This window comes from Pipistrellus hanaki, assembly GCF_964339955.1.
Source record: "Pipistrellus hanaki genome assembly, chromosome: 9".
NCBI lineage: Eukaryota > Metazoa > Chordata > Mammalia > Chiroptera > Vespertilionidae > Pipistrellus > Pipistrellus hanaki.
This window is the reverse complement of record NC_140511.1, coordinates 68,055,101-68,319,368: the sequence shown is the minus strand read 5'-3', so window position 1 is coordinate 68,319,368 and position 264,268 is coordinate 68,055,101. Positions and strand designations below refer to the sequence as shown.

The 264,268-nt window shown below is 52.2% G+C and overlaps 2 protein-coding genes across 8 annotated transcripts; one reads left to right on the top strand and one right to left on the bottom strand.

Annotated features, from left to right (window-relative positions):
- Positions 1–64,183: 64,183 nt before the first annotated feature.
- Positions 64,184–203,519, top strand: TSPAN18 (tetraspanin 18). Of its 4 annotated transcripts, XM_084894497.1 has the most exons (12): positions 64,184–64,506; positions 93,839–93,918; positions 104,232–104,361; positions 159,390–159,522; positions 185,378–185,460; positions 186,595–186,665; positions 189,065–189,259; positions 195,836–195,910; positions 197,004–197,102; positions 197,618–197,800; positions 201,244–201,327; positions 201,499–203,519. In XM_084894497.1, exons 6-12 carry the CDS (start codon positions 186,603–186,605, stop codon positions 201,544–201,546), a joined length of 747 nt encoding a protein of 248 aa, XP_084750623.1. In that variant the 5' UTR covers positions 64,184–64,506; positions 93,839–93,918; positions 104,232–104,361; positions 159,390–159,522; positions 185,378–185,460; positions 186,595–186,602; the 3' UTR covers positions 201,547–203,519. The 4 variants fall into 4 exon arrangements, with proteins under 4 accessions (XP_084750623.1, XP_084750622.1, XP_084750625.1 ...); XM_084894496.1 differs by lacking the exon at positions 104,232–104,361; XM_084894499.1 differs by lacking the exons at positions 104,232–104,361; positions 159,390–159,522.
- An 817-nt stretch (positions 203,520–204,336) lies between these two features.
- TP53I11 (tumor protein p53 inducible protein 11) lies at positions 204,337–221,001 on the bottom strand. Of its 4 annotated transcripts, none has more exons than XM_084894502.1 (8): positions 220,788–221,001; positions 210,205–210,287; positions 209,650–209,809; positions 208,969–209,027; positions 208,708–208,756; positions 208,283–208,379; positions 207,347–207,448; positions 204,337–206,647 (listed from the first exon to the last, which is right to left on the bottom strand). In XM_084894502.1, the coding sequence occupies exons 3-8, from the start codon at positions 209,776–209,778 to the stop codon at positions 206,514–206,516; spliced, it is 570 nt and encodes a 189-aa protein (XP_084750628.1). In that variant the 5' UTR covers positions 209,779–209,809; positions 210,205–210,287; positions 220,788–221,001; the 3' UTR covers positions 204,337–206,513. The 4 variants fall into 4 exon arrangements, with proteins under 4 accessions (XP_084750628.1, XP_084750626.1, XP_084750627.1 ...); XM_084894500.1 differs by having other exon boundaries at positions 210,209–210,287; positions 220,788–220,997; XM_084894501.1 differs by lacking the exon at positions 220,788–221,001 and adding an exon at positions 210,581–210,737 and having other exon boundaries at positions 210,209–210,287.
- Between the last annotated feature and the right edge of the window lie 43,267 nt (positions 221,002–264,268).

The window sequence follows — 264,268 nt, the reverse complement described above, 5'->3', positions numbered from 1 at the left end:
TTGTGCCTCTGCCATGTATTAGGAGCCAGGGGACCTGGGTTGCAATCTAGCTCCACCTCCGCCTTCCTGTGCAGCCCTGGCCACATAGCATGGGGGTGGGCTCAAAACCTTGTTTGCAAAAGACGTCAGAGGGGACTGAGAAAAGGCAGCAGTTACTGAGGGGGCAGGCTCAGTCCCCCAGCTGCCTCCTCTGGCGGGTCCACCCCTGATGGCAAGGCCCAGGCCTCCCAGCCGGCAAGTGCCAGCGCCAGGACCGGAACCACAAGGCCCTGACTCACGGCACCCTCCGTCCTCCCACCACCCAGGTGTCCTCGGACAACCCCACGGTTGTGCTGTGTTGTCAGACCGACCGTGGCCCCGACTTTTGTGGAATCTGGTCACCAAACACAGAGCAGTGGGGCCCCTTCCTGCTTTCTCCTGGGGAGGACCCCGAGTCAGCCTGAAGTTCCACACGGAAGGGACAGTCCAGCTTCACTAATTCCTGGGGGGCCTTAGAGCCCTTCATCTGTCTGAAGACCACCTGGGGATTCCAGCTTCCCTCTGAGCTGCTGAGTGAGCTGAGCTGCTCTCAGGCCTTCTGTGGGGATGGAGGTCACTCCAAGGCTGCTCTCTCTCCCCGCAACATTCAGGCATATGAGCCCCACTGTGGCCTGGCTGCTGAACCAGTAGGCAAGGTACCCCTGGGCAGTGCCCACCCACAGCTCCCTGGGGCCAGGCAGGAAACAGGTGGGTGCCAGCTTGCTCTCTGGTCCTTAGGGGAGCCAGTGTCAGTGCCCTGGGAGTGTCTAGGAAGCTGGACTCAGGGGGGCGGTGCTGGACACTGACCAGTGGGAATGGAAGCCAGACTGGAGCTAGAATGGGGGCCTGCTCTGTGGACTGGTGGGAGGTGCGGGGCCGCCTAGGGGTTGGCCTGGGGGCACTGTCAGTCAATCAGTAAAGAAATACTACACTATTTTAGTAATTGGTGTGACTGTGTGGGCACCACTGAATGTTAGTACACACACACACACACACACACACACACAGCCTCTGAGCCCCTGAGAGCTCACTCCATTCCCAGGTGTGAGAGATTAAGCCGCGGTGGCCAGTGGTGGGTAAGAAAGGCAGAATGTCTGCCAGCCTAGAATGTTCCAGGCCTGCACTGGGAGAGCACCTGGCCACCCATCTCCATCCTGCCTGTGTCCTAGCAGAGCCTCCACCAGCTTCTGCTACGGGGTCTCCAGGTGAGCAGGGCCCCAGGCTGAGGAGCAGCAGGGTGAAGGGGACACTCATGACATGGGCATCTCTGGGGCCAGGATGACCAATGCCTCCTTCCCCTGAAGAGGGACAGAGACCTAAGTAGCCAAGCTGCCCCCTGGGGTCTTTGGAACCTGTGGGTTAAGGTTCACTCATTTATTCATTCATTCATCCTGTGAATACTTAATGGACACCTCCCAGTTGGTGGGAAGTACAGTTAACTTGGCTCAGGGACTCCTCCGCTTGCCAAGCCCTGAAGTAGGATGATGGAGGATGATCCACAGCCTCATCACCCAGATTTCAGATTCTGGCCCCAGGACGGGAGAGCATGTGCTCCTGTTCCTTTAAGCCAGTCTGTGTTATCAGAGCAGCAGCCTCAGATGATACTCACCCACCTGCCCCCCCTTTTGGGGCTTGGCCAGGTTCTGGGGATAACTGGGGCTCCCGGGGAGATCCATCCCTGTGTCTGTGCCTCAGTCCTTTCTGCCTCCCGCCCCCATACTTCCCGGGGCTCCCTGGCAGTGATCGTGCATTGGACACACCAGGGCAGGCTGCGCCCGTGTTATAGGTTTTGAGTACACGGTGGCGAAGACGCTGCGTGGCAGCTGTGCTCTGGTGAATGCGGGGAGTCTTGCACACTCCTCTGTACGTACCTGTACCACCGACACATGCACACACAGCACACGCATGCACACAGCTGCCAACTCCCGACAGCACGGGCCATGCTGAGTGTTGCTGGGGACCCCTGGGGCCCATCCCGGGCCTCTGGCATCCTGTGGAAGGAAGCTGAATAATGAACACCGAGTGGAACAAACAGGATAGAGGGTGGAAGAGCCCATCACTCAGCTCCCTGCCCCCCCCACCCCAGCCACACGGCACAATCAGCCATTCCCACGGTAAACCCCTTCCCAGCTGAAATGAAAGGAAATCAAAACAGCGGCTGGCAGAGTGGCATCGCCTGTCTAGTGTCATCACTGAGACGGGACTGTAGTTCCTACCTCCAGGGTTACTGTGGGGCCAGTGAGGGGATGTGCTTCCCTCGCTGCTTCCCAGTGAAGCCAGTCCCAGGACCGCTCCCCTGCTACACGGGATCCCCGCCTCAGTGCTGCCATCCCCTGGACAGGACCGGGCAGGCCAGGCAGGTGTGTCTGTGCCTCCAGGTCAGAAACTGCTGGTTGGTCCAGAGTCTGGCCAGGAAAGAATCAGCGCCCAGCCCCCTGCCTGGCCGGGTGAAGCCTCCTGGCTTCTGGGGAAGGTGCAGCCAGGTAGGATGGATCGCGAGAGGGCACCTGACCTGGGAAGCCCACTCTCGCCACCCCCTCCCCCCCACCACCACCGACCCCTCTGAAGTCATTTCCCTAGCATCTGCCCTCTGACCTGGAGCAATGCCAGGCCCAGAGCCAAGCCAGTCACCCCTCCCCCTAATGTTCCCTGAGATGCTTCCAGCAGCACCCTCTGCAGACAGAAATGGGCTTCCTGCAGGATGCGGGCGTGGGTGGGGGTGGCAGGAACAGCTGGACGTGCAGAGGGGCCAGTGGGGAGGGCAGGGGAGGATGGGAGGTGGGAACAGCCTTGGGATGCTGGGGGCGTGGGAAGGGGAAGCGGTGGCAGCTGACAGCGGTGCAGGGGTCCTGGCCTCTGCCCCTGCGTCACACACCTGGTGAGCCCAGCTTGCGGCGTCCAGGGTGACAGCAACCCTGGGATCCCAGCAGCCAAACCTCTTGGTTCTCTTGGACACACAGAATTGTGAGCTAAATCCACGGTGGTTGTTTAGGCCCCCACATTTGGGGGTAGCCATTACACGGCAGTAACTAACTGATGCAATGATGACCTCAGATAGGAATAATGATAGCATCACCTGCAGAGGGCCTACTATACACCAGGCCCAGGCCCTCATACAACACAGATGACCTCATTTCTTCCTCTCAGCAGCTCTGAGAATTGGTACTGAGACCCTCACTTTATAGATAAAACACACACACACACACACACACACACACGCACGCACACACAGGCTTGGAGGGACATGGGCCTCTTCTAAGGCTGCCTGACAGGAAGCGGCCGAGCCAAGGTTAGAACCCAAAGTCTGTCTTCTTGGACTCAGATCTGAATCTCCTTCCCAGACCAGCCTCAATGTCAGAGAGAGCTTGAGGGAGTGTAATATATTCTGCACGCAGGGGCTGACGTCATTGAGAATGTTCTCAGCCTTCTCTGCCCAAGAATTATGCCGTAGCTCACCCTGCCATTCTCTCACCCCAGCCAGTGCCTCTAAAGAGAGAAAGACGAAGGCAGCGATGTCGGGACCGTTCACTTCTTTTTTTTAATGCCGCCTCCTATCTAATCAGCCGATAGTATTGGGAGCCTGTGCCCAATTCCACAGCGGTCTTTCTTTGGTGACATTTCCTGGATTCCTTGCATGCCAGGCCATCACCCAGCGCACACTGAGGTGGTTAGGATCATCCTCTCTTTACAGATGGGGAAACTGAGGCCCCAGAGAGGGGGAACTGACCACCTGAAGCCACCTAACTAGTCAGTGTTGGAGATAGAATTCGTTCCAGGGTTGGCTGAGTTTAGGGAGGGCCTCGCCTTCCTCTATCACTGTAAATGATATTGGTGCTTTTATTATAAAAATAGCACATGATTACTGTCAAAAGCCACCATGGAGACAAATATAAAGCTGTAGAGCAGTGGTTCTCAACCTTTCTAACGCCGAGACCCTTTAATACAGTTCCTCATGTGGTCTTTGGCAAACGTGTCTCGACCCACAGGTTGAGAACCCACAGCTGTGGCTTTTCAAAAAGGGATTCTGAAACTTCCCCTGGGTCCTGTGTGTGAGGCATGTTGGGCCTGGGAGGCTGAGAGGAGAAAGAAAGGGGGATGAGGGTGCTGGAAGGGGTCCCCGACTCTAAGAGCTGGTTTGCTCTCTGCCTCAATGATGCCCAGGCCTCAGTGATGGCCAGGAGTTATGCCGTGAGTGGCAGCAGGAGGAGGAGGTGGCGTGTGCTGGAGGGGCAGAGAGGGGAGCACAGGCCCCATCCCGCTCCCCAGTGTCCATAGCTGACCAGCCACAGCCATCCTTCTCCCCACCCATCTCCCTGGCCCCCTGTTTAGCTGCTGGGCCACAGCCATCTTCCACCCCCAGGCACTGGGCACGGGAGCCCTCATCTCCCGGCTGCACTGTTTTCAGATGGGAATGCAGGGTCCGTCGGACCATCTCTTGCTCCCAGGGCGGTCACACCCCTGGGGTGGCAGGGTAGCCACAGACCTCCCAAAAGTTCCCAGAGCCCAGCCCAGGTGCCCTGGCCCATCAGAATCTAGCTGCCAGGAGCCTTTGTGCGGCCTGGGAGCCGGGCAGATGTTCTGTGAGAGCAGGAAGGCGCCCAGGTGAGAGGCTGGGGGAGGCCTCATTCCACACATGGCAGCCCTCTTCTGGGACAGCCTGCCCAAACGCCTGCACCAGAGCTGAGAACCTCAGTCACTCTCCATCTCTGGCCCTCTGTCTCCTCATCTTTTAGTCGGAGAGGATGTTCAGAGCCACGTACCAGCAGATAATGATAACTAGCGTTTCCTGTCAGCACTTTGCACACATTATCTTAATTATTCCCCCAAACAACACGGAGATCTAAGAATTCTTAGTGTCATCTTCATTCTAACTGCCCAGGGTCACACAGCTGGTGAGTGGGTGGCTACAGGGCATGTAAATCTAGCACGCACGCGCACACACACACACACACACACACACACACACACACCGCTCCCAACCCTGGGCTCAGACTCACTGCTGCAGGCCTCCTTGCAAATGCCTGGACCACACCTGCCAGACTCACTAGCTGCTGGTGAGGTGGGTCTCCCACACTTGTTTGCCTGGTGTCTTAGAGTAAGTAGCTGGTTCCAAACTCCCCTAGTGCTCTGACCTCTCAGAAAGGAGTCTTGCTCTTCTAGCCCCCCCCTCCCCCCCCAAAAAAAATTTATCCCTCTGTTCTCCTGCCTAACCTTGCTCCCCCTTGGATCAACCTTCAAGTGGCTTTCCCTGACCACGCCCCCAATGATATCAGGGTTTTGCTATGCCCACCCCCACATGGTTCTCTCCTCTAGCACTGCCTCCTGTCCGCACACACAGGCCATGGGTTCAAATCCAAGTTCTGCCCTCCTGAGCTATGTGACCATCAGCAAGTGAGTTAACCTTTTAGCTCCTCCTCACAAAAATGGGCATACTGCCGGTCCCACCCTCACGCTGACTAAATGAGTTGGCAGCTGGGCAGGCTTGGAACGTCTGCCTGAGGGAGCAAGCTCTCCTGCCTGGTTCCAGGAACTGTTCTCCCCACAGGGGGCTCTCCTGGCAGAAAATTGTAATTGCTGGTTAGGGTTTGGGTCTTCTGGGCTGAATTCTAAGTTCCTTGAGGGCAGGGAAGGCTTCTGGCTTGTTCCTTGCCCTGCCCTCAGCTTGGAACAATATGCCTGACACATTAAAGGCAATTAATACATATTTTTTGAATGGATGGATGGATGGATGGATGGATGGATGAGTGGATGGATGGATGGATGGATAGATGGATGAATATAAAGTATCCCTTTCTTGGTGCCAGAATAAAATAAGATGAAATAAGAAAAGAAGTTGAGCTACGTCCTGCTGGCAGTGCCCCATGCTTACTGTATGTAACAATCATTGGAGCCTCTTCTTAGAAATTTAGGTTCCTGGGCCCACTTGGAGGATCTGGTTCCTTGAGAATGAGGGGCTCTAGGAACCTGTGAAGAATCAACAGCATTCCTGCATGCAGTCAGGAGCCCTACAGGTGAAGAACAGGATGAGGGCTTAGGGGCGAGGAGCAAGGACACGTGCTGGGTGGAGGAAGGTCAAACCCCCCTCAGCTCCCTGCCTGCAGAGGAGAGCCAGGGCAGGGCACTAATTCTAAATCAAGTTCACAGTTGTGAGCGACTACCACCTGGGACCAGGGGCTTCTCGTGGTTACTCGGACTCGTGTTTGCAACTTAAAGTGACCTAAGCATTTTTGTCACCAAACAGAGATCAGAACACTGTGGGGCTGCCTAGTTCTCCCCTAGGCACGGGGAGGAGCTTCCTCCAGTGCAGTGGTTCTCAACCTTTCTAATGCCGCAACCCTTTAATACAGTTCCTCGTGTTGTGGTGACCCCCAACCATAAAATTATTTTCGTTGCTACTTCATAACTGCAATTTTGCTATTGTTATGAATCGTAATGTAAATATCTGTGTTTTCTGGGGGTCTTAGGCTCTACAGCAGCGGTTCTCAACCTGTGGATCGTGACCCCTTTGGGAGTTGAACGACCCTTTCACAGGGGTCGCCTAAGACATCCTGCATATCAGATATTTACATTACGATTCATTAACAGTAGCAAAATTACAGTTATAAAGTAGCAATGAAAATCATTTTATGGTTGGGGGTCACCACAACATGAGGAGCTGTATTAAAGGGTCGCAGCATTAGAAAGGTTGAGAACCACTGCTCCAGTGAATGCGTCAGAAACAGATGTCGGGAGACGAGAATCAAGTTGCTTTCTTCTCCCAGCCCATGAGGCCAGCTCATCCAAGGCACCAGTGCCAGTCAGTTACCACAGGTAGGAATCTAGTTCCTTGAAGGCAGGCCCTGCCCAACCCAGCTTTGTCCCTCTGGGCCCTGGCTCCTGGCCCCTGGCACCTGTAGATGTTCATTTCCTCCCTTGCTGCCTGCCACCTGACCCTGGTTGTTCAGAAGGGGCAGCATCAGGCACCTGTGAGAGGTTAGCGGAAGGTCTCACAGAAGAAGGCAGAGATCCCGGCCATCCCTGCTGGCATCTGCAAGTGTCAGTCACGTAAATGAGACAGGGCACCAAGCAGTGAAGAAATCAGGACGCCAGACAGTCAGGCATCGATCAAGGGACAGCTGGCCACTAGACTTGCTAGTTACACAGAGAGAGACAGACAGACCACTGACAATCATCCACATCCATTCGATATGGACACTGCTTTCTAGAGTCTCCTCCCAGGACTATGGAAGTGTCTCTCCTCTACTGAAGGCCCCTCCCCAGGAGGCCGGGTCCCGGGTGCTCCTGGCACAGTGCCAGCTCCTGATCACTGACTTGGCAGCCTCCTAGCTGTCGGCTCCAGCACTGCCCCTCCTTCTTCCTCTCTCCCTCCTAAGGTGGGAGCTTCAGGCTCTGCCAAAGCATTACTAAGAGTAGGGGTGACGTCACCTTCTCTGGTCCCACCCCTCCCCAGGCCCCCCACTTACCTTTCACCCTTGGCTGCCCCTGAGAATATGACACATCCTGGGTGGGGGAAGGGCCATCCCCGGGGACAGACACTGACGGTCCTTGGCCCCAGGCTAGAACACTCAGATCGCCCTGCCTCCCCCCAGCCACAGGCTGCTTTGCCTAGCTGAAGCAGCTCTGCTCCCAGAGACCACTCTGGACAGATCCAAATGCTCACACAGGCTCCTCCACTCATGAGCTGGGCAGGGGCCTGCACCTACCTGGGCCGCCTCTCTAAAATGAGGCTAATAATCAGACCTGCCTCATTTAAGCCACCAGTGTGAGGCCTAAATGAGGTCAGGCCCATCAGCACTCTGCCCCAGGGAGGGGAACTTGGGTCCATTTTGATTGCCTGTGAGATGTTCACTCCTGAGATACACCTACACACACCACTACCACCAAAACCAAAATAGAGTAGGGAGGGTGCATGGTCCACTAAATGTGAGGAATGATGCCAAAAACCTTCTCAACATACTCCCCATCTACCCAACCCCACCTCAGCCTTTCACAATGAACGCTCCAAGTTTTTATTATAAAAATAGCACATGATTATTGTCAAAAGCCACCATGGAGACAAATATAAAGCTGTAGAGGAAGCTCCTCAATTCACTTTAAAAATGTGAACAAGTAACAAGAGTCCAACAAACTAGATAGATTTGGAAATTGATCAAGCTTCTAGAAATGAAAAATACAACCCTTGAATTTGCAGAATTCAAAGCCAAAGAGGAGATTATACATATATATATATATTTTAAAATAAACTTTATTGATTTTTCACAGAGAGGAAGAGAGAGGGATAGAGAGTTAGAAACATCGATGAGCGAGAATCATCAATTAGCTGCCTCCTGCACACCCCCTACTGGGGATGTGCCTGCAACCAAGGTACATGCCCCTGTCCGGAATTGAACTCGGGACCTTTTAGTCCGCAGGCTGTCGCTCCACCCACTGAGCCAAACCGGTCCCGGCAAAGAGGAGATTATATAAAGCTGAAGACATAATTAGTAAAACATTAGTTAGAGCTACAGAAATTATTCTGAATGCAGCTCAAAGAGAAAAGAGTTGGAGAATGTAGAGGACAAGTGAAAAGAGGTATGATCATCTAACATGTTTCATTAGGATACTGGACAGAAAGGAGAGGAGTGTAGGGAAGAGGAAATATTTGAGAAGATCATAATAACATTTTCAAGAGTTGTGGAAAGACAGCAAAGCTTACATGCAGAAAACCCAATAATTCTTAAGTGCTAAAAGTTAAAAGAGCCACACCTATACACATTACAGTAAACCAGCAGAACTAAGTGTTGTGTGTGTGTGTGTGTGTGTGTGTGTGTATGTGTGAGAGAGAGAGAGAGAGAGAGAGAGAGAGAGAGAGAGAGAGAGAGAGAGAATGAAAGCAGTCAGAGAGACAAGTCACCTCTAATGGAACAGCATTGAAGCAGACGGCTGACTCCTCAAGAGCAATGATTCAATCCAGTAGACAGCAGAATGATTTTTTAGTATACTTAAAATTTATATAGCTGAAATAAAATAGTTGTTAACCTAGAATTCTCTAATGGATCTATTTTTCAAGAACAAAAATGTAATAACACTGATTGGATTTACCACCCACAGACCTCACTGAAGGACATTCCTCCTAAAGTCCAGAGCAAGACTCTCACCACTTCTGTTTAACATGGTGCCAGAGCAGTTAGGCAAGAAAAAAGAAATTATAGGCATGCAGTTTGGAAAGGAAGAAGTACAACTATATTTTCAGATGAGCAAGCTCTTGCTCACAGAAAATCCTAAGGAATCAACTAAGAAACTATTAGAACCAATAAGCAAATCCAGTAAGGTTGCAGTACAAGATCAATGTACAAAAAAATAATAATAGTATTTTTATATATTGACAATGAATAATAAAAAAAATGGACTTAAAAAAATTCCACTTACAAGAACATAAAAAATAAAATACTTAAAAATACCTTTAACAGGGTATTGTACTCTGAAAGTTACAAAATAAATAAAGGAAGACCTAAATAGGCAGATATCTCCTATTCATTAATTTGAAAACTTAATATTGTTATGATGGTAATGCATTCCAAATTGATTTACAAATTCAATGAAAACTCTATTAAAGCTCTCACTGGTTGTTTTACAGAAATAGCCCTGATCTTAAAATTGAATTGGTCCTAAAATTCATATGGAAATTTAAGGGACTAAGAATAGCTAAGACAAACTTGAAGAAGAACAAAATTGGAAGGCTCACACCTCCTCATTTTAAAACTTACTACAAACTTAACTAAAAGATGATATAGTACTGGCATAAGGATAGACATATAGATCAATGGAAAAGAATTGAGAAACCAGAAATAAACTGGAACATTAATGCAAAAGCGTGCCAAGACAATTCAATGGGGGAAATAGTCTTCAACAAATGGTGCTAGGACAACTCCATATTCACAAGCAGAATAAAGGAGTTGGAATCCCTTCCTTAAAGCACACATGAAAATTAATTCAAAATGCATCCTAAACCTAACGTAAGAGCTAAAACTATAAAAACCTTAGAAGAAAATATAGGTGTAAATCTTAGTGACCTTGAGTTAGGCAGAGCCATCTTAGATACACACCAAAAGCACTGCAGCCAAAGAAATAATTGCTAAGTTTGACTTCATCAACATTTAAAACTTGTGTGCTTCAAAGGACACCATCAAGATAGTGAACAAACAAATTCTGAATGGGAAAATATATTTTGAAATTATCTATCTGATAAGAGCTGGAATACATAAAGAACTATTACAATTCCATATTAAAAAGATAAATGGCCTAATTAAAAAATAGGCAAAGATTTACACATACATTTGTCTAAAGAACATATATAAATGGCCAATAAGTACAAGAACACATAAGTATATACCCTACATATTTAGCTGTCAAAGAAATAAAAATTAAAACTACAGTAAGAACCCACTTCACACCCACTATAATGGTTATAATAAAAAAAACTTTTTTTTAAAAAAAAAGAAAGGAAAGAATAAAGAAAGAAAATATCAAGTATTGACAAGGACATGGGGAAGTTGGAACCCTCAGACATTGCTGATAGGAATGTAGTTTGGAAAACAGTTTCACAGTTCCTCAAAATATTAAACATGGGGTTTCCATATGACCCAGCAATTTTGCTCCTAGGTATATACTCAAGAGAAATAAAAGCATCCATCCATATAAAAATTATATATAAATGTTCATAGCTGCATTATTCATTTAAAAAGTGAAAAAACACCAGATGTTCTTTGGCTGACGAATGGATAAATAAAATGTAGTATATTCATACAAGGAAACATTATTTGGCAATAAAAAGGAGTGAAATACGAATACATGTACAATTGTGAGGAACCTTGAAAGCATTATGCTAAGTGAAAGAAACCAATCACAAAAACAACTACATACTGCATGATTTAACTTAGGTGAAATGTCCAGAATAGCAAATCTAAAAAGACAGGAAAAAAAGTTAGTGGATGCCTAGGCCTGGGGAGTTTTGGGGGGAAATATGAAGCGACTACTAGTGATTACGAGATTTCTTATTGGGGCGATGAAAATGTTGGGAAGCCGATCATGGTGATGGCTGCATAGCTCGGTGCCTATACTAAAAACCATCGAATTGTACCATTAAAATGATGAATTATGTGGCAGACGAATTATAGCTCAATAAAGCTGCTTTAAAAAAAAAATGTACTCTAGGTAGAAGAAAAATACTTCCCAGTTGGAAGGCCTGAGATTCAAGGAAGAATGCTGAGCAAAGATGATGGTAAATGTGTGCTTAAATTCAAAACACAGTCACTGTAATGCATCGGTAATAATGTCTCATGTGGGGGAGTCCAATACAACAAAAGGGAACTTACTTAGCTTTGCTGTGCTAAGTAAGAATGTGAAAAAAAATTAAGGGTAACAACCAGAAGAATAAAGAAAGAAAATAAAACTGCTTAACTAGTAAAGGGGGAAATGAAACTCAATACACATAGAAATCTGAACCGCATCTTATTACTGTTCACATGAGCAGGTCCCAGAATGGAGTCCCACAGAGGAGGCAGCTCACCCCAAGCAGACAGCTCTTCCCTGAGCTCGATGTGGGGACACTGGTGGGTCACATTACTTATTGCTCCTATTGTTTGTTTTTCTTCTGTTAACATGTTTTTCTCAGTGAGGGTCAAAGTGAGGCATGAAGGAAAAGAAAGAGAAAAAGCTGTACAAATAGAAAACACAAAATAAGATGGTGGGAATAAACACAGGTATTACAATCAATGTAAATGGACTAACTGTTCTGGTGAGAAGACAGAATTTTCAGACTAAATTAAAAATTAAATTTCAGCTGTAAGCCAGTTGTTGTTATTATTATTATTATTATTATTATTATTATTATTATTTTCATCTTTGAGCCTACATTTGCTTGTCATTGGTTTGTTTGTTGCTGGGGATCTTTTCCCCCAGCCTTACAAAGGGTTCAGCATTCCGGAGAAAGGGCTGCACTTAGATGATTAAGAAGGAGTCCGTGGATGAAAGATATTTTTGAAAGGCATTGGGGGTCAGAGGAACTTCCAGCTGAAGGAGCTAGAAGACTCTCCTCCTTGACCAAAGACCTGTACTTTTATTAAACACAATTTGTCCCAAGGCAAGGTGGGAATATACACTCCAAAGGATATGGTATCAAAGGTTGACAGAGGTTGTCAGTTTCTGGAATAGCCTGCAGCTGTTCAGGTGTTTGGCCAACAAGAGGCAATAAAATGCCCTGAGCTGTCTGGCAGTTAACAATGATCCTATTCAGGTTTGGGGGAGATGCTTTGTAGCCATTTCCAACAGGTAAACTACATGTGACTCAACCCTGCTCAGCTCCCCAAGCTTCACCAACCTTTTGGTAAAACTCTTGTAATTATTATATTACATGCTGGAATTGGTTCTCGGCAGTTTGCTGCTCTTTTTAAATAACAGCTCAACTTAGATGTGATGCACATGTCACACAATCGACCAGTTTTAAGTGTACAGTTCCAGGTTTTTAGCATGTGCACCAAGTTATATAACTGTCAGCTTGAGGACAGTTTCACCACTCCAAGAAGATACTCCATAACCATTAGCTCTCCCCATTTCCCTCAGACTTCCTCTGTCCTAGGTTCCTCTGCTTTCTACTTTGTCTCTAGAGTTTTCCTTACTATGGACACATCATTGAATGGGATCACGCAAGACATGGTGCTCTGTGACTGGCTTCTTTCACTTTGCATACTCTTCCAGAGGCTGTAGCATGGCCCAATAATTCATTCTTTTTTATTGCCAAACGACAGTCCACTGTAAGGAATATTATCTATCCACTTTATTTGTCCATTCATCAGTGAAAGGACAGTTGGGCTATTTTTACCTTCTGAACTTTATGAATGATGTTGCTATGAATATTCATGCACAGTCATTAAGCGATTTTGTCGTTGTGCGAGCATCACAGAGCGCACTGCCACACACCTGGATGGTACAGCCTGGTGCACACCTGGGGTGTGGGCCAGCCTACTGCTCCTAGGCTACAGAGCAGACATGGGAGGAATGCATTGCCCTATGATGTTATGATGGACACATGAGGAATGCATTGCCCTATGATGTTATGATGGACACATGAGGAATGCATTGCCCTATGATGTTATGATGGACACATGAGGAATGCATTGCCCTATGATGTTATGATGGACACATGAGGAATGCATTGCCCTATGATGTTATGATGGACACATGAGGAATGCATTGCCCTATGATGTTATGATGGTCACGACATCCCAGCTCCATTATAATCTTGTGAGATCATTGTCATATGTGCGGTCCATCATTGACTAAAACGTTGTTAGGCAGCACATGACTGTACACGTTTTTGTGGGGGGGGGCGTTTTAGTCTTCATATGTTTTGTGTGAATGTTTGTTTTTTAGGACTGGGATTGCTGAGTTACACGGTAACTCTCTGTTTAACCTTTTGAAGAACCAACATTGTGGCTGTATCATTTTTTTTAAGTTCTCTTAGCCATAGGTGAGGGTTCTAATTTCTCCACCTATTCTCCAACACTTGTTATTATCTGACTTTTTTTTAGCCACTAAGTTGATAAGGCATCATGGCCAAGTAGTGTTTTATTACAGAACATAAGAGTGGCTTCATATTTTTAAAAAATCCATCACTATAATTCACATTTTAACAGACTAAAAAATAGAGGTAATTTGGTCACCTAAATGGAAGCAATAAAAGCATTTGTCAAATTCAACATCCATTCCTGATTTCAAAACAAAACAAAACAAAACAAAAAACTTCTCAGCAATAGAATAGAAGGAAACTTTCTCAATATGACAAACAGTAACTATAAAAAAAACTACAACTATCATCATCCTTAACGATGAAAGACTGAATGTTTTCCCTCTAAAATTGGGAGCAAGTCAAAGATGTCCACTGGCTTTCCTTCAATTCATGTTGGACTGGAGGTTTCTGGCCAGTGCATTTAGGCAAAAACAAAACAAACATCTTGATAAGAAAGAAAAAAGTAAAACTGTCTTTCTTTTGCAGATGATGTCATGATCTATGCAACAAATACTCTGGAATCTATAAAAATGTTGTTATAACTAATTAGTGAGTGAAGAAAGGTGACAAGATATAAGATCAATATGCAAAATTTGATACTACTCATAATAGGGAATTGAAACAAAAATTAGCATTTACAATCATATCAAATAATAATCAAAATGGCCCATTTTACAAAATTCTATAAAATGCAAACAAATATGCAGAGACATAAAGCAAATCAGTAGTTACCTGGAGGGATGGTGAAGGATGGGGCCTGAGGAAACTTTTGAAGGATAATAGATATATTCTGTTCTGAATGCAGTCATGGTCTCACAGTGTATACATATGTCAAAGTCATCAAAAGGTGTGCTTTGCATATGTAAAGTTAGTTTATGTCAATTATACAGCAATTAAGCTGCTAAAATAATCAGAATATAGTATGATCTTTCTCCAAATACATATTAAAAATTATGGGACACACCCTAGCTGGTTTGACTCAATGGATAAAGCATTGGCTTGAAGACTGAAGAGTCCCAGGTTTGATTCCAGTCAAGGGCAGATACCTGGGCTGTGGGCTCTATCCCCAATAGGGGGCTTACAAGAGGAAGCCAATCAATGATTCTCTCTCATCACTGATGTTTCTATCGCTCTCTCTCCCCACCCCCCTCTACTTCCTCTCTGAAATGTTTAAAAAAAAAATATGGAACATAAATAAATCATTAGAAAAATAAAACTTGAAAATGCCACCAGAAGAAATACCATGCAAAACAGTGTCCTCTATAGTTGTGTGTGTGGGGCCCAGAATAGTCCCACAAAAGACACTGACTCCAAAGTTTCAGACTTTTCAGAGTTGAAAACACCAGCCTCAGACACCTTTACAAACAAGTTCTACCAAACAGACAGGTTTCAGATCATTCCAGTCGTGCACAAAATACTCCAGAGATCAAAGCAGAGAAGATAGCCCCCAGCTCATTTTTATGAGGCGAGGAAAACCTTGATGGCCAAGCCAGACTCGGCAGGATGGAGAAGGAAGCTGCTTCACTCATGGACATAGAGACAAAACTCATGTTAGCAATCAGACTCTTCTAATGAATAAGGATGACCGCACACCATGACGTGTTCAGTTTGTCCTAGGAATGCAGTCAGTTTGACTTTGGAAAATGGATTGGAGTCCTTCACCACATCAGACAAGTCAAAGGACAGAACGTGTGCAATAATCTCAACTGATGCAGAAAAGAATGCAATACATTTCAACATCTACTCATGAAAAAAATCTTTGAAACCTGGGGAGAGAAGAAATGCTCTTAGTCTAATAAGTGGCACAGAAATGATTGAAAACTTTAACATCAGGCATAAGACAAACATGCCACATTCAGTCAGTATTGTATTGGGGTGCCAGCCAGCACAGTAAGACAGAAAATAAGATAAAATTTAAAAAAATTAAAGCTTGAAGGATATAAATATTGGAAAGAAAGAAGAAATAATAACTACTTGCACATGATGGTGGGCAAGCTAAAGGCACTCACTGATGTAGTATTAAGAACAACAAGAATTTACCAAAGTTGCTGGACAAAAAATCGACATAAAAAATCCATTATGTTTCTGTGACCCAGTACAAACAATTCAAAAATGAAAATAAGAAAAAGTATACAAACGATAGTGTTGACAATAGTTGCCTCATCTATAAAAGTGCACAGGGCAGGGACTTTCCGAATTTGTGAGGATGAATGAGGCAGGTAAGTCCTAATAAGGGCAGAGTTACTAACTTATTATAGATCAGTCCCTCTGGCTCCTCCCCGAGGAGAGTTAGGTATCCTCTGTGGACCACTGACAGCACTCAGCTCACATCTTGGCCTGAAGAGCTGCAAGAAGGCAGCCGTGACGCCACCCAAATATCTATCATATAAGGCAGGAAATGACCGGTGCCACAGAAGACCAGGTACCATGGGGCCAGAGGATGGAGAGAGAGGCTTTCCATGTGGAAACACTTCAGTAAGGGCCTTGGAAGAGAAGACACACTGTGGACAATGGCTAGAGGTAGGAACGTGGGGAGAGAGAGAGAGGCTGGTATTGGCTGCAGCAAACACCTGTGGTCCTCTCCTCCTCCCCATGCTCTTTCTCGTGCTTGCCTCTGAGCTCAGCAGGGTCCTCCATTCGATCCCCTGCTCCATTCAGCCCCGGTGGTTCCCCCAGAGCTGGTGGCCCTCTGGCCCCTGAGGTTTAGAGAGGAAATCTCTGTGTGGTGTTTACTACAGGGCCCCAGGGTGGCCAAGAGCCAGGCCTGAGCGGTGAGCAGGGCCTTTGGAAGGAAAAGGGAAGGGGGCCTGGATGTTTGAACAGCTGGGCTGGCTCAGCAGCTGCCAGCCCCACTCACCTCTCCCCTCCCCTGCTTCCGGGCTTAGCTCCATGCCCCTTCCTACCTGGGGGTCTGCATGGGGAACCCTCATTGCTGGACCTCTGTGGCTGGAGGGCGTTTTCTGCCCTCAGATGGTTGAGGGAAAGCCTTTTTGTGTGTTCCCCTGAGTGGGTCTGTGAGTAGAATGTGCAGGCACACGGGTAGACTTGTGCCATGTGGTTCCATGGAGGCCTCAACTGGAGACCCAGCCCTCACCAAATACAATGATACAGAGGAGTCATCAGACATTATAGGTAACTTGGATTTGCACAAAGCATGGCTTCTGAGCAGACACAGGTCATACCGTGTTTCCTTGAGTAGACAGGCCAGGGAGGGGGAGCTTGAGGCTGGAGCTTGTGGGGGAGCCCCCAACCCCAAATTCCAATCAGATCCCCCAGAAACGCCAGCCTCAATTCCTTACATAGCTGAACAGTCTTTGACCTGCAGCTTCTCCTGAATCCAGCCTCTGCATCCTGGCACATTTCTCCCAGCAATGCCAGCACCCTCTTGCTAGTCCTTCACAGAGTGTGTCCTGCCAGCAAGCACGCACCCCAAGTTCTCTGCCATGTGACAAGGCCCAGGAGGCACTGAGCACAGGACATGTTGTCCAGGTCATCAGCGTTGCCCACACAAAACCTCACTGGGAGGCTCTCCTGCAGGAACCAGCGTGGCTTTCAGTAACAGACTCCAAATGGTATGATGGGTGACTCTCCAGGAAATTTTGGAGATGGTCCAGCAGGGTCCCTTAAGGGGTTCGTGGCAGAGAGTAACTTACACCCTCTGGATGGGCAGCTTCTGAAGGAACACACGTTGAAGCTCGGATCCCAAGCACCTCACTCCCTAGCTGTGTACTGTTCTGACTGAGCCTCAGTTTCCCCATCTGTGAGAGGGAGGCAGTGCCTCCTGCCCACAGGGTTATAGTGAAGATCCACGAGACATAAAGGGCTGATCACATAAGAGGTTTGCTGAATGTAACTTCTCTTCTGTGCCCCCATCCCGGCCCCCAGCTCAGTGGTGGGTGAGGGGCAGTTTTGGAAATCCTCATGGTGGGCTCTGGCCTGAGGGCTAGGCTTCCCTGCCCTCCAGTGGATGGCATCCCTCACACTATTTCCCAGGGCTTTCCAGCCCCATAGCTGTGTGCAGCCCCTGGGATGTGTGTGTGTGTGGAGGGGGGGGGGGATGAAGGGGCTGCTTCAGGGCTGGGGGTGGGGGTGGGGGAGTGGGAGGATTCTGCTGACAGCACCTTTCTCCTCCCCTGGGCCAAAGAGGAAGGCGACCCATAGGAAGGAAGCCAGCCTCCTCTCCAGCCAGCCCTGCTTTCTCACTGTACCTGCCAGAGGCTGAAGATCCATGAGTTTGTGAAATAGGAGAAGAAGGATGGCATTTCCTGTTCAGGTCAAGTTCCTGGGTCCCCAGAAGAAAGGTAAAAGCCCTGGGTCTCTCCATCCTTCTCCTCCTCCCACCCTCACTCATGCAGACAGACCGAGGTGGCAATACTCCCCGGTGCCCACGCTGGGCAGATCCTGGGCACACGAAATTGGTTGAGCTGGGGGTTCCTGACTCCTCACTGCCCTCTCTGGAAGGAGGCCACCAAAGCCTGTGGCTCTCCTCAAGGGACTTGGAGCTAAAGCCTGGGAGACAATGCCTCCTGCTGGGCACCGGGTAGGAAGTGCCTTGCTGCTCCTTGCCTGGGGGCCTGTGAGGCGGGTAGCCGCTGTCCTCTCTCCTCTGGAGGCTCTCATTTCTCCTGCTTCCTTGGGGTTTCCTTGGAATGCCCTCCTGGCCAGTGCCCTGGTGCTCCGACCTCACCCTGTGACTGCCAACCTGTGCTTGTGTGGTGCTGGGCACAGCCCTTCACACATCAACACCAGACAGCGAGGCCACACCACCGGAGCTGGGTCTCAGTTTGACCACAGACCAGCTCTACAACTGGGGACAAGTTAGTTAGCTTCTCTGAACCTTAGTTGCCTCATCTGCCAAATAGCCATGGAAATCTTTTTTTTTTTTTTTTAATTTAGTATATTTTATTGATTTTTTTACAGAGAGGAAGAGAGAAGGATAGAGAGTTAGAAACATCAATGAGAATCACCGATCAGCTGCCGCTTGCACACCCCCTACTGGGGATGTGCCTGCAATCAATGTATGTGCCCTTGACTGGAATCGAATCCGGACCCTTCAGTCCGCAGGCTGACGCTCCATCCACTGAGCCAAACCTGTTTCTGCAGCCATGGAAATTTTCATCTTGTGAACTGAGAGCTAAGGTATGGAGTGAGCCTGACCCAGCAGAGCACGGAGGAAGCAGGCCCCATGTCCTTGTCCCAGCTCTCATCCTGGGTGTCTAGGGCCCTAAAGTGCCCGGGAAGTGATGCACTGCGATTGCCGAGGGCAAGTATCCTGAGCGGGCTGTGCTGTGGCCCAGGAGACACCAGGCAGACCTCTCTCACGTGGCCCATCTTCCAGCCAGTGAGGGATCTCTCACTTGGCCCAGGTACCTGCCCTGTTGGGCCAGCTGGGTGGAAGAGGAGATCTCAGAAGCCCACCTACTCTGCCACCCCCTCCATGCCCAGCCTGGTTGCCCAGGTGCAGTGCAGGGGAAACAGAGACGAGGGGACTGATGTTACTGCATGCCTTCTAAGGACCAGACAGGCACCTTACCACATGCCCTCCCATTAAGCCTGTGATGTAAATATTATCAGATATTTTACAGATAAGAACTGGGGCTTATGGAGTTAAGTGATGCCTCCTGGTCTCACAGACTGCCTTGCCATGTTGGTGCAAAGCTGGGCTCTCAGCAGAGCTGGCACAGAAGGCCCTGCAGGCACACAGGGGCCTCTTTTCCAAATGGCACATGCAGGTTCAGCTCCCACAAGTAGGAACAAGCTGGTGCATAAGCCTAGAGTCTCAGCTCCAACCTTTCTATTGTCCTAAATACACCCCCGCCATTGCCCATGTGCAGTTCCCTCTTGGCCCCTCCAAAGCCAGGGCAGGAGTGTGGGCTGTCTTGACAGCTCTGGGTCCTTGGAGTTCCACGGCTTGAATTCTAACCTTGGCCATATGCCTACTCTACTCACGGGGAAGTTTTAGGAAATTGTTTCATCTTCCTGAGCCTCATTTTTCTGCCTGAAAAATAGAGATAACAGTGGTACTCACCCCTGAGGGTGGCGTGGATTAAATGAAATGGTGCATGTCAATCTCAGCCCCGAGATTGTAGCAGGTGTAGCACTTGTTAGACATTTGCTCTTATTAATTAACTAGAGGCCTGGTGCACAGATTCATGTACTGGTGGGGCCCCTCAGCCTAGCCTGCAGGGATCAGGCCAAAACTGGCAGTCCAACATCCTCTGGGGGGGTCCCTGTTTGTGAGAGGGCACAGGCCAGGCCAGGGGATCCTACAGGTGCATAAATCCATGCACCAGGCCTCTAGTAGGCATATAAGATCTTTGGTTAATCTCTTCCTGCCCTCCCCTCTCCCTACTTCCCTCTGAGATTCATCAGTTTGTTTCATGTTTTCATGCCTGTGGTTTCTATTCCTGCACTGAGCATCTGCCTTCTAGTGGTCAGTGCACATCATAGCTACCAGCCAGTCAGTGAGTTGGTCCCTTAGGATTTTATATACATATATAGATTGATTCCCAGATTCTCCTCCTCCTTCCCAGACTCCTCTGTGGCCTGGATGGGGCTAGTCTAGAATAGGGAAGGCAAGGGAGGAGTTGTTGGGTATGATCTAATCAAACCTGGGCTCTCCAAGTTTACTTAGTACCTACTTCACCCCAACCTCCCCAGAGACTAGACACCTTTTAGCTTCTTTCCCATGTGGAGGGAGAGGGATCAGCAGGGGTTGGGCAAAAGGTTGAAGCTCTTTGAAAATTATAGAAATTATGCCTATTGGTCCTCAACTTTTCAATAGTAGGTGTCCATGCTCTGCTGCTTGACAAATATTTTTTATTTCACCTGGCTTATAAAGCTGGCTGAACTACATTTATTGCTTGCCCACTGTGCATGTGCTGGTGTAAGTTTGTGTGTGTGTGTGTGTGTGTGTGTGTGTGTGTGTGTGAGTGTGTTGTGGTGGGGGTTGGGGGGATGCGAGATGGTTCAAATAGCAGGTCCCTAACCTACTTAAGGAGCTCAGAGGGGGAAAGGCAGACACACAACTCTTTTACTCGGCATATCTTCAGACAAGGCAGAGAATGTGATGTATGTGAATGGGGTGTAAATATAGGTTTGTGGGGACATGGGAAATGATTAATTCTTGTGGAAGTTCGTAGAGGTTGGAAGACCTCACAAGGGAGGCATTTTGGAGATGAGTATTGGTGAGCGGATAAGATTTCTTCTGGAGGAGAAAGTTGGGGGATTCTGGGCTGGGGGCAGAAGTGGGAGCAGACAAATCAACCTTGAAGTGTGGCCTGAGTTTGGTGGCATATAGGCCTGCCTGGAGGAGGGATATACAGTGAAACCAGAAAAGGCACGTCACATTTGATCCTCAAAGTGGAGCTGATGGTAGGCTGAGGTGCACTCAGATTTCTCTCCTATGCCAAGGCCTCTGGGCCCAGTGCCTCAGTCATAAGATGGGGATAGATCCCATCTTACCAGAGGAAAGAAGAGAGAGGCTCCTGGCTCCCTGTCAGTGCTCATGAAAGTGGGGTCCTGCTAATGTTTCTTTTCTGTTCACCCACTTCCCACGTACAGACTCAGTTTCAACTGCAGACTCAGCAGAATTAGTTTGTTGGGGACTTAGCACTCACTGTACTGTAAGCTCCAGAACATGGGTACCATTAGGTCCAGTCAACAAACATTTATTGAGATATTACAGTGTGCAGCATACTGCCCCCTTGAGGAAACACACTGGTAGTGCCTGGTTTGTTGAGAGCTCTCAATAAGTGGATGGAGGGACAGAGAGATAAATGGAGGGAAGGAGGGATGGAGGGGTTTGGGGAGAGGTGGATAGGGAGATGTGTAGAGTAATGGTTGAGTAGATGAAGGGTGAAGGGGTGGAGGGATGGGAAAAGGGAGAAGGAAAGAATGGAGGAAGAGATAAAGAGATGGGCAAAGGAATGGAGAGATAAATGGATGGATGAAGTGGATGGAAAAATGAAAAGATTGAAGGAAGAATAGAGATGGATATGGATGGATGGATGAATAATGAGATGGATGAATGATGGGATGGAAGGACAGAGAAAAGGTGAGTGACTAGCTAGATGAAGGGTAAAGGAGTGTAAGATTGGGTTGAGGGAAGAAGGTAAGGATGGAGGAATAAAGAAATGGATGGATGAAAATATGGAAGGGTAGAGAGGGAATGGAGGAATGAGGAGATTGAGAGTGAGGGAGGGATAGAGAGGTAGAAAGATGAATGGAGGGAAGGGTAGAGGGAGGAAGGGAGAGGGAGAAATGGAAAGGTGGAGGTATAGATGAATAATGGGTGGAGACATGGATGAAAAGATGTAGGTCTGGTGATCCTCTGAGGAGCTCACCTTGACCTGTCTCTACAGATGCTGGCACAGCATATGAGTCTCATTTCAGGGTATGTATATTTGTTTAATTGAAACCAATGCATGTGGACATTCTTTGGAAAGTTTGAGGGCCTGCAAATGTTAAAACATCCCATTTTCATTTTTCCTTTGTCAGGAGTGGGAGGTCCTTTGAGGAAGACAAAGAGAAAAGAGGCAGGGGAATCTGCTGGGGGGAAGAGGAGGAGGAGGAGTGGCCAGTTCAGCTCTCCTCATCCTGGTGGCATATGGGAACATGTGGCCCCCTCCCTCCTGGCACCAGGGAATCCTAATGCCAGGAATGCTGGCAGCCATGGACACGGAGCGTTCCCAGAGGGAACTGCTGGTAATTGGGCAGGAGGCCTGGAGCCTGGCTCTGGGGCAGGCCCCCAGGACTGTGTACTGAGAGTAGGTGGGTGCTGTGCTCCCGTCCCCCCGGGCTCAAGGAAGAGTGGCTCCCCCAAGTCTCCAGCAGGAACCCAAGGGAGCAGGCCCCACCTGTCCAGGCCCTCAGAGCCCTTCTAGCTCTGAGAAATCAGCATTGTGGAAGGAGCCCTGGACTCAGAGATCATTCTGCCTCTTATTTACCAAGGGACCTCAAACACATGACTCCATTTTGGGCCTCAGTTTCCACATTGTTCCCAAAACCATCCTGCCCACTGGAGCTAGTTAGGTGAAGAGCTGTTATCAGCAAGTAAGGAAAATAAGCATTATCACCCCCTACCCTCCCACCCTGACACACACACACACCCGGTGCAGGTTGTTCCAGTCTTGAAACTTTCAAAAGAAACATCAGGGCCCCAGCTCCAGCCCCAGCCCCAGCCTCAGCAAGACCCACCAGCCAGCTCAGCAGTTCGTCCCGGCCCCATTCCCCAGCCCCGAGGTCTCTCCCTCCCAGCAGACAGACTGCAGGCGGCCTGGGAGACAGGGAGAACTGCAGACAGGCAGGGCCCTGCCGGGCTCTCTGGTTTCCTGGATCTGAGAGTTTGCACTCATTTATTATTTAGCAAATATGTCTTAATCACTGACTAAGGAATGTGTAAAGCACCCCAGAGGGTAGGGTGCGAGCATGTGTGTCTGTCTGTCTGTCTGTGTGGGTGGTGAATGAATCAAGTGGGGCCTCTGTGCTCCAAAGCCCTGGCTCCAGCAGGTGAGTCTGTGCGGGAGGCCGGTGCATTGACTTTGCAGGAGCGAACGTGGAGGCTGTTGGTAGGAGCTCCTGCTAAGCGTATGGCCGCCCTGGCCTTGCTTTTCTCCACTGCACTTGTCAGTATCTGCCGCTCTGTATATTTTTCTTATTTCCATGATCATCATCCATTAGATGCTCCAGGAGGACAGGGATTGCTCATTGTTTGGGTTCACTGCAAGTCCTCAGCACCCAGGATGGCGCCTGGCACAGGGGAGATGCTCCATGAAGACTTGTTGAATGAATGCATAAAGAATGAATGAAAGAGCCGAAACCGGTTTGGCTCAGTGGATAGAGCATTGGCCTGCGGACTGAAGGGTCCCGGGGTTCGATTCCGGTCAGGGGCATGTACCTTGGTTGCGGGCACATCCCTTGTAGGGGGTGTGCAGGAGGCAGCTGGTCGATGTCTCTCTCTCATTGATGTTTCTAGCTTTCTATCCCACTCCCTTCCTCTCTGTAAAAAATCAATAAAATATATATATTTTAAAAGAATGAATGAGCAAATAAATGAAAATTTTGACTTTGAACTTGACTACACCATAGAGTCTCTGTCAAGAGCTGAGTCCTGAATGAGGGGGTGAGTGGGAGGGATGGAAGCGAGCCTTGCCCTGGTAAAGTTCAGGGTATGTCTTGTCATGAGGAAGGCCTTCGGCTCCATCGAGGATGGCAGGGAACCCCCTGGGCAGAGAAGCTAGGGGAAGGGCTCCCAGACACTCAGGATGTGGCCGCCCTCCAGGCCACTGCCTAGGGGTGAGAATGCCCCAAAGTATCCCCTGCCCAGAACACTGGCTCCTAAAAAGTGGGACTACACGGGACAGTGTCTGGCCTGTGTCCCTGGGCCTCCTCAGGCGTCTATAGCTTCTGTGATCCTGGCTGCTCGGTGCTTGCCCCAACACATTACCACAGATGCCTCCCTATGGGTCTCCCCGTGTTTTGAGGGCAGGGACCGGGCTGATTGGTCTTCACTTGCCCAGCCCCTAGCATGCAGTCCTATCACAGGGACGCAGGCGGCGGTGGAGGTGTGAGTGAAGGAGACGCAGGATCCACACCAGCCTCCCGCGTCTTGGCTACTCACTCGATGGGCAGCCTCCAGGAAGCTCACAAAGACCCATCTGTGAGCACAGACCTGCATCTCCTCCCCTTCCCCTTTGCCTCCCGATCCCCAGAATAGCTTTCCACCTTTCTCCCTTTACCTCCCATTAAAATTAACATTCATTTACAGGGGTTTCCTCAGGTTGCCTCCTGCTCCCAGGGCAGCCTCAACCCTGGCTTCCTGCCTCTGGGTTTCCTCTTGATTGTCCTTTTCCTTTTCCTTACTGGGGGGTGGGAGAGAGGGGAGGGGAAATACCTCTGGGCTAGTCCAGCTGTTTCCCCAGCAGCCTGGAACTGCTGCAGAAAGGAGGTGACAGCCAGCTCCCCCCAGCTTCCCCTGCTCCCCACAGCTGGGTGAGGATTAAGTTAACAGGCTACCAAATGTGCCAGGGCAGCCACCCCCGGTCCCTGGGCCAGCTTGCTCCCTGCAGCCCATGGAGTGGGGAGGATGGGAGAACAGGGCAGTCTGCTCCTGTCAGCAAGGGGCTGACACACTGCAGAGCTGGGATCTTTGGGTTCCCCTCTCCTGTCCCCTCCCTCCGACCCCCACCCCACCCAGCCCTTGCTCTTGTTTCTGCTGCAGCTTCGGTCAGTCATCAGCACTGCTGTGCTGTGTGACCCGGGCAGACCTTCTAACCTCTCTGGTCTCCCATTTTACCTCCTGGAAGTGGTGGGAAATAGTGAGGCTGAGAGGTGTTGGACCTTCACTACTGGCAAAGTCCCTTTGGACTCTGGGCCCCATCCGTTAGTCCCTGCTTCCACATTGGCTCACTTGGCAGATGTTTCCTGGGCCACAGAATGTGCCAGGCCAGGTGTTGAGGACACAGCAGTGAGCAGAGCGAGCACAGGAAGGCACGCAGGAAGAGACAAAGAGAATTCAGTGTGATGGGGCTCCTGACAGAGGAGGCACAGCTCCTGGTGCCAGGCGGTCAGGGAAGACTGAAATTTGAAAGACAGCCTGCAGTAGCCAGTTGGAGGAAGTCCATATCAAAACCCAAAAATGCCCTATGCTGTGGGCTGAGGGGACTGGGCGCTGCCATCTTGTGGCTGTGGGCGCCACCATTTTGAGGGCAGGACAGTCAATTAGCATATTCCCTCTTTATTATAGGTAGATTATAGCATATTCCCTCTTTATTAGAGGTACATATACCTCTGTACACAGGTAGGTACAGATATATATAGAGTTCTGTGTGGATGCATGTATTTCTTAGTTCTGTCTGCTGAGAAGACCTGGAAACAGTGACACCCCAGGAATCACAAGCACACCCAGCACCCAGATTTTGATCTCTAATTTTATTCTCCAACAAAAAAGAAACAGGACTCCTTGGAGAAATGGCTGATTCAATAGCGAAAACAGAGAAAATGTGAGTTTGGAGCATCTTGTCCCAGAAAGTAAGTAAGAAAGTGCTGAAAAAAAAAAAAAAAAAAGATGTGGAAGGAAATAGAATATACAACATCGTAAGTCATCAGGGAACTGAAAATTAAAACAATGGGATATCACTACACACCTATTAAAATAGCTAAAATCTTAAGCATTTACAACACCAAACGGGGAGGAGGTAGAGCAGCAGGAACTCCTGACAGAGGAGGCACAGCTCCTGGTGCCAGGCGGTCAGGGAAGGTGGGAATTGCAGGTGGGAATGAGAGACATCATAACCATGTTGGAAGACTATTTGGCAGTTTCTTCCCATGTTAAACACAGTTTTACAAAAACCATCCAGCAGTTACTGGTATGCTCTTAGGCATTTACCCAATTTATCTGAGAACCACGTCCACACAAAAACCTGCACACAAGTGTTCAGAGCAGCTTTATTCATAACTGCCAAAATGTGGACACAACCAAGGTGTCCCAAAAGGTGAATAGATCAGTGAATGGATACACAAACAGTGGCACATCCTTGCAAAGGATTATTATTCAGCAATAAAAGGAAATGAACTATCAAGCCCGAAAGGGACATTCAGAAACTTTAAATGCACATTGCTTAGTCAAAGAAGCCGATTGGAAAAGGCTATACGTGCTATATGATCCCAATGATATGAACTCCTGGGAAAGGTAAACAATGTGGACAAAATGTCAGTGGTTGCCAGGAGGAGCAAGGGATGAATAGGCAGAACAAAGGGGGCTTTTAGGGCAGTGAAACTGTTCTGTATGAAACAGTATATGGACACATGTCATTATACATTTGTCAAAGCCCACAGACTATTCAACACAAAGAGCGAACCCTAATGTAAACCATTGTCTTTAGTTCATAATACTGTGTCAATATTGACTCATCAGTTGAGACAAATGTACCAGGCTAATGCAAGATATTAATAATAGAAGAAACTGTGTGAGGGGGTGGGAGGGGTGACAGAGTAGATGGAATCTTCTGTACTCAATTTTTTCTGTAAACCTGAGATTGCTTTAAAATGTGATATTTATTAAGTTAGAGAGAGAGAGAGAGAGAGAGAGAGAGAGAGAGAGAAACACCAGAGTAACCTGATAAAGCTGCTTCCAATGGCCCAGGCTAGAACAATTTGAGCAATAAAATAGATAATGATAGTTTTTATTCTAACCCAAAGAATAGAATAAGTATTCATTAGCCCATCCTGAAATAAACAAATAATTGACCAAACAAATAAATGCAGGAGGAGGGACAAATCTTCCTTCTAGAGAATTCCAAATAAGAAATGTATAAGGAATGAGGCCAATACCAAATCACCATGAGAACACAGAGTAATAATCGCTGCAGGCAAGATCCGATGATGAATGTCCCCAGAGTATCTCTCCTAAAATATTTATTAATTAATTACTGTGGTAGGTTTAATACATGTCCACACATTCTTTCCTACTCCTCCTTCTAAGGGGGGGGGTGTGCATTCTTCTCCCCCTGAGTAGGGGCAGGACTTAGGGACTTGGTTCTGTCAAATAGAGGATGGAAGGGGGAAATGGTTTCTTTTCACAGAGAAACCTGGCTGACCTCACATTCACCAAGTGATCAAGGTCAATATCTCCAGTAATAAGTCATGTTGCTATCTTATATGTCCTGATATATGAGAATGGTGGTTTTACTTGTTTTATATTATTTTTGTTTTAAATATATTTTATTGATTTTTGTACAGAGTGGAAGGGAGAGAGATAGAGAGTTCGAAACATCAATGAGAGAGAGTCATCGATCAGCTGCCTCTTGCACACCCCCTACTGGGGATATGCCCACAACCAAGGTACATGCCCTTGACCGGAATCGAACCCAGGGCCCTTCAGTCCCCAAACCGACGCTCTATCCATTGAGCCAAACCGGCCCTGGCTTGTTTTATATTCTTCTCTCAAATCTATATGTAGTCGCAGCTTAGTCATGAGCAAACATCAGACAAACGCAGACTGAGGGGTATTCTACCAAATGCCTGACCAGGACTCCTCGAAAGGGTCAAGGTCACAAAAAGATGAGGAAAGACTGAGAAACTGTCACACAGTAGGGTTGACTAAGGACACACGACAACGACATGCAATGTGCTGTCCAGGATCGTTCCTGGAACAGAAAGAGGAGTCTCGTGGGAAAATGTGAAACCCTAATCAAGTGGACAGTGTTGTACCAATGCTAGTGTCCTAGATAAATGCGGCGTGGTTATGTAAGATGTTGACCTTAAGAGACATTAGGGGAAGGGTATATGGGAAACATGTTGCAACTTTTTTTTTGTAAATCTAAAATTATGTCAACATAAAAAGCTTAAAAATAAACTGGTAAGTTGAAACAGAAGAAATCGCTACATTTTAGATGAAATGTTTTATTTTTACCACACACTTCTTGTCCCTTAAAGTTAAGAAACATAATTATGTAAAATATTAATTATAAGATTGGAATAGTTATTTTTAAAGAGACATTTTTTTTTCAAATGTACCCCAAATATCTATTAATATTTTCTGTGGAAAAAAAAATGAGAACATTAACACATTTGCATTTCTTGCCACCTTCTTGACTTCATCTCCCAATTCTTATGAGTCTTATTAATATCATTACCTATTGTTGATGCTTACAACATTTATGCTGTTTTCTATTCTTCAAATTTGCAGATGTCTAGAGAGGTGTCTGCTGCCAGCCTGGTTTCCCCATTCATGTGACTGGAGACTTTTGTCTGGATGCACATGTGATTCTGTCTTTAAAAAACAAAACCACACACTTAAATTCTTTATTATTCAAAGTATTACATATGTCTTCTTTTTCCCCCATTGACCTCTCCCCGACCACTCCCACCCCCCAGTACATGCCCTCAGCCCCCTAATGTCTGTGATTCTGCCTTTATCTTTAGTTTTATCACTTTATTAGAAGACCACACTTGATGCTGGTGGTCCTGAATCTATTTTGTATCTCCACATTCAAGTTTTTATTTTGGGAAAGCCTTTTCCTATCATGTCTAAATGCTTTTCATCATTGTCCCATTTGTTTTATTTATCTTTTCAGGAACACTAAATGTGAAGCTGTTGTATCTCTTTAGTCTGTCTGCCATGTCATTTAGTCTTCCCTGTAACTATTAGTTATGGGCTGAGTTGTGAGTCCCAGTAAAATATAGAATTCCATACCTTGGAATGTGACCTTTTTGGGAAATAGAGTTGTTGCAGATGCAATCAGTTAAGATGAGGTCATATGGGTTTGAACGGGCCCTTTATCCTTATAAGAAGAGGAGAGACAGAAACACAGAGAGAAGAATGGCAGGTGAGGATGAAGACAGAGATTAGAGTGGTACAGTGGCAGGCAAGAGCTGCCCATTGTCATCAGAAGCTAGGAGTGAGCCTGGGACAGATTCTCCCTCAGAGCCCTCAGAAGGGGCCTGTACTGCTAACACCTGGATTTCAGACTTCAGAACTGTAAGAAAATAAAATCCTGTTGTGTTAAACCACCCCATTCATGGTACTTCGTTACAGCAGTAACAAATATACCATTTTCATATGTTTGTTTTATGAACATAGGGAAAGATAAACTAAAATTGGCATTGGTAATGTCTGTAGAAGGTGCTCTCAATGCTCTACCATTGCATGTCAATTGCACTACACAGGAAGACATTCACACTGACCCCAAAAGGAAGAGATGTACATACCTTGTACTCCCCAACGGGAAGTGTGGCTATTTACTACTCTAGCCAGAAGGAGAAAGATTTTTCTCTTGCCCAGCAACAAGCCCATCCAATGGAAACTCGGCAGCTCAGCCAGTGAGAAGCAATGATCACCTGAACTCTTACTTTCCTCCAATGGACTCGTTTTTCTCTTGCTGGTTAATTCCTTGAACCACGTTCTTTCCATAAAAGCTTTCCATCTTGTCTAACTCCTGAAAAGCTCTCTGCTTGCAGGATGGGACGCTGCCCAATTTGTGAGTTGTCTAACAAAGACAATCAGATGTTCAAATTCACTCAGTTAAATTTTACTACGTTTATTTCTTTCCATTTATTTTGGTGTGCTTTTCTCCAGGTGTTTGCTATGTACCTTTTTCTTTTTTGAGTTTTTCTTCTTTTCGATTTGTCTTTTTAGTTTCTCAATGTAATTGTTGCTTTCATTTATTTCCTCAGTGCCGCCAATTCTCTTTCGGTCTGTCCCTTCACAATCTCTTTAAGGGGCCCTTGACATCTCTTAGCTCATTCGGAGAGGTCGGACTGCTGCAGTCTCTGAGTCCATGGAGAGCTATGTGCTTGAACTCTCCCTCCGTTTTTGTTTTTCAGTAATTCCTCTTGTGATGTAAGCTCTTTTGGCTTTTGCTTATGTTTCTTAGCTTCATTTCCTCTTTTTTTTCCTTCCAGTTCCATGATGTTCCTTTGTGATTTATTCATCTTGGAAAAGGCCAGCCATTTCTTGAAAGCTGATGTTGAAAGGAGCAGGTAATCGTGAGGGAGGGGTGATTAGGTTTGTGCTCACCAAAAGAATGTTACTAAATCCTTCATTTTCTTTCCCTGGAGCTCATTGCCCCTGACTCTTCCTCCCTCCCTCCACCCCCAAACCCTCACAGTTTCGGCCCTAAGGCTTTCGAAACCTTCAGCAAAGGAGACCTCTAGTCTGCCAGGCTCCAGAGTTGCATTTTGCAACTTCTTCATCTAGCAGTCTCCGGAGCTGGGAGGGGTTGGGTGCTGGGCAGGGAGACACAGAGAGTCAGCAAGCTCCCCCTTCCCCCACACCACCCTGTGACATGGAACTGGGTCTGGATGGGGAAGTGCCCGAGGCCTCCGTGGCCTAAACTCACCCCAGACTCTGTCATTCCCCAGTCAGGCCTCTCCACTGTGCATTCTCAGGGATACCCTCTTCCTCCTCAGGTCTCCTGTCTTATCTGAGATCTTATTTTATAGCACTTAGCAGGTGTACTTTCTAGTTTAATAAAAGATGGAGGTCTTGCTCTTTTTATTTCTCTTTTCCAAATTCATTGTTCTTTTTGGTGGGCGTGGGGTAAATAAGACTTTAATTTGCCATTTTAAACTCCTGCTCTCTTGGCCCCAGCCAGCTTGGCTCAGTGGATAGAGTGTCAGCCTGAGGACTAAAGAGTCCCGGATTTGATTCAGGTCACAGGCACATACATTGGTTGCAGAATTCTCCTGGTCAGGGCTCGTGCAGGAGGCAACCAATTGATGTGTTTCTCTTACATCGATGTTTCTCTCTCTCTTTCCCTCTCTCTTCTACTCTCCCTAAAAATCAATGGAAAAATATCCTGGGGTGAGGATTAACAAGAATAACAAATAATAAACAATAAATAAATAAATTCCTGCTTTCCTGGAAAACCTGAAATAATGCTTTATTTTCCTCCTTTCTTATAGGCGACCCTTTGCCATCCCTTGCTCTCTTTCTCTCTCTATCAGGCCATTCCGTGCAGACAGAATGGAGGTGATGCTGAAGGCCACATGGATAGTAAGGAGAGGAGCCAGGATCCCAACCCCAGGCACTGTGGCTCCACCCCTAAGAATGGAAGCTTTAGGGCACAAGTTAATTTCCCCTGGGCACTGCCTACCCCACAGCTCCCACTAGGCCATCCTTGCTCACGTCTCAGGTCAGAGTCCCCGGAATAATCTCCAAGGGCTGCATGCGGAGAGGGACTTGTCCCACTTCCTTCCAACAGCTTCAGGGCCTCTGGGAGAGGGGTCCGTCACTCCCAGGAATCCTGGATATTGACTCCCCTGGAGTATTACAGGATTTGCTGTGAAAGAAATACTGTTTCCCAATATAAATAAGCGCTTGGCAAACTGCCCCAGCCAGGACCCCACTTAGGGGCGCCAGGGAGTCCTGACCTTCCTACCTGGTGCCAGTACCCAGCCAAGGAATAGAAAACGGGCCTGCAGCAATGAGGGTGGGGACAAACCCCAGAGCCTCGGTCATTGAAGCCTGACTCTGCCAGTGATGGTCCGTGGGCACCTTGGGAACCACTGCCCGTTCTCACCTCTCTGCCTGCATGGGGTGGGCCTCCAGGGGGTGGGGTGGCCTGAAGGATTCCTAAGCCTGTGGGGTCATTAGAATGACATGGTATCAGAAGTAAATGCCCCAGGACTGCCTGGCTGGCATGCTATTTTTAGGTGGGGGAAATACCAGGTTGTGAAGGTTTACTCATTATTACCCTATTTTATGCTATTAAGTGCTTATATGTTTATAAAAAAAAAAATACTGGAGATATATTCTAGAATCTTAGCAATGGAGACTTCTGGGTGGTGGAATGTGGGATGGTTTTTACTTCCCTCTCTGTACTTCCTTTATAATGAGCATGGTGGGAGGAACCTGGGCTAGGAGTCAGAACACCTGGGTTCTGGTCTCCCTTTGGCCCGGACTTGCTGGGAGACCTTGGGCCAGTCCCCTCTGCCTGTGGCTCTCTGCTTCCTCATATGTAGAATGAGAATTGGCCCAGTGCTGTAGAGGGCCGCCTGAGGAGGCACATGGACATCCTTTAAATTGTCAGCTGAGCCCAAGGTGCTGGCAGAGTCGCGTCCACCCCCCCAAAAGAGGGCCGGTAGAGGGGGTGTTATTCAATTTCTGACGTACCTTTGTCCAGGTGTCAGAAGGGGCGGGTCTAGATATGTAAATCCAGTAAAGCTAGGGCCTAGTTAAGAATGCAAATAAACTCCTTTGACCCTATAAAATAAACCTGCTGCTTGGCTTGGCTGCTTGCTGCCTCTCCATCAGAGATGATGGCACCCACCTAGCACCCACCCAACTTGATGAATCTATTTCTGCCTCTTGTCTCTTATTTTCTTTTATTTCTTAATCCCCAGCTCCTCCACTCAGGAACCTGACTGTTTCCTTTTCCGTGATGGAGATGGACATGGAAAACAGAGAAACAGCCCCCTGCACAGTGCACTCCAAGATCCCAACTGGACTGGCTGCTATCAGACTGGGGGACTAGACGTGTGTTCTTGGGGATCTTTGCAGCCTGTGAAAATTTTCAAAATATATCTGCATGCTTTTATTTTGATGATAAGCTCTAAGAAATGAGCTTAAGCACATAAAATACTGAGAATTATGTTTGGTACATGGTAAACCCCTCCTTATAGTTGAGCTATTTTTATTAAGAAAAAAAATGCTGTTGCCATTTTTTCAAGACAATGCCTCTCTCGCTGGGATCATTTATAACGAAAAGACATTTCCCTAGACTAGCTCTTCGGTTCTTGGGCCGGTGTTTCTCAAACCAGGGGCTGGGTGAAGACCTCAGAGTTCCCCACGACATACTTTCTCTCATAAAAGGGGGTTCCATACTAATCGAGTTTGAATAAGAAACTTGGGTGTGGGGCCCCTGAAGAGCAGGAAACGTGGGCTCTGGATACCCCTCATCTCTGCGTTTACGGCTTCCCTTTGGCCAGGGTGACTTGCTTTTCCCCGCCCCGAGGTTGGCAGAACTCTTGGAAACACACGTACCTTTCCCAGGAAAATGAGTCCCCGGGGAGGCCGCCGGCCCCAGGCTCACTCCAGCACCTGTGTTCTGTAACGTCGCCCTAATTGAAATCACATTAACATTATGATTCCATTACGGGGAACAAGAGGCTGGCTGCAGGAACGCGCCCCGTGAGGCCTAATCAGCTGGACCGGATCATTTATAAAGGGCTGTGCATCTGCTTGGAGCTCAGTGTTAAGTAAGGCAGACAGGGGCCTATTCATTATTAACAAGGCTTTCTGCGTTCGGCCAGGCAGGAGCACAATGCTGGCCACAAGGGGAGTCTGACAGAGGAGAAGCATGAGGGCAAACCAGCAACCGCCCCCTCTCTCGATCCCCCCACTCCCGCCTTGCCCGCCTCACTCACTGGTGGACCTTGAGATTCCCTCACAAAGGTCTTGCCTGTGGCAGCCCCTCCTACTGATGGCAGAGGCTAAGTAACTTGCCTGAGGTCCCATAACTAATCTGTGGTAGAGGCAGAGTTTGAACCCAGGTAAGTTGGGTCCAGAGCCTCCACAGTTAGCCAAACTGCTATCCACAGTCCATCCCTTGGCACTTCCCATCTCTGCTGGGTTGTGCCCTTGGCCGCTCACAGTTCCAGCAACTTCAGATCCTTAAGGCTGTGATGTAAGGAAACGGCTCTGGAAATCAGAAAAAACAAGCAAACAGAAAATGTGGCCGGAGGGTCAGGTTTTTCCACTCATTTATTTTATTCACTGCTCTAAGCGCCAGTGTTGTGCCAGGCACTGTGCTAGGGGCCACATCCAAAAAGGTAAGAGACCCAGTGCTCCCTCCAGAGGAGCTCAGAAGTACTGGGGCATTTCCTGGTCTCTGCAGGGACTTGGTGCCCTCAACACGGTGCATACGTGATCTTATTGACTCCCCACCTACAACAAATGGGTCCTTAATTATCATGGAATGTGTAAGAACCATAAATGGGAGATTAATAAACTATAAGTATTCCACTATAAGGTATAAGTATAAAGACTAAGTACTAAATTAATAAAAGATGATCGGAGGCAATATTACATGCTACTTAAGAATGTAAGCTCTGGAATCTGACAAACCTCATTCTAATCCTGGATTTGCTGCTTAACAGTTATATTGAGCCCTAGCATGTAATTTCCTCTCTCTGCGTCCACCCCTGCCTATTTCTTCTGCTTTGTCCTGTCCTGGATATGGGGGGGAGAAGGGGAGTTGAGGTAAAAAAAAAAAAAGCAATATGGATATCTTGTATGAATGGGTGTTGGTGGAGTTGGCAAATATGGCTTGGAGTGGGAAAGAAAGTGCCGGTCAGTAGAGGGTAGTGGTTGAGAGTGAGAGCTCTGAAGATTTAGAAAGGTTCTGAAGAATAGCTCTGGTTCCAAGCCACAGTTCTGTTCCAATGACTCTGTAACCCTGGGCAAGTGACTCTATATTAGGACCCTCAGTTCCTGCACCTGTAAAATGGGGGCACTGGCAGCACTTTCCTTACAAAGCTATTACGAGGATTAAACGAGATGAGGGATATAAAGCACACAGCACGTGATCTGAGACACGATAAGGGCTAAAAGCGAATTAAAACACTTCAGCTGCCATTTTAGAGACTATCCAGGGGTGATGGGCGGGTACTTAGATCTCTAGCAGCTGTGTGACCTCAGCCAGGTCTTCCGGTCCATCCAAGCCGGGAAAATGGAGGCAGTAAAGCCAATCTTATGGAACTGAGAGGTATAGCACATGTGGCTATGCTTTGTAAATGGTGCCACCATACACAGCTGTGCAATTCTCCTTATTGAGCGCTGGTTGTATACCAGTCCAGAACTCAGATATGGGATAGGGGGAGGGAGACATGGTCCCTTTTTCCAGGGGTACCCAGGCAGCTGGGGGAGGCATTGCAGCGACTCAGACTGCCCCGCTTGTGTGTGGTATCAACTAGGAATGCAGGCCTTGGAAGGGGGATAGGGGGCTGATTCCTCCTGCCCTAAGCATTTTGGGGACAATTTATTCATTGGGCATGAGCACAACCTTGCATGTGTCTTTTTTTCATCCCACATTTTACCGTGTGTGTGTGTGTGTGTGTGTGTGTGTGTGAACATTTAAGTTCTACTCTCAGCAAATTTCAATTATACAATACAGTTTTGTCAATTATAGTCACCATGTTTTGCGTGAGATCCTCTGACCTTATTCATCTTATGATTGAACGTTAATACCCTTTTACCAATCTCTCTATCCTTCTCCCCAGCCCCTGGCAACCACCTTTCTACTCTATGAGTTTTCAATTCTCAATGTAAGTGACACCATGCAGCATTTATTTATTTTTGTCTGGCCCATTTCACTCAGCATGATACCCTCCAGATTTATCCATATTGTCACGAATGACAGGATTTCCTTCTCCTAAGGCAGAACAATATGCCATTGTGTATGTACCATTTTCTTGATCCATCCATCCATCAGTGGGCACTGGGATTGTTTCTGTATCTTGGCTGTTGTGAATAACGCTGCAGGGAGCACGAGAGTCAGGTAGCTCTTTGAGATAATGGTTTCATTTTCTTTGCTTGTTTACCCAGAAGGGGAATTGCCAGATCTATTCCTAATTGTCTGAGAGACCTCCATACTGCTTTCCATAGTGGCCGCACCAATGTACAGTCCCACCAACAGTGCACAAGTGTTCCCTCTTCTTCACATCCTCGCCAGTATCTGTGGTGTCTTATCTTTTGTATAAAGGGCACCCTAACAGCTGTGAGGTGATCTCTCTTATGGTTTTGACTTGCATTTCCAGGATGAACACATTTCTTCTCTCCATATGCAAGCAGGGCAATTTATTTCCTCTAACATACTGAGGACGCTGATCTTGTCCAAGGAATATTTTTCTAAATATTATGAGCCTTTTCTAATGTAAGGACCGAAATCCTCACATGCAACCACAACTGCTATGCTGGGAAGAACCTTAGAGGTGGAGGAACTGAGGCTCAGAGAGGTGGAAGGACTCTTTCCATGGTCTGTAGGTGGAGGCTTGGTCCATAGGTGGAGGCTGCCTGAGGTCGAGGCGCCAGCTCTCACTCACTAAGTTGAACTGACCAGCACCTGCTCCCTATCCCAAGGATACACCTCATGGCCATGAGAGGCACCTCCCCCTGGCATTTCTTACTCAAAAAATCAGAGATGAAGGGCTAGGATGGGTAGGGATACAGCCTACAACCTCCCTCCCTGGTTCAGACCTCAGCCTACAGTAGTGACTTTGGGTTATTCAATCTTTCTTTCCAATCTTTTCATGAAACAACAACACAGCTGCTCTCTCTCTAGTGCTTACTGTCGGTCTGACACCAGACGTGTGTCATCTCTCCTCATCTTCACGTTAACCCGCCTAGGAGGTAGACACAGTCAATACGCACATCTTACAGGTCAGGACACAAGCTGGGAGAGGCTGAGTAGAGCTAGGCTGTGAATCCAGGCAGCCTCCCCCTAGAACTGTGGTCGCCAAACTGTGGCTCGCGAGACACATGCAGCTCTTTGGCCCCATGAGTGTGGCTCTTCCACAAAATACCACGGCCTGGGCCAGTCTATGTTGAAGAAGTGGCATTAGAAGAAGTTTACGTTTAAAAAATATGTCTCTCAAAAGAAATTTCAATTGTCATACTGTAGATATTTGGCTCTGTTGACTAATAGAGTTGCCAACCACTGGTCTAGAATGTCAGCTCAGCTTCCCTGAACATTCACCGGGCACTTCCTCGGCAGGTGCTGTATGTGCTAAGCACTGCACATACATGGTCTCATTGAATCCTCCAAATGTCCCTGCAAGGTAGGGACTACCTGTGGTGGGTGCTTCTCCTTTTTCTGTGTTCCACACAGAAAGGGAGAAGGACAGGTTCCTGAGTGGAGGAGCTGGGGATTAAGAAATAAAAGAAAGAGGCAGATATAGATTCATCAAGGTGGGCGCCATCTCTCTGATGGAGAGGCAGCAAGCCATCTGAGCCATGCAGCAGGTTTATTTATAGGGTCAAAGGAGCTTATTTGCATTCTTAGCTAGACCCTAGCATTACTGGATTTACATATCTAGACCCGCCCCTGCTGACACTTGGACAAAGGTAAGTCAGAAACTGAATAACATTCCCCCGGCCCCACCATCTTGGGGGTGTAACCAGGACACGAACTCTGCCAGCACCTTGGGCTCAGCTGACAAGTTAAAGGATGTCCATGTGCCTTCTCAGGCGGCCCTCTACACTACCGAGGAGATTCTGCAAGAGTAAATGATCTGCCCAGGAATGCATCACTGAAGTGGCAGAGCCGGAGCTTGCACACATTCTTTCCAAGCCCTGCTGTCCACCTCTCTGCCTGCCTAGGCGGGGCTCCCAGCGACCTTTTTCATGCTGGGGCTGGGGAGGAAAGGCTCCTGATGACAGGGCAAAGGCCGCTCCGTGGGGAAGATGGAGGCAGAACCTCCTTTCAAAGCGACCCAAAAAGCCAGCGGTCCCCCACCGAACTGCCCCTGATGAAAAACAGAGCCGGTGAGCCTGCCTGGCTGCCCAGCAGCTGATCCGAGATCAGAAACCATTTCCAGCAAGCCTGGGTCTTTTAAGTTACTTATCCATCTGCATTTTTCATCATTTCCCATTGATTTGCAAAGGCCCTTCCGGAGAGCCCCTCAGGTGCCCGCCTGGCAGGGTAGCTGGCTCTCTGCCTCCCTCACCCCTGGGGGTCTCCCCTTTTCCTGTAAGGCAGCCCAGCAACAGCTGCCCGCTCAGCGGCTTCCCAGCCTGCAGCCTCCGTTACCAGAACTGCCTGGGCCCAGGGCCTCTGTCCCCTTCCTTTCTGATGCAGTGAATCAGGCCTGGGCTAGGGATCAGCATGTACCAGAGCCTCAGATGATTTGATGGACACTGAAGCTGGAGAGTCACGTAGCCCAGTGGTGGGCAAACTGCGACTCACGAGCCACATGCGGCTCACAAGCCGCTGTTTGCCGCTCTGTTGACTACTGAGTTTGCCAACCACTGACCTAGACTCTCAATTCCAATAATTACAGGCTGTTGTTGTTCCTTGTGATTAAGCCCCTATCCTAGTGGTCGGCAAACTGTGGCTCACGAGGCAAGATTTGCCGCTCTGTTGACTAAATGCGTTTGCCGACCACTGACGCAGCCATTGAGATTAAGGGGTGGGTTATGGATCCCTTCAGACCTGGGCTAGATGCAGTGTGACCTCGGGCAAATGGTTTGACCTCTCTGGTGCCATCTGAGACACAATGGGGACCACAGAGTGTCTCCCTCAGAGGGTCACTGTGAGAACAAGCAGGGGGAGTGGGTGGGCCTGGTGAGCTTGGGCAGATTTCCTTATTTTTTCTCTTTGTTCTTATCAGTAGCATCATAGCTAAGCCCCGCCTGCACTAGGACACTGGGTCGCTTAAGTGAGGGGGTCAGGGGTACCCAGGGCACCTGTACCAACTTCGAGTCCCACACTTTGTCCCCTCCCAGGGCCCCAGATGGGAACTCAGCCCTGTCAGCCCGAGGGCCTGTTAATGTCATTAGCTCTCCGGCCACAACCCCCTCCTGCCACATTCAACACCTCCCTCCCCAGAGCCCCATTAGGCAGCCTGTCTGCTTCTCCCATCAGTGCTGCCCCCTTTGGGGTGGAAGGGGTCAGGTCCACTTCAGGTGATGAGTGGAGAGCTGCCGCAGGCCCGCGCTCCAGCCTGGGGAGGGGACCCTGGGAGGGACAGGGAGTAGGTGAGTAAGTGGGGGCTCCTGCTTTTGGGGTTGGACTAGCCACTGAGTCCCAGACTCTCATGTGGGTTGTTTGGAGGTTTGGAGGTTGCCAGAGTGGAGAACAAGGTGGGGGGCTGTGACAAGTCCCCCTTAAGCTTCCTCCCTCCTTCCCTTGGCCTGAGGGTGTGGGGGCCCTAGATTAGCATCTTTAAGGACCATCACTTGTTAAACTTGATAATGTCTTAGGAGGCGAGCACCTTTATTATTCCCATTTTAAGATGAGAAAACGAGGGAGCAAAGGGATTAAAGAGATTGCCCAAGACTCCCGTGGTGGACAGTGTAGGCGGAACTCGAACCCAAAACCCGAGACTGGCTGAAGCCAAAGCCTGGCTCTCAGCGTCCCATTCTGCCTTCATCAGAGCAGGCGTGGCCCCCTCCCTCATCCCTCAAGGCTCCCTTAGAGCTTTAAAGAGCTCTAAGACTCAGATTCTTAAAAGCTACGTGAATGCCTTCCAGATGGTTTTGACCTCACTATGGCTCTGAGGTAGGTCGTAGCTGGTTGGTTTTTTTTTGTTTGTTTGTTTGTTGTTGTTTTTTTCTACTATTATGATTTTAATGATTCTGAACTGCTCTCCCCATGGTCTGGATCTCTTCCCTGTTTGGGGACAGGCCCCTGGGTTCAGAATTTCCACGGCCGGTGGAAGATCAGAGCGAGATGTTCTCTTTGCTCTCACCCTGCCCCAGTCCTATCCCACGAGACCTCTCCTGGGACAGCAGCGAGGAGGGGAGGCAGAACTCTCATGACTCCACGAGCCACTGTTCCTGCCATGTTGTCAGGAGGAAGACGAGACAGAGGGCAGGGGTGCTGCATGGCCCATCTGAGTCTCAGACTCCCAGCCTCCTACAGGGCAGGGGCAGCGACCTGGCTACGGTCTGCGTTCAAATCCCAGTGTGGCCACATGTGAGCTGTGTGGCCTTGGGCAAGTCATTGAGCCTTGCTGTGCTCAGTCTCCCCATCTGTAAAATGAAGGTGATAGTAGGACTTTCCTCATAAAATGATTTGTAAGGGTTGAGTTCATGGCCAGGAAGACTCGGTGCCGTGTAAGTGTTTGCCATGATTCATGGCCTGGTCCCGGGACACGGCCAGCTTCTCTCTTCCTCGGACAGAGGCTCTGTGTGTGTGTAACCAAGAAGAGCCAGAGCGTGTCCCTGTGCGTCGCCATCTGGAGGCCCCGAGCCGTCTGGAGGCTTCTGTGGCTTCAGTGACATCTCACCACCAACACACTTTCTGATGCTGCCTCAGACTTGACCAAAGCCCATGGAGTCCGGCCACCCACTCTCCCTCCTCAGGGCTCCGGTTTAGTTTCCTGTCGTCACCAGCTGATTTGGACTCAGGTTGTGGCCTCAGAGCAGCTTTCCTGTGGTTCCCTTCCCTCTCCACAGGCTGAGTCTATGCATCTATGACAGAAAGCTTCTCCCAGTTCTGACCCCGTGGGCCTCATTCTGACCCCCCTCACAGCCCTCCTCCCACTGCCCTCTCTAGAAAGACCAGACTTCCGCATCTCGCTGTTTCTTGCCTCCATACCTCTCCTCGTTCTTGACATTCCTTCCATTTTTGTGCATCTGAGCAGTGACTACCTCTCCTTCCAGACCTGCTTAGCTCAGGCATCACCTCTTTCTGCAAACCTTTCCTCAACCACACTGAAGAGAGATATGCTCAGGATTCTGTTGGTGGCCAGTGACAGAAAAACGCAAAACTGGATGAAGCAATAAGGAGACTCTTTGCTCATGAAAACGTCAGCGTGTAGGAAGTGTCAACATGTAGGGCTTCAGGCACGGTTGGATCCAAGGGGGTCATAATTATGTTCTTTGCACTCTCATCTGGCCATCTCTCAGTTCTGCTTTCCTCTAGGTTGGGAATTCTCACCCTGAAGCCAGAACACAAATCAGTGTAACTGGTTCAGAACACAGACCTGACATCATTGGGTTTCTAGTCCCCACTCTGCCATGCACTTGCTGTCATCCCGGGAAATCTCCTCAGCTTTCTCTGCCTCAGTTTCCTCACCTATAAAATGGGCGCAATGCCAGCTGCTACTTCCTAGGATGGTTGTGAGGATTAAACAAGTTAACTTGCCTGCGAAGTGCTTTTGAACAAACAATATCAGGATATGGTTAAGGGTTTCTTCAGTGTTAGCTGTGACCAAAACCCCTGGATATTAACTTTCGCTTTTTTACAATCAATCCTGGTACTCAAATAGAATGTCAGTGCCAATGAACCTTGCCAAGATAAAAGTGGAACCACCCAGTCTGCAAACCTTAGGGAAGGCTCACTCATTCCCTCGTTTCCATGGAGGGTCACAGGCAGATGCGGCCTAAAACAGACACATGAAGAAACTGGAGTGTATTTTTTTTTTCAAAAAAAAGTTTAGTCCAGAAAAACAAAGAGCAACCTTGGAAACTTTTGAGGAAACAGAGGATTATTTTTCTTTTAAAATCATTGTGAACCATATGATTTATTCCTTCCACGAGAGAAAAAAAGAAAAGTGTAACAACAAAACCTACGGCCAAATAAATAAACACAGCGCAACGAAATGAATCGCAGTTGCTCTGCAGGCACTGCCCTGGAGAAGGAGTCTCAACACAGGACTTAGTAGAAAACAAATGGCAGAATAATAGATCCAATATGACCCGGGTTTGTAAAGAACAAAGCGGGTGCTGGGTATTCAGATGTGGAGAAGGGCGCATGCTAAGCTATTCACGGAGCCAGCCCACCTCTGGTTACTGAGAAAGAATAGACAAAGCAGAGAACCCATACTCCTGTACCAGTTGGAGTTCTTTTTAACAGTGAGCATGTGTTTCCTGTAAAGAGAAAAATGTGTAAATAAAGGAACAAATTTGAGGCTAACGTGATGATATTTATTCCCAGCAGAAAGGAGCGTCGCACCCAGAACCACGGTCCCCTCCTTTTCCCTCCCTTCTGCCCAGGCCTGGGTGGGAATCTCCTCTCTCACCCTGGGGCTGGAGCAGAGGCCCCAGAGGGTGGGACAGCGGCCCCGATCCAACTCCAGCTGGGGCTTCTAATCCAGGTGGCCTCCGCCCAGGGGCTCCAAAGGCAAGGCTGAAGTTATCCCGAGCAATTTCCTGGAGCAGCAATGAGCTGGCTGCTGGGATCAAGGAAGCCTTGTGCTTAGTTGGCCCCACGGAAGGTTCTGGAACCGGAAGCAGACAGGGTCAGGCTGGCCCGAACAAGGGGTCTCCTGTGTGTGGTAGTAGGAAGGGCATAGGAAGGTGGTAGCAGGAGGGTAACCTGAGAGCCTCCTCCCCCAACAGGTCCCCAGCCAGTCATTCATTCACCCGCCAAATGTGTACTGTGCCCCTGACAATAATGCCCGAATTCTTACAACGCCGTCCTTTCTCCGCCCTCTCACACCTTTTATATTAAATACATGTAATACCCTCTTTAACGCTCTGGAAGGAACCCCATGAATGCTGTAACTTGCCCACACACGTAACTTTTAAAAAATATCCCTATAGAATGCCCCGACTGTAATATAAAGGAGGAATAAAAAGAGCCTCGTGTAAAATAAAAAGTCTGTTTGAACCTGTACTCAGTGCTCAGGCCCAGCTGCTCCCGAAGACACAGTGGAGCTGTTGGGAGCCGCCGTGAAGGTGACAGACACAGGTGTGCAGAGACGTGGAGTGCTGAGCGGACGCCAACAGTGTCACCGTCCCAAATTATGGCATGTTCTGGATGAACTCAGTATAGGCTTCTCTCGCTTTTGTCTTCAGCGCCACCCCTGGAAAATTCAGTGTATATTCAAACTGTGCAAACATGCTGTATGTTGCTGAAACCAGTTTGGCTCAGTGGACAGAGCGTCAGCCTGCGGACTGAAAGGTCCCGGGTTCGATTCAGGTCAAAGGCATGTACCTTGGTTGTGTGCACATCCCCAGGAGGGGGTGTGCAGGAGGTAGCTGATGGATGATACTCTCTCATCAATATTTCTAACTCTCTATCCCTCTCTCTTCCTCTCTGCAAAAAATCAATAAGATATATATTTTTTAAAATGCTTTATGTTTACGTGCAAAGCAGAATGAAGGTTTAGACGCCTGTAATGACAAACATCTCTTCTCCCCCGGGTGATGTCCAGCAGGACACAGGAGAGTCGCATGGCTCATGGGACAATTCTCACTGCTCAGGACCGTCCCACCTTCTGCTCATCATCTCCCTTCCCCATTCCACTGTCTCCTAGATATAGTGGCACGCCCCACCTGCCCTTCCCCCCCCCCCCGCTTTGTGACAATCCAAAATGCCCCCCATCCATTTCCAGGACATCCCTGGGGGCAGGGCCACCCTGTTAGATGCATCATGTAGTCATCCACAAGTTGATGGAACAGGTAGTAATATTATCCTCGTTTTACAGATGAGGAAACTGAAGCGCCCAGGTTGGAGCAGCTGAACCAGGACCCTCGCCTGAGGAGAAGTCCATCCAGTTTGCTGCACTGCCTTCCTCCTGCCCATCAGTCCCAGACTGGCATTGAGGACCCAGAAATGAAAAAAGCATCCCTCCTAGGGACAGCAGCACCTGGGCCCCTCCCTACCCAGCGTGGTGAGGAAGGAGATGGAGGAACGTGTGGAGTGCAGTGGACATGCAGCAGAGGACCGCCCACAGACAAAGAGCTCCACGGGTAAGGGAAGCAGAGGAACCATGAGGAACAGCATCCTGGGCCGGGGGGTGGGGGTAGGGGTGGAGGTCGGGGGAGTGGTGCATGACTAAAGGCACAGAGCACAGGGGAGCGTAAATGCTCCTTGCGAGGGGCTTACGGCCTGTGATGACTTTGGGAAGCATCCAGGAGGCCCAGGAAAATGGTGCTGTTGTTTTTTTGTTTGTTTTTTTAAAATATATTTTTATTGATTTTTTACAGAGAGGAAGAGAGAGGGATAGAGAGTTAGAAACATCGATGAGAGAGAAACATGGATCAGCTGCTTCTTGCACACCCCTCACTGGGGATGTACCCACAACCAAGGTACCTACCCTTAACTGGAATCAAACCCGGGACCTTTCAGTCCTCAGACCAACGCTCTATCCACTGAGCCAAACCGGTTTCAGCATGGTGTGGTTTTAATGGAGTAGGCAATGGAGAGCCATGGGAGGTCTTAGAGCAGGGCAGCTACAGGACAGTGTTGGTGTTAGAACAATCCCAGGGGGGCAGGGAAGAGGTTGAACTAGAAGGTGGGACCAGTGAGGAGGTGTCTCAACAGTCCAGGCCACAGTCAGAGGCGGGAACGTGATGACAGAACCATTTCAGAGGCATAATTCTCAGCTGCATGACCGATGGCCTGCAGGGCCCAGTGAGGAGGAGCCTCAAGGGCCCTGGGAGAACAGGTAATGAATGGCTAAAGGAGAAACAATTTCAGGCCCAACGCGGTCTGAATCAGGACACGATGATTTTGAACTCTTCCTCCCCATGTGCCTCGCCACCTGCTGCCCCCTCACCTGGAGCTGTCACCGTGGCCTCAGCTGCTAGATGTCTCCTCCTGAGAGAGGCTGGAGCAGCCTCCCTCTGCTTTCCTGTCCTCTCACTCTGCTGGTTCCCCTGTCACCCGCCTCCAGCTGGTAACTGGTACTGCTGTTGACCTGCTTGTCCTTTGTTCCCATAGAGAGCCAGGATCCTCCCCATTTGGGGTCACTTCTGTGTCTCCGGGGCCTAGCAATGTGCCTGGCACATAGCAGGGGCTTGAAAACGTTTGTGGGATGAATATAGGAGATACCAGAGGGCCATCATGGGAGAAATGCCCAGGAACATTCATATGCCCCCACTGCCTGCCTGCCGGAAAGCCACCATTTGGACTTTGTGCTTTGATGTCAGCCCTGCCCCCTCCTCACCTCAAGATCCTCTTTAAAGTCACAGAGGGAGAGGGGGGATATTAGCTCTTAGCTCTGAGCCAGCAGCTAGGAAGGGCTGTATCAGGCTCTTATGGAAGCCTGGGGTAGGGGTCTCTATGGACCTTTCCCCATTTGCAAGAGGACAGTGGTAGGAGCACTCTCCATCCCTGCTGTGGGGGGGTGTGTGTAGGGCAGGGGGAGCAGAAGAGAGGAGGCGGGAGCCTGGAGTCAGGAGCCAGGAGCCAGGGTCTTTCCTGGAAGCCAGAGGCAGGATGCCAGACTGCAGGCTTTGTTTCCCAAGCAATTCCCAGGCCCAGCGGAGGGAGCCTCAGACCTGAGCTCAGTAGGTCCAAGATGCACCCGCTGTCCAGCCCCTGTGCTGCTCAAGGTCCCACTGGCCCAGCCAGGATCCCCCTTTCCCTCCCCACAGAGCTTGTGAAGGGATTGTCTGCCTCAATAATAAAAGTCATGCTGTGACTTCCATCGTCCCCCTTAATTCTCACACATGGGGGGCTGTGACTCCCCCAAGAATGAGAGTAGGCAGAGGTATTATAACTCACATGCTCTTAGTCATGCAGCAGCGTGCCTTGTCATCACCATCCCAGACCCACGTTTGGGCACCCCATGCCTAGGCGGCCATCACTCTGCCAGAGGGAACTGGCCAGGTGGGGCCCTTTGTCCCTGAGCAGTGAGTGCACCCTATCCCGGAGCCTCTGAGAGCCTTTTGCTCCCACTATTACAAGCACTCACAGGAGGGTCTGCCTTTTCCTCCCTATCTCCTTGGGCAGGAAGCTCAGCCAGGAGAAAGATAAGGAGAAAAGAAAGGAGGGGGAGGTCTCTGTGGAGCCAGGGCTACTACCTCCCACACATAAGGCAGAAGAATAAAAGGAAATGGCCAGAGAGAGGCAAGGGTCTGTGTTGGTGGTGGAGGGGGGTGGGAGGTTATCGGCTATAAATAACCCTTCTCCAGGATCCCAGGAGAGGGACAGAAGGGCTTGAGGCCAGAGGTCTGGTCTCTGTGGCTGGGGGTGGGGGCAGTTGTCATTAGTGTTGGCCTGGGTTTCAGATCAAAGGGCCAACGGAGGATAATGGCTAACCCAGGACCCTCCCCCGGGCCTCCTGCTTGAGGTAGCTGCTCTGGCCTTAGAGTTGGCCAAGCAGGTTGTGCATTCTTGCATCTTCCATGCCTTCTTAAAGCCTTCCGTCTACCCACCCATTCAGTCAGTCATCCCTCCAACCATTCGTTCACTCCCTCCTATCTATCCATCTACCCAGCCTGCCTCCCCTGCCTCTGAGCCTTCCCGTTTGCTGTTCCTTGTCTCCACAATGCTCTTCCTTCCCACTTCTCCTTGCTAACTAGTCCTTTAAAACCTGTCTGATTCTCTGGATATTTTCCTTATGGAGTCATGATAGCTGTCACACTTCCAACCTTACATTGTTGAAGGCAGAAAAGAAGGTGGGGGTTGGACATGACTTGGGGAGCCAATAAGCAGTGTCTGCCATGAGAGATTAGAAAACTCTGGAATGTCTTCTATTTTTACCCCCCCCCCCTTTTTTTTTTTTTAAATCATCTACAAGCCACCATGTCCTGTTCAACTCCATAAAATCCTTTCAGTTGCTCCTTGCTTGTCATCCCTTTTGTGTGGCTTTTATCAGGACGAAGCCACGAAATAGCCTCCTAAATCAGGGGTCCTCAAACTTTTTAAAGTGGGGGCCAGATCACGGTCCCTCAGAGAGCTGGAGGGCCGGACTATATGAACTACTAATTCCTATTGTAACACCTCGGCTGCGCTCACTGCCCAAAAAACCTGGCGGGCCGGATCAGACTCCTCTGCGGGCCGCATGTGGCCCGTGGGCAGTAGTTTGAAGACCCCTGTCCTAAATGGTCTGTCAATCCCCTTTCATCCAGCAAAGTTCGCTGAATCCCTATACTGTGGCAGGCACTGGTCTAGACACTTGAGATATTTGATGAACAAAACAAGCCTTGCTCTCATGGAGCATATACACGGAATGGCCAGGTTATTATGATATCTGAACACATAATAATCTGGCCACTCAGTATATATATTTTAGAGGCCTAGTGCATGAATTTGTGCATGGGTGGGTCTGGCCAGCCTGGCCAGGGGGAGGGGACATGGGTAGTTGGCCTGCTGGTCGAACTCCTGGTTGAGGGGACAATTTGCATATTAGCCTTTTATTATATAGGATATACACTGAGTGGCCAGATTATTATGCGTTCAGAGATCATAATAATCTGGCCACTCAGTGTGCTGTCACAGGAGGAGAGCAACAGTAAACAATAACCATAACAAATAAGGATGTTTCTAGATGTGGGATGGTGATTATACTATAGATCAGGATCAGGGAGATTTAAATTTGTTGGCTGTTATGAGTTGAATGGTGTCACCCCAAATATTTCATTCATTGAAGTCAATATGTCTCCTCCCCTCTCATAGCTGAGGATGTGGCCTCATTGTAGTTTATTTAGTTAAAATAAGGTCATATGAGTTGGGTGGGCCCATTCTGGCTCATTATAAATAAAAGGAAAGTTTGGAAGTATGTAGAGGAAGAATGTCATGCGGAGAAGAAGGCAGGAATCTACAAGCCAAGGAATATCAAAGATGCCAGCAAAGCATCAGAAGCTAGAGGGGAGCATGGAGCAGACCTTCCTCCCACAGCCCTCAGAAGGCCCCAACGCTGGCCTCTGGCCTCTAGAACTGAGACCATCAGTTTTGTTGGTTAAGCCATCCAGTTTGCATCACCTTCTCATGGCAGCCTCGGAAACGGGGACAAGAATCAGGTAGACCTCATGGAGAAGATGGCTCTGAATGAAGATGTGAAGTGAGGGTATCTGAGGGAAGAGCACACCAGGCAGAGGGAAAGCCAGGGCAAAGGTCTGGAGGCAAGTCCTTGCCAGAGCAAGGAGGCCGGAGTGTAGTAAGTGTAGGGTGCAGAGTTGTAGGAGAGGGAATGAGAGAGGTGATTGGCTGAAGGGTAGATCAGGTAGGGACTCAGGCCATTCAAAATAGACTATGTGTTTTTGTTTTTTAAATCAGATATGTTCATTTACTTTTATTTTCAGAGAGAGAGAGAGAGAGAGAGAGAGAGAGAGAGAGAGAGAGAGAGAGAGAGAGAGATGAGAGAGAAACATCAATCGGTCGCCTCCCATATGTGTCTTGACCAGGGATCCAACCCAAAACCTAGGTATGTGCCCTAACCAGGAATTGAACCCACAATCTTTTGGTGCATGAGACTACCCTCCCACCAACTGAGCCACCTGGCCAAGACAAATAGAGTTGGGCTTTTACTCAGTATGAGGCAGAGCCATCACAGAGTTTTGAGCTGGAAAGTGGAATGATCTGACTTATGGTTGCTGCACAAGAGATTTGAAGTGGGGGAGGGAATAGGAGAGGACACAGAAAGTTAGGGACTATTATAATAGCCCAGGCAAAAGGTGACAATGTCTTGGATGAAGGTGGTGGTGATGGAGGTGGGGAGAAGCGGTTGTATTCCAGGCACATTTTTTTTTATTTTTATTAAGGGCACATTTTGAAAGTTCAGCTAACAGGATTTCCTGACAGATCAGAGTTAGGGGGTGAAAGAGATGAGTCAAGGATGATGTCAGGGTTTCTAGCCTGAGCAACTGGACAGATGGAGTTGCCATCAACTGGGGAGAGGAGGACATGGCTCTTCCTGCTTCTTGATGGTTTGGGGGAAGGTGGGGAAGATCAAGAGCTCAGTTCTGGACCTTTTAACTTTACAACAGGGGTGCAGAACATTAGGCTCCCGGGCCACGTAAGGCCCACAAAATCATTTGGTTTGGCCCTGCCAAGGCATTAGGGGTAACTTAATTAAATGTTGGTCCAAATATAGCAGGCTAATTTTTAAGCTGATAATTTTGTGTGGCTTGTAAAATTATAAAATTGAGAACAATGTTATAAATATCCAAATGGCCCTGGGCAGAGAAAAGGTTCCCCACCCCTGCTTTACAAGTTCCAACTCCTAGGTCATCTTCAAAACAGCGGCCAGAGAGATGATTCTTTAAAAAGCAAACCAACAAATGAATGAAAAAAATAAAACAAACAAAAACCCTAGTTGGCTAAGGCATGAAGTTCCAACTCTTCAGCAGAAGTGGAAGGGTCTTTAATAAAACCTGACCAAACATATCTCCCCAACACGTTCCCCTCAACCCCCTCCATTCTCTTTATGTCTCCAGCCTCCAGTGAGCCCCTTGCAATTCATTTGCTCACTCATTCATTCAATCATTCATTCAATCAATCAGTGTTTTTTTTAGCATTTACTCTGCCAAACACTGAGTTAGGCATCAAGACTACAGCTCCCATGGAGCTCACTGTTACCTTCTCTCTCACATTCTCCCATAGCCAGGACCTTTGCACAAACTGTCATTTGTCTCAAATTACAGTCACTCTCTTTCTCCTACCTCTCCTATTCACTTTCTAAGTCCCAGTCTTCTCCTCTGGGGCATCTTTTTTGATGCCCTACTCAGGAAAGTTTCAAGCTCCATTACAAATAGACTTTGGCTTTTACTCAGCATGAAATGGAGCCATCATCTGTGGGGGCTTCTCAAAGGCAGGGATCTGTCTTTATTCAGCCCTCTTTCTCCAAATGTTTGAATGAAAGAGTACTCGGATGATTGAATGGGTGTCTAAGGATGCAGCAGCTTTGGTCTAAGTCTGACTCATACTTGGCTAGTGGTGTCTTGGTCATGAACCCAGCTGAGATGAGCTGGCCAGGGTTTCACTGCTCTCTTCAAAGGAACCCAGCAATACCATTCTGTTAACTCTATGGCCTCGTGGAGAATAGTGGTGGGTTCTCCAGGCTGAAGGGCCCTGGAGAGGAGCAAAGAGGACTGTTGAGAAGGAGCACAGGAGCCAGAAAGGTATTTTGGTCCCAGTTAGTCCAAGCCACCAGTGCCAGCCATCCCCTGTGGCCTCTGAGGAGAGTGAGGAAACCATGGCAACCAGGCACTAGAGCCAGGAGTGGAATGGAGGCAGGCCCACTGAGAGGCCTGCAGGCCAGGCCAGGCTCCAGGGCCACTCTGAGTGCGTGTCAGGGTAGGGGCAAAGGGGGAGGTGAGCGGTAGCCCAGAGACCAGAGGGTGACCTGGCTGTGGGAAACGGGCATCTGTAAGGCATAGACAGATCCAAGGTCCTGAGCTGGGGAACTGTCTTTGTGCTTCATACAGCAGAGGATTCTCTGGGTGGAGGCCCCTTCTCTGAGAATCAGGAAAGAAATACAGAGTAAGAGTAAGGAGAAACACACTGGGAAAAGAGTGGAGGGCTGGGGGCTGGGGTGGGGGTGATTACTGACAGAAGACAGGAAGAAAAACAATGGTGGATGGAGAGGCAAAGGGAAGAATGAAAGAAAAAAGAGACAGTAAAAGAGATAGAGGGAGAAATAGATACAAGAAGTAGGGAGATGGAGTTATCCATTACAGGGACAGAGATCAGAATCAATGAGAGGGGAGGGAGCACAGAAAGAATATAGGTGAGAGATAAGGAGAGAAGGGGGGACAGAGAGAGAGAGAGAGAGAGAGAGAGAGAGAGAGAGAGAGAGAGAGAGAGAGAGAGAGAGAGAGACCAGAATGGGGGGGGGGAAAGATAAAGAAAAAGGAAAAAAAATGTCAGAAATAGAGATTGGCAGGAGAGCGGGAAAGAGGAAATGACCAGATTGGCAGAGAGGTGGGCTAAGACACAGTGGTGAGCCCCAGTCCTGCCTCACGGAGGACTTTAGACCCCTGCCATGTGATGGACCCAGAAACAGCCCTGGTCTGCTCCAGGAAAGGTCACCAGTATTGTCCCTTTCCTTCCCAGGAGAGTGGCCAGGCAGGGTGGCCCAGGCCCAGCTGTCTCAGCAGCTGCAGCAGCTGCAGTAGCAGCAGCAGGTTGGCTGCTGGGAGGTTTCCCGGTGGCGGCTGCACCCCCAGGGTGCTCCGTATGTCCTGTGCATATGTTAGCAACCTGCCTCCAAACGCCAGCTCTGTGTTCACACCCAGGGCGGATGGAATCTATTGTTGGGGGAAGGACACTGGCAATGTTTTACACTTCAAGGTGGTGTGGCCATATTTGCAGACTGAAATTCCCAGGCATCCTGCAGTTCCTGCTCAATGGAAAAATAAATGCTACTGTTTTGCCTCCCAGAGATAAATTCTTCACCGACAGTGGTGGGACTTAATGCACTTTATTTCTCCTGAAGACAAATGAGGACTGTAGAACCCAGTATTTCTTTTTTGCTTTGACTGCTGGGAAACTCAGAGCTGAATTGCAATGATTAATGCATTTTTAACCAGCTTCTACAAGGGGGTACTTAACGTGAAGTCCATGGATTCCATAGGCTTTCTAAAGCCCCTGAAATTATATGCAAAATTATTGTCTTAGTCCACTCTGGCTGCTATAACACAATACCATAAGCATTATTTCTGAGAGCTGGAAAGTCTAAGATCAAGGTGCCAGCAGATTCAGTGCCTGGTGAGGGTCTTCTTTGTGGTTTGTAAAAGGCTGCTTTCTTACTATAGCCTCACATGATGAAGAGAAGATCTGATGTCTGTTTCTCTTCTTATAAGGGCACTAATCCAATCATAGGAACTCCACCCTATGACAGCATCTAAACGTAATCACCTTCCATAGGCCCCCTCTCCTAATATGAATTTGGGGGGGGAACAAAAACATTCAATCCACAATAATTATGTGTATATTTTTCTGGGGAAGGGGGGTCTTCAGCTCCCTGAAGGTTCTCAAAGATAGATGTTTGTTACATTTATTTATTTATTTATTTATTTATTTATTTATTTATTTTAAATATATGTTTATTGATTTCAGAGAGAAAGGGAGAGGGAGAGAGAAATAGAAACATCAAAGATGAGAATCATTGATCAGCTGCCTCCTGCACATCCCATACTGGGGATCGAGCCCACAACCCATTGACCAGAATCCAACCTGGAACCCTTTGGTCCTCAGGCCGATGCTCTATCCACTAAGCAAAACTGGCTAGGGCAGTTACCTTTGAAAGGTTAAAAAAAAAAGGGGGGGCGGTCTGGACTAAGCTTACAATATTCTATCTGTTGGGTCAAGCCACCTTCAGTAACCCCCTTTTGCAGAGGCTGTTGGTAGTCCCTCTCCTCTTCCTCTATAGCAGTGGTAGGCAAACTCATTAGTCAACAGAGCCAAATATCAACAGTACAATGACTAAAATTTCTTTTGAGAGCTACAGTTTTTAAACTTAAACTATATAGGTAGATACATTGTTGTTAACTTAATTAAGGTACGTGGTATTTTGTGGAAGAGTCACACTCAAGGGGCCAAAGAGCCGCCTGTGGCTCACGAGCCGCAGTTTGCCGACCACTGCTCTGTAGTAACACAGCTGTAGGCTTGCACATGGCTGCACATGTATTTCCCATCCTTCTCTGCACCTGGACGTGGCCACTGAGCAGATGCTGACCAAGAGGCTATGAGTGCAAGGTATGCTGCCAACCTCAGGCCATGCCTTAAGACGCTGGGTGAACCTGCTTTACATTATCTTCCCCCTTTCCACTGGCTAGAACTCAGAAATGCCAGGAATCTATTTCCAAATGACTACAACTTCCGTGAAAAAAGCAACTAGAAGGGGCCTATCAATCTTGGAGCTATTACATAAAAGAGATAATTGCTATAGTATGTTACTGTATTAGGGGGTCTCTTTGTTACAGCAGAGCCTCATGTCATCAAATGGCTATCCTTAAGTTCCCACAGCAAAATCACACATGTTGAGCCTCAATAACCTAGTTCCTGGGGATACTTAGCATCATGTGAAGATGCCCCTGCCCCCATCATGACCACTCAGAGGGCCTCTGCCCATAGCTGGACTTGCAAGCCTTGTAGCCCCTTAGTTCTTCCAGATCTTTCTTTCCACAGCGATGGTCAGGCACAACCCACTGGGCCCTCACTCATGTTCCCACCCTGAGCTCTCTTCTGAGAACCTGGCTTTCTGGGATTCTGTCTGAAATGGCAGTGTGATGGTTGAGGGCACAGCTTTGGGCTCAATGTGCCTCTGGCCAAATACTGACTCTGTTCTGCATGGACTTTGTGACCCCAGGGAGCTCATTTGACCCCTCTGAGCCCCAGTCTCTTCACATTTCAAAGGAGGATGATAAATAATTCCCATTACACAGGACCCATGTGAAGCTGACATGAGCAAAGACACATGAAGCTCATGTGGCAAGTGATAGCACCAGTAGTCATTACCACTATGGTCATTTACTCGATGGATAATCCATCCACTCGATGGACAACTGTCCCCCATGGTACCTCCTCCTCTGACTTCCTGACCCTAAGTCCCCAGGAGTCTCTCCTCCTATGGCCAGTCCACACCATGAATTATCTAATACTGCAAAACAGGTCACTCCCACAGTTAGTGGCATAAAACAGCTCTGTGGGTCAGGAACTCATGATATTTGGCTAGGTTGTTTTGGTTTGGGGCATCTTCTGAAGTCATAGTCAAGATAGCAGCTAGGGTTACAGTCATCTGAAGGCTTGACCGAGGCCAGAGGATCTGTTCCCAAGATGATAAACCCACATGGCGTTGGCTGGAGGTCTTAGTTCCTCACCATGTGGACCTCTTATTGTGGCACCTGGTTTCCCCAGAGTGAGGAGAGAGAGAGAGAGAGAGAGAGAGAGAGAGAGAGAGTCTTTAGTGCCTTTCCTGATCTATTCCCAGAACTCACAAACCATCACTTCTGCCACAAGCAAGGTGGGAGATGGAAGGAGAGGATCTAATGCAGTGGGTGAGAGGAGAGATCAGGTTGGGCCTGGGAGATCACTGTTAGGTCTTCATCTTTTTCTTGAAGAAGCAGTAAGGACAAATGCAGGTCTTCCCTTTGATCACTATTCCATCTGGTTGGTTCTTATTGGACTCTGTCAGTTGGGGTTCGATGGGGATTGCCTAGTAGAAGTGAAGATCCATGTGGATAACAGTGAGGAAAGGCCTGGATCATGGTCTCTGGATGGCCACAGATGGCCACATGTGAAGAGGCAGGGGTCTACTGAGCCCTAAACCCAGGTGCTACCTGTGCCCCTGGACCCCCAGCACTGGCATCTTTATCCTTCAACTTCTGAGCTCAACAGGGAAAGTTCCCTCCCAGACCTGGAGTTGGCACCATCCGCTGTCCATGACCTGGCCAGTGGCTCCCTAAGAACCTACTTTTCTTTTCTTTTCTTTTCTTTTCTTTTCTTTTCTTTTCTTTTCTTTTCTTTTCTTTTCTTTTCTTTTCTTTTCTTTTTTCTTTCTTTTCTTTTTTCTTCTTTCCTTTCTTTCTTTCTTTCTTTCTTTCTTTCTTTCTTTCTTTCTTTCTTGTATATTTTTATTGATTTCAGAGATGAAGGGAGAGGGGAGAGAGAGAGAGAAGCATCAATGATGAGAGAGAATCATTGATCGGCTGCTTCCTGCACACCCCCTACTGGGGATCAAGCCCACAACCTGACATGTGCCCTTGACCCAGGACCCTTCAGTCTGCAGGCCGATGCTCTATCCACTGAGCTGAACCACCTAAGGCCCTAAGAACCTTTCTTTTAAGAGTGAGAGCACATTACTAAGAATTACACAGGACAATCCAGGCATAAGCAGGTTCCTAAGTGGGGGTGGGGGTGGATAACAGGCCGAGGGGCAGAGAAGAGAGAAGTATTTAAGATGATTTAAAAGGGCTGAGCTGGAGGGGACTCATGGCTCATCTCATTCAACCCAGAGCACTCAGAAAGGGCAGAGCCTTGTCCAGGCCATCAGCATGTCACCAGCAAAGTTGAAACACACATTTTGATCTACTGCTGTCCAGTGTCTCTGAGCCCCATGGAGTCCTCTTATGAATTCTTACTAGGTTTTTCTGGGGGGGGAGGGGGCGTTGGGGGAGGAGGAGGGCTGTGTTCCAGGGGCCAGGCTATAGAAAATAGGGTACAGATCGTTCAGTGGGTTTTTATCTCAATGAAGTGTTGTTGCTCTCCTTGGCTGGGCTCCTTAGGAGGGTGAGGCGATTCCTACTATGTCTGTAGGTGGGCCCTGAGGCTCTTTATCTATTTTGGAACGTGAGGAGGGACTGGGTCCCCTTTGCACCCACAGGGCTGCCTTCCCCGTGACCTGTAAGTGCTATGAAAGCAGGGGCCGCATCTGCTGGGGTCACCATTCTTCGCCCAGCACTCCCCCAGCAGAGCCGCTGGCTCACAGGCACTCCCCTGAAACACTGGCTGGATGAGCGGAAACTCTGCTTTGAGGGATTATGTCCCAGAATGCATCCTGTTTCTCTGATAACAGGTGTTCCGTGGTGCAGATAATCAGAATAAGATCTTTCTGGACAGAGAAGATATGCTGTTTGATATTTTTCCCTTTAGAGGATTTACTCTCCTAGGGTTTTTTTTTTTTTTTTTTTTTTTTTTGGTGTGTGTGTGTGTGTGTGTGTGTGTGTGTGTGTGTGTGTGTTTTGCTATAGGTAATTTTTATTGATCAATCAATTCATTTCTTCATTCACTAGATATTTATTGAGCTCCTACCAGTTGCTAGATGCTGTGAGCTCAACACCGGACAAAGCCATCCCGAAGTGCCTGGCTCATGTGCACTCAGTCATGGCTACGGTGACCTTTCATGTTACAATCCCCTGAGGAGACCCAAGGTCCTGTAGCAAAGGTCAGCTCCTTAAAAAACGGAGCCACAAAGCACACATTCCGGGGAGTTCTGTGGAGTTAAGCTGTTTATGCTGGGGAAGCATTTCTAAAAGCCGCACATGGGGCCTTCCGCCCACCTCAGATCGGCCTTGGCTGCTGTGTAACCGGGGAATAAATCAGGGATAAGCCTGCCTCTGGGTTTGTTGGAGGTTTTCATGTTTGGAATACAAAGGAACCAGGAATCAGGCAGGCAATGGTGGCGAAAGAAGGAAAGCCTGGGAGAAAGGATCACTGGAGGGAGAGAAGCAGACAGCCGGACTAATGGGCCTTGGCCCTGGCTCCGCTGCAGATCAGCGGGTGAACTTGGCCGCCCCTGCCCCGCTGTGATCTGTAGGCTCTGCATCTGAGAGGAACATCGGCTGGGGAAAGCGCTTTTGATAAGTGAACTGCTCCCCTCTCTCTCCCCCCTGGGAGGCCTTGTTCTCCGTCTTCCTTTGCACACCCTCTTCTGTCAGCGTGCTAGACCGAGGTCAGCAGGCGTCTCCATGAAAAACAAGGACAAGTCGCAGGAAAGCTGATCGCTGCCCAAGGCTTGTTAACGCAGGAACGAGACACAGTCCGTATTTTTTTGGCGGAAGGGTCTTGTGGGTCAGTTCACATATTGGCACGCAAACTGGCTGTTCCCATTAAATGAGTCAGTGGAAATGTGAACATTAATTTGATTAAGTGAATCAGCCTCACTCTGAAAAATAAAAAGATGCCATTAGTCAGTGTGGATGTGTACCCCCCATTCCCCCGAAACACACACACACACACACACACACACACACACACACACACAGAGGCATGTATACACTCAAATATAGACACACACATATATATACACTTAAGCACAAACATGCACACATACAAGCACTGACATGTACCCTTACACACACACACACACACAGGCATGTGTGCACACAAATATAGACACACATATATACACATAAGCACAAACACGCACACATACAAGCACTGACATGTACCCTTACACACACACACACACACACACACACACACACACACAAGCACAAACACATACACATTCAAGTAGCGGGCTAGCCAATCATCACAGTTCCTTCGGTCACCAAGGCCTTGTGAGCTCCATGATGGGAACTAGGATTTCAGTGCACATAACAGGGTGTGCGATTGTTAGTGGTTCCCATTTAACAGATGGGGAAGCAGATACAATGGGATAGCACTCTTAGAGGCAGCAAGATAATGTGGTTAAGAGCTCAGGTCTAGGAGTCTGTTGCACAAGTTTGAATCCCAGCTCTGTCACTGAGCTGTGTATTTGTCAAATACCTAGCCATTTTATGCCTCAGTTTTCCCATCTGTGAAATGGGGATAATGATAGTGGTAAATATTCAGAAAGTTCTTAGCAAAGCACCCAGGACATGTCAGTGCTCTGCAATATTAATGAAGCAGGAACCCCTTTTCTAAGTGTTTATTATTAACAGAGGAGCGGGAGAGCCTCTGGAGCCCACTGTCTTGTGCACCTGCTCCAGGGAGAGCAGGCACAGAGCACACTTGTTGGTGAGAACTCGAGGCAAGTCCTTTCTTTTGAGCCCGGTCACCTTGATGTGCATGTTTGGATGTGGCGGCTAAGTCGGGGAGCGAAGAGAGAGAGGGGGTCCTAGTGTCCTAACAGCTGCCAAAATAAAGAACCACAGACTAGATGGTTTAAAAGAACAGAATGTGCTGGTCTCACATTTCTGAAGCAGGCCGTCTGAAGGTAAGGTGATGGCGGGGCCACGCTGCTCTGGGATTCTGGATAGTGTTTCCCCTTATCTCCCCTTGCTTCTTGCTAGCTCCTGATGGTGGCCAGCAATCTTCGCTAGCTCCTGATGGTGGCCTTGCAGCAGCACGAGTCCAACCTCTGCCTCCATCATCACATGACTTTCTCTTTGTGTGTCTCCACACTGCCTTCCTTCTGGTCTGTGTACAGGCTTCCTTTTTTTTTTTTTTTTTTTTTTTTTTTTTTTTTTTTAATAAGCACACCAGTCATATTGGATTAGAGCCCATCCTAATGATCTCATCTTAACTATATCATCTACAGAGACACTATTTCCAAATAAGGTCCCACTCACATTTTACTGGGGGTTTAGGACTTCAACAGCCTTTGGGGGAACACAATTCAATCCACAGCAGAGGGAGAGGGAAGGATGGTGGCGGGAGAGAGGAAGAAGAGGTTGAAGAGAGCCAGGGAGTAGACGCCAGCCTGTGCCGCCTGGGTGACAGGAGCAGGGCCTGTGGACTCACAGCCCTGTCACGTCACAACAGGTGCAGGTCTGCCCTGGAGCCCCAAGATGGCCCCGTGTGGATCCAGGTTCCTTAGTCCCACTCTGCAGCTGACTGGCACCATAAGACAGACATCAAATGGAAGATCAGGAGGAGACTAGTCTTCTTGTAACCATGCCTCAAGCACCTCAGTGGCCTGAGGGCCCTGCTTGACTCCTTGAGGGGCACTTAGTGGGCAGCCCTCCCTGGCTGGAGGGACCCCCAAAGACCGGTCACCTTTCCTTAGACTCAAATATCATGGCACGGCAGTCAAAACATCTGGAGTTCTTTCTTGCTCTAACCCTGAGTCACTCCACCTCTCTGAACCTCACTTTACTCATCTGTAAAATGAGAACAATGCTAAAAACCACGGGGCTATTGGGAAGAATTCACCTAGCAGTGTGAGTCAATGTAGAGAACCTGGCCTAGAACACAACTGCCTAGGTTTCAATTTCAGCTCTGCCACTCACCAGCCAGATGATCAAGGACAGGTAACAGTCTGAGCCTCGGTTTTCCCCTCTATAAAACGGGTACAACAACAGAACCTCCCTAATAGCATTCTTGGGAGGAATAAACAGAGGTACAGTGTTTAGTGAAATGCTGGAACTTAGTAAGAGCTCAATAAAGTTCTTGGCTATGGCCTTTGTGACTTCACCTCCCTCTGAGCGCATAGTAGGCTGTCAATGTTTTGTCTACCAACGAGACTTGGTCTACAAGGGAAGTAGATATCAGTATCTTAAATGTTTACTAGGTGCTTTCTGTAGACGTTTGCATGTGTTGTTTCAATTACCACCCCAAACTGGAAGAGGCAGTTACTACCTACACTTTGCAGAGGAGGAAACTGAGCTCCAGGGAGGTCAAGTGACTTGCTCAGGGTCCCAATGGCCTAAGGTTTCAGCCCACACCTAATCTGCCCCAGACAAAATCAACATCCTGCTGTTGCTTGGAAATGGACCTTCATCAACGTTACTCCCATAACAACTCAGCTGAGAGGTGTCCTCTGCTCCTGGGCTGACCCCACCCCTGGGGCTTTCTGGAGCAACTTCTGGATGTTGCCCGAGGCCCCTGCTTGACCAGTAATGTGTATTTGCCTTCCCATTTCTTTCTCTTTGGGAGGTGTTTGCAGCAGAGCGCAGAGAACAGAGAACATAAGAGGCTCTGGGGTTGAGAGCAGAGGTGTGAGGACTAATAGCAGAGGAGAGGCATTATCCAGGAGCAACTGGAGATCACAGAGCAGAAAAGAAGGCAGAAGGATTGATCCAAAGAACACCGATGTGGGATGCAGGACCCAATCTCCCCTAAACTCTGAAGTCAACTTGCTGGCGGATCTTCAGTAAGTTACCCCTGCCCACTCCCAGCTTAACCTCACTGTTTTCATCTGTAAAATGGGAGAGCTGTTGTACAAGATGAGTCTTACACTTAAAATCAACGGATGATGTTGATGGTTCCCCATCAGTCACTCAAACGAAGGCCGGGACCATGCACATTTTGTGTCCTGACTCAGGGGTGGGTGTCCAGGTTAGAAGCCGGTTCCTGGCCCACAATGGTGGCTTCATAAATACTTGTTGCATGACTGAGTTGTATAGGAACCCCTGGGTTCCAAACTTGTAGCTCTCCATGGGTGATCAAGGCTATGTAAACAAAGACATATTTATTACACCCTTTCTGGTTTCCAAAACCCCTTTGCAGACTTCATCTCTCTCACAGTTTACAAAGGCCCCCTGGGGTAGCTGCTAGCATCTCCTTTTACAAAAGAGGAGGGAGGCTCAGAGAAGTTAGGCCACTCCGCCAAGGCCACACAGCCAGAATGCTCCATGGCCCCAGGACTCCTGACCTCTTCCCTGCTCACCCTTCTCGCCCTTTCTCAGGAACATAATTTCCTGATAGAAGTGAAAATAGAAATGTTTGCATCTTAGTTCTTTATTGGCTGGGTGATGTTAGGTGGGTCTCTCTGAGTCTCTCTCTCTCTGTGAGTAATAGAGCTGTTTGGAGGTTTAAGTGAGCTATTGCTCTAAAGACCTCATGACAGTGCCTGACAAACATCTCATAAGATTAGGAGTCAAAAGCCCAGAGAGGCAAAGTAACTTGCCCAAAGCCACACAGCTGGTGAACAAAGAAGCTAGGCATCTCCTCCCTGGGTTCTGCTTTCTGGAAAGTTAGGCTACAAGTGCCAGCAGGAGCTGGACCCTGGGCCCCTCCCAGCACAGCCACCCAGAACCTACCTGTGGTCCTGCAGTGGACTGGGAAGAAGCAAGCACCATCTCTTTCTTCCCGCAGCCAGCCAGCCAGCCAGTAGCATTCCTGGGGGTGGAGGAGGACCTTGGCAGGCTGGCCCTTCGGCCTTGTACTGAAAACACACAGAGAGGCTGGCCATGGCCTGTGGGTATCTTGTTGGAGGGAGAAAAAGAGAGAAAGAGAGGGGGAGGGGATGCCTGAAACTAGTCCAGGCCTTGAAGGGTCAAGACCGCATGCTTCACCCCCCCCTTCTCCCCCTCTTCCCCCCCCAGGATGGTCTTAGGACTTGCAAATTTATTTCTATGACAATCACTGCAAAAATAAATAAATTCAATCATTCTCAGTTGTACTTTTAATGAACTGTCAAGTGGGGGAAGTGATTGCAAATTGCATATAAAAAGAGATTATTCAGGGGGAAAAAATAAGGGAGGCTATGATTAAATATTGAAAATGCAGACTGCTCTGGAAAAGCTGGGTTGTAAGGTCAAGATGCCTCGTGGGAGAAAGGTGGGGCCCATTTAGGACCATCCAGCCATCCATTCGAGCGTCAGGTTCCCTTCATTGAGCATCTGTTATGTGCCAGGACTGTGCTCAGCGCGCTCTGTGAGACTCTCACAGCCGCCCAGTGCCAGAGGTGTGGTTATGATTCCCACTTTAGAAATGCATCAGCTGAGGCTAGAGTGTTTAAGTGGCTGGATCGAGGCAGCACGTTTAAGAAGTGGCCTCCAACTTCCCCTGAAACCCTGATTTTATGCCACGCTCTGGAGACTCAGAGATGAACAAGGAAGCTCCCCCTCCTCCGACACACACACACACACACACACACTGCCCTTGAGAAGCTCACAGTCTAATCTGCCATCCATAATAATAAAAGGGTAATATGCAAATTAGACCAGATGTCCTTCTGGACGTCATTCCGGACATCCTTCCTGAGGAAACCTGGGCCAGAAGGAAGCCAGCCCCGCTCCTGGGTGCCTGCCCACAGCCAGAGGAAGGAAGCCTGGGTTTCGGGTGCTGGAGGGAAGCGGATGCCAGCAGCTGGGGGAAGGAAGACAAATTTTCATGCATCAGGCCTCTAATAAATTTAGGAGCAAGAGGTCATTCCTTCTAGTGGTTTTACATTCTTTTTTAAGCGAAGGACACTTTCTCCTTAAAATCCCAAGTGAGACACAGTCCTACAAACTAGATAAAAAGGTAACCTGCTCTGGCTAACGCTGGAAGAGGGATTTCCCTCCTCTCCTGTGGCTGCCAGCAGGTACCTCAGAGCAGGAACTGCCATCCCAGCTTGAAACTAAGTATCTCACTTACAGATGGGACCACGGAGGTCCAGAGAGGAAAGGGCCTTGTCAGGTCACAGGACTGGGATTTTGGCCTGTGGACTCCTGGTTCGGGCTCTTTGCTCTGCATTAGTGCCCCCAGGATGCCAGGGTGCTGATGCTCGACCCAGTGACTGGCATACAATATCTCAGCATTGGCCACGCCCTGGCGAATTTGGGGCTTTCAGGCCAGTTCTTCCAGGTGCCAGAGAAAACAGAGTCTAAGAGCCCCTTGAGGAAAGGGGAGAATTTCTACTAGCCCCCCACACAGCCGGGGAGCGAGCAGAATAGGCCATGGCCCAGGAGTCCCAGGACCTCAGTCGGATGCCCAGCTCTCTGACCATGACTAAGATCTAGTCTGTGTTGCTCCCTCAGTTTCCCCATCTGTAAAATGAGGTGGTTGGATTACAATAAATTGTCCAGAATGGACAAATGGGGAGTCTAGAACATTCTGGGCCACGCCACTTCTGGGTTGGTGCCAACCTAGGCTCCAATCAGTCCACAGCAGCTATAACACCACCCCTGTCCCTCCTGAGGCTTGCTGACCCTCTTCGTGCCCCCCTTCCCTTCCCAAGTCCCTCTCCTCCTCATCCTCCCTTCTCTCTTGTTTCCTGTCTTGCTTTATGAATGAGTAGCAAAAGGGATCACACAGGCCATTTGTCCAAGCTCCTCACTGTACAGGTGGAGACACAGGCCAGAGAAGGAAGTGACTTCCCCAAGGTCACCTGTGAGAGGGAGGCCTGCTCTCTGCAGCAGAAGTTACTTCTCCTGCCCAGGACTAAACTCTTGTGGCTGGTAACTTTTGCCTAATATACTTGGAATCATGTTTCCCCATTGGGGGATCTCAGAGTTCTTCAAGGAGACTTAAGGCCATGCATCCAAAGGTCTTCAGAACCCCACTGACCTCCCAGGAGTTGGAGGTGGGCAGCCCCATGCTAGCTCTCTTTCCTTCCTTTTGGTCACAATGTGGGAGTCTCGGTTTGTTGCTAATACATCTCTAACATCCTCACTAATCTCCCTTTTCAGTAGAGAGTGGGCCCCAGCTCAGCACCTTCCTTAGGCAGTATCATCTTGCTGGAATTTTTTTTTTTAAATTGTGGTTTAATATACATTGTTAGAATTTAATAAGACTTTTATTTTCATTGTATTTATTTTATGGCTGCCTTCTATTTATAGTAATGCGAGTCTGGTTTCCCATTTATGGTAACGATATAGCGTTTCTCTGTAAAAACAAGCACATGGAAGTAAAACAATAACAAGGCAAGAGGTGATTTAAAGAAAGCTATTAAGCAAGCAGTTCTAGCTGGTGTGCAGATATGGCCAGAATCTCCATGGTGGCAGGGGGAATGGCTGAGGTCTGGGGGACTTGGACTTGGAACTTGAGCTATCTTCCCAGCTGGATGTCCGAGTTGTCCAGTTGGCCTGCTGGGTCCTCATCTCCTGCATCCCCTCCCCCCTCCATTTCCTCCTGCCTGCTTTGACCAACCCTCCAGACTCTCAGAAACTCCCTCTCTCTCACCCTCCCTCCCTCCCTCCAGCTTTATCTGGGCTCCACCTCCCAGCACCCTCACTGCAGGCTAAAGCTTTTTTCCTCTTTAAATTTATGTGCGCCTTGCATCCAGAGAGGCCCACACAGATAGCCCCTTCCAACAGCATTCCATAAATGCGGGGCCTGTGGGGTTTCTCAGCTCAGAGGGTCAGCCTCTCTCCCAACCCTGTTCTGGCAGCTGAGAGCATGAGTGTGGAGCCTGAGGCCCTTTAGTGTTTTCCCGGTCTTTGTGTTACAGATCTTGAACTAGTAGAGACCACCCCACCCCCCACCCCCACCCCGAAGTGTAGCTCACTCTGGGTCCCTTTAAACATTGCGGATACCATGTGTTCCCCCCCCCCTGCCCCCCAGCCACATCTCTACTCTATGAGCCCCTCCTCAGTTTATCTAGCCACTCAGGGAAATTGCTGGAAGGACCAGACATCCTCGAAGTCCTTAGAGGGATGTATCCTTTTCCTGGAATGTGGGCAAGCAAAGGCAGCAACTTCCTGCCCCCTTGCAACTCTGTCCTGTGGCCTGATATCACCCACATTCACATCCAAGACTGGAGTAGGTTCAGCTCCTATCAGTCACTCACTCCTTAGTGCGAATCAGTTGAGTGCTTGCATGTGCAGGGCCAGCAAACATAGGTATGTGTGCTTCAGCGAGGGGATTGAAGAAGAAGAAGAAGAAGAAGAAGAAGAAGAAGAAGAAGAAGAAGAAGAAGAAGAAGAAGAAGAAGCTGCCCAGGGAAGAGGAGTAGACAACCTGAGCCCTTCTCATCTGGGGTTTAGCAAACACTTTCACTTGAGCTGTCAGCTTTGATCTACTTGCTTACCCGTTTGGTCTGGGGCAAGTGGGGTGGAGAGCTGCTTTACAGAGGAGGGCCCGAGGTTAAACGTCTCAGTGAAGTCATGTGTCAGGGGCGTGAGGCTGTGGCAGCAGTACAGAGATGCAAAGATAAGTCCCGAGATCTGGCCTCTTGCAATCAAGTCTTTGCATCTGGTTCAGGGTCAGCCCCTCCCTGCTGCACCCCCTTCAGGGGTCTCTATTCTCCGCCACAATCTAATAGCAGCCCGGGAGGGGAACCCCTGGCTTTCAGCAGGTACCCCCAGGACATCAGGAGCAGGCCCGGATGGAGAGGGTCACTGCCCCCAACCCTGCAGTTGGATCTCGGTGGGGCAACGTCAAGTTCCCTGGAATAAATACCCCAGGTCTAGCGTGCCACTCTGCCCACTTCCACAGCGGACGTGGGTCCATCCGCAGAGAGGGGAGGAGCGCAGGGGGCGAAGGAAGAGGAGAAGGGCCGAAGTTGGCCCCAGTGCCCCCCAGAGCAAGGCCTGGCTGCTGGCCTGAAGGCGGAGACCGCGGGCGGGAGGCGGGAGGAGACAAGTGTTCTCGCGGCCGCAGAGGCAGTAGTGGCGGCGGCGGCGGCGACTGGAGCCTGAGAGGGAGGAGGTTCGGGAGGGAGCGCGGGAGAGGGAGGAGGGAGGGACGGAGCGGTGGTTGGGAGGTGGGGCCGGCGGACGGGCGGGCGGGCGCGCGAGTGCCTGCAGCTGCCGCCGGCATCTCGGGGGCTCCAGGCTGCGGGGCGGACGCAGCGCGGGGCGATCCACAGCGGAGCCGCGCGAGGCCGCCCGAGCCCCGAGCCCCGAGCCCGAGCCCCGAGCCCCGAGCGAGCGCAGCCGCCGTCGCCTGCAGCCAGCGGGTCCCGGGACCGGCCGCCGCCGGGAAGGCAGCCCGAGCCGGCAAGTTGAAAGCGCGCTGATCCGCCCGGGAAAGTTTCCCCGCGGCCGCCGGCGGGATCGGCGCGGGTCCGGCCGCTGCAGCGGAAAGGTAGGGGGCTCCACACCTCCTTTGGCTCCGTGCGCCCCGCCGCTGCGCCCCAGGACTTGGAGACGCCACGCGCGCTCCCCCCGGGGACACTGTTGGGCATGGTGGGTGGGGTAGGGGTGCCATCCGGGGTACCCCAGGACGGCCCGGGGAAGCTCTGGAGCCAAGTTTTACTTAAACCAGAACGGGGAGGAGGAAGGGGATACGTGTTCGTGTTCTAATTCCTGCTCCAAATCCGCTGAGGGCCGGGGCGTCCCCGCGGACAGGTGCAGCGCCAGTCGGCTCTGGGAGCTCTGGGTGGGTGCGTGGGGGTTGGCGGAGGGTGGCAGGTGTGGTTACAAGGTTGGGGTCTCAGCGAGGGCTGCACCCCGAGGGAGGGTGCGCGCGCCACCCGACCCAATAGGACGGCAGGGTGAGGACTGGGGATGAGAAGCGGAGATCCGGGCTAGGAAGATCACTGGGCCTTAGGGGTCCTCCTAGCCCGGATCTCCGCTTCTCATCCCCAGACCTCACCCTGTGAGGCTGGGGTGCCACCCTTTCCTTCGGGGGTCCCTGGATCCCCTACACGGTGTGTGCGGTGTGTTGAAGCAGAGATTCTGTGTGGTTCTCGGTGGATCCGAAGCCCGGGTGTGTGCACATGGGGGAGGGGGGGGGTGTAGCGGGCGTCCGCTTAGAGCGGGCTGGCGGGCTCCAGTGGGTTCACGCCGGCTTTGGGACCCGGCTGGAGGGCGGTGAGTTAGCTGCCGCCAGGGGGCGCACTTCCCCGGCCGTTTCACCCATAGGAAGAAGGCCAGGGCTGGTTCCTTCCAGTCAATGCACTGAAATCCAGGACAGACAAACACAGACCCTCCAACACAAGAGGGGCCCCGCCCGGAGGACACCCCTCCGCACAGCCGGCCTGGGGGAGAGGGGAGTATGGGGCTGGGGTGCTTCCTGTGGAGCTGCACCGTGTGCTGGAAAGCCCTGCTGCTAGGGTGTCTTGGTGAATTAAAAAAGTCACCGCCAGAGAAACAAAAACTAGAGGAACTGTACATTAACAGCGAATTCGTGTGGAGAAAATGACTGGGGGGGGGGAGGATTAACTTTTTGAGGCTACTTTGGAGTCTGACCCCCCCCCGCCCCCCCCCCCCCCCCCCCCCCCCCCGCTCCCCGCCAAAAAAAAAAATCGCTGAATGCACCATCACCCTTTCTGTGAAAGTTGCATCTTTGTTCCCTGAATCTGGCCAGGTCCCTGCCTGCTGTGCCTACCTGGGTGAGGCCTCCTGGCATATCACATCTCCTCCTAGGCACACTCTCTCTGGGCACAAATAAGCTGGGAGGCAAAGGTGGGGGTGTTGGGAGACCCTGTAGTTTTCTTGGCAGTCAACAAGAGCCCCTCCCCCTCCCATCTGTGGTCCATGGGCCACAGTCACCTGGTCATTGCACACTTATTGGTGGGCACCTGCTGTGTGTGCCCTGTCTAACCTCAGGGACCCTGTGCATTGAGTGCCCGTGTCCTTGCTGGCGCTGTGGCATCGGAGAAGAGTGTGTGTGCTCCATCGTGTGTAGGGCTGTTCGACATTGAAGGGACACGGAAGGGACACTGTTGCATCGTCGTTCTCTCTAACTCCCTCCCTCCTCCCTGTACCCCAAGTGAGTACAAATGAGCAAATCAAAGCCCGTGCAGTGGCCTCGCTGTGGTCAGCGGAAGTTTTCATCTTCCTCTTGGCTGGAAACTGCGAGCATCGGGCGGCCCCCCTCCCGTGCGTCCCCTGAGTCTCCTGCAGAGACGATGGAAGCGGGGAGGGTCCAGAAAGAGATCTGAGGTTCTTGCTGGCCGAGCAGCCCACCCATTGTTTTTGCTGGATGCTACCAACCTGCTCTGGGACAGAGCGGCCACAAGGAAGGATCAGCGTGATTTTTGTTTTGAGCAGAAGAGCAGGAGCAGAGACAGAGGAAAGGGCGGAGGAGCCGCTGTCGCTGAGGCTGGAGACAGTCTATGGGGCCAGAAAACAAAAGGGTTGTTTTGTTTTTTAGTGACTTGTTTTTCTGAGGAGGGAAGCCTGCTCAATTCAGCCAGCCCTGTCCTGTTCCACCCATTCTCTCTGCACTGCAACCCCCCCCTCCCCCCCCAAACTCCCATGTGCCCGAAGAGAAGAGGGAACTGAGACCCCCGGCTGCTGACTCGGAGATCTCTGATTCTGCAATTCTTCATGTTTTGGTCAGCTTGTGTCTTGGTCACCCCATCCCCAAAATACATTCACATGCCTGAGCCTTGGCGCTATCTTCATGCAACCCGTGGCTGAAATGGCAGTGCATCAGTGAAAGTTCCAGGGCACCTTCTAGAAGCAAAGTCCATCTGGAGTTGGAGTTAGGGCATCTTGGATTGGTCCAAAAAGTACCCCCCTGCCCCAATAAAAAAATTCTACATGACCTCTGAATGAGGTTTTGATGGTGTGAGGGATGGGCTGGAGGACAGGGTGCTGGGCAGGGACAGGTGTGCCAGGCGGTACCAAAGCAAGAGCTTGTGGCAGGGGTTTGTAGGAGGGTGTCAGGAAGGGAGCTGATTCTTCTGGGTCATCAGCGTGGCTTTGGGTGAGTCACTTCCCCTCTTGGACATGCTTTCTCAGCCTGTGACACGAGGGTGCTGGCCTAGGCCAGTCGTCGGCAACCTTATGAGCCAACAGAGCCGAATATCAACAGCACAACGATTGAAATTTCTTCTGAGAGACAGATTTTTTTAAACCTAAACTTCTTCTAACACCACTTCTTCAAAATAGACTCGCCCAGTCCATGGTAGTTAGGCCCCAGACTCAAGGGGCCAAAGAGCCACATGTGGCTTGAGAGCCGCAGTTTGCCGACCACGGGCCTAGGAGATCTGAGAGGCTTTGCAACTTGAGCTCAGAAGAGTCTAACCTCTCCGGGTGCTAGGCAGCCCTGCTCTGCCTTTGGTCCGGTGGAGGACACCTCTCCAGGCTGTCTTATCCCACCGTGCCCCTCCTCCCCAACACACACACACACACACACACACACACGCACGCACGCACGCACGCACACACACAGCACAGTGAGCCAGGCTCCTGGCCTCCATCAGTTTTCGGCAGGGGGGAATGTCAATGCCTGCTGGGAACCTGTATCTACCCTGCTTTTCTCCTGACGCCTGCCCAGGGTTCACTCTCTCCCCTTCCCTGGGAGGAGCAAATGGTGGTGGCTGGGCCGCCCCTTGTAGGGACCCCTCTCTTTCCAGAGAGCTGCTCGCTGCTGGCCTATTTCATCAGCCATTGAAAAGAAAATCAGGAACATTTGTTCAGACTCAGCTGGGACACTGCAAAGGGAGGGGCCTTGGAAACCAGCACTTTGCCCCCCCCCCCTCCCCCCTTCCCCGCTGTCCGGGAGCAGATGATGGGTTGAGCGGGTATTTCTGCAACCTGATGCCATTGAGCAAACCTGCCAGCTTGGGCTCCTCCTGCCACACAGGCTGGCACCTTGGACCCGCATCAGCGCTCCGATCGAAGGGGGGGGGGGGGGTAGCAGATAATGAAACACTTATTAAAATAAGAGAGTGGGATGAGGAGTCCCGGTGTTGGCAACGGGCAAAGCAGGCCTTTCATCTGGGCACCGCTCGTAAGATGCAACCCTCAGCCTTGACTGCTGCTGTAATTAGTGATTTAAACAACCAGGAGATGAGCAGAAACATGCTCACTGTGTGTGCCTGTGTGTACTAGTCAGTACTAAGAGGCAACAGGAGGGAGTGGGATGGTCCCTGAACCAGGAGCCAAGGAGATCTGTGTCCTAACCCTGGTTTTGTTACACATGGAGCTGTGTGGCCTGGAGTGAGTCGCCGCCCCTCTCTGTGCTTGTTTCTCTGTTTCTTTACAGGTAGGATTGTGTGGTGGTTAGGCTGCCCGAGTTGTTTGAATGCTGGCTTTCTCCTAGTTATTAGCTCTGCAGCCCTAGGCTGTTCAATCTCTGATGCCTTAGCTTTTTTATATGTAAAATGGGACTAATAACACCTTGGCAGATTGTTGCGAATAGCCAATGAGATGAAACATAAAAAAGCACTTAGCACAGTGACCGGAAGTGGCAAACGCTCAGCAGTCTCATTTTGTCATTATTATCATTATACAGTTACTGTGAAGTAGGAAGATCAACTTTGGTCCTTTCCAGCTCTGATCTTCTGGGGCACAGTGTGTGTGTGTGTGTGTGTGTGTGTGTGTGTGTGAGAGAGAGAGAGAGAGAGAGAGCGTGAGCGAGTGTGTTTTGGGGATAGAAGACATGGGCACATAAACTGCTTTTTGTTTTGTTCCCTCCCACCCTCCCTCTCTCCCTCTTTCTTTTTTCTTTCTTTCTTTCTTCCTTCCTTCCTTCCTTCCTTCCTTCCTTCCTTCCTTCCTTCCTTCCTTCCTTCCTTCCTTCCTTCCTTCCTTCCTTCCTTCTTCCCCTGCTTCATTGAGGACTCCTAAGTTACAGTGTTGTGAGTATTCTCACGATAGCCCTATCCCCATGGCAGGAAGCCCACTTCGACGTCACTGAAAATATCCCGGTTTCTGGCACTTGAGGGATGATATTTCATCAGCTCCTCTTTGCCCATCCTTTCTTTTCCACCCTTTGTTTCCCACCCTGAACCAGAGTACGAAGACCATGTGTGCAGATAATGAGTTTAAGCTGATAACAATCCCCCCACCCCCTTCACTCAAATAAAAGGCCGTCCTCTGGAAGACACTTTGCACTTTCAAGTAAATAATCTGGCTCCTCTGCTGGGTTGTGTTCTGTCTGGCTGGCCCTGCTTCTCTCCGTGTCCTGCCCCTGGGTCTGTTGCAGGGATGTGGGCCGGGCCAGGTTTCCAGGCTGAGATTCTGGGCTCTCTCAGCCCTGCTGGCTGGGGCGGTCTCCCCGGGGCTATCCCTCTGCTTGGTCCCCTCCGGCAGGGCTGGTGCTCTGAGCCTACCAGGGATGATCTTCATGGTGGCCGACACTTTGAGAGGCTCACCGGCAGCCAGGAGCTGGATAATGCTTTCTCTCACCTCAAGGTTGGCTCAGATATTGTTCCTGTTTTACAGAATAGAAAGTAAGGCTCAGAAAAATCAAGAGAGTAAGTAGTGGGACTGGGATGTGCTCCTAGGTTGGTTGGACTCCCCATTCTGTGCTCTAAGTCACTATGTGATCTTTCCTCTTATATTAAAACCTCCTGTGAGCCCCTAAACCCCAGGAAAGATATCAACCAGGCCCCCTCTCCCTGCTTTTGATCATCTTCCGGGCTCACAATGCCTTCCAAAAGTCCCTCTTTTCATCCTGCATCGATTGCTCAGTCATCCTGGGGACAGTGAGGGGTCGGAGTTTTTATTTTTTATTTTTTATTGTTGTTTTTTTTTCCCAAGTTTATTTCAGAGGAGAATGATCTTATTAAGCAACAAAAGGTTGTAATTTAAAGAGAATGTGTGCTGGAGTCACAAATCTGCATTTGAATCTGGTTTCTGCCACTCAGTGGCTATATGGCTCTGGTTTCCTTATCTGTGAAAATCAGAATAATAGCAACAATGATACTGTTAAGCCAAGTAACACTAGCTGCTGCAGCACATGACCCAAAACTATTCGTGGCTTACCCTGCAGGTTTGATTCTCGCTCCCTTTATTTGTCTAACATGGATCCTGGCTCCACGTGGTTACTCAGGGATCCAGGCTGATAGCCATCTTTGTAATTGCCCCTTCTAGATTCTGTGGCACCCGCAGGTATTGTGGAAGGGAAGAAGAGACATGGAAAAGCATACTTAATACTCAACTGCTTAGCCAGGAGGTGACACACATCACTTCAGCTCCAGTACCTTTGTTAGAATTGCCACCTGGCCCCCAACCAGCTGCAAGGGAGGCTGGGAATGGAAGAATAGTGGCTATTTGCTGAGCACAAACTCCCTGCATTTACATTTCCTGAATAGAGGATTAATTGAGATGATGTGATGCGCTGAAAGCTTCTTGCATACACAGTCCTTAAAACATGAAAGCTTTGCCTGGGGCTAATGTGGCTCAGTGGTTGAATACCAACCTATGAACCAGGAGATCATGGTTTGATTCCTGGTCAGGACACATGCCTGGGTTGTGAGCTCAGTCCCCAGTGGGGGGTATGCAGGGTATAGGATTGATGATTCTCTCTCATCATTGATGTTTCTATCTCTCTCTCTCCCTTCCTCCCTCTGAAATCAATAAAAAATACATAAGTATTTTTTAAAAAGAAAACATGGCAGCTTCCTTTCCCTAATAATCTCTGATGTATGTTGTTCTTTATAGATTGCAGACTGCTACATGGAAATGATCTTTATGTAAATGAGCAGATTATGATACACCGGAGGGAGAGGCTGCTCAGAGAGGCCAAGAAATGGCAAGTGAATGAATACACAGCAAGGGCCCTTGACCTTCAGCCCATTGTTACCACGGCCTTCTTTGGCTTCCTGAAATTTTCTGCTCAGAGGACTTCTTCCAGAAACCTCCAGAACCTCCTCCTCCTCCTCCTCCTCCTCCTCCTCCTTCTTCTTCTTCTTCTTCTTCTTCTTAATGTATTTTATTGCTTTTTTACAGAGAGGAAGGGAGAGGGATGGAAAGCCAGAAACATCGATCAGCTGCCTCCTGCACACCTCCTACTTGGGATGTGCCTGCAACCAAGGTACATGTCCTTGACCGGAATGAACCTGGAACCTTTCAGTCTGCAAGCCGACGCTCTATCCACTGAGCCAAACCAGTTAGGGCCCCAAACCTTCTTTTGCTCCCATTTTCATCGCCCCTACCCTAATGGTGTGGAGAAAGGGCTGGGGAGGGAAGGCTGCAGGAACTATCTAGAAGATGGGATAGAAGTGTATGTCATGAGGTGAGAGAAATCATAGGTTGAATATGCATAGGGAAAGACAGGAATTCAGACCTCACAAATACTGCTTTGGGAACTGTTGTGCTTTCAAGCTTTGGGGGTCCCCTCAAATGCCACACAAGGTTCCCTGTCAACCCATGCAGCCCCATGGGACTGGGCAGGGAAGAGAGGGGTCCCTATAAGGCTCTCCAGCCCTGTTTTCCTGTGGACAGTAAGATGGCCAGACCTAGGTTTGAATCCTGATTCTCCTACTTGCTCATCCCTCTGAGCCTCAGTGTTCTCCTCTGCCAAATGGGAAGAATATGGGAAAGCTGTAAAGCAAATCAAGTGCCTGGCACGTGGTAGTGTCAACATGCTTGTTTGTTTCTCCTCTCCCTCTCGAGTAAGAAGGAAGACACACCGTGGCCAGGGACCAGTGCTGAGGGGAGGCTGGAAGCGGCCCAGCACACCCACCCGTGCCGTTGAAGAGGCTCAGGGCTCCCATCCCCCATGGCCTCGGGCTGAGCTCTCACGTTGAACTAATAAGGCTTCTATTTGAAATGGGAGAAGAATTTGGAGCGCTGGCCCTTGGATTGAGGCCTGACTTTTCATGTCTAATTACCACTGCGGGCTCTGGGCCTTGGGGGCGGGGGGCTGCTGGGAGGCCCTCTCCCTAACGGCAGCTTCTCTGGCTGGGACAGATTGCAGTGCGCTTGCTTGCTGGCCAAGGGCGCCTCCGCCTCCTGGGGGTGTAGCCCCCTGCCACCTGGTGCCTGGCATGCAAGGGTCCCTCTAGCAGGGTAGGCAGGCCCAGGGCGCTCACCTGCTGCGGGGTCTTAGCCCCCATGAGCATGAAAAGCATGGAGAGGTTTTTGGGAGACGATGGTTCGAAGGTGGCCCATTGCCCCCTGGGTATGGTGGACAATTGTTCCAGGAGGCACTGCAGGGGGTGACCTTCCACTGACACTACCAAGATGCTGGAGAGGCACTGCTGACCCTGGCTTCTCTGAGGATCATGGGCAGGCACACAGGCCAGCCGGGCCTGTGAGTCCGCCACCACGGGGTCCCTGAAACACTCCTGCCCCAGACCTCAGCGCCTGCAGTCCTCAACCCTGAAACACCCGGGGCAGAGCTCCGGACCAGCCAGGAACCCTTTGGACAAGGCGGTGTATCGGTCTCGTAGCGCTGCTGTAACAAAGCTACACACTGGGGGTTCCGCACAGCAGACGTTCATTCCCTCACAGTCTGGAGGCCAGAAGTCCAAAACGAGGTGTTGGCAGGACTCGAGGGGAGGGTCTGTCCTGCTCCTTCCCAGCTCCGGTTGCTGTTTGCAGTCCTCGGCGTTCCTCAGCTTGTGGGCACACCAGTCTCTTCCTCTGGCATCACGTGGTGTTCCCCATGTCTGTCTCTCTGTCCTCTCACGAGGACATCAGTCCTATTGGATTAGGGCCTAATGATCTCATCTTAACTTGAGTCCATCTGCAAAGACCCTATTTCAAATAAGGTCCCATTCACGGGAACCGGGGGTCAGAACTTTCAACATGTCTTTTGGGGGCTCACAATCCAACTGATAACAGGTGGTACTGTTGTTGCCCGATCTTACAACCAAGAAAACCACCTCAAAGAGGTTAAATGATTTGCCCAAGTTCAACTGGTGATTGGTATAGTAATCTCTGTTCACTTCAGGGTTCTTAGCCATAACGTAGGGGTTTATACCCACCTTGTGGCTTAGTTATCGGCAACAAAGGAGGTGTTTGCATCCACCTGCCCTGCCCTCAGCTGAGCGTTTGTCAGATGCTGCTGTCTGCTGCCTTCCCTGCCTCCCGGCCTGGAAAGGTGCTAGATGTTCAATCTGGGCTCAGGAAACAGCAACGGATATGAATTGGAACCAGTTGCAGGTAGAACGTTTTCTAAGAAATAAGGATTTGTAATGACTTTATGACAGGCACCATTTACATTCTTCCCGCGTGTCTTTCTGGAGCCGCCTGCCATCTCCACCGCCTCTCAAGTTGAGAATTTCTGATTGAGACAAATCACTCTAGCTTGCTATTTGTCCTGGTTCACCTTTAGCACTGGAAATCACCGACACTTTGCAAGTTGGGCTTCTCTCTGCAGGGGCGGCATTTGGGCATCTCTGCCTAAGGGGGGGGCTGAGGAAGGAAACAGACAGCTCCCAGCTCCATCCCCAGGGGGCCCAGGAGGGGTTGGGGGCTCGGAGGTGAGGCTGAGAATTTAGACATGCAGCCTCGTCAGGCAGAGCAGGAGGAGGAGTGCGACTTCTTTTTTAAAAAATATTTTATTGATTTTTTTACAGAGAGGAAGGGAGAGAGATAGAGAGCTAGAAACATCAATGAGAGAGAAACATTGATCAGCTGCCTCTTGCACACCCCCTGCTGGGGATGTGCCCACAACCAATGTACATGCCCTTGGCCGGAATCGAACCTGGGACCTTTCAGTCCGCAGACCGACACTCTACCACTGAGCCAAACCAGTTTCGGCTGGAGTGCGACTTCTGAACATAACAGCCTGGGTTCACATCTCGTGTCAGCCCTGTATCTTGAACTCTGACAGGGTGCTTCTCTGTGCCACCATTTTACCTCATGGGGTTTTAGGAAGATAGAATAAGCGTAAAAGACACTTCAAAACTATTCAATGAATGTTAGAATCATTCTAATTGTTTTATTTATTCTCTGTTTCCTTCAATGGAATGAGGCAGAGGCCTGCCTGTATTGTGTCCATGGAACCTACAGGATGTAGCTCAGGGCTGGGGAACAGAGGCTCAGTTCATACATGCTGCGTGAACTAGTGAATGAATGATTCCATTCTTCAGAATAGCTTCTTTGGGATTTCATCCTTCCTGGCTGTGCATCGTTTCTTCCTCTTGTCTGGCGATACCACCGGAACCAACCCAGTGGGGAGTCCCAGGGCAAAGGGAAATCTTTGGGGCTGGGAGTGGGGGCAGCGCAGGCCTCCACATGGAGGAAGTACCAGCTGAAGCTGAGAGGATGAGGAGAAGCTGGGGAAGGGGAGCCTGGAAGGCTGTCACCCCAGGAAGCAGGCTATGTGGAGGCCCAGTGGGAAGAGCCACATTCACAGCGCGGGGCTTTCCTATGACTTCTGGGGGAACAGAAAAACGCGGCCAGCAGAAACAGTGCCCCCCACGCTGGCACCTGGGAGGGAGGTCGGTCCTTCTTCAGGTTACTACCTAACAGGTGGGCCTCGCTTGAGGCAGCCAGAGCTATAAAATGCCAGCTGGATCAGAGGGTCCTCGTTCAATTTGCAGATGGGTGAACTCTCAGATTCCCATTGACCCCCACTGCCTGAAAAATAAAATTCGATTTACAGAGGTTCGCCTCGCACACTGTGTCAGGGAAAACATCTGCTGTGTAATGTGAGCATGTTAGCCGCCTGGCTGGAAACCCTTCCGTGCATTCTCACTGGTGTTCAAAAGGCTTTCCCGAGGCCTCTGCCCTCCTTACCCCCATCCAAGCCTGCCTCCCTCGACTCAGGCCCACTTTGCTTCCTTCTCTTGCCCCCACCTTCCCAGGGCCACTCTATGTGCTCTCCCCAACATTTCCTGCAGTGCTTTTCCCTCCCTCTTAAGCTGACTGACTCCTCCTCCTCCTCCTCCTTTTGATCCCAGCCCTTGTATCACCTCCTCTGGGAAGTCGTCCTTGACTCCTGAGTGGGCCTGCAAATCCCCTGTTGACTGGGCTTGCTCCATACTCCCCTCCTTAATGAGCGGTCATTGACATGTGTGTGTGTGTGTGTGTGTGTGTGTGTGTGTGTGATTATTTCATGTCCGTCTCCCCCACTCTAGTGGAAGTCCCAGAGCCAGGGACCCTGTCTGTCCTCTCTCATCCAGGGGCCCCAGGAACCTGGCAGGGGCTCAGGAGCTGCCTCCTCTGCAGCCCAGTCATGGGCATGGCTAACATGTATTGGTCACTTGCAGTGTGTCAGGCGTGTACAAGTCTGATCTTAACCAGTAGGATGGCTCACAGCCCCAGCTCTACCACTCATCAGCTCCAAGGCCTTGGACAAGGCACACAGCCTCTCTGCGCCTCATGTTCTCATCCATAAAGTGGGACTAAAAATAATACGTAATATATTGAGCTGTGAGGATTAAATATTGTAACTTAACTCGTGTCAAATTTATTTTCTCACAGTGTTGGAGGCTAGAAGTTCATGATCAAGGTGCTAGCAAGTTTGGTTGCTTCTGAGGTCTCTCTCCTTGGCTTGCAGAGGACCGCCTTCCTGTTTTGTCTTCACGTGGTCTTTGTTCTGTTCATATTCATCCCTGATGCCTCCTGGCTGTCTAGGTCATCTCTTCTTATAAGGATGCTGGTCAGATTCGATTAGGGCCCTTCCTAAAGCCTTGTTTTAACTGAATCACCTCTTTAAAGACCCTCCCTCTAAATAATTCTATTTCGGAGGTGCTGGGATGAGGGCTTTAATGCATGAAATTTGGGGAAAACACAAATCAGCCTGTCAAGCCCTTTAACTTGGTACAATGACTATCCCCGTGTTATGGTTGAGGAAACTGGGGCACAGAGAGATTAAGTCACTTGCCTAAGGCCACACAACTGGTTACCAGAGTTGTAGCAATTCAAACCCAGGTGGTCTGAACCTCAGAGCCCAGTGCCAAGCCCAGTTTGTTCCTTGGCTTGTGCCAGTGGGACCCCAGGGCCTTCCCTGTGGGAGCCAGGTTGTGTCTTCACAGCGTTAGTGGCAAGGAAATCAGGATGCGGAGGGCTCAGAGGCCTCTCACTGGGCTCTTGTTTCCCTTCCAGCCCTGAACTCCTTGGTTAACAACTACCAAGCCTTTGAGGGCATGGGGACCTGCCTTCCTGCACTGGGGCTGAGAGGGAGGCCAGGATGGGGAGAGAGGAAGTGAGAGGGTACCAGGGGGGAGGGAGATGACCAGCTCCAGGATTTTCTCCCTCTGCCGTGGCCATTTACTTCATTCCCCAGGTCTCAGAAGCTCTTGGGAAAGAATTGTGCTTTAGTGGTCAAAGGCTTAGGAAGAAAATAATCAGGAAACATGGAAATAGAACAAGAGCCTATACAACGGAAACGAACTCTCCGTCTTCACGCGGTCTCCTCGCGCAGAGATAGCCAGCTCCCTGTCTCTCGGATTGTCCTCTGGGTAAACGGACGCGTGCGTGTGTGTGTGTGTGTGTGTGTGTGTGTGTGTGTGTGTGTGTGTGCAGCACCTTCATCTGACAGCTGGTGATGTTCTGCCCTCTGCTCCACCTCCTGCCTCTGGGTAAACGGACGCGTGCGTGTGTGTGTGTGTGTGTGTGTGTGCAGCACCTTCATCTGACAGCTGGTGATGTTCCGCCCTCTGCTCCACCTCCTGCACGTTTTCCCTGGTCTGGCATTAGCAATTCCACACCAGCCTTGTTTTGGTTGGTTATCTCCAAGAGCAGACCATGAGCAAGGATTTGGGTGCAAAGAGTCTAGATAGGAGGTTGGTCCCGGGGAGGTGAGTGGGGAGGTTGGTCCCTAAAGGAGGAAAGCCAATTGGCGGCACACTAATGAGCTGCCTACCTCTGTGGGCCACTGGGGTTCCTTCCCTCCCCCTGGGGACCCTCCCAGTGCTGGTGTGGAGCTCATGGGAGAGCCCTCCCAGTGAGTGGTCACCAACTTCCATCTCCCATGAGCCGAGGGCTGCTCCGGCACCCACCTGGATACTTCCAGTATGACTTCAGGCCAGTAGATGGAAGGGGGCTTGAATGCAGCTCCCATGTTTCCTGAGGCTGTGGGGGGCCCCCGGGGTGGACCGTGGGGCATGGGAGAGGCCCAGCTCAAGCATCTTGAACGCAGCACATCCTCCTGTGAGGGATGCCCAGTGTTCCTGAGTGGAGAACTGGGATGCTTTGCCGGGTTCCCCAGCGATGGACTGGAATGCCTTTCTCGCACACGCCTCTTTCCTGATGCTCCTCCATCTGGGGAGTCCACTGCCTGGGCCAATGTCCATCTCCTCTCTCCCAGTTGCTTGGCCCTGTCCAGCCTCTTTCTGCTCTTGTTCATCCCTACGTGATGTTCACAGATGTCACTTTGGCCCTCTCATCTCATGGGATCCAGGTGCTGGGCCAGGTGGGGTGGGCGAAAGAACCCTGGGACCCTTCACAGCAGAGAACTTGGGAGCGGAAGGCCAGAGGTCACAGCAGAGGGTGATTCCCACCTTCCTCCCGGCCCTCTGTCAGTAGATCAAAGGGCTTTCTGTTGTTGTTTTATTTTCCTTTGCAGTGGCTTCTTGCTGAGGAAGCAGGCTGCAGAGCCAAGGCAAACAGAGGCCTCTGAGGCTGCTGCCTGCTTGTTGTGCTAGACTGAGCGAGCTGGAGGACCAGGCTGTGGTGCTGGAGGGGCGAGAGCTGGGGCCACAGGTGGGAGCTTCCCTCTTCTGAGTCCAGAGACCAGATGGAGGGCACTGGGTGCCAACCTCTGAGCCTGATGGATGCCATGAGGCCTGGGGATGTGGTAAAACCATGACATTGGGAGACTGGGGCTGGGGGTGCCAAGGCAGTTAGATCACAGCCTTAGATCCATCCCATGAATTGCTGTCCCCATTGTTCCCTAACTGGAGAGATTGGGAGAGCACTGGACTGGGAGTCCAGAAAGTCAGAGGTTAGAGCCTAGTTCTTCTTCGGCTCCAACTAGCTCCTGTTTCTGCTGTGGACTTTTATTATTATTGAATCCAGAGAAGAAGAAAGAAGGAGAGATAGAAACATCAATGATGAGAGAGAATCATTGATTGGCTGCCTCCTGCATGCCCCACAACCCTGGGCATGTGCCCTTGACCGCAATCGAACCTGGGACCCTTCAGTCTGCAGACTGACGCTCTATCTATCTAGCCTAGGGGTGTCGAACTCAATCAGAGAAGGGGCCAAAATCTAAAATCCAGCCTAAATCGCGGGCCGAATGGTTTACTGAACAGTCATAAACTGACAATGTCATAAACTGACAGCGGAGTGCAGTGATGACAGCGCGGTGCGGGCCACATTGCAAGGCCTGGCGGGCTGGATTTGGCCCGCGGGCCTTGTGTTTGACACATGTGATCTAGCCAAATTGGCTAGGGCTGCTGTGGACTTTTGACATCTTGTCTACACACTGGGAACGGAGGCTGCTTGCTCTCTGGGTCTCCTTCTGCCTCTAGAGTTGCCCCTAGGAATCCTGACCAGGGACTAGGACCACAAAGCTTTGAATTCCCCAGAGAAGAGCGCTTAGGATGCTTAGGAAGCCCAGGCGTGGCTGTTGATGGAAGTGGGGGTGTTGTTTAAATAAATTAAGAGCAAAGGAGGAAAATCCATCAGCATTATTTTTAATAGCTGGGATGATATGCATAACATTTCCTCCCTTTCATTTGATAATGTTTTTCCTTCTCCAAGGAGCTGGAAGAAAGCAAGTGTCTGAGGATTTGCTACACAATGAGCTCAAATAAAAATATGCTCTTCAAAAAGTGGTTGCTATGTAATTGAATTTAAATAATGGGCAATTTTTGTTTCTAAGTAGCCCATCCAGTATTCAAGCAAGATTCCAACTAGTTGAGAGGTTCGTGTTTGTTGTGTGTGAGAGTATAAAGAAAAAGAAAAAAGAAAAAAAACGGTCTCCCTGATAGTCTTTTTTGCAAAACAATGATGATAGTGTATTAGGTGAAGTTCACGTGTGTCTGCTGGTGAGAAAGGTATGGGATTAAGATGAAATGCTCTTCTAGAAGAAAGCCATTGAAAGGCATTTGTGGAGTCTAATGGCATTTGAACTTAATGTGAGAATTCTGGTTTCTGAGTCCCACAGGTCTTGAGTTCAGATTCCGATTCTGCCCCTTACCAGCTGTGTGACATTGGGCAGTTTTAAAATTCCTAACTGAGCCTCAGCTTCCCCATCTGGAAAAAAAGGGACAGCAAAGGCTGGAGCAACTATTTAACCTGGTGCTGGGTGTGGAGGGACCTACCTTTTTGGCTCTCCTCCCTTCCCTTTCTCTCCAGAAGCACAGAAAGTGCTAGACCCACAGACACTACCTCGTTTGATGCCCAACAATCCAATTGGGGTGAGATTTTTTAAAAACAAATTTATATTATTGTTATTTTTATTGATATTAGGGGGAGGAAGAGGAGGGAGGAAGGGTGGGAGAAAGAGAGAGAGAGAGAGAGAGAGAGAGAGAGAGAGAGAGAGAGAGAGGAGAGAGAGATATCAATTGGTTGCCTCCCACACATGCTCCAAACAAGGATTGAACCCGGGTATGTGCCTTGACCAGGAATCAAGCCTACTACCTTCTGGTGTATGGGATGATACTCCAACAAACTGAGCCACCCAGCCAGGGCTGGGGTGAGATTTTTAATCCCATTCTGTGGAGGGGAATCCCACAACAAAATGCTGCCCTCTGGGGCTCCCAACCTGCGCCGGAGGCAAGGGCTTTGCAGCTGAGTGATGGGTGAGTTAGAGGGAGCAAAGGCCTCCTGGTCATGCAGGGGCTCAATCCTGACTCTACCTAGACTTACTAACTTGGTCACTTTGGATGAGGCATTCAGTCTGTCTGAGCCTCAGTTTACCCATTTATAAGATGAAAATAGTAACACCCACCTCAGAGTTTAGTTTTGGGGTTAGGACAGGACTATGAGAGAGTGCACAGCATGCCTGCTGGCTGTGGATGCTTGGCAGAGCACAGCGGGCCTAGCGCTGCCCCTCATGCCCAGCAGGAGGGGAGACTCAGTGGTTACTGCATTGTGGCTCCCTTTGCTGATGTTGGGGTGAGAGATGGGAGTTCTTGGGGACCTCACGTTCCTCTGGCCAGGGGAGGCCAGGTGCCAGGTGGGGTGGTGACTGCTGGTCATGGCACCAGGCACTCCAGCACTGTTGGCATCTGCCTTGCCTTGTGGGAACTGGCAGGGAACATGCTGTTTTCACTCCCCACTCCTGGGTCCCTTCCTTCTCCATTCCGCTCACAGTCAGGAGCAGCCCTGTCCCAGGGCTGGTTCTCAGGCACATGGTGCTTCCAGGGAAGCTTGCTGGCTGGATCTTTGCTGCCTACCAGGCTTCCTTATCCAAGGAACCATGTGGATGTGGGGACCAAGCAACTCTCCCTCCTCAGCCTCAGTCGCTTCTCTGGAGAGTGGGCATTAATCACACCTGGCCCATCACTGCTGCTCAAGAATCCTAACTATGACTGTGATATTCCTGTTGCTATTGTTATCGGTTATGAGAAAGCATCTAGGGGGCCGTTTGGGGTTGACTTTGGTGTCAAGGATGTGGTTTGAAATGGCCTCTTTGTCTTAGAACAAGCTGTTTTGATTTATTCAACTGTGGGAATTTGAAAATGGCCCAAATGTTTCTTCCTCCTCTTGGTTTTCTCTCTCTTTAGCCTTTGGATTCTCTCTCACCCACTCCCACTCAAATCCCTCTTGCTCACTCGTCCATCCTCACACTGTTCACACATATTTTCTTAGATAAGTGCAGGTGGAACGTCAAATGACTCAAATGCTTCTCTTTAACCCCAGAGGTTCATAATCTCATTAGTACACACTCTCAAAATGTGCTTGCAAACTCAAACTCTCCTCCCTTTTTCCATCTCCCCCTCCCCAGCAGAGCCTGAGGTCAGGAGACCTTGTTCTAACTCTGTCTCTTTCACCAACCATGGCTGTGTGACATGGGCCAAATCACTCAACCTCTCTGGACCTCAGTTTCCTCTCTCCCGACAGAGGCATAACTATCAGTTTACATTTAGAGAGATGGTGAGGATCTCAGATGCTCAAGCTCAGGTCCTTTCTGCATCTTAAATGCCCTGACTCTGCAATGAGTGGGTTCAATCTTATTAGGCAGACGGTGTGCTGACCTGGAATTAACTTTCTAGCCTTTTCCTGGTATGAAGAGACATCATTTTATTTTGTGCCAGAAATTAACATGAGGTCAGGAGAACACAGAAAGTTCAAGAAGATGATTTGCTCTTGACTTTCGACAGGACATTGGTCTCGGTTTGCCGGAAACTTATCATTGTCTCTAATAGAGAAATGTGAAAAGGGAATCCGCCGATATTCCAGCAGAGGTGGCTAGAGCTGTGATCAGCAAACTGCGGCTCTTGAGCCACATACGGGTCTTTGGCCCCTTGAGTGTGGCTCTTCCACAAACTACCATGGCCTGGGCTAGTCTATGTTGAAGAAGTGGCATTAGAAGAAATTTTAAGTTTAAAAAATTTGGCTCTCTAAAGAAATTTCAGTCATTGTACTATTGATTTTTGGCTCTGTTGACTAATGAGTTTGCCGACCCCTGGCTAGGGAAACGGGGGCAGTGAGTGGTCCATTTGCATGGCCAGGTAGGGGAGAGGGATGGTTCTACCAGAAGGATCCGGTTCATTTTGTGTCCCTCTCACGCTGCCCAGTACAGAGAGGGTAGACTTTATGAGAACACCTGGGAATACTTCAGGTAAGCGCAGCCACCTTTCCCATTTTAGGGCCGGCGAACTGGGACACAATGGGGCCGAGTGTGTCACCCAGCATCTCAGGGGCAGAGCTGGGTGGCAGCCTGCACGTGAACTCAGCTTCTGACCACCAACTCACGCTGCCCGTCCTGAGGGGCATGTCCTGAGTGGGAAGAAACAAATTTCAAGATGGGATCTGAGTTTTAACCCCGCTCTGCACCAAGCTCATGATGAACCTTGGACGCACCTATTACCCTCTCTGGGCCTCAGTCTCTCACTGTAAAATGGAGGAGAGGGGCCAGCGGTCCCCAAGTCCCCTTCCAGCATGGCATTCTGGGGTTTGCTGGGGTGTTTGATTTCAGGCAGTGCTTAAGAACAAGGCTGCTGGGATTCAGTCCTGGCTTAGGAGCCAAGGGGCCTTGGGCAGGTTAACCCAGTTGTGTGGTGCTGAGGTTCTCCATCTGCACAGTGGAGAGAAGATTGATGCCTATTGTTTTGAGGGCTGAGAGGTAAAAAGCCTGGGACAATGTACGTGCACCCAGCCTTGCCAGCTCTTATTGTAGCTTTATGATCTGTCCGGGAAGACCCTTTCACTACCTGGCATGGAACGCCCTGCCCCAGAGTTAGTGACCTTGGCCATGAGTCACCACCATGATGCCTTTGGATAAAAACCATTCGGCAACCAGAATGCTTTGGGTTTCTTAACCAAGGTACCATCTTGGGCATTCCAAAAACTAAAGGGAAAACGACCTGGGATGACTTAGTTCAGTGGCATTCACCTTACTTGCAGCCATACAAGTAAAAGAAAGTTCATCCTGGAGCAGCCAATAGGAAGTACAGTGGAGCTGCCCTGTTGAAACAGGATGGGGGCTGGGCCTCCCACCTCCCCTTCACTTTGGTATCTCTCAGGGAACCCATAGGGAACCCATTTTGAGCATCCCACAATGATCAAACCGAGATTCCTAAAGGGACAGTAACTTACTCAGGAATCAGAAACAGGCCCAATTGCTAGACTCATTGGCATTAACAGTATCATTTTCCACTTTTTTAATAAGAGGGCCCTCCTGTGTTTCTTTCGGCCACTGGTCTTAATCACCCAGAGATGCGGCTCTCCGTATTGATACGTAGCGGCTGACATTTCTGAATTTCCTCTCCTGCCTCCTCACAGCCAACCACAAAGGCTGGGAGGTATTTATTGTTCAATCAAGGGACATGGGGCTTTTTATTTGGAAGCTTTGGAAACACAATATTTACCCAAGTAATCCTACCTGAGTCTGCAGGTGTTCGGAGACCTAGGAAAATGTATTTGACCAAAACCAATCCATCAATTTGTGCTGGGGATGAACCCCCCGATGGGGTGGTTGATAGGGGCTCTCAAGAGCCTGATGTAAATGAAGCATCTCTCCCCCCCCCCCCATACTCCCCCTCTTGCAGCAATCTCTCTCCCCCCACCCCCAATTTGGTTTTCTAAATCACATGGTATTCCTCCCTCCAAACCTAATTTCTGCGCGGATTTGGCCCGCAGTGACCTGCCACAGGAAGAGCTTTAGTGAGAATCGATAGGCGTGTGTCCCCGGTGAGGGCTCCACGCCGGCTGCATGTAAAGTATGCTAACGGCAAAAGTGAGAGTGATACTGGCAGAACGTCTGGGGCATCATCGCACCGTGGGTCCTCCTGCCCACTTTAAAGGCATGGTGCCCCATCCCAGGGAGACGTGCTGACTTGCCCAAGGTCGCACAGTGATTCCGAGGCAGGGCCCTTGGCCTTTAGGGTTCCTCGGCTGGGGCCCTTTCCAACATACAGAACCCGTCTTGACTGAAGCCAGCCTGCACTTTGCTTTCTGATAAAGATGTGAACCAGCTCCGCAGTGGCAGTGCCCGTGTAGGCAGAGAGAGAGAGACGGAGGGAATTCTGGGTCGAAGCTGGCTTCCAGAGTGCATGAAAGGCTTAGCTGCCAGAGCAGGTGGGGAGTGTCCTGAAACATTCGATCGGTGTCTATGGTGCCTCCATCCCAATGTGATGGGAGGTTTAAGAATGAAGAAGACCCGGCCGCTGCCTCCAAGTGTGGGAGAGACACATGCAAATTCAATTCAGCGCTGGCGAGGCCTGTGCTTGGCCTCACTGCACGCCGTGGGCTCTGGGAGTGAGTGGGAACACAGCCTTCTCCAAGCCGGACTCTGGCAGCCCCGCAGACGTGTTTATTTCTTCCTTTTCCACGTGGGAGGCCGGTGTCTGGCCGCATGGTTAAGCCGGCAGCCTCTGGGCAGTGCTGCCTGGGATTCAGATCCCCTTGTGACCTCTCAGCCCTAAATTCTTAGGGTAATTCTTTGTGCTTCCATTTCTGCATCTGTAGAATGGGGAGAGTAATTGAGCCTCTCACATGGGGTGGAGGGGAGACTTTAAATGGGATAATGCGAAGAACGGGCTTAGCTCCCCATCCACAGATAGGATTAGCAAGCAGCTTGCATTAGCTATTTATTTTAGATGGGGGTGTTTCTCTACTTAAAAAATAATATTTATCCCTTTCTTTCCCCCTGATTATAAAAGTCACATGTGTATATATGCCAGCTACCTAAAGAGACCCACTGGTAACATTTTGCTGTTATTCCCCCCCCCCCCCCCGCCTCCGTGCATTGTGTGTGTGTGTGTGTGTGTGTGTGTGTGTGTGTGTGTTGATTGGGCATGTTTTGCCAAATAATAATTTTCAAAAAATTTTAAATTCTATAAAATCTCATGTAAATGTAAAATGAACATGGGCAGGAGATTGATTGAGCCCATTCAAGTGGGAGCCAGCAGGATGGTAAAGCTGGTTCTCCGGAGTATTAGAGACCCTGGTTATATAGGCACTGGAAAAAGAATGCTGGAATAGGTGGCTGGTTGGGATACAAAACTGGTTATGCCCTATAGGGCAGTAAAATCTTAACCTTTGGGGTTATCTTTTCTACAAGATGTACAAACTCGCATGTGACTTCACCAGTGTTAAAGTTTACACACCTCTGAAATCCCCTGGATAATTCAGTAGTAGTAGGGGGCCTGCTGCACAGTGGTCGAACATGATGTGGAAAGACCGTCCCCTCCTTGGATCATTTTCCTCCACCCCATCTACGTACTCACTCTGAGCATACGCTGCAAAGCATTGTACGCCTCTCCTTTGACGCTTAATATTGCATCACGTGCATTTTTCCAAAGAAAGTTTTGAAGCAGAACAAGAATTCCCCAAAGGGTGTAAACCCAGCTTGATTGAGGCCCCGCTCCTCCCTGAGGGTCCCTGGGCAGCCACACTTGCTTCTCTCACCACTATGTTGTTTTTTTAACCATCAGTTTCTCTCTCTCTCTCTCTCTCTCTCTCTCTCTCTCTCTCTCTCTCTCTCTCTCTCTGTGTGTGTGTGTGTGTGTGTGTGTGTCTTTGTCTCTCTCTGTCTAGACTGAGTTTCTTGAAATCAGGGATTTGTTGAGCTGAACTGTCCTCAGATCCTTCTCTCCCAAGGACCTAATACCCAGCCAGGAGCAATTCATTTTGGAGATGCTCGCTGACCATGGGTGCTAAGAAGAATGGCCTTTGTCAGTTACCGTAGGTGAACCTTGTAGTTAGGAGCCAGCAGGCTCCTCTCTGAACTCAGCAGAAGGCTGTGTCCTTCTGTTGAGTCAAAGACACTCCCAACCCCCACACAGTGGCACAACCTTTTCATGCCCCTGTCTCCGGTTCTGCCTTTTGATTGTGTTTGGAGGGCTCTACATGTACGCTCAACCTAGGAAACCCATCTGTCCCTTCTCTGTGCACTCTGAAGAGTGAGCTCTCAGAGTTCCTGACTTTCTTTTCTTTTAATCAAGGTCTTAAAGGGGTAACAACTTCTTGGCCTTCAAGCTGGGAAGGGAGAAGTGGAGCTGGAAGGATTAATTTCTTCACTATGAATTTTAAAGCTCTCTTGTTCCACGTGTTGGGAAAACCCATCAAAATGCTAATGCAGCTGCGGTCCAACCTCTCTCAGACACCTCTCTGCACTAGAATACATTTAAGGGAGCTGGGAGGAATTACTAAGAATTGGGGTGTAGTTTTCCCAGCCCCACCACCACCCTGTGGGTTGTAAAGCCTGAGTTAATAGCCCCAGGTTGAGGAGCAGGAAAGCTGCGGTAGGCCTTGGGGTTGGCCGCTTCCCTCAGCTCAGGTTATGAGTTCTCAGCTTTCAGCTTCCTTGTGAGCTGCAGGGTGGCCAGTTTGGAAACATCTCTATTACTGTCATGTGGCTTTTTCATACGGTCATGGGTCACTTAACGACAGGGATGTGTTCTGAGAAACGCGTTGGTAGGCGATTTTGTCATTGTGTGAACATCATAAAGTGCACTTACACACACCTCGATGGTCTAGCCTGCTTCACACCCAGGCTACCCACCTATTCAGCATGGACCTGCATTGAATATTGTAGCCACTTATAACACAGCGAGTGGCCCGGTGCATGAAAATTCATGCACTGGAAGTGGGGCAGGGGGAAGGGGGTTGTCTCCCAGCCCGGCCTGCCTCCTCTCACAGTCCGGGAGCCCTCAGGGGCAGAAGGCAACCCGGTGATCAGGGGAAGGAGATGCCCCATCACACCTCTGCTGCTGCCACTACCAGCAGCGCAAGCCTTGGCCAGCCCTGGTTACCTGAGCCTCAGGTGGCCCTGGGTGTCTGGGCAGCTGCTATCTGAGGCTTGCCTGCACCTTGGGCTGGTCCTAGGCAGCTGGGGGGCTGAGGGGACTGGAGGACTCTAGAGGCAGGTGGGCTTGGCCTTGCCACACGCCTGCCATCCTATGGGGCTGAGGAGACTGGGTGCTGCCATCTTGTGGCTGTTGGTGCCGCCATCTTTGAGAGTGGGGCAATCAATTAGCATGTTCCCTCCTTATTGGCTGTGGGCACACCATCTTTGTGACAGCGTGAGGGTCAATTAGCATATTCCCTCTTTATTAGATAGGATGGTAAATATTTGTGTATCTAAACATAGATGAGGGACAGTCAAAATACAATATAAAAGATAGGTGCTACACTTGTATAGGACACTTTGAATGAAGCTTGCAGGACTGAATTGCTCTGGGTGAGTGGATGTGAAGGCCAGGACAGTCCAGTGCACAGCTGTAGACATTACCAGCACAGTACCCAGAAGCAACAGTGCATTTATAAAATGGCACGAGACTAAATCAAGCACAAGAGAAAACAATGCAACCAAGAGACGTGGTAAATAAACATGGGAAGAATGAGGCTGTTGCCAGCAGGACAAGGCATCTTGTTTTAAGCAAACTGTTTTCAATAAGCAGGAAGAGGACACTCTACAAAGACAATACAAAGCATAGTGAACATGTAAACCAGTAACATAGTCGGCCATTACCAGGATCAAGTATTGTGTCCTGTACATAATACACAATGCGATGCGTTCATAGGACTGGCAGCGCAGTAGGTTAGTCACAGCAGCAGCACCATGAGCATGTGAGGAATGAGTTACTCTGCGACTTCACTACAACGTCCTTTACGTCAACATATGGCACCTAGGACGCGACTAGTGGACCCAATGATGGCTGCTAAGACCTCTCTGGGCGATAGGAGTTTTTCAGCTTCGTGATAATCTCATGGGACGAACACTATATATGTAAGGCCCGTTGTTGACCCATATCGTTAGGTGGCGTATAACCATACTGCTGCTCTCAGCGGTAGAGGGTCCTGGGGGGACGCGTCCCTGTACATGTAAGACTGCACTGGGGATCCACGTTGAGTTCCTGAGCTGGAATGTGCGGAGGCTGAGTTAGGACCAAAGCCAACTTCAGCACTAAGACCGTCTCTGCCTTTCCTGCTCCATGCACCGGAAGCACCGGTTATTCTCGTGCTTTCGAACCCCCGGGTATCTTTGTGCAAACAGCCCAGTGGCCTGAGAACCTCTCAGATACGTCCTTGGGAGGATGGACTGTGGGTTGGTCTAGTGAAGGCTGGACACAGGTGAGATGGCTCTGGGGACTTGGGCTGAAAACAACGTTGTGGGTTCTGGTCCTCAGCCTGACTCAGTTCTGTGAGGGCAGACATGCTGCTGGCCTCTCTGAGCCTCAGGTACTTCGCTGGAGAGGAGGACACAGGCCGCGCGTAGAAGAGTATGTCTTTGTGTTTTTCATGTGTTTTCTCATTCAGAGGACACGGTGGAATAAGGGTGGACAGGACAGATTCCACCTTCAGGGACAGGTTTCTTAGCATCAGGCTTCTAAATCTGCTGGGCACCCCCTCTTGGCGAGAGTGAGGGAGCCTTACTTAGCAGACATTGTGGATGGAATTATTTGTGTTTTCTGTCTTCCTCTTCCCACCAACAGTGCACCCATGTTTAGTTACATAAAAGTGCCGCTGCTCACTTTCCTCATCTGCAGAAGGAAGGGGAAGAGCGATGATAACCCCCCCCCCCGCCCCAGCAGATGAGTATTATCTACAAGTGTGGGAGGAAGAAGAGTGACGATCAAGTGTAAGATGAACTCCAGCAGAGGGGTAGCCCTTGTTCTCACCTCCTTCTGCTAACAGGAAAGCACTTCCAGGCAGAACAGGACAAGAGCAAATGCAGGGCAGTGCCCTCTGGGGACAGGGGTGTCCCAGGCTCCCAGAGGCTACCCAGGCCCTTCCTGCTCAGCTGAGCATCCCGGTGTTGTCTGCTCACACGGGCATGATTGGGGAGAGCAGGAGAGACGCTGGCTGGCCTGTGCTGCCTGCAGCAGAGCCCAGAGCTGATGGGAGGCTGGGTGGAGGGGAGGTGGTTATTAATGACAGTTGCATTAAGAAGAAACAGCTTCACTTGTTAACTCACGTTGCTACTTCCACCCTCCCCAGGCCAAGAGCTAATGGACTCAGGTTGGGAGTTTCTTGCCCACTGGGACCCTGGCTAGCCATGCCAACGCCCACTGTGCGCTGCCCAATTAAATGTGAAGGAGCGGTTCTCCCTTTATGGAGCAAAAATAAATTTCAATCTTTCTGAGAATGGCATGGCTCCCCACCCCCCCCAGCCCCACAGTGACCCAGGAACACAATTAGCAGGCCGATTCAGGGACTCATTATGGGAACAGGGTGAGGGGGGCTGAGTGAGTGGGCGGGGAAGACACTCTCCCAGAGAGACAAGGGCAGGTCGAGAGAAGAGGCAGAGGCAGATTGCGGCTTCCTTAGGGGCTGCCCAGGGAATAGCTGAGATGCAGGACACAGCAGGAAGTCCTCCTGAACTGGCCTTGGCTCCTCTCCCTCTCCCCCAGTCCCACACTGTGCTGCTAATTTAAAACAAAGCAATACAGAGCCCCGGCTGGCTTCGGCTTCGTTTTGGAACCTTACACTGCAGAGCTTTTATCTGTCAGTAAGCCCTGCATCAGCTGGCAGTGGCTCAGCCTGGATCCTGGGGCTTGGCATTGGTGTGGGGACAAAGGGCCCAGAGCTGAGCCACCTCCAGGGTCTCTTTGGGGACACTACCCCTTGTTGGAACTCAGGAACAAGAGTCCTGTGGTCACAGGGCTCAGAAGGATGGCAGTTCCACCTAGGAGCCAGGAAAAGATATAGTGGCCGAAGGAGAGAGGGAAGGGAAGAAGGGAGGAACATAGGGAAGGAGGGAGGGAGGGAGAGAGAGAAGGAGGGAGGGAGGGAGGGAGGGAGAGAGAGAGGGATCTGGGAAAAGCCTCATCACTGGACTCATCAACTCCCTTCATCCTTTCCTTGCTGCCTCTTCCAGGAAGCCTTCCCAGCTCTCTAAAATTCTACTGGCTTGGAATCTAGGAGATTGAAAGATTATAAAATAGTGGTTTTCAGTGCTATCTGGGAACTCAATATATAAAATATGAGAAAGCCCAGTTGCTGTGAATTAAGTGTTAGCATATGTCTGGGTTGTAGACCCCTGAGGGAGGAAGGGGGAGGGAAGGAACCACTGGTCATGGCTACTATCATTTCTGCAGTAAGTAGCAAGCAAATTCTATTTTACACAATTCCTGCTTCCTCTCTTTATTGACTGCTTATGTTGTGCCAGGCACCTAGGGAACCACTTACAATCTGTTAGCTCATCTCATCCCCAGCTCAGGCCCGCCAGGTAGAACTATGGTTGTCCGCATTTTGCAGATGAGTTCGGTGTGGCTGTGGGTCTGTGTGTATTGTGAGGACCTGAAGCTGGGAAACCAGGGATAAGATTATAAAAATCTCCGTGTGTAGGCAAAAGGAGACCAGGGGACCCACTGGAGCAGGAGGAAGATGTGTTGTGCCACATTCATGGGCTCAGTCCTATAACCAAAGGGAAGGGAGCCTGTTTGCAGCAGGCACGCAGACAGGCAATGGTGAGGCCGATCCAGGCAGAATGGGCAGGGGTGGTGGGGATGGAGAGTCAGGGATGATTTGAGAGACACGGATGGAAGAGGAACAAATATTGGGGAAAATTGAGAAGAGTCTTTGAGGTGGGTGTCAGGTATGCCGGGGCCTCTGTTTTTGAAAATTCGGTAGGCTGTACACACATAGTGTGTGCACTGCCATGTATAAGTCCTATTTTAATTTAAAAACAGAGTGGGAGCCATTGGGGTAAAAGTAGAGTAGGACACATCATTACAGTCTCTCACCTGGGTGTCACCCAAGACACCAAAGTGGCGCTCAGAATTTCCCTTATGACCCGAGAGCTGGTTTTCCTCACACAGTGCACGTTTGCTTTGTTTGGAGGAAGAGGAGGAAAAGGATCTGAGTTCTGAGTTGAACTTTGCGACATGGGAGGAGTTGGCCAAGAGTCATCACATTTACTGCCGTTGATGAAGTTCTTTCAATATTTCATGGAGTCTGAGGCGCGCTTTATTTTTTAATGTTTTAATGTCTCTGAAACCAGGACACATCGATATAAAAAGGGACATGTCATAATTAATTAACTGACCGTGTGTTCTTTCTTAGAAACCCATAAAATACAACCCAGAGTCTTATATTCAAAAAATAGGATAGTGTATGGCAGGCTCTCTGCTAAGTCTTGTGTATGCATTCCTCATGCAATAACTGATAATATGAGTTATCAGATGTTGTGAGCCCTTGTTCCCAGATAAGAAGTTGAGGTGTGGAGTAAGAAAGTCCTTGCTCGGGGTCACCGAACTAGTTAGGGCTGGACTGGGGACGTGAGCCTGTGCCACCTCAAATCTGTGGGATCTTAAGTACAAAGCAAGACCACGTCTGTGACCTGGAGGGTGGTGCCCCTTCCTTCCCACAGCCTGGGATCACCAGGCCTACAGCGAACGCCAGCCCCCGGCTCACCGTCCTGCAATGCTGCCTCCTGTCACCCAGCGCCAGTCTCCCCTCTTGGCCTTAAACCCTGGGATTCTTTTCTCCCTCCCAGGAGGGCTCGGGGTCCAACATCTGCAGTGACCTCCCTCCTCCACAGAGAGGAGGGGGCTGAAATGAGATCTCAGGGAAGAGGGGGGAGACATTCCGAGCCCAGCTGGTTTCTCTCACACAATAAAGATTTGCTTAAATGGGAATTAGGATTAGTGCTGGATTTTGCCTCTCCTGGCAGAATGGTAATAAACTAATCTCCTCTCGGGCTGCAAGAAAGCAGGATTCCTGTGAAGACAGGAGACAGCTTCGGGCTCGGGAGTGCAAAAGCTGGAAAGTAATGTGGTTATTGACAGGCCTACTCTCGCCGCCGACGCGCAGCCCCCAGCGCCTTCCCCGAGCGACTGCGGCCTTTAATTTCGTTAATGTGCGACATTCACCCGGGCTGCGTGGCTGACAGGCATGCTTGACATTAATACGTGTTCCTCCCGGTCCCCAGAGCTCATAAAAGCTCATTATCAGTTCTGAGCCAGTAAATGTAGTTCCCGGCTCAGGTGGGCCCGAGTCTTCAGAAATGCCCCCTGGGCAGCGAAGCAGCAGCCATCTGCGTGAGCCAAGAAATCTACTCCCCTCTTTGTCCAGGGGACTCATAGTCCCAGGCCACTGGGCGGTGACGGGCACAGCCCTTCTGCCAAGAGAACCCTGGCTTCCAATTTGCATCCAAGAGAAAGGGCTCCTTCTGCCCTGCGATGGGAGGGGAATCCACCCAGCATTTTGGGAAGGCGGTTTGTCTGCACCCAGTCAGAAGTGGACTGTGCAGAGCCTCTGCCCAGCCAACCCACGTCTAGGCTTTGGAACTGCATGGACGTTTCCACACAGAGATGGGGCGGGGCGGGGTGTCACTGCAAGGTTGCAATGGCCAGAAACATCAACACCCCACATATCCACTGGTGTTTCTCAGAGAGTGGGTGCACTCAGAGAGGAGGAAACTATATTGTGGTCCACATGCACTATGGGGCACTGTGCAACTGTGAAAACAGCTCCGAAGGTCTGTATCGTGTCACAGTCATGGGTAGACATGATATCCCTGATAAGTGGCCTTGTATGTAGAACATCTGTGGCAAGATCCCCTTTGTATAAAGTCACACTGTCTGCACGAGGGCTCACATAGAATGAGACTTAGAAGGGCACACAGTATAAGGTCTTTGCAGAGATTCTATCTGTTAATTAGGATGCATGGGTAAGGAAGAACTTTCAGTGTGTAGTTAGAAAATTGTAATATGCATGTTATATACGCTGAGTGGCCAGATTATTATGATCTCTGAACGCATAATAATCAGGCCATTCAGTGTATATCCTATATAACAAAAGGCTAATATGCAAATTGTCCCCTCAATCTGGAGTTCAACCAGCAGGCAAGCCGGCCAACGGCCCATGTCCCCTCCCCCTGGCCAGCTTGGCCAGACCTCACCCATGCATCAATTCATGCACCGGGCCTCTAATACACACACACACACACTGAGTGGCCAGATTATTATGCGTTCAGAGATTATAACAATCTGGCCACTCAGTATATATCATGAATTCCTCTGATTGCAGCCTTAGTCTGGCCCCCAATGCATGAGGTCCCCAGGCTGACAATGTTTGGATGAATGAGGTAGAGGTAGAGGTAGAGGTAGAGGTAGAGGTAGAGGTAATATCCTCCAGCCAAGCCCTGTTCCCCATCAGTTAGCAGGGAGTCCTGAGAATGCCCTCTGTGAGGACGATGGACTGCAGAGCAGACCTTTCCCTCAGGGCTCTCCTGCTTGCACCTCTCTCACTGTGGAGATGACACTTGCACCAGGCTTGACTTCCTAGGGACCCGAGTTCTAGTCCTCATTCTGCCCCAGTTCAGAGCTAGGACTCTGGGCAAGTTAGTTAATGTCTCTGAATTCCTGGTCCTCATCCCTGAAGTGATAATACTTTCCCATGGACTTGGAGAGGGTGTCAGGATGCTTGTCATAATTGTTTGAGGTAGCCTGAAACTCGATCAGGGCTTCCACTGTGCAGCCTGTCCATTGAGGGCAGTGGAGCGGGGAGGGGGAGGTTGGGGAACTTGGCTCTGCCCTGTCTGCTGTAAGTGTTGCTTTTGTTCCTCAGCTGTGCACATGAATGACCTGGTCCCCTGGGAGTGGCCTCAGCCCTGGCAGGCAGGTGTGTGGCTTGGGCACAGTGAATTTGACCCTTCTCCTATGACCTGGGACTCAGTCATACTGACAGAGGACGTGGGAGGGCTGGGACCTTGGCCCCTGCACTCTGGGGCTGAGCTGTTTTTTCACCACCAACAGCCCCTCCTCTTATGACTTATCTCTTCATGGATTCCAGATCTTGAAAGTTTTGTTCTGCCCCAAAACCCTGCTTTCATTAGGCAATGATTAATCCCCTTTCACATTTCAAAATTACTCAGAGCGCCGTTTTTTCCGCCCAAGGAAAATGGAGTTCCCACACCAAGTTGATAATATTCTAGCCAGAAGCAAAGACACGTGATGCGATATTGTAATTAGCATGCTCTCAAAGTCATCGCATGGACGTTGCACAGGCTCTGGGGCTGATGGTAGCAGACGGAAAATATGCCTTAATCCCATAGGCACTGGGGATGCCATCCTGGGAACCTGTGTGGGTCTGGGTGCTTAGTTCTGTCTTTCTGGCCACGGGGACCCTGTCTGGCTGCTGCGCCTGCAGAGGTGCAAGGAGGGAGCGTGCACTCAGAGAGTGAGTGCATATCTGGACTGAGCTGGCCCCCAGAATCCCCATGCCCTGCTAACCCATGCCTTCGTAAAGCTTATTTCTCTCTCTTCTCCCTCCAGAGTGTCTCCTGAAGCCATCATCAGAAAGAGACTTCAGGAGAATCCTGACACCCCTGAAAGGAAAAGATCGGTTGGAAGAGGTATGATTTTGGTATCATGGTGGAGTAGCATCTCAACGCATTCACATAATAGGGTCTGATCTCCTCTCCTCTCTTGCTGCCCTCCAAGCCCGCCCTCCCTGCATGAGAGAGCTCTCAACTCGTGCTGGGGAATGCAGGGCAGGTGAAGGGTCGCTTTACTCCTGTTGCCACCCCAAATGTATGTTCAGGAATGGGGAGCAAATGTGATGTGTGAGGAGAGAGCTGGTGCTCAAGTGGGGTCTCATGAGGCTGGTTGCTCTGTTGGGGGGGCTGCAGGTCAGGGTTGCTCCTGAGTCCACCCGGGAAGCGAGGGCCGAGGGATGGGAGGGAGGGAGCCCCTGGAGGGAGCTGCACCAGCCGCCTGATGGCATTTGAAGTTTTGGTTGCTTCTGCTGCCCGTAGTGGGGAAGCACTGAGTTACTATCCTCATCACAGAACCGAGAGTCCTCTGCTCTCCCAGTTCATCCTCTCGCTTTCCGACTGTGCTGGCTGGCCAGCATTTTCCCAGCTGACATCCAAGGCAGGTTGGCAGCTCCCTCGGGTAGGTAAAGCAGGGCCAGGCAGAGGCCCGAGTGGACAGCCTCATTGGAGTGGCTTGGCCTGGCACTGGTGTGGGCTCTCTCTCACCCCCTCGATAGCGCCTGTGCCCTGCAGCACCCCAGCCTGGCCAGCTCTCAGGCCACAGTGTTAATTGTAAGCCTCCTGGCAGCAGATGCCCTATCCTCACAGGAAGCTATTGCCTTATCACAGCGTCTGGATCTTGCATGGCTTTCTTACTCAGGGGAAGGCTCTGAAGTGAGTCGGAGAAGGCGTAACTTTCCCGGGACCTTTCTGCTACGGATGTTTCTCTAATCAGAGGAAGTCGGGGGCCTGGGTGAACAAAGGGAAAGAATATCTTTCTTTTAAGTGTATTTTTATTGATTTCAGAAAGGAAGGGAGAGCGAGAAAGAGATAGAATCACCAACAATGCCCCACACTGAGGATGGAGCCCGAAACCCAGTCATGTGCCCTGGCAGGAAATCGAACCATGACCTCCTGGTTCATAGGTCGATGCTCAATCACGGAGCCACGCCAGCCAAGAATTTCTTTAAGTGCATTAAAAAGAAGCAAGTGTGCTCTTGTTTCTGAGCTACCTTCGGGGGGTGGTGCAGTCAGCAGAGTGATTTAGCTTCCCCCTGTTGTGAGCCAGGAAACAGATCATTGGTAGAGTCACAGGAAAAAAATCAAAGGTGATCAGATGGCCACAGGCAGACAGGCATGTGCTGTTGTGGGAGTGTGTCCTGGGGTTTGGGAGTCAGACGGGTGGAAGCCGAGCCCCAGCTCCGCCTTCTCAGTAGCTGTTTGACTTCGGGCGAGTGATTTGATCTCCCAGAACCTCAGTTCTTGGCAAACCACTGGGTGGTTGTGAGGGCGAGGAAACTGCCAGCAAGGCCTACCTGTTTGCTTTGAGCGATGGCAGTCCCCTGGACTAATGTGGCTTCCCAAGGTGACCTCTTTGAACAGGCTCAGGCTCTTGAGATGTGAGAGCTGGGTGTTATGGCCAAATAGTGGGGTTACCCTGGAGACACATACCTCTTTCCGTGCCTGGTCTAAAAAAAGGTCTGAGTATGGGTCCTGGGTTATGTCAGCTCTCGGTTCTGAGAGCTGGGGGCCATCTCAGGTATGAACTGAGCCTTTATCCCGGGGTTTACACTTGGCCCTGATGATCTTCCCTGGACCCTTTCTGTAGGTAATAGCTGATCCTCCTCACAACCTAAGAAGCAGGTATTAATACAATTTTTATAGGTGAGGACAACTAGGGTTCATAGAAGTAAATTACTCCAGGTTTCACCTCTAAAAAGCAGCAGGTTCATTAGGACCCAAACACAGGGCTCTGGCCCCAATGGTAGTGTGCTTGCTCTATCACCCCACAGCACCCACAATGGCCACGTGGCACCCTGCACACCTACAGAGCACACACCAGTGTGTGCCCGTAGCTGCACCCACAGCACCGCAGTGGCTTCCCGTGGTGCCAATGACAGCATCCCCCACCCCCCAGTTTTCTCTAATTCTGACTGGTAGGGCACAAGCCCTGGGTTTAAGCACAGGAAGGGGCCGCAGCCCCCAGACCTCCTCTGCCTTCCCAGCTCCCCCCTCTCTGTCTGGGACACGTATGCGAGGGGTCAGGAGGACAGGTTCTCACCACCCATTTCCTACTCACTCAGTGCAACACCTGCCAGAGTGCCTGGCCTCAGGCCAGCCTCACGTCCACATGTGACACAGGGCAGCTCCCTGGTCCTCTTCTCCCTTCTTGGCCATTTTTCATCCCAATCCTTTTCCTTCTTTTCTTTTTCAAGTTGCTTTACATTTACCCAGGAAGGTGCATCCCAGGGCCACATATCTGTTGGTCCTTAGAGGAGGCCAGGTCGCTGGAGTGTCCCCTCGGGGATGCCCCGTCTCCCCGGCATGCTTGGCTGTGAGAAGGCCAGGTAGACCCATTGCCATGTGGGGTGACCTCCTTGACATCATGAGAGAGAATAAGAAGTCTTCCTTTCCCCCCTCTAAAGAATGAGTAAATGATTGCTTTTCTGTGTAGGCAGCAACACTTAGCAGAAAGCCCCCTTAAGAGGCGTTTCTTTGTTGTTTTAAAATAATGACATATGTCCACATTGTGAATCACCTCTGAATTTTGAAACACCCACCCGGTAGGGCAAAGAGGGAGGGAAGGAGACCCCAGTTGCAGATGCCATGACAGCATTGGAGGGGCCACACAGCTGTGCAATGGCAGAGATGGGCCTCGTCTGCCAGTCTTCCCAACTGGTGGTCACTTGGCGCCTCCCAGCTGCTTCTCTTTTAGTTAAAAGTATAAACTAGTAGACTTTGATGAATAGTCCTGGAATTCAGGAGCGTGTCCGGATCTGCTGGCAGTGTTGTTAGCTGTGGTAGTTTGTTACCTGCCCAGAGCTGCTGATAGGAGAAGAATGACCCATGCCATTTTTGGGGCTTCGGGACTTGTAGAGGTGTCTTCCTTTCTGGGGTGTGGGCAGGGTCGTGTTAGAAAAGGAAGGTACTGTGGGATCAAGGAAGGACATTGGGCTCTGGACACGGGCCTTTTTTAAAAAAATCAACTTATTTTCAGAGCAGTTTTAGGTTCACAGCAACACTGAGGGGAAAGTGCAGAGTCATCAACATCTCCCCACCAACACACACCTAGGGCCTCCCCACTACTGGCATTGCAACCACAGTGGGACGTACAGTGTATTGCCATCGGCGAACCTACGTTGACACATCATTATCACCTGAAGCCCATCCCAGGTTCACTGGTGGTGGTGTACCTTCCATGGGTTTTGACAAATGTATGATGACATGTGCCCACGAATAGAGTACCACACAGAATAGTTTCACTGCCCTAAAAATCCTCTGTGCTCCGCCAATTCATTCTTCCCTCCCTCCTAAGCCCTGGCCATCACTGATCTTTTTACTGTCTTCATCATTTTGCCTTTTTCAGAATGTCGTAGAGTTAGAGTGATATAAGATGCTGGCTTTTCAGATAGGCTTCTTTCACTTAGTAATATACACTTGTTTCCTCCACATCTTTTCATGACTTGATAGCGCTTTTCTTTTTCCATTTTTCTTTATTGTGGTGAAATATATATAACCTAAAATGCACTATTTTAGCCACTTTTAAGAGTACAGTTCAATAGTACTAAGTACATTCGCACTGTGGTACAACTGTCACCTCTGTTCATCTCTAGAACTCTTTTGATCTTGCAAAAATAATCCTACACCCATTAAATAGTAACTCCCTGTCCCCTTCTTTTCCCAGCTTCTGGTAACCACCTGTATACTTTCTGTGTCTATGATTTTTGTTACTCTGAGTACCTGATATAGGTGTAATCCTATAGTATGTGTTTTGTGTATGTGGTTTATTTCACTTAGCATAATATCCTCAAGTTTCATTCATGTTGTAGCCTATGTCAGAATTTCCTCCTTTTTTTGTATGTGCTTAATTAAAGTTTGCTTATCCATTCATTATCGATGGATACTTGCTTCACAGTTTAGCTATTGTGTGAATAATGCTAAGTTTATTTCTTTTTAAAGCTGAATAATATTCTATTGTCTGGGTGTGCTATGGTTTATTTATCAATTCATCTCTTGAAGGACACCTGGGCTGCTTCCAAGTTTTGGCAATTATGAATAAAGCTGCTATAAATATCTGTGCACAGGTTTTTTGGTAGACATACGTTTTCAACTCATTTGGGTAAATACCAAGAAGCGCGATTGCTGGGTCATACGGTAAAGTGTGTTTAAATTTGAGGGAAACTGCCAATCTACCTTCCCAAGTGGTTGTACCATTTGCATTCCCACCAGCAGTGTATGAGGGTTCCCGCTGCTCCACATCCTCCCAGCATTTTGTGTTGTCAATGTTTTGGATTTTGGCCATCCTAATCACTGTGTGGTGGTATCGCATTATTGTTTTAATTTGCAGTTTCCTAATGACATATGATGTTGAGCATTTTCTTTCTTACATGCTTGTTTTCCATCTGTTTATCTTTGGTGACTTGTCTGCTCAGGCCTTTTGTCATTTTTTAATCTGTTGTTCATTTACTTATTGTTCAGTTTTAAGAGTTCGTTGCTATTTTGGATAACGGTCCTTTACCTATCTATCTTTTGCAAATATTTTCTCCTAGTCTTTGTCTCCTCTTAATAGTGTCTTTCATGCTGAAACCAGTTTGGCTCAGTGGATAGAGCGTCGGCCTGCAGACAGAAGGGTCCTGAATTCGATTCCGGTCAAGGGCATGTACCTTCGTTGTGGGCACATCCCCAGTGGGGGGTGTGCAGGAGGCAGTTGATTGATGTTTCTAACTCTTTATCCCTCTCCATTCTTCTCTGTATAAAATCAATAAAATATATTTTTTTAAAATAGTGTATTTCAAAGAGCATCCTTTAAAAAATTTTAATAAAGTTCAGCTTATCTTTTTTTTTTTTTAATGGATAATATCTTTGGTATTGTATCGAAAAAGTTATTACCCCAAACAAAATGTCATCTAGATTTTTCTTCTGTGTTGACTTTTAGGAATTTTAGAGTTTTGCATTTTACATTTAGGTTTGTGATCCATTTTGAGTGCATTTTTACAAGGATTATAAGATCTGTGTCGAAATTCACTCTTTTGCATATGGAAGTCTAGTTGTTCCAGCACCATTTGTTGAAAAGACTACCTCTTTTCCTTTGTATTACCTTTGTTACTTTGTCAAAGATCAGGTGACTATATTTATGTGGGTCTATTTCTGGGATCTCTGTTCTGGTTCACTGATTTATTTATTATTTCACTACTACCAGGCTGTCTTGATTAATGTAGCTTTATAGCAAGTCTTGAAGTCAGGTATTATCAATTCTCCAACTTTGTTCTTCAATATTGTGTTGACTAGTCTGGGTCTTTTGCCTCTCCACATAAATTTTAGAATCAGTTTGTCAATATTTACAAAACAACTTGCTGAGATTTTGACTGAGCATGCATTGAATCTGTAGATCACATTGGAAGGAACTACCATGTTGACAATATTTAGTTTTCCTATCCATGAATATGGAATGTCTATCCAATTATTTATTTCTTCAATGTATTTCATCATAGTTTTGTAGCTTTTCTCATATAGATCTCTTGCGAATATTTTCTCACATTTATTCCTAAATATGCTATTTCTTTTGGTGCTAATGGAAATGGTATTGTGTCTTAAATTCAGACTGTACTTGCTCATTGCTGGTATATAGGAAGCAATTTATTTTTGTATATTAACCTTGTATTCTGCAACCTTGCTTTGCTATAAATGCTTATTAGTTCCATGAGTCTATTGTCAAATTTTTAAAAAGATTTTCTACACAATCAGGGCATCTGAGAACAAAGACAGTTTATTTCTTCCTTCCCAATTTGTAAAACAAAACAAAGCACAAACCTGTTAAAAAAAAAAAAAAAAAAAAAAAAAAAAAAAAAAAAAAGCTTCCTCCTCAATAATAAAAGAAAAATGTGTCTTATTATATTAGCCAGGGCTCCCAGTACAATGTTGAAAAACAGTGGTGAGAGGGGCCGTCCTTGCCTTGATCCTGAACTGAGTGTGAGAGCTCCTGCTTTCTCACCGCAAGTATGATGTTATCTGTAAGTTCTTTGCAGATGTTCTTTATCAAGTGGAGGAAATCCACCTCTATTCTTAGATTGCCAAGTTTTTAAAAAACCATGAATGGATGTTGGATTTTGTCAGTTGCTTTTTCTGCACCTCCTAATATAATCATGTGGTTTTTCTTCTTCAGCCTCTTGATGTGATGGGTTACTTTAGTTGACTTTTGAATGCTAAACCAGCCTTGGATACCTGGAATAAATTCCCTGGCTCTGGTCTATAATTCTCTTTACATATTGCTGGATTTGATTGGCTATTACTTTCTTGAGGATTTTTATATCCATGTTAATGAGAGATATTGGCCTATGGTTTTCTTTGCCTGGTTTTGGTATTAGGGTAATGCTGACTTCCTAGAATGAGTTATTAAATACTCTTTCTGTTCATATCTTCTAGAAGAGATTGTGGTGAATTAGTATAATTTCTTACTTAGGTGTTTGGTAGAATTCACCAATGAACCTATATGGTCCTGATGCTTTCTCTTTTAAATTAATCATTGATTCAATTTATTTAATAGACACAGGCCTATTCAGATTGCCTATTTCATCTTGTTTGAGTTTTGGCAGATTGTGTCTCTCAAGGAATTAATCTATTTTATCTACGTTAGTAATTTATGGGCATAGAATTAGTCATAGTATTCTTTTGTTATCTCTTTTTGATCATTTAAATTCTTTATTGTTTAAAATATTACATAAGTCTCCTTTTTCCCCCAGTGACCTCTTCCAGGCCACTCCCACCCCCCAGCACATGCCCTCACCCCCCTACTGTCTGTGTATATTGGTTCTGCTCATATGTATGCATGCAAGTCCTTTGGTTGATCTCTTATCCCCTCACCCCCGCCTTCCCTCATAGGTTGGACAGTCTGTTTGATGCTTCTGTGTCTCTGGTTTTATTTTTGTTCATCAGTGTATGTTGTTCATTTTTATTCCACAAATGAGTGAGATCTTGAGATATTTATCTTTCTCTGACTGGCTTATTTTGCTTAGCATAATGCTCTCCAATTCCATCCATGCTGTTGCAAATGATAAGAATTCCTTCTGTTTTACAGCAACATAGTATTCCATTGTGTAGATGTAATTGTGTTTTCTAATCCACTCTTCTGCTGATGGGCACTTAATCTGTTTCCACTGTGTATCATGGCTTAGTGCAGATGTATATGTGTACGTGGGGGAATATCGAGTGGCATCGGGGCTGGAGATTGGAACCGGGTACAGAGACTCCAAGGACCCTGAATCCTTATTCTCCGCACGGAGGTGAACGTGTGTGGCAGAATCCCCTTGCATTGGGTCTGGCTGGCTAAGTGGATGTCCTCTGAACTAACTGTCTTGTAAGCCTGATGTTTATTAAAGATTAACTATAACAGTGCATTCATTGGAAGCTTACATACATATTAAAATTCATCAGCGACTATAGCGATTGTTAAGAACTTAGGGCAACAAAAATATTTTTTTAAGGCAGAGTGTTCTATCACTGACATTGTTTAGAATTGTCAGCTTTTTGTGTTGCTTTTGTTTGTTTGCTTTTTAATTATCTACAGACAATTCCTCCCCTATGGCCTACAGATTGCTCCCACTACCCCACCCTTGGCACGCCAATATGGAGGTGTTTCCAAGTGGGTTGTTGCTGGGGCTGGGGGAGGGGCGGAAGGTACATAGGAGATCCTGAAGAAGAGGAAGTCCTATGGCTGGTCCAGCACTATGACCAGGTAGCTTCCAGTTGGGAGAGGTGTAGGAGGGCTTTCCAGGGGTTTTGTATAGGCTGAGGGGGGTGCGGGGTGGGGTAGCTTGGAGCCAGGTGTACAGGAGACCCTCAGTCGGTAGGTATTTGGCTCCAGTTCCTGACGGCTCCAGTTATGAGTGCCATTTGGGTACAGAGTCTAGTGTTACAGAGAGTCAGGCACTGAAAGCTTCATCCTCAGGGTGACAGTGTGCCCGATTGGATCTGATGCTGTGGTCCTCTTGGGGTCATTCCAGCCTTGTGCAGAGGGATGCCTGCCTCACCTTCCCTCTCCTTCTCTTTCCCTTTCAGCCATGCAGTCCTTGGAGGTGGCCAGTCTATAAAAAAATCTCATAAATACCAGGAGATAAGGATCCAGGGCTTTTGGTTTTTATTTCTGCCCAGACTCCCTACAGAGCCTTTTTGGTGGGAAATGTCCCTTTGGAGCTGAGATTTGCCTCCAGACTTCAAAGACAGGGCTTCTTAGGAACACAGGGCATCTGTTTAGACTGAACTTGCACCAAGAGGCAAGCATGTCCACAGGAGAAGGCTGGGCAGAGCAGGAGGGCGCAGGGTTTGCTTTCTGTCTTGGGGAGCTCCCAGGCCTGTCCCCGCATCCTGCAGTGCGTCCTCTTGGCTGGGTGGTGGCTCTCAGTAGGTGCGGAGGACTGGGGAGCAGGGGACCTCAGGACCAACGGAGGCCGGGCTTTGTGTTGCCTGCTGTTCACATGCCACCCAGGCCTATGACCACAGGGGCCTCCCCAGCCAGGAGTAGCCAGGAGACTCAGGGTGACAGGAGTTCCTCCAGCCAGGAGGGCCTGTGACCCTCAGAAGTCACTTTCCAGCTGGGATTTCCCAACCCTTGGCATTGGTACCAACTGGTCCTTCTTTACTCTCTTTCTCCACCCCTTCTTTCCCTCTCTCTCCTTTCCTCCTCCCTCCCTCCTTCCCTGAGCATCTCTTGGGATACCAAGATGAAAAATCCCCAGTCCCTGGCTTCAGCATCTGATAGAAAAGTCTGATAGAAAACCTGATTTGCTCAAAAGGTAAGACAAGTTGACGGTTCTGTGTGCGTGTGTACGCTGTGGCTATGAAGACAATCAAACAGCGTCACAGAGAGCCTGGAAACAGAGGAAGGAGAGGTCATTCAGCCCCCCATCTCCGGACGAGAGGCCCCCTCGTTTCCTGCCTTTGTTCCCGCTCCGGCGCACGTTAGGCAGCGGTGCCTCCAGAAGGTCCGTGCTGTCCGGCTTCCTGCTTTTCTCTGCTCCCCGTCCTGCCGCTTCGCAGCTGCGCCGGCCTTCCTGGGCCACACTGGCCCGGGACGTGCAGCTTGTCTCTGCCGCTCAGGGCCTCTGCCTCTGGGAGGAGCAGCCAGGCCTGGTCAGTTCAACCACAGGACACCCCGTGACACTTGAACTTGGTGTAGATGCTGAGTAATTGTTTGGTGGAAGTCCCATGCAACGTTGAGTCCCCACCCTCGGCACGCCAATACAAATCAAAAATGATTTGTTGTTTGTCTGAACCTTAAACGTAATGGAGTATCCTGTATTTCACCCAACAGTTCTATGTCCGGAGCGGCTCTTTGCATGTGTTTGTCGATGCTGTTTTGTTGGAGGACTGAGAACACGATCTGGTGGATGGGTCTTCTTTCTCATTTTGGGGGAACACCCTCCCTCACTTGAATCTCTCCCTTCTCTTGATCGTGCCTCTCTGACCACCCCCATCGGCACTGCTCTGTGGCTTTGCACACTTGGAGGTCATGGGGTCTGGCCCCGATGGCCCCCCTAAGCACATCCCTCCCCCAGCCTCTTTCTGGGAGCACCCAATGATTACAGATGTGGGGCTTGCTCCCTGTGGGGCGGAGGGGGAGGTGTGAAGGAGCACTCCCTCTTGGGCCCCTCACACTGCTTTCTCCAAAGCTCATCTGCATCGTTGGCAGTGATGGCTCTAAGCCATGTGTCCCTGGAGCAGAGGGAGCAGAGGTTCGAGGGTCCAGAGGTTGCAAGCTCAGAGGCTTCCCTCGCACCCCCCTCCCCCACCCCACATCTTTATCTCCATCAATGAACTTACTTTTCATTCTAAGGCAGCCTCGGGGTGATAAAAACATACATCTAACTGGAAGACAGTAGAAAACAAGTGATTGACTGGAGACAGGGAAAGGCAGTGTTGCCTTGTGGTTAAATGGATTTTCTGCTTAACTGAGGGTTAAGTCGCAGACTCGTTGTGATCCAACCTCTGTTGCTGCAAATCTTTCTAAAATGTATTAGCCTGCTCCCTGGTTTTCCTGAGTGCACCATAATGACCATAATTGAATCTCTCTGCTGGTGGGGCATCCTGTGGGGCGTCGGGTGCACTGCTGGAAATGTCAATCCTCTGGGCGCAGCCGGTTCTCACACCTTGGGACTGTGTGCTTCGCCCATGGTTACTGCTACCTCCTATCTTTCCAGTTGCCCTGGGCTGGGGCTGAAGAAGGGACCATTTTACAGATGTGGACACTGAGGTCCAGCTAGTGTCGGACTTGCCCCGAGTCGCTCTCTGGTGGAGGAGCTCGACCCGAAGCCAGCCGAGGCTGCGGTGGCGAGTTGGCCCAGACTCCAATCCTGGCCTGGCGCTCCCTTGCTCGCGGGAAGACCTTGAAGCTGTGTGAGCCTCACTTTCTTCCCCCGTGAATTGGGCGTAATAACCTTTCCTTGAAATGCTCTGCTGAGATTAAGTGAGGTAATGATATGAGTGGGCCTTCCTATATTGAAAAGGAAAATGGCACACACATACTCTCTCCCCTGACAAAGTCAAACGTGCACTGGTTTGGGTCCCTGCATCCATCTTCTTTCCACGTTCCTGCCTCCTCTCCTCCATATGCTAGTGATTTTGCATACAGACCCAGAGCCGGAATGTCTGGGTTTAATCCAGATTCTGTTTCGGACTCCCTGTGCAACTACATTTCTGGATCTCAGTTTTCCCGTCTGTATGATGGGGATAAGAATAGCAACACGCCTCTTGGGGACGCCGTGGTGATTCAGAGCAAGAGAGCTTGCCTTGGGGCAAGTGTTTTGCCCTTTGACACTTTTATTTGCTCTTGTCCTCCTAGGACTTGATTGAGTCCAGGTTGAAAAGCTTTCCTGGATGTGGTTCTTAGGATTGGGCTCAGAGCCTGAGTTCCCTGTTGGTGCCCCCAGAGTTTGCACGGTCCATCTGGAGAGAGAGATAGAGATCCCCCTCTCTTTTTTTTAAAAAAAAATATATTTTATTGATTTTTTATAGAGAGGAAGATAGAGGGACAGAGAGTTAGAAACATCGATGAGAGAGAATCATCCTCCAGAGAATCATCCTACTGGGGATGTGCCCACAACCAAACTACATGCCCTTGATGGGAATCGAACCCGGGACCTTTCAGTCTGCAGGCTGGCGCTCTATCCACTGAGCCAAACCAGTTTCCACAAGATCTCCCTCTCTTGAGTCTGCTTCCTGTCCCTGACTGGCTGAGGATTACCCTTCCTGAGGTGCTCAGGGTAAGGACACCAAGAGAACCTTGGGTAACTGCTGAGGGGCGCTGGTGACTGAATAGAAGACTTCTGCTCTGACAGAGACCCTGCCAGGGGATGCTGGCTTCCAATAGCCCCCCTGTATGCCATGCATTTCTAGCATTTGAGAAGGCATTTGTTTTTCTCCTTACCAAGGGCTCCACTTGAAGCACAGAGGCCTATCTGTGTGTGACCTCTGGACCTTCCAACCGGAAGTCATGCTGGGGGAGGCAGGGGGACAGTCTGCCAAGCCAAATCCTGGCCAGCGAGGCCACCTGTTCTGGCCTCTGGGATGCTGGGTCCGCTACTCCCAGGGCCTTGCAGGCAAAGCTACGTCAGCTCCTGGGTGATCGGCACTGACTTCTGCCAAGCCACCCCCTGGCTCTGTAGGTGACCCACTTCTGGACTCCCTCTGGGACTCTTTGGGGGTAGCAGGGTGGTTACAGCTAAATTAATACAGTCACCCTCGTATTTTAGGGCAGAAACAGCAGTCTGTGTGCAAAGCCCCTGGGTCGGCTGGTTTATTTATGCGTTTCTTTTTAATGGGAAGGCTGAGAAGAATTACGTGGTTTTGTGAATATTTACAGGCAAATTACTTCAGGGAGGAAATGAATTCATTCTCCCTCCTCTCCCACTGTTAACAGATCGCCCTGTGGTTCCTGCCGCCTGCCTCCCACATCCCTCTTTTTCTTTCTTGCAACTCCTTCAAGTCTACGCCTGCTCCCTAGGGAACGGCTGGGTAGAGGCGTCCGTGTAAGGCTCCATGCATTTATCGAGCACCTGTGGTATCCGAGGCCTGGTTCAGGTGCTGGGGATACCAAAGAGAACAGCACATCTGCTCTCACAGGGGTCCCGTTGAGGAGGGTGTGGACGAAGAAGAGCATTGCTCTGTTGGAGAAGCCAGTTGCACTGTCTGAGGTCGCAAGTCCTGCTAAATAAATAGAGTCACCCTGGTATTTTAGGACAGAAACAGCCAAGGGAGGAACTGTCCGGCCGTCATGGGTCTGGTGAAGGCCGCAGGCAGGGGGGGTCTGTCCTGGGAAACTGCCCCAGCATTGACCCTGAGCCCTTCTCAGGGGGAGAAGCTTTCATTGTGCTCTCTTTCCTTCCAGCTTTGCGTGTTCCTCCTCTGTTCTCTCCCCTCCCCCAGGGCCCCTGTGGGCTCTGTCCTCAGTTTAAACCCAGGTCATGTGAAGGGAGACCAGCCCTCTACCCTCAGGATTCTGAAATGGGGCCAGGGAGAGGGTAGACATTCAAACTCTCTAGAGCCGTGGTCGGCAAACTGCGGCTCATGAGCCACATGCGGCTCTTTGGCCCCTTGAGTGTGGCTCTTCCACAAAATACCACGGCCTGGGCAAGTCTATTTTGAAGAAGTGGCATTAGAAGAAGTTTAAGTTTAAAAAATGTGGCTCTCAAAAGCAATTTCAATCATTGTCCTGTTGCTATTTGGCTCTGTTGACTAATGAGTTTGCCGACCACTGGTCTAGAGCCTCCTCAGGCCAGACTGCCCTCAGATGCTAATACAATGCGCTGGGCCCTTTCTGTATTCGGTGAGGCCTCCTCTTTGACTTGCTACAGGAAGGAAGGAGCTGGGCAGGCCAGCTGGGCAGATCCTGCAGAGGTGTAAGGGCGGGGAGGAACCTTCCTAGGCTGGGAACCTTCGGGGTCAGGACTGTGACTGACATTTGTCCCCCTGGGAGCAAATGGAGCACCCCATCCTGGTCTCTTTTAGATAGATACTGCCTTTGATTGCTCCTGATGGGCATACACACACTGGTTGTACCCCAAGCCTTCACATTCTCCCTGCACACGCCTATCCACATGCCTAAGCATACCTGAGCACATGCCTGCACACACCTACTCACACTCCTGCACACTCAACCTGCACCCACTCACCACCCATACATCATTCCTTTTGCAGATTTCCTTTCTCCAACTCACATCCTACCAACTCCTCTCCACCCTTCGTGTGCCCTCTCTCTCTTTGACTCTCTCTCATACTGCAACCCAACTTTTGGGTGGTCTTGCTTGTTCTTCTGCTCATGGTCTACAGAACTCTGGATTACCTAGGATGCTTGACCCAGATGCTGAATCCATCAGGGCCTCTGGGGGTAATGGGGAAATTGAGTCAGGGAGGAACCATGGACCCACTGCAGATACCGTCTGAGGCTGATGCATTTTCTGACCCCTTTTATTTCATTTGTTCACTCATTCCTTCCAGCTTATATCAATAGCAATGACCCAGGCAAAAGTATGGCCTGTGCCCTTATGGGGCTTACCTTCTTGCTACAATCCACCTAATTAATCTTCTTCATGGATTGTAGTTTGTTAAGAAGAAAATGACATTGGACCTTATACTTGTTTTTGGAATCAGAAGCTCTGGAATCCAGGAAGGAAGGAGTGCTACTTGCTAGCTATGTGACCTTGCGCATGTCATATCATTCCATGAGCCTCAGTTTCCTCATCTGTAAAATGGGGATCAGGACGAGCTCTGGGCCCTGTGGAGAGCAGCTATGAGCGCCAGTTTGGGGACTTCGGTCTATCAACCAAACCCTTCTTAAAGGGGGTATGGGGTGCAATGAACTGCCTGCGACTGCCAGCTTTCTGGGGCTGGAGTGAGAGATGGGGACATGTGTGTTTCTAAGTACTGCTGGGTCTCTGAGCCTGTCTGTGGAGTAACGACTTTTCAGCTGTGGTTTCTTTTTTCCTGTCCCTTTAAGAGAAAGCAATTGAGAACGGACTAGCTTATCACACACATTAAGGAAATATGATGCTCTAGAGGTTTCTGCAAAGGGCAAGAGGAGTAGCCAGAGACGGTGGCTTAGTCATCAAGTGGCTGCACTGGAGGGCACCCCGCCAGCCCTGTCGTCTGCAGCGGAGAGATAGGGAAGCCTGTTGAAGGCTTGGAAAACCTCCCTGGCGTCTGCGTGCTGGGCCCTGCTGGAGGGCGTCCCACAGTCTCCACATTCCACAGAGGGGCCCTCTGAGTCTTACCTGGTCCCCAACCCCTGGGGGGAGGGGGTGCTGCTTGGGACAGGTCCAGATGTTGGGCTGCCAAGGGCCTGGGGGACCAAGAGGTGACTGAGTGGCTGTTGTTTTTGTTTTGTTTTTTTAATATTATAACAACTTTAATTGGTCATTGGAAAATGATAGCTAACTTCTAGAGACGTGACACCTAAACACACACACACACACACACACACACACACCTTCCCCACCCCCCACCCCCACATGCATGAATGCATGCACACACACACATGACGAGATGACTGTTAGCTCCTTGATGGATGGGACACTATCTTATTCGTTGCTCTAGAGTCTAGAGGCTGTAATAGCACACAGTAGGGTCAACAGATATTTGGTGGATAGTGAATGAATGGAACCTTCCAAAAGTATGTTCGTGCTTCTGTCTGTTCTGCCATGACTCTTGGGCATGTTTAGTACATAGGACTGTAGTGCCTTTAAAATCATCGAGGTACAATTTACATAGAGCTCAAACACCTTTCGACTTGTATACACCCATGCAATCCATACTTTCAGCAAGACAGAGAGCTTTCCCTGTCCAGCTCAGAAAGTTCCCCTGCACCCCTCTCAGTCAGTCCTCCCTCACTCCCCAGGGGCAGCCCTGATCTGCTTTCTGTCCCTATGGGTTAGCTCTGCTGCCTCTAGACCCTCCTGGGGATGGAACCACACAGTTGGACTCTTGTATCTGATGTCCTTTATTCATGTCCTTTTGTTTAATGTTTTATGAGATCCAACCACGTTATTGCCTGTATGGATAGCTCATTCTTTTTCTTCTTCTTCTTTTCTTTTTTTTTTTTTTTAATATATTTTATTGATTTTTTACAGAGAGTAAAGAAGAGGGATAGAGAGTTAGAAACATCAATGAGGGAGAAACATTGACCAGCTGCCTCCTGCACACCTCCTACTGGGGATGTGCCCACAACCAATGTACACGCCCTTGACCAGAATCGAACCTGGGACCTTTCAGTCCACAGACTGACGCTCTACCCACTGAGCCAAACTGGTTTTTGGCAAGCTTATTCATTTTCCTTGCTGTATTGTATTCCATTGTGTTCATAAAAAATAATCTGACCACCCATTCACCCGTTGATGGACATTTGGTTGTTTCTAATTTGGGGCTACCGTGTAGCCAGGCTACTGTGAACATCTGAGTAGAGGTCTTTGGGTGGACACACACCATCTATTCTCTTGGGGAAATATCTAGGGGTAGGATGGATATGTCAGAGACTAGGTGTATGTTTACTTTATAAGGAACTGCCAAGCTGTTTTCTAAGATGGCTGTACCATTTCCTACCTCCATCCACTGTGCAGGAGGGTTCCAGTTCTTCCACAACCTGCTTACCATGTGGTGTGGTCAGCTTTTCAATGGTACCCATTAGCTCACTGTGCAGCGATAACTTGCTGTGGTTTTAATTTGCCCTTTCCTAGTTGGCCAGTGAAAGGGAGCATGTTTTCTTAAGCTTGTTATCATTTTGAATATATTCACTTGTGAAATAGCCACTCAAGTCTTTTGCTTCCCCCCTCCCACCCCGCTTTTTTTTTTCAATTGGATTATTGTTGAGTTAAAGGAATTTTTAATTTCTGGAAGAAAACTTAGGAGACTATCGTCACAACCATGTGGTAGGCAAATAGTCTTACTGGGGCATTAAAAATAGTAACCATAAAAGGAAAATGTGGAGAATTGGACTTCATCAAAATGTAAAACTTCTGCTCATCAAAGACGCGATTACGAAAATGCGTAGGAAGCCACAGACTGGAATGAGACAATCACAACACATGAATCCAGACTATTCCACAACTATTCCTGAAGCCTTGCCCACGCCAGGCACTTGCCTGACTCTGTGAGGCCCTGCAGCCAGCCGGCTCTTCATGCAGCCCCATCGGATCACGCTGGCCCTGCTCAGCCTCAGCATTCCGGGCTGAATCCCCCTCCCACGTGGCTCGGCCCGACCCTTTGCTGTCTGCCAGCGTGTGGAGCTGCCTTCACCATCCCTCAAGGCTCCGACCTTTTCTCCCCTGGAGCTTCCTTCACACAGGCTGGGCCTTTAGAACTTCTTTCTTGGCTGTCACTCACGATCTCTCCTGGCCCTTCCGTGTGCCCCAGATGGCCCATGCACGAGGGAAACTTCCTTGGATCCCAGAGGCTCTATGGTGGGAGGAAGAGGCCAGGGCACCACCTGCACTGTTGGCTAGGACAGTGGTCTGCAAACTCATTAGTCAACACAGCCAAATATCAACAGTACAATGACTGAAATTTCTTTTGAGAGCAGATTTTTTAAACTTAAACTTCTAACACCACTTCTTTAAAATAGACTCGCCCAGGGTATGGTATTTTGTGGAAGAGCCACACTCAAGGGGCCAAAGAGCCCCATGTGGCTCATGAGCCACAGTTTGCTGACCACGGGCTGAGGAGGAGAGATTGAAGTGCCATTTAGAACCCCACTTTGCTCAGGGGCAAAGTGCCAACTATTGAAGAGCACATCGGTGCCGGTGCTGACCAGCCGGAGTGGACAGAAGTCCGAGTGCTGGATCCTGGAGGCCTCTCCTGGGCTAGATGTCCCCTCTTTAGCTTCTGGGTGTGAGGAGGGGCTGGGAGGGGTTGGAAAGACTCTGGAGCCCAGAACAACAGCTCATTACCAACCAGTGCCAACCAGCATCGGGCAGGATCTGTTCTGGGGTGTGTGGCGGGCTCTTGGCCCTGAGTGAGCCTTCTGCTCCTGGCTCGTGGTCTTGCTTTGACCCCATTTTCTCTAAAGCCTCTTTATTCTTGTCTTTATGACAGTCATGTTGGCCCATTACCTTCTCAACGAGACCACAAATGATGAGAATGAATCCAGGCATTAATGGCCCAGCTCTGCCCTCAGACCTGTTGAACCCTTGCCGTGAGCTCTCTGGGGACCCTGTGCCATCACTTCTCATATGTATCTTTGTGTAATGAGGGACTGTTCTATTCTCTGTCCCTGGTCAGCAGACTCTTCTGCCGTGTCTACTGTCCTGTCCCTGACACCACCCAGGGCTGTGCCTGGCCCCCAGGAATTGCTCAACGAAGACTTGACCAATTAGTGAGGGTTAATGAACAACCACCCGGCAAGACAGACAGACAGCCAAAGCACATGCTCCCATGTTTCCAACTGGGAGACCGAGGCCTCCTGAACATCAGATCCTTTGTTTAGGATCTCACGGCTGTTAAGGGGCAGAGTCGGGAAGGAACAGCAGATCTTCTGGTTTCTAGCATGTTCTGCTCTGGGATGGCTGCCCTCCTTTACTCCTCAGTTTAAACCCAGTGATGTGAGTGGTGAACGCTATAAAAATGTGGAGTGCTATATAAATAAACGGCACCATTAAAAATATCTAGGGGGATTTTAATCACCCCTAACCATGGTAATAAGACAAAGCATTATTCTTAATCTGGGCAACGCTAGTGCTAAAATCCAGATGTTTCCTAAGGGCTTGATGAATTTCACGTGTGAATACTTCTGTTATACATAGAGATGCAAAATGTATTTATAAAATGAATGGAGGGAGTGAATTATAACAATACATTGAGCACATGAGTACCCACCACCTAAATACCAAAAATCCCGTGTGCCCTGCCTTAGCCTGTCTCTTCCCACCCTAGGTTTTCCATTTATCCTCCTCCTGCTTTTTTTCTTTTTTTTTTTTTAATGGTTTTTCCACATCCGTTACTTTAATATTTCCTCCTCGCATAGATTCATTCAGCAAATGCTTATAGAGCTTTACTGCCACGGGTAGCGTTACAGAGCTCCTGTGCCCGTCCCTTGTTACCAGGGAAGGAAGATGGGTGATTCTGTTGTCTGCCAAAAAATGTTCTCCTGGTGGTATATGCACCCCCCACCCCCACCCCACCGGCCCCTGAAGCCAATTTCCCTCCTCAATTGCCTCATTTGCGTCTTGGCCCCCACTGCAGCCCACTGCGAGTTTTCTCCACAAAATACTTGTGGCTTTGGCAGGCTGGCCGCTGCCATTAATAGCGTTCCCTTTGTGTAAAGGTTTCCTCCCCTCTGTGCTTCGCTCCGTGTGCGTCGTGGCGTTGAGACCTGGCCAAGCAGAACGCCGCTCCAGGGGCCTCGTGCTCCTGCCGCCTGCCGAACAGTGGTGCCCGGACAGCCACGGCACTTGGATGGCTGCGGTCACAGGGCACGTGAAGAAAAGGGTGAGAAGCCAGTGTGTAAACAGGAGCTAGCTGGGTATACCTTTTCACACCTCTTCTCTTTTGTACACAGCCGGCAGGTATACACACTCAGAGAGCTGGGAGTCAGGGAGCAGCCGCATCCCAGGACCCCTGCTCCCCAGACAGCTGTGGTTGTCAGCATGTCTGCACAAGCTCAGCAGCTCCTGTACCTGTGCTGACCCGTGGAACTTTCTGTGAGGGCCCAGATGTATGCACTGTCTGATAGGTGAACTATATGCCACATGGAAGACCTGGAGCATAACTAGTGCGACCGAGGGACTGCCATTGCAGTTTTATTTACTTTTCATTGATTTCAGTGGCCATATGTGAATAGTGGCTGCCCTACTAGAAAGCGTAGGTTGAAGGAGGGATTTCCTGCAGAGGGATGTGTTTTACAAGAGCTGATGGGTTGCTCTCTTGTATCAGAGAAGCTGGCCAGGATTCGGAAGGTCACGTGTCTGAGTTGACTGGACACTGATTCCCTGCCCATCGCTCCAAGGAGAGGAGAGAGAGCGAGTGAAAGGAGAAATCCACGCATCCGGCTACCATTGCCTTTCCGCGAACAAGGCTGTGAGGGTGCCAGGGCACGAGTGTGGAGCAAACCACAAGGAGCTCCGCAGTCATGCCTGGGGGAGGGGGAAGAAAGCAAAAGCAAAGGAAGAAAGATTTGCGGATTTTCCCCATGCAACACCCTTGCAAACCACCCTCACATCCGTCACTGGGTTTCATTCACCCGGGGAGGAGGGTGTTGCATGACTTCATTGATGAAGGCTTTTCACAGTTTATGAATGTTTACACAAGTCAGAGCTGGGATCATCAGAGACGCTGAGGTTCTCACTTCTCCGCAGAAATGAGTCACGGGGGGGACTTAAACAGCCAACCAGTGCCAAGTCCCGTAGGGCTCTTCCCACCTTTAGCCAAGAGCGGGAGTCAATTGCCCAATTTGGAGCCGTTGGGAGGAAAGTTGCTCTGTTGGCTTCTATTGCTGCTAAGAAAAAAAGCTTTCCAGGATTTGTCTGTTCCTTTGGGAACTTGCTATGTGGCCCAAGACAAGTTACTTAGCCTCTCTGAGCCTCAGCCTCCTCACCTGACAACGGTGGCCAAGGATATCTTGTGGGGGGCTTGTAGGAATTTGGTGAGACAAAATGTGGGCGTGGCCTTGGCAAACAGCGAAGTTCCCCTGGCCCTTGGGGGTTGCTGTGATATGGCTCAGGGAGGAGTCTCCCCAGGAGGCTTCAAGTTCATGATGCTGATCCAGGAGCAAGCCAGGAGTGGACCGAGAGCCAGAAACCCAGAATAATAGTATTTGTGGGACGGAAAGGAAAGAGTACCCCAGACCAGTAGGAAATGAGTCTTTATTTTCATAGTCTGTGAGAAAGACACTACAAGCACTGGAAAAGGGAAAATAATAACAGCTCACGTTCAAAAATGTAGTCCCGCCCACCTTCTCTCAACCCTTGTCTGTATGGGACTGTGCAGGGTGCATGGAGCTGAAAGACCCTTCCAGAACCCTTGGCCCACCCCAGCCTCTATACGAGTGCTTTGGAGACCTGGGGGGAGGGGTGCTGAAGAGCAGCATCTCTTGGTGTTTGCTGGGTGTCCATCATGTGGGTGTCCTCATTCTGTCACTACAGACATCATGACTCATTTGTATCCCTTGGTTGGTGAGGCAGGCAGCATCTTTACTACTGGGCTCTCCAGGCCGGAAGGAGTCTGGCTGCTGCGTGTGCATATGTTCATGTGCACATTTGCTCTGAGCTGTAGAACGAACGAAAAGGGTGATGGGGTGGCAGGTGTCTGAGGAAACCTAGAACCTGGTCAAGCAGAGCTCGATACCCCAGGAGGGGACATGGTGAGGTTTAGAATCCTGTACCCCCCTCTGGGCCTCTACTTCCTCATCTGTACAATGGAACTGCTGACAGCTGGCTCACAGGGTAGAGAACAGGCTAGTGATAGACCCAGGTGCACAGTGGTCACCAAGGAAACAGCAGTCAGGACAGGATGACCCCATGATGGTCCCGAAGCCAGCTTCCGATTGTAGCCCCTTCAGGAAATGGCATTTTGGTGTCTGAGGCAGGGGTGTTTATTCTGTCTGGGTCTCCGCATTGTTGGGGGGCATCGAGTGCAAGGCCTGTCTCTCCTGAGGCCCTGCTGCAGGCCCTCAGAAAGCAAGGCTGCCCCGGTCTCCATCGGGAGTCACCCAGCTTTCTGAGGTCCCAAGCCTGGTGGGAGCGGGCGACTCCATTCTCTGTGCACTTTCGGAAAGTGGGCCTGAGGTAGCTTCCTCCTTTCCCTGTCTCCCCACTCACCGCTGAACCCTTCAGAAAGGATGGCAGCCAGTGCCAGCGGAGAAGGACCCCTGGGCTTGGCGCTCCGCCATGGGTCTGAGGCGTGAGCAGTGGGACTAGTCTCATTTGGCCCCTGCTCCTCCCACCTAAGTGGGGGGTGGGGGGAGGGGAGGAAGTCTGCCTGAAATCCATCTGTCATCATTTCTATTCAAACTTTTGAGCTAATTGGCTTCTATGTTTAATTAATAGTGGACACGTTGGGTCCCCTGAAGAGGTTGGAGTGCTTCCATCTGAACCCCCGGTGTGGGGAGGCTGAAAGCCTCGGCAGTAATTAAGGAGCTGGTGGGGGCATCTTTCTGGTCTGAAAAATTACTGCCCTTGCTGCCGCCAGCCCCTCCTCCTCATGGGCGCTGAGAGGTGCTCAGAGGCAGCCCTGTCCCCTCTTCTGTGGGCCATCCCCTCCTCCTGGCTCCTACTGCAACCCCAGGCACAGGAGAGGGACTGGCTCTGGGAGCGGTGTGCAGGGCATGGTGCTGCTGGATGGGTTCATTGTCATGGCCATCCATCGGTCCCTATGGCACCGGGCATCCCTGGTTCTCAGCTGTACCGCCTTAGGCAAGCCATCTAACCCAATGAGCTTCATTCAGTCTGTACCAGCACCTATATCAATAGACTGTTTCTCAGCTGTCAATGAGGGGCAGGCATTTTATTCATTCATTCAAAAATATTGATTGAGCACCTATCCTGGGTTCTGGGGTTATAGTAGGAGACAAAAGATTTCCCCCTGTGGACCTTCCACTGGGGGACCACTGGTTTTTCTTGGGGTGTGGGACTTTGAGAACTAAACCCAGGGTGATGGGTCACCTGGAGAACCCCCAGTGTTCACCACAGGGCCCTTCCCTCCTTGGGCCTTCGTTTCCTCTTCTGTAAAATGGGGATAGAAATAGGGCTTGACTCTGTGGGGACATAGGTGGGTTCATCTCAGATAACCCAAGCAGAGCCATGGCCCGGCCTTGAAGCCACGTGAAGGATGTTTGTTCTCTAAGCTTCCCCATCACCTGGGCACAAAAGATGAGAGCTGACATTTCTCAAACCAGGGCTTTTCCCAACTCTTCGTCTCCCTCCACACTCCCCTCCCCTTCCCCAACCATTTGACAACTGCCCGTGGACCGAAGCCCCGGAGAGGAGGAAGCTGTGTCTTTAAGTGTTCCGAACAGCACTGAAATGTTATGACAGTGCATCTCACAAGGGATGCAGTTTCCACGGCAACCCCACACTAAGATAAGCAAGCCGCCTGCATTTTTTTTTTTTTTTTCTGAAAGGTTCAGGAAGAGGGGTGGGAATTAGGCGATCTGTCAGCGGGTGGGACTTGAAAGCAAGAGCCACGTCCATTAATCCTGGAGCTCTGATTCTATTATCCGGGGATGAACGCGCACCATTAGAGGAGGGAGAAGCGGGGCCTCTTCCCCCTGCACCCCATCTTCTGGACTCAGGGCAAAAGGAAGAAAGGGAAAGAGCCATGGTCAAGTTTTGTGTGAGACATTACAGCCCTCTGGACTCTGCCAGTTACACCTGCATCGAGTGTTTCCTGATACCTGGGGAGTTAACGCCGTGTGTGTGTGTATGTGTGTGTGTGTGTGTGTGTGTGTGTGTGTGTGTGTGTGTGGTGTAGAGCTCAGGACTTGTATTATATTATGGACTCAGGCTTTGTGGTCAGACAGACCCAGGTTCAAATCTGGCTTTTCAAATGGCGGGGATATTGGGCAAGCTGTTAACTTGTTGGAGCCCCAGTTTCTTCATCTGTAAAATGGGCATAATGGTAGTTCTGTCTTTACACACTCATTAAAAAATGCCAAGCAGTAAGATAGTGGCACAGCAGGGGACTGGGTAGAGGCAACGGTGGTGGGCTCCGGTGGCACCCAGGGGTGGAGATCAGATGTGTACTGAACTCCCAGTAGGTTTACTCCGAGTAACTGCCACCCCTTACTCGGCCACTTTGGGTTGACGAGGTCCCTGCAGCCTGAGAGCCCATTTTCTGCTATAGGAGCAGGGAGAGTGTAGAATTTCTCTCACCGGACCTCCCAGGGGAATCAATCTTTACCTCTTGGGATCTGATTAGTTCCCCGGTGGTGCGGGGCCTTAGGATGCGTAACTGTGGGATGCACACATGTTTTTAGTGGAGACACATGGGGCCATCTCCATGCCCTGAGCCCGCTGCAGACTGGCTCCCAGGGCCGGCCTTCTGTGAGTCTGGTGTGACTTGGCGCCTGCCAGAGGCCCTGCTCTCAGGCCTGCTGAGTGTAGAGTCCTAGTCCGCAGACACGGCCTGTCCCCTGCACTGCCCACCCCAGACCACAGGCTGTGCCATGGCTGCATATGCACCAGAAGGCCTTTGTGTGCCCCCTCACCCCCTCAGGCACCCCTCTTGCCCTTCCCACATCACATCTGCATCTCATCCCTTTGTCCAGAAGCCCCTTTGCCCACGATCATCAGCTTTTACAGAACAGCAGCTAGGAACTCTCAGGATGTCAAGGAGGAGCAGAAAATGGGGGCTCCTGGTTCTTTGCTAATTTATTTTGACAACTGTAATATCATTTTAATTACTTACACTCATAATTCAGAGGTCAATGGCAAATGACCCGAGGTGTGTTTTTGTGCTGGGGAGGAGGCATGGAGGAAGAGAGTTGTTTTCAGCTTCTATGACTGTTTTGCTGATTGGTGGGAAATGGGTGTCAGGGTCCTCTGCCCCCACCCCCAACTGTGGGTTCCTCTGCCGTCACCGCAGAAATGTTCTATTTTCACATCGCTGCCCTAGAAAGCAAAAACTCAGCTCAGGGTCATGTCTCAGGCTGGGCCTGTCCTCTCTGAATTTTATTGCCAGCCCCCCGGTGTGTGTTCTGCTTACAGTGCCCACAGTGGAATCCGGAATGCCAGGGAAGGCAGAATGTACACTCACCCCCTCCCTGCCAATGAGCACAAGGGAAATCATGACCAGAGGACAGGAATAGCCTGTCACACAGCAACAAGCAAATGCCAGGCCTGCTGACCCAGGCCCCTGTGCGCCCGCTCACCCACCTCTGTCTGCCCCCTGCGCTCTTGCCGTGGCTGGCAGAGCAAAGCAATAAATAACTGGGCATTTGTTCACATGTATATTTCTGGGTCTGTAAGGGCTTTCTCAAGCCAGCAGACACTCTTGAGACACTGGCTTGGAGGGTGAGGTCAGGACTAAGCAGTGCTATGGCTGGTGGGCTTCTTATGTTATTGGCTTTGAGCGTATCAAGAATGCTCCCCTGCCCCCAAGTAGCATCGTCATCTCATTGCAGGGTCCCTGCACCTGACATTCCACCTCTGCAGCGTTCTTTCTTTAGGAATGAGCATTGCCCTCAGCAGTCTTTGCCAGCGGGTATTCCCGGGAGGAGCTGCTCATTAAGGCCACAAGGAAGGGCCCAATAGTGACTCCTCATGTCTGTTGAGCCCGCTGTGCTGTCCACTCATCTGATTTCTCACAACCACCCAGGAAAGCAGACGGAGCAAGGCTCACTCTGCCCATTTCACAGGTAAGAGCTAGAGGCTCCAAGAAGTTGACTCTTCCGAAGGCACAGGGCCAGTAAGTTCATAAACCAGACTCAGTGCAGTACCCTGAGGAGGGAGGAGGGTTAGGAATAGGAGAGGGAGGCATCAGGGCTCAGGAGGAGATGAAAAGTGTGAATGAATGGAAGGAGGAATTAACAGCACTCCCATGCTTAAGGGGGAATGGCATCCAGCCGTTCCCTAAGCGGGTGACACACACCAGCCTGTGGCTCTAAATGACAGTATAGCAGAGCTTGGGAACCCAGGTGTATTCTGGCCTCCCTTTCTGGAGACTCAAGATGCACCCTGCGTCCCAAAAAGGCTCTCACAAAAGCTCCTGTTTAGCCCTGGCCGGTGTCGCTCAGTTGGTTGGAGCGACGGCCAATTGGTCAAAGGGTTGTGGGTTCAGTTCTCAGTCAGGGCACATACATAGGTTGAAGGTTTGATCCCCGGGTGGGGTGTATACAGAGGCAACCGATCTCTCTCTCTCTCTCTCTCTCTCTCTCTCTCTCTCTCATCAGTAAAAACATATCCTTGGGTAAGGTTTTGTTTTTTTTTAAAAAAAAGATTCTATTTAATGGGTTAAGCCAGTATTTCTCAGACTTCACTGATCACAGAGCCTATTTTTATTTTTATTTTTTCTAGTGCTCTTATTAACATCTGAGCACACTTCAAGGAAAGGCTCTTCAGGCCAGCCCCACTCATCTCTGCTCAGTTGCTGGCTGCCTCTGCAGAGGGTCAGGGGGTCAGAGTGCCCTCCCTTGCTAGCTCTTGGGAAATCGCCCTTTGTGGCCGAGGATTATTCTGAAGACAGTGCCATAATTAGCATCATAATAACGGCATCTCTTACTGAGCCCTCACCCTGGGCCAGGCTCTGCTGTGAGTAGTTTCCATGCCGCGTTCATTTACAGCTCATCACTGCCCTGTGACAGGGGCGCTGTCTTCGCCATCCTCATTCCACAGATAAGGGGAGCGAGACCTTGAAGGATTAGATGGCTTGCCAGCTGGGCAGTAGCAGAACCAGGATGTAGTCCCATAAAGATTATAGAGAACCCCCCTCTCCACCAGCCTAACCACTACCCTATCCTGCTAGGGGCTGAGGACCCTCCCCCATCTACCCGGGACCCTGGTCCAGCCCCACTGAGGCCCCCAGTTTGGTATCTGCATCGCTAGCTTGAGAGTGCACTCCCCTGGGCATCCCCTCCTCCTGCCCCCAGCCTTTCTGGAGCCAGTGCTGAGCATCTCAAAAGCCCATGGAGCTGGAGAGTTTTAAACAGGAAACGGGTATAATTTTGGTCAGAAGCTCAGGCAAGAGGGGAAAGCTCTGCCAGGCACAGCCACATCCAAAAGAAACAGAGAGGGAGGGTTTAGGGTTTCACGTTTGTGCATTTAAGGGGTATTAAGGCAAATAAAGGACTTTTATTCGGCCCTGTCCAGGCCCGGCCATGTCCTGCTTTTCTAGTCTACCATGACCATCCCCCCGCAACCCCCACTTTTTTAATTGAATGGAACCGGGGTCAACCAGGGGAACCCAGCACAGGGCAGCCCCCCCTCCCACCCTCGCCTTTCTGACTTGGCGTACAATCCCCCTCCGCCCCTCTCCCAGGCTCTGTCCCAGCCAGAGTGTCCCCCTCCTCAGCCTCCCCCTCCCTCGTTTTTTGTTCTCGTGGGAGCTCCCCAGAGACTGGGCCACTGTCGGGGCAGCCGGTGCAGAGAAGACACAATGGAACCCTTGTGAGGCTGTAGGCCCCCCCCTGCCCCCTCCCCAGGGGCCCCGTGGAACATTCCTCATCGTTGCCCAAGACCTCCCTGAACCTTGTCCCCTGGAAAACCGGACTAAACCGGTCTAGTAGGGAGAGGGATTTTCTGGATCCCAGGAGCCTGTCCCCACCCCCACCCTATTGCTCCTGCACCCCAACACCCGTGGTCCCTCCAAGCCACACAGTGCCAAGCCCCAGACTTAGCGGTTTTGTTAGATGCCGTTTCTTTCTTCCCTCAGGTTTCCCCAACCCGTATTCAATTGCATTTTAATTCCACAAACATCTATTAGCCTTCAGGGGTGAGGGGATGAATAAGCAGTGGCTTCTGGGTGGGGAGGGGCACTGTGGTGGGGGAAGCAGAGAGCGACTATTGAGTAACATCTAATGAGTGTTTCCTATGTGCTGGCTACGATCTATGTGGTCACAACAACCCCATGAGGTAGCTGCTGCTATTCTTGCAGGAGAGGAAACTGAGGGAAGAGGAGTGACACTCCTTGTCGATGGTTAGAGTCTGCAAGTGGCAGAGTCGGGATTCGACCACAGGCAGGCTGCGTTCAGGTTTGCTTTCAGCCATTGATCAGAATGTTTCATCACCAAGTGTCCGTGAGTCAGGCCCTGTCTTCACCACGGCGGCCTCTCCCCAGGACACGTGCTTTAAGATGCGTGATGCATGTTTCCATCCTGGACTTCAGGATGACCATGCAGGCTCTGGAAAAACGGAAAGTAGCTGCAGGAGGCCCAGAGCTCCTGGGTCCTGCAGAGCGGAGATTGGACCCCTTGGACTTCATGTAAGCTCACAGCTCAGCATCGACAAAGTGATGCTGTGAATGAAGGCCAGCTATTGCAGGAGACCAGGGCCCCGGGCCAGTCAAGCCGCTCTGTCTCTGAGAGCTGGCCATGTGGCCTAGGGATTTTCCTGACCGGCCAGTGGGTTTGTGTCTGTGCAACGTGGAGAAGCTTTGCTGGGAGTGCACTTGGGACTGATCTGCTGGGGATGCCTCTGCCTGGGCTGTCCCCCAGGATGCTGGCTGACACCTGTCTGCAGAAGTTTCTGGTCTTCCCATCTGGGCCAGATAGAACCAGGCCCCTGGGGACCCCCTCTGGGAGAGGGGGGCTGCCCAGGATTGGGTGGAGGCAGGCAGGGACTTCTCAGGCCGTTTGTCAGATCATAAATCAGGGCTAATTGCAAAGCTTCCCCCCACAGATGCACGGTGTCTGCCCGGAAGGCTGTCTCCTGGGAGGGGAGACTCCGGGAAGGCCACAGTGGCTGTCTGCCATGCGGGGACCCCTCCCTGACTGCGGGCTGCAGGGGCCTGACCTCCAGGCCCGGGCCACACAGCCAGTCTAGGGTGGCGCCAGGACCAAACCTCAGATCTCCTCACCCCCCCAGTCTGCTGCTTTTTTAAACTCCATGTGCTTATTTACTAGCATGTATTTTTAAACAGCATCAGAATAAGAATGGGCAGGGCTGCCGAGGCTCAGGGAGGGGTGCGGGAGGCTTCATGGTGGTGCCCTTGCTGTTTGTGCGCATGTTTGAAAATTTTTGAAATCCGCAGTGAAAGCCATACACGCAATGTTACCTCCTCTGAAAGAAAAGATTGCATTCATTCTTCCCTGCAGCCCCTTTTGCTTCCTCCACAGGACTGAGGCTAACTCGCAATTCTTTTATGATTCTTCTGTCTCTGTCTGTCTCTGTGGAGTGAGCTCTTGTGTTGGTGCTGTTGGCCTAGCTTTGCTGCCTGGCGTATCCGTGTCTGCCAGCACAGAGCCCAGCATATGTAAGTACCTTCGGAATCACATAGCGCGCCTATGGCATCTGGAGAAACCTCATCAGCTTTGTGGAGTGGTGGGGCATAGTGGGAGAAAGTGAAATATCTACAGGAGTCAGGACACCTCAGGCTGGTGTGGAAGACAGTGTGAAGTCCACCTCCCTGCTTGCCCCCATTGCTTCACCGGTGGAATGGTGACCACGATGGTTCTGGTGTCAGAGCCCACGTCGCTCACGCAGATGCGCCTGGCACATGCCAAGTGCTGCTTCCATGCAGGTGGGTGGTCTTGTTGCTTCATCCAGGTCCCTCAGCTACCCAGCCAGTGCATGGAGCATCCGTGAACCCCCCTGGACCTTCCCTGCTGCCTCCATGAAGCAGGGCTGCTGGTGCCATGTTTGAGGAGTTGGCTACCTTCTTGGGTCCTGGGCTTTGGAAAAGCACTGCTTACGTCCACACAGAAGGCATTTTTTAAAAAAAATACATTTTTATTGATTTTAAAGAGAGGAAGGAAGAGGGAGAGAGAAACATTGATGTGAAAGAGAAACATCAACTGGCTGCCTCCTAGCATACCCCATCCTGGGGATTGAGCCTGCAACCCAGGCATGTGCCCTGACTGGGAATCGAACTGGCGACCTTCTGGTGCAATGGAACAAAACTCATCCAACTGAGCCACACCGGCCAGGGCCAAACAGGAGGTTTTTATTTCTGGCTGAAAAGGGCTCCACCCTGTTTCCTAAAGCCCTGGGTTCCTACCCCTACCCCCCTCTATTCCCATCTCCACGAAGAAAGGAGACAGATGCTCAGCTAAAGTCGTCCCTGGCCAGGGCAGGAAAGAGGTCTGCAGGGTGCTGAGTGAGCCTGGGTTTTGAGCAGGGAATGCCTCTCAAAGATGCACTCCAGGGGCTACACCAGTGCCTGGGGACATCTGGTCCACCACCCCAGGCACTGGAGTCCAGACTGGGGGCTGAGCCAAAACCGGTTTGGCTTAGTGGATAGAGCGTCGGCCTGTGGACTAAAAGGTCCCGGGTTCGATTCCGGTCAAGGGCACGTACCTTGGTTGTGGGCACATCCCCAGTAGGGGGTGTGCAAGAGGCAGCTGATTGATGATTCTCTCTCATCGATGTTTCTCTCTCTCTCTCTTCCTCTCTGTAAAAAGTCAATAAAAAATATATATAAAAAAACAAAAACAGACTCGGGGCTGGGAAGGTGTCCTACTGCCACGTGACCTGGGGCCACCCCTCTACACCAGGGACCTGCTTGTCCCTCTACAGACTTGATGCAATGTTTCGTGGGTGGGAGAAGAGGTCTGGGTGCCTTTAGACCCGTGCTCTTTCTAAGCCAGAGGGCATGGCCCCTGCAGGCCTGCTCTGGGGGACCTTCTCCAGCCGCAGTGGCTGGTGGGTAGGGAGAGCCCCCCCGGGGGGGGGGCAGTGAGAGGGGCGGGTGAGGGCTGCAGGCCTTTGAAGAGTTTGGATTTTGTTCTGAGAGCAATGAGGAGCCTTCCAAGGGTTTCAAGCAGAGGCGCTCTGGGTTCTAATTTGCATTTTAAGTAAACCCCCAGCTGCTGCATGGAGAATGGATTACAGGAGCCAAAGTAAGAGCCGAGAGAGGCCAGAGGGTAGAGAAGGGAGTTAGGACTGTTCCCCAGGAAGGGCCTGTGGGGTTTGAGCATCACACACACACACACACACACACACACACACACACACCTGTCAGAGCTCAAGAACCCAGGGGAGAGAGGTAGAGAAGTAGCTGGTGTCTGCAGGTGGGGGCTACAGGTGATGGGCAACCAGTTTCTTAGCTGAGAGGTAGGGAATTTCAGTTCATCCAGACTAGTCCCCAAAACAGTGGGAGAGAAGAGGAAAAATGGTGAAAGAAAATGATACTGAGGGCTTCCCTAGAGAAGCCCTCTGAGTCTGCTCAAACTCAGTGGTTTTATGATTGTTCCTATTATTTTAATGTTACCATTTAGACATTAATCAGGAATAAAGAAACATGAATGTAAATGTTATTACTTTCACATGGAGCTGCGATGGTAAACTGTACACCTGCCCCTTGATGGAAGGGGACCGGGGTGGAGACAGGGTATGGGGAGAGGGATGGGGAGCTAATTCTATTGACCTCCTGTCAATGGAATACTTGATGTCTTCCAGGCCCCACCAGGCCTGAGGAAATAAAGGGCGTGAACACAGGCTGTAACACAGAGCAGGGTACAAATGGTGCCAGAAGCAGAATCCACAAGGCCAGGGAAGGCTGTTTAGAGGACAGAAGTGAGAGGCGGGCGGAGAAAGCCTTTACTGAGGTGGCCTTAGAGGACAGGGGTGAGGAGGAAGGCAGCCCACGTGGTGGGGCAGCCTGAACCAGTGCTTGACTTGGGAAAGCGTGGGGTATATGTTTTCATCAAAGAAAGAATGATACCCCTTTGGTGGTCATTCTGGGAACATGGAGAGGGGTAGTGAAATGTTAAATTTGAAGGTAGGTTGAAGCTAGATCCTAGAAGTCCTTAAATGCTGAATTTGAACTTAATTCTTCAGCTTTGGAGAGACTTTTAAGGATTTGGATCAGGCCGATGGTCTAGGGCCGTGGTCGGCAAACCACGGCTCACAAGCCACATGTGCTCTCCCACAAAATATCACAGCCTGGGAAGTCTATTTTGAAGAAGTGGCATTAGAAGAAGTTTAAGTTTAAAAAATTTGGCTGTCAAAAGAAATTCAATTGTTATCCTGTTAATACTTGGCTCTGTTGACTAATGAGTTTGCCGACCACTGGTCTAGGGTCTTGCTCTGATACAGGTGTAGAGGATGGACTGATGCAACGAGAGACTGGAACAGGTTGTCTACTGCAGAGGACCGAGCAATAGAAGATACAGGCCTGATGTGAGCAGGGACATGGGTGGAGATGGGAGCGGGGGGCAGATGCAAGAGGCAATGGGAAGACTCTATAGGATTTGGGACGAATGGATGAGGCAAGAACAGAAATGACAATGTCTGAGTTTTTGAGCTAAGGTGCCTAAGAGAATATTGGGGCTGCTAAGAAAAAGGGTGGGAACGCAGAGGATTTGGAAAGAGCCAGTGGAGGGGCCAGGATGATGAACTCAACTTTGGGCAAAGAGGTTACGATTCTTTCTCCCTCACCCCTTTGTACATCAGAGCCCTGTTCCAGCAGTGTTGCCTCGGCGCTCAGAGGGAGGTCTGACTAGCGTTTATTAAATCTTGAAAATAAGAATCGAATGCCAGCCCAGAGCCTGTCCGCCTGCTCTTTATCAGATTACATTGGTATTCATCTTTACTCTGCTTCCCTGACCCTTTCTGCTTTTAGTTGAATTCACTTAGGGCCACAGGCAGGGGCCATATCAGTTCTTTTCTTACTTCTGTGGACCCCAAGTATATTGCAGTGCCTGGCAATAGAGGAGTTCAGTCAGTTTTGTGTACAGAAGGGAGGAAGGGAGGAAGTGTGGGAGGGAGCGGAGGCCTTATCCGTCTCTGTTCAGTACTGAGCCTAGCCCACGGAAGTCCCTTGACTAATATTTGTGGACCCGTGTGCGGTGGATGAGTGATTCTTTGCAGGCTGAGGTTTCAAAGCTTCCCTCTGGTAACTCTCATGCCTGCAGTGGTATGTTTATCTTGAAGGTTTGGATCTGAATTTTTCTTTCAAGTCCAAAGGCATGTACTAACCCCAGCCTAAAATAACAAGTAGATTGCGTTTCCAAGGAGGCCTGGCAGGCCAGGGAGAAGATAAAGGAGAAAGCAAGGGAACCTTTCCACTCTCCACCCGCCCCCATGATCTCTGGGATGGAGGTGAGAGCTACTAACACAGTGAGGGGTGTGTACGTGGGGTGAGCCACGAGCCCAGACTCAGGGGGAGAAATCAATTTATGGAGAAAGAATAGACCTTCTTCTGGTCAGCTGGGATTAGCAGTGAAACCGAGGCCATCCTGAGGGGTGTGGGGAGTACTTGTCTGATGTCTTGGAAGTGGGAGCGGGTCCTGCTGATGGCAGACCGAAGCAGCCCGGAGATGCCCACCCGGCAGAAACCATGCTGGTCACCACCTGTCATAAAGGTTGGTCTTACCGACGCCCGGCTGCCCAGAAAGCCAATGAGAACACAGAGACCTCGCCAATAACAGGTGGCATTTCTGGCCACTTTCACAGCTCTCTGTGAGCAAAAGTGGGGGGTAGGGGGGTGGGGGGATGGAGGAAAGCTGCTTCCAGAGGCAAACATCACCTCAGGGGTGTTCCTCAATGTTCAGGTGAAATTAGAGAAGGATTGGGGTAGGGTCCAGCTGCCCACCTTGCGTTCTGGCTGCTGGTTTCTAGCAAGTGACTGTGTCTCAGGGTGAGATCAAAACCCAGGCTGGGAGGCCCGAGGTCTAGTCCTGGTTCTGAGAGTCATTGGTGGCAGGAGCTCACCTTAGCTGCCAGGTCTCTCTGAGCCTCTGGTCTTTGTCTTCTGTATTAGATTCCAAGAGCTACTGTGACAAATGGCCACACGCCGAGGTCCTCAAATCACAAGAGATGTGATCGCTCACATTCCTGGAAGCTGGAGGTACAGCAAGGGCAGTGCTCACTCTAAGTTCCCAGGGGAGCATCCTACCTGCCTCCTCCGGCTTCCCAGGGTGCTGGCAGGCCTGGCGTCCCCGGTTTCACAGCGGTGTCATGGCGGTCTCCGCCTCCCTTCGTCCTCACACAGCTGGCTTTCTTCTGTGTGTCTGTCTTTTCATGTATTCCTTCCTTCCATGTGTATTTCTTGTTTTTTTTGTTTTATTTTGTTACTGAGGATATTTTTTTCCATTGCTTTTCAGAGAGAGTGGAAGGGAGTGGGGAGGGGGAAAGAGTGAGACACATCAATGTGAGAGAGACACATGGACTGGCGACCTCCTTCACGTACCCGATTGGGGTGGGGAGCGAACCTACAACCCAGATCTGTGCCCTGGACTGGGAATCAAACCCGCGATCCTTCGGTCAACAGGCTGATGCTCTAACCACTGAGCAAAGCCATCTAGGGCATGTGGGTCTAGCTTTCTGTGTGTCCTCTCCTCTTATAAAGAAACAATCATTACATTGAGTGCCTCCTCTAAACCAGTATGACCTCATCCTAACTATATCTGCAAATACCCTTTTCCCAAATAAGGCCACATTCTGGAGTTCCGATGAGCATGAACTTGGGGGTGGAGGGGCACTATGCAATCCATTGTACCTTTCTCCTTTAAAGTAAGGTTATACTTTATGAAGTTCACCACATGTGGTTCCTAAACAATGATTACGTGCCTGCAGGGTGCAGCATGTTGAGGAAGGGGGTCCCAGAGGTCAGGAAGACGCAGGATTGGATTTTCCAGCCTCACTCATCACAAGCCCCCGTCAACTGCAGTTGGGCTAGGCCTGTTCCAGGCGGGGGTCCCAGAAGCCAGGGTTTCCCCCAAGAAACGGAGCTGCCTGACCACGACTCCTGCAGTGTCTGCACTGACTGCGTGGACATCTGAAGGACATTGTCAGAGGTATCCCTTTTATGTCACTGGCTCCACTATAGAAGTCTGTCTGACTCACTCTGGGGCTGGAAGTGCACTTTCTGATTCCACAAACGCTTGGCCCAACAATTTTTGGAACGCTGGCTGAATAATCAAAGGAGCCTTTGGCAGATCTAAATCAGACGTGACTTTGGGAGGTCGGTTCCTCGGACAGTTCCAGAGCAGGGAGGAAGCCCACCCGAGGTCAGTGGCCAGCCGTCAGCGGCATGTGCCTGTCAGATGACTTTTGGTGGAACTCACGGAACCAGGACACTTCTCATTTTAATGGTTATCTAGTTATCTGAATGACTATTTAATAAAATGCACTTAACAAACACATGGCTTCCTAGATAGTATAACGTAATTCCAGATTAAATTTAAAAGTTGAGTAGGTTGGAAGCCATTGGAAAGAACAAGATTCATTGAAGACTAGTTCAGGAAGCTATGGGTCAGGTAATGAGTGAGGGAGCATGCAGTGGTGGTGGGTGTTGCAAATAAGGGGAGGGAGTTATGGTGTGGGGACACCGGTGGAGACAGTTTGGCATTGATATCTGGGTTGGAACCTCAGCTGCATTGCCTACTGGCCTGGGAACCTCAGTCAAGTCAGCCAGTGCCTTGGAGCATCCATTTCCCCATCCGGAAATTGGGGGGAGGGGGGGGGCACCTGAGGCACAGAGCGGATCATTCCTGTGGCATTGGAGCACTAGGCATGGAGGAGAGTCACTATGGGCGGAATATGGCTGTCAGATTAGAGGTGCCTCTCATGGGATCTGGAAGACAGACCCAGACTCCAGTTGCCCAGAGAGGAGGCCATGGGGGCTGGCTGGGTTTCAGGCTCTGAGCTGGGGAGTCTCCTAGAACATTTGATCTTGGCGAGTGTCCTGGGAAGCAGCCTTCTGCAAATCTGAGGCTGGAGTGGGGCTAGGAGGAGACACTATTTTAGTAATTCAGGAGGCCTTGGTGTTTTTGTTTTTGTTTTTAGTTCTTACAATATGCCAGGTGCTTCACTTGAATTTCTCTTGCGCCTGCGGCAACCCCATGAGAAAAGTGATATTATTCCCATTTTACAGATGAGTGCACTAAGGCTCAGAGGAGAAAAGTAACCTGACCGAGGTCTTAGAGCTACAAGAAGCAGGTGGAGGACTGGAAACCTCCACTGTCTTGCTCCATACAGCACCTTGCCGCTACTGCCCTAGGCACTGGTGTCTCTGAACCAGGATCCAGAGAACAGCGGTAACAATAGACAGACCTGACGCAGGAGAGGAACAGGAAATTGACCAGAAAATCCCACATCTCTTTATACACAAGGAAGGATCCCCTCAGTAAAGGCATCCCACAGGCTTTCGCTCTTCATTTCACCGGTCTTCTTCTAGAAAGGAGTCACGGGGTTTATCTCCTGATCTTTGACTTTTACATTTTCTCTGCAGCATAGGAGCCAGTGATATTGTCCAAAGGCATCCTTTAAAGACCACAGGGGTGGGGGTGGAATGGGGGATGCAATCTCATGGGATTAAAAAGCAATTTGAACATGAAATCACTCCCTGGGGCCTGGCAGCTACACGGGGAGAAGGATATGATTTGACATTTCTTGGAAATTGGTGTTCGCATTTCCCGGTGGACCTGGGTGTGTGGACAGACTGCTGGTTGTGTTTTCCTCACCCTGGTCGTGCAGACTGCTGATTGCCCTTATTCATACAGGGCTGGCATTTCCATTTCCACACGGACTCGCACTGGACAACAGGCCTGAGTTAGTTTAGCATTTGAATCTATTGTCGTTCACTGCATGTCTTTTTTGGATGCACACTACACAGACAGAGACCATGCTAGTTAGAAGAGCTAGTGCTAATCTTGTAGTGATGACCATGTGTCAGGCCGTGTTCTTGGCCCTTCACGTGTCCTTAGGTATTTAATCCTCAGCACAGCCCTTTGAGGCAGGTATAGTTAACCTCGTTTTACAAAGGAGGAACAGAGAGGTTAGGTGACTTGCCTAAGGTCACACAGCTCAGCTAGGACAGAACAGGATTAGAACCAGAGCCTGCCTTCTTAACTAGCACTGTGCCACACTGGCTTGCCTGGGAGTTCCTTTGACACATAATCCAGCATACCCTGAACAGACATCTATCACTGAGTGTATAATAGTTGAGAGTACTCATTTATTTTCCTATTTATCTCCACTGTGAGTTCTTTGAATCTGGGGTGTGGGCTTACTCGTTCTGCTTCCCCAGGACCCAGCATGGCACTTGGCACCTGGAGAGTGTTTGATAATGTTGTTTTTGTAACAAAATGGTTTGAAGTTCACTTTCAGGGGAATTTACACCAGTGGGTGCCAAGAAATCAGAAAGAAGCCATTGGAGAAGCAAAGAACAGCTGGTTGGTGAGCTGTGGGGCAGAATGACCAGCTCCTTGCTCGATGCTGAACTAATGCAGAGGTGGGTTCGTGAATCCGGGTGGGGTTGGTGCTTGGTGTTGATCTAGAGATGTTGCTGAGCACAGCTGAGCGAGCTCTCCCAGACCATGGTAACCAGTGTGGCAGGGTGGCCCTCCAGTCAGAGCAGCCTGGGCTTGAAGCCTGACTCTACCTCTGATTTTCTTTAAACCACAGCTTCCTCTTCTATCAATAATATAAAATGGGTTCATTTTGAGGATTAACCGAGATAGACAGTGAAACGAGCTCAGTGCAGAAACTAGACTTATAAGCCCTCCATAAATGTTAGCTTAATTCAGCTCACATTTTCAAAATCACTTTCCCAAATAGCAGCTGCTGGACCCCCACCCCGCTTGGCGAGACCCCATTCTATAGAGGAGAAACCCGAAGCAGGGAGAGCTCAAAAGTGATTGTGCATGTCCTAGAGTTAGAGAGCGAGAGTGAGAGTGTAGGACCAGGACAACTCGGACAACTCCGTGCCATTGGGAAAGCTGGGCTCTTATGAGTGGTGCCGGTATGAGCATGAGGGCACATTTACTAGTTAGAGCACCTATTTTCTAATTTTGGGGATATACACCACTTTTCTTATTTAAAAAAATATATTTTTATTGAGAGAGAGGAAGGGAGAGGGATAGGAAAGATAGAGACATTAGAGGAACGTCATCAATTGACTGCCTCCTGCATGCCCCCTCCTGGGGATCGAGCCTGCAACCTCTTGGTTCCTGGTTCAGTGCTCAGCCTCTGAGCCACACCGGCCAGGCACTTTTCTTAAAACTTAAAGAGATAGGCAGATGCACCATTTCTTAATATTACTACACCAGCAGGTATTTATAATTTAAAAATTTGGTTAATATCTGTCTCATACCCCAAAATAACAGACTTCTGACTCTACAAATGTAGTTTACATATCTCCATTTCCCTGGTCAATAATTGGAGATTTAAATGCACGCATACCCACCCACACACTCATTCACATGCTCTCCAGTTTGCACACATCTGTGCCTTCTCACACTGTAGTCACCGCTTTCCCATTGGTTGCTGTCCAAGTAGGAGGTTGTGTCTCTGTTTATGTTTATTGGCATAATCCGATGTTCCGGCTTTAGAACTGCCTCCATTAGGCACTCATCACCATTCGAGGGATGTGAGAAAAGAGAGAGAGAGAGAGAGAGAGAGAAAGGCACACTCTACAATTAGCCTTGGGAATAGAATCAGAAATACAAGCACAATTAGTCTTCTAGTGATAAACTCCTAGATGACATGGGCAATGTTTTATGCCTTTTATTAAACATTTTCTTTAGCTCCACCTGTAAAATCTGGGGCTCTGCAAGTATTTGTTCACAGAGTTCATCACAGCACTTTTTTAATATGCTGACAAGCCCTTGGTGAAATCGGCTGCTGGGGATGCAATAAGGAACCCCCAGAATAAGAATGGCAGGGTTAACTCACTTCCCAGCATCACAACGGTCACAGTTAACCCCATGACTGAGCAGAGCTAGCAACCCCATGTATGGCCATTGGCCTGTTACTTCGTGTGGCACCTGGGGGGAATCCACTCTCAGCGATTAACCAAAACAAGCTTCCCGATCTTTACCAGGTGGGCCTTCAGGCTGCGGCATCTTCTGTCCTTCATGGCGGGCCAGGGCAAAGAGCATATACTTTGTAGATCCACAGGCCTAGGTTCAAATTCCAACCTGGCCACTTCCTGGCTGTGTGACCTTGGACAAATGACGTAACCTCCCTGGGCCTCGCTTCCTTCTTGAGATTTCGGTAATCATGAAATGAGTTTGAGCTTGTAAAGAGTTTAGGAAGGTGCCTGGCATGCATTAGAGGCTCAGTTCTGTGTTGTTGTTACTGTGTCCTTCCTTCCTTCCTTCCTTCCTTCCTTCCTTCCTTCCTTCCTTCCTTCCTTCCTTCCTTCCTTTCTTCCTCCCTTTCTTCCATCCATCCGCCAGGAGACAGACATTTTCTGTTGCTGATGTAGGATAGAAGTGGTGTCTAAGCTAAAGGGCTTTCATGGAGGGCAGTCCAAGGGGGAGATGATAAACATGCAAATAATCAGAGTGGGTACAGACCACGTGCTGCTGGAACAGAGACTGGGAGCTCCTAGTCTGTTGTGGGGCATAGACCCATCTGCACAGAGTGACTTCCTAATCTGGTTCCTAAAGGATGAAGAGCCATTTGCCTGGTGGAGAAGGTGGGGCTATCATTCCCAGGGAGGGTCCAGCGTGGGCAAAGACAGGGAGGAGGCATTTCAGACGAAGCGAGCAGTGTAGCCTGAGGTTAGGCCACTCGAGGTCTCCAGGGATGTGTGTGCACGGTTAAGGTGAAATCTGATAATGCCTTATTACATACTAGACATCTGGTGCACAAAATTCGTGCATGGGGTGGGGGAGAGGAAGGGGAGAATCCCCTCAGCCCAACCTGCACCCTCTCTAATCCAGGATCCCTCAGGGGATGTCTGACTGCTGGTTTAGGCCCAATCCAGCTCATCCCAGCCTCACTGCACAGGGGGGAGTGTCCACTGGAGAGACTCACAAGAGACTCATGCCACTGCTGCAGTGCTGTTCCAGCTGTGGGAGCACACTGACCACCAGGGGGCAGCCTCTGTGTTGAGTGTCTGCCCCCTGGTGGTTAGTGCGCGTCATGGCTACTGTCCAGTTGTTCCAGTCCTCTGGTCACTTGGGCTTTTATATATATGGAAAGCCTAAGGTGAGTTATAGGTTAGGGGAGTAACAGTTACTTTGACTCTTGTCCCTGTAGAACCAGCCAATTTCAGCTCAAAGAGGGAACTCAAAGAAGGAAGCCCACAGGAAATGGGCAGCTGAGTGGATGATAGGATGGCTTCTCTAGCTGCCTGGCCATCAACCGCACACCCAAAGGAAGTTGGGCATTGTTATCAAGACACATGACAGGTTCATGAAATAGCTTCATTGGCTAGAAGAGGGGCTGATGGGTTCTCAGCCAGAGGGGGCATCTGAGGGAGGAGGAGAGGATGCCAAGGGCAGCCCCCAGCCCAGGGCTGCTGATGCTATTGGCACCAGAGGGCCCCTCAGGTTCCTGGGAATGCCAGGACCTGGCAGTGCTTTCTTGTGCCTGGTGCTTCCTTCTTCTGCAAGACAGGAGCTCAGCTGAGCTGATTTTAAAGAGTTGACCCCAAGCAGAGAAAGGCTAGCTGAACACCTATGAGCAGGGATTCGGGGCCATGACTTGGGGACTGACACAAAGGAAGAAGGTGCACTTAGAGCAGATATAGTCCTGATCTCAGTTTGGCCACTTATGACTCCTGTGGGATCCTGGGCAACTCACAGAACGTCCCTGAGCCTCAGTTTCCACAGCGGGGAAGAGGGGATCATAGCACAAGCTTGCTTTTGTGGGTTGAGATAATGGACTAAAGTGCCTGGCACCGCCCCAGCGCTCAACACCCACATTAGTGAGTAAGTTGGAGACAGGCTGAGTTCCTCAGGTTCAGGACAGGTTGCCAAAAGGCTCTTGAAATTTCCACTTAGCTGCTGGGAGAAAGGCCTCTAAGAACTGGCTTTGCACCTTTCTTTTCGCAAAGACAAGACACCGAATAATACACTGGGTCTCTCTGAATGAGGCTAAAATGGGGGTGATACAACCGCTCCCACCTGCAGGGTCTCAGATGCATGCGTGGCAAATACACCTCAAGGGCTATTTTGCTATTTGTATGTGTGCACAGAGGCCTGGGAAGGAGTGTGTTTGGTCAGAGGACAGTGGTTGCTGGCAGACCATCATGCAGGGTTGGACTGAGCTGGGAGAGTCCTTTTGGGTCCTCTAGAATTCACATGTGTCAAACACAAGGCCCGCGGGCCAAATCCAGCCCGCCAGGCCTTGCAATGTGGCCCGCACCGCGCTGTCATCACTGCACTCTGCTGTCAGTTTATGACATTGTCAGTTTATGACTGTTCAGTAAACCATTCGGCCCGCGATTTAGGCTGGATTTTAGATTTTGGCCCCTTCTCTGATTGAGTTCGACACCCCTACTAGATCCATCAGCCCAGCTCTGAACTCCCGGGAGGAAGGCACACCTGGGCCTGGAGGGAAAGTCTGAGCAACTTGCTGGAAATGGGAAAGAGACCGTGGGAACGGGCCCTTGGAGACTGTGTCTTCAGAGATCTAGAGTCTTCAGAGATCTCAAACTTTATAAAGCTACAAAACCACAGTTTCAAAGGATGCCCAAAATAGGAAACAGACAAAAGCAAAAAAGGAGTCCTCGGGGCAGTTTAATTCTTCATTGTGTGGTGGAAAATGCCTCATTGTTTGTGGCATGTCAGCCAGCTCCCGGGTGGAGGGTCCCAGACTTCATTTCCTTTTCCAATAAAATTAAAAAAAAAAAAAAAAGAAGTTAGGACTGACATCTGCTTCTGGTTGTCAGCCTCTTCCTGTTGCAGAATAAGGATGTTAAGAAAATACAGCTACCATCTCCCGGCACCATTATTGCAGCGAGGAAAGATTTGTCCCCACCTCACCCGAAATACAGAGCTTTACCAGGAGGCTGCTTGGCTTCATGAAAATCTTGGCCTTGTCTTGTGTTTGCTCATTTGCTTATTGGAAACCTGCAGCAGCAAAGCAGCGGGTGGGAACCCTCTCCAGGGGGCTTCCGGGCATAGCTTGAAGAGTGTTGACCTACCCCAGTGCCTCATTTTACAGATGTGGAAACTGAGGCCCTGAAAAGCAGAAGCACCTTCATTGAATGACACTTCATAAGTGTCGGTTCCAGGGCCACGCACCATGCCCCTGTTAGTCCTGGGGCTTCAGAGAGAAATGCCATTCAGGGGGACTGGATCCCACAGGGAGTCAGCAGTAGAGTCATTCATTCATTCATTCATTCATTCATAGCTTGGGCCACTGTAGTAGACCAGCTAGATAGAAACACAAACAATGAACAGGCCTACAGGATCCATAAGCTGATGGGATTTAAATTCTGGTGTGGCAGACAAATAAAAAAAACCTGAAGAAAGCAAATAGGTAAAATGATTTAGGGAGTGGATGTGATACAAAGAGATGAGGCAGGAGGATAACATGAGGGACTGATGACGATGTCTCTCTGATGAAGTGATACTTGTGTGAAGACCTGAACCCTCAGAAGAATCTGCCATGCAAGAACTGGCAGAAAAACATTCCAGCCAGAGGAAATGGCCAGAGCCAAGGTCTTGAGGTGGAAATGGGTGATGTGGGGGAGCTGCAGCAGGAAGGTTCCGGAGTGATGGAGCTGAGGGGTGAGCCACTTCAGATTGGGTGATCAGGGAAGACTTCCTTTGAAGAGGGGCGGTTGAGAGTTGAGCTTGAGAGCCCACCAGCCTGGGGACAGTAGGAGGCCGAGGGGCTAGCAAAGGCAGCAAGGTGGGGGCAAGACTGCATGTTCCAGGGACATAAAGAAGGCTAGGTGGCTGGAGCAGAGAAGGCGGGGGAGAGGGAAGCACAGCAGAAGACGGAGGGTCTTACTGAACTGCACGAGTCGGGGTCTAAGGAGACAGGGGAAGACCAATCTCTTCCTCTCCCCAGGTATGTCCAGAAAACAAAATCCACGTCAGTGTGAGGAAAGCTGGTGAGGTACAGAAAGCACCAGAATCTAGGGACCTGAGTGACTGTGGGGCCTTCCTGTGTGCAAGTCTGCTGCCCGCTCTGGGCCTCTCTGTACAACAAGACTGTTAGTCTAGACAGGGAGATAAATGGGTTTTCCCGTTAGTGCTGCTTCCGACCCATGATAGCGGCTGCCAGTGCACTGAGCTGGAAGGGTGCCAAGGCCCCCTCTGGGTGGATCAGCAAAGAGTGCTGGAACCGATTAGTGATGTCTGCCACAGTTGCACATATACCACCCATTTGCCACTTTTGGATCACTTAGGACTAAAATTGGTAGACTACATTGGACACGTGTGTGCTTTACCTAACTTCCGCATCTGTGTGTTCTCATCAGAAGTGAGTGCTGTGTGTGCCTCAGGCACTAACCAACGTAACAGTAGTTAACACGTCACACTGCCGTAGTTTCTACCAGGCCTTGGCGCTCATAGCCCATGAAGTCCTCATCACAACCGCGGGTCTTTAAGTCTCTTCTCTGTACACCAGGTATTGAGGCCCAAAGATCTTCTTTCTGGCCATGCAGCCAGCGAGAGGCAGAGCCAGAATTGGAACCCATCTCTGTGAACACCGCACTCTCTGCTCTAACAGCCGCCTCCTCAGAGGAGGCGAGGACACGGTGCTCGACAGAGACTCACTTGGGAATGAGTCAGTGAGAATCAATGCTCACTGCCTCCTTCTCCTGTCCCTTCCTGCTCCCAGGAGCCTGCCGTCTCCAGGGAATTCTGCCTGCTAATCCAAGTGCATGTAGATTTACTGGAAGCATCTGGACCCCAACCTGCCCGCTGTCTGGTGCAGGAGGCAGGCTGGCCCAGCAGGAGCCTGGCAGCCCTCCCTTCCAACTGCTATTTGCTTATCCTCTTCCTGCGTTTCGCCTCCGTCTGTCCCTGCAAGGAAGCATGAAGCGATAAAGCAGGGTGCCCAGGCCCAGGAGAGGGAGATCATTAGGGCAGGGGATCCTGGGGCCAGCTGGGCTCTGCTGCCCATGGCATGGTTGGTGGCCTGAGCAGTCTGATGGGGCTACCCTAGTGAAGACCCCATCTCGGGGACGTGTGGACCTGAGGCAGGTGTTGGACTTTTTAGCTCCTGGTGAGCATTGCCCACATCGCCATGCTGGAGAGGGAGCTGAGGGCATGCTCAAGGGGGCTGTCTTGGGTTTCAGCCCTGACTTTGCTACCTGCCAGCATCATGAGCTTGAGCAGGTCATTTAGCCTCCCTTTCTCATGGTAAAATGACATTATCACCAAAATAATGCCACATAACAAAAGACCCCAAACCTCTGTGGCTTAAAGCAATATTTATCTTCATGTTCAAGGGGGTGGCTGGTCTGCCCTGGACTCCATGCAGTGGGCTCCAGGCTCCAGCTGCAGGTCGGGGTTGAGTCTGTTGTCTGGGTCTCTCCTTCTTGAATCAGCAGCTAGCTGCTGGGGCCTGTGGTCAGCTCTATGCATTTATTCTGGAACAGTGGCTATTCTGATTTTCTCTTAGCACTTGACCAGAGCACACGAGGGCCCTCATAAGGACATGTAGGAACACCCATGCCTCTGCTCTGATGTCCCATTGGTTAAAGCCAGCTTCATGGTCAGGCCCAAGGTCAAGGGGTGGGCAGTCACTGCCCACATGAGGTTGTGGCAAGGGTATGGATGAGCAATTCTGTTACGGGAAGGGATGACTTGGGATCTAACTCAAGTTACCACTGAGATGCAGAAGGACTCATAGACCAACCACTGCTCATACTCACGGAGCAATTACATGTGACAGGTGCAATGCAAATTGCCTCAGGTGTAACATCTGTGAGGTGGCCATTCCCCGCCCCATCTCCTTCTCCAGTGGGCAAGTGAGGTCCCGGAAGCTGAAGTCTTACCAGGCCGGCTTGGGTGTGAACCCTTAGCCACTGTGGTCCTGGCACTTCCCCCAGTGTTTAGCTTACATACAGCCTGAGTATTCCCCAGAGGTGCCCGCACTTATTCCTGCTTTGTAGAAGGGATGTTTGAGGCCAGATAGCTGAGCTCACCATTCAGGAAGCTGGCAGGTCTGTCCACAGACCTCTGATCCCTTCCATGCTGAGTACTAGGATCTGTTCCTTTGGCCTCAGACATTTATTAGGCTAGGAAGGCAGGGGGCATCAGCCTGGAAGTCAGGATGTCCACATTTTGCCTCTGTTAAGTGTGTGGTGTGGGCAAGTCTTCGTTGTTTAACTTGGCCCCTGCAGAACTGACGGTGAATGGCAGGAAGGCCCATTTCCTCCGTGAGCCCTGCCAGTGCGGCCCTGCCCTTGCAGGGGATGCTATTTCTATACATCCTCCCTCCTGGGCCCTGACCCTGACCTTCCCCTGCCCTCAGTTCTGAGGCTAGGGAGAGCCTGGGGCTCTGAGGCCAGAGGATTTCCTGGCTCAGCCAACACACGCCGGCCAGAGAGCATGCCTCAGGGCCCGCCCTCCATTCCTGGCCTGAATTCTGTTCCCAGTGGGTCAGGGCGGGCAGGGAGGGTGGCACAGGCTCTGTTGAGGAGTGGCTGGCCCAATGTCTTGTGTTTGTCTCCCTGCTTCTCTCCCGAAAAACAGGAGTAGAGGCCAGGGCCCGCCTCACTCCTGGCCCAGCTGGAACACCTGCACCCCTTTTGCCCTCCCCACTGCCTCGTCCCCGCCTCCCATCAGTCCCCCAGGGCTCCAAACATAGCAACCCATGCCAGCCTTTTATCCTGGCAGGGGAGGGGAGAAGGAAGTAAATTGGTATTTATTGACCTTCTTTCATGTGTCAGACACTATTTGGCAATAATTAATATACTGTTATTATATGTATGCAAAATCAAATATATGTAAGTAAAATCATATATACATATGTAATATAATATCATATATGTTTTATAATGTGTCCAAGAATGGCTTATCATATCAATTTCTAGCTCCCTGGCTGGGGCTCAGTGGCCTCAGCCTGGGTCTTGGCCCTGTAACTAAAAGCACATGGCCTGGCTTCCCTGAGCCTCAGTTTCCCCATTTGCTAAGTGATCTCTCACACCACTCCCAAGCCCGATATTCCAGAGTCAGGCCTCAGAGACCTCTCCTGAGCAAACACTGTGGGCCTTTGTCTTCTGAACAGCGTAAATCATCATAGAGGTTGTATGGATTGTTTAGAATATCCACTGGTATCTAAGCCATTGATGTTTCTGGTTTCTAGATGTGAATCTGGTAGTGAGGACTGGGTCAACTTATTCTGAACCTTCTTCCTGCCACATCCCCCACAGACAGGCTCTGGAGTGGTTTGGGCTGGTCTTGCCAGTGGCAGGGTCTCCACAAGATAACCCTCTGCTTCCTTCAGGCTCCTGTTTTGTGCTTTTGTGCAGGAATTTGCACCCAGCAAGCTTCTCAGTTCTAATTAGAGACCTGAGAAGAGCAGGTAATTATAAGGATGAGGTTGGGGTATCTTGACTTCTGTGGGAAGGGGGTGGGGACTGCAGAAACATGCATTTCATGCCGATCACAGGGACCCCAGGGAACCTGATCTTGTGTGTGTGGATGTCTTTAAAATTGCTAATTGTCAGGGTGAAAATATTTTCACACACTCACTCTCCAGGAGAGCTTTATTACTGAGCCCACTGGCAGCCTCCTTGAAGTCAACTGGCCACAGTCAACATGGAAATCCTAATTAATAGACGTTCATGCTGCTCTTGGGCACAACAGCGGAAGTAATTATCATGATTTAATTGACTTTTCTCCCCTCTGTTATGCACTCTGCTTTTTCCATTTTCTTGATCTGGGAAGTGTTTTTTTGTGTGTGTGTGTGTGGGTTGTTTTTTTTTTTAATTTTTTATTAGCTTCTTTTCTGTCCTTTTTCCCTGTTTTTACAAACTGTCTCTCACACCAATGCTCTACTTATCAAATCCTATTATGATAAATATTGTGACAGCACAAAGCTCTATATTACAGAAACATCCAGAGCCTGAGCCAATGGCTTACTTATTGGGAGCATATTGGTTTGTGAAGGTGCAGTCAGACCCAGTGAAGTGTCTGGCAAGGAAGCAGGGAATCGATTTGAGGTTCTGGTTTCGGCAAGCTCCTTGGGGTTACAGGGGACAGAGAGCCACCTGCCCTAGTGCCACCGAAGGGCTGTCGCTGTCAAGATACATTTGGGGCCGAAACCGGTTTGGCTCAGTGGTAGAGCGTCGGTCTGCGGACTGAAAGGTCCCAGGTTTGATTCTGGTCAAGGGCATGTACATTGGTTGCGGCACATCCCCGGTAGGGGGTGTGCAAGAGGCAGCTGGTCGATGTTTCTCTCTCATCGACGTTTCTAGCTCTCTATCCCTCTCTCCTCCTCTCTGTAAAAAAAATCAATAAAATATATTATAAAAAAAAAAAAAGATACATTTGGGGCTCAAGGAAATCCAAGGGACAAAAATGGAGGAATCTCTGAGCTGCTGGCGCCAGAATGCCACGGGAAGAAATCTCTCTCTTTCTTTGGTCAGGCTCTCTCCAATGGCTTATTGCTCTCTGTGTGTTAACCAGCATGGTCTGCTCATTTATCTTGACCTTGACCATCTGGTAAGTGGACACTGAGCCCTCATGGTTTCAGTTCAATTCTCCACAGCCAGCTGGCCATGCCCTCTGAGCCATCCTGTGCAAACCTGAATGCCTTTTACACTCTAAAGGTCAAGGGATTGGCTACCCTGGACCTAGATCAGCAGTGGCAAGAAGGTGGGGTCATATGGCCCACTGCCCACTCCTCAGGAGCTATGGGCAAAGCCTTTTGCAAAATAGATGAGACTGAGGGAGGCACCAACAGAGGCACCAACTTGGGTTCAAATCCTGGTTCTACCTACTTGGTGTGCATCCTTGGTCAAATTAGTGAAACTTCTGCCTCTTGGTATTCTTATCTATAAAATGATAGCACCTACTTCATAGGGCTGTTATGAAAGATACATGACTTCAATCTTGTGACATACCAGATAAGCACTCAATAAAATGTTAACTTACTATTATAGTAGGGTCAGGTGGACATGCAAGGCCATCTCTGATGTCTGATTAGCAAGTGAGACTATCCTACAGTTACAAATGTTGAGGACTGCAAGGAGCCCGCGTAAGCATCTAGTTTAACCCTCTCATTGTACACAGGGCAAAGTGAATCACCGAGAGGGGATGTAACCTTTTTTAAGCTCAAATAGTTTTGACTAAAATGATATTGGACTACTGGGCATGTAGCTAAAGTTAAGACCAAGGCATTCCTTAGTCTCCTTGGGGATTATTAAGAGCTATTGGCTTTGAATTAGAGCATCACAGATAATAAAGCAAGGTGGAACTAAGTCTGAGGACTTGCTCTGTCACCCACTAGCTGTATGTCATTGGCAGCATTGTGTCTTTGTAAAAACCCTCCCCGAGTTGCTATGAGGATTAGCAAGACACGCTGGGCATATAGTCGTCACTGAGTAAACACAAGCTTTTGCTATTGGTATCCAGGCCGCCTCTCCCTTCATGACGTCATCAGAAATGGAAAGGTCTTGACTTAGGTTTCAGACCCAAATCCATAGAATTGATACTGCTGGGAGATATTTTTGTCTTCCGCATTTTACATCACTCTCTGAGACAATTAGACACGCTCATTTGAGTCCAGTAGCTGGTGGAGGGAGAGGAAGAAAAGGGAGAGAGAGACGTTGTCCACTCGGAATTGGGTTTCTGTGACCGTCAATCACTTACAACACATGGCTTGGTATTGGTCACCCACCCTTGACCTCCTGTTTTCTAGGGTCTTCCCTCATTGTTAAGACCTGCCTCACATCACAATTGGGGGTTTGGAGTTAAGGCCTTTGCGTTTGAGTTCATCTGAGTTCTAAGAAATGGATTTTGCAGCCTCTCCTTGGTTTTTGCTCTCCCGGAGGGCGGGGTGGGTCAGCGCCTCTCATTCCAGGCCCCTCCTAACTGTCATTGTTTGGCTTCTAAGTTCCTGGTGCTGGTTACTTATTCAGTGTGTGATTTGTTGCCTTCCCCCCCACCTTAGCTAATCTGTTGGCCTTTTGGGGGTCCTGTGATCACTAGTCAGCTGCGTTGGGGGCAGGGACAGGGGATGTGGTGGCCTCAGAGTCTCTAAGGAAACCACGCGGTGAGGGGGAGGGTACCTGGGAAAGATCGAAAAGAAGGTTTCCCCAGGAGGGGCTGCCCATTCTGCCCTACTTCTTCATCTCGGGGGCAGGCAGGGTTACTCTGTGACCTGCAAACAAAGCTGGACCCTTGGCCTGCGGCTGTGGGAAGCCAGGCAGGACAATGAGAGGAAGGAGAAAGCCTGGAGATAAAACCCAGGGCCCCAGCGTCTGGGGGGGAGAGTGGGGTAGGATTCCTGAGGCCGGCTCCTCGAACCCCAGCGAGAGGAGGCTTCGTGTAAACATGGGCTGGGTTTCCTGCGCTCACAGGGCCGTGCCGGGGTTTTTATCGTGCTGTTATTGTTGAGATAATTATTCCATTTCAGGAGAAGCCAGAGCCAAGGACAGGCAGGCCTGATGCTTCCACAGGGACACTGCTATCACTCACTCATTCACGCCTCAGACATTTATTGGCTTTGCTTTGCTTGGTGCTGGGAATATAAAAAAAATCTGCCTGCCCCTCTCCTCAATAAGCCCTTCTCTGGACCTGGGCGCAGACACCAAGCAGAGTCTCAGATCCAGGGTGGCCAGAAAAACAGCAGCAGGCATGTTTCCAAGGTTTAGAAGTGGAGAAGTGGACTGACTACCTTTTGGCGGATGGACATCTGTCAGGGCCCAGGTCTAGGAGACCAGGTGTGTTCTAGATGCCCCTGAATCTCAAAAGCAGGCAGAGTTCCCTGTGTTTTTGTTTTGTTTTTTAAAATCTCTACTCACTCTAAAGCAAAGGACTCTTAGAAGCCATCAGGTAGAGGGGCTGACATGTATCCAGCACCTTCATGTGCTAGAAGCTGTTGTAGGAGCTTTCACAAATCACCCAGTGATCCTTCAATCCTCAGGACACCCTGTGAGGTAGAGCTGACTTTTGTCCCCATTTTACAGAGGAGGGGCGTGAGGCCATCCTGGTTAAGTAACTGGTCCAGTTCGCATCCCTAGGAAGAGGGCAGCTGGGAGGGAGCCCACAGGGGGCAGATTCCTGCATTTCTAGAAAACTCCAGGCCCACATACGTCCCCAGGGTCTGGATTTCCCACAGGCTCCTTACTGACTTCACAGCTTCCCTCCTCCCTCCCCCCAGTTCCCCCATCTGCAGTCTGACCAGTGAAGGGAGCCTCAGTTCACTCACCATTCAATGCCATTACCAGGGAGTCCTCCTTTACTCTCTCCTTCTACCCCCAATAGGCAGCCCCTCTCCAGGCCCTGTTCATTCTGCCTCCTAAGTAACTCTTGAATCCCCCTCCTCCTCTCCATCACTGCCTTCATAGACGCCACCCTGATCTCCCACCTGGACAGTTGGTCTCCCCATCTCTCAGGCCTCTCCCCTAATCCAGTCTCTCTCTGACAGCCCTGTCATTTTTTAAAGGTATGCTTATGTTTTAATTTATAAACTTTGCTTTTTTTGGAGCAGTTTTATGTTTACAATAAATTTGATCGGAAAGCACAAAGTTCCCAAATACGCTCTGCTGCCCCGCATCCCCCCCAAAAAAACACAAAAAACAAAAACAGACAGTGTCCACTATTACTTACGTCTTGTATTATTTGGGTATTTGTTATAATTGATGAGCCAATATTGATACATTATTGCTAATTAAAGCCCATAGCTTACTTTAGGGTTCACTCTTTGTGCTGTACATTCTGTAAGTTCTGACAAAGGCATACTATGCCCATTAATGCTATTTCATACAGAAGAGTTCCTGAAATCCCCTGTGCTCTGCTTATTCGTGCTTCCCTCACCCTTGAACCCCTGCTCACCAGTGCTCTTTTTACATCTCCGTCATTTTGGCTTTTCCAGAATCTTGTATAGTTGGAGTCATATAGCAGGTGGCCTTTTCTGACTGGCTTCTTTGACAAGCGATATGCACTTAGCTTGAGAAGTCATTTCATTTTATTGCTGACTGATGTTCCATTACATGAATGGAATATTCAATTGTTTATTCTGTTTGTCCTGCTGAAGGGCATCTTGGCTGATTCCAGTGTTGGGTACTAGTGACCATGCATACACCGCTGCAAACATCCATGTGCCGTTTTTTGTGAAAACACACGTTTCTGACTCCTCTAGGCTAACACCAAGGAGCATGACTGCTGGGTCCTACAGTCAGAGTGTGTTTAGCTTTGTGAGAACTGACAAACCACTTTCCAAAGTGATTGTACCAGCTTGCACTTCTGCCGGCAATGAATGCGAGCCCCCATTACTCCACGTTCTTGCCAGCATTTGATGTTACCAGTTTTGTGGATTTTGATATGTTTGGATTTTAATAGGTTTGCCGCGGTATCTTGTTGTTTTACAGCAATTTTGAAAAAGGCAGTTTGGATCAACCATACCTATCCCACTGCTCTTAGAAAAAACATGCCCCCTCCTCTGATGGTGTGCCTCTGTCCCCCTCACCAGGTCACATCACCCCCTTCCCCTCGCCCACCCACGCCATCCACACCAGCCGCATTCAGTTCCTGGAACAGTGTGAGCCCTCTCTTGCCTTGGAGCCACGCATAGGCTGTTCCCTCTGGTTAGATCGCTTGTCCAGCCCTCTCTGCACCTGGCAGGTCCCTCTCATTCCTCCACGTTCAGCTCAGATACATCTCCTGGGGGAGCCCTTGCTCTACTCTCTCACTGGACTCTATTGCTTTCATGGCACATATTTCAAACTGGGTTTATAGATCTATTTGCTGGATTATTTATTGAATAACGGGGCAGGGACCCTGGGGTTTGCTCACCATCGCATCCCAGTGTATTGCACTGCCCTTGGCATTGAGGTGTTCCTCGATATTGATTTGCCAATTGGAGAATGAATTGTCGGGCCAGTGTAGCCGGACAGGAAAAGGAAGGGGGAATATTTACTGACCATCACTTGGGTACCAGCCATGGTCTGGCCACATTCATGTTCATTATCTTCTTCAGTGTTAGGAGGGCAGATCGTCTGTACAGGTGAGAAAATCGAGGCCTAGGGAGGGGCTTAGGCCAAAGATCCCTGGCCCTGCAGCGTCTGCAGCCTGTCTCCTTATTCAGCTTACCGGTCCCACCGGCTGCAGAGACACACTGACAGGAGACCTCCATGGCTTCACTGTCAGTCTCCGCTGCCATTTCTCTGCCTTCTACAGAAATGGGCGTGACTACCTAAACATGCTTGGGCTTTAGTTTCTGACGGTGCCTCTTTGATATCTACCAAATTGAGGCCGACCCCCGACACCACTTTGTACCCCCATTCTGTGCCTTTGCCCACACAGTCACCTCCGCCACATTTGGAAGACACCTCCTCCAGGAGGCCTGTCTTCACTGCTCCTTACTATTCACTTGTGCCTGACTGTCCATGACTCGGGGGCAGGGCAGGGTCCTGGCTGAACAGGTGGACCTGGGTTCAAATCCCAGCTTTCTTTCATATTGGCTCAGTGAACTTGGGCAAGTAGCTTAAGGTCTCTCTGAGCCTCCTTCTTTCATCTGTAATGTAGAATAACATGAAGATTTGTTTGATGTTTAGAGACGAACTACAGCCTCCAGCTCCATGCTGGCCTATGGCAAATGGGGACTGTTAGATAATTACTCTCATTTGACAGTAGATGTGTCAGTGTCAAGGGTGTTACCTTCTACCTCCTCCAGGAAGCCCTCCTTGACCTTTAGCCTTAGCCCTTCCTCCCTGTGATCACCCACAGCACTTCATTGGCAATCACTTTCCATGCCTTCCAACAGTTATTTGATTGATTTTTCTTCTGTGCTGGACTAGGCTGAGCTCTTTGCAGTGGTTAAATTCACTGCAGATTATTGTAAACCCAGAAGGGTGGCCAGCCGGGAAGCAGAATCAGGGGCAGGTAGGCCAACCTGTGGAGCTGAGAAGGTATTGGCCACTTCCGGCCTAAGTGCAGACACTGGGTTAAATAATACACACCTCACCTGGGCCTTGGCTTTTTCCTTTTTAAGTTACCGTCAGGGTCTCAGGGACCTGGGGACTGGCAGGGGAGTACCACCCCCCATTCCTGATCATCCTCAAGTGCTCACACCCATCTAGCAGAGGAGGCCGCTTTGCCCATAACCACCCAGAGAGAGCCTCCTGGGCAGGTAAATAACAGGCGGGTGGGCGTGGCTTCCCTTTAATTTAGGGTGGCAGCCAGATCATTCATCACTGCTGCCCACCTCTGTCTGCCCAGCCACGCGTGAACCAGGGACCGGCTCTGTCCCCAAGGCTTACACCCAGGCAGTACCTCTGAGATTGCCAGGAGCGAAGAGGGGACTTCTTACCATTCCTCTTCTCTCTTTCCTAAGGACACATGGGGAGATGGGGTAATTGGGACACCGTCATTAGATCTTCTCCAGCTCATACCTCGGGCTCCGCTCCTTGGGGTTCTTCTCCAGGGAAGGAAGCAGCAGCCCCAGGGAGACGCCCAGCAGCTGGGTTTGTTTCGGATCACACTGTCTGTCTGAATTGGCAAATGATGGGTCTGTGTTTTGTGTTTTGTTTTGCGTTTTGTTTTGCTTTGATGAAGCCCAAGGCCCCACAAGGAGTTTTCACCCACCGTCCTTTGCTAAATGCATCTCCCCAGCATGCCTCCCTCCGTTTTCTCACGCCTCCAAAGCGTGGGGGAGCCACACAGAGAGGGGTCAGGCTTGCAGGCTTGGTGTCAGGCTGATGAGGGTTCAAATCACACTCAGTTGCTTACTAGTCCTATAACTCGGGCATATCGCTGAACTTCTGTCCTCAGTTTCCTCACCTGGAAAATGGGAGTCACCACAGCACTCACCTCCATCTCTTTCCCTCTCCTGTGGGGCCTTGGGTCTCTCTCTCCGTGCACATCCTCTCTCCACTCCAAACCTCTCTGTTCTTCCCCTTTCATCTAGCCTGCTTCCCTTTCTCCATCCCTTTCTCAGTCTCAACGGTCTCTCTTTTTCAGGTGTGAAACCTTCATCGCTGCCACCACCCACCTTCTCTCTGTCCCCTTCATCTTGATTAATTGCTTTCTGGAGCAAGACTGGCACCACCAGAACGAAGCATGAGGAGTTGGGGGAGGGGGGGTGACAGAGTGATGGGAGGGGGCAGATGCTCAGGGCCATTTAGGGTTCGGAAGCACTTTGGCCAGCGGGGAGCAGCCGGAGGGCAGAGTGAGCCAGTGGCTGTCTCTCTGGCCTAGATGAGCTACTTTGTTGATTTGGGGGGATCTGTAGGCAGCAGGGGTCCCCTGAGACCTAGAGCTGGGGCCTGCACTTCCAAGGACACTCCCTGTTCCGTGTGCACACTCCCAGATGCCACCTCAGGGTGGGTGGCCCTCCTCAGGGCCTGCAGAGCAGTGACTGGAGCCCACAGCCAGGACTTGTCCAGAATGCACAGCTGCCTCAGGTCCACACGGGCTTTGCTCTACAGGAGACAAAGGCGCTGCCTTGTCCAAGACCCCCACAGGGAGCATGCTTCACCCCCATAGCCAGGGAGCCTGGAGCAAGGTCACTTGAGGCTCAGTTTGCCCATCTATGAAATGGGGCTGATAACAATGCGGAAGTCACTGCTGAGAGCTTGAGGAGACTGCGTGGAGAGGGCATTCCCCATGCCCGGCCCACACGAGGGCTCCGTACAGGCTCCAGCGTGTTGTCACCTGGAAGTGAGGGTGGGCAGGCAGACTTGAGTGTCCTTGCCGGGTTGGTTCATGAGGAGGTGCCTCCCGCTTTAGGGAAAGTTGGTATTGTAATAGCTGGGTGTCATAAGACATTAAAAGATGAAGCAACATTTGCCTAGTGCTTGGAGGGAATTAATTCCTTTTTGTAGGTGATCTCGGCTCAAAGCTCCTATCAGCCCAGGGGGGTGAGGGAATTGTTCTTCTCATTCTGCAGAGAAAAAAAACCCTGAAGTTCAAAGGAGTGAAACAACTTATGCACCTGAGGGCACCCAGCTCTGAGCTGGGATGGAGCAGGATTCAACCAGGGCAGGCTGGCTCCAGATGGCGCCCTTTCCACTCCTTGGCCGCTTCCCAGAGGGGCGGGCACTGGCCCCACTGGGCAGAGCAACCTCAGGCTCTGTTTCCATTTCAACACCGTGATGGTGTGCAGAGGTTCCACGTTAATTATCCCGCTGGATCATGACACAGCTTGCAGTTCGGGCAGGGACCTCGGCCCCACTTCACACATGAGAGCAGCAGAGCCAGAGAGGGAGCCTCTTTTCACAGATGGGGTGATGAGGCCAGGAGTGACTCATAGATTGACCCCAAATCAGAGAGAGAGAGAGGAAGCAGGGCAGGGGCCTTTCTAGACAAGCCAGGTGACGTGAGAGTGAAGAAAGAGCACCACTCAACTGAGCCGAGTCCCTGAATGCCAGCGTTAAAGCCTGAGACTCACTCTCCAGGCTCCAAGGACCATAAAATGGCCCGGCTGGGAGACCTCAGAGATTGTCTGATGGAATCCATGCTCTACTCTAGTAATTCTTTACAAATCCTATTTAAGAATAACACACACACACACAAACACACACACACACACACACACACTAGAAGCCTGGTGCATGAAAATTCATGCACTGAAGGGAGGGTCCCTCAGCTTGACCTGCCCTTCTCACAGTTTGGGAGCCCTCAGGGGCGGGAGGTGACCTGGAGATCAGGGGAAGGCAATGCCCCCATCACACTTCTGCTGTTGCCATTGCCAGTAGCGCAAGCCTCAGCCAGCTTTGGTTACCTGAGCCTCAGGCAGCCTTGGATGGGTGGGCAGCCGCCATCTGAGGGTTGCCTGTGCCTTGGGCTGGCCTTGGCACTATAGGGCTGAGAGGCCTGAAGGACTCTGAAGGCAGGCGTGGAGTGGCTGGATCTGCCTGAGGGTGGGCCTGGCCATGCCACACTTACCTGCTGCCCCGGAAGGGCTGAGGGGACTGAGTGTCGCCATCTTGTGGCTGTGGGCACCGCCATCTTTGACGGTATAACAGAAGTGGGGCCGAGGTCCCTCCTTATTGGCTATAGGCACCGCCATCTTTGTGAGGGTGTGATGGTCAATTAGCATATTCCCTCTTTATTAGATAGGATGTGAATTTATCCACTCTTCCCTGGCTGGGCATTGAGTTGTTTTCACTGTGGGGTGCTTGTGAGTAAGGCTGCAGCATACATTCTGGTCCACACCTTTCTGGAGGCATGTGCAGGCATTTCTCTTGGGAATGTAACCGAGTGGAAATGCCGAATTGTCATAGGGTAGGCAAAGGGTTAGCTTTAACACACACTGCCCCATAGAACGGTGTGCCATTAGTCAATCCTGACAGTGTGTATGAAAGTTCTAGTTACTCCCAGTCTATAGTTTACTCTTTCCGTCTTAATTGTGTCCAAGGATCGTTTGTGAGGAAAGAGAATGAATGTTTATTGAGAGCCTCCCCGTGCCAGGCCTGGTGCTTCTCACATCTGACTACCTCATTGCTCACCACCACTCAGTGAAGGGGGGGTACCATCCCCTCCACCTCCCCACACCCCCTTACCACCTGACAAGAGACTCTCCCAAATTCTCAAAGTTGGCAAGTGTCTGGACTGCATTTCTCTGGCCCCAAAGCTCCCTCTTCCTGCTTTGGGTGTTGGTGGGAGAGAAGGTTCCCAGGCCCCTGCCCCCTGACCCCTCAGCATGTCTCCCCTTCAGTAGCCAAACAGAGAGGCCGATCAGAGAAGGCCCTGTTTCTCCGCCTTCCCTGGAGGGGCGGCTTCCTAATTACCCACCTTGTTTTGTTTGAAGTGGGTTCCTTGGCATCGTCAACTACATTCCACTGCAGATGCAAAAGCTCTTCCAAAAGTCTATTGAAAAGGTTGGCAGTATCTGGTGTTTGGAATTCTTCTTAATGCCAATACCTTACATGTATACCATTTCTTTGATTTATAAAGTGCTTCCCTGATGGTTATCTTATTGCATATTCATTAGCTTAAGGCAGTGAAGTAAGTAAGCAGGACAACAGTCATTAGAGAGATCACGTCCTGTCGATTTCTACCGAGGACCGATCCGGTCCCGGGCAGAGGGCTGCTGTTGAATGGGTCCTGAGCTTGGGCATTCCAAGTCCAGTGAGTAAGATGTATGCCTCTGGGTGGTGTCCAATGCAAGAGTGCGGCAATAGAGACATTCATCATTCAGCGAGTTCTTACTGCATGGCAGGCATCCTGCTCAGTGGACACTGCAAAGAACAAAGCAGGAAACCAGGCACAGTCCTTGTGGAACTGGCAGAGGTGAAGCAATTGCAATGGGAGCATGGCAGAACAGTGGCCACCTTTCCCTGGGAGAGAGGGGAAGACTCACAAAGGAGGCGGCAGCATGTGAACAGGGTCTTGAAGGGTGAATAAGAGTTCGTTCAAGGGGGAGAGAAAGGTATGGCATTCCAAACCGAGAGGGCTGCACGGACAGCAGCCGGTATCTGGGACTTACCCAAGGCCACCTGGCCACGAAACGGGGGAGTCTGCTGCTTCTCAGCCCCCTCTGTCCTCCCGCCCTCCATGCTGTCTCTTTGACGCTCCCCAGAGCACACAGTCCGCACAGAAATGAGTAAGTGCAGCCTGTGGCATTTCCAAACCCAGTGGCTCAGATGCCAGGCCCAGAGGTAGTTTGCCAAGGCAGCACTGGCTGTGCTTGTCTAAAATCTGGGCTTGCTGAGAGGAGTACAAGATCAGCTCAGGGGTCCTGGGTCTCTCCTAGTGGCCTTCCTGGGCCTCAGCTATTGCATCTGCGAAATAAGAATAATAACAACAACAACCATAGCTGCATTGGTGGAACCTTTACGTTATGCCAGGCACTGTGCTGAGTGCTTTCCACACACTATCTCCTTCAATCTCCACGATGGCCCTGTGATGTGGTGGGTCCTCTTATTATCCCACTTTTCAGATGAAGAAACTGAGGCTCAGAGGCGTTGCATGACGTGCCCAGTATTTCACAGAGCCAGAAAGCGGCAGAATCCAGGTCACTCCCAGCTCTGAGTGGCTCCAGCTTGAAGCAAATAGGCCTTTCAGTTCACACCTCTGCCCCCAACCCCAACGCACACCTCAGGTGTTGAATGGGTTTGTTTCCTGAATGGCAGCTGGGATCTGGGGGATGTGGTTTGATGGGGGAAAGCATTTGGCAGGGGCCCATCTCCTAAGAGGCCAGAACTCCTGATTTTTCCTGAGCTGGGCAATCTGGCGGTGGAGGTACCTCAGACAGTACAAACACCAAGACTCAGGCGGGGCTTGGCTGGTCCACAGAGCCCCAGACACTTCACAGAAACGGCCGACTCTGGGGGTGTTGCATTTATTATAAACTGTGAACCAAGACAGGCTTCCCGCCCCCCAGAAAAGCAGGTCGGGAAGTGCCCTTCGTCGGGGGAGGTGGTCTGCCTTCCATTGCACAAGCATGAGGAGTTCTGCTGAGCTCAGGGCCTGTGCAGGCAGCTGTCTCGTCCCTGCCTCCAGCTCTTCGGGGTATATACTAGGAGTGGAATCGCAGGCTCATGTGGTGAAACTATGTAGAACTTGCTGAGGACACATTACTTCTTTGAACCTCAGTTTCTATGTCTGTAGAATGGAAGAGAGGAAGATGGAGGCGGGTGAGAGGAGGGACAACCATAGCTACCTTGTGTGGGTGGATGGGAAAAGATTTGAAGATTAAGTGAAGTGCAATGCCCAGGGTAGCCAGGGCTTAAGTTGCTTCAGGGAGAGGCCAGGTTAAAGAAGCTGATGGCTGTGGGAAGGAAGGATGAGGGGACAGGGGTCCCCTGTACCTGGCTGGCTGGGCCCTGCACCCTTGCAGAGGGGTTTTTCTGTGAGAGACGGGGCAGAGGGAGCCGGTGGCTGGTGCCCTGAGAACCAGGCCCCCTTCCTGCTTTTGGACCCGGGGAGACTGACTCCCCAGCCCCACGGGGCTGCCCTCGCCCTCGGGGAAGCCAGCAGCGGCTGCTGATGTAGTTGTCCCCAGTTGCCACTTGCCCCTTTCTCTCCCCTCCCTTTGGAGCCTGCCGGGGAACTGTTCAGGCTTGGCAAGCAGCAGGGGTGCAGAAATCAAATTAATAGATAAAAATTCCCATCCTCTGCCTGTTACTCACCTGGCTGAGCTGCGAAGTCTGTGACATAACAGGGATTGGGAGTGGGGGAGGGTTTCGTTTGAGAGGGAGCGAGTCACGGGCTTTTGATGTGGGAAGAGGCCAGATGGCACCAGGAGAGAAGGTGTTAGCAGCCAGCTGCTGAGGTTGAGAGAGGGGGTGCAGTGTCCGGGAAAGTGGTCAGCGAGCAGCACCAGAGTGCCCCCTAACCCCTTCCTTCAAAATCGGGAAGAAAACACCGGCTGTGGTACCTCTGTGCCACTGACTGGAACCATTGCCCTCCCAGGGTCCCTGTTTAGCCATCCCTCCCGAGTAGAGTCCATGCGAAGATGCATCAGGTGCCACGTGGACAGCAGCTCTGTGGGACCTGGCACACAGTAGGCCCTCAGCACCTGTTGGGCAGGTGGAATCAGACTTCCTGCTCTCACCGCCTGCATCTGCATGGAGACATCTCACGATGAGGTCTCTCCGGCCTGGCTGGCCCGAGTGAGCTCCTTCCCTCCCACAGGCGGGAGATGGACCCCGTGATCCCTAGTAGTCCCTGTCCCAGGGCTGGGAGAGAGGAGGAGGCCGTTGTTCCCGGGTTCCCTTCTTCCAGGAATGAGAAGCACAGCCGGAGCCTTTAGCATTGGGGTCGGCCAAGGCCTGGGATTTCCCACAGTGTTTGTCCCAAGTGATTGGCTCATTCTGTTGTTAATTAGTAAGGATACATGGATACACTCTGCTTGTAAAAAATGACACATTTCCGGTGAGATTAGAACCCCTGATGCCAGGCTCCTTTCCCTACTGTTTATCCAGAGGACTGGTGTTGTTTGCCCTGGCTGGTATTGCTCAGCGGTTAGAATGTGGGCCCAGCGCACTCAAGGGCCTTTGGTCAGATTCCTGGTCAGGACATGTACCTGGGTTGCAGGTTTGATCCCTGGCCCTGGGGCACATGCTGGAAGCAGCTGGTCCATGTGTCTCTCACATCCATTTCTCTCTCTCTTTCTCCCTCCCTCTCTCTCTCTCCTCCTCCCTCCTTTTCCACTATCTCTGGAAAGCAATGGAAAAAAATACCACAGGTGATTAACAACCACCACCAAAAAAAAAAAAAAAAAAAAAAAAAAATCAACTGAGTTAATTTAAAGATCTTATTTGTGAATTTGGGCTGCATCCATCTAGCAGTTAGAAAGGAGCTCCTGGGAGTTACACAAAATGGAAGGCTTTTACGGGCAGAAGAGGAAATTTCTAGCAAAGCGTGGCTAGCTGCAGGCTTAGGTCACCCTCCTCTGTGGGATAGAAGGGGTCTTTGGGGATTATCTCGCTAGTGCTGACCAGGAAATTCCAGGCTGACCAGTTAGGATTGCATTCCTGAGGGAGGCTGAGACTGTAATTAGGTTGGGTATTAAGTCTGGTTTGCTGATGTGGCTGAGCACCACTGACTCCATTTTGGGCCCGTCGTCATCTCTTTTTTTAACAAGGTCAACACTCGAGAGCAGTGTCTGAGTGTGGCCCGGTCCAGGCTGGGGCTGCCAAGAATAGGGTGAGGACCAGGATGAAGGTAAACCACTCCCCAGGGTCCCTGCCCCCTGAGTTTAGCACTGAGGGGTGAGTGAGCTGCCTGGCTGGGGTTTCCTCAGGACATAAATGGAGCTATAATTGTAATGCTAATAACAGCTTCCATTTACTGAGGCTGACTGGGGCAGATGCCCTACTGGGCGAGCTCCCCTGGCTTCTCATTTAACTCTGGGAATGAGAAGTGGCATTGTCCTCATTCTGAGGAAACTGAGGCCCAGAGAGGTTTGCAGAAGCTCGCCCAAGATCACACAGTGGTGGGCATTTAAATTCAGCCTCACCCGCCGATCCGGTCAGGGGCAGCTGACCCTGATTCTGGCCCAGCCAGCATCTAGCTGGTGTTCTCCAGGCAGGGCCTCCTTCTCACCGTACTATGCCCATCTGTGGGGACTGAGCCCCTCCTTTCCCTCGAGGGTTGAGGATTGTTAAATGCCTGTCTCATTTTAAAGAGGAGAAGGCAGAAGTCCCAAGAGGGCACATGGGCTGCCCAGGGCACACAGCGAGTATGAACAAAGGTGCCCTGCCTCTGGGTCAGCATTCCTCACTGATGGACCTTATTACTTTAACCCAGCACCAGGCTTTGCCCTATGTGTGTGCACACATGCATGTGTGTTAAGCGGGGAGGGAGTGTGTGCATGTGTGTGAGGGGGTCAGGGTTAGGTGCAGGTGGGGCCTTTAGCAGCCAGCTCTGCTGAGGTTGAGGGAGGAGGGGATGCACGGCCCAGGAAAGGGGTCAGAATGCAGCTCCAGCGGACCCCCTAATCCCTTACTTTAGGATCAGGAAGAAAGCACCCCAGTGGCACCTTATAGACCTAGGTGTGAAGCCCCTGGTACCACTTAGTGGAACCACTGACCTCGCAGGGCCTCCATTTAGTGACCCTTGCTCTGTGATGCCTCTCTGTGACAGGCCCGTGAAAGGCGGGCTTTGTTTTTTGGAAGGACATGCTTTTCCATGCTGGAGAGCTGAGAAGAGAGGGCAGGATGAGTTAGGGTTCACATTAAAACCGACGCGAGCCGAAACCGGTTTGGCTCAGTGGATAGAGCGTCGGACTGCGGACTGAAAGGTCCTGGGTTCGATTCCGGTCAAGGGCATGTACCTTGGTTGCAGTCATATCCCCAGTAGGGGATGTGCAGGAGGCAGATGATCAATATTTCTCTCTCATCGATGTTTCTAACTCTCTATCCCTCTCCCTTTCTCTCTGTAAAAAATCAATAAAATATATTAAAACAAAACAAACAAACAAACAAAAACCGATGCTAGTACAGAAGCCGCGCCTTGAGGGGAGGCGGCAGGCTGCCTGGGCTCCCCGTTCTGAGTGGTGGGGATACCAGCCCCGAAGATTAATGAGAGGGCAGGGGAGCACAAAAAGGAAGGAAGAAAAATTGCTGCCCATTATACCTGTCCTTTGGCAAGGCCGGGTAATTAGCAAACCCTCAGCAGTAAAATATTTCGTTTTGGTGTAATTGCAAAGTAATTATGTGGTATGGGTTGTGTATCAATCGTGTTGATTAATAACACTCAGGTAGTAATTAAACATCTGCTTCATAATCGTGTGCAGGCTGAAGCTCAACATACATGCACTCATGCATGCATGCAAAGCTCCTTGGTCGCAGTGGTGCTCGTGTGTGTGTGTGTGTGTGTGTGTGTGTGTGTGTGTATGAGAGAGAGAGAGAGAGAGAGAGAGAGAGAGAGAGAGAGAGAGAGAGTTAAGACACCCTCCCGTCCCTATCATACCTTGAGGTCTTTCTGTCCCCATCCTCCCCTGGGACACAGGGAGGCACTGAGCTGGCCCTGGGGCTGTGCTACCCTGAAGTCCCTCTCAGACCAGTTCCTCCCCTTCCTCCCGTGTGTATCTCCTTCCCGCTCAGCTGCCTGGCCCAATGGGTTGGCATAGGGGTTCAAGGGCACCATACATGACCATGTGCTGGAGCGTTTTAGAGCCCCCCATGTCATAGTCCATGTTAGACGGAGTGCTTCTAGGCTCCTTTCTTGGGCAGGCTGCTTTTCCCAGCAGCCAGATGCCCTGTGGCTCATCCAATGCCCCCACACACCCTTTAGGCCTGGATCGAAGGATCTGCTTCCAGAGGCTGTGGGGACCAGCGCAGGACACGAGGAGGGAGCCAGGAGCCTTGCTCTGGCGTGGATCCCACCCCACTGGCTCAGGTTGGGTCAAGGTGCTCTCCTCCTTCCCTCAGATTCCAGCTCCATCAAACAAAGAAAACTGAGCTTAGTGGCCTCCAAGGGCCTTTCCAGATCTGCTACACTCAGACCCCACTTTGGTTTGTACTAATTAGGGATCGGAGACGATTTAAATTCAATACATCCGATCCTTAGTGAGTAAACAATCAGAAATAATTCCTTCCTTTATGACTTCTCAAAGACTCACTCATGAGCAATGAGAACCCAAGCTAAAATCAATAGCTTTTATTTCTCAGACAGAGGAACTGCAGAATCCCCGAGCTGCTGGGCACTGCAATTCATTCTTGTATTTTAAATTTTTATGTTTATGTTTATGGACTGCCATTAGGTAATACAGATCTATCCCGAAGGTTGACTTTTTTCATTAACTTAACTCATTTCAGTTATTAGTTCACGTTTATAGCTTGGGTTTAATAAGCGCATCGTGCAAAAGTCATAAAACAGCCCCTTTTTTAAAAGCAATATTTTAAAATTGAGACTCTTCTCTGAGTCATCCCCGTTTTATTTGCTCATAACTTGCTTCTCCTGTGATGTGAGGCCCAGTGGTGCCAATCCCAGCCAGGCATTTGCCTGGAGCTTCAGCACCTCATTTGCAACAGGGAAGGGCACCGCTGATTAATAAAAAGCAATAAATGCTTACATTTTAGAAAGCAAGCACCCAACAATCACTCACTCACTGTGTTTTGAGTGCTTCTCATATATTATACTAGAGGCCTGGTACACGAAACTTGTGCATGGGGCGGGGGTGAGAGGGTCCCCTCAGCCCAGGCTGCACCCTCTCGAAATCCAGGACCGCTGGTTCTTAACTGCTCACCTGTCTGCCTGATTCCCTTAACTGCTTGCCTGCCTGCCTGATTGCCCCAACCACCTCTGCCTCAGCTCCCACACCTGGGACCCAGGCTTTCCTCCTCTGGCCAGCTGCAGGCACCTGAGACCCAGACTTCCCTCCCTCTGGCCAGCTGCAGGCACCTGGGACCCTGGGCAGCTTTGCCCAGGCCCTGGCTTTGTCAGGAAGGATGTCCAGTCTAATTAGCATATTACCCTTTTATTAGTATAGATTGTCTGGCTGCATCCTCATCCCTATGAAGTGGCTTTATTATTTTTTTTTTTCACTTTACAGAGAAGGGCACTGAGGCCCAGAGAGGTTAAATGAGCTGCCTGAGGCCACACAGTTGATGACAGCGGTAGAGCTGGGATGCAAACCCAACATGTCTAAGTCCAGTCACCATCTTTCCCCCGATATCTGTCTTCCTCTCCCACCCACCCTTTCATCATCTCTTTACTCTCCACCTCTACCACCAGGCCCTTCCCATCCTCCTTTCAGTCTCTCATCTGTTTCCACTTGCCGGGGCTCCCTCCTGCTTCTTATCTACCTGGAGTATACCTCTGCTCTATGACCTTCCGTGGCTCCCCATTGCCTATGGGTGAAGTTTCTCACCCTTAGACCAGCATCATTTGAGGACCTTGACCATTCCTCCCTGTCTCATTTCCTAGGCAGTCTTGGCTCGTGGTCCTGAACACCCACCCACACCTGGGTACCTCCATGCTTTTGCTCACCCTGGTCTCTTTGCCTGTGGTGTCTTCCTCTCCCCTCCACACATCCAAATCTGCCCCCTCTGTCAGAAAGCCTTCCTGAGGCTCAAAAAAGAAGGGCCCCTCCCTTCTCTGAACTCGGAACCAAGGGATGCGCCCTCCTTCGCCTCCTTGAACTATGAAAACCAGGTCCCTTAACAGTGAGCTGCTTTCGAGGTGAAATGTGTGCCTCACTCATCCCTGGCACCTTCTGAGTACTGGCTATACAGCAGGCGTTTAATGAATGCTCACTAACATGAGTGAATGCTCCTGTGGCTTGTGACCTACAGGGAAATGCCCGTGTCCTCTCTGTGGCACTCAGGGCCAGCCCCGTGCCAAGTTAGGGAGACACTGTCCATGTTTTACCAGCTCTCAGTGAAAGGCGCTGATCACAGGCCTTTTCCATCTCATTTCCTGCTCTTCCCGAGGCCCCAATCTGGGTATCTCTGTGCCTTTGCTCACCCTGGCCCCCATGCCCACAGCGCCCTCTCTCCTCTCCAGATACACACGTCTGCCCTCTACTCCAGGAAGCCCTAATGTGCCTGCTGGCGTCATCAGGACACTGGAGGAGGTGGGGGGATGGGCGGGGAACTTACTTTGGTATCTGCCTGTAAGTTATTAGAGCCCTGGTTTTAGATCTGGCCCCGAGAGACTGCAGGGACCATTGGCGGGTCCAACACCCCCTCTCACCGGGAGAAGCCAGGGCCCCCCGGAGGAGAAGGTGTGCCTGAGTGCTCACATCCTGGGACGGGAACCCAGGACTGTGCCTGCAGGTCCACAGAGCCTTCTGCTGTCCCCTCCTGGGGATGAAGGAAAGCCCCCACCCCCAGCCATGGGTCTGTTAATGGGATAGGCGGTCTGCTTCTCTTAATAGGTGTGAGGGAGCATGGACTGGGGTGAAAATGAAAGATGGAGGCTGGGGGTCACCCCCGATGAGCCACTTCATCAAGTGAATTGGGAGGAGGCCCCGAGGGGCTGACACACACATGCGGTCCTAATGGGGCAGAAGATGGGGCCCCGGGCAGCCGCAGCGAGCCCGTGAGAGAGGCACAGCTGCATAGCATGCTGCTAAAACAGCCTCCGTTGTCACCTCCTTCCTGCAGCCATTTGTTTACTTCCTCATCCTACCCTCCTGGAGAAAGTGGAGAATGCCACCTCTCCTGGGGATCTGTCCCACCCCACCCGCCTCTCTCCACTTCTCACACACTGGCTGCCGTCTGGTGTGACATTAGCGTGACATTAGCGTTCCCCAGCTTGTGGAGCGCTAATGACATTTGCATCTCGCTGGCTGGTGAAACGTGGGCTGGGGTTCGGGGTCCCGTGGGCAGGTGGGGCGTGTGCAGCCCAGAGGGAGAAGCAGATACGCTGGGTGTGGGCCACGCGGGTCACGGAGAGGCAGAGAAGAGGGGTAAAGGTGGGTCGGAAGGAACAGTAATGGGTGGCACTGAGAGATGTTTGTCTAAAGAGGTGCTAAGGACAAAGAGCAGTTCCTGGTCTGGTGCTCCATCTCCCGGGCAGCACTCCCAGCATTCTCTTGCTGTGTTGCCTCCCTAACATCTATTGAGCGCTTGCTCTATGCCAAATGCTCTATTGAGGGCTTTACAGACTCAGGGAAGGCATCTTTACTCCCTGCAGTTCTTGAAGACAATGCTGTCCTTATCCCTGTTTTACAGATCTGGAGATCAGGTGCCCTGGGTGCTGGAGTTGCTCCGGGCCCCACTTCTGGAGAGAGGTTGCCCCAGCATGGGGTGAGATCCACCCACTTCTAAAGCTGATGCTACTGTGGGCACTGCCTCCCACACCTTGTCCCGGCTTAAGCACAGCCAGGAGACCATTCTCGGCCCCGGCCTTTCCCAGCATGCACCTGACAGGCAGGCAGCAGACCCTGGCTGTGCCCCCTTGGCTGCTCCAGGGGCTGCAAGGCTGACAGCTACAAAGGAGGGAACATCCCTAGAGAGAGCACCCAGCAGGAGAGACCCCAGGTTCAGGCCTCCCTCTGCTGCCAACTTGCTGTGTGACTTTGGACAAGTCACTGCCCCTCTCTGGGTGTCTGTTCTCCTTGCTGGTAAAATGATGCCGTGGGTCTGGCTCCATGGTGCATTCCTAGAATGCATTTGCATATGCACAAGGATCTTTCCTCCTATGTACTTGAACTCTCCCGCCGGTTCCACCCCCTCGCTTGGAGGTATAAAATGATGTTTTATGTTCAAGCAAGCCATGAACATTTGCTGAGCATCCCCACTCTGCAAAGTGCACCGTGCTAGACGCAGCGAGATGCTTACGTATTTTTTTTTTCCGGGCATACACACACAGCCATATGCATATCTTTGCGTCTCAGAATTGTCTTGCTTCCCAGTCCTGATGAGTAACCTCAGACTCCTGCAGTCTTTGCCTCATCACACTGCCTCCTCGGGGCCCAGAGAGCATTTCAAACAAAAACAAGAGACCTCAGGCAGCATGAGCAAGTAAGATCTCCCCCAACGAGGCAGGCAGTCACGGCGGGCTCTGTCTCTGACAGGTGGGCATCTCCTGGACAGCACGAAGCTTGCAGTGGCAAGAGCTTCTGGCACTGTCGTCAAAGCAACGTGAATCCTTTGAATTTGGCTTCTAAAAACGTGGACAGGATCCTTTTCCAGACGCCAGCTGCTGAGGTAAGGGAGTTCAGGCTTGTTCAGCACGGGGTGTTAGGCTGCTTTGTTGTTGTTGCTAGTAGTAACCGTCAGCAGGGCACCCTGTCATTCTTTATCAGCGGGCCGTGATTTAGTCCCTTCTTTAGCAGGAGTGGCTAAGGCTCTAAAGTCCAGCAGACCAGGGATCAAATCCTGGAATCACCAGTTTTTAGCTGTGTGGCCTTGAGACCTTTCTGTGTCTCAACTTCCTCATCAGTCAACCAGGGAAGCAATAACACCCACTTTCTGGGTTTGTGGTGAAGATAAAATAAGGTAACACGTGAAAAGGACTTAGAACAGGATGGGCACCCAGGTAAGCTCAGAACCCAATAAGTGTCAGCTGTTACTGTAGGGTGCCTACCCTGTCAGCTTGAAACTAGTTGAGTCTCACATGGATGGGGTGGAGTCCACATTTGCACTGGAATGTAGACTCTGTGAGGGCCAGGGGTTGATCTGTCTTAGGTGAATCCTCTGGTCCCAGCAGAGCAAATAGGCCATATTTGTTGACTGCCTGGATGTGTGAAGATGCTTTGTCTATAGTATGCATGCGTTAGTTAGGATATGGGTTTGGTTGTGTGTAACAAAATCCCAAAGCCACGGTTCCTTAAAGGAGAGAGGATGCTTTTTCCTCAGTAACACTGAGCTAAGGAGTTTCTTCTACAAAAAAAATATTAGAGGCCAAGTTTCCTTCTGTCCTTGGCTCCTCCATCCACTTGTCTACGTGATCCTCGGTGGCCCACGGTGGTGTCTCCATTCTGCTCAGCAAGAGGGGAAATCAGGAAAGGAGAGGGTGCCCCATCCTTTAGAGGGTGCACAGGTCACTTCCATTCGTGTCCCATTGGCCAGAACGTAGCTCTATGACACACCTGGCCACCAAGGAGACTGGAAGTTCAAGTCTTTATTTGGCTCCAGTACAATCTTCAGAAAAAGGAGAAGGAATGCGGGCAGACAGAACAGCAGATGCACCCTAGTGGGCAGGGGGTGGGGATAGGGAGCAGGCGGGAGGGCTGATTTATCCCAAACAGGTCCTTCCTGTGGCCTCTGACCAGTAGACCTCGGTTTCGTGGATCGGGTTTTTGGAAGCCACACACACACACACACACACACACACACTCACATACACAGAGTCACACACATTCACATACACACAAGCACACACATTTATGTACACACATACACAAAAACACATGCCCACACTTACACACATACATGCACCGCACCATCTCAGCCACCCTGTATCAGCTTGCCTTGAGGTCCCCTCCACTTGCTCGAAGGGCCTTTACCTTCTTCCCTTCACCCCATTCCCACTCCCACCCCCATGCCCTGGCTGGTTAAAGTTTCTTCAGCTACTTTAGCATTTATTTGCTCTCAGAGGCCCCCAAAAATTGGACCTATGACAGCTTCCTTTTCAGAGGAGCAGCTATAGCTGCCGTCCCACCCCCCCTCAGCCACCACTTCCTGGGGCCTCTGAGAGGGAGGGGAAGGAGGGGGCACTGACTGAGTGGGAGCCCATCTTCCAGGGCCCCAGGGGCCTGTGTGGGGTTCCAGGGCAGAGGCGAGCGGGCCAGCCTCTCGGCCCCAGCTGACGTCCACCGTGGCAGCCCTGTGATGCATTTAGGGTGCGGTGTATGATTTCATTTGAAAAAAAAAAGATTGCTCTGCAGAAAAAAATAGATGGGAAACCGCAGCATATGCTTCTGCCTCCCAGGCAATTGGCCGAGTGATTTTTAAGATCTGTCCTTTGCTTGATTTAGGTCAACCACAAACCTTCTTGGCCTTCACATCGCCCTCTCTCTCTCTCTCTCTCTCTCTCTCTCTCTCTCTCTCTCTCTCTCTCTCTCTCTATCTCCCTTCTCTCCCCCCTGTGGATTCTGCAGCTCTGACTCACTAGGCAGACAGCTCAGTGTTCAGCATCACCCTGCCTTATATGGTGTGCTCAGTGCTCCCGGGGCAATGAGTATTCATTCATTCCTTTCTTCAGCCAGTGACTGTGGAGTTCTTATTGTGTGCCAGGCACTGTTTCATTTGCTGTAGATTGAAGGGAAACATGGCTGAAAGGGCCCCACTCTCAGGGAGATCTGCTGAGGGCAGGACCCCTCCTCTGCGTGTCTTGCCCCCAGGCCCTTGTCCAGTGTCTCAACCAATGCTTAATTACAGTCGGACTTGGTGGATGTTTGTCACTTACTTTTCACACTGTTATAATCCTCACCCAAGGCTATATTTTTCCATTGAATTTTTTAGAGAGAGTGGAAGGGAGGGAAGGAAGGAGGAGGGAGGGAGAAAGAGAGGGAGGAAGGGAGAGAAGGAGGGAGGGAGGGAAGGAGGGAGGGAGGGGAGAAAGAGAGAAAGAGAGAGAGAGAGAGAGAGAGAGAGAGAGAGAGAGAGAGAGAGAGATCCATGTGAGAGAGACACATCACTTGATTGCCTGTTGCAAGCGCACAACCAGGACCAGGTATCAAATCTGCAACCCAGGTACATGCCCTGGACCAGGAATCGAATCCATGACCCTTTAGTACACGGGCTCCTGGAGCTTTGCATACGCCCGCCCTTTCCGTGCTGGGGCTGAGGTTCCAGGGAAATGCTGGAGAATCCGCCCCAGCGAATTGGCCTGGCCTTGTACCCAGGTGGTTTGAAGGGATGGGTTGAATTTCCTGGCTCAGCATTAAACAAACTAAGTATTTTGGAGAAGATTGGCTCGCCGCTGGGCATGGATGATAGGGCTATGCTTCCTTTTTACCTCCTTTAATGCCTCCGGATCCCGAATGGCAAGGAGTTTTGGATATTTTTGAAGGATGCAAACCCTGCAAATTGGAAGGTGTTGTGGGGGGGAGCAGTCTGCTTGGTGCTCCCCTGGTCCTTTGCTGGGGGCTGTGAGCCCCTCACCCTCTGCAGTTGCCCTCGCAGAGCTGGGCACGCCGGGGGCTTCCATTCATGGCCGGTGGACGGGTAGACAGATGGCCGGATTACAGTGGCTTCACCATGCTACATGCTTCCCTTGCCTCAGTCCAAGTGTCCAAGGGGGTTGGAGGCACTAGTCACAGTTTGATTTTGGCTCCTGGGCAACAGGAGTGGTTTTCAAGTCACGGAGGGGACACAAAACAAATGGCTCTCGAGCTTGTCACTTCCTCATCTCGGCTGCGGGAGGCGGCGTGGCGTGTGCCCTGATCTGAGGCTGAGAGCTTGCTCAGACCCCAGCTCCGAGGCTGGGTGGCCTCGGGCGTGTTATTCAGTCTCTTAGATTCTATTTTTCTCATCTAGAAAATGATAGCACTAATAGCAGCCGGCTCCCGGGGCTCTGATGAGCATTAGATTAAATAATGGGTGTTAAGACGAGGAGCAGAGCTCTGCGTGCGTGGTGAACGCTCCGGAGAGGATGCTGACGGCCTGCGTAATGACGCCCGGAAGCTATGCGTTGCAGATACGTCTTTCTTCCAGACATGTTTTTGCAGACGGCTTTGCACATTTAAGGCAAAAATTATTTTTAAAGTTGTTATTTCAGAAGTACAACATGCTCCTTAAACATTCAAATGATCCAGAGAGACTTAAATTAAAAAGCAAATGCAGCCTCCCCCCTCCCCCCCACACCCACCCCCTGCCCTCACGGCCAGCTCTCTCATTCCCTTTCCCAGCAATGTTCCAAGTCAGAGCTTTTTCCTCTTTTTTTTTTTTTTTTTTTTTTTCTTCCTAAGGGAAGGGGACAGGTATGTAGTTAGGAGGGGACCGTGGCCAGTCCAGGCTAGTTCTAAGGCCGGTGCCTCGGTGGTTCGGTTGGACCCAGGCACAGCCTGACTCCCGCTTGCTCTGACCTGAAGGGTCCCCAGTGTCCTGAGTCCAGGGGAGGGGTGTGAGGCATGCCACACAAGGGCCAGGCCTGGAGGGACAGGTGCACCGACACTGTGTCTGGCCGCATGCCCGGAGCCCCTGCTTCTGCCAGAGCCCCAGGGCTCAGTCCAATTTCAGAGGCCTTGTTCCTGGCAAGGTGATCACTCACCTCCGATCTGTGCCTTCTGCTCCCACTCTCCTTCCCTCATCAGAAAGGGGCCAGGGCCTCCCCAGCACACGACCCAAAGCATTGTTGGTGCTCCTGGAATGGGCAGGCTTGAGTTTTACCAACACTAGGGTGCAAACTGCCATTTGCCTTCATTTCTCCAGATATGACTGCTGCTGACCCCCCTTTTGCCCATTTGAAGGACATTCGATCCCAGTCCCATTGGGACGGGAAGAGACTGGCCCCCTAGGATTGTGTAGGAGACTTGGGGGCCTTTGTGTGACCCAGAATGTGGTGGGGAGGCTGCTTGGCTTCAGAGCACTTAGGACCCCACAGAAAGACTCATTTGCCAAGCCTCAGGGTCCAGGGAGGGCAAGTGGGCAGCAGCCATTTTCATGCCAACCTCGGCATGGGGTCTTTGGTCACACCTGCGGGCGGGAGTTTGGGTGTTGAGAATCCCAGCCCTCTCTCAGGCACCTCAGGGTCCTGTCACCTCTTGGGAAGGCTGTTCAGGGATCAGGGCACATGAGCCTGTCGCTGTTGGATCCCACAAAATCCACTTCTCCTTGTTGTCTCCAGCAATGTCCCTCCAACCATTTCCCCAGCCTCTTCCTCTGCCACTCCGGCACAGGCTCCAACCTGTGTTCTGCCTCCTGGGGCTCCAGCCTGTCTTCCTCGGCCCAGCGCAGGACCCAGTGACTAACCACCATCTTGGAAAGGGAGAGAGAGAACGCCAACAGCAGAGAGAACCAATCAGAAAGGTTGTCTCCGCATATATTTCTGCCTCTATATTGGCTACCACAGATGAAGCAGTACCTCCACTCCTTTGTTGATTGAGCACCAACTATAAACCAGATTCTTCCAGAGACCGGAGGTGAAATGTCATACAAGGTGGACCTCAAAGGGGTTAGGGTTTCACTAGCGGTTCTCAGGTGTGGTCCTCACACCAGCAGCCCAAAACCTGTTAGAAATGCAGATTTTTCAGACTCCCCCTTCCCCACCCTCTAGTGAATCAGAGGCTAGGGGTTGAGGTCCAGCAGCCTGGGCTCTGCCAAGCTGTCCAGGGGATTGGGATGCAAGCTCAAGTCAGAATCACTGAGGGTAACAGGCAGGTAGCAAGAGGTTAATGCGAGGAGGTGGCATAAAGAAGGGGTGCTGGGGCCCATGCTGGGGAGGGGAGGAGGAGGTCCTGGGGAAGGCACTTGGATTATGAAGGACTGAGAGGTGACAAAGAAATCTGTGTGTGACTTAGGAGAAGGGAGGGAATGCCTAGCAGTGGGTTCAGCATATGCCAAGACCTTGGGGCATGACGGAGCTGCAAGCAGCATTACAGGAGCTACCCAGGTGCTGCTGGGGTGGAGTGATAAGAGGGCAGGGGGGGCGGAGGGGTAGTCAATAGGCCTCTTGTGCTCTGAGTTTGGTGGGTCCCCAGAAGTTCTGGGGAGCCCTGGAAGGATTTATGCAGAGGAGGGGGGAAGATCTGAGCCCTGGGAGGATGGTGGGGAGGGCAGAGGCTGAGGCCCCTGGATCCCAGCAGGTAGCAGGCTGCCTCTGGAGGGCAGAGTTGAGCCTGCTGTGGATGGGAGGAGACAGGGTGGGGCTGGAAACCCTGAGACCTGGAGAAGCCCTGCCCTGTTGCTAGAACATTTCCTCTGGGGAGCTGAGCCAGTTGAGTGCTGGAGTGCAGGGAGCCATGTCTGTCCCCCTGTCTCTGTACCTGGGAAGTATCTGGGCCGTCCTGCTCTGTAATTAGTGTCTGCATACCCCTCCCATCTCAAGTCTCCATGTGTTCTCTCGCGGCGGGGGGGGGGGGGGGGGGGGGGGGGGGCGGCGGACCTGGGTGCCATCTGCAGGTCCGGGTTCTTGACCTGGAGCGGAGGCACAAGCACTACAAGAGCAAATCCCGACCCCTGTGAGGATGGAGCTAGGTGGGAGAGAGCCGGGGGACCCAGGCGGATGACTGGAGGTGTGGCTCAGGAAGGCCCTGCCATTCACCTGGGTCCCTCCTCAATGCTGGCTTGGGAGCCCCATGAGAAGGAGGTGACTGGGGAGCCCCTAGCCTGACCAGTCCACCCCCTTTCTCAGAGGCCCCAGCCTCCTCACTGCCAAGCAGGCACATGTAAGACAGCGGGGCCCCTCCCAGGCCTGGGGCTCTCATTTGGGAAGGGGCTCCTATGAGCTCATCCTGTGGTGAGTCCAGGGCCGAGAGGAGGGAGCTTGCAAACCGCAGCCAGGATGCTGAGACCTTGGGAAGCCCAGCGCCGAGGGGAGGGAGGGTGGGGCAGGTATGGAACCGGTGGTGCTGCAGGGCCAGCGGGGGCCCACCAGGACAGGCTGGGCAGCTGCTTTGGGTTGGCAGCTCCTGCTTCCCCACCACCCACTCCTGGGCTGTGTTTAGCCTAATGTGGAGCTGCTTGGAGCCCTGTGATGCCGCCCTGGCCGGGCCTGTTTGTGTTCAGGTATCACTTTAGCCCCAAGCAGCAATCAGTGCTGATTTGTGGTGAGCGTTCAGAGCAGCTGTGGTTCCAGCTGAGGAGGTGCCAGCTGGGCTCTGCCCACGATCCCCTCCCTCAGGAGGGCTCAGGCCTTGCTGCTTTACTCAGAGGATAGACTTAACTCTCAAGGGAAACAGTCAGCAAGGACTTGTGGCCTCACAGGCTAACTGGACTGAGAAGGGTTTCAAAGTCATCTGTTTTCACTCCTTGAGAGGTCATCATGGAGCTTCTGCTTGCATACCTCTAGTGACGGGGCTTTCACTACCAACTAAGAGCAAGGTTCAGGTTGCTTTGAAAATTCTTCTCCTGCTCTGCACAGGTCCCAGGTTCAAATCCTACCCCTGCCACCTCTTATGCAGCCTCAGGCAAGTGACTGACCTTCCAGAGCTCCGGTTTCCTTTTGTCTAAAATGGGTTTGATGGATACCCGCCTTTCACTGGTGGGGAGGTTTAAACCAGACATCTTTATAACCCTGAGCAGTTTACATCTCTCCCCCGGTCTTCTATGCTGACCTCTAGGCCCCACAGCCAGTCACATCGCCAAGGTAAATGTCCCTCCTTGGCAAAGAGTAGCTACTCAGTCCCAGGTTGGTTTCATTGCTTTACCTCTCAAGCAGACCCACCACTGCCTTCGAGATAAGGCTAGACCAGTGGTCGGCAAACTCATTAGTCAACAGAGCCAAATAGCAACAGTACAATGATTGAAATTTCTTTTGAGAGCCACATTTTTTAACTCAAACTTCTTCTAACGCCACTTCTTCAACATAGACTCGCCCAGGCCGTGGTATTTTGTGGAAGAGCCACACTCAAGTGGCCAAAGGGCCACATGTGGCTCACGAGCCGCAGTTTGCCAACCACGGGGCTAGACCACGTCCTTGGTTTTTGCTCTCGCTCAGGAACCCAAGACCATTGGTGCCCTGAGCCCCCACCCAGCCCTGCTCCCCAAGGGCTTCTGGGAGACCAGTTTCCTGCAAGCTCCTCCCTCATGCTGCACCATCGCTGGCCCCTAACCCTCTGCAGAACCCCACCTCCTCACACCGTCTGGGTCTGCTGGTGGGTCTGTTCCCTTTCCTCGCATTTTAAATAACAAGCAAGTGCCCATGTGAAACCCCAGAGAAGAAGTCCTGGAGACTGGCGGAGACCTCAGGTCAGCTTGCCACTGCCACCACAGAGTCCAGTCGTCACCCTCAACTGGCCTGGTGATGGTGTTTCGGTGTTGTTGTTTTTAACCGCTTTATGGAGGTAGAATTTACACACCATAGAATTTGCTCATTGGCAGGGAATGTTTCAGGGATTCATAGTAAATTTATGGTTGTGCAACCATCACTACGATCGAATTTTAGAATATCACCCCATAAGAAATCTGCTGTGCATTGGTCATCGGTCCCTGTCCCAACCCCCAGCCCCAGGCAACCACCAATTCACTCTCTGTATAGATTTTGCCTTTTCTGGACATTTCATATGGATGGATCAGACACCATGTGTGGAAGGGGGGTGGGGGGACTGTGTGTACTCAGTGATATACCCATCTTCCCACAGCCAGCCTAGGCCAACTCATGTGTTTTATTGGAGTTGGCAAAACTCAGACACTGAATGCAATCTCTACTTCGGTGCAAGAAGGGATGTGTGAGGTTGTACCCAGTCCCACACGAGAACCCGCCGACATCTGCTTTAATACATCCAGGGTCAGGCAGCTCAGTGCCCTCAGAGACTGGAGGACATTCGCATGTCCTGACCACAGCTAAGTGCCAGGATTGCTGAGGTCATTGACCTCTGGTCCCATTCTCCGGGATGGCAGCATTTCACAGCTGAGGAAACTCCAGCTCCGAGAGATTGAGGCACTCGGCCTAAATCACACGGGTGTGGGGTGGGGGAAGCCGGGATTTCTCCCAGGGTCTCTCTGAGTTACATGCAGCTTTTCACACCTGAGCCACATTTCCAGTCCTCCCACAGGTGGGGGTACTCATCTTTGTATAGAGGTGAACTCTGTCTTCCTGTACTTTCCACCCATTGTGTCTCATTTGGTTGACAAGACTCACACAGACATCCAACCGGGACAAAGGAGGTAGGGAGCGATCGGAGAAAAGGAAACAGCATCGGAGAAAATGGAAAGAGCACTGGACCCGGAGGTGCCATTTGCAAGGCTGACGTAGCGGGAAAGTTGAGGGAAATGTGGCTGGAAGCCCCCTCCCTCCAAGGTCTGGGGAGCCAAGGAGTCTGGACTCCTTAAGATTTATTTCCTTCTGGAAAGCAGAAAATTAGCCACTTGAGGGAGGTCTGCGGGAGCGCTGTCCTGACTTGAAGGCCTGTGTGTCTTGAAGAGGACTGAGGCTGCGCCTGTTGCCTAGATACGAAGCACCATGCCTGAGCCTTCTGAGCAGGTGCATCCCGCAGGGCTGGGGGATGCTGCTGTCTATGAGGGGGCTGACAGGCCTCACTCACAGACCGCAGCATCAGCCCCTCCAGCGGCTCGCGTGAGCTGGGCCTTCCCCGTGGCAGAGCTGGTTCGTGCCAGCCCCACTGCTCCAGGCCAACAGGTGACTTGTCTGAACCTCGAATCATACACCTGCAGGATGGGGATGGCACTCCCGTCTGTTTCACAGGGGGCTCATTGGGGTGGGGGAGAGCCATGTATGAAAGCATGAGAACATGTTTTCACTCTGCACAGGAGCTGCGCATTCCTGGGCAAACTCTGTCCAACGGAGCCTCTGTCTCGTCATCTGTATAAAGGGATGGGCCTAACACAGTGGAGGACATACAGTGGAGTTCCACCAACTCCCATACCCTTAACCCCATGGTCAGCAAACTGTGGCTATCATCCACATGCGACTCTTTGGCACCTTGAGTGTGGCTCTTCCACAAAATACCATGGCCTGGGCGAGTCTATTTTGAAGAAGTGGAATTAGAAGAAGTTTACATTTAAAAAATGTGGCTCTCAAAAGAAATTTCAGCCATTGTACTGTTGATATTTGGCTCTGTTGACTAATGAGTTTGCCCACCACTGCCTTATCCAAAGATAGCAGCCTGGTACCGTGAGCATGGTCCTTAAGAGAAGGGGCCCATCTAGCCCCCCTAATGGTAAGGTGACCAGACGTCCCACTTTTGGCGGGACAGTCCCGATTTTTAACAATTTGTCCCGCGTCCCGGGGCGTTTTAAAAAAAGAATCTTTCCAAAAATCGGGACTTTTTTAATACGCTGCGGGATGCAGGACAAATTGTTAAAAATCGGGACTGTCCCACCAAAAGCGGGATGTCTGGTCACCTTATCTAAGGATCATTTGGCCTGAGCTATGAGCTCATCCGATCTGTATCACTGTCTTGGGAGACAGGCTTATGATCCCAAATGGATTCACACTCAAATCCCAGCTCAGAAGCTTCTGGCTCTGGAAATGGTTTCGTGTCCTGTGAGCCTCGATTTTTCCACCTGTGAAATGTGAGTGAGGATAGCTGCCTCAGGTATGTCATGAAGATGAGCCGTGCGTGCCTACAACACCCAACCGGCGCCCTGGCTGCTAGCAGTGCCTCGTAACGGTAGCTTCTTTTATGGAAGATGTGGCTCAGATATATGAAACAACAGCTGTTCAGTAGCACAGTTGGGATTCAGCCCCAGGCCAGTGTGGCCCTGCGTGAGCCAGGCCTCCTGCTGACCAGCCAGGGAGGGGCCCGGGGCATGACCTGGGTGTGCAGGGAGGCCCTGCCTGGCCCTCATGGAACTGGCCACTCAGACACAGCCTTGAGCTCCAGGGAGGGAGGAAAGGCCCCTGTGCTGAGCTCTGTCCCCACTCCCCTTTGTGGAAAAACAATAAGGCCATTCTCTGCTGCTTCACTCACAGCCATGATGTGTGCCCCTGGAGGCTGGGAGAAGAGCACCCTGGGCTCATGTCTGGGGAAAACAAAGACGGAGGTCAAAGCTTCCCCAACAGGGCAGGCTCTGGCTCTGGGGAAGGAAGGGGGAGCTGAGAGTCAAGTAGAGTATGTACCACATCTCCACTCCGTGCTGTAAAGGAGCCCTTCTGGGTTGTAGAGCAGACTTCATCACTCATGACCGCGCTGTGAGGCCTGGGGAGGCCCTGCCCCTCTCTAGGCCTTGTCTTCTCATCTCCAATGGAAGGGCATCGGAACGAATGAGAAGGGATCGCTCGCCAGGCTGGAGAAATCAGGGAAGGCTTCACGGCGGAGGAGACGCCAGGCTGGGCTGGGAAGGGTGAGAAGGAGTTCTCCAGGCAGACAGAGGGAGAAGAGGTAGTGCAGGCCCAGGTTGTAGCCTCTAAGAAGGCCTGGCAGCTTCAGAGTGTGGGGCTTCCATGGATCTTCCACTGTTTGTTTTAATCACATTCGTGATACACATTCTTTGTAAGAACAAAGGAAATCATAAAGAAAAAAAGAATAAAAGAAAATCACCTGCAGTCGGATAGTTAGCATTTGGTACCATATTAGTCCCTTTTTAATCTGATTAAGGAGGTGCCCTTTAAGCTCCTTCGTAGACGGAGAATCTCAGCTTCTGGGCAGACAGGCAAGAACAAAGGACTGTCTTCTGGAAGCGGAGCCAGGCCCCACACCCTCAGACGGACATCCTTTCCTGGGGGTGGGGGCAGATGCACCGCAGACACTGGGGGAAGGGGACTCGTTGGCATGTTGGGGCTGCAGGGCTGAGGAGGGAAGGCTGAAGGGAGGGTCTGTGTGCTCGAAGGAGCTACTGGGAAGCTCTGAGCTTCTGTCATCTGGCAGAAGTGGCCGTCCTGCCTGCACGCCGCCGCTGAGGGGCTCCTGTAATGGCTTCGCTGTGGTTTCCGAAGACGTCTGGCTGCAGGGCACGGCAGGCTGGGGAGGGGGCCTAATGGCTGTGAAGTCACCGCTGTGATCTTGGCAGCTCTCTGGCGCCGCCTTTAAAATATGGCTCATCTTAATGGACAGGGCCTCCGAGGGAGGGCAGGCAAGGACAGGGTGGGTAGCCAAGATCACGTAGCTTGAGCTGGCTGCAGTGGGTCAACATCAATACAGGGGACTGTCCACTCCTCCAAGGCCCACTTGGGTAAGGTGACCAGACGTCCCGCTTTTTAAAAAAAATCGGGACTGTCCCGCCAAAAGCGGGACGTCTGGTCACCTTACACTTGGGGGTCTTTTTCTGAGGTAGGTCCGAATCCTCCTTTGGCTCCTGCCTTCCTTCTCCCAGCCCCTAACACCAGCAGGGTTTTCCCCAGAGGCCCTGCCCCAGCCTCCTCGCCTTAAGGAGACAGTGAAAGCAGCCCAGACTGTGAGGGAGAGCCTCAGTTCCTCCCTCTGCCCACCTCATTAGACTGCCATCCTGGTCACCCAAGATCCCTGAGGGACATGCCAGTGCTTTGGCGTGTTTGGAGCTGTGGGAAGGTCACAGTGACCACCTGAACCGCCCTCACCGTGGCCATGAACACAGGACGGGGGTGTTCCATTTCCTTCCCGGCCCCTGCCAAGTCTGTTAGCGGTAATTGCGAAGTTATGGGGAATTCCCAGTCTTCCTAATTAGTGTTAATAGGGGTTGGGTGAGTTAGTCAGGGGGAAAATAGATGCCTTTGTTTGCTCTCTCTCCGAATTAGACCGCTGTGTTCTGCCTTTAGATGTGATCAAGCAGTGTTCTCATCTCGCCCGCCCCCGCGGGCCCATAGCCCTGCACTGTGCACATGCCCACTGACCCTGCACACACACACACACACACACACACACACACACACACGCACGCACTCACAGCACAACAGATTTCAAGGCCTTGCAAAGCAAACACCAAAACCAGACAGCATTTCAGCCACACCCCCAGTTCCCTTTGGCAATATTATTGGAGGCCCTTCTCCCCCCACACGCCACACCCCACCCCGGAGGCCCCGTGCACCCGCCTTCCCAAATCAGTTTGTATTAACAACCATTACGTGTTCCTGTTAGCGTGGTGAATGGACCTGGCTGGGCGAGTGGGGGCAGTCACGCCCTCCTCTTCCCGCTCACAGGCTGAGGAGTTCCCCCAGGAGGGAGGGAGCCAAACCCGCTCCCCTCTCTTTCTCTCTGGCGGAATAATGAGATCTGGCGTGGCCACCACGCCTGTGGAGGCTCCCTGCCATCTGGGTCCGGGGCCATCCTGGAGGAGGTTTCCTTCGAAGCCAGCAGGAGGGAGGGAGGGAGACACATTGATGGTGCAGTATTGGCTCTTGGGCCTGTGCTTGGATCTTTTGCCTAGGATGGTGCTTTTTCAACTGAATCCTGGGTACCCTCAGTGTCTGGGGGCTCCTCCCTGAGCCACGGGATACAGGATATGTTCTAATAGATCACATATGTCAAACACAAGGCCCGCGGGCCAAATCCAGCCCGCCAGGCCTTGCAATGTGGCCCGCACCGCGCTGTCATCACTGCACTCCGCTGTCAGTTTATGACATTGTCAGTTTATGACTGTTCAGTAAACCATTCGGCCCTCGATTTAGGCTGGATTTTAGATTTTGGCCCCTTCTCTGATTGAGTTCGACACCCCTATAATAGATCATCAGCCCTTAAGGATTTGGAAGGCAATATCTTGTTTTTTTATATTTAAAATGGCAGGCAGACTGTTTTGAAGAAGAAAAGATGCACGTACATACAAGAGATTCACAGGCAGGTTTGCTCTCCCGCTTCCTTCTCTGGGCTGGGTCCCCAGATGTGAAGGGGGTAATAGGATTCCTTCCGTAGCCACTGCAGGAACTGAGGAGGGAGAGTTTGTGAGGTTCTAAGTCCTAGCATAATGCTGTGTGATGTTGGACAAGCCGCTGTACCTCTCTGATTCTCTGATCTCTGGATGACACAACGGCAGTGGTGATAACACCTCCCCAGGGCCAGCTTCACAGGATGCAACGGGGCTGTCACACAGGGCCCTGCGCTTAGAAGGCCCCTCCCCCACTTGGTATAATTCACTGCTGTTGCTGGCTCGGAATTCTTAATAACTTTGGAGTAAGAGCTTGCCTTGTTTTCACTGGGTCCTACAAATTAAAGAGGTGGTCCTTATCTCCCAGTGAAGTTTTGGTAAGTTTTAAACCAAATATGTGTGAGAGAGGCCCACACAGATACTCAGTCCTGAGACCCCCAACTCCTCACTGGAAATGGGGATGTTATTAGTGATGCTCTGAGGATTCAATGAGAGCCCAGAAGCTCGTAGAACATCTCCCAAATATTCATTTCCTGAAGCCTCTTGGGTGCAGCCAGTCTGGTGTCACCCCTGAGCCACAGGACTGGCCACAGAGCACCTGAGAAGGGAACTGCAGAGAGAGGGAAATAGAATCTTAGGATATTCCCAGCCCGTGGTGCTGACGACCTCAACACCTGCAGGGTGACGGAGGGGCGGGTCCTGGGACCCATCATCTATGTAATGAAGGAGACAGGCTCAAGGACCTCAAGCCTTGACATTCTCTAAGACGGAAAAGCAATGGATTCCTCCATGAGAGCCCACCCACCAGGACAACACCTTCCACTCTGGGTGGGGCAGCATACTGCGGGCCCCATCTTCACCTTGGGGCTCTAGAGGGCTGCCCAGAAAGGGGGACTAGCTTGCAGGCCTGGGGCTCCTGCTGTCACCGATGGGTGAGGAGCAGAGCTGGACAATTGTGAGGAGCCCGGACTGCCTGGGTTCAAATCCTGCCACTGTCTAGCTGAGTGACCTTGGGCAAGTGACTTAACTTCTCTGAGCTTCAGTTTTCACAGTTAAAAACGAGGTAATTATAGTGACCAGCACACAGAGTTGTGAGCGCCAGTGAGGGCTGAGTCTGGCACACGCAGCTCTGAAGGGCGCCACGTTCTTGTTATTCATTCTCTCCTGGTGAGCTGCCTCCCCAGCTCCCTCCCAGGCCCTGGCTCCCCCATACCCTCAGCCACCCTCTGAACCTCTGCCCCCAAGGCCACGCTGCCCAGTGCTCTCTGGGGGCAGCTGGGCAGCTGTAACCTGATGATAACAACACAGCATTCTGGGAAGAAAGGATTTCTTAGAGCATCAATGATGAAGCTGAGCAAAGGATCCTCACATCCCTATTTCAGAGGGAAACATGATCTTCAACTTGGGGGGAGGTAACTAGAAGCAGCAGAGAGCCAGGTGAAAGCTGGGGCTTCAGAATTCCCACAGGTTGCTGCTTCCAAGTCCTTTAGGGCCTTACTGCTAGTCTCCTCGTCTGTGAACCAAGGATGTTAGTACCTCCCGAGGCTGCAGGAAAGCTGCAGTGAGATATATGCGAAAACATGTGTCCCAACACCAGAGTCAGGCAATGCATACAGATGTTCACTGAGCCTGTGCTATTCTAGGCCACCATTTTCCATTCAGCCCTACTGAGCAGGGAGCATTGCCTGCCCCAGAGCACACCGCCAGGAGGGCTGACCCTGCCCCTGATTCCTCCGGCCACTTAGGGAGTGGATCCAGGTTCTCTCTCATCTGCATCTCTTACTGGAAAGTCCAACTTGATGCCACTCTAGCTGCCTCGTATCCCATGGGAGTTTCTTCTCCAACAGTATTTGCTGTTCAGAATCACACCCTGGGAGAGGCCGTCAATGGGATAATGGTCTCAGGCAAAACCCAGAATCATCTTCCCAGCATTCACTTAGCCCTGTGGCTCAGGTGTGCCTGGACATGGCACAGATCTGCCCACGTGGTCAGGGCCCTGGTGGCTCCGAATTCATCTTACAGGTGCTCAGCGGTGTTTGCTCCAGGTCACACAGTACTCAGGGATGGGGTCTGACCGGAGCCAGGACCGCCATGGTCTATAGCCTTCTCCATACACCCCCTCCCCCCATGTTCCTGGAAATCCCAGCCTCACCCCAGGAGCTTGCTGAGTCTTTCTCTTGCTTAATTAATGACGGGGCAGCCGGAGGGAAATGAAACACCTGCCAGGCTCTTCCTTTTCCCAGCAAGGAGGCGCTCCAGGCCCCTGTTCTCAGCAGGGCCCCGGCAGTCCTGAAGTTGCTCTGGGGCAGCCGGCTTTGTACAATGGCTCATACATGCAGAGCCTCTAAATTAAATGTGGCCACCGCCTGCTGGGGGTCACCGTCCCAGGGCGGGGGTTTATGTCTGGGCCTCTGAATGAGGTGTGCTTGAAGAGAGGTGTTCTAGCTGATGTAAGCAGGTAGCCTTCCACCTTTCCAGGAAGAGAGAGAGAGAGAGAGAGAGAGAGAGAGAGAGAGAGAGAGAGAGAGAGAGAGAAACAGGCACATGTGGGCATTCAGAGAGGGGGAGAGAGCAGACAGAGGCAGAGAGATGAGATTTTGAAATGGAGAGGCAGAGGGACAATCTGGCGCACACAATTGGTTAGTAGCAGAGCAAGGACTAGACCTCGAGCCCCCCAGTTCCCATTGAGAGATGGGAACCTGGCTCACCCCCAGAGCTAGCTGGCTGGCCGTGTAACCTAAATTTGAACCCAGACCCCCAGACCCAGGGGCAGTGTCTTCTATCTTTACATCCTCTGGAAATGAGGAAAGGCACCAGTTTGCCTGACCAGAGCCTGGCCTGAAACCCCTTTTCACAGCCCTCTTCTCAACGCCCCAACTGGCCAAATGGGACACACACGTGACTGCGCTCAGCAGGGCAGCATGGGTGTTTGGGAGTGGGTGCGTGGACTCCGCTCCTGAGCTCAGACACAGCCCACACACCCCGAGATCCTGTGTGCAGAGGGGCCACCTGCCCTCCACTCCCAGAGTTTCCAGTTTCAGCAGGGCCTCCTTACCCTGACCCCTTTATTTCACTGGCATTTCTTAGCTTTGGCTACAGACTGGGCTGTATTTACATGTTTAAATGGTGAGGTCTGCCTATCAAATATTCAGACCACCATGTCCATGTCTAAAAGGACAATGCCTGAATTCTTTCCACCCATGCATGGAGCCAGTGACACACACATGTTTGCTCAGCTCTGGCCTTGGGAGCCACGGAGCTATGGACTTGCCTTGCATTACATGGCTGGTTAGTGGCAGAGCAAGGACTAGACCCTGAGCCTCCCAGTTCCCACTGCAACACTTTTCTAGTGGTTTTCCCAATTCTGGAGAGATCTGTGGTTTGACCTACCAGCTCTGGGACATCTTCAAAGCCCTCTGAGTCCAGATGCTGGAACTAACTTACTCAGTTCATACGCAGCCTCAGAGCTGTGTGACTGGGCAAGTTATTTCACTTCTCTGTGCCTGGTTTTCCTTGTCTGTAAAATAGGCATAATGATTGTGGCCATAGATTGTGGTGGAAATGAAGTGGATGAATAGTCTCACAGTGTTTAGAACTGTGCGTGGCGCGTAGTAAGCATCCTGTTAACTCTCATCATTGCCACCTCACCATTCTCCTCCCCTCCCAGAACCTGCCACAGGGTCCACAGTAATTGCTACTGGACCTCAGCAGAACAGAGGAGATGCCTTCCCGTGCACGCGGGCTAATCAAAGGGCACATCCTTGGCTTGTTATTTGCTCTGCATCAGTCATCTGTCATCTGTGAGAACCTCAGAGAGGGGACCAAAGCCTGCAGAGCCTCAGAGAGGGGACCAAAACTTCTTGCAGGCCAGAAAGTGCTGCCCAGACACGTTGCCATATGCCAGACCAGGCAGTGGCCACAGCCTAAGGGTCAGGCTTCTCCGCCCCCTCCCCCCCTCCAGCAACCCTTGTGCAGTAGAGCCCTCCTCCCAAGAGTTCTCAGCAAAGGATACAACCCAGGAGAGTTCTCACGGGGTTCTTACAGGGCAGCGGGGTCAGGCCTTGGCCCCAGAGGGTGACAGCTCCAGTTCCTCTGGTTCATTCAGCTTCTTCTGATGGGCAGCGCCCCTCCCCGTGCTGTTCAGACCGGTGCATGCCCCACCTGGAGCTCTTAGGCCTCACCAGCTCTCCTGCTTCCTACGGTGTGAGTTAGTCTTTCACCCAGAATTTTCTGTTTGTTAAGGGTACTGCCCCTCATCCACAAGGGCCTCCTTTGAGCCTCATGACATCCCTCTTCTGCCTTTATCTCTGTGTCCACAGGGAAGCTGGTGAGACTCAGAGAGGTGCTGGGACTTGGCTAAACTGCACAGCCTGAAGGCAGGGCTGGAACCAGCCGGCCACACCCCAGTTCTGTAGCCTCTCTCATTATTAAATCTCCGCCCCCCCCCCACCTACACACACACACACACACACACACACACACACACACACACAACCAGAGGAGATACATCCACTTCTAATCCTCTACTTTAGCCCAGGGTAAGTCTCCAAATATTCCTTAGGGCCAAGGATCTGCAAACTACTCTCTGTGGGCTAAGCCTCTCCCATATTTTTTGTAAATAAAGTTGTACTGGCCCACAGCCCTGTCCATTCATTTCTATGCAGTCTGTGGCTGCGTTCTCGAATAAAGCGGGGTTGAGTCATTGTGACAGAAATAATATAGCTGCAAAGCCTGAAAAATTTACTGTCTGGCCCTTTATGGCAAAATAAAATTCCCAGCCCTGCTGTAGACGGGTGCTTGGCACATCCTCTCATGTGCCCTTCAAGTTCATGTCTTTCCCTTCGCTCCTCCCCGCCTCTCCACCACCCAATAGAACAAGTGGGGGATTTCTGTCCCATTCTACAGATGAAGAAACCAAGGCCTGGAGACGTTTTATTTCTTCATATTATTATCTTATTATTTTGTCAAAAGGAAGCAGAAACCTTCGGGAGCTTAGTGTGACGTATACTTGCTCATCCCCGAGGCTCCTGGCGGGATTGCCAGCATCCTTTCTGGCTGCAAAAATGCCATTTGGTGGAATTGATGAGCCGACTCCGTGCAGAGATGCAGCAGCTCCATGTTCCCCCTGGTCTGAGGCCCAGACCTGTCTCCATCCAAGCCCAGCCTCTTCCCTGACCCACCTTTCCTGCTTCAGGGCTCCTGCGAGCAGCTGGGATGATGCTTTTTTATTTATTAAATAAATTGGGGTGACATTGGTCAACATGAACATATAGGTTTCAGGTGTGGGGTTGTATGTTACAAGATCTGTATATTTCCCACCACCCAAAGTCAGGTCTTCTCCTGTCACCTTATATTAGGACCCCCTCTCCCCCCACCCCCACCCCGGGATGATGTTTTATGGGGAGGAAAGAAAACGGGGCTCTCTGACTCCAGCTTCCCGTGTTCTCAAGCCCCGGCCCCTGCTTTGCCCTTTGATTCCTTTTCTCCAGGCTTTTCTCTAGCCACGTGGAGCATGCTGTCACGGTCTCTCTGTTTTCGGTGGTTTGCTCGTCACGACTTGAGCTTTAAATACCTGTAGTCATTCCTCCCTAATTCGGACCAGGTGACTAGAATCCATTGCAGTTGCCCTGGGAAGACCCCGTGTCTCTAATATTTATTGCCAAGCAAGTGTAACCGTGGACGTGAGGCTGCGGGGTGGGGGTGCCTGCTCCGTGACAGTTCCTGGGCTCTGGGGGTTCAGGGGGGGGACGCCTTGCCAGTCTGCCCTCAGAGAGGAACCCTGCTCTGGTGGGGGAGCTTCAGGGTAACCCAGGAACTCCTGACTCTAAGAGGCAGCGGGGAGATGAGCCAGGACTAGTGAAGTCCCCTCACTAAACACGGACAGGCTGAGGTCCAAGGAAGTTCATTGCCGATAGGAGCAGACAAAGTGAAACCGACAGCAACCTGGTGTCATGGAAGAAGCCTTGACATCTGCTCACAAACAAGGCACGACAGCTGACTAAAGCCCACCTCCAACAGAGGCCGCTTCAACTCCGAAAGCTCCTTAACTGCCCTGGGCCCCCCTCCCATAGAGATCATCTCTGCCCTGCTTGCCTCAGTGGATGGCTTTGAGGATCAGCAAGAGCATAAAAATAGAAGGGCTTAGGGAGCTGTAACTGAGTATCGATGCAAAGAGTTGCGTTGTGAGTGAAGTAACGTAGGAGGGAATTTGGTTAGGTGCCAGGAGGAGCTGCGCTACTTAAGCAGTACACGTCAAGATGACATGTGGCTAGCTCTGTCTGTGTGTCTATATATATCTGTCCATTGTCTATGCATCTCTTTATCTGTCTGTCTGTGTCTGTGTGGCTCTGTGTGTATTGCATGAGCTTGTATGAATGTGTCTTATGCTTAGAGCACGTCACTGAAGCCAGGACTTGAATGGATTCATCCTTGTTGCTAAGTGCCGAAGCATGTCCTCTTGCTGTCCTACCAGGGGTCAGCAAACTCATTAGTCAACAGAGCCAAATATCAACATTACAACGACTGAAATTTCTTTTGAGAGCCAAATTTTTAAAAACGTAAACTATATGGGTAGGTACATTGTTATTAACTTAATTACTAGGGTATGTGGTATTTTGTGGAAGAGCCACACTCAAAGGGCCAAAGAGCTTCATGTGGCTCTCGAGCCGCGGTTTGTCAATCATTCTCCTATCCAACTTTGGAGGGTGTGGACATAGTACCAGATGAAAAGAGATTTTAAGTTATATCAGTTGATTGGTTTGTTATTGTTTTTTTAATATATTTTATTGATTTTTTACAGAGAGGAAGAGAGAGGGATAGAGAGTTAGAAACATCGATGAGAGAGAATCATCGATCAGCTGCCTCTTGCACACCCCCTACTGGAAATGTGCCTGCAACCAAGATACATGCCCTTGACTGGAATCGAACCTGGGACCTTTCAGTCCGCAGGCAGACGCTCTATCCACTGAGCCAAACCTGTCTCTTCTCGGCAGGTTTGTTATTGTTAACACCTTTCTAAAAAAAAAAAAAAAAAGAGCTAGAGGAAGCGCGGACTGCTGAGGCCTGAATCCCAGTGCCCCTGCTTACCTGTGATCTCCATCTGTTGCTTCCTCTCTCTGGGACTCAGTTGTCACATCTGTAACACGGGGGCAACAGAGCCCACCTCACAAGGTCGTTGTGAGGGTTCAGTGGGTTAGCCCTCAGCAGTGTCCGGCCCGTAGAAAGGAATTCATACATGCTAGCCATTACTGTTATCAGCTATCAGCGGTGTTTCTGGCCCTGACTCCTGATAGATGGAACAGAAAGAGCACTCACTTTGGAGCCACAACACCTGAGGTTTAAGTTTGCCAGTCAGTGGCTGTGTGACCTTGGGCGAGTCACTGCATGTCTCTGATCCTAGTTATCTCCGCTGACAATTGGAAATAATAATAGGCCTGCCTCAGAATTATAGAGGTTCTGAGAACAATGAATATGAGAACTGCACACAGTAGGCACGTAAGAAGAAAGTAGATTTTCTTTGTCTGCTTGCAAAAGAGAAATTCCCCTGGGACACACCTCCCATTACCCCCAACAGTGGGGTTCTGTATCTCACCCACTCCCTGGGTGCCAGCCAGGATCTGCTTTGCCCTGTGTGATCTGATCTGACAGGATAAGTACAGCAACAGAAGCCAGGAGCCTTGGCACCCTTCTCTGCAGAATGGGCATGGGGTACGGGGGTTGCTCTGGCCCCCTCACCCCTGCTCAGACCTGTGCCCTTTCCCACCTAGTTCCCAGGCCCCCTTAATGCCCCTGGAGCCATTAAATGTTTAAATCCAGGCTGGGTAGCAGCCAGGTTGCTCTAGCAACAGCCCTGCATATTTTGGGTGGAATTACCAAGTTTGTCAAAGGGCTTCTTGCAGCTCCAAGCCCTGAGGGAGGGTGAAATGTGGGCTGGGAGACCATGCGTGCTTGCTGGGAGGGGAGGCTGAGGTTCATGCTCCTCATTCGAGGCATGGAGATGCAGTTGTCCATAGAACGCGGCCACAGGACACAAAGGTCAGAGGGAGGGCAGGCTTCGCCCAGTTTCCATCATGTGGACTCGAACCCAGGACTCGTGTCAGCCAGTCCCCTTCTCTTCACCACTTGCTTTTGCTGTGAGCATGTTGTCTAATAGCCCGTCCACCAGCAGGGTTCCTAGCTCTTCGCAGCAGTGTGCCCTCTGGGGTCTGACTCCCAGTCCTGCCCCTTGCCAGCTGGGCCAGCACGGGGAGCTCGCCCATGTCCTCTGAGCCTCAGTAACGCGAGGATAATTCGCTTTGTGTGGATGATGTTGGAACCCTGCTCAGCATGGCTCCTGGCACACGTGAAGCAGGGGCAGTTATTATATGGATAGCATTCCGTCCAGTACCCTTCGTATGCTGAGGGGACTCTGAGGTGGGAGCACTGCGCCGACCACGGAAGGCTTCTGTCTGTTGGGGAAAGTCTGACAGCAATGACACAACCAGAGGGCACACTCCTGCCCGTTCCATCCTGGGCGGCTGAGCGGGCCACCTTTCCCATCCCCTCGATGACCATGCCATCACCCAGAGCCCGAGTGTGCCCGCACAACCAGCAGGATTTCCCGAGTGTGCCCGACTGCACCTGTCCTCCCTGGGCCCTGGGAATGTCTGCTCGTGTCCTTCTTACACCCACCTTTCCCCAGGTCACCAGGATGGCGGTCAGGGAAACTTCCCTGGAGGGCTCAGCAGGGGCGAAGGACAGGGCAGGATCAGCCTCAGGAGGCCGAGGGTGTCCTCCCTCCTCCCTCCCCCCTCCTTTGTCCCTCCCAGCCCTGCAACCCAGTCCCTCATGCTGCCTCAGCTACTCTCCGCTGGTGGGCATCACCCTGAGCTTGGACTCCTGTTCTGAGGCCAAATCCTGCTCCTGATACACAGAGTGACCTCCACCGTTCTTGCTCGTGACCAAGTTCAGATTGCCCAGGTTGCCTTGCCTCCAGCGCCGGGACTGGGGCAAGTAAAAGTCTTTGCAAGAGGACGCAGAACCTTTGTTCCCAGAGGCCTTTGCATTAGGCCGTCTCCATTCAAAGGCAGGAACACAGACCCACTGCCTGGGTTTGGGAGGAGCACTTCCTGTGGCTTGAGTCCAGCCCAGGTCCATATGTCCAATCCAGGGTGCCCTGGATTGCCAATGGTCACTCTGGGGATCAGCAGGCCTAGGTCCCGGAGGCCACACCTTTGAGAACAGCCAGGGAAGGATGAGGAACCCTGCTTTGTCCCAGCAGTTTCTCCAACCTCCTGTGATACCCTGGGCCAGGGATTGTGCATCTCTGAGCCTCAGTTTCCTCTCTTGTAAAGCACGAGTGTCCATCTCCTGGACCATGGGTGGTTGGGACAATTCAGTGAGGCAATATAGGAAAGTAGCTTCTGGAAGTCCAGATAAAGTAAGATGTCCATCTTAGGTGGCTGGCTGAGTGGAGGGAAAGCAGCAGGCTTACGGCCAGCAGCTCCCGGTTCCAGCCCTGCTGTGTGACGTTAGGCAAGACCCTGTCCCTCTCTGGGCCTCGGCATCCCCCATGTGAAAGGCCGGCATCGGAGTTACCCTTCACCAAGGCGCGTTCTTCTTTGGAGATTCTATGATGGAAGCAGCATATGCAAGTTCCGGGTGGGACAGAGGGAAGGGCTTGTGGCACGGACTGAGCGCCCACGTACTGCCTCAGCTCCTAGACCAGAGACACATCCTTCCCAGATGCCACGGATATGCTCTGCTTTGCCCCCCTGGACAGTAACAATTCTGTGGGTCTGGGGGAACTGTCATTTAGGATCCCACCGCATCCAAGGCAGGTTGCCTGCTGCCGTTAACCCTCCAGGCACCACTCCCAAGAGCCTAATTAGATTTTATCCCCCACTCAGCTGTGTCCGTGTCCCCATGTGCGTGCCATTGCCAGGCACTCCAGGATTTAGGGCCAATTGCTTGTTTATCAGACCGTCTGTCTCCGGGATGAGGCCCAGCAGGCACAGCCAGAGCGCAAACATGTCCTCCCCCCTGAGCCTGACGGCTAGAATCATTGTTATTCTGACCAGCCTCCTCCCATCCTGATGAAGGAAAACGTGGCTCTTAAAACCTGGTGTCGGTTCCGGCTCTAAGACCTTTCTGGCCCGTGGGAGACTTTCTCCCCTCTTCTGTGAAAGGGAGTGATGATAATATCTATTTTGCAGAGTTTTTTCAAGGATCAAGTAAGACAGTTGTTGGTAATGGCCCCTGGCACAGTGTCTTATCATTGAGCCCACAAATGTTGGCCCTCCCTGTCCTCCCCACACACAGGCCTCCCCAGCTTCTATCATCCCCTCCAGCCCTTTCTCTCTCCTGCTGGGCATGCCCAGAGCACTAGGTTGATGGCTGTAAACACTCCCCTCCAAGTACCCGGTTATTGCCTCTCCCTAGACTTGAGCAAGTCCTTGGTGTCTGTGCCTTGGATCAAGCCCAGGGCTGGCATTAGTAGGTGTCTGGCACACCCAGGAAGGAAGTGACTGGATGTGTAGCCACTAAAGTGCTTTCACCGTCATCATCTCCTTCACTTCTCTCCAGGACCCTGGGAGTTAGATTGAGAAACCCCATGGCACAGATGAGGAAACAAGGAGCTGAGGAGGGTGGCCCAGGCCTCAGCTTGTCAGGGCAGAGACCCTGCTGGCTGGAACCTGGGGTTTGGAGGTGAGGCCGCTCCTGCACCACAGCGCCCTCACCTGGCAGGACGTTCCTCACTCTCCAGCAGCCCACACTTACCATTTGCTTCCTCTGATGGGGGCTTCTCCATGGCTTATGTCCACTTGTCTTCTTTTCTCTCTCTCCAGAAAGCATGTCTGGGGCCTGGGGGCAGTGAAAGTGAAAGGAGTGATTTATGAGCTGAGCTGTCCTTCTTAATCAGAGGACCCCGCTCTGTGCAGATGGGACCGAGGCGCCATCTGGGGCAGTGGGAGGGGCAAGATTAATAAAGCTGTCTGGCCTTGGCAGGGGCCTGCAGAGGAGACCCCGGAGGCGCTGCGTGACCTCGCCCTGTCTCTGCCCCTCTCTGGGACTCAGGGCCCCCATCTGTCAAGGAGTGGCAGTTTTGGGTTACCCCCCAGAGGCCTCTAGCTGGCACAGGAGGGATGCTAGCTGGTCCCTGGGATTCTGCCTTGTTGCCTGATTGAGGGGCAGAGCAGCACTGGGTTGGAGACTTGGGGACGGAGGCATAGCGCTTGCTCTTTCTCACGTCCTCTCTCTGGTACCAGGTCCATGGACTGGTGTTTTGTCAGGAGCTCTGGTTTGGAGTCCAGCAAACTTGGGCCTCAATCATGGCCATGCCTTCCTAACCGTGTGAATAAAGCCAGGCCAGTTAATTACATTCTCTGAGCCTCCGTTTCCTCATCTGTAAATGACAAAATGCACCCACTTCCTCGGTGAGGATTAAATAAGAGAAGAAGGAGAAAGGCTTAGCATAGTCTCGTACGTGGTAATTGCTCAATATTATTAGTTATTACTCGGTTCAGTTATCAGAGCACTGTAAACATTGATTTGAATATGGGGCCTTTAGGGGAAAGATGTTTTTACCCATCCCAAGTGAGCCATATGCCCACGGTCCTCTCCCGCGCTCACCTCCATTGGTAACTGGTGGATCTGGCTCGAGCATCCACTTATTTCCCATCTGTGATGATGCTGCCCCTGGCAGCTGTGCTTTACTGGTTCCAAGGTGTTTTCCTATCACATCGGCTCATTTTATGTCTCAGATCATGAATTCCTACAACCACCTTTGGCTTCAAAATGGAGAACCCCAGTTTTCAGAGGAGATTGAGCAACTCAGGGAGGGAAGTGACTTTGTAAAGGTCTCAGGGAGCTGGCCCAGGCAGCTGTGCCCAGCGAGGTGTGCCAGGCTATGCCGAAGAAGCGGCAATGGAGTGAGCATGGACTGACCTGGATGGGAAGAAGGAATGTGAATGGGCACTTGAGACCCAGAAATTCTTCCTGTCTCCCTTGTCCCCCCCGGTGGGGATGCACCGCAGTCCAACCTCCCGGGCCTCAGCTCTCCCCTGAAACTTGTCCTCTAGCCTAACATTTGAGCAGGACCCAGCTATGGAGTTCCCCCATGAGTCTGGTAGAACCGGACTTCCCACCTGGGCACATTTGACTGCTGAAACCAGACCTCCATCTCCACTGCTGGGGGCTGACTCTCTGAAGGACCCTTCTGGCAGGTCCTTATGCAAAGCTACGGAATCCTTTCCAACACCAGATTTCACTTCCAGGGGAGACAGGGTACCTGGGGAAGGGCTCTGATGGACAGGGCCACGCTGGCACTCACTACTGAGGCATCATTGCAGATGCCTAGGTGGCAGCCAGGTGGCATCCAAGTGCATGGGCCACCCATGCCCATTGTCTCCTCCTAGCTCATCAGCCACACGCAGGGTGGCAGCGTAGATGAGGCCGTTCCAGAAATTGCAAGCCTTTTGAAAATGTTCCCCCCGCAGCCCCAGCAGGGGCACCTAGAGCTGCCATCTGGGCGGAGAGAGGGCATCCCCGCCAGCCCTCCTGCCGGCCTCTGCAGCCGGAGGGGCCCAGGTGCTGAGGGCTTTTCATTAGCCCTAATGGGCCTGGAGGAGCGAGGCACTTGCCTGAGTGTGTGTCCAAAGAGCGGTTTTTCATAAACAGCGCCTTGAACATGGCTGTTCCTTAATGACCTCCTATAGTAATTGAATATGTTCCCTTATAGGACAAGCTGGGCCAATAACAGAACCAGACAGCAGCCCCTCTGACCGAAGACGCTGTTCTGCTGACGCCGGAAGAACTGCCCAGGTGATAAGCCAGCAGCTGCCTCCCCCTCACGCTGTGCCCCTCTCCCTCGCCACGCTTTCAGTCCGTCTGTCTCCCCCTGTATCACTTCCTGCTCTCTCGCTCTTTCTCTGTCGTTCTCCATCTTCCTCTCTCTCTTGCTGACCTGTCTTGATCTATGTCTTTGATTTGCTGACCGTTGTCCTCTATCTCTGTTCTCTCTTCCCACCATTCATTCATTCATTCATTCAGACATATGAACCAGGGACCTGCCATGTGCCAGGCGCTGCTCGGGGCCCTGGGAACGTGGCAGTAACAGGTCCGGGCTTTTACGGAGTGTGCATTCTAACAGTGGGAGGTGTGTGCTACCAAAATCAACAAGTAAAACGTCGGATCTGTAGTGTGTCCATGGGCACTGGCCTGGGCTTCAGGAAACGGAGCTTCCGTCCCAGATCCTCCAGTAGTTGGTTTGGGAACTTGGCCAAACCCCCTTTCCCTTTCTCAGCCTCAGTTTTCTCATCTCCAGTGTGAGGGTGTTGGAACACATTAGTGCTGCCCTGACGTTTTATGACCAACAACTTCTTTGATGAAGAAGAGCTTTAGGAGCCCTGACCGGATAGAGCGTCGGCCTGCGGACTCAAGGGTCCCAGGTTCGATTCTGGTCAAGGGCATGTACCTTGGTTGCGGGCACATCCCCAATAGGGAGTGTGCAGGAGGCACTGATCAGTGTTTCTCTCTCATCGATGTTTCTAACTTTTTATCCCTCTCCCTTCCTCTCTATAAAAAATTTTAAAAAAATAATATATATACATACATATATATATATATATATATATATATATATATATATATATATATATATATTTTAAAAATAGCTTTAGGATATGGTTAGTTGCAGGGACCCAGTTTGAGAACCACTGCATCCACTCATCTTCCCACTCAGAAATCCTCCACATCAGAGTCCTTACCGCTCCTGACAGGGAACAACAGCTAATGCAGCCGGTTGAGGTCTGGAGGGGCAGGTAGAGGGGCCGCCTGGTGACTGGGTGGCAGGGAGGAAGGAGGGGCAAGTAGAGGGGCCGCCTGGTGGCCGGACTGCAGGGAGGAAGGAGGGGCAGAGCAGCCCGTGGGAGCCTGAGGAGCCCTGCTGTTTTGCAGGTGGAGCCATGGAAGGTGACTGTCTGAGCTGCATGAAGTACCTGATGTTCGTTTTCAATTTCTTCATATTTGTAAGTACTCCTGGGACATGCCCGGGGTCTCCCTAGACCTCAGCGGAGCCGGCAGAACTAACTGCTGCTGGGAAATAGTCACATTGGGCTGAGTCCCAGGACGGGCACAGGGGCCAGCGCAAGAAGCAGGTCTTGGGATGGGAGACCCTGGCCATGCCCACCCCACTCCAGAAAGCCCGCCATCCTAGGAGGGATATTGTTGGTGGGCCCGGGATGGTCCGGCTCCTCTGACAAAGAGTGAGGGCCTCGGTCCTGGCCACTGTCTTGGGATCTGAGCCCTAATGGATTTGGGGAAAGGAGGAGATGGATGATCAGAGGACAGCAGAGGGAACCCCACCTAGCCCGACCCCCAGAGCATTACAGACGTCAGCTGGAGGGCAGCCTGATGGAATTAGAAACCTCTCCAGAACTGGGAGACCGAGATTCCAAGCCAGGCTTAGCATCGTATCAGCTATGATAAGCGAGCCACATGCTGCTCTTTGGCCCCTTGAGTGTGGCTCTTCCACAAACTACCACGGCCTGGGCGAGTCTATTTTGAAGTGGCTTTAGAAGTTTAAGTTTAAAAAATTTGGTTCTCAAATTTCAATCGTACTGTTGATATTTGGCTCTGTTGACTAATGAGTTTGCCGACCACTGAGCTAGGTGATTTGAAACACCTTCACCTCTCTGAACCTCAGTATCTTCATCCCTTCATTACCCACCTCAACAGGTATTTTTAAAAATTAAGCAAGATGAGGAAGTGCCTGCCATGCGTCAGCACTCAATAGCTGAGCCCCACCCCATCCCACCTATGACGGACAGAGCCCCCAGTGCTCAGCTGGCCGCAGCACTGCCCACCTGCTGGCAGCCCCCAAGGCTCTGCTTAGGTCCCTGGCCTTTCCCAGGAGAGAGCCATGCCCCCAGCATCCTGGGCCCCTGCAGGCTTTCCTGACCTCCCTGAGCCTTTGATCTTAGTGCAGGCAAGACCTGGATGATGCAAGGTCCACCAGTGTCCTCGAGGGGAGGCCACTATGAAAAAGAGGCCCCTTTCTGGTAAGGCCGGCTGTGTCTGGCTCTCCATCCATTTTTTTATACCTCTCAGCAACCGTCCTGGGTTCCCTCCCCTGCCCCACCATTCTGAAGAGCAGGAAGCCCGACAGATTTGAATTTTAGACCCAGTTTCTAAGCTGGGGGACCTCCGGCCAGCCCCAGGGTCTCCAGCTGATGTGGGCGGAGTCATCTGGGCAGCTCAGTCTGTGATCAAGCCCTCCTTGCAGCGGACCTCAGCACTCAGGGGGCAGACCCCACCCCTCCACCAGCAGGTCCTACTGGAGGCTGGTCAAAACCACTGACAGAGGCAGAATTGCCGGTTTTGCCTTCCTCTCTCTTCCCACTGCCGGGTGCCTCCAGCCCCTCCACCCCACCCCAGCCCTAACTGTACCTAAAATATCATCTCTTGCCCCAAACTGTGCAGCGCTTCCCCGCAGCTTGCAGACCCCGCTCAGCCAAGCCAGAGCTCGGCAGTTTGCTCCTACCACCATCTGTCACTCATGCTTCAGGCCCCCGCACCACACAGGGATTTCAGACACTTTACAGCCTTCAAAAACCCAACAATGCCAAGCTGGCTCTCCTGCAGCTGATCCGTTTCCAATACTCTGTGCCCAGGACAAATGGAATGGATATTTATTGAAACCTGCTAAGTACATTTATATCCATCCTGTCCTTTCTTCCTTGGGAGACGGGGATTACTATCTTTTTCCTGAACCACGAGGAAGCTGACCTTCAGAGAGGTTAAGCCACTTACCCAAGGCCACACAGCTGAGAAGTGCCACAGCCCTTTCTCTGAGCTATGCTGCCTCTTCTCCAGAGATGAGTAAGGCATAGAGAGATGGTCCATGCAGCCAAAGACATGGACACGAAGGCTTTCCGGGTACAGATTGGAGAGTGGGGAGGCCAACCTGAGGGGGGAGGAGAAGGCAGAAGGAATGGCTTCTGTCTGTGTTTGCCTGTCCCTGGCAGGGCGCAGGCACAGTGTAGGTGTCAGTGCATGTTCCGGGAGTTTGGTGAGTGTCCTTGGGGCTGGAGACAGGGAGGCCAGAGCTCTCAAAACTGTGTGTTACCGTCATCAAGTCGTTGGCCCCCTGTGGGGCTCAGTGTGGAATCTGAGGGTTGGACTAGGTGACCTCCTTATCCTGCAGCTCTGATATTGAAAGGGAATTTAAAAGTAGCAATTCAACTCCACACACATGGTTCTCAGCAGGCCGAGGTGGGGCTGGGCAGAGGCTGGGCTTAGACCAAGCCAGAGTAAGTAGGAAGACGCGGAGCAGTGACCAGCGGTGCTGGGATACTGGCCCTTGCAGCAAATGAGCTCTGTTCTTCTGTTTCTCCCCCTCTCTCCCTCCTGACTGCCCTGTGAGCAGCTGGGCGGGGCCTGTCTGCTGGGCATCGGCATCTGGGTCATGGTGGATCCCACCGGCTTCCGAGAGATCGTGGCCGCCAACCCCTTGCTCATCACGGGCGTCTACATCCTGCTGGCGATGGGGGGGCTGCTGTTCCTGCTAGGCTTCCTGGGCTGCTGCGGGGCCATCCGGGAGAACAAGTGTCTGCTGCTGTTTGTGAGTACTGCCCCCCCCAAAAAAACCACCCCCGCCCACCACGGGGCCCTGAGCCTGCGCTGCAAGGACTCACCCTGAGGTCAGGGCCACGCAGGCCATTCTCCCGGAGTCTTTCCCATGTGGCCTTGCAGCCCCAGCTTCCAGATCTCACTCTGTGCTGGGCCACGCAGGCTGTGTGGGCAAGCTGCCTCCAAGTGGAGAGGGGCCTCAACCTGCAGGCCCAAACAGCCAGGCTCCTCCATGGCATTGTCAACAGAGAATGTTATCTATTTGCTTGCTTTTAAGAACTTCAATAGGTAATCCCGTCCTTGGTACAAGAGCTAAGACAGCTATGGGGTGAATTACCGTTTGCATTTCCAGTTCTAAGACAGGAATGATATGGCCTCATCAGCTTCCTCTTTACTTTATTAAGTAAATAGTCCTTGGGCTGTTCCTATGGGCCACATAGTTCACGCATGAGGGCCAAGAATGGCTGTCCCTCCCTCGTGGGCACGGGGAGGCGTTGGTCCCATAAGGATGGGCCGGGCAGCAGGCAGACCTGGTTGGAGTGTGCACCCTGCTCTGCCCCCTAACGAAGGATGTGGCTCTCGTCTAGTTTCTGAACCTCTCTGAGCCTCAGACTCTGCTTGTTAAGTGAGCAAGGAGCCGACCAGCTCAGCTGTCGGTGGTAGCCAAACAAGAGAAAGGGTAGATGTCTGTGGTAGTCCCATGAGCTGTGGTTCTTTGGGCTTTTGCTCACCTTCCTGGCCTTGGTGGGTGGGTTCTCTCCTTGCTGCGGGGTCCTGTGAGCCCCCCCGGCTAGGAGAACTTGTGAGGTGAGCCCAGCACTGCTGTGGGTTCAGTGAAAAGCAGCCCTGCATAGAGAAGGGTGTGTGGATGGCGAGTGGGTGGTAGGGAGTGAAGCCATAGGAAGGTCCGGGCGGGTCACCAGGAGGACTTCCTAGCAAGGCTCTGGCTGCTCCTGCCCGCACTCTGAGTGGCAGAGACCTGGCACAGTGCCTCCTCCACAGACTAGGACTCACTCACTGGCCCCCACTGTCACACTGAGAGGCCCACGTCTCAGAGACAACATGAAATCCGCTGTGAAATGCGTGACACTGAAGCCTTGGGTCCCTTTGGCCTTCAGTCTCATACACTGCAAACTTTACATTGAGAGAGAAACAAAGAAGCCCGTGGGCGCCCCCTGGTGGAAAACTCTGTGCAGTGTCGGATGGTGCAGGGGAAATCTGGGCTTGGGGAGCTCCCAGGACTTGAAAGGGAGCTGGGTACTGGTCCCAGGACACCCTGAACCGCCCTTCCAGGGCACATCATTGTTAACGGGCTCATCTCTGAAGCCAAGCCAGGCTCGGGGCTGGGGAGGCAGCGAGCTTAGTGGCTCCCTCTGAGCCTGCCATCTGGACTGGCCGTCTCAGTTCCTAGGAGACCAAGGCCCAGGATGAAGTTTGCCCCGAGAGAGAATGAAGTCCTGGCGTGGCTCAGTCCAGCCCACCGACCCTCAAAGTAGCCCCTTCCCACTCCTTTCTTCTATTGCCTTTATTCCTCCCTTTTGTCTCTCCTCAGTCTCATCTCTGTTGCTTCATCTTTGCTCGCTCTTTCTCTGCTTCTCTCTCTCTCTCTCTCTCTCTCTCTCTCTCTCTCTCTCTCTCTCTCTCTCTCCCCCCCCCCCCACCCCTCTCTCCATCTCTTGGTTTCTATTTCTACTGCCTTTCCTACCTCTCCTCTGATTGCTCCTTGCCTCTGTCCTGTCTCTTTCCCCCTTTCTCTTTACTTCCCCTAGCTGGGCCACCTCTCCTCCCCTCCTCTCCTCTCCTCTCCTCTCTCTCCCACTCCCATTTCCTTTTCTCCTTGCCCCCTTCTGATGCCCGGCACACACTAGCTGGAAGTCACAGGGAAAGTCAAAGCCAGGGGACCCATGGATCCAGGTCTCCTCTCAGACCAGGGCTGAGGGGCTCTTACCTTAGCGTGGACTCAAGTGGTTAAAAACTCACCTGAAGTTATGTGTAAAATATTATGTCAGGGCCTGTATGTGTGTGTGCCTGTGCATGTGTGCTGTGTATGTGTGTGTATATAGTGTACGCATGCAAGTTCTGGGACGAGGCACCACAGCTTCTAGATGGTTTTCAAAAAGACTCGTGACCTAAAAAATAAGAAGGGCCACTTCCTCTTTTAAGCTGGGCCTGCCTATGTGGGGTCCACCCCTTAGGGAAGCCTGAGACCCCTCCCTCAGGCTGCTGGGAGGGAGGGAAGACTTGTCTTGAAAGGGGCCAAGGAGCACTGGAGGCTCCTCCAGAACCCTGGCTCAAAGACCTGTGAGAAAAGGGACGGGGGCGGGGCTTAGCTGAGCATCCCGCCCCCTCCTCTGAGGCTGGAACCTCAGGGTCCCGGTGACCCTGAGCCCAGGCCAGTGGGCCCAATGACCCCATCACCGAATGGTCATGGGTACATTTTTTCAAACACTCCTGTTGGTCAGTTTTACAGCGTTTTCACATACAGTGGGTCAGTTTCAGCCTGTTATTGATACACTGTGGCATCCTTTTTTCCTGGTTGCTTACCTCTGAAGAGGAATTTTTTTTTGGCCCATTTATTTGATTCCGATTTTTTTAAAAAAAATTATAACAAAGTCAAGCTAAATGGGAAAAGAGAACAGCAAGAGACGTGTGTGTGTGTGTGTGTGTGTGTGTGTGTGTGTGTGTGTTTGAAAGAGATAGATGAGCTGAATGGCACATGAAGTACATAAATTTGGTAAATATTTATTAGAAGTGAGAACTGAAAGCTGATGTGCTTGTAAGCAGATGGGCTGGAGGAGTCTGGAAATACTCACCAGTAGGCAAAATAGCAGTCCCAACCCCTCCCCTTTGTTAGTCTTCCCATCCTGGGCCAAGTGTTGTCAATCCGATGCTTGGGAACCACTGGCACGTGTGTCCGTGGGCAGGTGGACTGAGGTTAGATGAACCCAAGGCGAAGGAACCCTGGGAAAGCCCCGACTTGGGGACGCCCCAAGAAGTATCAGGCGGGGCCAAGGGGGATCCCCTCCACATGACCAGTGGTGACCTCCACATGACAAGAGGAGGAGGAAATGGCCTCGGGCTGGAGAAGGCGAGCCGGCAGAGTGGCATTGTTGTGATGTTGGCACAGCGGGCACTTTCCTTCAGGTGACTCACTCTTCCCCACACTCAAGGCCCCCCATGGTCCCCATATTTGGGGAGCCCTGCCCCAGGCGGGGAGCAATGGCAGGCAGGTCTGCAGACCCCCTTACTCTGCAGAGGCCCACTCTCCCCGTCAGTGCCTTACCGGGTTCATCCTTTAATGTCACCTCATGAACTTCATTTCCTGAATGATGAAACTCGGCTCGATGTCAACTCCATGAGGATGAGGACTGTGTCTGCCTCGTATGTGTTTGTTTGCCAGCACCTAGCACAGCACCTGGCACCGAGTCAACAGCCCTGGGATGCAGCAGAGAGAAGGCTGTGCCAGGGATGTGGTGACCACTGCTCTGCCCCTTCCTGTTCGGGTGACCTGAGGCTGGTTACCGCACCTCAGATTCCTTCTATCTGAAACGAGGATAGTAATTCCTCCTCCCCGTCTCCGGCGTTGCTCTGTTCCTGGCCCATGGGGACACGTGATACAGGGGAAGCCAAAGGGACCGGTGTTGATCCACAAGGGACCCCGCAGGCTGTTGGAAAGCCTGAAGCCCTAGAGGCTCTGGTGGGCTCCAGGATGACATGGTGTTGGGAGGCCGTGTTCTGGAACCAGAAACCCACGTTTACCCCAGGTGTGCAGCCTCTGTGCTGAGCCCGCTGCCCCCTCGGGTCCCAGTTTCCCCATCAGCACACTGGGCTGTGGGTAATGGCAGCGTCCTCTGTAGGCTGCCGAGGGGGTTCCGTGAAGGGACCCATGTGAGATCCCCAGCACCTTGGTCGTAAGCGCTCCGCGGACAGCAGCTGGCGTTGCTTTTCCAGAGACCACCATGCCAGCCCTCGCCTTCAGGCAGGCCCTGCTTCCTCTGGGTTCAGCGCCACCCGCTGAGCAGCCCTCACGTCGCACCGGCCTTGGGCACGGGCTCCGCTGCTGCCTCGTCTCGCTGGAGCTGTGCAGAGTCATCCTGGTCCGCACACACTCCCCGGGAGATGCACTCGCCGAGTGCGAGGCTGGAGCGTGGCCTCATTCATAGTTTATAGCCATCTAAACCACGGGGATCGATCACCGAGGTGGAGGCCACTTCTGAGGCCACACTTGGCCAGCCTGCGGACTGCCAGCAGCTCCACCGGGAGGGCCCAGGCAGGGAGGGACTCCGTGGAGGCCATGGGGAACCACAGGATGGCCATCCATCACCAGCAAAATGGAAGTGCCAGGAGCCCTGCCAGCAGCCTCCATCACTGTCAGGGGGAAGAGAGGCCACAGAAGTGGAAAACACATCACTTGGCTCACCCAGGGGCCATCCAGTGCGTGGGGGCGGGGCCAGGGGTGCTGGAATGGACTGCAGGTGCTGTGGCCCGGAGCACAGGAAGCCCTCTGTCACAGGCCCCCGGGGTTGGGGATCTCTGCCCAACCCCCAGCTCAGCCCAGGGTCCCCAGCAGAGCTGGCCCCAGCAAGGCTGGCCAGTGGGGAGCAGACCCCCAGGGCTCGGCATAGAGGCGAGGCAGCGTGGCACTGGGAAACGAGCTGGGTTAAGATGAAGGATTTGCTCTGAGATTTTTGAGCTGCTCACCTTGGGGCAGTCATTCCCTTCCCCGGCTTGTTTTCTCCCCTGGGGAAGTGGGGGGCTAAACAGAAAAGAGACGGGGCAGAGCGGGTACAGAGCCCAGGCTGGAGGCAGCTTAAACCTGGCGAGACTCCTGCCGCCAAAGACCACAGTGTGGGAGGAGCTCTGTGCTGGCTGGTCTGTCTGAGCCAGGGGTTCTTCTGGAGCTGTGGGCCTTTAAGAGACCAGACCAGACCATCTGACGGGTCTAGGGGACGTGTTCACGGCCACATCCCCAGTGGGTCATTTTGAAATCCATCCCAGGGGCTTCCCAAAGGTGGTGTGAAGCCCAAGCAATCGGGAGGAACCTCAGGATCTTCTGGGGCAGCCTGTGCAAGCTGCAAAGTCAGGGAGGGGACATGACTGGGATCTTCCCGGGATGAGGATAAAGTGGCCCAACGCTGCTTCTGTCCGAAGGAACACGATCCAGGAGAGAGACACCGAGGGCGCCCCAGTGGCCCCACGAGTGTCCGTGAAGCTGGGCACTAGGGCCCAGGCGCTGGGGCTTGGGGAGCAGCTTCCCTCCTGTTCCTGTGAGAGCCTCTCTTAGGACTTAACGACACTTCACGTCCATCACTTCCTTGTTCCCCAGGTGGGCTTCGAAGGGGGTGTTACACCCTCATTTCCCTGACAAGGAGGCTGGAAGGGGTTTGAGTGACTGTCCCACGTCACACAGAGCATGGCAGGGCAGGCAGAGGGTGTCCGGACACTAAGCCCCGGACCCTTTGTGTCCTTCCAGCCTGGGCACATCCAGAGTGGCCTGGCAGCTCTGGGACAGTGACCCAGGGGAGTAGGTCTCAGGCAGCTGGCCGAAGCGGCCGAGAGGCTGTGCACCAGGGACTCAGTCCTCTGCTGGTGGTCGCAGGTGGGGTGACAACTCTTATCAGTGTCACAGACCACGTATGCCAACGGCACCAGTGCGAGGTCGTGAAGGCCCAGCCACTTCCTTTCTCTGCCGACAGCTCTCGGCTCAAAGCAGCGCCCAGGAGGGCCAGGGCCTGAGAGGGAGTGGACAGCAAGGTCCTGATGGCGAGTCGGTCACTCCTGGCTTCGTTCCTTCATCTGACAGCCACGAGCCGGGGTCCGTGCTGGCCGGGCCTGGGGAAGCATGCTGAGCTGTAGCCTCTGCACTTAATAGGGGCCCAGTGGGGGCACAGCGCTGCCATGGGGACATCTCTGCGGGGCCCTGTGATGGGGTGGGGGAGCCGCAGGGGAGCGCCTGGGCTGGCAAACGAGGAGCTGGTGACTGAGGAAGGACGTACCTTCCCGGCAGAGGGGACCCCGAGACGAGAGGCCCCCTGGTTGACTCGGGAGCATCAGGAGAGGCAGTGAGTGGAGCAGAGCAGGTTCCGTTAGGTTTCAGACTCTGGCCCCTGGGATTTCAGTTTGATAGACACCCCCGCCTTCCCTAAGTCTTACCCCTTCACTGCAGCTGACGACCCACATCTCCCCACTCCCCTCCGCCAGAATGGGACTGAGGCTGGGCTGGGGCTGGGGAGCGTCAGGGTCCCTGAGCCTGGAGCTCAGCATTCTCCTCCTTCCAGGGCTGCCAGGCAGGCAGTTCAGACCGAACACCGGGCAAGGGGCCTCGGCTCGGGGCCATGTGCCCGAAAGACTTGTCTGTTTACTTTTCCCATATTTGCATTGCAGCCTTATTGACTCCAAAGGCCAGTATGTTTATTATGAAAAACATCTGCTTTGTTTTTGCAAAATCGGTGCATTGTGCCAGCTTTGTGACGGGTGGAAAGGGGCGTCCGTGAGGGTGAGGGTGAGCGTGAGCTGGGGTCCCTGGCCCCCAGCCTCAGGATTCAGCAGCCTCCCCTTCATCTTGCAGTTCTTCTTGTTCATCCTGATCATCTTCTTGGCGGAGCTCTCGGCGGCCATCCTGGCCTTCATCTTCAGGGAAAACGTACGTACCGGACCCCACGCCCTGGCTCCCTGCTCCCAGCCAGGGGTCAGCAGCCATCACGGCCAGCCTGTCCCGTCCTGGGAGACACACATCAGCACTCCCAGCCCAAATTGTGACCCAGCCAGCCTCTTCCTTAGAGAGCTTTTCCAGCCGGGTGGCGTCAGGGTCCCTTCCGGGTTTCGCTCTTCCAAAAACATCTGGTGCAATCACACACCTGGTTCTGGAATCTTCCATCCACACCTTGCCAGGTGATGGCACGGCCGTAGTCATGTGACAGTGTGGGGACAGTCAGGGAGGCGGTCCCCTGAGCCTGGAACATGTGACACACAGAAGGAGCCGAGCACCATTCGCTGAGGCGCTGGCCAGGACCCAGTTTGGGCCACCTGTCCCACGGGCCATCTTACTCCAGGGGCTCCAGCACCGGCACCAGCTCCCTCCTGAGTCTACAAGAGCCAGGCCCCCATCACAGGTGGCCAGGAAGCAAAGAGAAGAGGGGAAGGGAGGGGGCAGGAGACCCAAGCGGGCCTGGGTGGTGAGCAGGGGGGCTGTCCCCAGAGGGGAGGAGGCAGCAGCCTGTACCCAGTATGGTGACCAGCGGGTGTCCCTCTAGGTTAGACCTCTGGAGAGTATTCTGAGGGAAGGAGCAGCTTTGGGGGACATGCCTGGAAACTAGATGTGCAAAGTGCTACCCGCTCCATGCTGTGGCTTCTTCCGGGCCTGGGACCCAGGCATCCGCTTAGCTCTGTCGGAGGAACAGCTCAGGGTGGAGGGGGGTGAGGGCAAGCCCCCTGCCCTGTGTTAGCCTCCTCTGAGGAGAGCTGCAGGGCAGAGTGCGGTTCCCAGGGTGCCCTGGCTTCGGGGTCACTGAGCGATGTGTGTGGACTTTTCATGGGAGGGATCCCATGATGCTGGAGGCCACAGGCCTTGAGGTGGGGTTTAAGGGACTCGTCCCAAGCTTAGGAGAATGCCAGGAGCCTGGCACCAGGACCCTGGCTTCCCTCCCTTTCCCCAAAGCTGACAGATGGAGAGGCCGGGAGGGGTGGGGCAGCACCCAGCTGCCAGGTCTCAGCCCACCCTCTCCCTCTGCCTCCAGCTCACCCGGGAATTCTTCACCAAGGAGCTCACCAAGCATTATCAGGGCAACAACGACACAGACGTCTTCTCTGCCACCTGGAACTCGGTCATGATCACAGTGAGTGACCCCCCACACACACCCAGGGGCCGTGATGCCCAGTGTTGCAAATGTCTGGCCGCCAGAGACACCTCTGCTCATGCCAATGACCAACCAGGGCGCTGCCTCCCAACCCCGCTGAGACCCGCCGAGACCCGCCTCGGCGTCGCGTCGCATCCACACAGCATGCCCAGCAACCCCTCCCTCGATCACAGCCCACACTCTGAATGAGACCTGTCTGCCATCTCTGACTGGAATCCCCACGCAACTGTCATTGTCATCAATGATAGCAATCAATAAGCGGCAACGGTTTATTGAGCGCTGACTAGGCGCCTGGTGAGGCAGGGATTGTCACCACCGCCCCCACTTTACAGTGAGGACCCAGGGGGCTCAGAGAGGCTGAGGGACTTTCCCAGGGTCCCCCACCTGGATCTCGAGGCCGTTCCATCACGCTTCCTCACTGTGGCCTGTCTGTCCCGCTCAGCCCCGCAGGCCCAGCTCCTGCTCACGAGACCCTTCCTTTGCTCTCCTCCTAGTTTGGTTGCTGTGGGGTCAACGGGCCTGAAGACTTCAAGTTTGCACCCATTTTCCGACTCCTGACGTTGGACAGCGAGGAGGTCCCCGAGGCCTGCTGCCGGAGGGAGCCACAGACTCGCGATGGGCTCCTGCTGAGCAGGGAGGACTGCCTCCTGGGAAGGGACCTGTTCCTGAACAAGCAGGTACAGGCCCGCTCCCCGGGCCGGGGGCGCGGGGGCCAGAGCTGGCGGGTGGTGGGCGGCAGTGTCATCCCAGAGGGTCTGGAGGTGCTCCAGGTTCCCATGGGCTGTTGATGGGACACGGGACTGAATGGAGGCGAATGGGGCTCCATCCGGGCTCCTGACATCCAACCAAAGGGGAAAGGACGAAGGTGGCCGATGCTCGGTGATGGCACGGGCCAGGGGAGTGGGCCTTTTGGCTGGGGTTGAAGGGTGAGTAGGAGTTTTCCAGTGTTGCGGGCGGAACACTCCTTGAGCTTCTAATAATGTAGGTTGGGAGCCAGAACTAGAATCACACAGTGGGTGCCCCCTTTTTGGTCATGGACTCTGTTTTGGGGGAAGCTCACATTTGCCATGGGGGGGCGGGGGGGCAGCACCTCCTGGCTCCAAGGGAGCAGGATCAGGGAATCTCCTGGACTTCATGCCACCCCAGAACTTCATCTCAGTCTCCGAAGAATCCCTTCCCCATCCTGTGGCACAGGCTCCCCCGTGACCAGCCCTCGGCCCCTCGGTGTGTATGTGAGACAGAGAGAGAGGAGAGAACGAGGAGGACCCATGCCTCTTTAATGAGAGCTTTATGGGAGAGTTCCAGATGCACGGACCCCCGGGGGACAGGAGACAAGCCCCTGTTCCCGTGGGGCTCAGGGCTGAGTGAGAGGGTGCAGATGATAAACAGGAAGCAAATGAACCCAAAGTGATCATTTCACGTGGCAACCACCACTAAAGAGGAAGTAAAACCAGATGATGGGCTAGAAGGGACCAGGGAAAGGGCTCAAGGCAGGCCTCTTGGAGTCCCTAGGGATGGGACAGCTGAGCTGAGGCCTGACACTGGCCATCTGGTAAGTCTCTTGACAGCCTCAGCCTTGTCTCCCCAACTCAGCACCGCCATCCCCTGCGCCTGCCCAGGTCATGTCTAAGGGTACACAAGGCCCCAAAAGCAAGTTCCTCTGTCTCCCTCTCCCCCCTCTCCCCCCCATCCCACACACACACAGTCCTGCCTCCTGCACTGCGGGAGAGAGACAGCAAGAAAGAGACGAGGGCGCTGGGATGAGGTCACTGCTGAATTGGGGCAGGTGGGCCACCCAGGGTTGGGTCTCTGCTGTGAGGACAGGCTGCAGGACATGGGGGCAGTTCCAGGCTGTGCTGTCAGCTGGCCTGGCTGTTAACCCCTATGTCACCAGGACATTCTCTCTGGACCTCAGGTCCCCTGTACAGTGGCAGAGACAGATAGCTGCTCCCACATTCCATTCACCCCTTCCTCTTTGGAAAAGGGGGCTTTATAAGACCCCATGCCCCATGACCATCAGGTAAAGTCTGCCCTTCCCAGCCTCTCTTGCAGCTAGGTCATGTGACCAACTTCTAGCCAAAGGGAGATAAACAGATGTGATTTGTGTCACTGGGTAACATCCTTAAGGGAAAGCACTGTGCCTGCCTTTCTCCCCAACCCGCCCCCCCTCCTGTCCGATGCAGCTATGGTGACAGACATCTCATAGCTGCAAAGGCCCTGGTCCTGAGGGCCTCCCCCTGACATGCTTCCCATTTCTGACTCAAACGCTGATGCTGCCTCCGTCCCTCTCCTGGGCCTGGCTTTGGTGTCGGAGGCTCCACAGAGGGCCCTGAGCAGCTATTTTAGTTCCTCAGGACGACGCTTCGCCTGGCCCTTGAGGGTGACTGAGACTGACTCCTGGGACTCCTTTTCCGGGACACACATCCCTCCTGAGCATCCTCAACTTTTAAAAGCCTCTGCCAAGGGACTGTCTGCTTGTCTTTTCCTACTAAACCTACTTCCCTGAGGCCCAGGGTGCATTTCTGACTTGGAATGACTTGAGAGCCCATGTCAGTTGCCAGCAACATGTTCTGTTGCAAACAATGAAACCCAACTAAAGGGGCTAAGCATGTCCCTTCATGTGTCACACGTGGAAAGCTTTCTGGGAGGCAGTGGCTTCTCACATCGCGTCAGGGGCTCTGCCATGTCCGTCAAGGACTGTGGCCTTTCCTTGTGTTCGCCACTCCATGATGGCAAATGGCGGCCATGGCTCCAGACACCTACCCACATTCCAGGCAGAAGAAGGGGAAAGGGTGGCACCGGCTTCTTTCCCGGAAACCTCCTGGCGACTTCTGCTTAGGACTTGGTCACGTGGCCACCAAAAGCCAAGGCCGAGGGCACCTGCCTATGGGTGTAGAGTTAGTCCACCAACCCTGTCTACCGTTGAATTCCAGTGAAGGGAAGTCAGAAAATCCCCCCAAAAAAGGTGCCCCAGGATGGATACTTGGACTCCTCCACTGATATGATTCGAACCCTTGTGACAGCTTCCCCAGCTCAATGCCTCAGCTGTCCCAAGAGTGGAGAATGTGTTCTGCTGGGAACAAGCCAGAGGGTCCCCAGTAGGTGGCAACCTTGCTAGACCTTGATTCTGGGCCAGTGAGGTGGCCGCCAACAGGAAACCATCCACACTCTCCCTTCGTCCAGGTGACCTTAGGTCTTCTCTCCCCATAGCACCACGGTCCCCATCTGCTTCATCCCCACGGTCCCCATCTGCTCTGTGAAGGGCTGTGAGGGTGGGTGCTCTGTGACTGTCCATGAAACAAGAGTGCTGCCCCCTCATTCTCTTGGGAAGGGAAAAGCAATGCAGCGGCACATGCAAAGGCCCTGGGGTGGGAGGGGGTATGGTCTGCACCAGGACCCAAGAGAAGGGCTGGAGCCAGGTGAATAGGGCAAGTCCAGCTCCAGGCGAGGGCCTCAGGAGGGCCACGCTCTGCAGGGCCAGCAGGTTCGTGCTGAGGATGCTGGAAGAGCAATGGAAACCCACACCCAGTTCTCCCTGGGGGATGGGGGCCATGAGGGCGTTCCGGCTGCTCAGTATCTGGGGCCTCAATTGGCCGGCCCAGTTGGTTCAGTCCAGGGACCCAAAGGGCCTTGGTGCCGAGCCAGATGGAGGGGAGATGAGCAGTGAAGGCCCACGTGCACTGCCCACAGCAGAGGGGCAGGTGTCCTCTCTGCTGGACAAGGCCCCCTGGGCGAGGCGTGTCAAAGTCAGCTTCATGCACAGGAAGGACTTATGCTTCTGTCCCCTGGGGCGGGGGCTAGGGGGTGGGGGGTGGGTGGTGGTGTGGAGAGACGGGGGAAGGATTGTCTTGCAATGACACCCAGAGATGCAGGGGGTAACCCGCACCCCCCCCCAATTCTGCACTCAGACCCTTCCCACCAGCCAGGATGTGCTTAGAGGGGTGCAGAGGACGGGCGGGCAGCCTTTAGGGATGGCAGCCTTGCTCCATGCCAACAGCACTGCCTGAGCTTTGGGGCCACTTGCCAGCTTCCCGGCTTCACAGTCCTGACCCCTGACCCCTGACCCCTGACCCCTGGCCATCCCTCGGGCTGTGGATTCACCTCTGGTCCTTCCCCCCAGGGCTGTTACACAGTGATCCTCAACGCCTTCGAAACCTACGTCTACCTGGCCGGAGCCCTCGCCATCGGGGTGCTGGCCATCGAGGTACGTGAAGGCCCACTCCTGTGACTCCTCCCCAGAAGCAAGGCACACACGGGATTGGGGGCAGACCCCCGCAGCCCCCCCCCCATGGGTTAGCCCCTTCCGTTCAGGGTGGGCAGCCCCGTGGGAGGCTGGGGGCCCTGCCTAACGAGCCAACGCATCCTTTCTGTGCAGCTTTTCGCCATGATCTTCGCCATGTGCCTGTTCCGGGGCATCCAGTAGAGGGCGTGGCCGGACGCCGGAGGAGTCACCCTGCCCACCACTGCTCAGTACCCACACCCTCCTCTCCCCCGCGCCCCTGCTCCCTGGGGTCCAGGGGTAGGAGGTGAGGCCATCATGACTGGCCAGGAGAGAGGGCAAGGGGAAAATAGCTATTTTTAAAACAAAATGAAACGATGAACCTATGGACCGACGCGCCCCGCCTGGACTCCGGGGTGGGGCGTGGGCTCTGCACCCAGGCCGCAGGCTGCACCAGAGACCAAAGGAACACCTGCCCGGCCCCCTCCTCGGCCCACCGGACTCCCGCAGCCCTGAGCTCGGGCCCGGGCCCTCCCCTCACAGCCTCGGGACCTGCTGCCAAGCAAGTGAGGATTTGGGCAACAAGGAGGCAAAAGCAAATCCAGGAGAGCTGTCTCCAGAGCCCAGGGGCCCAAGGACGTGGGGCCGCAACGTCCTTGAGAACGAGGCACCTCCTCGCCGTCCCCCGTCCGGCTGATGGCCTGGTCCCTGCTCCTGCACGGGCCAAGAGTGGCTGCGGACGCTGGAGCCGAGAATGGCCCAGCTGGCGGGGTCCTCGCTTTCCCCAGCTGTGGCACCAAACATCTGGGCGGCCCAGAGCTGTCACCCACAGCCACACAGCGCATGCGTGACGTACTGAACAAGAACTGGGTGGTCTCCAGAGCTTCGGTCAGGCAGAGCTGCTCACGTCCCTCCCGGGCCCCAGCATCATGGTCTCCCCAGAAGAGACAGGGCAGCTGGATGATTCTGGACTCTTCCCCCCGCCACTCCCTGCCGATTGCCTTCCCAATCCCCACCTTCTAAGCCCCCAGGAACACACACGTGCACACACCAGAGTCCCTTTTCCACGCTGCCTGTCTCTGCTCACAAGCCCATCCCTTCCCTGTTCTCCATTAACCCCCTGGCTCCCGGCGCTGGAAGGAGCCCCCGAGACCATCTGGCTCTTCTCTCCCACCCAGAACTGTAGCTTGAATATCTTCCGTAAGATCCCTGCCGCCACAACATCGCCACCCTCTCCTTGCACACCTCCAGGGACGGGGACCTCACTACCTCCCAGGACAGCACTCTGCCTCTGGAGACTGCTGACTTCAGGCTTCCATTTCCCTGTGGTTCTGCCCATTTTGTAACCCTGAGGGTTAAGGCCACACACGGTCTCCCCCTGCGCCCCGTTACCACCAGGCTCAAGAATTTCCAGGGCATCTCATCATTTCTGCGGTGACATCACTTCCTGCCCCTTCTCCCTCCACTGCACGTGTCTGAGTGCTCCCTCCGGGCTCCGGCAGGAAGAGGTCTTCCCACAGGCTCACGGACGCTCACACAGCACCCACCGATCAGCCCCTCAGAGCACAGGCCTCAGGTTCTAGCCCAGCGCTGGCAACTGGATTGCAAGAGGCCTCCACCCGGATGAGGAGGCAGGAGTGGCTGGTGGAGGCCGTGCAGAGGGTCTGAGGATCGGCCTGGGCGTGGTGGGAGAGGGCCATCGATGGGTGATGGGAAGGGGAGCATGGTGCCTGCCTTCCCCTCCTCTCATCTCTTCAGGGTCTGGGACAGGCCCTTTCTGTCCCCCAGGTGCTGTGCCAGCTTCCAGCTTCCCCTGCTTTCCCACTGCTGGGGGAAGAGACTGAGGCCAGGTGCCCAGTGCTCCCCTGTCCTGCCCCCTGCCCCCTGCCGAGCTACAGCCAGAGCTCTGCGCCTGCTGTAGCAATTTGGTTAGACTGTCCTCCCTACTCTGCCTTCCCCCCTCCTCTCCACCTGGGTCTTTCACTGCACCAGCCTGCCCTGACCATTCCATGATGCCACGAGCTCCCTAGCAACTGGGCATCCCAGGAATGGGGGACCACACAGCTTGCACCCCAAGCCCAGCCTGAGCAGGGCCTGGGGCCTGCCCCTCCAGATCCACCTGCAGGCTTATACAGCTTCCTGGGAAAGGCAGGTGTCCGGTCTGAGGTTGAGGGAGGTTGGGGGGGGGGGGGGAGGGGGAGAAACACCCCAGGCTGCCTGGGCAGGACTGGAGGTCACATTGGGCAGCTGCGTGGCTCCGGTCCGGGGCAGCCCGCGAGAACCTTGGCCGTGACGGTGAGACGTGCCCGTACGGTTTGAGAGGCAGGGCAGCCAAACTGGAGGACCATTGGGCTGAGGCAGGCTCGTGGGTGGAGGTGAGACTCCCGCCAAGGACTTTCCAGGAAGGTGCCAAGGAACCCCGAATCGGACCCTGCTGACTTCCCCAGGCTGGGAGGGAACCCGGGATCTGCTCGGGCTGGTAGCTGTTTGCAAGGCTGCCTGCAGGGCGGGCAGGGGCTTGGGAGAAAGCAAGCTCTGCCTCCTGGGCTCCAGATGTGGTTACAGTGCAGCCCATACGTAACAGGTGCTGGCGGCAGCCGATGGCTGGGGCGGGGTGACAGCAGGTAGGAATGCCTCTGCAGGTCAGGGAAGACCTCCCATGGGAGTCAAGCACCCTCCCTGCTCCAGAACTACTGCCTCGGGGAGAAGGGACACAGCTTAGGGGCTGGGGCCCGTCCTCAGCCTCCCTCGCCCCTCTCCTATCTATCCATGCCCGAGGGGCCCGACGGGATACCCCCAAACGAGCTGAGGCCCCAGCACCCTGCGTCTGCAGAAGCCCCCTCTCCCTTCCCCGTGGGCCCTGCGAAAGTCTATTTTGGAAATGGTCAATGTTCCTCGCCGTAGCTAATTTATCATGTTTATTCCTGTGAGCCCCCCCCTTTTTATATTATATATCGAAGAGTTTTGTAATATAAAAAACAACACCCACACTGATGGTTTTGCACTGGTTTTTGTGACCGTTTCTTACAAAAAGAAAAAGGAACGAAGAATAAATAGTGACCGTGAAGAGAGGTGGTCTTGATTTGGGGTGGGGCGGGGCGGGGCACAGGGGACCTGGGGGAACCGGGAAGGGGCATTCTGGGTCTTCCCAGATCCTCAGGATGGGAGCTGGGCCTTCCTCACTGCACCTGTGAGTCCCCATGTCCCTCTCCCCTTTTTGTCACTATCTCCTCCCCAATAAGGACTCCTGCCTGCCTGCCTGCAGAGCCCCACCCTCCAGGCCCCCCGGAATGTTTAACCAGGCAGCGGGAAGTAATACAGGAACACTGCCCTGTGCAGAGCCTGGACAGGGCCACCCGGTAGGCCCTCATCGCACCCCGTGCCCTGCACCCTGCCCCCCAGCTAAGAGTGAAGTGGCTTGGCCAGCTCAGCCCTATCTGATGCCCAACACAGAGCCCGACTCCAGAGCCCATGCCCCCACGTCCCTGCCTGCCTCTGGAGGGGTCTACCTGCCGGGCCCAGCGGTTATTGGGATAAACCACCACCCCCTGCCAGAGAACGAGCCAGGCCTTCAAAGGCATGGGCCACAGGGAGGACTTGGCCTGGGTCTGGGGCTCTGCCCACCAGTCACCAGCACCACCTGCAGCGTGGGCAGTGGGCAGCCTGCCTAGGGATCTCCCTGGGGACCCTGGTAGGCGACGGATGCCAGGAAAGAGCTGGCCCTTCCTCAGGTCTGCCGTCCCTTCGGGGTGGCCATGGACACCAGCAGCACAGCCTCAGGCCCGACCCGACAGGCCTCTCTCCTCGGCTGAGGGGACACTAGAATGTGGCTGCAGGGACAGCGGGGCCCAGGGACAGCAGTGTGGGACCCCCGTGGGCAGGCTCAGACACAGGTCCATGGAGCTGCAGCCAGAGATGGGCTGCACTAAAGGACACCCCCATCTCACCCCCAAACACTCTATTCCAAGACAGAATGCAAGACTGAGCCTGGGTCACTGCTCTCCACACCCGTCTCCAGAACTCAGGGCTGGAGAGGACAGTGCTGGGAAGGAGGGGGGAGTACTGGGGGACACACAGGCTGGGGTGGGGATGGGGGCGTCTGCAGGGGTGTTCAGCATCTCCAGGGCATCTACGGGACGGGGGGGCGGGGGGCTGAGGGCGTGGAGGGACAGGAAAGGAGGTGGCCCGCTGAAATATCTCTACCTTTTCCCCAAGCTGAGCTTGAAGGGCACCCAGTCCTAGCCTGCCAGACCCTGGGGGCAGCCCAGGCTGGAGGTCCAGAGGGCAGCACCCCGGTGAGGGTGCTGGGAAGGGGAGGGGTTAAGGGGAGGGGAGGGGCTAAGCCAGGTGAGCATCAGACCCTGGAGAACATGCCAAGTTCCAAGGCTTTTCTTCTCATCTCCAAGCCCCATCACTGACAGGTGGATCTGCCCGTCCACGTCAGGCCGGCCTGTGGGTGAGGCCTCTGGCAGCCTCTGAGCCCAGGCCAGTGGGGCGAGGGGGGCTCCTAGGGGCCTCCAGGACCTGGGGTGGAGGCAGAGCAGCCTAGATCGAGGGCCTGGAGAGCCCGTGGTGGCAGGGACAGGGCTCTGCTGCTCATGGCCTTCCTGTGAGGTGGGCAAATGCCAGCTCAACGACAGCCACCCCCACCCGTCAGCCTGTGGCTGGCTGGGCTGTGGCGGGGGACGGGTGCCTGTGTTTAGGGGTGGAGAGGGGGCCCCCACAAGTCATAGGGGCACAAGGTCATGTTCTGGGTTTTCCAGCTGCCTGGGCACTGGATTGGCTGGGGGTGGAGGGGAGGACAAGGAGACAGCCCTCAGCCTCTCTCCGAAGAAGGAGGGGCCTTCGGGCAGAGGGGCGGGCCTCGCCTCAGCCCAATACCCCGTGATGGTATCTCTCATCCATCCGTCTGTCCGTCCAGGGGATCAGGAGACCAAGAGGATCAAGCAAAGAGGCGTCCTGGTGTGGGGCAGAGAACAGGGGTGCCGAGGCCCCGTCCCTCCTCAAACCGGAAAGCCCTGATCACAGCATTTGGGGAGAGCCCAGGAGGAAGGAGGGCGGCCACTCCTGTCTGCCCGGGGCAGGCAGGGTCCTTCCTGTCTTCCATGAACCAAAGGGAAACTGAGGACCAGGGCCTCCTTGCTCCGGAAAGGCCCCCGCCCAGTGGTCAGCTAGACTTTCTTGGGTTTCCGGCCGACTTGGTAATAGTAGTAAACGCTGATGGCGACGAACAGGAGGCGGCTGGCCAGGAGCAGCAGGATCCCCAGGGACATGAGGCCGGTCTCGGCGAGCGTGGCCGTGACCACTGTGGGGGAGAAAGGCCGGAGAAGGAGCTGAGGTCAGAGGGCTGTGCCCTCACCCCGCCACAGGGCGGCAGGCTGCTCCCTGAGCTGGGCGGGGGTCCTGCCAGCTGTCTGACCCCACAGACACATCTGTTCTGATTTGCCCCACGTGGCAGGAACTGAGGCGTGCATGTGGGCAAAGCCCGTGTGAGTGTGTGTGTGTGTGCGCGCGCGCGCGCTGTCACCCAGCGCCGAGGTGCGGGGGGCTGTGGAGGGCCTGAGTGTGTATTCAGAAGATGCAGGTAGCCGAAACCGGTTTGGCTTAGTGGATAGAGTGTCGGTCTGAGGACTGAAAGGTCCCGGGTTTGATTCCAGTCAGGGGCATGTACATTGGTTGCGGGCATATCCCGTGGGGGGTGTGCAGGAGGCAGCTGGTCGGTGTTTCTCTCTCATTGACGTTTCTAGCTCTCTATCCCTGTCCCTTCCTCTCTGTGGAAAATCAATAAAATACATTTTTTTTAAAAAGTATTTTTAAAAAGAAGAAGAAGATGCAGGTAGGGGGTGTCTGCTGTGTGAGCACAGGTGTGCAGGCACACAGGTAAACACAGCTGCACGGGGGCTCCTCCTCAGGTTCCCCTCACTTCCTAGAAATCTAAGTGGCATGAGCTGGGAGGCGGGGGCAGAGCCGCCTCCCCTCACTGCCCGCCCGCCTCAGGACTCACCCAAGAACTGGACCCCGAAGTAGCAGGCTTCGGTGAGCAGAGTCCAGCGAATGATAACCTTCTCGGCCGTGTAGAGAGCGTTCCACATGATCAGAGAGATACCTGGGCAGGGACAAAGAGGGTGTGGAGGCAGGACGGCCTGACCCACCCACCCATTTGGGACAAGGGGCCAGGGGCCTGGTTCTCTGTCCCTTTGGCCCTACGTGGCCAGGGAGCCCGGATCGTGCACATCCACAGCTCCTGCCCTCAAGCATTTCCTCAAATTGAAACTCATCACACTGGGGGACACTGGGCAAGTCACAGCTCCTCACTGGGACTCGGTCTTTCCATCTGTAAAATGGGAGACCTGAGCTCTAGGTACCCTGCCCCTGTCAGGTTCCGTTATGATTCTGGGTTGATGGGCTCCCTGGTCCTACAATCACATTTTGTTTTTCCAAATGGACTGCTGAAGACAGAACACCTGAGCCCATGAAGGATTCTCACTAAGGAGTTCCCAGGAGTGGGGGTGGGAATGGAGGTGGGGGGTAGGCAGACCACATTCCCAGGAGAACCACCTACTTAGCCTCTACCAGGCCGAACTGACACAGTGTTTATTTTGCCCGCTTCCCGAGGCTGTGAGGCCCCGGAGGGCAGGGCCTTGGCCTCCTTCATCTCTGCACCTCAGTGCCCAGGTGGCACATCACCAGGCAAGCGTTCAGTAAGTGCTTGTCCAGAAGATGGCAGACTCGGCCCCAATCCACAGGTGCATTTTCTACCAGTGGCCACAAGATGGCAGCATACACCCAGCAGAGATAGACATCAGCTGGAGGTGGGGATCTGAGAAGGGAAGCCTAGGCACAGATCCACACAGAGGAAGACTCTCCATGTTTCCCTCCATCCCAGCTGGGACCCCAGCTTCCCATCACCTCCCCCAGAGTCCTCCCCAGCAATACTCACTGAGGAGCGCACCCCCATAGAGGCGGATGGGGGTCTTGCTGGTCACCTGAACTCCATCGAAGACTGCGTCATAGAGCTGGTCAGGGAAGGCCAGGGCCTGGGGACAGCAGTTGGGAAGCTCAGGAGAGGGGGCAGCGGGGGTTACTGGAAGTAGGCCAGGGTCCCTGGGGCAGTCTGGGGCCAGGACCTTAACTGCCCCCCACCCCTTCATTCCAGGACGGGACCATGGCCATAGATCCAGGATGCTCTGGGGCAGGCAGGCAGGCACAGGTGGGATATGTCAGGAACCAGGACATGGAGGCAGCCAGCGAGCCTTCACAGATGGGGCCTCAGGCTGGCCATGGGGTGAGGAGAGGGCAGCAGGGGCCCAGGGCAGGGAGGAGCCCCTAGCAGTGGCTCAGGTTCCGGGTGGGGCGGGGGCTCACCATGACGGCAATGCCAGAGAAGAGCACAGCAGAAACAAACTGCCAGACCCTGGGGAGGCACCGATAGGAAGGTTACAGCCAAGCCCCTCGCCGCCACCCCAGACCCCAGCAGATGCCCCCTTTCCAGCCAAGGTGCCAGGGATGGCTGGTTTGGGGGGAGGGCATGAGCTGGGATGAAGTCAAGGGCAAGACCAGAGGGGGTAAGGCTGATGAGAAGGGGTCTTACATGGCTCCGCCCTATAACACACAGGGGATGCTTACCTCAGTCCCAAAGGCTCCCGAACAGCAAACTTGATTTCGTTGCCCAAGACCTGGCTGATCTGTGAACACAGAGGGGAGGGGTCAGAGGCAACGGGGGGGGGGGGGGGGGGGAGGGGAAGGGAGGCAGTGCCCAGGCCACTCAACCCCTCTCCCCCTGGCATGCTCAGGAGCCCAGCTGGCTACCTATGCTTAGCCAATGGCCACCCAAGCTGAAAAGGACACACTGAGGCCGCCCCCTCACGGCCTCCCTGACACCAGGGATTAAGGGAAGCTGAAAAGGCAGTGGCTGGGAATGAAAGCTCGGGGGTCTGCCAGTCGTGGGCTTGAAACCTGGCTCCTCTGCCACTTCCTGGTGCAGCCGTGGACAAATCACCAACCTCTCCGAGCCTCAGTCTCCTCATCTCTACAATGGGTTGATGCCTGCCTCTGCATCTTCCAGGACTAGCAAGATTCAACAATGCTTATAAGACAGCGGTACGCTAACAGGCATATAATAAGCACGCAAACCTAATTATCAGTTTTCAGTTTTGTTATTATTCCCCTGACATCTCCATTAAGTTTCCAGGAAAACGAGCTGAGTCCCGGGGGCTCCTGCAGCGCTGTGGGTCTCAGCTCGTCTTCTTGCAACGCAGTGGGTGGGCCAGACCTGCCCCCCGACAGGTCCCCAGAGGCAGACCCCACCTTCGAGCGGTGCACCTCCCCGTCGTCGTCCTCGCCGCCCACGCCGAGGATCTTGCGGGTCTTCAGGCGGCTCACGAGGTCGGTCTGGCTGTGCTTCTTCATGAGGGGCGGGGGCTGCTTGCCTGCCATCTTGTTCCAGAGCCCGGCCTCTGTGGAGGGGCTGCAGGGAGACAGGGGGCTCAGGCCACGAGTCCCGCCGGCTTCCAGACCCCAGAGGACAGCCCACCCCCACCCCAGGGCCTGCTGAGGCCGGGGTCCAGGCTCCCCAGTGAACTCCTGCCCAGACAATCCCTGCTGCCCAGCAAGCCCTTCCCGCCTCAAATCCCCCGGACTGAAGGCAGGGCAAGGAGCTGGCACAGGACCCAGGACCCGGCTGAGCCAGAGGAAGGATGGCCAAGGTCAGGGGCAGGGCTTCAGACAGGCCAGGTCTCTCCCCTCCCTGCCATTAGCACCTACCACCAGCCTCTCCTCTATCCCCTGTGTCTGCCCATGGCTTCCCACAGTCCCCAGTCCCCGGCCAGCCCCTAGCTCCACCTTGGGCCAGATCTGAAGCACCTACTGTGTGCCAGGCACCGAGCTGGGCAAGGGAGACGCAGAGGTGAGTTGAGTGCCCGTTCTCGCCTTCCGTCAGCAAACACCTACACAGAAGAGACAGGAGTGGAAACCACAATGAAGCAAAGGCTCCCAGATGCTGGCCTCGGAGTGGCACCAGGCTCCTCTAACACAGCCACTCCGCCCTGCAGGATGGGCGCTGTTTACACCCCTTTCTCAGATGAGAAGACCCAAGTACAAAGAAGTCCAAGTTCAACAAGGTTCCCCAGAGACCAGCAGTGGGTGCCTCCCGTATTCCAACATCTCATTCCCACCCAGGGCCACCCTCTGGGAAGGCAGGAACATCACCGGAGTTCACAGACAAGGCTCAACGGGGAACCTGGTCTGGAGGTGCCGGCCTCCCGGACAGGGCCTCAGACCAAGGTCTCAGTGCTGCGTGGCCCCAGGCGAGCCTCACGCTCCAGGGCTGCCAAAGGCAGAGCGCAGAGATGTCTCTAAGTCCCCTCCAGGCCCCCAATGTATCTTAAGGCAAAGTGAAGCACCCTGCAAATAAACATCAGATCCGAGAACCAGACTGTGCGGCGTTTGGATGATGAGGCTGTAGGCGTAGACACACTGGGCAGAAGGCACCGGCTAGAGTTGGGAACTCAGGGCAAGATCAGGATGGGAGGTCTCCAGTGAGTGCCATGTCCATAGAGATGGCCTGCCTCAGCGCCCCAGCCCCGTCCCTCATCTGTCAACTGGGGGCCGCTATGCTTTCCCCTCCGCCCCCTGCCCCCCACACACACACCTGGGGCCGCCAGGAGGCAGCTCAGTGCCCTGTGCCTGTAGGCCAGTCCCTGGGGGGTGAGAGGGGGGGAGCCAGGGCTTAATCACTCGGCTCCTCGGGGACCAGGAGCTGTCACAACACCTCAGCCACTCGCCACCACCTGCCTGTGAATCCAGAGCGAAGCTGCCATCAGCTTGGCACGCCTCCCGCTGCCAGGCGGGCCTGAGAGCCGCGGCACAGTCGTATGTATCACGCGGGACGGATGTACCAGTGTCATTATCGTCACTCACCAAGGAACAACTGGGTTGATTCCAGAGTTTAATGACTGTGAACAAAGCTGCTATAAACATCCATACACAGGCTTAGTGCAACCGTAAGTGTTCATCTCTCTGAGGTAAATACTGAGTTACACGCTACCCCCTCCATTTTGCTCCAGGAGATCGCGCCAGACCGCATCCACAGCGGCGGCCCATTTGCATTCCCCACAAGGCATGGGCCTCCGGGTTTCTCTCCCCATCCTGCCAGCACCAGGCATGGTCAGTCTTCCAACTCTCTCCCCGCCACCACCCGTCACTTAACCCTCTCTCCCAGGCTGCCATGCTGCCTGACTCAAGTCTTTACTGGTTGTGTGGCTTGGGCAAGTCTCCTCACTTCCCTGAGCCTCGGTTTTCCCCATCTGTGAAATGGATTCATACTACCTCCCACCTCCTAGAGTATTTAGCGACAAAAAGAGAAGCTTGGTCAGAGCACACAGTGCAGCCCCTGCACGATTACATGAAGACACTGCAGTTAGTGAGGATGTGCTGTGAGGCAGGTAGAGGATGGTGGCCCCAGGGCCCCTGCCTGGTGGGGGTGGGGGGGGGGGCTGATCTGTCAGCCATCAGTCAAAGCAAGTTACTTCTCTGTGAAATGGAAACCCTTACCTTTCCCCTAGGGTAGGGGTGTCGAACTCAATCAGAGAAGGGGCCAAAATCTAAAATGCAGCCTAAATCGCGGGCCGAATGGTTTACTGAACAGTCATAAACTGACAATGTCATAAACTGACAGCGGAGTGCAGTGATGACAGCGCGGTGCAGGCCACATGCCACATTGCAAGGCCTGGCGGGCTGGATTTGGCCCGTGGGCCTTGTGTTTGACACATGTGCCCTAGGGCAAGGCTAAGGAGAAACAATGTGATGGACAGGACGCTTCCCAAAGGGCCAGCTTGCTGCGGAAGACCTAACGTTAACTGAAGTCATGCCTGAGTTCCAATCCTGTCTGCCATTTCTTAGCCGAGTGCCTGTGGGCAAGTCACTTAATCTCTCTATGGCTCAGCCACGTACCCTCCCCCCCCCCCCCCCCCCCACACACACACACACCAGTCGTCGGGGAAATAAAGGGTCCTACCTTAAGGAATGTTGTGAGAACACTGGCTATAGTTGTGAGGTAGGGAGGACAGTGTGTCTGGCCCCTGGAAAGTGCTCGGTGGAGGTGGGCACTAGGACCCTCCGGCCCCGCCCCGGTTCCCCATGCAGCAGTGGCTCTGGGATGGAGGCCAGGGGAAACCAGAAGGGCCAGACTGGCATTTCCTAACACCTCCATCCGTTGGGCAAAGCCCCCAGACCTCAGCCCCATGACATAAGGCTGACTCTCAAGCCCCAGTCCCCAGGCCTGGGCGGTGTCAGTGACCCCAGCTCCTCTGCCCACTGTCCTCTCCCCTGCAGCATACAAAACTCCCCCCTGCCACATAGGCTGGAACCATAAATCGAAGACGGTGAGGTGTGGCAGTGCCAGCCTGCGGGGGCTGGTATAGAAAGAGGCTCCACCTGACCCTGGCGTCATTCAGAGGTGGGACAAGCCTTATCCACAGGCACTGCCACCAGGGACCGGGGCCAGCGGGACCCACTGCAGCCACCCCAGGGTGCTGCCCCAGTACTGAGCTCACCACCAACGAAGAAAGGGCCCTGGCGCCTTCCAAGATCTTGAACTTGATCTCCAGGGAGCGGATCCCCTGCACCTGCCTCTAGTTAACGTCCCGAGCACTGAGTTCTGTCCCATCTTTACCTGAAGGGCTGGGCCCTGCCTGGGGAGACAGGTGAGCAGCTGCAACCTCCTATATACCCATCAGCCTTAAGCATGCCCCACCCCCAAGGCAACCCCTCATCCGCCCTTGGACTTTCCTTCCCATTAAAGGCCATTCTATGTGTTCATGTTAGGGCCTGGCCCCGTTTTAACTTAAATGAGGACAGAGGGCACCTCCTTCAGATCCTCTGCCTGCTCTCGGGCTGGACACCGGCTTGGGGCAGCCAGCCGGACCTGGGTTTGAATCCCGGTTCTGCGTTCCTACAGGTGCATGGCTTTGGGCAAGTCCTGCAGCCTCAGCGTCTGCCCTGAGCAATGGGGCCGTGGGAAGGCCCGCGCTGCAGAGGTGCTGGCGGACACAGAGGGCGCGTGGGCAGTGCCTGCAGCAGAGCACCCTGCCTGCCGCAGACAGGCCCGCACTCCTGCACTTCCTCTCTCCATTCACTCGGCCGAGGAAATGGAAAAAGCCTGCCTGGCAGGGCTGTCACGCTTCCTTTCCCAGAGCCAGCTGCATCTGAAGGGCCCCAGGGCTCTCCCGGTGCCAGGCTTCCCCAGCACAAGAGGAAAGGTGGGGAGGAGGGCTGCCTCTCCATCTACACGCTCACTTGGGGGACCTGCTAAGCAAGAAGGGAGACTGTGGCTTGCAGCCCCCAGCCCTGACTTCGTGACCCTCTGCCTTCTGCCCCGGCCAGCTGCTGTGACCTCGATTCTCAATAAAGCTGGGAAGCCGCTCCTTTGAATGGCTGTTTCCACTTCTGAAACCACTGCTCAGCCAGGAGGGCCCTTCCTGCCCTGCAACCCTCCTCCCGCCCATCTTCCTTGTTCCTCCTCCCAGGGCCCTGCCTGCCCGCCCTCCTCTGGATTCATGGGTTTCGGTGTAAGTAGCACCTCTAGCCCACACTCCCAGTCATGTCACGGGCGGTTGGCCTCCTGGGATGTAGTGAGCTGAAGGCAGGGCTGGTGTTGAGCTCATCTCAGAGTGTCCCTGATGCGCCTTGGCACACAGTAGGCACTTTGTCAGCACACAGTAGGCACTTTGTCAGCACGGGCGAATGAAACAGGCTGAGAGAAGCGGGTCTCACTGCCCACCCAGGACACTCAGGATCACACAGGGCCCAAGGGGAGGGGGGGGGCGCTCAGCTCCAAACACGCAGGGCAGAAGGCTGAGGCAGAGGGGACGGGACCTGCTCCAGGCCACACATGGGCCAGTGGCAGAGGAGGGCAGGAAGGGGGCTTTGCCAACAGTCGGGGCTGGGCTTGAATTTGCAGCCATTCCTGGGCAGGTGGTCTGGGGCCAGGGCTTCCTGGGGTGCTGAGGACTCCGGGAGAGGGTGCACACACCCAAGGGCCTGGCAGGTGGGTGCTGGGACATGGTGGGGTCAGAGGGCCGGGTGAGAATTCGGGTGAAACCTCGCCCCACTGCCCCAGAAAGCTGCAGCGGGCACTAGAAGGGGATGAGCAAGGGGCGGGGTGTCTACAGGGCCTGGGACAGTCCCGGGCACGTGAGCTCAACATGCATTTGCGATAAATTAGTGAGCTGGGAGAGGGGCTGAGAGGCGCCTGCTGGCCAAGATCCCCACCCCCTTCCTCGTGGGCTCGGCATCTGAGGCCAGGGGAGATCCCTGTGGCAGCAGGACAGAGGGGCCAGGACTGGGCAGAGGCCAAGCAAAGCCACAGAGACCGAACCCACAGGGAGGGAGGACACAGGGGTGGGACAGGTGTCAGAGGTAAAAGTGTCAGAGGCGGAGGACAGAGTGTGTGTGTGTGTGGCTTGGGGAGGGGGGTGTGCATATACTTAAGGACTGGGAAACCTGGCCTCAAACCTCAATGCTGTATCTTCATTAGGCGGGAACCTCGGGAAAGTTTCTTAACCTCCCCGAGCCTCTATTTCCTCCTGGCGACACCGCGCTGCTCCGTCTGGGCTTGCAGGGCTGTGAGGAGCGAGGCAGGCTGACAGGCAGTGGAGGGCCCGGCGCGGGCTCTGTGCCAGGTGAAGGACGGCAATTAGGAGGCTCCTGGGAGGCCGCCAGGCTCTGCTCCTGCCGCAGCGCAGATGGGCTGGAGCATCGTTCTGCCGGTCCTGGAGGACCTCTCCCAACCCCGTCCCCGGAAGCTGGGTTTCCATAGAAACGGATGGACTACAGATCTGTCCCCATCCTGGAACCTGTCTGTCAGGAGGAGACGGAGAGGAAGGGGCCTGAGACCCAGAACACCTACCACCTGTGATCCAAAGAGGAGCCACTGCTGCCGGGACAGCAAAGAACCACTTTTCTTTCCATCAAGAGCCCCTGCTGGCGGCGGGACCACCTGTCCTCTCGTCTGGTAAGGAGAACGACCCCCTGGGCGTCCATCCTGGGGCCGGAGGGGGCTGAAGGGGGCCGAAGGGGCGACCAGGAATTCCCAGTAACCCCCCACCACACCACCTGAGGCTGGCGGTACCATTACCCCCATTTCACAGAAACGAAGGCCAACGTGCCTCCTGAAATTCAAACCACATGAGCTGGACCTCCTGAGAGGAGCTGGGGAGCATGTATGTGGGAGTGGGAGCCTGACCTCCAAAAAGAACTAAGCTCTGAGCGATCTTCCCATCTCCCCTTCCATGCCCCTGGCCAGCGGCCAGCATTTGCACGCCGCCCCGGGGTCCGGCCTCCCTGGGGTCCAGTCCTGGGACTCAAGCAGGACCGGGGAAGGGCTGCTGGGAGACCCATTGTTCTGTTATCACGTTCCTGCAAAATACCTGGAAACTGGGTCTGGGACTGGCAGCGCCGGGCAGCGAGAGAGAGCGAGAGCGAGAGCGAGAGCGAGAGCGAGAGCGAGAGCGAGAGCGAGAGCGAGAGCGAGAGAGAGAGAGAGAGAGAGAGAGAGACACGCAGGCCCTGGCCGGGGAGAAAGGGAGCCACACGCCCACACCATCTGCCTCACCCTGTGGTCCCTCTCTGGGGCAGCCCATCCCTCCTTTGGGCAAGGTGGGGTTTAAAGACCCGCCCCAGCCCCGAACCCACGACCTGGGCCCTCAGGCAGTGAGTCTTGGGGGCAAAGGGACCTGTGCTCACATCTTGGCTGGGCATTTGAACCTCCGCATTCCTTTATTCTAAATGGGGGCGATCATGCCCGCCTTACGAGGTTGTAGGTGGGTTAGAGCTAAACCAGGAAGTTACAGGACACAAGGGAGGCCGGAGGGACACAGCTGCATCACGGACATCATCACAGGGGTCCCTGGGTGCAGGTTGGGGCGGGGGAGGGGTGTCGGGTGTCTCAGGGCCCCCTCACTGGCTAAGGGAGGAAGCCGAGGCCAGGCTGCCATGTGGCGGGGCTCCGTGCTGCATGTCCCCCCGAGAGCGTCCTTATTCTAAGGGCTGGACCGGGCTTAGTCAGCCTGCTCTCCCAGGGAGCCGGTGAGCCAGGCTGCATCATCCGTCTCTGTCACAGCCCACCGTCACGGCGGGCTCTGGGTCCGCGCTGCTGCAAAGGGCGAGGATGACAGCGTAGGACCGGCAGGGAGAGGAGGGAGCACGATGCGAGTCCTGCCGTGGCAACAAGCCCGGTTCCCACGACAAAGCTCCGTAGTCAAGAGAGGGATCCCACGCTCCATGTCCACGGGCCTCCAGGAGCGCGAGCTGGCAGCGGAGGGTTCACTCGCTCGCGCTAACGCTGGAAGGCTGGTGGGGAGCCCAAGCCACCGGGCTGAGACAAGTCAGCTGAGGCCGCCGGGCCAGACTCTGCGACTCAGTTTCCAAATCTGACAATAGGGGAGTGTGGGCCCTGGGGCCCCTCCTGGCTGGGACAGTCAGGATCTGGCTGTCTCCGGGTCCCGCCACTAGTTAGTTCTCTTGCTCTGAAGGTGCCTGGTCTCCAAACTGGAAAAGCAGAGGAAAGCCTGAGCTCCCATTGCAAACAAACATCTGCAAAGCTTCTGAGACAGAAAGTAAACATCGCCTGCTGTGCTGCATGGGGGGGAGGGGCAGAGGGCCCATGGGGCCTTGACCTGGGCTCTGAAGTGGCTGCTGTGTGCAGGGGGGCGAGGCCTCGCTGTGGGTCACCACTCCGAAGTCACCGAGAGGGTTTTCCCCTGTCCCCGCTGTCACTCACGAAGGGCAGGCAGAGCACATGGAGAATTCCTGTCCTTCCCAGGGACCATGTCAGGACCCTGATGGGGCGGCCGGTGCTTCAGGATCCCACGGGGGGCCGAGGTCACTGGGAGAGCCTGGTTCCCGGATTCTCTGCAGCCAGAGCTCTTGTGAGAAGGCAGTGGACACATCCTTCTCCCCCTCCCCCCGCCCCTCTAGCTTCTCAGGAACTCGGAGAGGGAGGGGGGGAGGGGGGACGTTTCCTTGAAGAGATGCTGCGCCATTTGGAGTCAACTTTTTCAGAAGCAAATGCCTTCTGGTGTGCTGGAGGAGGCGGGCAGAAGGGTCCCTGTACATCCCCCAGGACGCTGAGGGGCCGGACCCACAGCCCAGGACTCACATCCGCCCTCCCCAGGGGGGTTGGGGCTCTGGCTTAGTGATTAAAAGATGAGGGGTCACAACTAAAGAGGTCTGTGCTCCTCCCTTTCTTGGCTGCATGGCCTTGGGACCTGTGACACCACCTCTCTGAGCCTCCGTTTCCTCATCCGTGAAGCTCACACGCAACCCCTAGAGAGAAGTACAGTCCCTGTTTCATAGCGAACGCTCCATAATAATGCTGCTGCTGTTGCTTTCAGACTAGGAGACTCGGTTCCTTGCTTCAGATTCCCCCTTGACCTTACCAGCTTCGGGACAGGCGCCCTACAGGGGCTCCATCGTCATCAACTACAGAGTGGGGCACTAAAACGGGGGCGGCCCTGGGAAGGAGGAGAGGGGAAGAGAGAGAACTCGGGGCCAGCAGGAAGATGACCACAGGTGGGCAGGGAGCTGACAGCAGGTTGCAGAGATATGGAGCCGCTGGGGTACTTACTAAGCCTGGGTGGGCTCCCTTCCATGTCTTTGGCTCTTGGCCAGGTCTGGCCCTGAGAGGGGCACAACCAGGGCTGCGGATGGACGGTTGAGATGCGGGGTGAAGGGAAAGTATTGTGGGCTCGGAGGCAGGCACCCCACGTGCAGCTGCGTCTGCTCTGCAGCTGCCTCTCCTGGACTGCATGTCCCGGGGTGACTGACATGCAGTTTCGGGGCACCACTTCCCTCCTCTGTGAATCAGGCAGGCTCCATCCCCTCTCAGCCAGCCTTGCCTCCTATCTCTTCCCCACTGGCCACACCGGCTCCTCAGATACAGCAGGCACATGCCAGCCTCAGAGCCTTGGCACCTGGCTGCTCCCCGCAGGATCTTTCCTTCCCAAAGACACCCCCACAGCTCATTCCCTCCAAGCCTTCCCTCCAAAGTCACCTCCTCAGGAGGGCCTCCCGGACCACCCTATTTAAAGGAACCATCCCATCCCTGGCCCAACACTCAATGTTCCCCCTTCCCCTCCCAATACACTATTTGAGTTGCGTATTGATTTTGTTAGTTGTTTGCCTGCCCCTGAAGTGTCAGTTTCCAAGAAGGCAGGAATCTTTCTTTTGTTCCCAGCTATCTCTGAGCGCCGCGCTGTGTTCATTAAATCACTGCTGGTGCACAGCTCACGTTTTGTTCAATGAGTGAAAGCACAGAACAGTCCAGGGACGTGTGGAATATAATTGCTCTGCGAGGATGCGGGGATGGCTATCATGAGGGCTGGGGGGAGGGGAAGCAGCTGAGCGTGGGCTGGGGGGAAGCTGCAGGGGACCTGAGAGCGGGGGGGGGGGGTTACCCTCCCCCAACCCCCTGCAGAGAACAGACTTGAGCAGTGGACCCCAGCTGGTACTGACGTCCAGATCTGAGTGAAGGGCTTTGGGCCTCAGCCCTTCGCTCCGAATTTGTTGGGACTGATTGAGCTGACAGCATGTGGTCTGAAAAGGAGAAGCCAGGGCAGCTGGCTTCCAGGATATCGGGGGCAGAGGGTACCTCAGGGACCCATGTCTCAGACGGGATCACAGAGGCCTGGAGAAGACCCAGTACCTATTCTCCTAATAACTCCGCAAGAAAAATCTTTCCTCCTCCTGGTCTGAGCGCGGAGCTTCGGCTAAGGTATGGATAGTGCTTCCTCCCTTCTCTCCAACAACCTCCCCACCCCACCCGCAGTGTCCCTGGGATTTGAAGGCTGCAGGATGAGAGGGTTGTGGACACCCTCCTCCCTCCTCCCTCCTCCACAGACCTCCAGGGGCGAAGGTCCAAGAGGCCACAGAGTTGGGGTGAGCGCTCCTGCAGCCCCCGGGCCTTCAGGAAAAGTTTGTCTGGAGGAAATCAACCAGGAAGTGCGCAGCAGTGGGGCCGGGGCGGTGGAGCGGGGAGGCCCTCTCGCTTCGGCTTCGGCGGAACCTCGGACTGGACGGCCTCCGCTGCGCTCCCGCCCCGCCCCCAGCCAGCGCTCCGATCCAACCGAAACACACGCTCCCCCGGGGCTGCCAGGAGGCAGGCGGCGGAACCTGCACTGGTTGGGGGCGCGGAGGGTGGAGTGAGGGGCCCCAAAGCGAAAGCCAGGCTCCGCCGGACGCGCTGGGGATGGGCGCGGCGTCCCAGGCGGCTCCTCTCCAGTCCCGGGAGCGAGCTTTTTGACCTATTCTCCTAATAACTCCGCAAGAAAAATCTTTCCTCCTCCTGGTCTGAGCGCGGAGCTTCGGCTAAGGCATGGATAGTGCTTCCTCCCTGGGTGGATAGGGCCAAGCACTATCCATACCTTAGCCGAAGCCACTTAGGCTTCGGCTAAGGTATGGATAGTGCTTGGCCCTGGGTGGCCGGGCCCCAGCCACCCAGGGCCAAGCCCCAGGCCCCGCGCTGCCCGCTTCCAGCTGAGCGCGCGGCTCGGGGGAGAGTGGGGGCGTCAGTCTCCACCTGTGCCTGCTCCACCCGCCCCCCATAGAGCTGGGGCTGAGCCAGGGGTTCCGTTTCTCCCAGCTTTCTCCCCCACCCCACCCCAACTCCAGTCTGGAGACTGGGATCGGTTACAGCCTTGCTCTTCGCCCCCTCCCATGCGTCCTTTATCTCCGGGCTCCAGCCAGTCCCCCCACTTTCTGAGACTCCAGGCGGGGAGCTCCGGGCTGTGGGCGCCCCGGGTCCTCTGGCCCAGGATCCCCGGCCCCACAGACCCCCTGAACCAGAAGAAGGTAGCGCCAGACTGGAGGGCTGCGGGAGCTCCGCCACCTCCTCCTCCGGGGCCCTGGCGAGGCGAAGAAGGAAGGAGGAGGGGGGTTCGCAAGTTTGTGCCGCGCGCGCGCTCGCTCCCCGGACCGGGAACAATGGCAGGTTGGGGATGGAGGGGGAGGGGACAGAGAGCTGAGCAGCGCGAGGACAGAGTCTGACTCCGGCGAGAGGGGGGGAAAAAAATCATTGCTTTCGCTCCGTTTTCCTCTTGCGCTGAAGCAAGAGCGAGCGAGAGCCCGGGACGGGGAGGCTGAGGGCGGAATAAAGAGTCCAAGAGAGAACACAGAGGAGGGACAAAGCCGAGGAGAGGGAAGCGGAATCAGAGAGTGGGGAGGGCAGCGAGCCGAGAACGCAAAGGAAAGGGACAGAAGGGCTTCGGGATGGCGCCCTGGAGAGCCAGGGAGAGGGGATCCCCTGGGGTCCCGGCGGGTCGCCGGTGCCTAGAGGTCCCGGGGCGCCCGCGGCCACGGGAGCACCGGGAGCTGCGCAGGCACCCACCGGCCGGCGGGCGGCGAGCGGGGGAAAGTGCGAGGCTCCGCGCGGCGGTGGGAGCAGAACTTACGTTGCTAGCGCACGCCGGGCGGCTCCGCGAGGCTGGCGTGCAGCGGGACCGCGGCGCTCACATCACGCCGCCGCGCCGGGCAGGGCAGGGCCGGGAGGACTGCGAGCGGCACCCGGCGCGGCTGGGCTTTGCCTGGGTCCAGAGGCCCCTCTGGTCCCTCCTCTCCGTGCCGCGCCGAAGCCAATGGCGCGCCGTCCCTCCCACGCGCCGGGCTGCCTCGCCCCCAGGGTGGCCGCCGGGGCGGGCAGGAGAGAGAGGGGGGGGGGGGGAGGGGGGAGAAGAGATTGGGTTCCGGGCTCCCCAGCAGAGGCTTTCCTGGAAAACGCCGCCCGGGGGCGCGCTCACGCCCGGGGAGAAGACGACGCTTGGAAATCAAAACCGAGGCCCCGCGCCGCCCAGGATGACTTTTTGTTGGCAAGTTAGGAAGACAGAGCCCTAGTTGTGGGACCATCCACAACCCCATGGGTGGGCACACCGCACCGTCTTAAACATCCTTAGGGCACTCCCTGGAGCCGGGGTCAGTGTCTAACACGGAAAGGACTGCTGGGCTGGTAGGGATCCAGGGTGTGGTAGCACAGTTATAAGGGTCACTGTCTGCCTGCCCATCAGTGCCATGTGCTGCGCTCAGGGTGTTATGGGTATCAACTCATTTGAGTCTCACAGCCACCTATGAGGTCCAGATGTTCAATCCCCATTTTACAGGACACACACACACACTGTCATGACTAAGATCTTATCTGGGGTTCCCAGACATGTGGAGGGGGTAGGGATGTCAGTTGTCAGATTACAGGGGTGGGGTGGGGGGGGTGAAACTGGGTTTGGGGGTCCTGGAGGCTCTTTGGGAGCCTTTCAGCCTAAAGAACCAGGCTCCTATAAACAACCCCTTTCCCCCCAGATTCCGGACTCATTTCCACGCTCAGCCAACTCCCACCATCCTGCCCGCACCCTCCTTAGAAACAGCCTGCCTCTCTTCATCTTGTCTGATAGCCACACATGGAGGAGAGGAGGCTGGAGGGGAGAGGAGGGAAGAGGAAGGCAAGGTTGATGACATGCTCCATTTCACAAGACAAGTAAATGGGGCAGAGAGAGGTGAGCGGTAGTGCCCCAGGCGTCCAGCTAGCTGGGCATTTTGACTCCAAGTCTGAGTTCTTTCTGCACTAGTTCCTTAAAGGTTAATTACGTGCGCTCTGGAACCAGACTGCCAGGTTCAAATCCAGGCCCAGCCTGTGGGTGACGGAGGCTTTCAGACACACACAGACAGCAGTAAATGGCACAGCTCCCAATTCCAGGCAAAGTGCTTGGGGAGGGGGCTGGAGGAGAAGGAAGAGACTATTCACTATTCGTTACCACCACCATCACCCCCAGCACCCACTTTCCTTAAAGCTCCCCTAGAAGCTCTCGTCCTCTTCCTCCCCACACTTTTCTGAAGCGTTGTGCACCTTGTTGGGGAACATTCCTTAGACTGCCATTCTGCCCTTAACTTTTCCGAGTTCCCTCATCTTCACATGGAGCATGAAAGTGTTCACCTCGCTGGGCTGTTGTGCGGATTAAAACTGGCATTCATAAAGTGCAGCCACGCCTGAGCAAGAATAGGCTCTGGGTGCCTGGTGACAATGAGCTGTCCTTCTGATGCAGGAGAAGGAGCTGAGGGTGTGAGAAGGGAGGGAAGGCCCTGGCTCCACTCCTAGCTAGCGACGTGGCCCTCGGCTGCACTTGCAACAGGGAAATACAAAAACACCTGCCTCTCAGAGCTTGGGAGAGTCAAGTGAGGCAAGTCGATGAAAAAGGTTTGTAAGCTGGAAAGGCTGATTCCTGTGATTCTCATTGTTATTGTGATTCTCATCGTTATGAAATCTTTCCCTCAAAAGGGAGATAAAGGGGGGATGGAGCCAAGGAAAGCCAGCTGGGAGAGGGCCACTTTTCTTTAGCTGGGTTTCCCTCTGCCCTGCAGGGGCAGGGGCAGAGGCAGGGGCAGGGACAGGGGCAGGGGCAGGGGCAGGAGTAGGGGCAGGGGCAGGAGTAGGGGCAGGGGCAGGAGTAGGGGCAGGGGCAGGAGTAGGGGCAGGGGCAGGGGCAGAGGCAGGCACACTTGCACCTGGGAGTGAGTGAGTGAGCCAGTGTGTCTGTGTGGGCCTGTGCAGGTGGGTGCTGGAGATGGCCTGGGCACAAGGAATGTCATTGTCCGCACCGGAAATCACTTGTGGGTTGTGAATTGCCCCAGGAAGAATGCAAATGCAATTGGATTTTTAAAGATGCTGGTTTGCACAGCTGGTGTGGCTCAGTGGTTAAGCATCGACCAGGAGATCATGGTTGGATTCTGGTCAGAGCACATGCCCAGGTTGCAGGCTCGATCCCCAGTGTGGGGCATGCAGGAGGTAGCCAAACGCTGACTCTCTGTCACCATTGATGTTTCTATCTTCCTCCCTCTTCCTTCCTTTCTGAAATCAATAAAAATATATCTAAAAAAACAAAAAAAAAGATGCAGGCTTTGGGCCTAGTTTCCGAACCTGGGCAGTGGAGGAGAAAGGCGAAGGGGAGGGTTTGGACCTGGTCTTAGAGATAGGGCCTGGAGAGAGGTCTCAGCAGTGATCCCCTCCATGGAGATGGGGCGGGGGGGGGGGGGGGCGCACATACTGGACAAGGATGTTGACAGAGGTCCAGAGGTTTTTGGAGCTGATGGACCTGGGTTCAAATCCTAGTTATGGGCCCATGGGCCAGGGCTTTCATTTTTCTGAGCCTCAGTTTCCTGCTCTGTGAAATGGAGATATTAGTAGTGCCTACCTCCTAGGGCTTATTGGGAGTTTAACAGCGTGGATGCATATAAAGCAGGAAATGGCACGTAGTAAATTATTTTTGCTGGTATTATTAACTAGTAGCCTTGAGCAGGAATTCGTGAGCCAGTAGCTCATCAGTAGCTCTCCGACCACTGCCCCACCCTCCTATAGCTCCCCCATCCTCCTCCCCCCTTACCTCTCATAGCTTGCTGCTTTGTCCCCTCTGGTAGCTCTCCGCCCCACCATCCTGCTGATCAGTGATCTGGTTGTTACAGGGCTTAAGGGATAATAAGCATATTCCTCTCTTATTATATAGGATAGGCAGCCAGAAGGAGGAGGGAGGGAGAGGGCCTCAGGGGTGCCGGTGCTTTGTAAACTGTGAAAGGTAGCTCTGGGGCTGTCAGGCCAGGATGGGTGTAGCTGCCACCAGGAGCACCATTCTGGCCCAGGACCAAAAGGCCACTGTTCCAAGGAATGAGGCAGAGGGGTCGGGCACTCATCCTTCCCACCGGTTTCCCTTCCTGGTTCCTCTCACTTCCTCCAGACGAGCTTCCTTCCCTGGGAGCCTGCCTGGGAGGGCCTCTGGGGCTTTCCTCTCCACCCCGGTGGTCCCTGGCTGAGCAAAGCCTTGGGGCCTGGGAGAAGCAGCTGGGAGTTCAGGAACTCTGAGACAGGCCTCCCTCCCCGTCTTCTGCCAGGCTCCTCCCCTTCCCGTGAATCCCTCCCACTCTGCTGCTGCTGTGGAAAGCCCAGCAGCTCCGAACCTGTGGCACAGACAGCAGCATGGGGTCCAGCCTTGCCCAAAGGAAGCATGTGGCAGCTCCAGCCGGAGGGCCACAGGGAGCCCTTTTCTGCATCCAGCAGAGCAAAGCTTAAGGGGGCAGGTGAGAGCGGGACTTGGGAGCTAGACCTTCTGGGATTTAGGGCCAAGGCCCTAGTCCTCCCTAACTTCCTCTGTGGCCTCGGGCAAGTTTCTCGGCCCCTCTGAGTCTCAGTTTGTTCATCTGTCAAATGGGAAGAGGGAAATTGTGATGGCTCACGGGGTGCTTGGAGGATTAAGTGAGACTCTACCTGTAAGTCCTGAGCTTAGGGCCTGGCTCACCATAAAGGCTCAATAATTGTTCATGGACACAGTGAACGAACGTGGAGTGGAAACGGTACTGAGTCGGGTGGAGGGGAGTGCATGTTGCTCTCTGCAGAAACACCATCCTCCACCAGCTCTGTGTGTGTGTGTGTGTGTGTGTGTGTGTGTGTGTGTGTGTGTGTTGGGGGGGGGGGGACATGTCTGAGGACCTGTACCCTAGGCCCAGGACACCTGTGGCTCTGTGCCGCTATGAAGGGGCTGCTCCCCGCCGCACTCTGACAGGATGGAGCATGATCATTCCTGTGGACGCGGCTGACACTTCTGCCAAACAAACACACGCCTCGGGCTGGGTCCAGATTCAAAGCGCTGAGCGTCCCCCGTGCCAACAGATTCTAATTCACAAAATCGCCCTGGAGCAGCGGGGTTCTCCGAGGGTGATCACAGGGCCTGCCTCAGAACTACAACTTCTCAGGCCTGCTTCACACCAGCTTTACACCCCCCAATGGGAAACCGCAGGAGGGACAGGGAGGGGGCTGGGCAGCAGCCTCATTTTCCTGAGCCCTCTGAGATTCTGATGGGAGCTGCGATTTGAGAACCATAGTGAAGCAGACTCCTAGTTGTAAAAGGACACGGACACTTTATTTTGCCCATTCTCTCGGCGAGAGGAATGCGTGTCCCTGGGGAATGTGCCCAGACTGGTGTAGGGATGACGCTCCAACCCACGGAGCTGAAAGGGCAGGAGTATTTTTGTTTTCTGCGACCTCAAGATCAGCCTGCGGACTGGGTGGGGGCGGGCTCCCTCTCACCCTCCCTCCTGGGAGAGGAGGCCAGGAGAGGAGGCCGGTGTCTGTGTTTATGATTCCCTCAGAGGTACCCCAATCCAGATCTACATAAATAAAGCCCAGCCTGGCACTGTGAGTGATCGGTTTATTAATACCCGGGGGCGGATCGCAATAACAAAGACGGCTCCCAGCCGAGAAGCACCCAGGCTTCATTATGTAATAGCTCCGGAGAGCAGTCCAGGGCCTGGGCGCCAGAGGCCCTGAGCGCACTTGACCATGAGCTGAGGGAACTCCGCCTGGGAGCTGGAGCTCCTGGGCACTGGGGCTCCTGGCATGGGGCTGAGGCTGGTGGAGGGAGCACCTGCCCAGGATCCTCACTCCGTCGCCCCGCGCTCTCCTCCCACAGAGGCCCCAGAGGCAGCTGTCCCTGGGGGCTCCAGAGGCTGAGCCAGGGCCCCCTCTCCCCTTCCACTCACCACCTCCCCTCCGTGCGGGACCCTCACTCTGATTTGGGGGAGAGTGAAAGAAAAAGACCAAAGTGTCCAAATCCTGGCAGCCTCAGCGAGGTGGCCCGCTTCCCAGGCAGGGACCTAAAGCCCAGAAAAGGCTGGGCCCACACACTAAGCATTCCAGTCCCTGAAACTGTGGGATCCAAAGCCATGCTTTTTATCTGGGACCCTCCCAGGGGGGTTTATACCCACCATGGATTAGTTGCTGCCTCAGTTTCCCAGTGGGGCTCAGAGTGACAGGATGGAAAGAAGTACTCTGTGCATCTCTGCACTAGGGGCCTGGGGGAGGGGTCCGGCCCAGGGGTCTCTATAGCTGGGGCACTGGTGTCCACGGAGCAGATGGTGTCAAAGAACAGCCTTGGTTGTTTGTGTTGGGGTGGGGAGTAGGGGGCGGGGTCAGCACACCAGGCCCTGCCCCACATTCTCCACTGTGCCCAGGCTCTGAGAATCAGCCCCTGCATATCCCAAACACCCAGTACACCAGCCCTCCGGCCTTGGCCCAGGAATGCCCTGTGTCGAGAATGCCCTTCTCCCATCCACAGGCTGTCTCATTTCTGGGATGTCTTTCCAGCATTCTCCGACCCTTCCCCCCTCCACACACACACACACCAGAGAGCCTTCACATCTGTGTCCTCCAGCCCTGGGACCACACTGCATTAGGGGAGCAGTGTTATGTCTGTCTCCATTAGGTGGCTCTGCGTCTGACTCATCTTCCCGGGGCTGCCCCACCGCTTAGCACAAGGCCTGGCACACAGTAGGCCTCTTCCAGCACTGGGTGGAAGCCTCAGATAGATTTCATGCTTGGTGGCAAGCTTCAGACCCTGGCTTCTGAACTCTACAGAGCTGCCAACCGCTCTGCCAACTCCTAGTTGTGTGGCCTTGTTAATTTTTCCTATATACATGTTTTGTCTTTTTGTTATTATTTCAGAGAGGAAGGGAGAGAGAGAGATAGAAGCATCAATGATGAGAGTGACTCATTGATTGGCTGCCTCCTACACGCCCCAGACTGGGGATGGAGCCTGCAACCCGGGCATGTGCCCTGACTGGGAATCAAACCGTGATCTCCTGGTTCATAGGTCAATGCTCAACCATTGAGCCACACTGGCCGGGCAGATTTTGCTAATTTTTGTAGCCCCCCTTGGCCTCTGTTTCCCTATTATTAAATGGGGATGATGGCAAACCAATTCTTATATGCTAATTAGTGTTTATTGAGCACTTACTCGGCTACTATATGCTGTGTGACTCATGGACTCTGCAGGCCAGCCCTGATGAGGTAGCTACTGTTATCTCCATTGTGTAGATAAGACACTCTCCCAGTTCCTCAGCTGATAAGAGACAGAGCCTGGATTCAAACCCTGGGCCCTCTGTCTCCTGTGTTTCCAATCTCCCTTTCACAGGACTATTATTTTTTAAAGATTTTTATTGATGTCAGAGAGGAGGGGAGCGGGAGAAAGAGAGAGAGAGAGAGAGAGAGAGAGAGAGAGAGAGAGAGAGAGAGAGAGAGAGAGAGAGAAAGAGAGAGAGAGAGAGAGAGAGAGAGAGAGAGAGAAAGAGAGAGAGAGAGAGAGAGAGAGAGAGAGAGAGAGAGAGAGAGAAGAGAGAGAGAAACATCAATGATGAGAGAGAATCATTGATCAGCTGAATCATTGATCAGCTGCCTCCTGCACACTCCACACTGGGGATGGAGCCGGCAACCCAGGCATGGGCCCTGACCGGGAATCAAACAGACTTCCTAGTTCATAGGTCGACACTCAACCTCTGAGCCACACCGGCCAGGCCAGGGTTATTTTGACAATCAAATGAGAAGCAGTTAAGGAAGGCTCCCAGGACAGCTCTCCTTTTGCCCTCAGCCTCCCCAGACCCCACAGACACCGGGGCATTCTGGGAGCTCTTCTGTGGAGCTGGGGCTGAAGGAAGGAGCTGCAGGAAGTGTTCTGGCTGCTGAGTATACATAAATTATTATTTCATATCCTTATTTTAAAGGAAGGGCGCAGGGTGAACTTGCAGATCCAACCACGCGGAGCTGCGGCTCCCCTGCATTTTTCTGATTGCTTAAATTGCCAGTAAACGAAGCCCACTCTGCCTGGCTCTCCCATGGGGTCCTGGAGTCTGGAAGGACATCTGTCCCCAGCCAGGCCTACAGGTGTCGGCGGGGATGCTGCGGCAGGGAGAGAGCTCCTGTGAGACTCCGCCGGGCTCCGCGGACCTCAGAGGACTCCACCTCTCTCAGCCTCAGTTTACACAGCTGAAAATGGGCCTGAAACCAGTGTCACGCCCGTTTCATGAAGGGAGGAAAGTGGCTGTAAAGGAGCTTTGTACTCATGAGCGTTATTACTGTTATTAATACGGAGAGCAGAAAGAGTACCCAATTCCATCTTGTCCCTTCTGTGCCTCTTCACCTCAGCTGCCACTGTCCACCCTAACATGCTACCGAATGCTAAGCCAAGCCACTGTCTTCTCTCCTGGATCTGCTGTCTTCCCTCCTAAATGGTCCCCTCGCTCATAACTTTGCCTCCTCCAGGTCACTCTCCACGCAGCAGTCCAAGAGAGCTTTGAAAAGGCTGATCAGAGATGATGAAATATGCCTTTCTCTGATACTTAGAATAAAATCTAGAATAAATGGTCACCCTTGTCTGGCTGGTATAGCTCAATGGTTGAGCATCAACCTATGAATCAGGAGGTCACGGTTTGATTCCCAGTCAGGGCATTTGCCAGAGTTGCGAACTTGATATCCAGTGGGGACGGGGAGGTGTGTGCAGGAGGCAGCTGATTGTTGATTACCTCTCTTCATTGATGTTTCTCTCTCCTTCTTCCTTCCCCTCTGAAATCAATATAAACATATATATATATATATATATATATATATATATATATATATATATATATATATATATATTTTTTTTTTTTTTTTTAAGTTACCGTAGCCAGCATAGCCCTACATTCTCTGGCCCCTTCCTCTTAGTCCTTCCTTTCCAGCCACACCCCGTCTGCCTTCCTAAGTTTCAGCCGCTGAACTTGTTTTCACCTTGGGCCCTTGGCACAGGCTGTTTCCTGTGCCTGGAATGCTCCCCCTGGGGCCTTCGCCGCCTCTCTCTTAGCTGTTGATGTCAACGGAAAGGTCACCTTGGAGAGCCTTCCCAGACCACACACACCACATAGACCCCTGTCCCTCACCTGCTTCCCCCTGCCTCGCTGCCCTTGGAGAGCAGGTGTCACCTTCTGAGATGTCCTTTCCTAGTACACGTTTAAATGTCCCTGTCTACCTGCCTCTTCTGGAATATACCCTTCTGGAAGATGCAAACCTCATTGATCTCATTCACCATTGTAGCCCCAGCACCTTACTCGACACATAATTATAGGGGAGCTGGGGTAATTACTACTAATGGATGACAGTGTGGAGCAGAGGCCAGGGCTTACTATGGGAGGATGGGCACAGGATGTGGCCTGTGAGGCAGTAATGATAGCCCCAGGGTAAAGGCCATCACAGCTCTTGCACTTCATCCGTCAAGATTTTTATGTCGTTCCAGCTCAAAGGAGTGAAGGCATGAAAGCCTGCCTGCGCACAGATAGGCGTAGGAGACCAGTGACGGCTGGAACCGAACCCACTGTGGCATCTGAGAAGCTGAAGGAGACTCACATCTAGCAGATGCTACTCCCAGTTGCCTCTGGGGCATCCCTCTGTCCTCTGGCCTGCGTCTGGGCCATCCTGGGTGCTGTTCCCTCCGCTGGGGCCCTGCCGCGGACTTCAGCTGCCAGCACTGGCTCATGCTTCTTCCATCTCAGCTCACTCACTCCGCACACCTTTCCCAACTCCCACCTGCACCCCTCATACCCTCGCCCAAGAGTGGATGCCACAGACCCCCAAGTGACCCCAGCAGCTCAGTCGTGGATTTGACAGCTGGGTTCTGAGCCTGTTCCCCGCTGCATCTTGTGCCTAGCACATGCGGGCAGCTGGTAGGTGTCTGAAGAGTGTGGAGAAGTGTGGTGATGCAAGGAGACTGTGAGAGCTGCCCCCTCCTATGCTCACACAGCTCCGGGCCCAAGCATAAGAAGCCTAATCAAACCTCCCGTGGGTGCATCTACCCTCGGAATTACCCCCACTCACCTCCTGTCACCTCTGCCCCCACTCCTACTTTCCCCGCCCCCAGCCCCCACCAAGGTAGTGAGAGACCCCAGCCGTCCTGGCCCCTCTCCTCTGCCCAGCCCCCTCACCCTCCTTCTCCTCTTCTTCCTTCTCCTTCTGCTTTGTTTTACACTCAGTCCCTCCCCCCAGCCGGGTGAATGCAAACTGAAAAGCAAAGGGAGAAAAAAAGAGGCCCACACAGCAGAGTCAACAGTGAGAAATAACCAATTTAAGGAGTAATCACGCCGTCCTGATTGTGGGAGCGCTGAGTCACTGCAGAAACCAGGCTGGGGCCCTGGCTCTCCCCGGCTCCCCGAGGTGTGTCGCCGGGGGTGTTTCATGGCCAGGCCCTCCGTGTCTTTGTCTGTAAAATGGAGGGAATAATCCCAGCCCAAGGGAGCCGGCAAAGTGTCACCTTAACTCCCTGGTTCTCCCCGGAGCTGCCATCAGAGGTTAAGGCAGCAGCACAGCACACAGTACATAGCCTGGGACCTGTTTTTCCTGCACAGGGAGGGGGAGGGGGGTCGGAGGAGGGGGGCAGGCAGTGGGAGGAATGGAGTCGGGTGGCGGTGGGGGTTGCTCAGAGAGGCTCACAGCTTAGGGGTCGTGGGAAAGGCATCCTGGAAATGGTGACATTTAACCTAGCAAGGGGGGTAGGGGATGGGGGAAATGGGAGCGATGGAAAGTGAGGGAGTAAGGGAAAGTCAACCTTGGAAGGAGCTAGAGAAGTCATCTGGTCCCACACTCCTGTTTTACAGATGGGGAAACTGAGGCCAAAGAGGGTCAGGGGAATTGCTCAAAACCCCCACCCGTTAGTGGCAGAGCCCAAATGAGAATGCAGGTGCCTTGACTTTTGTTCTAGGGCTCTTTCTTCTGATGTCAAACTAGTTCATAGAGACAGTAAGGACAGTGTCTCTATGCTAAATGCTGTGTGTGTGTGTGCGCACGCATGTATGCACGTGCTGTTTCTTTTCAACTCTGGATAATGCTGTTAGGCCACATTAGAATATTGGCCCTGTTTTACCTTAGTGCGGCTCAGAGAGGTTAAGTGACCTGTTCAGGGGCACACAGCACAGCTTCCTTAGCCCTGAAGTCCCTCCCAGCTTTCTCCATCCTCCAGCCCCATCTCGCACCAGTGGGCTGTGTGGAGAGAGCAGCTCTGGGCTGCGTCTTGGGTGGGCTGCCCTTCTCTGGGGTCTCTCTCCTCTCTAAAGAGGTTAGTGAGGGGCACTTCCTCCGAGGCATGAAGGGGGAGGGAGCCGGGCCTTGCCCACGGCCCCCGCAGGAAGGGGAGCAGATGACCAGGCAGCCAGAGGCACACCAGCTTCCCTCCGTGCATTTCAAGTCCCCTCCAACCAAGTCCGCCTGCCAGAGCCTTCTGAGATGCCAGGCACCCCTGGCGGGTACATCCCAGCTGCTAGGGGAGAAAACTGGGTGGAAATGAGGGAGTTGGGGAGGGGCCAGGACCGTCAGGGATGAGAGGGCAGCTCTCTGTGGACAGCCAGCCCCTCACCCAGACCCCACACTGGCTGGGGCACCTGAGTCAGGGAGCCTGAGGAAGTGGGGGTATTGCTCAGGTACCACATAGCAGGCCACAAAAGAAAAAAAGAAAGAAAAAAAAAAAAAGAAAGGAGGTAGTCATAAGTAATTTAATGTAAAAAAACCTCATCAAACCTCAAAGTGCTATTGCCATCCTGGGGTTTCCTTACACTCATTTTAGAGTTCAATGCTGTTTTGCGTAGGAGAACGCTGGGGTGAGTGGAGACCCCATCTTCTTTGCAGGCCTTGGGGCCTCGGAGTGTTTTAACCAGGAGGGGCTAGGGAGAGGGCGGTGGGAGTGTGTATGGGCCACCCCTCCTCTCCCCGGGGACCTGGCAGAGGTCTGTTGCCCAAAAGCCATTAACTAGGAAGCCAGAAGCATCCAGGCCTGGTGTTGGCAGGACGTGGCTGTGTGAAATCTACTTTGTGAGATGATGCCTTTTGGGGCTTCCGTATCTTCACTCTTGAAGAGGGGATGATGGCTCCCGGTCCCGCCCCTGAACCAGGTGTTCCACTGCCATTCGGGCTAGAAAGAAACAGAGGCCACAGGCAGGGTGGGAGGGCATATGAGACATTCTGTAAGTCACCTGCAAGAATGCAGATTAGCCGAAACTGGTTTGGCTCAGTGGATAGAGCCTCAGCCTGTGGACTGAAGGGTCCCGGGTTCGATTCCGGTTAAGGGCATGTACCTTGGTTACGGGCACATCCCAAGTAGGGGGTGTGCAGGAGGCAGCTGATGGATGATTTTCTCTCATCGATGTTTCTAACTCTCTATCCCTCTCTCTTCCTTTCTGTAAAAAATCAATAAAATATATTAAAAAAAAAAAAAAAAAAAAAAAAAAAAGAACGCAGATGAATGGGGCCCTTTGCAGACCTCCTGCCTCCTGGGTCAGAATCTGTGGTCCTACGGTCTGTGAGGCAGTGAACTCTGGGAGCCTCAGCCCCGGGCTGGCTGATCCTCGGAGGAGCTGTGGTCTTAGGCAGACGCCGGTGCCTCCTGTGTGGACCCAGGGTTCAGGCCTGGTGGTATGGGAGGTTGGGGCCAGCAGGGGGGGGGGCTGGCTGGGCAGTGGGGAGGCAGGTGGACCCCAGGCCTGACAACAGAGGCCCCCACCCCCACAAGTGCAGCTGGGCCTCAGGGCAGCTGAGCTCTGTGGAGAGGTGGCGGGTGGGCCATCTGCTCAGGCCTGGGCCTGGGAGGGGGGCAGCCACAGGCCCAGTGCTGAATGGCCTCTCTGTTGGGATCCAGCTTGAAGAACAGATGGCCTGGGGGCTGCTGGCGGGTGATGGGGGCAGGCAGAGGCCAGGCCTGCCTCCCTCCGCTGCCCAGTCACAGAGTCCTCTCTTCCTGGAAGAGAAGGCCCCACGAGCCACTCATGGCAACGGTAGTCAGGCAGCAGCGGGCTGAAAAGGGATTAGCAGGCCCAGCAGCAAGCTGCCAGCAGCCTGAGAATCCGAGTGGCACCTCCATCCTCAGCCAGAGCAAGGAGATGGCCCAGTGGGAGAGGGAACATCAGGCTCAGGAGAGCTCAGAGCTCATTGGTCTCACCCTCTCCTACCAGGTTCACTGGTGGGAAATCTGTGGCCTGGGGAGGGGCCACATCATGCAACAAGTCAGCGGCACAGCTGGGCCTGGCACCCTTTGAGGCTTTCTCTACCGCACCCGCTTCCCTCCAACAGCCCTCTTCCTCCTCGCTCCTCCCTCCCCTGCAGTCAGGCCCCAGACTGCCCCCACCTTTGGGAACATTCCAGACTATCCTGGGAGCCTGCCCTCAGCCCACCTTCCACCACCGTTCCTTCCTTGTGGGTTGTTCCAGACCAATCCTTTCATGATACCAGAGACCCCAAGAGAGAAGGGTGTTTAGAAATGGCCCCCAGCACTTCCTACCCCAGCCATTCCCCTGTGCTTCTGTTTTCTTTAAAAAGCTATTATTAAAAGAGCTTCATTTAAAAAAAGAGAGAGAGGTTCATTCACCGAGGCTGTCAAGGAACCAAGTAGGACCAGGGTCCCTTCGGGTCCCTCTCTTGAAAGGAGATATTTTCTCCTGCTTTTTCTCCAGCGTTTCCCAGAGGATCGGCTTTCCTTTCCTTTCAGAGGCAGGCAGTGAGCAGAGCCCGGCTGGTGGTTGGTGCCTGGCGGTTGGTGCTGGGAGCAGCCACACCTGTTGACACCAGGGTGAGGCTGCTGAATGATTGTCCCTCCCCTGGGTGTCAGCTTATCACAGGTGATCAAGGTCTGTAAATTGCCTCACAACTGCTGCTGGGCCTGATCGGAAGGGGCCTGAGGGGACGGGTGAGGAGTGGGGAGAGGTTCCCAAGAAATAAATGAATAAGTCAGGTGGCTGCTTGTACAGAGACGTGGCAGCAGGGCCTTCTTCCTTGCTGTTAGCATTTTGAAGAATTTTTCTCTCCGTGTGAGATGAGTCCGGCAGATTTATAGATAATAACACCCTTCATCTGATGTCTCACCAGATGGACAAAGGACATAAAAAAGAAAGGAGGAAAACAAGTTAAAAAAAAAACACAATGAACACAACACAAGCCCTGAAATCCACTGTGCGGGCCCCTCCCTCCAGCACAGCCCTGGGGAGGAAAAGGCAATAACAGCATCGTTGGCTCTAACGAGAAAGTGGTCCCCAAATTTCAAACGTAAGTGAGAAGACGATTTGCAATGAGTTTTATATCCACTATTAGTGGTAATGAGCCCAAGCATAAGTATAGATTTTTGCTTTGAGATGTTAGCTAATGATGGCAAAAAGCCATTCACCATTATTAAACCCTTTGAAAAGACCGTTTTATTGTCATCTAATTTAACTCCCCATTAATTTCTGTTCGTGTCCCATAACATTTGTGATGTGTTAGTGCGGTGGCACACCATGTCTGTGTATAAATGAATGCCTGTGTTGAATATGTGTGATCAACCTTTTTTTAAAAAAATATATTTTATTGATTTTTTTTACAGAGAGGAAGAGAGAGGGATAGAGAGTTAGAAACATCAATGAGAGAGAACCATCGATCAGCCGCCTCCTGCACACCTCCTACTGGGGATGTGCCTGCAACCAAGGTACATGCCCTTGACTGGAATCGAACCCGGGACCCTTCAGTCCACAGGCTGACGCTCTATCCACTGAGTCAAACTGAAAACCTTTTTTGCTGGCGTAAGGCATGAGCAAACTCGGGGGAGCACCCCAGGCTGTGACGTGAGGAGCCCAGGATTGGGCCACGTGGGCTGGCTGGCTTCCTGCAGGAGGTGGCTGTCCAGGTGGTGTCAGCGCCCGCCGGGATGAGGGGATCCTCTCCTGGGAACCCCCAGGGTCCTGTCAGCGCCAGGCGATGCGTCCGGCTCATTCCATGACAACGACTAGAACAAACACTTCTCCCAGCCCAGGCTCTTGTCTGGGAGGCTTTTTTTTTTTTAACTCCCCAAGTTCATTCCCTTAAAGGGTAAACGGCAGATCCTGGCAGGGCTTTCCCATTATTTATTCACCGGCCAGTAATAGAAGAGAACACACCTCCTGACTGGAGAGGCTGATTTCTATGCGAAGCCTAGAGGCCTGGTGGCCTGGAGCCTGGAGCCGGGAGCCTGCCCTGCCAGGTTTCCTGCAGCTGCTGCTACAGAGGCCCACTCTCCTGGCCTGTCCTTACGGGGCACATCGTTCCTGGGCATTTCTCTTTGCAGCATCCTGGAGAGGGGCGGCAAGGCTAGCCGTGCACACTGACATCCGCTATGTGCCAGGCTCAGGCCCTGCCCTTGCGAGTGTGATGGAGGCTCCCTCCCGCACAGCCCAGCCTCTGGTCCAGGTGTTTCCCTGCCTTCCTCCTGGCTTTGGGGTTAAGATCCTCAGCAGCTGCTGTCCTGCTGCCATCTATCTTCCCTGCTCCATACGGTGCACCAGGGTCCAGCCGCCTGCGATAAGTCTATGGGACCGTCTCCTGCCGGGCCGAGCAAGGCCTCCAGCCCGAACAGTTCCAAGTCCTCTGGCTGAAGGGTCAGGGCGGCAGGCTTTTCCCATCCAGTTCCTCCCAACTCTCCTTTTCCCAAAAAGGTCTTCACAAACCCTGAGGGCCTTGGATGCCCCAGGATGCCCTAAATTGGACCATCCGGTTGCCTGCCCCCCTCCCGGCCATGGATCCCGTTGCTATGATCCAGCCAGAGAACTCCCCAGAGCATGTTCGCACTCCTGTTCCCAGGCAGCAGTTTCCATGAGTTGGCATCCCTGCGCATTTATTAATAAAATGAGCAAAGTCACCAAACGCTCCGGCAGCTCCTGACGTTTGCCAGAGGCTCGCTGTGTGCCCAGGGGCACCAGAGGTCCCTGGAGAGGAAGCCTGTGGGAGCCAATGGGGAATGTGTCCCTGAGGTCGGTGAGACCACCCAGCATCCACAAGGGCTGATGGGTCCCATGCTCAGCTCAGGGTGGCTTTGGGGAAAGGAAGCCAGGGTGGAGAGCCCCCAGCACTCTGCATGGACAGAGGGCCAGGCCAGGACCTCTCAGGCCCAGGGACCAGTCGATGGTGGGTCAGTGACCACCTACTGGGAAGTGCTCTTTGTGTTCATAACGCTGGTTTAGGTTCCTACCTCAGCATTCAAAGCCTGCCTCTGCCCCTTCTGGCTGAGGGGCCTTTGCAAATCACCTGCCCCAGCTCCTCACTTCACCCACTACAAACGCATCAGTGGGCCTATCCTGGAAGAGGACAATTGTTCCTACCTTTCAGGGTCATTGGGAAGGTCAAATGCATGCATGCATGCACATAATGCTGAAATCTGGCCAGCATTCACGAAGATGGCTACTGTATGAACTCATTTAATCCTCATATAACCCTGTGAGCCAGGCGCATTGTTGAACCCATTTCACAGAGGAGGAGACAAGCTCAGAGGGTTAGCTAGTTTTCCCAAGGCTGTACCAGTGGCAGTGGCTGGGACCCACGTAACCTGCTTGGCACAGTGCCTGGAACTTAACTACTCATTACTTGGTGGTTTGTTTAAAAGCAAAGAAAAAGGGGGGGGGGGAGTGTGGGGGGGGCTTTGGTCTGTGGCTCAGTCTTTGGAAGAGGAATGCCATCCCTGCCCTGCCACCCAGAACGTTCTGACCCATTCTTGGTCAACCAGACCAAAGGAACTCCTTGACCAAGTGCTCCACGGCCCAGCTCTATAGCCAGAGCGGGCTGCCTCTGCCCCATGACCTGCACCCCAGGGAGAAGACTCTCAGAAGCTGAATCCAGCATGACCACCCTTCCCACAAAGACACCCCCCCCCCAATCCCTTGACCAGTTTACCCTGAAGCCTTGGTGCTCGCTCACTGGCAGACGAGGGAAAATGCTTTATGCTTTCTCAGCTCACGCCTGTGCATTCAAGTTCACAAATGGTGCTTTTCTTAGACCAGTCATTTATGTTAGAAGTGAAAGTTTGACACGAGGGAGAATTGCAAAGGGGTGGGATGGGGGAGAAAGGAATGTGTGTCTTAAGCCAGGCACTGGGATGGGACTTGGGCGTGCTGTCTTGTTTTGTCTTTCCAAATGGCCTGTTCAGGATTCCTTCTTCTCCTGTGATCCCTTCCAGCCATGCCTGAGTCCTGGCCCTGAGTTTTGTATTTGTGGGGAGACTTCTCTCTCAACCGGAACCCCCAGAGCACCATGTCCGGCAGCCTCCAGCCCAGAGTCACACCCCTCCACCCCCACCCAAATGAGGGCTCCAGTACCAGCTCTGCCACACCAGGATGACATTGGTGGGCAGCTTAACCTGTCAGTGCCGCAGTTTCTCAATCTGTAAATGAAGGATGATAACAGCATCTGCTTCATAGTGTTGTGAACATTAAATAAAAAAATAAACAAACAAAAACGTGTAGACTATAGGAAGCCCTCAGGAAGGGATCGGTAATGATAAGGATAAGGATGCAACTATCATTAACTCCAGTTTGATGGGAGAAAGCTTTAGCTGATGACTGACAGATTGCTTGAGACCTAGAACTAGTTGTACATTTTAAAAATGTCCTCTGTGGGCACTTGGCCAGAGTGGGGTGAGGAAAGGAGAGGCAGGAGATGGATACAGTGGTAGGTCCCTACCTGTGGCCACTTTCAGGGAGGTGTGCACAGCCTACGTGCCAAAGACCCTTCTATTTGCAGCAGCTCCCCCCTCCCCCCCCAGAACCTCCACCACTGGGAGGAGAATGCGGGATGGTACCACATACTGCACCCTAGCTATGGGCGATTAGACACAGGCTGGACACGTGACCCAGTCTGGGCCAATCAGTTCTCTCTCCCAAACAGCTGGATTTGGGAAGGAAAGGAGAGTCAGTCAGACTGTCCACGTGGCTGGGCTGAAGCCAGAAGAGTGGCCACAGTTACTCAGAGTAGCCACAATGGAAGGTTCTGCTTGGCAGAGAGAGAGAGGAAGGAAGCCAGCTGGCAGCGGGGAGCCTAGATGAGGAGCGAGAAATGGCCCTGACGGCTCCCAGCTCAGCCCAGTCTCTCCAGGCCTGCCCTTCCTGCCAGTTCAGGGGGAACAATCTGGAAGACACCACCGGGCCTCACTAAGAAGTCCTCCCTCTCCCCTGACCCCAGCTGGAGTGGGTGTCTCTGACTCAAAACCCAGAGCCCAAGCTCTACAGCCTTACCTCCTTCCAGGCCAGAACCCCGCCCCCCAACCCCCACCCCCACTCCCACTCCCACCCTCTGTGTAGGGGACCTATACCCTACAGGGCTCGTGCATCAAAGAGGAGGGGCTGAGACCTGAGTGGTCGGTCCCCATGCTCTGTAGCCTGGGGGCTGCGGACATGAGGACTGCTCTGACTGAGTATGGGGCGGTGCCAGAGCTCATGCTTGCTCTGAGCTGTGCTGTCTGGAGCCGTTTCTGAAAACTTGCTTCCAAGACAGAGCCCTTCCATTTAGAGCTGCTTTTGATGACCTCCCCACCATCCGCATTGGTTCCGCTCTTCTGATTGCCTGGTCAGCACCCTGGGGAGCTTACCTGGGTCTTCCTACCAGGCCAAACCGGTCTCCTCTGAACCTGGGACATCCTTCTGCGGAGGCTGTCACAGTCTCAAAACAAGCAGGTGCAGCAGGCGGGGTGTGTGTGTGTGTGTGTTACTAAAGATAGAAGGGTCTTTGACACGTAGGCTGTGCAGACCTCTCTGAAAGTGGCCACAGCCCTACCACCTGTTTCCACTTGTGATCTTGTGAGCCTGCAGATCTGCAGAGCTCAGAACAGGCCTGGCACTTAGAGGGACATCAAAGGATGGCTTTTTTACCGATTGTTTGGATTACTACCAGGTCTAGCTGAGCCCAAGCCAGAGCCAAGTCCCCTCATTTGACACGAGACAAGCTGCAGGGCCCGGGGTTCTGCTCGAGGACACATACAAACCCCTCAGTGGCTGGGGTTTCTCAGTCAGGCTCTGAGTCTGAGTCGGGACAGGTGGGGTGGTGAGCAACGATATGGTGGCCTTTCCCGGAGGCAGCCAAGCTAAGGGAGTGCTTTGCTGAGTTATAGAAACTCAGTGCTCCAAGTGGCAGTGGAGTCTGGGTCTCCCAGCTTCATCTGTCAGAGTGGCAGCATCTCAGGGCCCCATTCTATCCCCAGCAGGGCTCCGACTTTGCCTAGGAGAGCTGTGCCTTCAGGCTCCTCTGCAGCCCTGCCTCCCCTCAGTTCCATTCTGCACCTGGGTCCCAGCACAGGGTACCGTTTGGCTGCGGGAGGAGAGAGTTCTTTCTTTGTGTAAAGCTTCTGAATCAGTGAACTGAAGCCAGCCAAACCCATGATTCTTACAATGATCATTGCCCCAAATCCTTCAGATAGAGGTTCCACATCACCCCAAGCTTCACCTTTGACCCACATGTCATCCCAGCGCACCACAGGTGACAGTCAGTAACTGTGAGGCCCAGCATGCCAGAGGCGGTCAGAGGGGGTCCCCACTGCATCTCACCGAGTGGCCCCACTCCATCTGCCACCTTGTAATGCTGCTCTCAGGGCTAGCCTAGTGCCCGCCATCTTAGCCCGGGGTCCCCTCAAAGCAGAACCATTGCAAAAACACGTGTGCAGGGAGATGATTCTGGGGGTGATCCTAGGGAGCACAAATGAGGGACCAATACGAGCATGGGTGGGGCGAGGAGCAGAAAAGCCAACAGTGCATGGTCAGGTCACTGCTGTGGGTGTGGGGTCACTCCAGAGCTGTGTATAGAAGATCCTTGGACTTGGCAACCAGATGGCATTCTGGCAAGGACATTCCCCCATAGGTTCGAGGTTGGCCCACGGATTGAGGTTGGCCCAATTTCCCTCTCCATGTCCTCACACAGAGCCTGCTCCCGCCAGCAGCCCGTGCTGGGCACCGCACAAGCCTGAGGCAGGAAGGGAAAACGCCTGAGCTCACATGAGGCGAGGTGCTGTCAGCGCTTCGTGAGAGGAAGCCTGGGGTGGGGTGTGTGTGTGTGTAACTACTTGTCACCGCGTGGCTGGAAATAGAGGTGCCAGGGCGCCTGTGAGGCTGTGAACACAGACTCTCAGCCAGGCAGTCTGGGTTTAGATCGCGCGCTGTGCCTCCTTTCCCTCCGCTAATAAAAGGGAGTGTAGTACGAGGAAATACTTGATTGGGATGTGACGAGGTAAATGAGAAATCCACGTGCCTGGCTCACACAAGCCTTTCATAAGACCGACTTCTTTTACCCCCGTTTTACGGTTGAGGAGATCGGGATGTAGTTTCTAAGGGAGGGAGGGCGAGGGGAGGAAGACACAGGGAGAGACTTCATTTAGAATCCGCTCAAACCTCCCGAGAGGCAGGCGTCGGTTTGCAGCTCACAGAAAGACCTGGCATTTCCAAGCAGAGTCCTTCGCCCTCTCCACGTTCCTACGCCCACTTTCCCTACCACACGAGGGGCCTCCAGAGGGGAAGCAGATGCCTTTCTTCCCTGAAAAGTGCTTTCTTGCTTCTGCTAAAGGGTCTGGAGCTTCCTCGTGATGTCACAGCCGGTTGCTATGGAGACCAGGTTGCTGTGAATGTCAGTCTGGGTCCATGAGGAGCACAGTGATTAGCCTCGCAGCTGGGCCCGGGGAGGGAGGAAATGAGGCACCCGGGGAGGTCTCATAAACACCTCTCCCCATGCCCCAAACACAGACACACACGATGAAGCTAGCCACACACACACACACACACACAGACCCTGACCCACCCTGTCGGGCTGAGATCTGACAACATATGTTGGGAGCAAACAACCAGGCCAGCCAGGAGCAGGGTGACCGTAGTCAACATCAGCCACGCTCCCCTCCCACTCCCTCTGGGGTAAGGGTGCTGCTGACAGGTGGCAGTGGCAGGCTGAGCGTCTCCATGGCAACACTGAGGTCAGGCATCACCCAGGTGACCTCAGTCTGGAGCCACACTGGACTCAGACGGGGCTGTCCTCACCCTCCAAAGGGATGGAAAAGCTGTGAGGAGTCTCTCCAGAGAAAACAGATCTGCCCTCTTAGGGCACGGGCTCTGGGGGGACTCATCCCAGGCTTCCTCTGGCTTAAAGGAAGGAAAAGCTGTGGTCAGGGGCTTGGTTTCTCACTGGGGACAGTTGGAGCCACAGGAAGTGGCTTTCCTGCCTCTGAAGACAGCAGACAGCCTCTGCGGAAAAGGGCTCTGTCACCCGCTGGGCGTAAGTCCTGGGCAGGTTGCTCTGACCCCAGGTGTGGGGCATGTCTTCCGGAGAGACGGGCAGAGGCAGGGGGAGCACCCTCCCTACTGTCCTTCTTGGATCCCAGAGGGGATCCTCCCTTAAGTCCTGGCTTTGCTCAGCCCCCTTCCGGGTCAGAATCTGACCCAAGGCTGCATCTGGCTGCCCCAGCTGCTGGTTCACCCATCTGCCTGCCTGCCCCGTGCCAGGCCAGCCCCCTCTTCCCACAGCCCAGGAGCTGGCTGGAAACCTGCCTATTGGGTTGACTCTTCTGGAGGGACGCTCACATTTCTCTGCTACACCATCTCAGGAAATAGCTACCCTTGACCTTGACCCCATAGCGGGGCCCTTCATTGAGCTGATGGGCCATCTGGGAAGGGGGTAGAGAAATCACAAGTTGTCGTGGATGCAAAGCCCATCACCCCCCTTTCTAGAAGCGTGGTCTTGCACATCCCCTCTCTGAGGCTGTTGTTTTTCTCAGGGTGGATTCAATGGCCCCATAATTGTGCACACCCTTCTTCCCCCTGCCTGGGCCCCCAGGTGCCCCCTCCTGCCTCAGAGGCCCTGGACCTATGCTCTGCACACCTGTTGCTTCCTTCACCTGGGCCCCAATGATGGCAGTTTTTCTATACCTTATTCTTGCTGGCTCAGTGAATGTGTCTAACTAGTCAGTTCTGACCTCTTCCCCCGTCTCTTCCAGCGAGGAAACCCACCAAAAGCCCGTGGCCTACTCTGCGTTAGGATCTGTGGTGGCTGCGTCAGCACCCATTATTTATGGAGTTCACACCACACACCTGTCAGAGAAGCATCACTACCGTGTTTCCCCGAAAATAAGACATGCTCCGAAAATAAGATCTAGCGCATGGAAAGATAAGACATCCCCTGAAAATAAGACCTAGCGCAACTTTGGGAGAAAAAATTAATATAAGACACTGTCTTATTTTCGGGGAAACAGGGTAGACCCATTTCGGGGGTTGGGGGGGCGGGGAGAAGACTTAAAGAGTAAAACGGTGTAGCCGATGTCACACGGTACCCACAGCTACCATTTATTAAGCATTTCCCTTTGTTGAATTTTATACCAAAATGCTTCCCACACATCCATGCTTTAACTTCTACTCTATATTCTCCTCTCAGTATAGAGTAGAAGCTAAAGCATGAAAGCAGGGGCCAGCCTTCCTAGGTGTGATCCCTGCCTCTGCCTCTTAAAACCTGTGCGTAATATGATGGTCTATGTTCACTTTATTTCCATTTTCAAAAAGCTCTCTGACTTTGGGCGAGTTACTTAACCTCTCTGTGCCCCAGAGTCCTCATCTGTAAAATAAAGTAGCTGTAGCGCCTCCCTCATCGGGTTGTTATGAGGATTAAATTAGGAATACAAGAGTGTAAAAACAGTGCCGGAAACAGTTTTACATAAATAAGGTTCACTGAAAATTTAAAAGGGGGGAGGGGCATGGGATTGGGGGTGAAGAAAGCCTCACATCGCTTTTGGGTCGAATACTACTGTTGGTTACAACTTAGGAGGCAAACAGGCTCAGAGAGGTGGGTGAATGCACCCGAGGTTTGTGTGGCAGGGGTTGTGCGTGGGAGGGGTTGTGGATGGGAGGGGTTGTGCGTGGCAGGGGTTGTGTGGCGGGGCTGGGGTTTAAGCCCAGGTTCCTGGCACCCGAGGCAGGGGGAGCACCCTGGTTCCACCCTGGAGAGGACAGCAGAGACCCTACCAAATTTTATACCAAAATGCTTTGCATACATTATATCAGGACAGAGTAGAAAGTGGAAGCATGAACTGGAGGGTCACTCAGAAGTGACCCAGAACCTGGCTGGGGCAGGAAGACTCGAGGGTTGAATGAGGGTAAGGGAGCCCGGCAGAGGCTTATCAGGACCCCAGCATCCCAAACTCCTGCTCCAACTGAGTCCAAGAGAAAGAACTATTATGAGTCTATGGCTGCTGGCAGAGTTGGCTCTGGGCCACCCACCAAAGTCAGTACTTCTTGCCCAGATTAAGCTTGAGCCCTTGTAAATCCTTGAATTAACTGTGGTTATTGGGGACAAAGCTCTAAGAAAGTTAAGAGCTGCTCATTTCCTCCTCGAGACAGCCTGGGAGAAGGGAGGGATGCAGCTTCTCTCAGCCACTCCCTGACCATGGGTCTCCACGCTGCCTCCAATCAGCTGGGTGACCTTGGACAAATCACTTCCCCTCTCTGAGCTTCAGTTTCCTCATCTGTGAAATGGGGCAACAATAGCAACTAACGCTTTACTGCTGTTTTAGGAGACTCTCCTGCTGTCACATATATAATCTGGAGTAACTTTCCACCTGACAGAGAATGTCCCATCAATGGAGCTATTATTTCCAACTCTGTGACCTTAGACGAGGAACTTGACATATCTGGGCCATAACGGGTTGTTATGGGGCAATGCGTGCCTGTGCAGGGGAGGCATTGTTCTTATATGGAAGTCGCTTTTCCTCCCTGCTCAATGCCTGAGGACCACAGCTGACCCTTAGTCAGTAGAGAGTGTGCAGAAGGACACTTGGTGCAGGTGTCCTGTGATTGATTATCTCAGGATGGAGAATCAGAGGCCGAAATGTCTTTGCTGCTTCTTCACAATCTCTTGAAACTGGAAACCAGGCGTTTAGCGATAATTATGGGGCAGATAGCCAGCAGAAATATGATCGGGTGTTCGCCTTGTTCTTCCTGCAAATGTATCCTGGAAATAACAGCCAGTCCCCGCACAGCTGGGGAGAACTAAAGGACAGGGACTCAGGCCAAGCCAGAAGGGACTGTGCTGACCACAGTGACCTCCTGAGGCCAGCATGGTGGTGGCAGCAAGACAGGGCGGCTAAGTGTGACCCCCAGGAAGAGATGAGACTCAGCAGGAGGTTGTGGGAGCATGCCTATAACATGCCTCCCTATTCTCCCCATCAGTCATATGCATGTACACGCCCGTGTACCTCTTCACACACATGCCTGAAGATTGTCACGTGACTATTCCTGGGGCACCTCACACACACTGCAAGGCTTCTCGGCCTTCCTCTCCAAGGTGCCTGACAGCCAGGGAGAGCAAACGCCTTCCCAGGGTGCTCTAAAGCAGCCTCCACCAGCAGTTTCCCTGAGAGTGAAACATGGGCCATGCTTCACCCACTTTGTCTCATTTAATCTCTTGGGCAGGAAATGCTTTTGCAGCCTTGAGTTTGAACTTCAACATTCATCAACATTTTAGCCCTTGATAAAGCTAAGCTTCTTTTAATTTGAAACAAGATTGAGCCCTAACGGGTTTAGCTCAGTGGATAGAGCGTTGGGCTGCAGACTCAAGGGTCCCAGGTTCAATTCTGGTCAAGGGCATGTACCTTGGTTGCAGGCACATCCCCAGTAGGGGGTGTGTAGGAGGCAGCTGATCCATGTTCTCTCTCATTGATGTTTCTCTCTATCTCCCTTTCTCTCTGTAAAAAACCAGTAAATATATTTTAAAAATGATTGAGATATTTGCAGTCATTAGTGTTCCCTTTAGGGACCACACTTAGAGGGGTCTCTTGGTTGGGGGGAGGAGGGTGGTGGTGACAAATGGGACATTCAAGCAGCAGCAGGCGGTATAGGAGGCATGTGGAGTGTGTGAGGAGTGGGGAACCAGGGAGGATCTAGGAGAGAGCAGATTGAAGTGAGTGGGGCTGGAGGCTGCTTCCAGGAGGAGGAGGGGAGGAGGTGAGAGCAGGAGCCAGCAAAAGCTGCGGCGTCAGAGGGGTTGTTGGAGGGAAGGGAGATAAGCACAGGATGATGTGTTTCTCCCTGCAAGAGCCTTGGAAATCTGCAGAGAGCGTCCACGCACCTGGGCACTGGGTCCCCTTGGCACAGCGCTGTGGGCCTCCATGGGCTGTGCTGGGAGGGAGTGTGGACCTTCATCCCTGAGCCCAGCCAAGCCCAGAGCCAGAACCTATCAGCATCATCAACACAGCTGGCACTCCAACAACAACCTGCACTTGGCTGAGCTCTGGGCGGTTGGATTCGGAGGTTGTTACTCTTTGTTTTCTAGGTTGGTTTTATTTAACAAAGGAGGTGGTTCAGGTTCAAACCCTAGCCTCACCTGTCTGGTGAAAATGACCCCAGCCATTTCCAACTTGGGTTGTCTAGTGCCAGCTGGGGTGCTGGGAGCACTGGAAGGAATTGGGGCTTCTGGACTGGCCGCTGAATTGCCTGCCAGGCGCGAGGCCAGGCTTTCTGTTGAGCAGGCCGAGGACCACGGGGGACCCCCTTCCTTCTCTCGGCACTCTGATCAACTCTGGGCTGCCCTGTGTGTCCCAGGCGTTTGGGCTCAGAAAGAGAAGAAAATGGAGGTAACCTCTCTAGAGGTAACATCTGGGCCTCAGTTGTTTTTCAGCTGCCTGGCACCTGTCAATCAATCAGTGGAGACCTAGACCCTGGAAAGACACACCTGGAAAGCTGCTGAATATTCTACTAAGATCTTTCTCTGGGACCGCCCCTAAAATCTCCGCCCTTAAAACCCTTAGGACAGAGGACCCAAGGCCTCTCCCTCCTGGGACCACACCTCCCCTCACTTCCCCCCGGCTCATTACATTAGCGTCTTCCCTCTTCCTGTGCCAGGATAACTTGTTTCCTCAGCCCATTTCTCCTACAGATTGCTTCTTCTCCCTCTGTGATTTTGTAATAAATGTTCTCTCACAGTTTGAGTCTCGACTCTGAATTCTTTCCTAGCTAGAATTCAAGCACGGAGGTGGCTGAGCCCAGGTGCGGTCTGAGCCCATGGGTCTAACATCTGGAGCCATTCTTGCCGCCTACAACATTTCCGCTACTGGAGGCGCCAGACTGAGCTCCTGGAAGCTGCTTTTCTCCCCATTGGGGCAGGAATGCACCGAAGCAAACACGCAGAGTCATGGGCGCAGGGGAGGTGTTTGCGGGACAACACAGGGAGCCTCTTCCCACCTGAAGGGGCGGCCACGTTAGACTGCTCTTTGGGGAGAAGAGACAAGTGGCAACCCCGAGGGTCCCGGAGGTGGGCCAACTTTCAGAGATAGCAGACAATGTGCCCTCCGGAGCTGTGGGAGGGCAAATGCCTCTGGGAAGTATGGCAGAACCCACAGCAGCACTGGCCCAGCTCTATAGTGAGTCACCGGGTTAGCTAATGACAGGGAATAAGGAGGGGTTGGCGGTAAGGCTGTGTGTGCCCTTGGGTAGGGAGAGAAAAAAAATGGAAAGGGTTTTTTGGGGTGAGAACTGGAGGCGTGAAAAGTCTCCTAGAACAGCGGTCGCAAACCTTTCCGACCTCACCGGTCACCAGTGGTCCGAGGACCACCCGTTGGCCACTGCTGCCCTAGAAGGTGGCGAGGGTATGGAGGGTCCCTGCTCCTCATAAATTCGACTTTCTATCCAACCGGCCTGAGCTGGATAACCAACCCGGTGGAGCTCTGGGAGGTTGGGATGGAAGCCACGGGGCTGTGGAGAGGTGTGGAGGTGACCTTCCTCGCTCTAGGGGCCAGGAAACTTTTCCAATAAGAAAGCAGATGTTGTTTGCTGAGCACTAACCATGTACCAGATCCCGGCCAAGCCCTCAGCATACGCGATAACAGCAGCACTCAGTGTGTGCTGGGCACTCTTCCGAGCAGTTCACTTGCATGCACTCATGGAGTCCTCACAACCAGGGGAGGCCGTGGAGGCACAGAGAGGTTAAGTGAGTAATGCAAAGTCACCCAGGACTGGGACTCCAGGAGCTATGCTCCTGACCCTCTGTGCAGCCCCTCGGGATGCTGAGACATTCTTCATGATTACTGTGTGATGGATAAAGCAGTCCCCTCACCTGGGGGAATACATTCTTTCAGGCCCCTGTGGCTGCCTGAAACCGAGGACACCATGGAACCCTACACATACTCTGTTTTTTCCTATGCTTACACACCTACGGTAAAGTTTAACTCATGAATGGGGCAGTTTCACAGGTAGACTTGTTCTTGCTGTAGATCTTAGCAACCTCAGCACAATTTTTTTTTTTTAAATGTTTACCTTTTCACTTTAAGGAAGCAGTTCACAGCTTCTCTTTGGCATGTCTGAATTGTCAGCATCACTACACTTGCACTTTCGGGCTATAATTAAGTAAAATAACAGTTATCTGACCACAAGCACTGCTGCCCCTGGATGGTCGGCCGCTCGGAGGAGCGAGATGGCTACTCACTGACTAACGGGCAGGGAGGGAAGGCAGCACAGAGACACCGGACAAAGGCATGATTCACACCCCGGCAGGACGAAGTGGGATGGTGAGAGATTTAATCACGCTTCTCAGGATGGGGCACGCCATCGAGAACTTAGGAATTATTTCTGAAATTTTCCATTTAATAATTTCAGACCGAGATGGACTGCAGGTAACTGGTACCGCAGAAAGCAAAACTATGGATCAGTGGGGACTGTTGTTTGATTTCCTCCATTTTACAGAGGAAACTGAGCCTCAGAGAGAGTGGCTGAGCACAGAACAAGACTCCATTACGCCAGGCTCCATCCTGGCCATGCTCCCACCTGTAACTCCTCTGTCCTTCCCGCCCACGGCCAGGTGAACTGCATGTTGTTATTCTCCCCTCCCCGAAAGAGGACAGGTGGGATGGGGTAAATCATTAGCCAGGATTGGGCAGAGTCAATACAAAGCCTATGCAGTTTGCAATAGTTGTCATGGCTTCAGGGAACCAAGACTTCAGCAACCACAATTTGGGGCCAACAGGTTCTTCAGACCTTCCTCCACCCCGGTGCATTCAGGAGACCCAGGCTGGGGCCAGAAGGGGAGACGGGCAGTCCCTCTCCTGCACCAGCTCATTGCACGCAAGCACTCCCCGTAGAAAGAGAGGTGATTTTTCTGTTTCCCAAGGGTTTGGGGAGCCCCAGGAAGAGGACTTTGAGAGGTGTGGGTGGGGCCCATGGATTAAAACACCATCTCCTGCCCGGCCAGCATGGCTCAGTGGTTGAGCGTTGACCTATGGGCCAGGGGGTCATAGTTTGATTCTCAGTCAGGGCACATGCCTGGGTTGTGAGTTCAATCCCTAGTAGTGAGTGTGCAGGAGGCAACCAATCAATGATTCTCATCACTGACATTTCTAATACCCTCTCCCTTCCTCTCTGAAATCAATAAAAATATATGCAATAAATAAATAAATAATGGAAGCACGGTCTCCAGTATCTGGTGTAGACACCAGTTTAATCCCTGGTGGCCTGCATTGGTCAGAGTCTGTAAAATGAGAGCCATCCTTCCTGCCGCCTGGGGTGTGATTGTGAGGACAGGATAGAGCCGCTCCTATCACAGTGCTCCTCTGGTCGGCTCCGGAAGCAGAGCCTGAGACAAGGACTCTGGTGCATGACATGAATCATTAAGGACATGTTCCCAAGGGAACTGGGGGCCTGGGGAGGGCGGGGCAGGGGCTGAGCCAGGCTGTCACAACAGGTGCTCTCCAGGTAGGTTTCATCCAGGAATTGGTCAGACTTGAGGTGAGGCCTCCAGACACTGGCAGAGGGTCACCTGGCTTCTAACTCTCTCCACCTGAGGCCAAAGAGGCTCCAGGCCTGAAGGCTGTTAGAAGCACACAGAAGCTGAGGGTGAGGAGGGACAATCAGGATTGGTAAGAGGCATCCAGGGGATCAGGGATATCTGTGTGACACAGGGAAAGGGCTCAGTGAGCAGGAGCAGCGATTGCTCATGACACAGATTGGGGCCAGGGCCCTTGAGCTTGGGCACATCATGTGGCCGCTGAGCCTTGGCAGCTGTATGAGTTTCTTCCTGCTGCTCTAACAAATAACCACTCACCTGGTGGCTTGAAACCACACAAATGTATTCTCGTGCAGAGGCCAGATGTCAAAAATCAAGGTGTCAGCAGCGCTGAGTTCCTTCTGGGAAAGATCGCTTTCCTTGCCTTTGCAGCCACACGGCACTCCTTGGCTCGTGGCCCCTTCCTTGCACCACTCCAGCCTCTTGACCCCATCGCCACCTCTCCAGCTATTGACTCCCATCCTCCTGCTTTCCCTTACAAGGACCCTTGTGACCACACCAGGCCTTCTCAGCCAACCCAGACCAACCTCTCTATATCAAAACCCTTAACACAAAGTCCTTTCTACCTGGAAGGTAACATCCAGCAGTTTTAGGGGATGAGGATGAGAATGTGGACATTTTGGGGGACCAGTATTCACATGCCCCCAGCAGGGGAAGGATGGGGATATGTTACCCGCCCTCCCCCTGGCCAAGACAGGTACAAAAGTCATGCCTTTGTCTCAGGGTAACAACTTCACGGTATGGTACATTCTCCAAGCTCTCTGCCAAGACCAGGCTTCAGTTGAACCCAATGCTTTGCCTATTTCCTTTCCTCCCCTCCAGGTTCCTCCCAATGAGTCACTTGCAGGAAAATCTGACCCAAATCAATGGTCCCCATTATGCCCATTTTACAGATGAGAAAACTGGGGCACAGAGAGGGTGACTATTATGTGCTCAAGGTCACATAGTCAACGGCAGAGCTGGACTGCACCCCAGCCTCTCAATTCCCCATTCTGGGCTACCATCCTCACTGCTGGAGGGATTTAAGGGCCTTTGAGGGGGTTCTGTGGGAGATCAGAGAGCCTGGGGGCTCTAATTGCCTCTTCATATAGCTCACCTTTCTCTGGGGTCTGTCATATCAGCCGAAAATCCGCCCCCCTGCTGGCCAGCGCCTATTTGTCCTACCTCCTCTCAGTCTTTTGTTGGAAATGGCTTTGAAGAGCCTGCTGGCTGTTTCGCTTTGAACTTCCCCAGCAGCTCTTTTGCCCCAATTCCTCACAGCGTGGCTTGGGGAGTTTGCAGGGATGGTGTGGGAGGACTCTGCTTTTCCTGGACCCTGGACAGGGAGGCTGGGCAGAGGCAGGCAGCATCGGGCCCTAGACTCTTCGGAAGACCAGGCCTCACAGTCAGTGACAGCTGAGCCGGGTACACTGGAGTCCTGTGCTGCTTATTTATTGAATTTACCTCAATACAACTGGTGCCAGACTGTGACTATCTATCTCTTGAACCCCAGGCGAGGTAAGTGCGATGGCTGAGCATGCAACTGTGCACTGTGTGTGTGTGTGTGTGTGTGTGTGTGTGTGTGTGCGCGCGCGCACGCGCGCGCACGTGCAATGGGAAATGCCTACTCTCCCATCAGCTGGATGCAAGAGGGAGATGGCGGACAGTAGGAGATGAGGAAATTTTCACTTGTGTTTTGTCCTGGCTCAGCCTCCTCTATGGTGGACTTCCTGCAGGCCTGCCTTCCTGTTTACTTCCTCCAGTCCCCTCTCTTCATGCTAACTCCTCGCCTCCCCACTTAGCTGCCTTTTTCTGTCCCTTCCTTCCACCCTCAATGTCTCGCCTTCACTTTACCCACCCATTTAGTGACTCTGAGCCTTTGCCTGTCGGCGCTGTGCCTTCCACCTCACATGCCTCCATCAAGTCCACAGTAGTCCCTCTCTCCCCTCCCCCCAGTGCCCTCCTCTTCCCTGGGAAGAATTAATGGCCCCCCAGTCTCTGTCGCAGCACTGACTGGGCTGGGGGGGGGCACTGTTTTCATGTCTGTGTCCCCCCAATACAGGAAGGGATGGTATCTAGTTTGTCCTCATATCCAGAATGGGTTCCTGATAGTGTGGCCCTTCCGCTCACTTAATCTTTCTGAGACTCAGTTTCCTCATCGGAACCCTCCTGGTGGAAATGCTTCTGCTAGTCCCATTGTCATCCCAGGAGCTCAGAGTCATCGAAGGCTGACAGATCCAACTTTCTGCACCCAGCTGGCTTCTTTATCGCCAAGGTGTGAGGAAAATCCTTTTCATTGAAGCAACTTCAGGGAAAGCACCATAGAAGGGAAGTAAAGACCACTTCCTACGCTTGACTCTTAGCTGCCCCTTGCAGCCCTAGCCAGGATGGGAAGTGTCTAGCACATGGGCTGCCTCTGGTCCCCAAGCCCTCGGCCACCACTGTTACTCAATGGCCACAGATTCAGACTCAGAATCCTTCTCAACACATCTCTCTAGGCAGCTACTCCAGTCCACAGGAACTGGCATGTAAGATGGCACCCTTTGCCATCCCTGCTGCTTCCAACGAGGCAGCCCTGTAGATGAGAGGTTTTTCTAAGCCCATCTATCTACACGCAACGGTTCCATTCCAATCAAACCAAAGGCCCCTCTTAACCCTCAAGGGTGCACCCTCAGATACCCTGGTTATTTCATCAGTTTGGAGGACACACTGGGCCCCTGGATGAGTTTGAGGTGCAGACGAGGCTGAGCTACCGCTGGGTGAGCTTACCACACACATACCCCTTCAGTTCATGGCGTGGCCGACCTTCCCGTAAAGTGCAGGGATGGAGTTGTGTATTTGGTGTCCACACTAACCAGGCGCTAAAATGCTAAATCAGAGCCTTTACCAGGGGCCAGGCACCACGCTGGGAGTCTTACTCACTTTGTCTCATTAAATCTTCATGACACTCCTGAGAAGTAAGTACTCTTTCTATAATCCCGATTTCCAGGGAATCAAGGCTCAAAGTGTGAAGGGCTTATCATGTTTGCACAGCTGGTCAGCGATACCCTCAGGATCAGAGTCCCAGCCTGCCCCCAGAGCCTGCCTCGGCATTGATACAGCTTTCCACCTTCTCTCCCCGCCTCTGCCTCTGCTACAGCCCCATGGAGATCACAGCTCTGCCTCAGAGCACTTGGCACCGCTGCCATTTTCATTTATATGTGTCACGTTTGTGTCATTATTCAATTAGTACCTGTCTGTTTATGCAACCCCTCTCCCCCAGCCATAAACTCCATGGGGGCCAGTTTGTGTCTGATTTTACTGCATTTCTTGGGCTTACTTAGCACAGTGTCCGGCACATATTTATCAGATGGATGGATGGATGGATGGATGGATGGTTGGATGGATGATGGATGGATGGAAGAAGCCAGATTCAAAATGCAAATGCCAGCTTCTCAGCTCGTCAGCCACATCTGTAGAGACAAGAAACCTGCTTTCGACTTCTCTGAGGGACAGTAGCCAGCCACAATGGCAACTTCTACTTCCTGGCTGTGTGACCTCGGGCAAATGCTCCACCTCTCTGGGCCCCACCTATGTATACGATGGAGATGGCAGTACTGATTCACAAGATGTTAATGAAGATTAAATGAGACCTGTAAACAGCAAAGAACTGGTTAACAAGGATGAACTCAGTCAGCAGTGGCCAGCTTTCCCTGCCCTGCCCTCCCCCCCTCACTCCCCCGGCATGTGACATTGGCCTTGGTAGTGGGGGGAAGGCATCCCTGCAAACCCAGGGGAGATGAACTCTGGGAGTGGGCTCAGGAGTGGACTTGCCCCTGGAGTCCATTCTCCTGGGACGTACGGATAGGCTGCTGAGACTCTGATGAGAAGACAGTAGAGGAAGCAGCGTGACACGAGGGTGTAAGCACCAGGGGTCACACTGGGAGGTGCAGAGAGGGGACGATCAAGGGCAAAGGGCCTCGAGAAAGTTCTGTCTCTCTCCATCCAAAGCCGTGGCATCGTGCAGCCATCCCTAAGTCCTGCTCCTGAGCCCTAGCCTCCTGTAAAGAGCTCTCCGCTGATGTCCATGGATTTGAATGGGGGAGAAATGCATCTTTATTCTTTGAAAGACTGCATTTCCTTCAAGTGAGTGTTGGCAACAAACCACAGTGATTAGCACACCTGTGACTTTGTCACCATGAGCTCTCCCAGCTATTTTCATGTCACATTCCAGTTGTGGCATCTTGAAACGCCATTGGTGCTCTTGGGGACTTTGAAATCACGTTCGTTACTAAGCCTACCTCTGGATCTTGCTCTTTAATGAATCAATAACAAGCCCATATGTTACTATATTGCAATTTTTGTTTTACTTTGATAGTCATATTTTAACATAATTGGCTTCTATGCATTTTATGACTAGAGGCCTGGTGCATGAAAATTCATGCACTGAAGTAGGGGGGTGTCCCTCAGCCCGGCCTACCCCCTATCACAGTCTGGGAGCCCTCAGGGGTAGGAGGGGACCTGGCGATCAGGGGAAGGTGATGCCCCATCACACCTCTGCTGCTGCCACTGCCGGCTGCGCAAGCCTCAGCTAGCCCTGGTTACCTAAGCCTCGGGTGGCCCCGGGCAGCTCAGGGGCTGAGAAGACTGGAGGACTCAGGAGGCAGGCATGTGGAACAGCTGGTCTGCCTGGGGGCAGGCCTGGCCTTGCTGCACATATGCCACCCCAGTGGGGCTGAGGGGACTGGGTACCACCATCTTGCGGCTATGGGCACCACCATCTTTGTGGGTGTGACGGTCAATTAGCATATTCCCTCCTTATTGGCTATGAGTGCTACCATCTTTGCTATGGCATGACAGTCAATTAGCATATTCCCCTTTCCATTAGATAGGATTAAACAATTCTGTGAGAAAGGACTGTAGGCTTCACCAAGCAGCCAGCAGGGTCCATAGCATAGACAAGGTCATGACCTCCAGTTGGAACCTGCTTTTCTTCTAAGTGGACATGTCACTTACTCTTCATGGCCCTCAGCTGGTCACAGGGGCCAGGCAGTGTCCCTGTGCTAAGTTAAAAAGAGCTTTGGGACCCTGAGTTTGTTTTGGGGGGTCCACCTCAGCCTGTAGAGATAAATGGGTGAAGGATGGTGACCCCATGCAGGGGTCCTGGACCTTCCTCTGAACCAGTATCATCCCTCCTGCCTTGCCATCACCCAGGGACAAGTAGCTTTGCTAAGCTCTGGTTTCCTTGGCTGTTAAATGGGGATAATAAGGTCCAGCTTGCAGTCTGACACTCGCTCCAAAGAGGCTGCCTAGGAAAGAGCGTGATGAACAATGAGCTGCCATCCATCTGGGCTGGTGACAGAGCCACCTCACATCCTCCTCAGTACTCCTGCCACCCACGAGCAGGCATCTGTGAAGCAGCAAGACTAGGTGTGAGGGTGACCGCTGGCCACCAGGGCCCCTAGATTCCTGTGCTGCCAACACCTCAGCAAACACTGAGAAGTCAGCTGCTGTTTAAAGCAGGTGCTGCTGGGTGCTTAGGTCAACCCTGTAATCTCGTGGGAGCATGGGAGTTCATTGCAAACAGGGACTCTCGTCAGCCAGGAGACAGCTGGCCCAGAAGGTCAACCGGACCTGGCACCACCTTTAATTCTGACTCCCTCATCTGCGGCGGACACTTCTGGCTGACGCCTAACCACTCACTGGACAAATCACCGGATGGTGGCAGACAGACAGACCATCTATAAGGAAGGGACTCTCATCACACTCTTTACACAGCCGGCAAAACAGGCGCAGGAAAGGATAGTCATGTCAGGATCTGAGCCGAGGCAACCCTGACTCCGGGCTGGTCCCCCCGAAGCTGCTCTAAGCCAGGGGACTGCACACCGGAGTGTGCATCAGAATCACCTGTTTAAACACATGCTGCTGGACCCCCTCCCAGAGCTTTCCAGTCCTCGGGGCTGAGAAACACAGCACAGGGTGGGACCCAGCTGTTCAACGGGGACCAGCCACATCAGCATCCTGCACTGGTGAGAAATGCAGACTCTCACCGAGGTTGCCCGGTGACTCATGAGCACACGGCAGTGTACAGAGCTCTGCTCTGAGCCACCCCGACACGAGGGCCTTCACTCCTGGAGCTTAGACACCAGGGGGAGGGAGACAGAAACAAACAATCAAATAAGTACGATGAGACCATCTCAGACAGCAATGTATTCCATGAAGGAAATAAAACAGGGGAATGAATGAGAAGTGAGCCGTTGTGGGTGGGGTGGCCAGGGAGGGCCTCTCTGAGCAGGTGACATTGGCGTTGAGACCTGAAGGAGGAGGAGTGGCCAATCAGGGGAGGGGCATTTGCAGCAGGGGCCTCGGGCTTGCAGGCCTGGCTCGTGTGCCCCAGTCAGGTCCTCCCTGGCAAGCTGGCAAGATGTGCGTGCTTAAGGAAGGCATACAGGCTCACTGAGGGCGGGAGGATGTGGGGGCCCTGGGTCAGGCAGTGGAGCTCAGGCACGGGGGAGAGCTAGGCCTGCCCTCCAGGAGCTAAAAGACAGTCAGGAAATGGCCATGAGCACAGAATTGTGAAATGAAGTAGAAAAGGCCAAGTCAAACAGTGGCCGGGATAAAGGGCTGTGGAAAGGAAGTGCTCCCTGAACTTGGTGCCCAATCCTATGCTGTGAGCTTTGTCGTGCACACACAGGCACTCACAGGCACACACACACGCACACGCTATGTGCATACACCGAGAGCAGGGAGCTGCTCCTTCGCTTCCCTGTGCCTTCGTTCTGTCTTCATGGACTGAGAACAATAAAAGCACGTCAAACGGACCTTGGCACCCAGCCAGTGCTGCTGAGTGGCAGCTGCTACCACGATTTTACCTCTGAGCCTGTGATTCTCTGAGGTAGTGGGACTGGCATTCCAGTTTTCAGACGGCAACACTGAAGCTCAGAGAGGTCCACCTACACACCCAATCAGAATCCCTCTGTCTGACATGGAGTTCAGGGAAAGCAAGGTCACTCCTAGCAGGTGGGCAGATAAGGCTTGATGGAGAAGACCTCTGAGCTAGGGTACGTGGGACGGGGAGAATGTGGTCAGGTAGAAAAAGGATGGGGGTCAGAGGGAGAGGGAGAGGGAGTTCGTGGTGGGAGAAATGCAGTGAGCAAAGTCACAGAGGGAGTGAGTTTTGGATGCAAACGCAAAACAGGGAATAACACCATTTGGCCTTGACCATGAAGACTGCTCAGGGTGAAATGTGGCTGGACCAGATGGAGGAGGGCAGAGGCTGGGAGCTTCAGGGTTGGTTTTAGAAGCTGAGCCATAGAAGTTTCAACCCCAACCACCACATTCTGAGCATATTCTGGGCATCTGTAAACAAATGTGACCTCATTTCAACCCCCATGCTCATTCCCACTTTAGAAGGCCTGGCTTTGGCCTCGGTCCGCAGCTGGGCCTGAAGCCACGTGCCCTGGAACCCGGTTGCATCCGATGGTAGCCAGACCTCACTTTTCAGGGCAGAGTCTTCAGGAAGGAAAGCAGGGCTCAGCCTCAGGGCAAACCCGGGGGGCGGGGGGTGCTGGCAGTGCCGGCTGGGTGGCAACAGCTGTGGGGCTCAAGCCTGGCTGCCGCGGGCTCCCTAGAAGCCCTGCCAAGGGCAGCGTTTTGCTCCCTGGCTGGCCATCGAGGAAGGACAGAGAGCGCTCTCCTCAGCCCCCAGCCAGCAGGGACGGGCCCTGCCAAAGAAGCCTCCCGGCCTGGAGGACAACTGGCCCTCTGGGCCCAGGAGAGCCACGTGCACAGGCGAGAGAAAGGCAGGAGGTCACCCCCAGGATCCAAGTGCAAAACAGGTTACCTTGACCTTGTGCAGGTCACTTCACCATCCAGGGTCTTAATTTCACATTTGTACCCTGGAGGTGATGGTACTTTGCACATTTTTTTAATCTTTTATTCACTCATAAATGTTTAATTGATTTGTGCATTGTTTACTTCCTGGCTTCACACTGGGCTGCGCTGTGTGGAGATGAGAAATATGTCTTGCCAAAACCGGTTTGGCTCAGTGGATGGAGCTTCAGCCTGCAGACTCAAGGGTCCCAGGTTCGATTCCGGTCAAGGGCATGTACCTTGGTTGCGGGCACATCCCCAGTAGGGGGTGTGGAGGAGGCAGCTGATCGATGTTTCTCTCTCATTGATGTTTCTAGCTCACTGACCCTCTCTCTCTCTGCAAAATATCAATAAAATATATTTAAAAAAAGAAAAGAAATATGTTTCATGCCACCTGGCACATGGGAGGTGTTTGGCACATGGTTGTTGACTGACTGACTGACTGACTGACTGACCATTGGGAGATCAGATGAGACAGTGTATGTAAAGTGCTTGCAAAATACAAAATGCAGGTGCCACATATTACAGTATTGGCTTTTACCTCGCCTGCCATGGCCCCAATCTCGGCACGTGACAGAATTGCACCAGGTGGCCAAATGGACAAGGAAACGCAATAGGAGCTATAACGCTGGAAATGAAGGCAAATGTGATAACAATTGCTGACGATTTGATTTTCTACCTTGTAAAACGGAAACAAAATCTGCTCAGGAAAGAAAGTTCGGTCAAAGAACTAGATAGAAGAATCAGGTAAAAATAACTTGTTTCCCCATCTAGTCACTACACTTAGTTCGGGAGTGTTATTTGAGAAAAGGATCTTGCTCATAATAGCAACAAAAAGCCGAAAACCTTGTTAGCAATTTGCTTAAGAAGCATTGCAAGTGCTTTAGGAAGAAATCTATTGACACTTGACTGCATGGGGAGAAAAAAAAGAATATCTGAATAAATGGAGACACGTCGGGTTTTTAAGAAGGAAATCCCAAATGCCAAGACATCGATTCTCTTTTATATAATTAATAAGCATAATGAAATTCCAGGGAAAAAGAGCAGTGGGGATGTGAAGTTCATTTGGAACAGAAATAGCTTGAGATTAGCCAAGAACATTTTGGACAGGAATAGTAATAAAATAATGAGGAGGAGATTTTTTCTTTACTTAATAACTATAAAATGACAAAAATTGCAACGGTGTGCCAAAACCGGTTTGGCTCAGTGGATAGAGCGTAGGTCTGAGGACTGGGGGAGGAGGTCTCAGGTTCGATTCTGGTCAAGGGCATGTACATTGGTTGGGGGCACATCCCTGGTAGGGGATGTGCAGGAGGCAGCTGATCGATGTTTCTCTCTCATCAATGTTTCTAGCTTTCTATCCCTCTCCCTTCCTTTCTGTAAAGAGTCAATAAAATAAAATAAAATAAAATAAACTATATATATATATATATATATATATATATATATATATATATATATATATAATTGCAACGGTGTGGGTTTTGCAGGGGCCACCCTGGTTCAGTTCTTACCCCACTCCCCTCCTGGCTGGAGGGCCTCGGCTCACCTGCTTATCTCGTCTAAGTTCGTTTCAGTAAGACGGGGATAATCATGTTCCCAGGGTTCATGAGGGGATTAATGAACTGAAGCATAAGTGGTGCTTAGCATGGTGCCTGGAGTAAACTCTCAATGGATGATGTTATTTTAGTCACTAAAACAATATTGAGTAAGTATATTGTTAATGGGCTCGCGAGCCCAGGGAATAGGAGCCAGGTGCTTGCTTCCATTGCTGGTTGCTGGGATCTCGATGCACTTTCCCCAGTTTGCACCCGTGCTGGGCAAGCTCCGAGCAGATGGGAGGTGGAACCATCTGCCCTCAGCTCACCTCCCCAGCGTTCCCTGGCGTGGCTGTACTTGTTTTTCCCCGAGGGCGGTTCACAAGGCCATCCTCCCGCCCCCCCCCCCACCCCATCTTCTCAGGTCAGATGGTCTCAGGCAGTCGAGAACTGCCCCATCTTCACCCTGTGGGGGCAGGGCCCCTGCCCTTGGCCTTTCTGTGTTGAGGATGCATCTCTCCGCCCCCGCTACACCCCACACGGCAGGGCTGAGTTCAGTACAGAGTGGAAAGCCTTTCCCCTCACCTCTCCCCATCCACCCGGCCTTCAGCACTTGTGGGCTCCCAGCTGGGAGAGAACAATATTTTCTCAAATATAATCTGTATGTGATCTGGGTTGAAGCTCCGGGGGAGGGGGCGGGGGATGGCCTTGTGACCCTTTGCAAGGAACGAAGCCGAGAGTCTGGTGAAATCCTAGTGTTGTCAGTACCAGACAGAACCCCAGGGGCTGTCATCACAGCTGTCTCCTCTGGTGGGGGAGGGGCACCTGGGGAATGGGCTGTCCTGGGTGCAGAGAGGACTGTCCTGAAGGGGATATGGAAGGAGCAGGAAGAGCACTGGATGGGGAGTCACAAGGCCCGTGTGTGAGCCATTCAGCCTCTTCTGAGGGGAGGTTACTGCACGGGTGGGCCTTTCCCAGCTGTCCCTCCAGAAGGGTAAGACCAGATCCTATTTGTCTCTGGTCCCAGGGCCTGCAGAGGGCCTGGTTCCCCATACATCTTAGAGGTTCCCCTTGCATTGGAAATGTGTGTGTGTGTGTGTGTGGTGGGGGGAGCGGGGGGGGGGGGGGGAGGGGAACAGATGGGACTAAGCAGAGTAAAGCCCAAGTGACAGTGGACCTCCCAGAGGGACAGAGGGACATTGAAGGCCTCCTAAATCCCATCCTCTCTAGTTGACTCTCATCTGTGGGACCTTGGACACCAAAGGCACAATCACGGACATCAGCAGAGACAGGATTTAGAGAGAGGCCAGCGTTAGGGTCCTTCCAACTGGGGCCAGTGCCCTCTGTGATCTATCAAGGCAGTTGTGGGCTTTCATTGCTTGAATTGCTTTGCTCCCTTCCAGGTAACCTGCTCCAACCCCCATTTTTCAAGTCTCTGTAAATGGCACCGCATCCCCCAGCTCCCCAGACTACAAACGTAGAAGCCATTCTGGTTTCTCTCCTTCCCCTCACCACCCACATCAATCCATGAGCAACCCTTGTCAGCTCCATCACCGGTTAGGTTCTGAGTCACACTCTTCTCTCCATCTCAGCACGGAGACTGGAGCCCAAGCCCCCTCCCCCGCTCCTCCCAGGGTGGGAGGGACACAGAGCTCCTGCCTAATTCCATCACGCTCATTTGCCCAGGGAGATAAGCTACTTTTTCCATCATCAGCTTCATCGGTAATAGTAATATTTTTTTTTTAATCTTATTTCTCAATTGGTTCAGAACTCAGAGTAGGAAGAAGGAAGACATTTATCAAACCCCCTCAGAAATATCAACATAAACACCTCCAGGGCACTTTCTAGGTCAAAGGATATACCTATTTATAACTTCCTGGATCCCTCATTTCTATACAACATAGAGAGTATTCTTGTTATTCCTACTTCACTAATTAAAAAAATAAGACTCAAAAGTGTAAAGTGACTGCCTGCCCCACATGACTCAGTGGTTGAGCATCGACCTATGAACAAGGAGGTCATGGTTTGATTCCCAGTCAGGGCACATGCCAGGGTTCTGGGCTCGATCCTGAACGGGGGGCATGCAGGAGGCAGCCGTTCAATGATTCTCTCTCATCACTAATGTTTCTCTCTCTCCCTTTCCCTTTCTCTCTGAAATCAATAAAAGAAATTTTTTTTTGAAGCATAAAGTGACTTGCCCAAGGTCATGCAGAGAATTCTAGAATCCAGGTTTTGCAAACTTTCATTGTCAGAGCTTTGGCTTAAGCTTTAAATTCTTACTCAAATGGAGTTCCTTTACTGTGTAGCTCTGATATTGTTGGTGTGCTAATTTTGCAAGTCCTTGTGAATCTAGAGACAAAGGAAGAAAGGTGTTTGGTGGGGTTCATGGGACCCTCCCCACAGAAAGAACGAAGGGAGCAGGTGATTTGGGCTGGCATGGAATGGGGCCAGCCTGTGGCTCCAACAGGTTCCAGGCTGAGACCCAGGGGCAGTTGCCCCTCGTGGGACTGTCAGGAACAATGGAGCAGAAGGAAAAGCAGCCTTGAACCTGGACAGGTGGCTCTTCAGCAGCAGAGTTTTCATAGCACTGTCATAAGAATGTATACCCAGGAACTCTCTGGTCTACTGCCAGCTTCCAGAGAATCAAGAACCACTGAGGCATGAGAAAGCTTGATGGCTTGCATGGGGAAGATTTGTCTGTCTTTTATCCATCCATCCATCCATCCATCCATCCATCCATTCATCCATCCATCCATTTATCCACCCAAATAATATATTGTGCCTACTATGTCCCAGACATATCATAGGCTGGCCCCTCAGAGGTGGACACAAGTAAACACAGAATTTTACCTCAAGGTGTTTATGTTCAGTATAGTGTGACACAGGGAAGGCTAGGGATGCTGGGTGAACACGGGAGGAACATCTAATCCCCATACCTAGAGACTCAAGGTAGGCTTCCTAGAGGAGCAACATTTAACTTGACTTGAAGGAGGAGCTGAAGCTCACCAGATGTGGTAGAGATGGCTGGTTGTCCCTGCATAGTACAGACTTGTCATTGAAGGGCCACATCTTCCAGCCTGCTCTCTTCTTGCTGGTGGGGGCTTTTATGAGATCTCACCAGCAGAACATGAGTGGACGTTATATGTGCCATTCCCTGGCTAAGGCTTTTAAGAAGTAGGTGTGCCTTTTCCAGCATCTCCTTTCCCCATCTGGATGTGGATGCTGGCGGAAGACAGAATCACGAAAGAGAAAGCAGCTGGACCCCCAAATCTGTGTGGAGGAGAGCCACCCGCGGGGCGAGAACACCCACTTTGTATTGCCATGAGGACAATAAATAAACTTCTGTTACCTTAAGCCATGGATGTTTGGAGTTCATTTGGTACAGCACCTCGTGTTCTTTAGAAGGAAATAAGAGAAGGCACCCTATGGAGAGAGAGGGAGGGGAGGAAGAAGAGTGCCCCAGAGGAAGCCTTGAGTTTAAAAGTCCTCAGGAGAGAGAGGACAGTGATGCCCGGGGAGGCCGGGAGATAGACTGAGGCCAGGCCAGTCATGCGAAGCAGTTGGGACCCTATCCTAAGTAAATAGGGTGTAACTGAGCCAGACAGTGCCAAGCATTTTCCTCTCTTCCCTCAGGCTCCGAAAAGATGGGCAACTGGCTGAAAGGTCATCTGATCAGTCCAGGGCAGAGCTGGACTCCAGCCCAGGTCTTGCTGACTCCATGAGCATTCAGCTCATTCTTTCAGTAGAATGTTGTACAACAGAGAAACTAGGATATTCACCTGCCAAGAACTCTATGGGAGTCCTGTCCAGGTGGACTCCTTCAATTTCCTAGGACTGGACTCCATCTGAGAGTGCTGTCTCCCAGTGGCAGCACACAGAACGGTCACCCAACACCCAGGTCCAGTGACTCCAGCATTTCTCAACCTGCCTGGGCTCTGCATCCCCAGACCAATCAAATTAATGTCCTGCCTGGTCTGGCTAGTCCCACCTTCTCGGGGAGCTCATAGGAGCCCATCACCCAATGAGTGAGGTTGGTCACGTGGACAAACTCCCATTCTGTGGTCTGATTCACAAATGGGACACAGTAGGTGGCAGAGATTGCTCAGAGTGACTTGCTCCTCTCTGTGGCCCCTGAGCTGAGTGAGCGATGTGGCAGCATTGCAAGTAACACACAACTCTCCCATTTTTGCATCCTCAGGAGAGTTAGAAGCAGGTGTCATCGGGCTGCCTTGGGCTACTCTTCACTAGGCAGGTACCACTTGGTGGTAATAATTGTTGTGGGCAGGAAAGGTGAAGGATTTGGCTAAGATGTCTCATTCCTCTGCCAATCCTCCCCAATATGTCTGAAACCATAATGTTCTGGATAACCTTTGTCCAAGGCCTTCTTTGGTTTTGTTAAGGTGTCTCTAGTGCTCCTACAGAAAATGAGGGTGCAGTACAGGAGCATAGTTTCCTATAACTTGCCTACCTTTTTTCCCAACCCCACCCAGAGCAATTATTTGTATTATGCCCAACTTTCCCCACAGGTAGCATTTGAAGACAGAATTTTAATATTAAAACAAAAGGGAAATAGATTTTTAAAAAACATTTGCATAACAGTTATAGAAAAGGGTCTGCTTGCCTATGCAGACTGGGCAATCACTTCTAAAGCTCTTGATCTTCTTAGTACCATGTAATAGTAAGAATGTGGATTCTACATACAATAGATTTAGGCTCAAGCTACTTTTCTGCCACTTTCCAGTGATAAGATTAATTTTAGTTTCCTCAACTGTAAAATGCAATCAGTAATTTCTATCCCCAGATTGCAAGGCAGCGTGTACGGTCCCCTGATAGAATGCCTAGAGCATAGTAGGGCCTCAATTCCTGTATGACGTCTGCAAGTTCTCCCAGGACTCTGTGCTTGGGGGTGAGCAGGGCAGCCCTGGGCCTGGTCCCATCCAGAAGTGCTCAGAGCTACCAGGGAAGGAAGTCTCTTTGCTCTCCTTGCAGAAAGCTCAGTTGCGACCTAATTTTGGTCTGGCCAGAACTGGTGTCTTCCTTTTCCCCTCATTGTCTTGGAGACCTTGAGTGACCTTGGCTAGGACTATTTCCGCAGGAAGGACATATCATCCCCCAACCAGGCACACTGTGTGGACACCCCCAGCACTCTCACACACTTTCCCACCTCCAACTTCTGAAGTCTCCCCAACCACTTGTCCCTGCAACTCACTGCCTGGCTTCTTTATAGGTCATCCCATCAATTGTCACCTCCCAAGAAAGGCCATCCCTGGCCCCTCTCTACTACTTGTTCTCCTCTTAGTTCAACTTATTTTAAATTACATATTTGTAATTTCCTTTAGAGTTTGTCTCATCCCAATAGGATGTAAGCTTTGTTATTTAGTTCATTGTGCATTCTCAGTCCTGTCACATGCTTGGCACTTGCAAAGATTTGTTAAATGAGTGAATTAGTGAGAAATTGAGAAATCCTAAACCTCTGTACCCTAAAATTCACCCTATTGGTTGACATCACCCACTCCCATGCCATGGAGTGTCTGTGGCTATCTGGGTCAAGGTGGAGATGGTATGGGATCAAATCCTGGGTAGAGCATTAGAACTTCTCAAAGGGGCGGGATGAATGGTCAAACTCACCTGCCTATTTGTGAGATGCTGGGTATGGATCAAACCTGACCCCAGAAGAGGACAGTGGAGTGATTGAACACAGGAAACTTGAGAAGTTAAGCTTGGAAGTCACACAGATTGGGTTCAAGTCCTGACTTTACCACATTCTAGGAGCAGTCTCATAGGCTCCCTGAGCCTCCTTTACTTTCATGCAGTGGGGCTAAGGATTCTTACCTTACAGGGGCTGTTAATAACAAAAGTTACCCTTTATTGATATAGAACATGACCGTGTATTGATGATCTCCTGTGGCTGTTAGAACTTGGACTCAGCTTTTAAGGCTCTCGTGTAATTGAAAGAGTGTTCTTTCAGACCACCAGGTACATGTCCCAGCTTTCCCTGCCTCCAACTTTTGCGATCTTGAGTAACACAACCTCCCCAAACATCTATTTCCCATCTAAAACATGTTAAAAATAGAACCAGCCATAGAGTGATTAAGTTAATGCATGGTCAAGTTTAGCACAGTGCTTGGCACAT

What these genes read in the sequence shown, in the direction of transcription:
- TP53I11 (XM_084894502.1), bottom strand. Translation starts at nt 209,778, where the DNA reads ATGGCAGGCAAGCAGCCCCCGCCCCTCATGAAGAAGCACAGCCAGACC. An exon ending in CGGGAGCCTTTGGGACTGAG is followed by an intron (nt 208,757 to 208,968) that starts GTAAGCATCCCC and finishes GTGCCTCCCCAG; the next exon opens with GGTCTGGCAGTTTGTTTCTG. An exon ending in CTTCGGGGTCCAGTTCTTGG is followed by an intron (nt 206,648 to 207,346) that starts GTGAGTCCTGAG and finishes TCTCCCCCACAG; the next exon opens with TGGTCACGGCCACGCTCGCC.
- TSPAN18 (XM_084894499.1), top strand. Translation starts at nt 186,603, where the DNA reads ATGGAAGGTGACTGTCTGAGCTGCATGAAGTACCTGATGTTCGTTTTC. An exon ending in GGAACTCGGTCATGATCACA is followed by an intron (nt 197,103 to 197,617) that starts GTGAGTGACCCC and finishes CTCTCCTCCTAG; the next exon opens with TTTGGTTGCTGTGGGGTCAA. An exon ending in ACCTGTTCCTGAACAAGCAG is followed by an intron (nt 197,801 to 201,243) that starts GTACAGGCCCGC and finishes CCTTCCCCCCAG; the next exon opens with GGCTGTTACACAGTGATCCT.